This window comes from Staurois parvus, unplaced genomic scaffold, assembly GCF_062004578.1.
Source record: "Staurois parvus isolate SC_StPar_1 unplaced genomic scaffold, SC_StPar_1.0 ptg000604l, whole genome shotgun sequence".
Taxonomy (NCBI): domain Eukaryota; kingdom Metazoa; phylum Chordata; class Amphibia; order Anura; family Ranidae; genus Staurois; species Staurois parvus.
This window is the reverse complement of record NW_028318400.1, coordinates 3,292,792-3,581,149: the sequence shown is the minus strand read 5'-3', so window position 1 is coordinate 3,581,149 and position 288,358 is coordinate 3,292,792. Positions and strand designations below refer to the sequence as shown.

The 288,358-nt window shown below is 41.5% G+C and overlaps 6 protein-coding genes and 2 pseudogenes across 7 annotated transcripts; 7 read left to right on the top strand and 1 right to left on the bottom strand.

The window, feature by feature from the left end:
• The first annotated feature begins 617 nt into the window (after positions 1-617).
• On the top strand, positions 618-9,836 carry LOC149449792 (interferon-induced protein with tetratricopeptide repeats 5-like). The gene is made up of 2 exons (XM_089692744.1): positions 618-659; positions 7,318-9,836. The coding sequence occupies exons 1-2, from the start codon at positions 655-657 to the stop codon at positions 8,753-8,755; spliced, it is 1,443 nt and encodes a 480-aa protein (XP_089548870.1). The 5' UTR covers positions 618-654; the 3' UTR covers positions 8,756-9,836.
• A 16,238-nt stretch (positions 9,837-26,074) lies between these two features.
• On the top strand, positions 26,075-28,511 carry LOC149449791 (antiviral innate immune response effector IFIT1 pseudogene; annotated as a pseudogene).
• A 9,385-nt stretch (positions 28,512-37,896) lies between these two features.
• Positions 37,897-47,113, top strand: LOC149449790 (interferon-induced protein with tetratricopeptide repeats 5-like). The gene is made up of 2 exons (XM_089692743.1): positions 37,897-37,938; positions 44,593-47,113. The coding sequence occupies exons 1-2, from the start codon at positions 37,934-37,936 to the stop codon at positions 46,028-46,030; spliced, it is 1,443 nt and encodes a 480-aa protein (XP_089548869.1). The 5' UTR covers positions 37,897-37,933; the 3' UTR covers positions 46,031-47,113.
• A 27,362-nt stretch (positions 47,114-74,475) lies between these two features.
• On the top strand, positions 74,476-81,675 carry LOC149449789 (interferon-induced protein with tetratricopeptide repeats 5-like). The gene is made up of 2 exons (XM_089692777.1): positions 74,476-74,510; positions 79,784-81,675. Exons 1-2 carry the CDS (start codon positions 74,506-74,508, stop codon positions 81,126-81,128), a joined length of 1,350 nt encoding a protein of 449 aa, XP_089548903.1. The 5' UTR covers positions 74,476-74,505; the 3' UTR covers positions 81,129-81,675.
• Positions 81,676-105,015: 23,340 nt separating this feature from the next.
• On the top strand, positions 105,016-113,691 carry LOC149449788 (interferon-induced protein with tetratricopeptide repeats 5-like). Its single transcript, XM_089692742.1, has 2 exons — positions 105,016-105,136; positions 110,869-113,691. Exons 1-2 carry the CDS (start codon positions 105,132-105,134, stop codon positions 112,313-112,315), a joined length of 1,452 nt encoding a protein of 483 aa, XP_089548868.1. The 5' UTR covers positions 105,016-105,131; the 3' UTR covers positions 112,316-113,691.
• A 13,962-nt stretch (positions 113,692-127,653) lies between these two features.
• Positions 127,654-136,721, top strand: LOC149449787 (antiviral innate immune response effector IFIT1 pseudogene; annotated as a pseudogene).
• A 3,720-nt stretch (positions 136,722-140,441) lies between these two features.
• Positions 140,442-152,754, top strand: LOC149449786 (uncharacterized). Its single transcript, XM_089692776.1, has 3 exons — positions 140,442-140,831; positions 147,348-147,525; positions 150,293-152,754. Exons 1-3 carry the CDS (start codon positions 140,505-140,507, stop codon positions 150,577-150,579), a joined length of 792 nt encoding a protein of 263 aa, XP_089548902.1. The 5' UTR covers positions 140,442-140,504; the 3' UTR covers positions 150,580-152,754.
• On the bottom strand, positions 152,209-261,614 carry SLC16A12 (solute carrier family 16 member 12). Of its 2 annotated transcripts, XM_089692775.1 has the most exons (8): positions 261,456-261,609; positions 171,355-171,560; positions 169,404-169,681; positions 169,199-169,302; positions 168,756-168,899; positions 164,816-165,401; positions 157,542-157,801; positions 152,209-153,262 (listed from the first exon to the last, which is right to left on the bottom strand). In XM_089692775.1, the coding sequence occupies exons 3-8, from the start codon at positions 169,517-169,519 to the stop codon at positions 153,045-153,047; spliced, it is 1,428 nt and encodes a 475-aa protein (XP_089548901.1). In that variant the 5' UTR covers positions 169,520-169,681; positions 171,355-171,560; positions 261,456-261,609; the 3' UTR covers positions 152,209-153,044. The 2 variants fall into 2 exon arrangements, with proteins under 2 accessions (XP_089548901.1, XP_089548900.1); XM_089692774.1 differs by lacking the exon at positions 171,355-171,560 and having other exon boundaries at positions 261,456-261,614.
• Between the last annotated feature and the right edge of the window lie 26,744 nt (positions 261,615-288,358).

Sequence of the window (288,358 nt, the reverse complement as noted above, 5' to 3'; positions counted from 1 at the left end):
TTGCCTTATTTAACATAGTTACCTAAATTGTCAGGAAACGTGATGTCCTATGACAAAATGGAGGTCATTTTTGGATTCAGCGCACCAACAAACATAAAGATTACATGGAATAACCAAAACAGCTCTTGAAAAAAAATTTTTTGCAGACCTGTGTTATTTATTTGCAAAATTTTATAAGAAAAACACTTTTTAAAAAATGTTTTGGACTTTTTCATTTATATAGCAAAAAAAATAAAAATCCCACTGGTGAATAAATACCACCAAAATAAAGTTTTATCTGTCTCAAAAAAATGCAAAAAAATTAATATGGGTACAGTGTTGCATGACCGCACAATTGTCATTCATTCAAAGTGTGACAGTGCTGAAAGCTGAAAATTGGCCTGGACAGGAAGGGGGTAAAAATGCTCAGACATGAAGGGGTTAAATGTTCACAGTAGCCCCCTAGTGAAGCCCCTTTTCACCCCCAGGTCTGACAGTAGCTGCTCTGGAAATGTCACTGCAAGCACCAAGTTTCACTTTCCATTCTTCATTTTATCATCATGGGACATGGTCACATGGTATGAACGTAACTTTATATAGGGAATCTCATCCAGCAGGTACATCAGGAAGCTCGACAACAGCACATACAATACACGCGAAGACGAACACCGCAGAATGAGGTAAATAAACTATTATCATCCAAAGTGCCAGCAGTGACCAGACACTTCGAGCTTTAAATGTATCTTCTAGCCATCTCTGTGTACATACTCATATTGTTTGCTAAGGGATGCATTTATTTTTTTTATGTGGCTCTGCTTTAAATAGCTGTAAAATAAGCACATTTTGTGTTTCTTTTTCATGCGTTATTTTGTGACCTTACATTTTTAAGTATTATACAATATATAAATATTTTCAATTTTGCATATTACTTTTATTTTGCCACTGCATAATGTCCCTTTATGTTTTATTCTCCTGCATTATCAGACAATGGATTGTGCTGGCTGTACTTAAAAAAAAAAGCAATAATGAAAAATCCATGTATACATTCCCTGCACCTAGATTTGGATCTACATGATGTTGTGCACATGTATGACTGCAATCAAGGGATCAGATGCCCTTTTGCATCTGCTTTTGTGCTGTAAAAGGATTATATCAAAGATATACTATATTGCCAAAAGTATTGGGCCACCCCTCCAAATCATTGGATTCAGGTGTTCCAATCCCCTCCATGGCCACAGGTGTATAAAATCATCACCTCGGCATGCAGACTGCTTCTACAAACATTTGTGAAAGAATGGGTCGCTCTCAGGAGCTCAGTGAATTCAAGAGTGAATAGGTTGCCACCTGTGCAATAAGTCATTTGTGAAATTGCCTTGCTACTAAATATTCCACGGTCAACTGTTATGCAGGCCATAGAGGACGTTTATCGGCCAATTTTTTTGTCTGAAAAACGAAACACCAGTCGTTCTGTTGCCACCAATGATTGCGAAAATCATCTGTGTTTCGCTAATTTTCCAGCATGACCGATAAAAGAAATGAGGAGGAAATCGGCCGATGCCATTGCCCACTAACAGTGCAAAAATCAGCCGATTATTCTTTCGGACGAAAAATCGGCTGATAAATGAACCTTCTATAGCCTGCATTAGTGGTATTATAACAAAGTGGAAGCAACTGGGAACAACAGCAACTCAGCCATGAGGTGGTAGGCCATGTAAAATGACAGAGCGGGGTCAGCGCATGCTGAAGCGCACAGTGGGCAGAAGTTGCCAACTGTCTGCAGAGTCAATAGCTAAAGATCTCCAAACTTCATTTGACCTTCGGATTAGCACAACAACAGTGCATAGAGAGCTTCAGGGAATAGGTTTCCATGGCCAAGCAGCTGTATCCAAGCCTTACATCAGCAAGTGCAATGAAAAGCATCGGATGCAGTGGTGTAAAACATGCCGCCACTGGACTCTAGAGCAGCAGAGACGTGTTCTCTGCAATGAGGAATCACACTTCTCTGTCTGCCAATCCGATGGACATGTCTGGGTTTGGCGGTTGCCAGGAGAACGGTACTTGCCTGATTGCATTGTGGCAAGTGCAAAGTTTAGTGGAGGGGGATTATGGTGTGGGGATGTTTTTCAGCAGTTGGGCTTGGCCTCTTAGTTCCAGCAAAGGGAACTCTTAAAGTGTCAGCATACCAAGGCATTTTGGACATTTTCATGCTCCCAAATTTGTGGGAACAGCTGGATGATGGCCCTTTCCTGTTCCAACATGACTGCGCACCAGTGCACAAAGCAATGTCCATAAAGACATGGGTGAATGAGTTTGGGGTGGAGGAACGTGACTGGCCTGCACAGAGTCCTGACCTCAACCCGACAGAACACCTTTGGGATGAATTAGAGTGCAGACTACGAGCCAGGCCTTCTCGTCCAATATCAGTGCCTGACCTCACAAATGCGCTTCTGGAAGAATGGTCAAACATTCCCATAGACACACTCCTAAACCTTGTGGACAGCCTTCCCAGAAGAGTTGAAGCTGTTATAGCTAGAAAGGGTGGGCCAACTCAATATTGAACATATGCGTGTAAAGGTAGGCGTCCCAATACTTTTGGCAATATACTGTATGTCTAAACAGCACTGGGACATTGTCTACTGACAGCGGCACCTGCTGATCGAGTCATATTTCACTACATTCTCCTTCATTCATCTTTGACAGAGGGGGATCATATAACGAAAAAGTACCTTATAGGGAGACCACAGTAGCAATAGGTTGTCTTTCCATTTTAATCTACTGGTATACCAAGCATAAAAAAGACAAAGTTGCAAATAAAATATGCTGAGAATTTGTTGTAACCAACTCATTTACAAACCATGTCACTGCTACATATACTGCAGATCTGTGTATTTTATATGGGCCCATACTATATAACCAGGAGTACACAGTTCTCAACTGTCTCTGAATTAGAGGGACTGTCCATCTTTTGTAACAAAATCCCTCTGTCCTTTCCTTTTTATTTGACCCTTACTTTGGTGTGGTATATGTACCTATGTAAAAATGCACTATGTATCTATTGTGTAACTGTAAATTATAAAACTGTGTTTTTAACTGTGCTCAATTTTTTATCCAATTATTAAATTGCTGCATTTATATATTTCAAAAACCAGTGTAAAAAAGTACCAAAAATTACCAGTGGGTCTATCATTTTCTATGTATTAATTCTCCATGTAATGGGTTGTGGCAGGGTTGTGTGCTTTGCCTACATTCTTTTTTGCAGTATATCAACATTTTAAAGCAAGAACAAAAATGCAACATATGGCAGTTTAGCAGTCCTTAGATGTGATGACTGCATTCATTTTCAGGCTCAGAACATTTTCAGCAAATACAGAAAAATACCTATTGATCTTGCCAAAATTGCAATCCCTTGTCACTTCTTGTGAGCTAAACTAAAATATCAAACAAAGATATATTCCTTGTAAGCAACCTTTGTAAAGTACATATTCCCCAAACCCTCTATGTCAGGGGTAGGCAACCATTGAGAGGTGGAGATCTACCTGAACAACATGAAAGAGATCAAAGATCATCTGTGTTCAGAGCCATTTAAAAAGAAAAAAAAAAACTAGCAAGGCAAATAGCAAGGAAATTGTAGAAAAATATAACTAAACAAATGTCACTGTAAAAATACAAACTTAGCTTACCTTAAAAATAAATGAGTGTCAGTCGGTAGGGCAGTGGACGGTGTCAGTAGGACAGAGGTTGGTGTCAGTCAGTAGAGTATTGGATGGTGTCAGCAGAGAAATGGACAGTGTCAGTAGGGCAGAGGTTGGTGTCAGTAGGTCAGTGGATGGTGTCAGTAGTTTTTATTTTTACATTTTTATATTTTTATATTTCTCACAATTTTTTTAGGAGCCCTTTTGAAAGGGGAGCACTTGGGGAAGGGGCCAAGGAGGAACAAGGATGGGAGGGGCAGTGCGGGAGGCATTTACTAGAACTAGTCTCCCGGATTCTCCTCCTGCAGCAGCTGCATGCTGGTGGGAGGGCGAGGAGGAGATGCTTGCTTTCAGCTGCTTCAGGAGGACAATAAAGGGGATCGTCGGAAGGCAGGTATTTTAAAAATCTGAAATTCCTGCAAGTGGCAGGGGCTTGGGATTTTTCTGCCCCCCAGCTACGCTGGTGCCCTAAGGCAGCTGCCTAAGCAGCTTTATGCTGGGGACCAGCATAAGGCTGCTTAGCTAGCTGCCTTAGGGCACCAGGGTAGGGGGGGGGGGCAGGAAAATCCCAAACCTCAGCCACTTGCTGGGAATTGCTGGGCTAATTGTGAGCCACACCCTTTTTACAATAAATGGTTTTGTCAAACTACACTTAGAGGCACTTTTTCTGCTTTTGTCTTCCATTTGTATACATGGATTACGCTTCTGCTCTGAAGATCCACTGCCTCAAAGTGTTACTAAACCCACAACAGTAAAATCAGTCTGCATATGCAGTAAAGCATGCTTGTTATACTCATTGTGGAACCTAAGGGGTTAAACATCCGTACTGTGTAAAAGGCTGTTTGATCCTGAATTCTCTGATCCTCCCCTTCTTCCACAGTCTCCAATCCATCTGCTGATAGAGCAGAGCTCAAGGAGTAACTCTGCACATGCTCAGTTTAGTGTGTATGGCTATAGAGTTTTTTCCTTTTGGGAGGGTGCATGTGATCAGCACAGGGCCAATCAGCACTGTCCAGACAGAGGGTCAGGGGTCATGCAGCCTCATAGGACATTCAGAGCAGAATGAAAAATCCTCAGACAATATTAACTAGTGCTCAGCTGGACACTGATAGAAGTCACAAGACTGCTCTAACTGCTGATGAGAAAAGGTATTTAGCAGTTTATATTTACTAAAATAATTGCATTTCCATGTTCTGTGTACTTTGGGAGACCAGATATAGTGAATGCAGGGTTCGGGGTTTAGTAACACTTTGAATGAACTATCATTCCCTACCCTCCTTCCTTTCATGGACTTTACTCACAGACTTTTAGTCCTAATATGTCACTGACCTTTCCTTATTTGGCGCATACTGTATTGTGTTTTTAGATATATGTTGCTACACCAAGAAACTGGGACCAGACCATATAAGTGAAATTTAATAGCAACAGAGTCTGGCACAGCACAGCAAACAGGGTACAAGGCAGGATCAGCCAAAACACTTACGCCAGGAGCCATAGCAGAAGTGGAACTTAAGTATCCTCCCAGCAGGTGTGTCCATGTGGAGCTGATTGCTGGAACCTGCTGACTGCTGGGAGACACCTGCTGGTGGTCACTAAAATGCAGATTTTTGCCCAGATCAGCACAGTGCCACCAGCAGGTGAACCAGGTTGTGACACGGGCTAATTGCACCTGCCAACAAGCAATCAGGCATTCTTTCATGCCCTGGAAATGGCTGGTGTTATAGCTGATCACACATGCAGCACCATGGCAAATGCAGATATAAAAAGAGACTAAGATGAAGCTGTCCTCGGTGGATCGGAGGATAGCAAGTTTAGTTCAACTTTCTATCAAAGGTCCAAAAAATTATAGTTATCAACAAGGCAAAATTGTGCATGCCTAAAAACAAACAAAAAAAATGACCATGTAACTAGACTTTACTTCCATTCAATGGCAGAAATATAGCGTTAGAATTCCATTCACTTGCAGAATAAATCTGTTCTGAATCTTAAGCTTATCCCTGTTCATGGTACATTAGTGTGATCCATGAGTTGTAACTATAATAATAAACAAAATAATAAAGAATGCCACATGCCTTGAGTATTTGACACCCCCAGAAAAATCATTTTTATTCCCCCCCCCATAAAACAAAATTATTTTCAGAAATATTCATGAAATTAAATGAATATTAAAAATGGACAGAAAAGAAACACAGTATTAATGATAGCGTTCCCTAACATTGGTGTTCAGTGTAGGAATGCCCCCTTACCTAAACAGGTATTAAACCCAAAACCAAAGATGTAATGTATGGCAACTTACCAATCAGTAGATGTGGTAGCTACATTCATTTTCCATTTTTTATAGCTTTTTTTTCCTTTTTCACCTGGTGATTGGGACAGTATTACACATCCTATACCCCCACTCTGGATGAATGAGCACAGGGGGTGTTCTGCGTGTCCAATCTAAGCATTGATAGTGTGATCTCTGTAACTTACAGTCGTGATGAGATAGTGATAACTTCAACCTTAGTTGGGGTCCACAGTCAGTGACTCAATCAGAATGATATCTTGCAGATATTGCAAAGTTTATTCCATAAACTGAGAGAATCTTAAAAGAAACATTTGATAGGTCGAAAGAAAATACTGCTTCTGCTTCTTGCCATGAGGCTGTTGCAATGCATCTCTGGGAAGGGGGAAGGGCTACCTATGCAACATTAGCTAACCTAAAGGAAAGGGAGGAGCAGAGACAAAACACTGAAAACATTTAAAGGCATATGATAGTCAATATGACAGTCATGTGAAACATGACAGGGGGTACAACAGACAGCAGCATTGTCAGTCTGGGGGGAGGTAGTGTTAGATGTGCTAGCAGATTTAAATACACTAACACACTGAAGCCAAACTACCGCTCATACTTTATAATCAGTCACAGCAAACAGTTTTTTTCCTTTTTTAGACAAAGGTTTTACATAAAGAAATAAAAGTTGATAATTGTAAGCACCACTGCCAGTGTTAAATGGTTTGTCTCATCTCTGTACACTGATACAGTCTGCATGAGAGCTTGTTCTTTTTAAAAAAAAAAACAAAAAAACAAGAGATTTACTGCCTGGATCACCAGGTGAAAACAGAAGAGAGGAAGCCTAATAAAGAAAACTAACGTAGCCATCACATGTAAGAATTGGGAACCTGCAATATAATAAATGGGCTGTTGAAAAGTGGAATTCTTACTTTGTTGATCAGTAGGAAGACTGCCCTTCACACAGATAGTTAAAAAGATCATTAATGTCTATGATTACAAGAGACAGAAATTCATCAATGCTCAACCCATAGAAAACTCAAGAAGAACCGTAGGGTTCCATAGAACATTGGTTTAGAATGAATGCACAGAAGATTAGTAGGCTGCTGTGGACAGTAACACATTACTTATTTTATAAACTGATAACTGTTGTGCAATTTTTTTACTCACTTTCTGAACTTATTGTTAGTGTAAATTCCCGCTACCTCAAATAATAACATGTTTTGAATCAAACAACATACAGTATAATGCCAATGAGATTTTATGGCAAGTTAGCCAGTCGTGTGGCCCTCATTTATAACCCTGGAATATGTCTTCACTTAATGATTCATTACTCTTTTCAATACATGGTTTTCTTTTTGTTTAACTTTTCAGTGACATCTTAAAGAATTCCTTGATGGATCGTCTACTGCAAATTCAATGCCATTTTACTTGGAACCTGCTTGGAGAAGATGTAGACATTGATAATGTGGAAGAAAGGCTAAATGACCAGATTGTCTTTTTGCCAGATGCACTTAAACACAGGATGTATAACCTCCTGGCTTACCTGAAGCATCTCAAAGGAGACCATGAAGAAGCTTTGCTCCAGCTCCAAAAAGCTGAGGCACAGATCCAAGAGTCCAGCGAATCAGAAGACGCAGATGTTAAGAGAACTGTCATGTATGGTAACTTTGCTTGGGTTTTCTACCACCAGAAGCAGTTTATGAAGAGTTCCACCTATGCTGAAAAGGTGGAGACCATTTTAAAGGAATATGAGTCTCCTCCAAAGAAAAACATTCTTCTGTTAGACATATATGGTGAACAAGGCTGGACTTACTTGTCCTTTACAGGAAAATACTATCAATGGGCTGCTGAGTGCTTTGAAAAAGCTCTAGAACTTGACCCAGAAGATCCAGAATCAAATTCAGGCCTTGCCATGGCTGTGTATAGAATGGAAGGTTTCAGCTTCAGTAGCAACACAGAAAACAAATCTTTTCCACTCCTGGAAAGAGCTGTTAAATTAAATCCCACAGATACAGTGGCGAAGGTTCTGCTTGCTTTGAAATATCTAGATATTAAGAACTATGATCAGGGAGGTATGTTAATAGAACAAGCTCTACAAGAACAGCCAGAATCCCCTTATGTTCTTCGATATGTGGCAACATTTTACAGACGAAATAGACAGGCAATTAAAGCTATTGAAATTTTTAAGAAAGTACTCAGTTTAACTCCTACCTCCAGTCCTGTACATTATCAACTTGGCAAGTGTTACAGAAGTTTGATAAGAAAGCCCACCCGTTACAATAGGCAGCAAAATGCTGAAGCTGAAGCTGAAGCTATTGAAAATGCAATATTTTACTCAGAAAAAGCTGTTGAACTAAACAAGGCATCTGTAGCAGCACACATTTTATTAGCTACTGTATACATGAAAACAAATGAACACCAAAAGGCAAAAGAAGAATTTGACAAAACACTGACTATGAATGATATCAGATCAGAACAGTACCAAGAGCTCCATCTCAGCTGGGCACAATATTTAATGAATTCTAGAAAATCAGAGTCTGAAGCAGTGAGGCATTTTAAGGAAGTGATAAAGATACAAAGTGAAACATGGTTTAGAGGAACTGCCATACGTGAACTTCAAAGTCTTGCTGAAACCATGATTGCCAAAAATTCAATGGATGCTACTGGACATGCTTTGCTTGGGTACATCCACCAGCAAAGAGGACAGAACATCGCAGCATTGAAGTACTATGAAAAAGCCCTTCTAATGGATCCAAACAACCAGGAGTACTTAGAAGCTTGTTCTGCTTTGCAAGCCACATTATCATGACATAATACTGTTCTATAAAATTAGAAGATGAGAATGTACTAAGTGCATCAAGATATAGAAGTCATTATTTGATCTGATCTGATCTTCACTGCTCTAATATTGTAAATGTAAACCTGGCTATGGTTACTACACTTTGTAATAATTTTGGCAAGGCCCTATTGCATATGTTTGCTGATATTAACTAATAATGATTTACAACAAAATAAATTGATATTAGTGTAAATCTTGTAAAGTTATGCTTACTTAATTTTTCTGTCAATGAGATATTTGGGAAATTCATTGTGGATCCATTTTATGAAACAGTGAATGCTTTCCAATTCCCTTAGATAATCCGATCCTATTTCTGATTTTCAAAACTGTACGAGAGCAATGGCTGCTGAATTACTGAGTAAGGCCAGTTAATAAGTTGTTTAAATCAACAATGTCACCTTGCCCATGCAGAGCAAAATGTGGCTAATTTACTAAATGAGTGGAGCATGTTCACTTTGCAAAGTGAAATTTCACTTAGTTTTGTGAATGAGGTGTAGTTGATCTGATTTCAAATGATCCAATCATGTGCAAGCAAAAAAACATTTTTTTTTCTATTGCATGTGATTGGGTATTCTTTACAATGTGAACATATTCACTAAGCTAAGTTAAAATTTCTTTGAAAAGGGAAAAATCACTTTACAAAATAAACAGCTTCTACTCCTTTAGTAAATCAGCCACAATGTCTCTGCTAGGGACCCCCTGACCTACTTACCTTGCCGACGTTCACTCTCTGCTCCTTCCGCCACTGTCACATGATTAAGAGAGTGATGTCACCACTCCCCCTAGTCACGGTGACACTGGTGATTTTAGTGTTGGCTGTGATTAAGTACAGAATAGCAACATAATAATAATAATCATCATGCCACCGAAATCTCTTTAGAGCAATAATAATCAACTTGCCTTTAATGATTTAATACATGTTGGTACTTCTTAACTGTCTTGTGTTGTTCTGGTTTTCATTGTATTGCAACATTTGCTTGTATTAAAAAGTTGTTAGATAATAAAAATTGCAATCAACAAATCACTGAAGTAAAAGAAAAATTGCTATGAATGTCTTTGTGTTATTCATATAAATAATATAAACTACTGCAATTGCATTACAAGGGTATCTTCAACATTTCTCAATTGTTCTACATATTCCAAACTGATGGATGTCTTACTATCAGCTGATATCTTTCACTTTACTGCCAACAACCAATAATGCATTCCATTAATATTATATTTACAGAAAAAGATGTTACAAAGATATAAAGAGAACAATAAAACAACAGAAAAATAAAAGAAAGGAGTTTAGAAGGCAGAATACTTGCAATGTCCTTGGTTTTTGCAAAGTCCAATTGTCCAAACAAAAATATTGCCTTGGCTCTCAGGTCCGTTAAATGTTTCCTGATTGCTCTTAAACGAGAGCACTCTTCTCCAGACCTGTCAGTCTTTTTCTATGATATTAAAGGGGTGTCGTCTGAGAACAAATGACCAATCATCCAGTTTTGGGATGGGTGCTGGAAGGTAACCAAGGTTATGACCAAGTCCCAACTGCAGTTTCATACCAATATTAATAACTCCCAGTATGTACAGGTGGTATTCTAGCAACTGGCAGATTAATATTCAGAATTATATTTCAAACCCAGGGATACCAAACACAGCATACTCTTGTCACCCAGGAGGTAAGAGGCTGCTTTCTTCTCTCTCCTAGGTGCTAATATAGTCATGTATGGCCTTGTTTGACTCACATTAAAATTATCTATACAAATATATACCTAAAATTAATGTGCCCAGTTCCTGCTGAACCTTATGAATTGTATGTGAAATGTCTACATATGGAATGGACATTTTATGGCACGCTCTAGCCCTAATGGTCTAACTGGTCATGACTGACTGAGTTATTGTTTTACGATCGGGCAGAGTAAAGTGGTTTTCAAAGCATTCCTCCTGCACCAGGCTAATTAGCAGTTTACAGCCCTGGAACTTCATCTATCTATGTTTTATTTAAGATAAGAGGCCCTTTTGAATTCCATTCAACTTACAGCTATAAATTCCATTTCAAGAGGGAGGAGGGAGGACAAAAGAGACAAAATGGCTGAGGCTTAACAAGATGGCTTCTATACACAAACGCGCATAAACACGATATGCAAATGAGGCTGAACAGACTTTTTTTAACCTACGTTTTCCAGCAGTCAGTTTCCATCGTTCAGAAGTGTCCGTGTACATGGGGCTTAAAGGGAAACTATTGCATCTTTCACTGATATGTTAAAGGTCACTGTTGCATAATTTACTTGATAGGGTAAACATAAATGTTTAGGGACTTAGCAAGCATTAGGGGCAGGTTAGGGGTTAATATAGTTAAATTTAGAGTCAAGGGTTGGAAAGTGAATTTTAAGGTCCGGCTCAGCCTTTCCCAACCTGTTTTTCCGGCTCAGCCGTTCCCAACCTGTTTTTCCCACAGGAACCCTTGAAATAATTTTCAGGTCTAGGAGAACCCCTGTTTAAAATTTAACTATTGGGGTCGGTGGGAAAATGCCCTTTACACTGGTCATTAGTAGAAAGAATGCCCCCTTGTAGAGGTGGTCAGAATGCAACCCTTGCAGAAAGATAAAGAGATCCTGTTATCATCCTGCTGACTCTGCCAAGTGGTATTGGCCCTGGAACTGTATCAAATGGGTGGTCACTCAGCCACAGCTCAAGAAACCCCCAGCAATCTCGTAAGGAACCCAATTGTTCCATGGAGCCCTAATTGAGAATGGCTGATCTAGATTGATGCTATAGTTTTCTAAATTTTTTAAACATGTAATAGATCAGCTTGATCTAACTAATCTTATTGATGTGTGAATGTTTTGGTTAATAGTTTGCAGTTATATAGTGACAAAACCCCCATTATATGTTTGTTATGTGTTCCCATTCACACATTTTTTTATATTTATTATGTTGTTTCTTAGTAGTAGATGTAATGGTTGACTGCAAGCATTTCTCAGCCAGTTCAGTCATTTGTTCCTGAAAAGTAGAAAGGTAAGCTGCAATTTTTAGCTGTTTTTAAAGGTATGCTACACTGCTGTGAAAAAGTATTTCCCCCCGCCTGTTTTTTTTTGCATATTAAACCAGGAGGATATCTGGCCATCAGTTCGTGACCTCAGGCTCAAGGGTTATGCAGCAGGACAATGATCGTTTCAGCACCAGCAAGTCCATCTCTGGCTCAAACAAAATGAAGGTTTTGGAGTGTTCTAGTCAAAGTTCAGACTTAAATCCGATTGAGATGCTGTGGCATGATCTTAAACAGGCCATTCATGTTCGAAAACTCTCTGATGTGGCTGAATGAAAACAAATCTGCAAAGAAGAATGGGCCAAACTTCCTCCACAGCGATGTGAAAGACTCATTCCCAGTTATCGCAAATGCTTGATTGCAGTTGTTGCCACCTAGGGTGGCACAATCAGTTATTAGGTTTAGGAGGCAATTACTTTTTCACATAGGGCCAGGCAGGTTTGGCCAGCCTTTTGCCCCTAATAAATGAAATCATCATTTAAAAACTGCATTTTGTATTTACTTGGGTTAACTTTGTGTAATATTAAAATTTGCTTGACGATCTGAATCATTTAAGCATTTAAGTTTGACAAATTGGCAAAAAAAAACCCTGGAAGGGGCACATACTTTTTCACAACACTGAATGTGCATATCTGGGAACTTTTGAAAATCAGATTTCTGGGAAAGTGGGCAGAGTAGGAGGCTGATTAGGGGGCTGGGCTAAAAGCATAGTACCCAGCTGCAAATTATTGCTGTGGCAAAATTGTGCTAACAGTGGGGGGATTATAACTTGAATCTGAATACAGAGTGCAGAAATTGGAACTATACAACCTACATAGTGCAGAGGTCTGGGGTTTGTAATGTGCATAATGCTGAGTGTGTTATGTACAGAGTGTAGGGGCCAGGAGTGACTAATGCAGAGTGTAGGGGTAAGGTGTATGTAACGTACATACATCATACATACATATACACACAGCTTACATACATACTGCATACACATACATGCATACTGCATACAACATGCATACACACTGCTTATACATACAGTACATGGAACATATACACTGCATACACCTACAACATACTTACACACACTCTACATACAAAATACATATACACTGCATATAAATACATACACATTATATTCTCCAAGAGAGTACAGGGTTTAAAACAAGATGATAGCTGCAAAAGAAGCCATGAACTTGCTACTATGTTGTTCAGCTGGCTCCAGTGTTCCGTGTGGCTGTGGTTCCCGCTCAGTGGTTCCCGGGAGCCTGGGACCACAACAAACAGTCTCAGGATATCTAGCAGTAACAGGAGGAGAATAGGGAACATCAAGTGTTTTTGAATGTAGCCAGGGAAGCAGCTAGTCAAGTATGATCTGTGTGGGTGGGCCATCTTGCCCAATGCAGAGACCAGGGGCGGACTGGCAACTCATGGGGCCCCCGGGCAATAGGGGATCACGGGGCCCCTGTGTCCTTGCCCACATTCAAAGCACACCCAAAAAAGCCTATAAAAGGGTACTAGGGGCATTTCATGGGGCCCCCTACTGACCCCGGGTCCTTGGGCAGTGCCCGAGTGCTCGAATGGTCAGTCCGCCCCTGGTAGGGACCCTTTGCGAACGTGCTCTCTAATGCCCAGGAAATAGGTACAGGGCCATGTGAGAAACAGCATTAAGGCGGTACCCTAACTTAGAAACAAGTCATTTGCCTTGCACAGATACATTTTATACATTACTTTACTGTGAAGCCTGTGTCCCATTCTGACTTGCCTCCTCATTCCCTGGTATTACCTTCCCGCTGATCAGCATTCTCACCAGTCCTGGTTACTCATAGCAGTGACATCTTAGCCATATCGTCCACTAAATCCACTGCATGATTAACCCCTACATGGTGGCTCTCTATCTTCTCCATTTCATCCCATTCTGTTTTACAGGCCCTGTTCTTTCTATGTGCCACGTACCCTAATGCACCCCTTTTAAAGAACTTCAGACCAGGATTTTGCTAACTTCGGGAACATTTTCTAAACCTTCTTTCCTGTACAAAATTAATAGGATGCAGTCTCTTTACCAGTTCATAACAGTTCCAGTTAACCTGCCCTGCACATGTCATACCTCTAAGCAGAAGGGAAGTCACTTATGAAAGGTCCATGTTCCAGCTCCACTACCCTGACTGGGTACTCCAAAAGGGAAACTACGTGTTCTTGGTAGAGTTACATCTTGCATCACCCCTTTCTGTCAACTCCCATGTGGAAGGCCCAAAAGACCCAGATAGGCTGTCTCCCCTTGAGGGCAGAGCTATGAACACCCGGGAGTTAGCAGCCTTAACCCCTACCTAACCCCCTGGGCAGCCTGCTAACAGAACTCACTAATACATTACAAAGTGCAATACAATACCAAGAGGTGCACCCCAAAAGTGGGCATATGCCTACATCTGTCCTGGATTTGCTGCTGTGGATGGCAGGGGAAACATTGGGGGGGGTGGAGGTCTACTCTTCATAAAGAGTACCTGTCATCTACCCAATGCTATTACATAGGGGGCTTGTTAGTTCCCTTGTGACAGCTATAAGGGTAAATAAAAAATAAAAAAATAAAATGATAATAGAATTTAATTTATAACATTAAGCATAACCCTGCACACTGAAGATGCAAACGTAGCACATGGTGCATACACATATGTAAGCCGTACCTGCATCGCATTTGTAAGGTATCGCTGCATACAACAAAATGAGAGCAATAATTCTATGACCATAATTCACGGTTAGTTCTAAATTTACAATTTGTAAAGTCGAGTGTTACCTAAGGAGAAATTTGTTTGCTATAGTTTTTCGCCATATTACAGGCACACACAATTTTAAGAATCGATATGTTTGGTATCTATTTACTTAATGCAACCCCTTCTTTATGCATTTTATAAACAACTGTGCAAACACTGTGAAATGTAAAAAATTTCAACACCCATCTTTTTTATTCTAAAATGCCTCTATATTCAGAAATTACATTATATATTATACAGTTTTAAGTATTTTTGTATAGCCAAAATGCAGATTTTAACGTGTGCAAACATGAAAAAAAAAGTGCCTTAGAGGGGAACTAGTTAAATGATCTTATATCAATATAGAACGTATCATCAATTTATCAAAAAGCAGTGAAGTTAGAGAGCAATTTTTTGTCTGTTAACCCTTTATTCTTTTGTAATGTTTTCTCTGCACTTGAATTGCACTTCCTGACTTTCCCATGTTGTTCTGCATGTGTGATTGTCATAATAATTATGGAATTAACAAATCTTTAATAAATGCTCTCTGGGAAATTGCTGTCCTTGTCTCCAAATTTTGACAAGTTTTTTGGCATTCTCTTTGCTGTGAAATATTGCACTTTCTATTGAATCAATAACCCATTAAAGTCTATGTCAAGCCAAACACATTTCTATTTTTGGACAGTGTGGTGAAGAATTAGGACTTCTGTTGGGTTCTACTGCTATTGATGGTTCCATTAGAGCAGGGGTAGGCAACCTTTGAGAGATGGAGATCTACCTGAACAACATGAAAGAGATCAAAGATCACCGGGGTTTAGCAAGATCTAACTAAATAGCAAGGAAAATGTAGAAAATTTTAATAAAACAAATGTCACTGTAAAAAAACACACTTAGCCTACCTTAAAAATGGACGGTGTCAGTAGGTCAGAGGTTGGTGCCAGTCACTAGAGCAGTGGATGGTGTCAGCAGAGCAGTGGACAGTGTCAGTAGGGCAGTGGTTGGTGTCAGTAGGTCAGTGGATGGTGTCAGTTTTTATTTTTACATTTTTATTTTTTAATATTTCTCACACTTTCTTTAGGAGCCCTGTTGAAAGGGGAGCACTGGGGGAGTGGCCAGGGAACAGAAAAAAAGGAGGAACACTGATGGGAGGGGCATGGGGGGCAGCAGGGGAGGTGTTTACTAGAACCAGTCCCCTGGATTTTCCTCTTGCAGAAGCTGTATGCTGGTGGGAGGGCGAGGAGGATATGCTAGCTTCCAGCTGCTCCAGGAGGACAATAATGGGGTTTGTCAGAAGGCAGGTATTTTAAAAATCTGAATGCAAGTGGCAGGGGATTGGGATTTTTCTGCCCCCCCCCCCCCAGCTAGCCTGGTACCCTAAGGCAGCTGCCTAAGCAACTGCATGCCTTGCGCCAGCATAAGGATGCTTAGGCAGCTGCCTTAGAGCATCAGGGTGGGGGGGGGGGGAATCCCAATCCCCAGCCACTTGCTGGGAATTCAGATTTTTAAAATACCTGGCCATGGGAGGAAAGGAGGGAGAGATGACTCTGCTAGTGGGGGGGGGGGGGGGAAGGAGCAGAGAACATTGCTGGGTGGGAAGGGGGCAAGAGGTCACTTCACATAGAAGTGTCCTCTGCACATCACCTCCCACCCAGTAGTGTCCTCTGCCCCCCATTTCCCCCATAGCAGTGACCTCTGACCCCCCCCCCACCCAGCAATGTCTTCTGCCCCCCATTCCTCCAGCCTCCTCCACTGCTGCTTACATTCTCAGTGCACAGTGGAGAGTGGAAGACAGCAGGGCTCAGGATGAAGGACGGGAGGAGGAGCTGGACAAATGAACTTTTCATATTTTCGTTGCCGACCCCGCATTAGAGAGATGTACCCTCACTTTTTGTCTCTTTGTGCCTCTTTAACCCTACTGAATTGTCAAGACAGCTAAACACATTTTCCTTACTGAACAGCCTGCAAATGGAATCTATGACCAGCGACAGCAATTCTGAAATCTCCTTGGATATGTCTGATGTCAGATCTTTTTAGCTGAAATGACACATGGGGGTACAGAGTCAGTTTCAACAGTGACCTCTGCAATTCTTAATATTGCAGTGATGATTGCATGTTTTTTTAATGTACTCAGATTTTCTATGTTTAACCACTTCCCGTCCAGCCCATGTATATAAATGGCCAGAAGGGGACAGTGCAGGGGCGGGTTGCCGTTCATAAATGGCGCCCGCCATTTTGGACTGTGCTCGCTCACTGAGAGTGCGCGGCACCACGATCTGGTGCGAACACCGATCGCTGTACAGGACCTCGGTGTGAGGTCCCAATCATGTGATCACTGATTGGCCAATCAGTGATCACATGAATAGTATTAAGCAAGATGTCACTTCCTGACATCATTGCTTACTACTTGTGAAATCTGTGAATGATCACAGAGATCACATGGTGCAGGGCTATTCACAAAAGCCTTGTACCATGTGACAAGCTGTGACCAATTGCAGCTCACACAGTATTTCTCAATGGCTGCAAGAATGTAGCCAGAGAGGAGAAATGATTGTTTTCCAGCTTTTATGGGTGTAAAAGCAATCAGTGTAGAAAAAAAAAATCTTCATCACCCCCCACAAGTAGTACAGTATCACTATGGTTATATAAAATTATAATTTTTGGTTATAAACGAATTTGAGTTATTTTTTTTATTAAAATATAACTGAATACATTTTGGCCAAGATGTATGAAGAAAGATTACACAGGTCTGCGACTAAAAAGCTGTTTGATTATTTTCATCTAACTTCCATGTATTTTGGTGTGCTGAAAACAAATAAAATATTGAAAAAACTAGACGTCATGATTTGCCACAAAGTGCAAAATTGTCTTCAAATTTATCAAATGTTTTTAATTTTTGGTATTTTTTTTTATATTATAGGTTTTCAACCAGATTTAAAGTCTAAATTACTATTAATTAATTCACATAAGTGCATTTAAGATATAAAATGTCAAAAAAACCTTAAAGGGGTTGTCCGAGTTATGTAAAAAAAATATAGCACTGTAAATCTGATGGTCAGCAATATATACATAAGCTAAGCAAGTTTTAGCGAAAACAAATTCTAGTTCCTCATTTCCCTAGTTCTCTTCTGGCCCTTTGTTGTTATTTGCAGGTAAACAATCTCTGCCCCTCCCCCCCTGCAAAGGGGGTGAATACAAGTGCTGCTCTGAGTGACATGTCTGACTACTGGGATACTCAGCAGCATGCTGTATGTGTAAGCCTCAGCCCCGAGTCTGTGCTTGTAATGGTAGAAGGGGTTAATCTTTCCTGAAGAATCCAGTGGGTGGGATACCAAATACCCTTGATTTCTGTGTCTATGGGACAGTCCAGACCGACAAAATCACTGGACCAAGAAGAGTTGGCAAAGAAGAGTTGGCAGCCGAGGGTGCTAACAGTTGGTGAAAAAAATGTCCTCCGAGAAACTTTGGTACCTTCCCATAAAGTTCTTCTACCTCTCCACATAAAATTGGGATTGATGAAGCAATTTGTAAAATCACTTCCAAGAGATGGAGAATGCTTCAAATACTTGGTCACCAAGTTTCCAGGCCTGTCGGAGGCAAAATTGAAGGAAGGTGTGTTCGTCGGACCAGACATTAGAAGGCTTATAGTTGATCAAGAGTTTGTCAATACCATGACGGATCCTCAAAAAGAAGGGTGGATTGCATTTAAAGAAGTCATACAGAAAGTTTTAGGCAATAACAAAGATCCTCACTACAAAAAGATCGTCGGACGAATGCTGAAACCATTTCAAGCTTTAGGTTGCCTGATGAGTTTGAGTTTCCTCCAGTCCCACCTTCACTACTTTCCTGAAAATTTGGGAGCTGTGAGTGAGGAACAAGGTGAACGATTCCACCAAGACATTAAAGAGATGGAAAGGAGATACCAGGCAAAATGGAGCATTACAATGATGGCAGACTACTGTTGGATGCTTCAGAGAGACATTCCAGATGCTACTCACAAGCGTAAATGCACCAAGAGGAGCCTCACAGGGAAGAAGAATCGAGTTTAGTGTGTGTAGGTGAGCTCATTTCAGTTCAAAAAAGGATTTTCATGAAAAAAGTGTAATAAAACTGTAATTTTATAAGTCTATTTCCATTTATTTTGAGGTATTGCCTTATTTAACATAGTTACCTAAATTGTCAGGAAACGTGATGTCCTATGACAAAATGGAGGTCATTTTTGGATTGAGCGCACTAACAAACATAAAGATTACATGGAATAACCAAAACAGCTCTTGAAAAAAATTTTTTTGGAGACCTGTGTTATTTATTTGCAAAATTTTATAAGAAAAACACTTTTTAAAAAATTTTTTGGACTTTTTCATTTATATAGCAAAAAAAATAAAAATCCCAGTGGTGAATAAATACCACCAAAATAAAGTTTTATCTGTCTCAAAAAAATGCTAAAAAATTTATATGGGTACAGTGTTGCATGACCGCACAATTGTCATTCATTCAAAGTGTGACAGTGCTGAAAGCTGAAAATTGGCCTGGACAGGAAGGGGGTAAAAATGCCCAGACATGAAGGGGTTAAATGTTCACAGTAGCCCCCTAGTGAAGCCCCTTTTCACCCCCAGGTCTGACAGTAGCTGCTCTGGAAATGACACTGCAAGCACCAAGTTTCACTTTCCATTCATTTTATCATCATGGAACATGGTCACATGGTATGAACGTAACTTTATATAGGGAATCTCATCCAGCAGGTACATCAGGAAGCTCGACAACAGCACATACAATACACGCGAAGACGAACACCGCAGAATGAGGTAAATAAACTATTATCATCCAAAGTGCCAGCAGTGACCAGACACTTCGAGCTTTAAATGTATCTTCTAGCCATCTCTGTGTACATACTCATATTGTCTGCTAAGGGATGCATTTATTTTTTTTATGTGGCTCTGCTTTAAATAGCTGTAAAATAAGCACATTTTGTGTTTCTTTTTCATGCATTATTTTGTGACCTTACATTTTTTAGTATTATACAATATATAAATATTTTCAATTTTGCATATTACTTTTATTTTGCCACTGCATAATGTCCCTTTATGTTTTATTCTCCTGCATTATCAGACAATGGATTGTGCTGGCTGTACTTAAAAAAAAAAGCAATAATGAAAAATCCATGTATACATTCCCTGCACCTAGATTTGGATCTACATGATGTTGTGCACATGTATGACTGCAATCAAGGGATCAGATGCCCTTTTGCATCTGCTTTTGTGCTGCAAAAGGATTATATCAAAGATATACTATATTGCCAAAAGTATTGGGCCACCCCTCCAAATCATTGGATTCAGGTGTTCCAATCCCCTCCATGGCCACAGGTGTATAAAATCATCACCTAGGCATGCAGACTGCTTCTACAAACATTTGTGAAAGAATGGGTCGCTCTCAGGAGCTCAGTGAATTCAAGAGTGAATAGGTTGCCACCTGTGCAATAAGTCATTTGTGAAATTGCCTTGCTACTAAATATTCCACGGTCAACTGTTATGCAGGCCATAGAGGACGTTTATCGGCCAATTTTTTTGTCTGAAAAATGAAACACCAGTCGTTCTGTTGCCACCAATGATTGCGAAAATCATCTGTGTTTCGCTAATTTTCCAGCATGACCGATAAAAGAAATGAGGAGGAAATCGGCCGATGCCATTGCCCACTAACAGTGCGAAAATCAGCCGATTATTCTTTCGGACGAAAAATCGGCTGATAAACGAACCATCTATAGCCTGCATTAGTGGTATTATAACAAAGTGGAAGCAACTGGGAACAACAGCAACTCAGCCATGAGGTGGTAGGCCATGTAAAATGACAGAGCGGGGTCACCACATGCTGAAGCGCACAGTGGGCAGAAGTTGCCAACTGTCTGCAGAGTCAATAGCTAAAGACCTCCAAACTTCATTTGACATTCGGATTAGCACAACAACAGTGCATAGAGAGCTTCAGGGAATAGGTTTCCATGGCCAAGCAGCTGTATCCAAGCCTTACATCACCAAGTGCAATGAAAAGCATCGGATGCAGTGGTGTAAAACAGGCCGCCACTGGACTCTAGAGCAGCGGAGACGTGTTCTCTGCAATGAGGAATCACACTTCTCTGTCTGCCAATCCGATGGACGTGTCTGGGTTTGGCGGTTGCCAGGAGAACGGTACTTGCCTGATTGCATTGTGGCAAGTGCAAAGTTTAGTGGAGGGGGGATTATGGTGTGGGGTTGTTTTTCAGCAGTTGGGCTTGGCCTCTTAGTTCCAGCAAAGGGAACTCTTAAAGTGTCAGCATACCAAGGCATTTTGGACATTTTCATGCTCCCAAATTTGTGGGAACAGCTGGATGATGGCCCTTTCCTGTTCCAACGTGACTGCGCACCAGTGCACAAAGCAATGTCCATAAAGACATGGGTGAATGAGTTTGGGGTGGAGGAACGTGACTGGCCTGCACAGAGTCCTGACCTCAACCCGACAGAACACCTTTGGGATGAATTAGAGTGCAGACTACGAGCCAGGCCTTCTCGTCCAATATCAGTGCCTGACCTCACAAATGCGCTTCTGGAAGAATGGTCAAACATTCCCATAGACACACTCCTAAACCTTGTGGACAGCCTTCCCAGAAGAGTTGAAGCTGTTATAGCTAGAAAGGGTGGGCCAACTCAATATTGAACATATGCGTGTAAAGGTAGGCGTCCCAATACTTTTGGCAATATACTGTATGTCTAAACAGCACTGGGACATTGTCTACTGACAGAGGCACCTGCTGATCGAGTCATATTTCACTACATTCTCCTTCATTCATCTTTGACAGAGGGGGATCATATAACGAAAAAGTACCTTATAGGGAGACCACAATAGCAATAGGTTGTCTTTCCATTTTAATCTACTGGTATACCAAGCATAAAAAAGACAAAGTTGCAAATAAAATATGCTGAGAATTTGTTGTAACCAACTCATTTATAAACCATGTCACTGCTACATATACTGCAGATCTGTGTATTTTATATGGGCCCATACTATATAACCAGGAGTACACAGTTCCCAACTGTCTCTGAATTAGAGGGACTGTCCATCTTTTGTAACAAAATCCCTCTGTCCTTTCCTTTTTATTTGACCCTTACTTTGGTGTGGTATATGTACCTATGTAAAAATGCACTATGTATCTATTGTGTAACTGTAAATTATAAAACTGTGTTTTTAACTGTGCTCAATTTTTTGTCCAATTATTAAATTGCTGCATTTATATATTTCAAAAACCAGTGTAAAAAAGTACCAAAAATTACCAGTGGGTCTATCATTTTCTATGTATTAATTCTCCATGTAATGGGTTGTGGCAGGGTTGTGTGCTTTGCCTACATTCTTTTTTGCAGTATATCAACATTTTAAAGCAAGAACAAAAATGCAACATATGGCAGTTTAGCAGTCCTTAGATGTGATGACTGCATTCATTTTCAGGCTCAGAACATTTTCAGCAAATACAGAAAAATACCTATTGATCTTGCCAAAATTGCAATGCCCTTGTCACTTCTTGTGAGCTAAACTAAAATATCAAACAAAGATATATTCCTTGTAAGCAACCTTTGTAAAGTACATATTCCCCAAACCCTCTATGTCAGGGGTAGGCAACCATTGAGAGGTGGAGATCTACCTGAACAACATGAAAGAGATCAAAGATCATCTGTGTTCAGAGCCATTTAAAAAGAAAAAAAAAACTAGCAAGGCAAATAGCAAGGAAAATGTAGAAAAATATAACTAAACAAATGTCACTGTAAAAATACAAACTTAGCTTACCTTAAAAATAAATGAGTGTCAGTCGGTAGGGCAGTGGACAGTGTCAGTAGGACAGAGGTTGGTGTCAGTCAGTAGAGTATTGGATGGTGTCAGCAGAGCAGTGGACAGTGTCAGTAGGGCAGAGGTTGGTGTCAGTAGGTCAGTGGATGGTGTCAGTAGTTTTTATTTTTACATTTTTATATTTTAATATTTCTCACAATTTTTTTAGGAGCCCTTTTGAAAGGGGAGCACTTGGGGGAGGGGCCAAGGAGGAACAAGGATGGGAGAGGCATTTACTAGAACTAGTCTCCTGGATTCTCCTCCTGCAGCAGCTGTATGCTGGTGGGAGGGCGAGGAGGAGATGCTTGCTTTCAGCTGCTTCAGGAGGACAATAAAGGGGATCGTCGGAAGGCAGGTATTTTAAAAATCTGAAATTCCTGCAAGTGGCAGGGGCTTGGGATTTTTCTGCCCCCCAGCTACGCTGGTGCCCTAAGGCAGCTGCCTAAGCAGCTTTATGCTGGGGACCAGCATAAGGCTGCTTAGCTAGCTGCCTTAGGGCACCAGGGTAGGGGGGGGGCAGGAAAATCCCAAACCTCAGCCACTTGCTGGGAATTGCTGGGCTAATTGTGAGCCACACCCTTTTTACAATAAATGGTTTTGTCATACTACACTTAGAGGCACTTTTTCTGCTTTTGTCTTCCATTTGTATACATGGATTACGCTTCTGCTCTGAAGATCCACTGCCTCAAAGTGTTACTAAACCCACAACAGTAAAATCAGTCTGCATATGCAGTAAAGCATGCTTGTTATACTCATTGTGGAACCTAAGGGGTTAAACATCCGTACTGTGTAAAAGGCTGTTTGATCCTGAATTCTCTGATCCTCCCCTTCTTCCACAGTCTCCAATCCATCTGCTGATAGAGCAGAGCTCAAGGAGTAACTCTGCACATGCTCAGTTTAGTGTGTATGGCTATAGAGTTTTTTCCTTTTGGGAGGGTGCATGTGATCAGCACAGGGCCAATCAGCACTGTCCAGACAGAGGGTCAGGGGTCATGCAGCCTCATAGGACATTCAGAGCAGAATGAAAAATCCTCAGACAATATTAACTAGTGCTCAGCTGGACACTGATAGAAGTCACAAGACTGCTCTAACTGCTGATGAGAAAAGGTATTTAGCAGTTTATATTTACTAAAATAATTGCATTTCCATGTTCTGTGTACTTTGGGAGACCAGATATAGTGAATGCAGGGTTCGGGGTTTAGTAACACTTTGAATGAACTATCATTCCCTACCCTCCTTCCTTTCATGGACTTTACTCACAGACTTTTAGTCTTAATATGTCACTGACCTTTCCTTATTTGGCGCATACTCTATTGTGTTTTTAGATATATGTTGCTACACCAAGAAACTGGGACCAGACCATATAAGTGAGATTTAATAGCAACAGAGTCTGGCACAGCACAGCAAACAGGGTACAAGGCAGGATCAGCCAAAACACTGACGCAAGGAGCCATAGCAGAAGTGGAATTTAAGTATCCTCCCAGCAGGTGTGTCCATGTGGGGCTGATTGCTGGAACCTGCTGACTGCTGGGAGACACCTGCTGGTGGTCACTAAAATGCAGATTTTTGCCCAGATCAGCACAGTGCCACCAGCAGGTGAACCAGGTTGTGACACGGGCTAATTGCACCTGCCAACAAGCAATCAGGCATTCTTTCATGCCCTGGAAATGGCTGGTGTTATAGCTGATCACACATGCAGCACCATGGCAAATGCAGATATAAAAAGAGACTAAGATGAAGCTGTCCTCGGTGGATCGGAGGATAGCAAGTTTAGTTCAACTTTCTATCAAAGGTCCAAAAAATTATAGTTATCAACAAGGCAAAATTGTGCATGCCTAAAAACAAACAAAAAAAATGACCATGTAACTAGACTTTACTTCCATTCAATGGCAGAAATATAGCGTTAGAATTCCATTCACTTGCAGAATAAATCTGTTCTGAATCTTAAGCTTATCCCTGTTCATGGTACATTAGTGTGATCCATGAGTTGTAACTATAATAATAAACAAAAGAATAAAGAATGCCACATGCCTTGAGTATTTGACACCCCCAGAAAAATCATTTTTATTCCCCCCCCATAAAACAAAATTATTTTCAGAAATATTCATGAAATTAAATGAATATTAAAAATGGACAGAAAAGAAACACAGTATTAATGATAGCGTTCCCCAACATTGGTGTTCAGTGTAGGAATGCCCCCTTACCTAAACAGGTATTAAACCCAAAACCAAAGATGTAATGTATGGCAACTTACCAATCAGTAGATGTGGTAGCTACATTAATTTTCCATTTTTTATAGCTTTTTTTTCCTTTTTCACCTGGTGATTGGGACAGTATTACACATCCTATACCCCCACTCTGGATGAATGAGCACAGGGGGTGTTCTGTGTGTCCAATCTAAGCATTGATAGTGTGATCTCTGTAACTTACAGTCGTGATGAGATAGTGATAACTTCAACCTTAGTTGGGGTCCACAGTCAGTGACTCAATCAGAATGATATCTTGCAGATCTTGCAAAGTTTATTCCATAAACTGAGAGAATCTTAAAAGAAACATTTGATAGGTCGAAAGAAAATACTGCTTCTGCTTCTTGCCATGAGGCTGTTGCAATGCATCTCTGGGAAGGGGGGAGGGCTACCTATGCAACATTAGCTAACCTAAAGGAAAGGGAGGAGCAGAGACAAAACACTGAAAACATTTAAAGGCATATGATAGTCAATATGACAGTCATGTGAAACATGACAGGGGGTACAACAGACAGCAGCATTGATAGTCTGGGGGGAGGTAGTGTTAGATGTGCTAGCAGATTTAAATACACTAACACATTGAAGCCAAACTACCGCTCATACTTTATAATCAGTCACAGCAAACTGTTTTTTTCCTTTTGGGACAAAGGTTTTACATAAAGAAATAAAAGTTGATAATTGTAAGCACCACTGCCAGTGTTAAATGGTTTGTCTCATCTCTGTACACTGATACAGTCTGCATGAGAGCTTGTTCTTTTTAAAAAAAAAAAAAAAAAAAAACAAGAGATTTACTGCCTGGATCACCAGGTGAAAACAGAAGAGAGGAAGCCTAATAAAGAAAACTAATGTAGCCATCACATGTAAGAATTGGGAACCTGCAATATAATAAATGGGCTGTTGAAAAGTGGAATTCTTACTTTGTTGATCAGTAGGAAGACTACCCTTCACACAGATAGTTAAAAAGATCATTAATGTCTATGATTACGAGAGACAGAAATTCATCAATGCTCAACCCTTAGAAAACTCAAGAAGAACCGTAGGGTTCCATAGAACATTGGTTTAGAATGAATGCACAGAAGATTAGTAGGCTGCTGTGGACAGTAACACATTACTTATTTTATAAACTGATAACTGTTGTGCAATTTTTTTACTCACTTTCTGAACTTATTGTTAGTGTAAATTCCCGCTACCTCAAATAATAACATGTTTTGAATCAAACAACATACTGTATAATGCCAATGAGATTTTATGGCAAGTTAGCCAGTCGTGTGGCCCTCATTTATAACCCTGGAACATGTCTTCACTTAATGATTCATTACTCTTTTCAATACATGGTTTTCTTTTTGTTTAACTTTTCAGTGACATCTTAAAGAATTCCTTGATGGATCGTCTACTGCAAATTCAATGCCATTTTACTTGGAACCTGCTTGGAGAAGATGTAGCCATTGATAATGTGTAAGAAAGGCTAAATGACCAGATTGTCTTTTTGCCAGATGCACTTAAACACAGGATGTATAACCTCCTGGCTTACCTGAAGCATCTCAAAGGAGACCATGAAGAAGCTTTGCTCCAGCTCCAAAAAGCTGAGGCACAGATCCAAGAGTCCAGCGAATCAGAAGACGCAGATGTTAAGAGAACTGTCATGTATGGTAACTTTGCTTGGGTTTTCTACCACCAGAAGCAGTTTATGAAGAGTTCCACCTATGCTGAAAAGGTGGAGACCATTTTAAAGGAATATGAGTCTCCTCCAAAGAAAAACATTCTTCTGTTAGACATATATGGTGAACAAGGCTGGACTTACTTATCCTTTACAGGTAAATACTATCAATGGGCTGCTGAGTGCTTTGAAAAAGCTCTAGAACTTGACCCAGAAGATCCAGAATCAAATTCAGGCCTTGCCATGGCTGTGTATAGAATGGAAGGTTTCAGCTTCAGTAGCAACACAGAAAACAAATCTTTTCCACTCCTGGAAAGAGCTGTTAAATTAAATCCCACAGATACAGTGGCGAAGGTTCTGCTTGCTTTGAAATATCTAGATATTAAGAACTATGATCAGGGAGGTATGTTAATAGAACAAGCTCTACAAGAACAGCCAGAATCCCCTTATGTTCTTCGATATGTGGCAACATTTTACAGACGAAATAGACAGGCAATTAAAGCTATTGAAATTTTTAAGAAAGTACTCAGTTTAACTCCTACCTCCAGTCCTGTACATTATCAACTTGGCAAGTGTTACAGAAGTTTGATAAGAAAGCCCACCCGTTACAATAGGCAGCAAAATGCTGAAGCTGAAGCTATTGAAAATGCAATATTTTACTCAGAAAAAGCTGTTGAACTAAACAAGGCATCTGTAGCAGCACACATTTTATTAGCTACTGTATACATGAAAACAAATGAACACCAAAAGGCAAAAGAAGAATTTGACAAAACACTGACCATGAATAATATCAGATCAGAACAGTACCAAGAGCTCCATCTCAGCTGGGCACAATATTTAATGAATTCTAGAAAATCAGAGTCTGAAGCAGTGAGGCATTTTAAGGAAGTGATAAAGATACAAAGTGAAACATGGTTTAGAGGAACTGCCATACGTGAACTTCAAAGTCTTGCTGAAACCATGATTGCCAAAAATTCAATGGATGCTACTGGACATGCTTTGCTTGGGTACATCCACCAGCAAAGAGGACAGAACATCGCAGCATTGAAGTACTATGAAAAAGCCCTTCTAATGGATCCAAACAACCAGGAGTACTTAGAAGCTTGTTCTGCTTTGCAAGCCACATTATCATGACATAATACTGTTCTATAAAATTAGAAGATGAGAATGTACTAAGTGCATCAAGATATAGAAGTCATTATTTGATCTGATCTGATATTTACTGCTCTAATATTGTAAATGTAAACCTGGCTATGGTTACTACACTTTGTAATAATTTTGGCAAGGCCCTATTGCATATGTTTGCTGATATTAACTAATAATGATTTACAACAAAATAAATTGATATTAGTGTAAATCTTGTAAAGTTATGCTTACTTAATTTTTCTGTCAATGAGATATTTGGGAAATTCATTGTGGATCCATTTTATGAAACAGTGAATGCTTTCCAATTCCCTTAGATAATCCGATCCTATTTCTCATTTTCAAAACTGTACGAGAGCAATGGCTGCTGAATTACTGAGTAAGGCCAGTTAATAAGTTGTTTAAATCAACAATGTCACCTTGCCCATGCAGAGCAAAATGTGGCTAATTTACTAAATGAGTGGAGCATGTTCACTTTGCAAAGTGAAATTTCACTTAGTTTTGTGAATGAGGTGTAGTTGATCTGATTTCAAATGATCCAATCATGTGCAAGCAAAAAAACATTTTTTTTTCTATTGCATGTGATTGGGTATTCTTTACAAAGTGAACATATTCACTAAGCTAAGTTAAAATTTCTTTGAAAAGGGAAAAATCACTTTACAAAATAAACAGCTTCTACTCCTTTAGTAAATCAGCCACAATGTCTCTGCTAGGGACCCCCTGACCTACTTACCTTGCCGACGTTCACTCTCTGCTCCTTCCGCCACTGTCACATGATTAAGAGAGTGATGTCACCACTCCCCCTAGTCACGGTGACACTGGTGATTTTAGTGTTGGCTGTGATTAAGTACAGAATAGCAACATAATAATAATAATCATCATGCCACCGAAATCTCTTTAGAGCAATAATAATCAACTTGCCTTTAATGATTTAATACATGTTGGTACTTCTTAACTGTCTTGTGTTGTTCTGGTTTTCATTGTATTGCAACATTTGCTTGTATTAAAAAGTTGTTAGATAATAAAAATTGCAATCAACAAATCACTGAAGTAAAAGAAAAATTGCTATGAATGTCTTTGTGTTATTCATATAAATAATATAAACTACTGCAATTGCATTACAAGGGTATCTTCAACATTTCTCAATTGTTCTACATATTCCAAACTGATGGATGTCTTACTATCAGCTGATATCTTTCACTTTACTGCCAACAACCAATAATGCATTCCATTAATATTATATTTACAGAAAAAGATGTTACAAAGATATAAAGAGAACAATAAAACAACAGAAAAATAAAAGAAAGGAGTTTAGAAGGCAGAATACTTGCAATGTCCTTGGTTTTTGCAAAGTCCAATTGTCCAAACAAAAATATTGCCTTGGCTCTCAGGTCCGTTAAATGTTTCCTGATTGCTCTTAAACGAGAGCACTCTTCTCCAGACCTGTCAGTCTTTTTCTATGATATTAAAGGGGTGTCGTCTGAGAACAAATGACCAATCATCCAGTTTTGGGATGGGTGCTGGAAGGTAACCAAGGTTATGACCAAGTCCCAACTGCAGTTTCATACCAATATTAATAACTCCCAGTATGTACAGGTGGTATTCTAGCAACTGGCAGATTAATATTCAGAATTATATTTCAAACCCAGGGATACCAAACACAGCATACTCTTGTCACCCAGGAGGTAAGAGGCTGCTTTCTTCTCTCTCCTAGGTGCTAATATAGTCATGTATGGCCTTGTTTGACTCACATTAAAATTATCTATACAAATATATACCTAAAATTAATGTGCCCAGTTCCTGCTGAACCTTATGAATTGTATGTGAAATGTCTACATATGGAATGGACATTTTATGGCACGCTCTAGCCCTAATGGTCTAACTGGTCATGACTGACTGAGTTATTGTTTTACGATCGGGCAGAGTAAAGTGGTTTTCAAAGCATTCCTCCTGCACCAGGCTAATTAGCAGTTTACAGCCCTGGAACTTCATCTATCTATGTTTTATTTAAGATAAGAGGCCCTTTTGAATTCCATTCAACTTACAGCTATAAATTCCATTTCAAGAGGGAGGAGGGAGGACAAAAGAGACAAAATGGCTGAGGCTTAACAAGATGGCTTCTATACACAAACGCGCATAAACACGATATGCAAATGAGGCTGAACAGACTTTTTTTAACCTACGTTTTCCAGCAGTCAGTTTCCATCGTTCAGAAGTGTCCGTGTACATGGGGCTTAAAGGGAAACTATTGCATCTTTCACTGATATGTTAAAGGTCACTGTTGCATAATTTACTTGATAGGGTAAACATAAATGTTTAGGGACTTAGCAAGCATTAGGGGCAGGTTAGGGGTTAATATAGTTAAATTTAGAGTCAAGGGTTGGAAAGTGAATTTTAAGGTCCGGCTCAGCCTTTCCCAACCTGTTTTTCCGGCTCAGCCGTTCCCAACCTGTTTTTCCCACAGGAACCCTTGAAATAATTTTCAGGTCTAGGAGAACCCCTGTTTAAAATTTAACTATTGGGGTAGGTGGGAAAATGCCCTTTACACTGGTCATTAGTAGAAAGAATGCCCCCTTGTAGAGGTGGTCAGAATGCAACCCTTGCAGAAAGATAAAGAGATCCTGTTATCATCCTGCTGACTCTGCCAAGTGGTATTGGCCCTGGAACTGTATCAAATGGGTGGTCACTCAGCCACAGCTCAAGAAACCCCCAGCAATCTCGTAAGGAACCCAATTGTTCCATGGAGCCCTAATTGAGAATGGCTGATCTAGATTGATGCTATAGTTTTCTAAATTTTTTAAACATGTAATAGATCAGCTTGATCTAACTAATCTTATTGATGTGTGAATGTTTTGGTTAATAGTTTGCAGTTATATAGTGACAAAACCCCCATTATATGTTTGTTATGTGTTCCCATTCACACATTTTTTTATATTTATTATGTTGTTTCTTAGTAGTAGATGTAATGGTTGACTGCAAGCATTTCTCAGCCAGTTCAGTCATTTGTTCCTGAAAAGTAGAAAGGTAAGCTGCAATTTTTAGCTGTTTTTAAAGGTATGCTACACTGCTGTGAAAAAGTATTTCCCCCCGCCTGTTTTTTTTTGCATATTAAACCAGGAGGATATCTGGCCATCAGTTCGTGACCTCAGGCTCAAGGGTTAAGCAGCAGGACAATGATCTGAAACACACCAGCACGTCCATCTCTGGCTCAAACAAAATGAAGGTTTTGGAGTGTTCTAGTCAAAGTTCAGACTTAAATCCGATTGAGATGCTGTGGCATGATCTTAAACAGGCCATTCATGTTCGAAAACTCTCTGATGTGGCTGAATGAAAACAAATCTGCAAAGAAGAATGGGTCAAACTTCCTCCACAGCGATGTGAAAGACTCATTCCCAGTTATCACAAATGCTTGATTGCAGTTGTTGCCACCTAGGGTGGCACAATCAGTTATTAGGTTTAGGAGGCAATTACTTTTTCACATAGGGCCAGGCAGGTTTGGCCAGCCTTTTGCCCCTAATAAATGAAATCATCATTTAAAAACTGCATTTTGTATTTACTTGGGTTAACTTTGTGTAATATTAAAATTTGCTTGACGATCTGAATCATTTAAGCATTTAAGTTTGACAAATTGGCAAAAAAAAACCCAGGAAGGGGCACATACTTTTTCACAACACTGAATGTGCATATCTGGGAACTTTTGAAAATCAGATTTCTGGGAAAGTGGGCAGAGTAGGAGGCTGATTAGGGGGCTGGGCTAAAAGCATAGTACCCAGCTGCAAATTATTGCTGTGGCAACATTGTGCTAACAGTGGGGAGATTATAACTTGAATCTGAATACAGAGTGCAGAAATTGGAACTATACAACCTACATAGTGCAGAGGTCTGGGGTTTGTAATGTGCATAATGCTGAGTGTGTTATGTACAGAGTGTAGGGGCCAGGAGTGACTAATGCAGAGTGTAGGGGTAAGGTGTATGTAACGTACATACATCATACATACATATACACACAGCTTACATACATACTGCATACACATACATGCATACTGCATACAACATGCATACACACTGCTTATACATACAGTACATGGAACATATACACTGCATACACCTACAACATACTTACACACACTCTACATACAAAATACATATACACTGCATATAAATACATACACATTATATTCTCCAAGAGAGTACAGGGTTTAAAACAAGATGATAGCTGCAAAAGAAGCCATGAACTTGCTACTATGTTGTTCAGCTGGCTCCAGTGTTCCGTGTGGCTGTGGTTCCCGCTCAGTGGTTCCCGGGAGCCTGGGACCACAACAAACAGTCTCAGGATATCTAGCAGTAACAGGAGGAGAATAGGGAACATCAAGTGTTTTTGAATGTAGCCAGGGAAGCAGCTAGTCAAGTATGATCTGTGTGGGTGGGCCATCTTGCCCAATGCAGAGACCAGGGGCGGACTGGCAACTCATGGGGCCCCCGGGCAATAGGGGATCACGGGGCCCCTGTGTCCTTGCCCACATTCAAAGCACACCCAAAAAAGCCTATAAAAGGGTACTAGGGGCATTTCATGGGGCCCCCTACTGACCCCGGGTCCTTGGGCAGTGCCCGAGTGCTCGAATGGTCAGTCCGCCCCTGGTAGGGACCCTTTGCGAACGTGCTCTCTAATGCCCAGGAAATAGGTACAGGGCCATGTGAGAAACAGCATTAAGGCGGTACCCCAACTTAGAAACAAGTCATTTGCCTTGCACAGATACATTTTATACATTAAGCACTTTACTGTGAAGCCTGTGTCCCATTCTGACTTGCCTCCTCATTCCCTGGTATTACCTTCCCGCTGATCAGCATTCTCACCAGTCCTGGTTACTCATAGCAGTGACATCTTAGCCATATCGTCCACCAAATCCACTGCATGATTAACCCCTACATGGTGGCTCTCTATCTTCTCCATTTCATCCCCTTCTGTTTTACAGGCCCTGTTCTTTCTATGTGCCACGTACCCTAATGCACCCCTTTTAAAGAACTTCAGACCAGGATTTTGCTGACTTCGGGAACATTTGCTAAACCTTCTTTCATGTACAAAATTAATAGGACGCAGTCTCTTTACCACTTCATAACAGTTCCAGTTAACCTGCCCTGCACATGTCATACCTCTAAGCAGAAGTGAAGTCACTTATGAAAGGTCCATGTTCCAGCTCCACTACCCTGACTGGGTACTCCAAAAGGGAAACTACGTGTTCTTGGTAGAGTTACATCTTGCATCACCGCTTTCTGTCAACTCCCATGTGGAAGGCCCAAAAGACCCAGATAGGCTGTCTCCCCTTGAGGGCAGATCTATGAACACCCGGGAGTTAGCAGCCTTAACCCCTACCTAACCCCCTGGGCAGCCTGCTAACAGAACTCACTAATACATTACAAAGTGCAATACAATACCAAGAGGTGCACCCCAAAAGTGGGCATATGCCTACATCTGTCCTGGATTTGCTGCTGTGGATGGCAGGGGAAACATTGGGGGTTGGAGGTCTACTCTTCATAAAGAGTACCTGTCATCTACCCAATGCTATTACATAGGGGGCTTGTTAGTTCCCTTGTGACAGCTATAAGGGTAAATAAAAAATAAAAAAATAAAATGATAATAGAATTTAATTTATAACATTAAGCATAACCCTGCACACTGCTGAAGATGCAAACGTAGCACATGGTGCATACACATATGTAAGCCGTACCTGCATCGCATTTGTAAGGTATCGCTGCATACAACAAAATGAGAGCAATAATTCTATGACCATAATTCACGGTTAGTTCTAAATTTACAATTTGTAAAGTCGAGTGTTACCTAAGGAGAATTTTGTTTGCTATAGTTTTTCGCCATATTACAGGCACACACAATTTTAAGAATCGATATGTTTGGTATCTATTTACTTAATGCAACCCCTTCTTTATGCATTTGATAAACAACTGTGCAAACACTGTGAAATGTAAAAAATTGCAACACCCATCTTTTTTATTCTAAAATGCCTCTATATTCAGAAATTACATTATATATTATACAGTTTTAAGTATTTTTGTATAGCCAAAATGCAGATTTTAACGTGTGCAAACATGAAAAAAAAAGTGCCTTAGAGGGGAACTAGTTAAATGATCTTATATCAATATAGAACGTATCATCAATTTATCAAAAAGCAGTGAAATCACAGAGCAATTTTTTGTCTGTTAACCCTTTATTCTTTTGTAATGTTTTCTCTGCACTTGAATTGCACTTCCTGACTTTCCCATGTTGTTCTGCATGTGTGATTGTCATAATAATTATGGAATTAACAAATCTTTAATAAATGCTCTCTGGGAAATTGCTGTCCTTGTCTCCAAATTTTGACAAGTTTTTTGGCATTCTCTTTGCTGTGAAATATTGCACTTTCTATTGAATCAATAACCCATTAAAGTCTATGTCAAACCAAACACATTTCTATTTTTGGACAGTGTGGTGAAGAATTAGGACTTCTGTTTGGGTTCTACTGCTATTGATGGTTCCATTAGAGCAGGGGTAGGCAACCTTTGAGAGATGGAGATCTACCTGAACAACATGAAAGAGATCAAAGATCACCGGGGTTTAGCAAGATCTAACTAAATAGCAAGGAAAATGTAGAAAATTTTAATAAAACAAATGTCACTGTAAAAAAACACACTTAGCCTACCTTAAAAATGGACGGTGTCAGTAGGTCAGAGGTTGGTGCCAGTCACTAGAGCAGTGGATGGTGTCAGCAGAGCAGTGGACAGTGTCAGTAGGGCAGTGGTTGGTGTCGGTAGGTCAGTGGATGGTGTCAGTTTTTATTTTTACATTTTTATTTTTTAATATTTCTCACACTTTCTTTAGGAGCCCTGTTGAAAGGGGAGCACTGGGGGAGTGGCCAGGGAACAGAAAAAAAGGAGGAACACTGATGGGAGGGGCATGGGGGGCAGCAGGGGAGGTGTTTACTAGAACCAGTCCCCTGGATTTTCCTCTTGCAGAAGCTGTATGCTGGTGGGAGGGCGAGGAGGATATGCTAGCTTCCAGCTGCTCCAGGAGGACAATAATGGGGATTGTCAGAAGGCAGGTATTTTAAAAATCTGAATGCAAGTGGCAGGGGATTGGGATTTTTCTGCCCCCACCCCCAGCTAGCCTGGTACCCTAAGGCAGCTGCCTAAGCAACTGCATGCCTTGCGCCAGCATAAGGATGCTTAGGCAGCTGCCTTAGAGCATCAGGGTGGGGGGGGGGGAGAAAAATCCCAATCCCCTGCCACTTGCTTCGAATTCAGATTTTTAAAATACCTGGCCATGGGAGGAAAGGAGGGAGAGATGACTCTGCTAGTGGGGGGGGGGGGGAGCAGAGAACATTGCTGGGTGGGAAGGGGGCCAGAGGTCACTTCCCATAGAAGTGTCCTCTGCACATCACCTCCCACCCAGTAGTGTCCTCTGCCCCCCATTTCCCCCATAGCAGTGACCTCTGACCCCCATTCCCCCCCCCCACCCAGCAATGTCTTCTGCCCCCCATTCCCCCAGCCTCCTCCACTGCTACTTACATTCTCAGTGCACAGTGGAGAGTGGAAGACAGCAGGGCTCAGGATGAAGGACGGGAGGAGGAGCTGGACAAATGAACTTTTCATATTTTCGTTGCCGACCCCGCATTAGAGAGATGTACCCTCACTTTTTGTCTCTTTGTGCCTCTTTAACCCTACTGAATTGTCAAGACAGCTAAACACATTTTTCTTACTGAACAGCCTGCAAATGGAATCTATGACCAGCGACAGCAATTCTGAAATCTCCTTGGATATGTCTGATGTCAGCTCTTTTTAGCTGAAATGACACATGGGGGTACAGAGTCAGTTTCAACAGTGACCTCTGCAATTCTTAATATTGCAGTGATGATTGCATGTTTTTTTAATGTACTCAGATTTTCTATGTTTAACCACTTCCCGTTCAGCCCATGTATATAAATGGCCAGAAGGGGACAGTGCAGGGGCGGGTTGCCGTTCATAAATGGCGCCCGCCATTTTGGACTGTGCTCGCTCACTGAGAGTGCGCGGCACCACGATCCGGTGCGAACACCGATCGCTGTACAGGACCTCGGTGTGAGGTCCCAATCATGTGATCACTGATTGGCCAATCAGTGATCACATGAATAGTATTAAGCAAGATGTCACTTCCTGACATCATTGCTTACTACTTGTGAAATCTGTGAATGATCACAGAGATCACATGGTGCAGGGCTATTCACAAAAGCCTTGTACCATGTGACAAGATGTGACCAATGGCAGCTCACACAGTATTTCTCAATGGCTGCAAGAATGTAGCCAGAGAGGAGAAATGATTGTTTTCCAGCTTTTATGGGTGTAAAAGCAATCAGTGTAGAAAAAAAAAATCTTCATCACCCCCCACAAGTAGTACAGTATCACTATGGTTATATAAGATTATAATTTTTGGTTATAAACAAATTTGAGTTATTTTTTTTATTAACATATAACTGAATACATTTTGGCCAAGATTTATGAAGAAAGATTACACAGGTCTGCGACTAAAAAGCTGTTTGATTATTTTCATCTAACTTCCATGTATTTTGGTGTGCTGAAAACAAATAAAACCAGATTTAAAGTCTAAATTACTATTAATTAATTCACATAAGTGCATTTAAGATATAAAATGTCAAAAAAACCTTAAAGGGGTTGTCCGAGTTATGTAAAAAAAATATAGCACTGTAAATCTGATGGTCAGCAATATATACATAAGCTAAGCAAGTTTTAGCGAAAACAAATTCTAGTTCCTCATTTCCCTAGTTCTCTTCTGGCCCTTTGTTGTTATTTGCAGGTAAACAATCTCTGCCCCTCCCCCCCTGCAAAGGGGGTGAATACAAGTGCTGCTCTGAGTGACATGTCTGACTACTGGGATACTCAGCAGCATGCTGTATGTGTAAGCCTCAGCCCTGAGTCTGTGCTTGTAATGGTAGAAGGGGTTAATCTTTCCTGAAGAATCCAGTGGGTGGGATACCAAATACCCTTGATTTCTGTGTCTATGGGACAGTCCAGACCGACAAAATCACTGGACCAAGAAGAGTTGGCAAAGAAGAGTTGGCAGCCGAGGGTGCTAACAGTTGGTGAAAAAAATGTCCTCCGAGAAACTTTGGTACCTTTCCATAAAGTTCTTCTACCACCTCTCCACATAAAATTGGGATTGATGAAGCAATTTGTAAAATCACTTCCAAGAGATGGAGAATGCTTCAAACACTTGGTCACCAAGTTTCCAGGCCTGTCGGAGGCAAAATTGAAGGAAGGTGTGTTCGTCGGACCAGACATTAGAAGGCTTATAGTTGATCAAGAGTTTGTCAATACCATGACGGATCCTCAAAAAGAAGGGTGGATTGCATTTAAAGAAGTCGTACAGAAAGTTTTAGGCAATAACAAAGATCCTCACTACAAAAAGATCGTCGGACGAATGCTGAAACCATTTCAAGCTTTAGGTTGCCTGATGAGTTTGAGTTTCCTCCAGTCCCACCTTCACTACTTTCCTGAAAATTTGGGAGCTGTGAGTGAGGAACAAGGTGAACGATTCCACAAAGACATTAAAGAGATGGAAAGGAGATACCAGGCAAAATGGAGCATTACAATGATGGCAGACTACTGTTGGATGCTTCAGAGAGACATTCCAGATGCTACTCACAAGCGTAAATGCACCAAGAGGAGCCTCACAGGGAAGAAGAATCGAGTTTAGTGTGTGTAGGTGAGCTCATTTCAGTTCAAAAAAGGATTTTCATGAAAAAAGTGTAATAAAACTGTAATTTTATAAGTCTATTTCCATTTATTTTGAGGTATTGCCTTATTTAACATAGTTACCTAAATTGTCAGGAAACGTGATGTCCTATGACAAAATGGAGGTCATTTTTGGATTCAGCGCACCAACAAACATAAAGATTACATGGAATAACCAAAACAGCTCTTGAAAAAAAATTTTTTGCAGACCTGTGTTATTTATTTGCAAAATTTTATAAGAAAAACACTTTTTAAAAAATGTTTTGGACTTTTTCATTTATATAGCAAAAAAAAATAAAAATCCCACTGGTGAATAAATACCACCAAAATAAAGTTTTATCTGTCTCAAAAAAATGCAAAAAAATTAATATGGGTACAGTGTTGCATGACCGCACAATTGTCATTCATTCAAAGTGTGACAGTGCTGAAAGCTGAAAATTGGCCTGGACAGGAAGGGGGTAAAAATGCTCAGACATGAAGGGGTTAAATGTTCACAGTAGCCCCCTAGTGAAGCCCCTTTTCACCCCCAGGTCTGACAGTAGCTGCTCTGGAAATGTCACTGCAAGCACCAAGTTTCACTTTCCATTCTTCATTTTATCATCATGGGACATGGTCACATGGTATGAACGTAACTTTATATAGGGAATCTCATCCAGCAGGTACATCAGGAAGCTCGACAACAGCACATACAATACACGCGAAGACGAACACCGCAGAATGAGGTAAATAAACTATTATCATCCAAAGTGCCAGCAGTGACCAGACACTTCGAGCTTTAAATGTATCTTCTAGCCATCTCTGTGTACATACTCATATTGTTTGCTAAGGGATGCATTTATTTTTTTTATGTGGCTCTGCTTTACATAGCTGTAAAATAAGCACATTTTGTGTTTCTTTTTCATGCGTTATTTTGTGACCTTACATTTTTAAGTATTATACAATATATAAATATTTTCAATTTTGCATATTACTTTTATTTTGCCACTGCATAATGTCCCTTTATGTTTTATTCTCCTGCATTATCAGACAATGGATTGTGCTGGCTGTACTTAAAAAAAAAAGCAATAATGAAAAATCCATGTATACATTCCCTGCACCTAGATTTGGATCTACATGATGTTGTGCACATGTATGACTGCAATCAAGGGATCAGATGCCCTTTTGCATCTGCTTTTGTGCTGTAAAAGGATTATATCAAAGATATACTATATTGCCAAAAGAATTGGGCCACCCCTCCAAATCATTGGATTCAGGTGTTCCAATCCCCTCCATGGCCACAGGTGTATAAAATCATCACCTCGGCATGCAGACTGCTTCTACAAACATTTGTGAAAGAATGGGTCGCTCTCAGGAGCTCAGTGAATTCAAGAGTGAATAGGTTGCCACCTGTGCAATAAGTCATTTGTGAAATTGCCTTGCTACTAAATATTCCACGGTCAACTGTTATGCAGGCCATAGAGGACGTTTATAGGCCAATTTTTTTGTCTGAAAAATGAAACACCAGTCGTTCTGTTGCCACCAATGATTGCGAAAATCATCTGTGTTTCGCTAATTTTCCAGCATGACCGATAAAAGAAATGAGGAGGAAATCGGCCGATGCCATTGCCCACTAACAGTGCGAAAATCAGCCGATTATTCTTTCGGACGAAAAATCGGCTGATAAATGAACCTTCTATAGCCTGCATTAGTGGTATTATAACAAAGTGGAAGCAACTGGGAACAACAGCAACTCAGCCATGAGGTGGTAGGCCATGTAAAATGACAGAGCGGGGTCACCACATGCTGAAGCGCACAGTGGGCAGAAGTTGCCAACTGTCTGCAGAGTCAATAGCTAAAGACCTCCAAACTTCATTTGACCTTCGGATTAGCACAACAACAGTGCATAGAGAGCTTCAGGGAATAGGTTTCCATGGCCAAGCAGCTGTATCCAAGCCTTACATCAGCAAGTGCAATGAAAAGCATCGGATGCAGTGGTGTAAAACATGCCGCCACTGGACTCTAGAGCAGCGGAGACGTGTTCTCTGCAATGAGGAATCACACTTCTCTGTCTGCCAATCCGATGGACGTGTCTGGGTTTGGCGGTTGCCAGGAGAACGGTACTTGCCTGATTGCATTGTGGCAAGTGCAAAGTTTAGTGGAGGGGGGATTATGGTGTGGGGTTGTTTTTCAGCAGTTGGGCTTGGCCTCTTAGTTCCAGCAAAGGGAACTCTTAAAGTGTCAGCATACCAAGGCATTTTGGACATTTTCATGCTCCCAAATTTGTGGGAACAGCTGGATGATGGCCCTTTCCTGTTCCAACATGACTGCGCACCAGTGCACAAAGCAATGTCCATAAAGACATGGGTGAATGAGTTTGGGGTGGAGGAACGTGACTGGCCTGCATAGAGTCCTGACCTCAACCCGACAGAACACCTTTGGGATGAATTAGAGTGCAGACTACGAGCCAGGCCTTCTCGTCCAATATCAGTGCCTGACCTCACAAATGCGCTTCTGGAAGAATGGTCAAACATTCCCATAGACACACTCCTAAACCTTGTGGACAGCCTTCCCAGAAGAGTTGAAGCTGTTATAGCTAGAAAGGGTGGGCCAACTCAATATTGAACATATGCGTGTAAAGGTAGGCGTCCCAATACTTTTGGCAATATACTGTATGTCTAAACAGCACTGGGACATTGTCTACTGACAGCGGCACCTGCTGATCGAGTCATATTTCACTACATTCTCCTTCATTCATCTTTGACAGAGGGGGATCATATAACGAAAAAGTACCTTATAGGGAGACCACAATAGCAATAGGTTGTCTTTCCATTTTAATCTACTGGTATACCAAGCATAAAAAAACAAAGTTGCAAATAAAATATGCTGAGAATTTCTTGTAACCAACTCATTTACAAACCATGTCACTGCTACATATACTGCAGATCTGTGTATTTTATATGGGCCCATACTATATAACCAGGAGTACACAGTTCCCAACTGTCTCTGAATTAGAGGGACTGTCCATCTTTTGTAACAAAATCCCTCTGTCCTTTCCTTTTTATTTGACCCTTACTTTGGTGTGGTATATGTACCTATGTAAAAATGCACTATGTATCTATTGTGTAACTGTAAATTATAAAACTGTGTTTTTAACTGTGCTCAATTTTTTATCCAATTATTAAATTGCTGCATTTATATATTTCAAAAACCAGTGTAAAAAAGTACCAAAAATTACCAGTGGGTCTATCATTTTCTATGTATTAATTCTCCATGTAATGGGTTGTGGCAGGGTTGTGTGCTTTGCCTACATTCTTTTTTGCAGTATATCAACATTTTAAAGCAAGAACAAAAATGCAACATATGGCAGTTTAGCAGTCCTTAGATGTGATGACTGCATTCATTTTCAGGCTCAGAACATTTTCAGCAAATACAGAAAAATACCTATTGATCTTGCCAAAATTGCAATGCCCTTGTCACTTCTTGTGAGCTAAACTAAAATATCAAACAATGATATATTCCTTGTAAGCAAACTTTGTAAAGTACATATTCCCCAAACCCTCTATGTCAGGGGTAGGCAACCATTGAGAGGTGGAGATCTACCTGAACAACATGAAAGAGATCAAAGATCATCTGTGTTCAGAGCCATTTAAAAAGAAAAAAAAAAACTAGCAAGGCAAATAGCAAGGAAAATGTAGAAAAATATAACTAAACAAATGTCACTGTAAAAATACAAACTTAGCTTACCTTAAAAATAAATGAGTGTCAGTCGGTAGGGCAGTGGACGGTGTCAGTAGGACAGAGGTTGGTGTCAGTCAGTAGAGTATTGGATGGTGTCAGCAGAGAAATGGACAGTGTCAGTAGGGCAGAGGTTGGTGTCAGTAGGTCAGTGGATGGTGTCAGTAGTTTTTATTTTTACATTTTTATATTTTTATATTTCTCACAATTTTTTTAGGAGCCCTTTTGAAAGGGGAGCACTTGGGGGAGGGGCCAAGGAGGAACAAGGATGGGAGGGGCAGTGCGGGAGGCATTTACTAGAACTAGTCTCCTGGATTCTCCTCCTGCAGCAGCTGCATGCTGGTGGGAGGGCGAGGAGGAGATGCTTGCTTTCAGCTGCTTCAGGAGGACAATAAAGGGGATCGTCGGAAAGCAGGTATTTTAAAAATCTGAAATTCCTGCAAGTGGCAGGGGCTTGGGATTTTTCTGCCCCCCAGCTACGCTGGTGCCCTAAGGCAGCTGCCTAAGCAGCTTTATGCTGGGGACCAGCATAAGGCTGCTTAGCTAGCTGCCTTAGGGCACCAGGGTAGGGGGGGGGGCAGGAAAATCCCAAACCTCAGCCACTTGCTGGGAATTGCTGGGCTAATTGTGAGCCACACCCTTTTTACAATAAATGGTTTTGTCATACTACACTTAGAGGCACTTTTTCTGCTTTTGTCTTCCATTTGTATACATGGATTACGCTTCTGCTCTGAAGATCCACTGCCTCAAAGTGTTACTAAACCCACAACAGTAAAATCAGTCTGCATATGCAGTAAAGCATGCTTGTTATACTCATTGTGGAACCTAAGGGGTTAAACATCCGTACTGTGTAAAAGGCTGTTTGATCCTGAATTCTCTGATCCTCCCCTTCTTCCACAGTCTCCAATCCATCTGCTGATAGAGCAGAGCTCAAGGAGTAACTCTGCACATGCTCAGTTTAGTGTGTATGGCTATAGAGTTTTTTCCTTTTGGGAGGGTGCATGTGATCAGCACAGGGCCAATCAGCACTGTCCAGACAGAGGGTCAGGGGTCATGCAGCCTCATAGGACATTCAGAGCAGAATGAAAAATCCTCAGACAATATTAACTAGTGCTCAGCTGGACACTGATAGAAGTCACAAGACTGCTCTAACTGCTGATGAGAAAAGGTATTTAGCAGTTTATATTTACTAAAATAATTGCATTTCCATGTTCTGTGTACTTTGGGAGACCAGATATAGTGAATGCAGGGTTCGGGGTTTAGTAACACTTTGAATGAACTATCATTCCCTACCCTCCTTCCTTTCATGGACTTTACTCACAGACTTTTAGTCCTAATATGTCACTGACCTTTCCTTATTTGGCGCATACTCTATTGTGTTTTTAGATATATGTTGCTACACCAAGAAACTGGGACCAGACCATATAAGTGAGATTTAATAGCAACAGAGTCTGGCACAGCACAGCAAACAGGGTACAAGGCAGGATCAGCCAAAACACAGACGCAAGGAGCCATAGCAGAAGTGGAACTTAAGTATCCTCCCAGCAGGTGTGTCCATGTGGAGTGATTGCTGGAACCTGCTGACTGCTGGGAGACACCTGCTGGTGGTCACTAAAATGCAGATTTTTGCCCAGATCAGCACAGTGCCACCAGCAGGTGAACCAGGTTGTGACACGGGCTAATTGCACCTGCCAACAAGCAATCAGGCATTCTTTCATGCCCTGGAAATGGCTGGTGTTATAGCTGATCACACATGCAGCACCATGGCAAATGCAGATATAAAAAGAGACTAAGATGAAGCTGTCCTCGGTGGATCGGAGGATAGCAAGTTTAGTTCAACTTTCTATCAAAGGTCCAAAAAATTATAGTTATCAACAAGGCAAAATTGTGCATGCCTAAAAACAAACAAAAAAAAATGACCATGTAACTAGACTTTACTTCCATTCAATGGCAGAAATATAGCGTTAGAATTCCATTCACTTGCAGAATAAATCTGTTCTGAATCTTAAGCTTATCCCTGTTCATGGAACATTAGTGTGATCCATGAGTTGTAACTATAATAATAAACAAAAGAATAAAGAATGCCACATGCCTTGAGTATTTGACACCCCCAGAAAAATCATTTTTATTCCCCCCCCCATAAAACAAAATTATTTTTAGAAATATTCATGAAATTAAATGAATATTAAAAATGGACAGAAAAGAAACACAGTATTAATGATAGCGTTCCCCAACATTGGTGTTCAGTGTAGGAATGCCCCCTTACCTAAACAGGTATTAAACCCAAAACCAAAGATGTAATGTATGGCAACTTACCAATCATTAGATGTGGTAGCTACATTCATTTTCCATTTTTTATAGCTTTTTTTTCCTTTTTCACCTGGTGATTGGGACAGTATTACACATCCTATACCCCCACTCTGGATGAATGAGCACAGGGGGTGTTCTGTGTGTCCAATCTAAGCATTGATAGTGTGATCTCTGTAACTTACAGTCGTGATGAGATAGTGATAACTTCAACCTTAGTTGGGGTCCACAGTCAGTGACTCAATCAGAATGATATCTTGCAGATCTTGCAAAGTTTATTCCATAAACTGAGAGAATCTTAAAAGAAACATTTGATAGGTCGAAAGAAAATACTGCTTCTGCTTCTTGCCATGAGGCTGTTGCAATGCATCTCTGGGAAGGGGGGAGGGCTACCTATGCAACATTAGCTAACCTAAAGGAGAGGGAGGAGCAGAGACAAAACACTGAAAACATTTAAAGGCATATGACAGTCAATATGACAGTCATGTGAAACATGACAGGGAGTACAACAGACAGCAGCATTGTCAGTCTGGGGGGAGGTAGTGTTAGATGTGCTAGCAGATTTAAATACACTAACACATTGAAGCCAAACTACCGCTCATACTTTATAGTCAGTCACAGCAAACTGTTTTTTTCCTTTTGGGACAAAGGTTTTACATAAAGAAATAAAAGTTGATAATTGTAAGCACCACTGCCAGTGTTAAATGGTTTGTCTCATCTCTGTACACTGATACAGTCTGCATGAGAGCTTGTTCTTTTTAAAAAAAAAAAAAAAACAAGAGATTTACTGCCTGGATCACCAGATGAAAACAGAAGAGAGGAAGCCTAATAAAGAAAACTAACGTAGCCATCACATGTAAGAATTGGGAACCTGCAATATAATAAATGGGCTGTTGAAAAGTGGAATTCTTACTTTGTTGATCAGTAGGAAGACTGCCCTTCACACAGATAGCTAAAAAGATCATTAATGTCTATGATTACGAGAGACAGAAATTCATCAATGCTCAACCCATAGCAAACTCAAGAAGAACCGTAGGGTTCCATAGAACATTGGTTTAGAATGAATGCACAGAAGATTAGTAGGCTGCTGTGGACAGTAACACATTACTTATTTTATAAACTGATAACTGTTGTGCAATTTTTTTACTCACTTTCTGAATTTATTGTTAGTGTAAATTCCCGCTACCTCAAATAATAACATGTTTTGAATCAAACAACATACAGTATAATTCCAATGAGATTTTATGGCAAGTTAGCCAGTCATGTGGCATTCATTTATAACCCTGGAACATGTCTTCACTTAATGATTCATTACTCTTTTCAATACATGGTTTTCTTTTTGTTTAACTTTTCAGTGACATCTTAAAGAATTCCTTGATGGATCGTCTACTGCAAATTCAATGCCATTTTACTTGGAACCTGCTTGGAGAAGATGTAGACATTGATAATGTGAAAGAAAGGCTAAATGACCAGATTGTCTTTTTGCCAGATGCACTCAAACACAGGATGTATAACCTCCTGGCTTACCTGAAGCATCTCAAAGGAGACCATGAAGAAGCTTTGCTCCAGCTCCAAAAAGCTGAGGCACTGATCCAAGAGTCCAGCAAATCAGAAGACGCAGATGTTAAGAGAACTGTCATGTATGGTAACTTTGCTTGGGTTTTCTACCACCAGAACCAGTTTATCAAGAGTTTGACCTATGCTGAAAAGGTGGAGACCATTTTAAAGGAATATGAGTCTCCTCCAAAGAAAAACATTCTTCTGTTAGACATATATGGTGAACAAGGCTGGACTTACTTATCCTTTACAGGAAAATACTATCAATGGGCTGCTGAGTGCTTTGAAAAAGCTCTAGAACGTGACCCAGAAGATCCAGAATCAAATTCAGGCCTTGCCATGGCTGTGTATAGAATGGAAGGTTTCAGCTTCAGTAGCAACACAGAAAACAAATCTTTTCCACTCCTGGAAAGAGCTGTTAAATTAAATCCCACAGATACAGTGGCGAAGGTTCTGCTTGCTTTGAAATATCTAGATATTAAGAACTATGATCAAGGAGCTTTGTTAATAGAACAAGCTCTACAAGAACAGCCAGAATCCCCTTATGTTCTTCGATATGTGGCAACATTTTACAGACGAAATAGACAGGCAATTAAAGCTATTGAAATTTTTAAGAAAGTACTCAGTTTAACTCCTACCTCCAGTCCTGTACATTATCAACTTGGCAAGTGTTACAGAAGTTTGATAAGAAAGCCCACCCGTTACAATAGGCAGCAAAATGCTGAAGCTGAAGCTGAAGCTATTGAAAATGCAATATTTTACTCAGAAAAAGCTGTTGAACTAAACAAGGCATCTGTAGCAGCACACATTTTATTAGCTACTGTATACATGAAAACAAATGAACACCAAAAGGCAAAAGAAGAATTTGACAAAACACTGACTATGAATGATATCAGATCAGAACAGTACCAAGAGCTCCATCTCAGCTGGGCACAATATTTAATGAATTCTAGAAAATCAGAGTCTGAAGCAGTGAGGCATTTTAAGGAAGTGATAAAGATACAAAGTGAAACATGGTTTAGAGGAACTGCCATACGTGAACTTCAAAGTCTTGCTGAAACCATGATTGCCAAAAATTCAATGGATGCTACTGGACATGCTTTGCTTGGGTACATCCACCAGCAAAGAGGACAGGACATCGCAGCATTGAAGTACTATGAAAAAGCCCTTCTAATGGATCCAAACAACCAGGAGTACTTAGAAGCTTGTTCTGCTTTGCAAGCCACATTATCATGACATAATACTGTTCTATAAAATTAGAAGATGAGAATGTACTAACTACATCAAGATATAGAAGTCATTATTTGATCTGATCTGATCTTCACTGCTCTAATATTGTAAATGTAAACCTGGCTATGGTTACTACACTTTGTAATAATTTTGGCAAGGCCCTATTGCATATGTCTGCTGATATTAACTAATAATGATTTACAACAAAATAAATTGATATTAGTGTAAATCTTGTAAAGTTATGCTTACTTAATTTTTCTGTCAATTAGATATTTAGGAAATTCATTGTGGATCCATTTTATGAAACAGTGAATGCTTTCCAATTCCCTTAGATAATCCGATCCTATTTCTCATTTTCAAAACTGTACGAGAGCAATGGCTGCTGAATTACTGAGTAAGGCCAGTTAATAAGTTGTTTAAATCAACACTGTCAGCTTGCCCATGCAGAGCAAAATGTGGCTAATTTACTAAATGAGTGGAGCATGTTCACTTTGCAAAGTGAAATTTCACTTAGTTTTGTGAATGAGGTGTAGTTGATCTGATTTCAAATGATCCAATCATGTGCAAGCAAAAAAACATTTTTTTTTCTATTGCATGTGATTGGGTATTCTTTACAAAGTGAACATATTCACTAAGCTAAGTTAAAATTTCTTTGAAAAGGGAAAAATCACTTTACAAAATAAACAGCTTCTACTCCTTTAGTAAATCAGCCACAATGTCTCTGCTAGGGACCCCCTGACCTACTTACCTTGCCGACGTTCACTCTCTGCTCCTTCCGCCACTGTCACATGATTAAGAGAGTGATGTCACCACTCCCCCTAGTCACGGTGACACTGGTGATTTTAGTGCTGGCTGTGATTAAGTACAGGATAGCAACATAATAATAATAATCATCATGCCACCGAAATCTCTTTAGAGCAATAATAATCAACTTGCCTTTAATGATTTAGTACATGTTGGTACTTCTTAACTGTCTTGTGTTGTTCTGGCTTTCACTGTATTGTAACATTTGCTTGTATTAAAAAGTTGTTAGATAATAAAAATTGCAATCAACGAATCACTGAGATAAAAGAAAAAAATTGCTCTGAATGTCTTTGTGTTATTCATATAAACAATATAAACTACTGCAATTGCATTACAAGGGTATCTTAAACATATTCCAAACTGATGGATGTCTTACTATCAGCTGATATCTTTCACTTTACTGCCAACAACCATTCCATTAATATTATTTTCAGTAGCTAATCTGACATATAATAGCAGCACATTAGCTAGTAAAATATTTAACATGAACTTGTACTTTTTACATGAAAAGCAAAGCAACAGGTTCATTTTAATGTTCCTCTCCACAGCAGCACATACTTACTTTTCCTTTGCTCCCCTTCCCCTGTATTCAGATACTGGAAGTGAGGAAAGACAACTAAGTGTAAGCTCCAAGGCACACTGATCAGAACTTTCATAAGGTAAGCCTCATGTGACAGAGCCAAACCAATCACTGAGTGTGATGGAACACAATGCCCGACCCCTGCCCTTCTCATCAACTCATGTCCGAAGGACCAGTTGATCTCGCACCGCGCTGCCAGTTGCCACTCTCAGCTGCATCTTGCACAAATATTTTCCAGTTCGTGGGATTACAATCTATGTGCCAGCAGCCTGACTGATTGTTACTGGGTCAGGTTAATTACGCAATTAACCCTTCACACTGCCCCCACCACCTTTTTACAGAGAAGGAGGAAACTCACAAATCTTAGCAGTAACACTGATATTAGCATAAGCGTCTGTAACACACACTGTCACCACAGACAGATATATTCAGAGGATTATTACATACAGTAGCACTCTTCAAGAGACAGCAATTCTTTAGTTTGCATTAAAAGCTTTAGAGACAGTTTCAATACTTTTCAAAATAGGATTTATTATTAAAAAGGTCAAAATGGTGAAATTAAAATATTTGCAGAAAAAGATGTTACAAAGATATAAAGAGAACAATAAAACAACAGAAAAATAAAAGAAAGGAGTTCAGAAGGTAGAATACTTGCAATGTACTTGGTTTTTGCAAAGTCCAATTGTCCGAACAAAAAGATTGCCTTGGCTCTCAAGTCCATTAGATGTTTCCTGATTGCTTTTAAACAAGAGCACTCTTCTCCAGACCTGTCGGTCTTTTCCTATGATATTAACGGGGTATTGCCTGAGAACAAACGACCAATCATCCAGTTTTGGGATGGGTGCTAGGCGGTAACCAAGGTTATGACCAAGTCCCAACTGCAGTTTTATACCAATATTAATAACTTCCAGTATGTACAGGTGGTATTCTAGCAACTGGCAGATTAATATTTAGAATTATATTTCAAACCCAGGGATACCAAACACAGCATACTCTTGTCACCCAGGAGGTAAGAGGCTGCTTTCTTCTCTCTCCTAGGTGCTAATATAGTCATGTATGGCCTTGTTTGACTCACATTAAAATGATCTATCCAAATATATACCTAAAAGTAATGTGCCCAGTTCCTGCTGAACCTTTAATTGTATGCAAAATGTCTACATGTGGAATGGACATTTTATGGCACGCTCTAGCCCTAATGGTCTAACAGGTCATGACTGACTGAGTTATTGTTTTACGATTGGGCAGAGGAAAGTGGTTTTCTAAGCAGACCTCCTGCACCAGACTAATTAGCGGTTTACAGCTCTGGAGCTCCATCTATCTGTGTTTTAGTTAAGATAAGAGGCCCTTTTGAAGTCTGTTCAACTGAGGGGACCATCCACTGGCACTGTCACTTTACCGTGAATGGAAAAAACTATAGCAACATTTTAAAGTATACCTAAAACCAAAAATTGTTGTTTGTTTTATTTACACTGGGAAAGGGTTATAACCTCTGTCAAGATTTTTTGCTGTTTTTGTTAGCAAGATTTCTCTTCACTTCCTGACCTAGAGACATATGAAGAAAATAATTCAAACTTCAAAGTGAAGGAAAATTCCCTTTCAGATATTTGTCACTAGATTTTACTTTTATTCCTGATCCAGAAACAACTATAAGATTTTGGATTTCCTGTCACTTTCTTTCCTGTTGACAATGGTCATCATGGAGAATCTCTGAATCTCTGCCTAACATATACATAAAATCATAGAGATAGGCCAGGTACACACAAGGCCAAACATTGGCCAAAATCAGCCGAAACCAAACAGCCTTCAGCCCACATTTACAGCTGTCTGTCCGATAGAAACCTGTTGAATAAGCATGCTGGAAAACCAGCATCCAACCTGCATCTGTCTGTGCATTCTGGCCAGAGGCAGCCCCCCTTTAAGAACACAATAGCACAGTGGGGGAGATCGCTGCACTAATAACACTTGTGTAAGTACAGCGATCTGCCAGGTTTTTTTCATTCAGATCGCTGGGTTGAAAAAAAAAAATGTATAGTATGTATTAATAGATAGATAGATAGATAGATAGATAGATAGATAGATAGATAGATAGATAGATAGATCTGACAGTGGTGCATTTTCCCATTTGTTTAAAATTGCTGTCCACTAAAATTAATGGCAAATTAGTATGTCGTTTTGCTGCATTTCACATGGTTTCTAACAAATGGAATGCGATATGGCAGAGAGCTCTTACTGTTGGGGTATCCAAATCATATGAGAAGCTAAATTTGTCCCAGTCCTCCAGGCTTGACTTCTCTTATAATTAAATATATAATTTTGTTAGACTTACTTTTTTACCAGTGCAGGAAAACTGACAGATTGTCAAATCAAATCTATTGAAATAACAAATCTTCTTCAAGTACATTTACACCTCCAAAAAGAAGCATTGCTATGGAGGAGCAGAATTGTGAGCTCACTCATGCATATACCCGACTTCAGTAATAATGTGTTTATCAACATAATCCTACTGAAAAATTTGGAATAATGCCAGGCATGTGACTTACTGAAGGATAGGAAACCCAAAACTTGAAAACCGTGCATTTCTTAAACAAGTGCTTTAATTGAACACCATCTTGGTCACTAAAACCAGTTGTTAGTTTCATCTTAGAAGCTTAAAGTTCTATTTATCTCTTTGTTTCTATGGTAAAGAGAGTGACCATTCCTTAACCACTTCCCCTATAGAGCATTTTTTTTAAAGATCTTTGTACACATTTTAAAATCTGCATTTATTAGCTAGAAATTTATTTTAAATCCCTAGAATGTTATATTTCAATCTGTTTATTAAATTTTTTGAGCAGTACAAAGGAAATTTATCCATGAAATATGCATCCACAAAAGAAGAGAAGTAAAACATGAGTGAGCATAAGTGACCATCAAAAAATAAAAAAAAATGGTAAAATGCAAAATTGTCAATAACAGCCCTTTTTCTTAAAGAGTAAAGTAAGGTTAGAAAACAATACTAGAACTGGATTATGATCAGACCAAGGTGTTGAATTGATTTTGACCGATAATAATTTGGGAAGTAATCTTGAGGCCTGGAAAACATGATCAATCTTAGTGTATTGAGAGTGTGCTGTGAAACAAATTAGTATAACCTTGCCCTTTGGGATTGGCCTCCCTTGAAGAATGTATCAAATCATTCTGTAAAAGTAATGTTGCAAGCTTACAACTACATTTCAATTGGGATTTGTAGGTTCTGGATTGGGATTTATCCAAAATTTTACCAAGGGCAAGGTTAGAGTCACCCGTTCTTGCCTAGATGACCGAATTCTTGCCTAGATGACCTTTCACTATCAGGAAGTGTCTCTCCTTATCCTTAATAACCTTAGTTTCAGTAAAAAAACACTCAAAGTAGCCATTCTGAACATAGGGGGAAAAAAAGCATATGTACCCACCCAGACCTGCCAGAAATGGACCAGCAGCAAAATGTTATGTTATCTAGACGTTACCCTCAAAAAGAGAAAGGTAGAAATGCGAGACAACAAAAAGGACATCCCAGGTAATATATACTGAATGTCGTAGCAGCAATAATGACAATCAACAAAGGCATACTCAAATAAAGTTGGTCAAACAACCATCTAGCCCAGACAGTTGCATCCAGGATGAAAGGAGACTCTCTGAGGAAAAACTGCAGAGAGAGTCTTTTTCTAGAGAGAGCATGGTTACCTACTCCGGCAGAAGCAACAAAGTACTAAAATAGGGCACCAGTGAAATTTGCGCCAATAACAGCAATTACCAAATAATAACAAAGAGTACTGGGGCCCCTGACTACCACAGGGTCCCTGGACATATGATAACACAAAATTCCATTAGCAAAAAGAAGAACGATCATAAACTGCAGTCCAAAAGCACAGAAGACCAAAAGTTCTCCAGACTAGAGACTAATGTATGTATCAAAAAGGAGGAAACAAACACAAAATAGGCCAAAAAGGAGGGAGGTGTATCCCTGAAGATTGAACTGAGCCATATCATACAGTGGCCCATCAAGTAGGTTGATAAGGAGATTTAGCTTTTTTGGAGGATGGAGTAGTCCACAGTGGTGACAGAGGTGGATCTCCTGCCAGAGAGCATCTCTGGGAGGAAGGACTGGTAGAAATAAGGCCTAAATCCAGTAACATTTTCTCACCCTCATGAAGAGAAGAAAGCAAATGAGTCTTGCCATGATATTGAAAAAGCAGCTGAAAAGAGTATACACAGCGATAATGATTAATTTCCAAATGTAGATTGTTGCTTTCCGGTAAGGCATGCTTTATGAAGGTTTGAGTTACAGAAGTAAGATCTTTCACAGATTCTGGCAGTCCCCTGATACCGAAATTTTCCTGGCGAGACCTATTCTCAAGATCTTCAATTTTAGCATATGTTCCTCAAGCTAAGAGCACATTTCAATAATATGAGCGGAGTTGTGAGTAACTCAATGAACAGTTTCATCCATCTTCATCTCAAGTCTCTGACCCATATCTCTAAAATCCTATTTTAGCTCAGAGGATAGTTTAGCCATGTCTAATTCTTGTTGGAATAAATCAGCAAAACATGCTATTAAACCGGAGTCACCAAAATATTGATGAAGGCCAGGTGGAGATGCAGAGGTACCCTCAGAACCGTCCATACCTGAAGCCTGGTTGATCTGTTGGCTAAGGAATATATCTGTCATTCCATGATCTAGGGTAGAGGAGAGTGAGTCCTGGCTGTTGGAATGTGAGGTGGAAGGGGCTGAGCTTAATGGAGAGCTCATTGCAAGTAGCTGCTCACCTGACCCCTAGAATATTACCGTATTTTTGACTCCATAAGACGCACTTTTTTCCCCCAAAAAAGGGGGGGGAATGTCAGTGCATCTTATAGAGCGAATATGGAGCGTCCGGTCCGGTATTTCCGCCACCGCCGCCGCCACCATGTCTGAATACAGGGCCGGCCCCTCAGCTCTTCTCTGCAGCAGGACCTTACGTGTTTCTTGGTCCAGTGCTGTGCAGTCTTCCCACGCCAGCATCTTTTGTGTGGTCAGCCAGGTGCCCACTGTGCATGCGCGAGAACCGCTGCGCTTTGTAAATAGTCCGGAGTCTTCTGGGACACATGACAGGTCCCAGAAGACGCGGGGACATTCACAAAGCACAGCGCTTATCGCACATGCGCAGTGGGCACCCTACACAGCTGGGTGCCCAGACGAAAGAGAGGACAACTCCGCGGAAGTGGGAGCGGGTACCTGTCAAATTCAGGTACCCGCTCCCCCTCCCTCCCCAAAGGTCTGCAGTCTCTTGGTCATCCCCTGTACTGTCTGCAGTCTCTTGGTCATCCCCTGTACTGTCTGCAGTCTCTTGGTCATCCCCTGTACTGTCTGCAGTCTCTGGTCATCCCCTGTACTGTTTGCAGTCTCTGGTCATCTGTACTGTGTCCGCAGTCTCTGGTCATCCCCTGTACTGTCTGCAGTCTCTTGTCATCCCCTGTACTATCTGCAGTCTCTGGTCATCCCCTGTACTGTCTGCAGTCTCTGGTCATCCCCTGTACTGTCTGCAATCGCTGGTCATCCCCTGTACTGTTTGCAGTCTCTGGTCATCTGTACTGTGTCCGCAGTCTCTGGTCATCCCCTGTACTGTTTGCAGTCTCCGGTCATCTCCTGTACTATGTCCGCAGTCTCTGGTCATCTCCTGTACTATGTCCGCAGTCTCTGGTCATCTCCTGTACTATGTCCGCAGTCTCTGGTCATCTCCTGTACTATGTCCGCAGTCTCTGGTCATCTCCTGTACTATGTCCGCAGTCTCTGGCCATATCCTGTACTGTGTCCGCAGTCTCTGGTCATCTGTACTGTGTCTGCAGTCTCTGGTCATCTGTAGTATGTCCGCAGTCTCTGGTCATCTCCTGTACTATGTCCGCAGTCTCTGGTCATCTCCTGTACTATGTCCGCAGTCTCTGGTCATCTCCTGTACTGTGTCTGCAGTCTCTTGTCATTTCCTGTACTATGTCTGCAGTTCATTGGTTCAGCATATTTTTTTTCTTGATTTTCTCCTCTAAAACCTAGGTGCGTCTTATGGTCAGGTGTATCTTATGGAGCGAAAAATACGGTATATATGTAGGCCGTGTACAATAAAATTATGGTAATTTACATTTTTTATGTTGCACAATATTTGTACTACTATTTATCAAACATACATTTTCAGGAAAAATAAACTAAAATGAATTTAGGATCACATAAACACAGTTTTATATATTACACAATAACATATAACTGCACTGATGCCTGACTCTATCTGCTCTTTCCAGAGGCTATGCCTAAAACCAAAACAACAAAACTCTGCGTGTATCAAACTACTTGAATAATATGCAAAATAAACTAATTATTTCAATAAAATTTGTGAACAGCACTCCTAAATAAATCCAAAATGTTGTGTGTCTAATGAATACAAATAAATGAAACTTTTTTTAGAAAAATGTGCTCAAATATGCACCATGATGAATGCTTTGCCAAGCCCTATGCAAATAACGCTTGTGCGAATAAACGCACATGTACGCAACGTACGGGCAAAACAATGCTTGTAAAACCCAAACATTATCACCAGGGTGAGCTCCAATAGCCAGACATGACGACAAACTGAATGTCTCACCCTGCTGATGCCATGTCCAACCATTGGAGTGCATGCTGGCTCCTGGAAGTACAGTGGAGCAGCGGCACTAGGCAACACTATTTGATTGGGTGTTTTATTCTAATGTAAGCATTTTATGGGTACTGTTTAAATATAATAAAAAGTTACACAATGAGATTATTTTTTGTGTTCCCTTTGCAAATCCTGAATGAATGAGTTATCATGGCCACTAGGAATTATCCATACAGGTTACCTGAACTGAATTGTTAATTGCTGCTATTGGAGCTGTGAGCTTGTTTGAAACTGATCACTATTTGGACATACCAGACACGTCCAAAGAGGATAACTAGTTAAAACCAAATGAAAAATACCCCTACTACTGGTACTGTTGAGGTTTCTGGTTTCGGATCTCCTGTTCTGCAAACCATTATGTATCTGAAGTCGTTCTCTTTTAGGTGATAAATGTGTTCCAAAGTGAATATTATGACTATCTTCTTTTATGTATTTTATAAAGAATCAGGAGCCATTCTTGACTGTAAACCCAAAAGAGAGCATACAAATATACAAATATTCTGCTGCTCTGTATAGAACCTTTCAATCAATATTAACAAATAGGGGACCAAACAGGGGACCAACCCCATCATCAAAGTTCAAAAAGCAATACAGTATTGTGAACATACTGTATCTTTCATCCAATTGAGCTATATAGCAATCAAAACCTGACCACTCACCACTCTATTCAACATTAAAAAAATGAAAGTTCTGACTCTAGATACACTTCAATGAGTTTATATTTTTAATTGTCACGGTGTGAGGGCAGGTTCAGAGACCAGTAGCTATGGCAGACCAACCAACAGGATAGGTAAACAAGCAGGTCACCCTGGGAAATGACGCAGGCTCACCTGAGGTACGGGATCTAAGCACTAACCGGTATTCACCAGAGCTCCTGATGGTGGAGAGGGATTTTGCTGTGTGTTAGTGCCAGGTTGCAGTTCTCAGGATCACCCCACCAGGAAGTGAGCAAGTCAGGATCCAGTAACAGATATGGCAGGTAGGGATCTAGCAGAAGCGTACTCAGTAAACAAGCCAAGGGTACTGGCTGGAGAAGGCACAATAATCTGGCAAACAGGATGTGCAGAGACATGGCTTAAATAAGGAATTTCATGGGAGGAGCAAAGAGTTCAAGGTTCATCAGAAAACAAGGCACAAGGCAGGATTGTCCAATAGATCAGGCAGAGTGTTGTCCAGCATCCAAGGTAGCTCAATGAGAAGAGTTACTGCCAGACACAGTAGAGGTTCAAGTCCAGGTCCTTACATTAATTCTGTAACAATCTATTTCTCTTTTAAGATTGTTTAAGTACATTTTTTTGAAATTGTGTTTTGTTTAATAAAAGATGAAATGCACTTCCTTCAATTCCGTATAATACAAAAAGAGAAGCGCTCTCCCGGTTTCCTCTCAACAGCAATCAAGAGATCCAGGACCCATTCAGCTTCACACTCTTCTGTTCTGCTCTTCTCCTCAGTGCTTATCCCTTCATTCTTCTTTGTAATGTTACATCCTCCTCCTGTGTCATTGCTTCTCTCCCCTTCATCATTATGCCATTTCCCAATGAAGTAGACAGGCTTTGTAGTTATTGCACAACTTATCCACAACTTTGGCCCCAGCTACATCACTAACCAAGTCTCAAAATACCAAACCAATCCTTCTTTACATTCTTTCCAAGACCTCCTGCTCTCTAGCTCCCTTGTCACCTCCTCCCATCCTGAGTGTCTCCCATCCTATGGAACAGCCTACTGCAATCTGTCTGATTATATTCTATTCTGTCCTCTTTTAGGCAATCCCTGAAAACCCTTCTCTTCAGAGAAACCTATCCACCTCCACCTAGCAACTGTATTTCTACTTTCTCCATCAGATCATCCCCCACAGTTATCACCTTTTATATCACTTGACTCTCCATTTTAGATTGTAAGCTCTAATGAGCAGGGACCTCTGATTCCTACTGTATTTAATTGTACTCTGTACTGGGTGCCCTCATGTCATTGTAACTGTATTGTCTGCCCTCATGTTGTAAAGCACTGCGTGAACTGTTGATGCTATATAAATTCTGTATAATAATAATACTAATTGCATGCCAGAGGTACAGTCCCCCATTTTTCAGTATAGATGCAGTCCAAGTATGCATAGACAGATTACACGCAGGCAGAGTATGAAATAACAGAGACACAGAGCCCACATAATGTGCAAGGTGAGTCAGAGTATGGCTCCCCTCTTTCCTAGTGCAGATAGGACCTTCTGGTTTTCACAAGGGGTTGCTGTGGCAGGGGTGCTCCCATCATCAATACCCTTCCGTTAATCTCAATATCTGCCACAGCCCCTGCACCCCCTTTCTCAACCTGGTACTTCCTGTGACTATCAGCATCCCCTCACCCAACACACACACCCTTAACAAGGTGTGCCCTTGTCACTGGAATACGATATCTTGGGGTTACCTACCAATTAGGCTTTTCCCTTCACTGTTCTCTAAGTCTCGTCACCCCTTCCACTGAACCTACCAGTGCTTCCCAGATTCTCCAGCCCCCCTCCTGTCCTTACACAGCTTCCTACATTTACCAGCTCCACTCCTGTCATGACTTCACCCTCTGTTCACCAGCCCCCTGCCCAGCCAACTGATCCAATTACCCAACACAAGCTTCATCTGGATACCCCACATTGGCTCCATTCTATGTTAGCACTCCACTTACACAGCTCTGTTACCATTTCCCCTGTTTACCAGCCTCCTCACACCCCTTGTACCCTTACCCAAGTGTAGATTCAATTTCCCAGTTCCACTCTGCACCACTACTACATTTCCCTCAACTCCCAACAGTCCAACCACTTAACTGGTGTCACCTAGCACACATCTGCATATAACATGGCAGCATCAGCAAAAAATAAAATTGGGAAGGTTGAGGTTGGGTCTTGAGAGAGCTGAGAGGAACTGGTGTGAGATGGGAGGGGAAGCAGTATCATAACAGGAAGAGTGGTAAGGTGAAGAAAGACATGAGTCCATAAGAGGTGAAGACAGACATAGGGCTATGAGAGGTAAGGGAACTTGGATAATGGCCAAGCAGACAAAATGGTAGTAAGGGGTGGAGCTGGATGGGAGGTAAATGCAGTCTCAGGTGTGTGGGCGCACCCAGATAGGGAGATTAAAGCATTAGTAAAAGTAAAAAAAAAAATCTCCTGCAATGCAATGTTATAATGTGCTAGTATGGATTGTATACTAGCACACTGAGAAAAACTTACCTTAGAAAGAAGCCCTCCAGTGGAGCGCTGCCACCATTGACAGGACTTCCATCTCCCTGGTCTTCCTTCCAGGTTCATGGGTTCTGGCTACATGAGTTGCCAGAGCAGCGATGACGTCACTCCCATGCAGGTATGCCAGACCTTCAGAGCGCATGTGCTGGTGATGTCTCCGGTTGCATGTAGCATGAATATCTCCTAAACGGTGCAGGTTTACGGGGTGTTCGAAGTACCAACAGGTAAGCTTTATTATAGGCTTACCTGTAGGTACAACTTTAAAAAATAACTTTAGTGGGTGGCTGGTGTGCAGGATATTGAGGGGGATAATAGTAGCACAGAGGAGCTGAGTGAGGAGGGGAAGCAAAATTGGTGGCACAGGGAGTAAGGGGGAAGGAAAGGTGTACAGGGTGACACAGGGAACCCAGTTCAGAGAGAAGGCAAGGGTGGCTTAAACAAGGGGGATTTATGGCATGTGAAAGCAGGCTAAACATAGGGCTGCGGAGTTAATCAATCGATATAGTGGTAGTTGAGTGCAGGTGGGTGCAGATTGTCAACAAATTCCCTTATCTGGGTGTTACCTGCCACTGGCATTTCTTGTCTTGGTTCCCAAGGGCTCTTCATCTGCTTTATGGCAATCTTCTCTCCGATTCTACCTGTTTTTCAGTTAGCCTACCCAGTGCTGCTCTTATAACAGCTTCTCTTGTTTTCCAGAGGCAGTTTTGGCATTTGAATCAGGGTAACATGGAGCAACTGGATGATGGAAGTAATATAGTGGTGCTTAATTGCAAGTCCAATGGTGCAGGGAGTCGAGAGAGCAGGAATGGGGGTAATAGAGTACTTGGAGGGATGGTGACTTGGTAGTGCTGAGTCTTGACAGGAGAGCCAGGAGCTTGGTATGGGTGTATGGTTTAGCGACAGGAGTGCTTTGGAGATAGGGGGAGCATTGGTAAGGATTGCAGGATGACCCTGTGTCGCCAATGATTTGGAAGGCTTGGGTGGAGGTATAGTATCAGGGCAATGGAATGACAGTGAAATTCTGCTTATTGATGCAAGCTGAGAAGTGGGTTGCTATTGAATGGGTGCTCTTCTCAGCAACCCACCCTACTGACCCAGGTATGGCCCTCTAGGTAAAGAAAGACAGAGGGCTGTGGGTGGTAAAGACAGACATATAGTAGGGCTGTCAGAGGTACGGCAACTTGGATAACAGCTGGGTAGTGAGGGGTGGAGTTGGATGGCTGGTGAGTGCAGTGTCAGGTGTGTGGAAGCATCATGACAGGGGAATTTAGAAGCAAGGGAGCTGGCAGATGGGGAGTGGCTGGAATTGTAGCGTGCTGGCAATAGGTGGGAGCAAAATGGTAACAAAGAGATGCTGGGTGGGAGCAGAATTATGGGGGCTGGGAGCAAAGGAATGAAATAGAAAATGTATGCAGGATCGTATAGTAAAGGGGTCAGTAATAATAAAGGGTGGTTGGGGCAAAGTGAGCTATGGCATGTAAAGCAAGGTAACACATGGTTGCTAAGTGACGGATGTAATATAGGGGTGCTTGATTGCAGGTTGGTGCAAAGTTAGTTGTGTTGGGAGGTAAGAGGGTGGGGAGGATGATTGAGAACTTGGGTGGAAAGGGGGATGGTGGTGCAGGTTTAGGGAAGATAGATGACTGTGGGTTGCTGTGGGTTAGGAGGGAGCATTGGCAGGGGCTGCAAGATGATCCTGTGAGTGAGCATTAACTCCCAGCATCTTTGGTCAATGACATCACCTGGATGCCCCTGCTCCTTTGTTTACTTTAGCAAGGGGGATTCGAACATGTCATTCAGCAAGATGGAAGCAACAGGATCAGGCTTGTATCGGCTGGCTTTTTTCTTTTGGTGGCTTGGCGGGAATCATTCTTCATGATTGACGTGGACCTGCATTGCTGGATGAAGTGATTGGCAATGGAAGTACATTATGGGACATTTTTTTGAATAAAGGACTTATCAAACGTTTGGGCGTGTTTATTTCTAGGGTAGTTTTTTTCTTGTGAATGATTAGGGGTACTATAGTATGTATCCTGTACTCATTCACAAGAGAGTGAGCAGTGAGGGGGGAGCAGTACCTGGGGGCCTCCTTATTTTTAAAGGGTGCTTTCAGATTCCAATAAGTCCTCAGCCTGCAGACAAACACAACTACTGGGCCATTATTGTGGGAAAGAGGTCCTTGTCCTCATGAACATGGGGACAATATGCTTTGCCAAGGGGTCCCGCCTGGGAAGGTAACCCCCATGTAGAGAGCATGTAGCTAGTAGCTAGGAGAAGGGGGCCACATACTTGCTCCCCCCCCCTTTGCTGGCCACCCACCCAACCTACATCTTTGACTAAAGGTCTGGTATGGATTTTGTAGAGGAACTCACTTTTTTTCTTGTTTTCTTCTTGATGTTTCCTCTTAAAATCTATACCAGACTTGAAGGATCTGGTATTGAACTTGGGGGAGGGGGGGACTCCCTTGCCTTCTTTTTTTCATAGGGTCCCCCTTAAAATCCACACCAGGTCTAAGGAGTCTGGTACAAATTTTGGGGGGACCTCAAAGTGTTTTTTTTACACTATCCACACTGTTTGTTTATATTTACCTGTCAGTTGGGAATTCCCAGCTGACAGCAGAAACTGCAGGGAAGGGAAGTACCACTTGTCAGGATGCTGCCAGTTGTCAGATCCTTAACATTCAGGAGGAAGCTGTCACATTTAGCAGTGGCAATAATAATCCTAAAAGAAATACACAAGCGAGCGCATACACATAAAAAGCAAATATATAGCAATTATTCCAGGTAGCTGCTAGCACTAAAGGGCATAGGAAACAATCCCAATTAACGTATTCAAAATATCTAAAAGTGCAGCACTATCATGAATATAAATATGGCAATATATTCAAGTTATAAAGTACTAAGTGCACAACGTATAAATAAAGTGCTATTCGTGCAATCTTTGCAATGAGTTAAATAAATCAAGAAATGTCCATAATATTCATTCTGATTTCAATAAAATAAATTTAAAAAAATGGATAATTCAACAGGAGTGTTTCTTCAATTTATCTGCGATATAATCCTGTGACCAAGGTACAATAGTACATGTGTCTTTAAAGGTAATCCACCACTTATGATGGGTGTGCACTCACCAGAACTTTGATGTATACAGGCATTGGTTACAATCTGTCACATCTGGGTACAGGAGTAGTAGGACAGCTTAAGGGTTAATCCAGCATCCTCACAGTACTGGTGGTGTGTGCCTCTTTAAATCTGGGGAAGATTGCTCACCACAGGAGCCAAAAGGTACTTATATAGTGTAGTATTTATTAGTTAACAAAATAAGGAATACATAAATCAAGGTAATCCATGTGAAAAATAATAATAACAGGTACCAAAATGGCTCCTTGCCCAGGAGACAACGGTGTGACGTTAGCAATGTAGCTCCACCCAACGCGTTTTGTGTGACAGCACGTCATCAGGGGTACGAAACACGTTGGGTGGAGCCACGTTGCTGATGTCACGCCATCGCCCCCTGGGCAAGGAGCGGCGGCCATTTTGGTACCTGTTATTATTATTTTTGATGTGGATTACCTTGACTTATGTATACCTACTTTTTAACTACTCATCAGGACAAGCAGAAGGAGTAATGTAGTTTCTATGGGTAACCAAGAACTAGTGCAATGTACAGTGCAGCCAGTTGTGAAGTGAGGTACCTGGTATGGTCAGGTGTCCACCAGTAGTGAGGGTGGTCGGTGGTCTGGCTCCCTCCCCAGCAGTTTCCTGTAGCAACCGGAACTGAACCCACATTACGGAGACCCACAAGCTGGCTTCATGGTATGGGAGTGCAAGTGTTAACAAGTGTACGTGTGGGGCCCGCATTGGGTTTGTAGCGAGACCGCATTCTGTCACTGACAGTAGGTGGACTGGTCGAGAGGGCATGGGCTCAGCGGTCTCCATCCTAATTGCAAAATACAACAAGTTTATTTGCGTAGTGACTACAAAATGTAATGTATGAAAAGAGATTCACACAGAAAAGAGGTCCCAATAGGGGACAAAAACTGCAACTTGATACTAATAAATATGACAATCTTTATTGAAAATATCAGAGCTATCAAAAAGCGGTTACCCTTTCACCCAACACAACTAAAAATAAATGGCAACATTGTCATAAACAATAAAAGACCGGCCCGGGCCACAGGAGTACCAACCACACATACATGGACATGCTTGCATACAATATAGAGCAAGATATTATGGAGTTGCCCAATGCAAGTAATGTAAATGGAATGCTAGTATTGCTGTCTATAGCATGCATCAATGGAGGTAAGAATCCATCATCAGTATGACATACTAATATAACATGCTTGTATTGAGTCCATCTTACACAGAGACATTGTTATTCATAGTATAATGGCTAATGTCATACTGTGGCAGTGCTACTAGAGATAGCAAAAAGGAGCAGTCCCCCTGTCATCTGATGAAATAGACAGGGCAAAGCATATATCATGCTATAAATGCAGGAATGGAGGTAGCGGCAGGACCAATTCCCCTTTGAGATTGTGATAAACAGGGTTTAAATGGAAGCCAGACTGGGGATTAAACAGCAATGATATATACAAGAAGCATCCATGCATGAAATGCAGGCAAAGATGACTCACCAAATATACAGGCTTCCCAGAGCAGACACCGTCACAAGGCCGGCTCCCAATGTAGGTACAGCCCAAGTTGGATATGATACTGCTCACCACACCAGGTATAATGATGTCGATATACACAAACGTGGCCTTCCGTCCTGCCTTGCTGCTGTGAACCTTCATGCGTGGAACAAATGCTAACCTCACTTAGGATCAGGTAACCCCATCCAAGATGCCTCATTTTGGCGGCATATTGGATAAGCCACATGGTACAGCCCGGGGTGTGGGCATACTGATGCTGTGACATCAACGCATTTTGCACAATTGTCATTCAAAATGCGACAGTACTGAAAGCTGAAACTTGCCCTTGCAGGCATTCCAATATGCCCCCACAAAACACAAATTGATGAATGCAATTACAATAACAATGGCATTTGTTAATTCTAGATACCCTAAAAACCAATCACTTAAATCCAAAGGAGATTATCTATTAGCTAAAATGATAGAGATTCAGTCAACCTCTATCATTCTGAAATGGGGCAAAATCAGGGAGTACTTGAGTGATTTTTTTGAAGGTATAGGTAGTAATGGAAATAAGGGATAATGATGCACTTTAAGGCTCCAGGAAAACCTGTAGGTTCAATTCTTAAGTCCCTTAGGTGATGAATTATGGTATTTAGCAAAATGTTGCACAGCCAGGGTTTTGTCATGCTTGTTACTGCCAATGCTTCCAAAATGTTCACCGATACAGACCATCAGTTGACGTTTGGTTTTACCAATATAATTCTTTTTGCAAGAACACTCAAGCATATATAACACTTTTGTAGTTGCACAGTTCACTTTTTAATAGGATACACCTTCTAGTTGTCCAGTCAGTGAAACAATCAGTGCGGTTAATATATTTGCAGACGTTGCATCGTCCACAAGAGAACATACTGTACCTTTTAAAAAGGGTAATTCAGTCAACCAATTTTTAACAGGTGTTTGTGTGAACTCAGACTGCACCAAACTATCTCTTAAATTCGTAGATCTCTTGGCAACCATCAGGGCTCTAGGTCTCACAATTTCAGACAACTCAGATGACTGTGTTATTTGTGTAGTGGCATGGCTCATCTCTAAGTCAGGGAACTGCCATAATTTTCACTTCTTACATGAACGCAATCCCAGGCATTGATGAGCGTGTTCACGGTGAAAGGCAATCCCATGTGGAGGGTGAGTGACCCCGCCCACATGCTGGTTAATTTTCAAGTACAAGTGACGGACGCAATATCTTTTGCATTGCTCCACCACCCTCATCCCTGTACCCCAGTCTGTGACACCTCTATTTCAGACTGTGGTACCAGAAGTCTGCCAGAACAAATACAAAAAACAACTTTCTTAACTATTTGCAAACTTTGGCCGTGCTATACACACCCCAAAAAACGGTCATCATTGTATACAGGACATGAGTAGCATGTACTGCCTCTCTGTTTGCCAGGACCCCTGTATGGGTATGGGTTGTATGGCAAACAACATTTGTTGGCTTTTGATTATTCAAAACCAGCATTGCTGACTATACAGAGAAGGTCAGTAGCTTAAGCTGTAATAAAAATAGCAGTCTGACAGTGTTTATAAATATATAAATAACATTTACTCAGAAGGATACAATGTGACAAATTGTTCTTTTTGTATCATTCTGTTCATTTATCTGCAGATCAAAAGGATTAACCTCTATCTGCAGATGATGTCAGTTAAAGCAACCTTTTTATATATTTATTTTTTAACAAAATATTCCTCTGTTAACCCCCTATGAACCCCTAGTTTACTCTAATCAGCCCTTTTCTACTATATTAACCATTATTATTCAAATTGTTTTTGCTTTTGTCTGTTTTGTTTGTAAATATTTTTACACCTTTAGCGTATATTTATACATATCGCATTTTAAAAAAAATACTTAATGTATTGTAAATAACTTGATAATGTTTTGTACCAGAATCATAATTTTAGTGTAATTTTAAACAGGACAAATTACAGAATAAAATGCGCACTTTTTATCTGTAGCAAAACTATTTATTTTTAAATTAACACTGCTCAAAAAAAAAGTGGAAAAAAGGTGAGCTTTGTTTAGTTTTTATTATGTTTTATTGTCTAAGGACTGCAAAAAACAAAAAATCATTGTTGCAAGACAATATCATGAAAAGAAAGCCTTGTTTGTCCTTTAAAAAACTGTATCTGAGTCCCCCCCAAAAAAGCACTATTAATTTCATTTTTAACAAATTTTCAAAGCTCCCCATCCAAAATAAAAATTTATTTATTACAGATACGTATGTAATACTGACAATTTACACAGTGTTTTCCAAAATTCTGCAATTGTCTGTGGCAAAAAAAATTACACATATATATATATATATATATATATATATATATATATATACAGTTGCAAGAAAAAGTATGTGAACCCCTTGGGATTACGTGGAGTTTTGCATGAATTGGGCATAAAATGTGCTCTGAACGTCATCTAAGTCTCAACAATAGAAGAACACAGTCTGCTGAACATAATACTACACAAACATTAGATGTTGCCATGGTTTAATTGCACATAACATGTAAACATTCACAGTGCAGGGAGGAAAAAGTATGTGAACCTTTGGACTTAATAACTGGTTGACCCTCCTTTGGCAGCAATAACCTCAACCAAACGTTTCCTGTAGTTGCAGATCAGACCTGCACAACGATCTGGAGTAATTTTGGACCACTCCTCTTCACAAAACTGTTTCAGTGTAGCAATATTCTTGGGATGTCTGGTGTGAATCACTCTCTTAAGGTCATGCCACAGCATTTCAATTGGGTTGAGGTCAGGACTCTGACTGGGCCGCTCCTGAAGGCGTATTCTGTGCTGTTGCAGCCATTGTTTTGTTGAATTACTTGTATGCTTTGGGTCATTGTCCTGTTGCATCACCCATCCTCTGCGGAGCTTCAGTTGGCAGACAGATGCTCGTACATTTTCCTGCAAAATGTCTTTATAAACTCTGGAATTCATTTTCCCATCAATGACAACAATCCGTCCAGGCCCTGAGGCAGCAAAGCAGCCCCAAACCATGATGCTCCCTCTGCCATGTTTTACAGTGGGCATGAGGTTTTGATGTTGGTGTGCTGTGCCTTTTTTTCTCCACACATAGTGTTGTGTGTTCTTCCCAAACAACTCAATCTTGGCTTCATCTGTCCACAGTATATTTTGCCAGTAGTGCTGTGGAACATCCAGGTGCTCTTTTGCAAACTTCAAACGTGCTACAATATTCTTTTTGGACAGCAATGGCTTCCTCCGTGGTGTCCTCCCATGTACTCCATTCTTGTTTAATGTTTTCCTTATTGTAGATGTGTCAACAAAAATGTTAGCATGTGCCAGAGATTTCTGTAGGTCTTTAGCTGACACTCTGGGGTTCTTCTTTACCTCATGCAGCATTCTGCGCTGTGCTCTTGCAGTCATTTTTACAGGACGACCACGCCTAGGGAGAGTAACAACAGTGCTAAACTTTCTCCATTTGTAGACAGTCTGTCTTACCGTGGACACATGAACATCAAGGCTTTTGGAGATACTTTTGTAACACTTTCCAGCTTCATGCAAGCCAACAATTCTTGATCGTAGGTCTTCTGAGAGCTCTTTTCTACGAGGCATGGTTCACATCAGACAGTGCTTCTTGAAACCAGTAAACCTAAAACAGGTGTGTGTTTTTTAAGGGCAGGACAGCTGTCAGCAACACATCCAATATTATCACACTGATTGGAGTCAAGGTTGGCTCACTCCTGGCTCCAATTAGCTCTGGGAGAAGTCATTAAGCTAGGGCCTCACATACTTTTTCCTCCCTGCACTGTGAATGTTTACATGTTATGTGCAATTAAACCATGGCAACATCTAATGTTTGTGTAGTATTATGTTCAGCAGACTGTGTTCCTCTATTGTTGTGACTTAGATGACGTTCAGAGCACATTTTATTCCCAATTCATGCAAAACTGCACATAATCCCAAGGGGTTCACATACTTTTTCTTGCAACTGTATGATTTTTAAAGAATTTATTTGTCTTGCACTGCTGAACATAAGTATTTGAACACCTGAGAAAATCAGTGTTAATATTTGGTACAGAAGCCTTTGTTTGCAATTACAGAGGTCAAACGTTTCCTGTAGTTCTTGACCAGGTTTGCACACACTGCAACAGGGATTTTGGCCCACTCCTCCACATAGATCTCCTCTAGATCTGTCAGGTTTTGGGGCTGTCGCTGAGCAACACGGAGTTTCAGCTCCCTCCAAAGATGTTCTATTGGATTTAGGTCTGGAGACTGGCTAGGCCACTCCAGAACCTTGATATGCTTCTTACGGAGCCACTCCTTGGTTCTCCTGGCTGTGTGCTTCGGGTCGTTGTCATGTTGGAAGACCCAGCCACGACCCATCTTCAATGCTCTGACTGAGGGAAGGAGGTTGTTGCTCAAAATCTCACAATAAATGGCCCCATCCATCCTCTCCTTAATACAGTGCAGTCGTCCTGTCCCCTTCGCAGAAAAGCACCCCCAAAGCATGATGTTACCACCCCCATGCTTCACAGTAGGGATGGTGTTCTTGGGATGCAACGCATCCTTCTTTTTCCTCCAAACACGACGAGTGAAGTTTAGACCAAAAAGTTCTACTTTGGTCTCATCTGACCACATGACTTTCTCCAATGCCTCCTCTGGATCATCCAGATGGTCATTGGCAAACTTCAGACGGGCCTGGACATGTGATGACTTGAGCAGGGGAACCTTCCGTGCAATGCATGATTTGAAACCATGACGGCGTAGTGTTCTGCCGACAGTGACCTTTGAAACTGTGGTCCCAGCTCTCTTCATGTCATTGACCAGCTCCTCCCTTGTAGTTCTGGGTTGATTCCTCACCTTTCTTATCATCAGTGATACCCCACGAGGTGAGATCTTGCATGGAGCCCCAGTCCGAGGGAGACTGACAGTCGTCTTTAGCCTCTTCCATTTTCTAACAATTGCTCCAACAGTTGATCTATTTTCACCAAGCTGCTTGGCAATTGCCCTGTAGCCCTTCCCAGCCTTGTAGAGGTCCACAATTTTGTCTCTGTTGTCTTTTGACAGCTCTTTAGTCTTGCCCATGGTAGTAGTTGGCGTCTAACTGACTGTGGGGTGAACAGTTGTCTTTAAAGAGCTCAGACAGATGCTACTAAGTTAGATTAATGAGTGGCGTAGAGGTGGACTTTTTAAAGGCACAGTAACAGGTCTTTGAGAGCCAGAATTCTTGCTGTTTCTTAGGTGTTCAAATACTTATGTTCAGCAGTGCAAGACAAATAAATTCTTTAAAAATCATCCAATGTGATTTCCTGAATTTTTTTTTTATTCTGTCTCTCAGAGTGGGAATGCACCTACAATGTAAATTTCAGACCCCGCCATGATTTCTAAGTGGGAGAACTTGCAAAATCGCAGGGTGTTCAAATACTTCTGTTCCTCACTGTATATACACATAAATTGTGCATTCACATCAGTCCCTGCCCTCAAGGAGCTTACAATCTAAGGTCTGTAACTCAAATTCATAAACAAAATAAATACACATACTATGGCCAGCTTAGACAGAAGCCATTTAACCTACCAGCATGTCTTTGGAGTGTGGGAGGAAACCAGAGTACCTGGAGGAAACCCACAGAGACACAGGGAGAACATACAAACTCTAAGAAGGTAGTGCCATGGCTGGGATTTTAGCTGATGACCCTAGTGCTGTCCATGTCTGATGCTGCTTAGTTGCTTAGGCAATGTCAAGAGGAAAAACATAATTAGAGTGTTAGGAGCTGAAACCCATTGAATAGTGGAAACAAGCATTGTCACATTATTATTATTATTATTATTATACAGTATTTATAAAGCGCCAATAGTTTGCTCAGCGCTGTACATTATAAAGGGGGACAGACCATGTGACAGAACAATACCAATACAATGCAAAACATGAGGGGATTGAGGGCCCTGCTCTTTCAAGCTTACAATCTAGGAGGGAGGGGATAGTGGTACAGGAGGAGATAGCTGTGGGGGATGGAGTGGTAGGAAGAGTGGAGGAGGTCGGCAGGTTAGCAGGGGGTGGGGTAGGCTTCCCTGAAGAGATGGGTTTTCAGGGTGCGCCTAAAGGAGAGGAGAGTAGGTGATAATCTGATGGGTTGGGGCAGGGAGTTCCAGAGGATGGGTCACATTTACTTTGTTTTGTCATTCATCCCTTTGACAAAGAATTACCTGAACAGGAAGGAATGTGGACCAAGAAACATGAGCTAGAGCGGAGAAATATAACTGAAACATAACTATAGAATGGAAAATGAAACTACCGGTAGCTTGAAAAATAATTCACAAATGACATAGAGATGACCTAATCAATGTACCATTTGTTTTGGCAACAGAGCTGATGTGATGTCCACTAGATAAAGGGTTTGGCAATTTAAGAAGGTGTTTAAAGTGAACCTGTCAGGATAGAAATATATTCAGGCCAGTCACAACACCTGGGGAGTTAGCAATCTGTCAGGGTGCAGATTAATAAATATCCTTCACAGAATTCATACAGCATTAACAGTCAGTTGCACACCCTAGGGTAACCGCTGATACCTATGTATTCAAACTTCCATTACTGCTGTGTATACTCCATGAATTACTGAACCAGGCCAGTCACAGAAGAACTTAACGTGTATTTACACTTTTGCAATCAACTTTGAGAAAACTCCACTATATGTTTTTTATGTGGTCCTAGTCACACATTTTTTCTAAAGACTTACTTTTTAGTTGTTTCTTAGCATCCTAAGTAAACCTTTTAATACTGTTGGAATATATCATTAGTATTACCATTCACCAATTATTTTCCACATTTGTATCACTTAATTCTTATTTGCTATTTTTAGTTTTTTACCCATTTTGTATGATCCATCCATTTGGTGGATTCATTACAATTACCACCTTTGTTATGTTTAGTTTATCAGACCACTTCTGAGTGCATTAGTTTGTCTGGCCTTTTTCAAGCTCATTCATTCACATATTTATGTCCTGTAAATTACTAAACCAGGTCAGTCACAGAAAAAGAACTAACGTGCCTTTCCACTTTTGCAGTCAACTTTGAGAAATCCCCACATATGTCTGTTATGTGTTCTCATTCACACAGCATTTTTTGTAATATTTATTACTTTTAGTTGTTTCTCAGTAGTAGTTGTCATGACTGACTGCAAGTATTTCTCAGCCAGTTCTGAGTGATCTGTTCCTTAAAGGTATAAAGGTAAGCTGCAATTTTTGAACTATTTTTAAAGGTATGCTATGTGCATATCGGGGAACTTTAGAAAATGAGATTTTTCTGAGAATGAGGGAGGAGTAGGGAGTGGGACTAATCGCGTCACACATTATTATTATACTTTATTATTATAATACAGTATTTATAAAGCGCCAATAGTTTGCTCAGCGCTGTAGATTACAAAGGGGGACAGAACATGTGACAGAACAACAACAATACAATGCAAAACATGAGGGGATCAAGGGCCCTGCTCTTTCGAGCTTACAATCTAGGAGGGAGGGGATGGTGGCACAGGAGAGATAGCTGTGGGGGATGGGGTGGTAGGAAGAGTGGAGGAGGTTGGCAAGTTAGCAGGGGGTGGGGTAGGCTTCCCTGAAGAGATGGGTTTTCAGGGTGTGCCTAAAGGAGAGGAGAGTAGGTGATAATCTGATGGGTTGGGGCAGGGAGTTCCAGAGGATGGGTGACACCCTGGAGAAGTCCTGGAGGCGGGCATGGGAGGAGGAGACCAGGGAACTAGAGAGAAGGAGGTCTTGTGAGGAGCGGAGTGTGCGTGTTGGGTGGTACTTGGATATTAGGTCAGTGATGTAGTTCTGGGAAGTATGGTAGATGGCTTTGTACATCAGTGTTAGGATTTTGAATTTGATCCGTTGCGCAATCGGAAGCCAGTGGAGGGATTGGCAGAGGGGGGTGGTGGAAACGGAGCAGTTGGAAAGGTGAATGAGTCTGGCAGCCGTATTCAGGATCGACTGAAGCGGGGATAGCCAGCGGCGAGGCAGGCCAGTAACGAGGGAGTTGCAGTAGTCGAGTCGTGATATGATGAGGGAGTGGATGAGCTGTTTAGTGGTTTCTGGGGTTAGGAATGCACGTATTTTGGCGATGTTGCGGAGGTGGAGTCTGCATGAGTTTGTTAAAGATTGGACTTGGGGCTGGAAGGATAGGTTGGAGTCCAGAATGACACCAAGTACTCTGGCCTGCGGGGCGGGTTTGATGGTAGCGTTGTTGGACATGATGGAGAAGTCAGTGGGGGGTGGGGTCCGGGCTGGGGGGAAGACAAGAAACTCGGTTTTGGAGAGGTTCAGTTTAAGGAAGTGGAGTGACATCCAGTCAGATATGTCGCTCAGTAGGTGTGTGATTCGGGCAGAGACTGAGGGGGTGAGGTGGGGAGTTGAGAGATAGATTTGTGTGTCGTTGGCATATAGGTGGTAGTTGAAGCCGTGAGAGTGTATGAGTTGGCCAAGGGAGGAGGTGTAGATGGAGAAGAGAAGGGGCCTGAGGACGGAGCCTTGAGGGACCCCAACAGAGAGGGGGAGTGAGGGGGAGGTGGTAGCATTATAGGTAACGCTGAAAGAGCATTGTGACAGGTAGGATGAGAGCCAGGAGAGAACACATAGTACCCAATGGCAAATGATGGGTGTGGCACAATTGTCCTAACAGTAGGAGGGGCTTAAAACATGAGTGCAGAAGTGTGTAACCTACCTAGTGCAGACAGGGCTGCTGCTAGACTATTTTGAGCCCTAGGCAAGATCAGCTTCTTGCGCCTCCCCAAAATAAGAAAAAAAAATTAAACAATAGAGAATATAGTAACTCACAATCTCCTAAAATGTATTTTTATCTGTCATTACACTTAGTGAGTAGAAAATATTAAGTCATCAAAACATAAAACGGCTTAATTTCGTTTAATTTGCAAAAATAAGTGCCATAAGATGCCACCAGCACCAATATTAAAGAAAAAATCAGTGTCACGGATGGACTGTATCTGTGGCTGGCAGTGGCAGGGTGACAGTTGCAGTGAGTGGAGGAAGATGGATCCACACTCTGACAGATCCCAGGCTGGAATTCCCCAGGCAATGGGGGGGAATAAAAAATGCTGTGACAGCAGGCAGCTTATTGAGTGATCCCACACAGTGACAGATGTGACACAACACATCACCATCAACACTGACACACATCTGCAGGCACTAGAAGAGTAGGCTGTGGGATCGTGATGATGTCATCACTCACTGACACATTGCCCATGTGATGGATGTCCGGCCGACCGGGTCACACTCACACAGACATGAGACATCAGACATGCATCCTCCACAGGCACAGCTCGTACTCCGCTGATAAATGGGAAGAGAAGGACTGGAACTCCACAGTGATCAGCAGCCGTCAGCCGGCTTGAAGTAAGGGACTGAGTCTGAGAGGAACACTGGAAGGAGCGGCAGCTCAGCTGCTACACTGGCTCCAGACACCTGGCATCTTCCTCTGTCCTTTCTTCCTCCCCTCTGCTGCCCCTCCTCTCAGCTGCAAGATCATTCATGATGTGGCGGTACCCCACACAGAGAGAGTGCCAGCCTGAGCTGTGCCCAGGCACCCCTAGGTGGCACAGCATCCTAGGTGCCGCCTAGTTTTCCTAGTGGAAGCACCGACCCTGAGTGCAGAGTTCTGGGGTGGGTAATGTGCATAGTGCAGGGGTCAAGTGTGTTATATACAGAGTGTGGGGGTCAGGATCGAGTATTGCATGTAGTGCAGGGGTAAGGTGTACGCAACACACATACGCACTGCATACACTGCAAAATACATACACATGAACACAACTTACGCACACACTGCATACACATACATACTGCATACAACATACATACACACTACATATACAGTACATTCACACAACATGCTGTACATACACACTGCACACACACATACAACATACTGTACATACATATAACATACTCAAACACAGTGTACACAAATAAATACATACATAGTATGTATGTCAAGGGAGTGAAGGGTTTAAATAAAGCGTATTGCTGAAAAAGAAGCCATGAGCTTGATACTGTTTGTTCTGCCAGCTCCTGGCTGTCATGTGAAAGTGATTTTCATGGGTGTATAACTGCCCAATCACTTTTATAATGCGGGGGTTGTTGTGCCCCCCCTGCTCAGTGGTTCCTGGGCTATCCCACTCTTCCTGGGAGCCTGGGACCACAACAAATGGTCTCAGGATATCTAGCAGGAAGAGATCAGGGAACATCAATGAAGCAGGATGTGCTCAGCTCTGAGTGTTTCTGGTTTCAGAGGTGCAGCCAAGGAAACAGATAATCAAGCATAATCTGTGCTTGATTAGCTGTAATGGAGGGCAGGGGAGAAATTGGGGGGTCTATCAGACCACAGATGTCTCCATGAAGCGTTCCTATCATCTGTCCAGTGCCATCACATAGGGACATTGTTAACCCCTTTGTATTAGCAATTACGTTAAATAAAAAATTATATAAAAGATTAAATGACAATAAATATGAATTTAAAACAATTACACTTATCCTTGCCACCCTGAACGCACCCACAAATGGTATCGCAGCACAGGGTGTGAATGCGTGTATAAATCACAATGGCACCACATTTGTGAGGTATCGCTGTATATGTTGGACTGAGAGCAATGATTCTATGGTAATAATTCTATAAGTCTAAAGTCAAGCATTGCCTATGGAGAATTTTGGGTACTATAGTTATTTGGGATATCATGGGTGCACACAATTTTATGATTTACATGTTTGTATCTGTTTACACAACCTCTTCTATATATTTTACCAAAAATGGGTATTATATTGTGTTTGTTTGCACTTAAATTAATTTTATGAATTTTTTCCTGAAATTATACATTTGATAAACAGTTGCACAAATATTGTACAATGTAAAAAAACATTGCAACAACCATCTTTTTATTCTAAAATGACTCCAATAGAGAGATTTACCCCCACTTTCTGTCTTTATGTACCTCTTTGTCCCTGCTGAATCAGCCAAATTTTGATCCTTCTATGGTCAGCTTAAAGTGGTTTTAACCCCTTACATATACCCAGTGAAGTGACTGGCCTCAGGTGATACACAAAGATGAAACAAATTCTCCAACATAAGTTGTGCCTGTTTTTTTTCAGTTTTCTATTCTCTATATCCATTCAAAGTGCATAATTTAATAATCGGCATCAGAGACTCTGCTCTCTCCTGGCTCTCCTCCTATCTATCCCAACACTCCTTCAGCGTTACCTATAACGCTACCACCTCCCCCTCTCTTCCCCTCTCTGTTGGGGTCCCCCAAGGCTCTGTCTTCAGGCCCCTTCTCTTCTCCATCTACACCTCCTCCCTCGGCAAACTGATACATTCCTACGGCTTCAACTATCACCTCTACGCCGATGACACGCAAATTTACCTCTCCACCCCTCGCCTCACCCCTTCAGTCTCCGCCCGTATCACCCACCTACTGAACGACATATCAGACTGGATGTTGCTCCATTTCCTCAAATTGAACCTTTCCAAAACCAAGCTCCTGATTTTCCCCCCAGCCCACGCCCCCCCCCCCATCACGACCAACAACGCCACCCTCAGTCCCACCCCGCAAGCCAAAGTCCTAGGTGTCACTCTAGACTCAAACCTGTCCTTCCAACCCCATGTCCAATCGTTGGCACACTCATGCAGGCTCCACCTCCGCAACATCTCCAAAATACGTACGTTCCTAACCCCAGACACTACTAAACTACTCGTTCACCCCTTATTATCTCACGTCTGGACTACTGCAACTCCCTCCTCACCGGCCTACCTCATCACAGACTATCCCCCAATCCATCAGACTGTCACCTACCCTCCTTACCTTTAGGCGCACCCTGAAAACCCATCTCTTCAGGGAAGCCTACCCCGCCCTCACCTAACAGCCGATCTCCTCCACTCCTCCTACCACTCCGTCACCCACAGCAACTTCCTCCTGTACCACTATCCCCTCCCTCCTAGATTGTAAGCTCGAAAAAGCAGGGCCCTCGAACCTCTCGTGTTTTGTTTTGTTATTGTATTGTCTCATGTTCTGTTCCCCACTATAATGTACAGCGCTGAGCAAACCTTTTAGCGCTATATAAATACTGTATATTAATAATAATTTATATAGCTGGTCTGAGCTTCCAGAAATTTGAATTTGTAGCTGCTGACTTGTCTTTTTATTTTTTTTACAGGCTAAACTTCTGCTTTAATAATACAGCGAAGGTTGTACGTTATTTTCATGTATGCAGATTTTCTATGTTTACATTTTTTTAAGCAGCCCCACTATTGAAGCCCCCTTCCACTCTAGGCCTGATATTAGCTGTAAGGGATACTCTAGCTATTATTGCCCCAGGTAATTCCTCTGCAAGTACCAATTTTTAGTTTCCATTCTTAGTTTTAGCGTCACGAAACATGGTCACATGGTATGACCCTAGCCCTATATAGAGAATCTCATCCAGCAGGTACATCAGGAAGCTCCAGACAACGGCAAGTGTGGTACACTCAAAGACGAAGAATGAGGTAAATAGACTATTATGTAATTTGCCAGCAGTGACACCCCTAGCGTTAAATGTATCTTCTAGCCGTTTGTACATATTGACATTCTTTGCTTAGTGATACATTTATTTTCTTGTTTGGGTATACTTTATAAAGCTGTAAAATATTGACATTCTGGTTTGTTTTGTTATTTGGGGGGAAGGGGGTAGGTTTTTTTGTGACCCTAAATTTTTTAAGTACTTTACAATATATAGACATTTTCAGTTTTTCATACTACTTTTATATTGCCACTGCATAATGTCCCTTTATTTTTATTCACCTATATTATCAGATAATGGATTGTTCTGGCTGTACTTAAAATTAAAATAAATCTATTATTGAAAAATTCACCTATGTACATGTAGAGCTGCTCTTACGGGGCCGCTTGTAAGTTTAGGTCCTCTGCTCTCATTTAGTTCTGTGTGAAGCTTCGCCCTCACTGACACCACCAGAATACCTTGCCTGGAAGCACCCGGCAGATGAACAGGAATTATACACACCACCCTTTAAAAGATAAGCAGATTGTATTGGCAGATTAAGATCGCAAAATATAACAAGGCAAATGGGCACATTGAAGTCAGTGCAGATAAACACAACAGTTATGGTACAGCGTACCACACAGGGGTACCTCTAAAAGTCAAATCCCAACCTAAAATGTAACATAAGGGGTGTAAATGGTAGCTTTCTATATGAGATGTTACACCTCAAGCGAACATCAAAGCTAACAAAGAGATAAGCAGACTATGTCACTTGAGAGCTCTCAAATAAAAGGGCTAGGTTTAGGGCTTCAAATGTAAACTCTGTAATAGAACACAGTTCTGCCCTCAGAATAGAGTGATTGTGGCAACTCTTTATGTTGAACCTTCTGACAGCTGTATTGGGGCCCTTTAAAACCGTTGGCATGCAGGGTAATGAAAATGAATCAATAGGTGGCGTTCGACAGCAGTATATTATAAAGATTGGGCTCAGTAGGTGTAGAAACTCCTTTATGGCAACTGGTGCAAAGAGTGACGCAAGCTCGGATACAGCAGTTAGAGAAGAGGGGACTTGGACATTATGCAGCAATAGCAGTCAGATGTGAACAAGATCAAAATAAACACTCTGGAACATCAATGACCTTATGAAGGATGTATGTTCGTGCCCATTGTGGCTTGGTGATGACTGTATCAATGGGTGTCATGAGTCTCCAAATATAGCATGTCAGTAGATAGAAATAGCTTATTAATGAATCTGGGCTGAAGATGGCTAACAGGTAGTTACAGCCAGGGGCGGACTGACAACTCATGGGGCCCCCGGGCAATAGGGGATCATGGGGCCCCTGTGTCCTTGCCCAAACTCAAAAATGCCTATGAAAAAAGGTACCAGGGACATCTCATGGGGCCCCCTACTGACCCCGGGCCCTCGGGCAGTGCCCGAGTTTCCAAATGGTCAGTCCGCCCCTGGTTAAAGCTTAATGATGGGTCAAAGATCCTCTCATCAGATCCCTTCTCGGCAATCCTCCAGTAATGACAAGTGCACTGAATGGTGTGGGCCCCCTTATCCAACAGTACAGTGAAGGCGACAGACGATTTGATGGCAACCCTTACAGTGATTCTGGATGCAGGAGTTCTGAGTCACCGATGCTGTTGCAGTCACACTCCGATTCAGCCTCCTGGTTCTAGCATCTAGCAAATCCGGCACAGAAGCCCTCTCTCCGGGCACAGTACATCGCTCTCCCTGACTCCCTCCAAACCTCTCCAAAACCACACCCCCCCCCCCCCAACTGCCCCAGATCTTGTCCAGGCTTTTGCTTATATCTGTCCCCTCCTGTTCCCAGGTGTCTACGGGTCTTGTAGTTGCCGTCCAGGGATGGTTATAGTTCAAACACTACTCTGGCACCACATTTCCCAGACTGCACCTGTGTAAAGCCAGTTAAAGCTAGATAAGGCAAAACTGGAATTGCCATATTGTGGATAAGGAAATTTCTACAATCATTAACATTGCCCAGTGTTACTTTTTCTGCACCCAAATTTGGATCTCCATGTTGTTGTGGAAATGTATGTTTGCGATCACGGAATCAGATGCCCTTTTGTGTCTGCTTTTCTGCTGTAAGGGCTGGTTTACACTTGCATTGATTAGTAACACACAATAAAGTGCCTACGTCTTTAAAGGAGAAGTATGGGGATTTTTTTTGTAATTATACTTACTTAGGTGGATGCAGCTTTGATCCCATGCTACATTTGTCCTCCGCTGGTTCTAAGGTTGAGAACAGAGCGATCAGACATCGATGATAGCTCAGTTCTCCCTGCCGCTCTGAGCAGAAAACCAGGACTGTCACTCTCCCGCTCTCTGCTCTGCCCCCCAACGCTCAGTGGAGCACTGAGTTGTGGAGGGGCGGGAGCGGCTGGCTCAGGCTCTCAGCTGCTCACTGAGGGGCTGAGCCAGGTGCCAGTCTAGGCTCCTGGGTGGATCTCAACCATACGGTCAGGATTTTTCCCCAGCTTGGACTGGCTGAGTGAAGTCATCTGACAGCAGACTTTAGCATATTGATTTATTCTATTATGCTTTTGTGATGTGTTTTTGAAATGTTAATGAATCTTGGTAATTGCCATGTGTATGTTGGTTTTCTATTTTCTTTAAGAGTTTCATTTTGAGGATATGTCCTAACATCACTGGGACATTGTCTACTGATAGCTGCACCTGCTGATTGTGATACATTTTTACTACATTCTCCTTCATTCTCCTACAACAGAGGTCTATCCAGTGATGACAAAGTACCTTATAGGGAGACCAAAGTAGCAATAGATTCAGAACTTTTGTTTTTCCATTTTAATCTACTGGTATACCAAGCATAAAAAAAAGTTGCAAATAAAATACATTGTGCTGAAAATTTGTTGTAACCAACTCACTCAATAAACATGCCCCTGGTACATATAATGCAGATTTGTGTAATAATATGGACCCATACTACATAATCTGTAGAACATAGCTTCCAACTGTCCTTGGTTTGGAGGGACTGTCTATCTTTTGAAACAAAGTCCCTCTGTCAATCTTTCCATTTAATATGACCCTTACTTTGGTACGATGTAGGTATCTATAAATATGCACCTATCACTAGGTGTTTTACAGTGCTAAACTTTTTATCCAATTTATAAATTGCTGCATTTGTATATTTTTAAGGTCAGTATAAATGATTTATAGACATAAAAACACATTTGGGGGTTTATCCTATAATTTTTTGGGGTATTAATTCTCCATGTAATGGGGGTGTAGCAGGGGTGTCCTTTGCCTACATTCTTTTTGGTGTCCCTCTTTCCTATTTCAAAAAGTTGCAAAGTATGGTAGTATACTTATAATCTATAAGATTTTAAAGTGAATAAATGTATTCTTCACTGACATCATAAACAGTAGTTGTCTGAGATCAAAAACATTGTTATTCCTATTTAATGAACCGACATCTCATACCAATGTAGTTAAGCCATCTTCCCGCTTTTCTCTCCCTGGGAGCATCACAGAGTTGGGACGACCTACCCATGTATACTAAGTCTATAAGCATTAGGCTTTCCATCACTGAGCCACGGGACCCACATCTGAGGGTCAGTGAGGCAAGAAGGCAAGATCCTTTTCATTAGTATACTGCCACTCTCTTCCAAATGTCCCATCTATAGCTTTGCCCAGCCAGACACGCTCCGTGAAGACATCTATTCCCAGGTTTTACTGTTACTCAAATTCAGAAGACTTTGTACAGACCCTCAAGGCCATTTTCACCATGCTAAAGGACATGCAGAAGAAAGTCAGGGGTAGACAAAATGACTACAACTAGTCCTCACACAATCTGCGCCACTTCACTTGGGAATTTAGCCCTGCACCAGGCCCTTTAAATCAGCTCAGTACAAGGTTTTTCTAAAAGGGGAGCTAACACCTGCTTATAACTTTCCCCTTACAATGTCATCTTAGCAGCAGAGTCATCTAGTGACAGGCAAGCTAAGTACACCTGCCAACAAACTCCAGCCAATCTTTTATGCCCTCATATGTTATATCTGATCACATCTGCAGCAACATAGCAACTGCAGATCTAAAAAGAAGCTAAAATAATGCTGTCCTCTTTGGATAGCAGGATAGGAGGTTAAGTTTCAGTTTATATCAGATCCAAAAAAGTATAGTTATCAGCATGGTAAAACTGTGCTTGCCCAAAAAACTTAAAACAAATGTAACATGTACTGTAACTAGATTCTGTTTCCATTAAATGACAGAAAAAATATGATTGACTTTAACTCAAAAAAATAAAGTAGGATCAATGTTCATTTAATAGTTCATCTAGAATATGTTTCCATTCACTTGCAGAAAAAAATCTGTTCAGATCAATCTTAAGCCTATCCCTATTCATAGTACATTAGTGTGATCAACGAGTGGCAAATATAATAAACAAAATAATATAGAATACCGTGTACCTTTAGGGCTCGTTCACACTACGGTGCAGAGATGTCAGTTTTTCTACACACGTTCTGCAAGGGCACAATGGAATCAATTGCTCTCTATGTGCCCTGTTCACACTACAACACTAGTATCATGTGCAGATTTTCTGCGCAGGAATCTACAATGTGTATAAAACTCATTGAAGCGTGCATGAAAGCTGATGAAAACTGATGTCTCTGCAAGTGAAATCTCTGCATCAGTTTCCATCGGTTTTTCTGCATGCATGGTGTGAACGAGACCTTAGTATTTGACACCCAGAAGAATACTAATTTTATTAACCCCCCTCCCACAGTGCCCTCTAACATTGATGTTCAGTAGAGAAACACCCCCTTAGTTAATGGTCTGTTGAAAAGTGAATATTTACATTGTCGATCAGTAGAGAGAGGACCCTCTTCACAGACAAATAAGAGATCATTAATGTCAGTGATTACTGAGACAGAAATTCTTCATTGATTGACCCCTAGCAAACTCAAGAGGAACCCTAGTGTTCCAGAGAACACTGATTAAGAAAGGATGCACAAAGGATTAGTAGGCTGCTGTGGACGGTAACACAGTAATTTTTCAGACACTGATAAATATTGCGCAATTTTTTACTCACTTTCTGAAATGTTTGTTAGTGTATACTGTATTCCAGTCACCCAAAACAATTACATGTTTTTCGATCAAACAAAATACAGTGCCAATGAGATTATATGGCAAGTTAGCCAATCGTGTGGACCTCAATTATAATCCTGGAGCATGTCTTCAATTAACGGCACATTACTTTTTTTAATAGATGGTTTTCTTTTTGTCTAACTTTTCAGTGGCATCTTAGAGAATTCCTTGAGGGATCGTCTACTGGAACTGCAATGCCATTTTACTTGGAACCTGCTGGGAGAAGATGTAGACATTAATAATGTGGAAGAAAGGTTAAATGACCAGACGGTGTTTTTGCCAGATGCACTCAAACACAGGATGTATAACCTCCTGGCTTACCTGAAGCATCTCAAAGGAGACCATGAAGAAGCTTTGCTCCAGCTCCAAAATGCTGAGGCACAGATCCAAGAGTCTAGCAAATCAGAAGACGCAGATGTTAAAAGAACTGTCATGTATGGTAACTTTGCTTGGGTTTTCTTCCACCAGAACCAGATTATCAAGAGTTTGACCTATGCTAAAAAGGTGAGGACCATTTTAAAGCAATATGAGTCTCCTCCAAGGAAACAAACTCTTCTTTTAGACATATATGGTGAGCAAGGTTGGACTTACTTATCCTTTACAGGAAAATACTATCAAAGGGCTGCTGAGTGCTTTGAAAAAGCTCTAGAACTTGACCCAGAAGATCCAGAATCAAATTCAGGCTATGCCATGGCTGTGTATAGAATGGAAGGTTTCAGATACAGTAGCAACACAGAAAACAAATCTTTTCCACTCTTGGAACGAGCTGTTCAATTAAATCCCAGCGACACAGCGGTGAAGGTTGTCTTTGCTTTGAAATGTCTAGATATGAAGACCTATGATCAGGGAGCTATGTTAATAGAACAAGCTCTACAAGAACAGCCAGAATCCCCTTATGTTCTTCGATATGTGGCAACATTTTACAGACGAAATAATGAGATAAATAAAGCCATTGAAATGTTTAAGAAAGTACTCAGTTTAACGCCTACCTCCAGCTCTGTTCATTATCAGATTGCCAAGTGTTACAAACATTTGATAAGAATGCCCACCCGTTACAATAGGCAGCAAAATGCTGAAGCCATTGCAAATGCAATATTTCACTCAGAAAAGGCTGTTGAGCTAAACATGTTATCTGTAGCAGCACACATTCTATTGGCTATTGTATACATGAGAGCTAATGAACATCAAAAGGTAAAAGAAGTATTTGACAAAACACTGACCATGAATGATAGTGGCCCTGAACAGAAACAACAGCTCCATTTCCACTTTGCAAAATATTTAATGCATTCTAGAAAATCAGAGTATGAAGCAGTAAGGCATTTTAAAGAAGTGATAAAGATACAATGTCAAACATGGTTCAGAGAAACTGCCATAATAGAACTGGAAAGCCTTGCTGAAACCATGATTGTCCAAAATTCAATAGATGCCACTGGACAGGCTTTGCTTGGGTATGTCCACCAGCAAAGAGGACAGGACATCACAGCAATGAAGTAATACGAAAAAGCCCTTCTACTGGATCCAGACAACCAGGAGTACTTAGAAGCTTGTTCCGCTTTGCAAGCCACATTATTATGACATAATACTATTCTATAAAATTAGAAAATGAGAACTAACTGCATCAAGATATAGCAGTCATTATTTAATCTGATCTTAACTGCTGTGAACGTAAATCTGGTTATAGTTACTACACTTTGTATTAATGTTGGCAAGGCCCTATTGCATGAATCTGGTAATATTAATAAATAATAATTTACTACAAAAGATATTAATATTAGTGTAAATCTTGTAAACTTATACTGATTTAATCTTTTGTGAATTAGATATATAAGAAATTCATTGTAAATCTACGTTATGAAACAGCGAAGGGGAAAAAAGTGCTTTATAATCCTTTCAGATAATCCGATCCTATTTCCCATTTTGAAAGCTGTACTAGAGGAAAGTGAATTTTTACTTTGCTAAGTCAATAAGGGGAAGCTGTTCAGATTTCAATTATCCAATCATGTGCAAGCAAAAATTAAAACTTTTAACTGTTTGTACCCATCATTCTGCTTCTAATATAGTGTATATCTCTCATTTCCAATCAGCCATCGAAAAGGCAGATGGCCTGTTTCCAAAAGTGTGGGATTAAGGATTTCTAAACATTTAGCAGATGGGGGAAGGGGGGGTGACACTTTTCTTATATGACTTATATGCCTACTTGGTCACAACTCCTACAGCAGCTAGAACAAGCAATTGGAAACGCCAGGGCCAGACTGAAGGAGGTTTTATACCACCTAGTAAGAAATTTATAAGACAACTCTTGGATACAAGTGTTAATGGAGGACTTATGAGCTAATCTATTTGTTTTCTGAATTTGAGGGGGGTAAATTCCAATCCAAGTTTTTTTACCCATTTTCTGATGTAATATGGAACAAACACTGAATAGGTGCCTAGTACAAGTTGGTCCATATGAGAGAGAAGATGTCTAGAGTAGTACTTCTAGAGGAAGTTTTGTATACATGGACTCAAATGGGGAAAGAGTATCCCACGATCATAGTTTGGACACAAGTTTATCAAAGAAGTCCAACATTTGACAGAATCTCCACTCAGCTAGCAGAAAATACCCATATATGGATTGCACTACACCAAAGGGCAATAGTTTATCAGGGGAGCAAATTTTGCACAGGTAGTGTCTCCGTTATCTCGTCAGGAGCGGAAAAACCAAGAATCCTCCTCTAGTAAAAACCAGGGAAAACCTCCGAAAGGTGCCAAAGTGGACATCTTAGAGGCAAACTGGCCTGCCACATTCAGTCTGTTCCAAACTGATAGCGTGTTCCAAATCAATGGGAATGTCCAGTCTGATACTCTGTTAGTAGTCAGAATCCAAGGAGCCCCTGACAGGTTTCTACCCGCCATTGTTTTCTCTAATAGGACCCAGACTTTGGTTGAGGTATCCTGACGTAAATTCAAAATTTGCACCAGTGCCATAGCCTTATAGTAAAATGCTACATCTGGGATGCCAACCCCACCAACTGATTTATGTCTACACAATATGTCATACGCCAGTCTTGGTCACTTCCCATGCCAATAAAAGTCAGGCAAGCCTGTCGCAAGCATGTGAAGAAGATTTGTGGCAGAGAAATGGGGATAACATATAGTATATGTACGATTCTTGGTAGGATTGTCATTTTTAGCACATTCACCCTCCCCAACCAAGTTAAAGGGTGAGCTTGCCAAAGTTTTCAAATCCCCTGGCACTCTGTCCAATAGTTTTCTGTAATTAAGTTCATACAGAAGTTGTGGATCCAATGAAATGTAGGTTCCTGAGTATGGAAGTGATCCCTTCCGTCATACCAACTGAAAGGATTGTTGCATTGACACAACATGGCTGATGGAACATGGGTTGGTAAAAGCTCAGATTTACTATAATTGATTTTAATATTTGACCTTAGGCCAAACCTGTGTAGTTCCTCCATTAGCACTGAAAAGGAAATACAGTATGGTGTTGTGAAAGATAGAAAAGGAGGTCGTCGACATAAGCCGATAATTAATGCTCCATAGAGCCAATGCCGATCCCAATGATATCCCTATTGTTCCTAAGTATCCAGGCCTGTTGCTTATTCAACATCCTAGCCAATAGGCGGCTGCACTAGTCCCCATGCTCTTAAAAGCAGAGGACATAGAATCTAAGTTTGTCCCTGGCTCTATGATCAAGATAGTGGGATAGGGAGGTACATAGAGAGTCCAAACTCTGGGAGTCTGCAGGGTCTTATCTTCAAGGGCATGAACTTTTTCTAATAACTTCAAAATCTTTTTTTGTTTTTCTTTTTTGACCCAAGAACTGTGAGAAATCAGTTCTCCCCTAATCACAGCTTTGTGACCATCCCAGACTGCGTGTGGGGACACATCCCCAGAGGAATTTGTTTTAAAGTAAAATTGTAATGAATGTGAAATGGCTTCTAAAATAGTAGGGCCATCCAAAAGGATTTCACTATCCTGGCATTTTAAGGGTCTCAAGAAATGAGAACATCAGTACATCAGGACGGATCAATTCTCAAATATATATACAATAGCTTGACTCTATATCTTTCACTTAAACTAAATAATATACACTGATTTGGGTTATTTTTACCAAAGAAATGTAAAAAAATGTATTTATTTGCAAAATTTTAAAACAGAAACTAAGAGAAACACATTTTTTTTCAAAACTTTTGGTATTCCATTCATTTATACGATGAAGAAAACAAAACAGTGGTGATTAAACACCACCAAGAGAAAGCTCCATTTGTTAATTACCAGTTAAAGTAGCACAGTGCTGAAAAGCAAAACATTTCTTTATTTTATTATTACAGTGTGGTGGTTTATGTAAGGATATATATTATTTATAAAGGGCGTGTCCCTTTCCCTTAGATGAAATATTACAGTGCTTCCAGCCGTTAAAATACGGCAAATATTTAGTAAACCAATAATTTGGACACCTTGATAATTTGATCACCACTTATTATTATACCTTGAATTCTTTTAGCCAATATGATTTCGTACCATACACACAAAATTTGCCTTGTAATAGATAAATATAAGAATTTATTTATGTACAAAAATTATATATATATTAACACAAAACGCAAAAGACTGGTGATAAATGAATATTGGTACACACAATCAAAAACATATCCTACCAATGTAAGACACAATAATAAAGTTTCTAACTAATTACATCAATCACAATTTTTAAATGATCTGATTATTTATTAAATTTATTAATAATTAATAATTTCGAATATCTCAAAGGTTATATTCTCGCAAGCCGTGGCCATAGGATTGCAAGAAGCAAGCCCTTGATATATGATACTCTGGTTATTAATCTTCAATAAATTATGAAATATGAAAAAATTTATAATATGGCAATAAACAATTTTTAACAGTAAAATAGGATTTCTCTACATATATCTAACTACCCAATATTGTTGTGATACACTAAGATAATTTTATGATTCCACACAACAGAGAAAATAGGTTAATACAAAATCAAATAAACATCTCACCACACCCGGAATTCAGACTAGGCAACTCTCCCGTGGATTTAGCTGGCAGTGGAACGCCTTTGGACTGATATATAGGGCAAGTGAAAGATTCTCAGTAGGGGAGAATGTAGGAAGTTATAAGATTAGAGGTTTAGGAATTTAGTTAAAGTTTTAGGAAGTTTTAAAAGATGGAAGAGTAGTTGTTCAGCAGAGATCTTCTTCTTGATCAGGTCTTTCCATGAGGTTTTTATGAGGGTTTTTTTTTTATCTTAAAGCACAAGGGCTTTTATATCCACTAGTCCATTGTTCTAAGATACCTTCCCACCAGGCTTCCTGATTGGCTAGTTGAGAAATGTGTGTACATAAGCTATTTCTCACCTGCCCGCCAGGTGGCGGTCATGTATCACAGAACAATGTGAGTATTTGAGATGACTCATACCTTGGGTGGAATCTTAAGGTAATTTCAGGAATTAAATATACGGCTTTTTCCAGATATAGCAGTGATCATACCTATAATATTCTAAATAGGGACCATGGAATATAGGTGTATATTCAGTTATTCCTTCTTGAAGTACCATCCTGTTTGTTTCCTGATAAGACATGTAACTAATGCTATTCTATAATACATCTTACTTCCCATCATCTCAATACTCAAATTAGTGATATATAGTTCCCATTGCTGAGTATTTAGTGGTGTTTAAAAACTATACCATCTTATTTATAATATGTTTTTGTAGTATATTTTTGTAATTATATACAGTGAACTTTTAGACTTAAATGTCCTGAATTTCACCTCTTTGTTTCAGAATCAACATTTTCTCTGTGTAGGAAAAAAAACTCTCTGTTTGCCTGGCCCTTGTATTGGACTCATGATAAACAACTGTTAATGCTTTCACCCTTGGTGAACAATAGTATATTTTAATAGTTTCAGAGGTCTGTTAGTTTATCACACTCTACAAGGTTTGGGTAAGCTCTCAGACAATCAGTTTGGTTCCTCTATTGTCATGTCCAGACCTTGTATATGTTTACCTGCTTATTGAAGTCTGAATAATGGTGTTTGATCACCTGTAGAACTTCAAAATAGTATTGTCTCTAGGAGGAAAGAAAAACAATCCCTTCACCCATTACATTTCTCTAGCTAGATGGTCATTCGACTTTCCAACCAAGACAAATTAACCCCTTAACATCCGGCTATGCTGACTTGATGTTATATAGGATTATGTCTTGATAAATCATGTTTTTGAGACATAATTCAAAAGCCCACAACAAATCCCCCTTTGTTTGGGGTACAGGCACGTATATAGGGGTGTCTGTGTCGCAAAACATGAGTGGGGCTTTTGGCTAGAGTGATTGTTCGTCTTCTCCGGTGAAGTGAATGAAATAAAAAAAAATAAAATTTTTTTTTTTTTTTTTTTTTTATAATAAAATGGCAGCGGTGATGCTGGTTGGTCCTCAACTTGACTCGGCGTCTTTAGATGGACACTTCTGATGACGATCCTGGTCTTGTGATGAGGCCGGCCTGGCCTGGCACATCCACCTTGGGGTCCATGGGTCCTCCGCACGACAGGTCTCTTAGACGGTCTCCTAGGCGGGTCTTTTCCTCTGGACTGGCCCTTGGTGGCCTGGGACATCAGGTTATCGTCTCCGGATCGATCTCTGGCATCTGGTCTTTCCCACAGGATATTATAGCTTCCTTCTAGGGTCCGGTCATTGACACCTCCGATCGCCGGTCTGGTCATAGTCTGGGCCCTCCTTTCTAAATTATTAAAATGAACAGTTTAAGTATTGGATATACATAAAATTATATTACTGGATCCTGTAAGGCAAAAGATGAGTAATATGTTTAAAGGAAATTTAATAATGATCTCAATATCTCCAGATAGGAACTGGTGGGTTAGTCTTCCAACAACTGCAATTGAGACTTTGGATGGCAAGCACGTAATTGGTTGATGTGCACCCATCTATCACTGATTTCACCATACCGGGTAACCTGCAATTTATATGCGACCGGAGAGATTTTATCAATGATAGAGAACGGACCTTTCCAAGATGGAAGGAATTTCCGTTCCTTGATCTGGTCTCTTGCAAAGTTGTATAGATAGACCTTGTCACCAATCTCATATTCCTTCTTGGAGGTTTTGAGATCATAGTATGTCTTAGCACTAGTTGCAGCTCTTTCCAAATTTCGCTGGGCAAAGGCAAAAGCATATTGCAGATGTTTACGTAAATCCTCTATGTACTGGTGTGTGGTGGTAGCATTGATCAAATTTTGATCTGTAGTGCGATACAATAAGTGCTGGGGCAGTACCATCCGTCTACCTGTCATCAGTTCAAAAGATGACATTTTTGTAACTGTATTCGGAGTAGCCCTCAACGCCATCAGGACCAGCGGGAGTTTGACATCCCAATCTTTGCCTGTTTCCTTAACAAATTTCTTAAGGACATTAACGATGGTCTGATTGTATCGTTCTACACCACCACTAGAGGCTGGCCGATAGGCGATATGCAATTTCCTTTTAACCCCCAAAATTTTCCACAATTTGGCCATCACTTCGCTAGTGAAGTGCGATCCTCTATCAGACTCTATCCTCTGAGGTAAACCAAAACGTGAAAATACATGATTTATTAGCAATGCAGCACATGTCTCGGAGCTGTTATTTGGTGCTGGTATACATTCGACATACTTGGTGAATAAACATGTAACTGTTAACATATACCGATTTCCTCGTGAAGATTTTGTTACTGGCCCAATAAAATCCATCTGAAGGTCTGACCAAGGCATACATATCCCCCTCTTCTGGAGAGGTGCTCTGTGAGTTGGCTTGGTAGGTTGAAATTGGGGACATATTAGGCAACCTTGGCAGTATTCCTTCACATCACGTAACATATGAGGCCAGTAGGCATAATCCCGCAGGATCTCATACGTGATCTTCTCTCCACGATGACCGGAAGTGGGAGCATCATGGGCATGCTGTAGCATCAAACCTCTAAATTTAAGTGGGACGACCCATTGTTGTACGCCACCCTTTGAGGTTCGTATCAACAATCCCTGGTATAAAGAGAATTGGGATTTGGATTTCATTAAGATACGTAAATCCTCCTTCCCACTACATACTTCCTTATTTATGGGATTTTGGTTGGGATCTTCTATATGACTATAAAACAAGCCAATTATTGGGTCTTCTTTTTGGGCAGTAATTAAATCCTCACTAGGAGAATCGTGACTCCACTGTAATGCATTCGGATCACCAGCTGTTCTGGCCTGTTGCCTGGTGACAGCTTCAGCCTGTACGGTACCTAAAAATTGATCAATGTCTAACAGTTCACCGGTGATTGCCCCTTCCTTGGCTAGAGAATCGGCCAGATCGTTCCCTTCTTTCTCGGCACCTAGAACCTTGGAGTGGCCTTTGGTCTTCTTGAAGTGCAGGGTGAGATCATTGGACCTTACCAGTTCATCGATGTGACAAAAGAGCTTACCATGTTTCACGGGTTTGTGATTACTCTTGTTCATGTTGTTTCGCTTCCACCTAGGGAAATACTCCACAAAACTATTCCTGACATAATTGGAATCGGTTATGATGGCACACTCTCTGATGTTGAACTCTATAGCCATCTCAACTGCTCTAAGAATTGCAGTAAGTTCAGCAACCTGACTGCTTTTTGGTCCAAGTTTGTATCCCACAGAAATTGGGGTGACACCTTGGGTCCAAACGATTCCAATACCTGCCACTAGTTGGAGCTGTTCCCCATCCTTGTGATGAAAAGCACAACCATCCACATATACACACGGCAGCTGTTTACAGTATTCTTCATCGTAAACCTTGTAGGGAGAGAACAGTTGTTCTTCCAGAAAGTCAGTGTCTGGGGCCCCCATAGCAGGCGTAGTTGCGGAACAATCATGGAGCTCGGCTAGGCCCTGGGCTACTGGACTTTCCTTGTTCTGTTTGTACCGAATTTCAAGAGGCCACCCTTGCAAAGACAAAGTCCAAGCAGTGATGCGGCTATTAGACACATTTCCTCCCTTGATACGTTCACTCTTTAAATACTGTAAAGGCTGGTGTGCCGTTTCAACAATGATCCTCTCTCCCTGAATGTAACTGCGAAAATTCTGTAATGCCCACACGGTGGACAATAGAGCTTTTTCACAGTCACTGAACTTTATTTCAACCGGGGACAAAGTTTTACTGGCATAGGCAATCACCTTACTGACATCATCACGTTTCTGGTAAAGAACAGAACTCATACTTACCTGCGTAAACCCTGTCTCTAGATAGAAATTTTTACCCCCTTCGGGATATCCGAGACACGGGGCTTGTGTGAGACGTTCCTTTAATTCCTTCATGGCGTCCTCCTGTTTCTTACCCCACGACCATTCGACATCCTTCTTCAGTAGGTGAAGCAGTGGCTTGCTTATCTCGGCGTAATTATCAATAAACTTACGCGAGTAGTTTACCATACCTAGGAATGATCTCAATTCTTTAAGGTTAGTAGGGACTTTACAGTTCAGAACCGCCTCAACTTTCTTCTTTTGTGGGTTCAAACCTTCAGCGGTAACTTCATGGCCTAGGAAGTTTACCTTCGTGCGACACCACTGGGCTTTTTGTAAGGACAGTTTAACTCCTGCTGCTTTTAATTGGCCCAGGACATGCCGAAGTTCTGTAATGTGTTTGGCCATATCAGTACTTTTGATCAGGATATCGTCCACATATGCCAACGTCCCCCTTTCGAAGGCGTCTGGCATGGCCTTGTGCATGAACACAGCAAATTCATGTCCGGAATTTATGAATCCGAAAGGCATTCTCACCCAACAATATTGTCGATTCCCAAAACTGAAAGCCAGTTTGTATTGGTCTTCCTCACTCACCTTTATGGTCCAATACCCCTGTGCACAATCCAAGGCTGTAAAAACCTGGGATCCTTGGAGCTGGGCTAGACATTGGTCTATGTATGGGACAGGCCATCCTGACATGTATACACGTTTGTTCAGCTGACGGAGATCAGCGCACAAACGCCATTGTCCATTGGGTTTTAAAATACCCAGGATCGGGTGGTTGTAGGAGCTGTGGATGGGCCGAATTATACCCCTTTCATGTAACTTCCTGATAATCTCAGCTAGAGATTCATAGGAAGCTAATGGTAACCGATACTGTCTTACAAATACTGGTGGGGCATCTGGATCTGTTTGGATCCTAGCGATGTGTAGGTCAGTAGTCCCACAATCGTAAGAATCCTTGGCAAAGATTTCTTGGAATTCAAGGAGAAGCTCTCGGAGTAATTGTCGGTCGAGATCATTGGAACACGCATCGGCGAGGGCCACCATCTCTTCCACTAACTCCTTGAATCCAGGAAAGCTTTCCGGCTGACCTATCTCATATGCCTCTTCAAGTTTTGTGGTGAGGTCATTGGGTATGTGATGTGTGTGTGTGTTCTCCTGCCATCCAGGTTCTTTGGGGTACTCTTGTTCTTTGATTGGGTGATCAAAGACAATTGATGTCTCTTCGATTCGACAGGTGCCATCTTTAGAATCGAATGGATAAATGGACTCTATGGTGAAAATACCCTCTGGTAATGAATGGAATGTTTGTTCAATTAATTGTTCCTCCGACAAATATTCATCGGGGATGAGTCCAATCACCTGGTTAGTGACCCCAAAGGTGTAATATTCAGTCTCTACCGCTAGACCAATAAGGGTCTCTTTGGGTAAGACGATGTCCTGATTGGACAGATTATGTATGTAAATGTACATCGGGGATTGATGTGTGTTGACTAGGGGCGTGTGTGTAATGTTCAGTCCCTCCCCCTGCATTTTATGGGAGAGGCATACTAATGCATCTGACCCCTTCAGTCTATGTCCCTTTTTAACTTGGATGGGGAGTATGAAATTATTTATGCCCTTAGGAATTGTAATCTTTTGGGCTACCTGGACTTCAACAGCATAAGGCATCTGTTGCTGGGATTTTAAAGCTAAGTCCAGATTTTGGTATTTTTCGGGGTCCCCCTTTAGTCGACTCCATAAACAGTCATTAATTAGGTCGACTTGCATTGCAAAGCGATGTAATACATCGTTGCCAAAATAAATTTTAGTTTGGGGATTATCCAAGACTAGGAACACATGGGTGGCTGTTTTGTTTCCTACAGTGACGTTTAAGAGACACCTAGCCATTGAATTGTGATCATCAGAGTCATCAAGGGAGTCTGAAATCCAATGACGCTGAGGTGTGGAGAAACGGATCATTTCCATTTCGGTCAGGTGTTTTATCAGCCCATGGCTTACAAAGCTGTGTTCCTGTCTCAAATCTAGTTTGGCATATTTTGACCTATTAAGACCATTTATCCGGATGGGGATAAACAAGTCACTGTTAACCCTTTCAATACCTGTCAAGAATTGGGTATGATCTCCCCCTTTTCTTGGTTTATCCTCCTGATGAAAAGATATCGTAAGGATGTCATCTTGGAGGGAAATATCTTTTATTTTATCTTGGGGAATTCTAAAAATGTGTTCCTCATCTCTTCTGATAGGGTTATGGTCATCAGGTTTGATAACCGTTACATCAGGAAGTTGGCTGTTCCTGAAATGGATTTCTAATGATCCAGGCCTTTCTTCCACCAGGTGGCAGTGTTGTCGGGAATGGGGAGTTTTAAGTTTCCCATATTTAATCGGGGTATTTACCTGTGACCACAGTATTTGGTTCACACAGTCAACTATGGTGTTCAGCCTTTTTAGGAAGTCCATCCCAATTATCATGTGGTGCCGGGAGATGCTGGCAATGATGATGGGGTGTCTCAGTTCCTTATTACCCAGTTTCAGTTTAAGCCAGGCGGTACCCATGACTTGTAAAGGGTCTCCACCTACACCAATCAATGAGCTGTCAAAGCTTTTAAGTCTCGGCTTGGTGGGCATGACATTCGCCACTTTATCAAAATGTGCCTGTGACATGATGGTGGCTTGGGATCCAGTGTCTATTAAGCCGACAATCAAAAGATCACTGGCATCCTGCACCTGCACCGTGGCATAATATCTCCCATCAGATTCAGTCAGCTCACACATGAAATTAGTGTGGTTGAAGATCTGTGGGCCCTTCAATAACATATGACTGGCTCTTATCTCACCGCATGTGGTGGACACATTACCCTTATCCTCCCTGGTGGGATTCTTGGACTGTCTCAAGACAGAAGCACAACTAGAAGTTGGTGCTCCGTCTGGCTTGTCAATCCCGACGACTTCCGATGCCGCGACTATATTAGGGGCAATAGATGGACACTGAAAAACAGGAGAATCATTAATAACCAACAACTGGTCCCCCTTTGCCTGAGAACTAGCTTCTCTATTAGTAGGCGTGTCAGGGACGGGGCACACATCTCCTGTCATTTGACTCAGTGTCCTCCCCTGTTGGTTTAAGGCTTGGTTGCCTGTTAATTCTGTGACCCTTGGTTGGTCACAGGAGCTGCTCCTAAAAAAGGATTGGATGGAAATTGAGTGACAAGCCTGTTCATTTGTTCAGCCATTTTGCTGACCTGTGCCTCTATTTGTCCAATACGCTCAGAGGAGTCATTCTGTTGATTCTCCCTTTTCCTATACTTGCGCTTGTATTTTGGACGGGACTGGTAATGAGACTCAGAGTCAGAACTACTGCTCTGGTCCCGACGCCATTGTTCTCTCTGAGGTTTTGGGGTCTCCCTGTTATTAAAGGGAGCCTGGGGTACTGTATCCCCCCTTTGAGCCTGAGGGTGTTCTTGGCGTGGAGGAAATCTTTGGAAGTCGGAGTTTTTATTAAAATTGGGATTCTTATTGTAATTATGGTTCCTGTTGAAATTGGGGTTCCCATAAAAATTCCCATGTTGGTTTTGGCGAGGATAATAGAACCTCTGAGGATACCATTGACTCCTTTGATTCTCATCACTGTACTGACCCTTACCATACTTTTTATTCTTCTCACTTCCACTACCGTAGTTTCCTGGCTTTTGCCTATCCTTTCTCACCCACTGGTTTTGGGGTGCAAAGTTATGGACCTCCTTCACTTGCTGGGTTTGAGGTACAAATCTAGGGGAACCATTGGTTTTACCCCCACAGACTACTTCCGCATATGATTTCTTCTCTGCCTGCAAATTTGGATTTGGAGGGGAAACGGTAGTGGCTGCTACTATCTTGGGGCTATTTTTAGGTTCTCTTTTTATCCCGCCCTCACTGGACTGTTGGATCGAGAATAAATAGTCACTCTCTCTCACCAACCAATCAAGAGAGCATCCCTTTCTGTAATCCTTTGCAAGTCCCAATTTTATGTAAGCAGGTAATGCTTCATAGAATAGGGTCTTGAATTCTGGCTGGTTAGGATTGGGATCCTTTTCAGCCAGGAAATAGGCATTTCTGAGGACAGCCAGAAATTCTGCAGGGCTTTGGTGAGGACCACACTTTAAATTGTAGGCCGCAGCCTTGGCAGAGGTTACAGTTTTATAAGGCCCAAATTCCATGTGGCACTTATGTTTAACCTCTCTCCAGGACTGATTGGAATAGGCCCTCAAGGTCTCAAAGAATTGCCGGTATTTCTCTTCAAACACCCATGGCAGCAATTCTATTTTGGTGTGGTCATCTCTAATGCCCAGAATCTCTAACGTCTGTTCATATGTTTTCATGTGTTCGGTGATCTCAAGGGACCCTTTCTTAGAAAACATAGGAACAGTGTCCTTCAGGAACTTAATGACCTTTGGGGTGTCATATCTCCTGAATGACCCCTGGGATTTCCCTTCCTGCCTATATGAAACCTCATACTTTCCTTCTGAGCGCTCTGGAGTGTATCTTGAAAGCTTAGGAGGTGACCTATATTCTGACCCTGACTCACTATCAGATACTTCGCTGTGATGCGGGTATCTCCGCTCATCAGCCTCTGGCTTGACTGGGTTGGTCCGTCTTTGGACCCCAGAATTTATTTGGGCCGTCAACCTTATAATCTGCTCCTCCAGAGTTTTCTGCTCAGATTTTATCAAGGTAAGTTCTGACTGGTCATGCTTATCCCCTGGGTGAACTTTAATTTTGACAGGAGATAACCTCTCTGATCTGAAGTACTCCACCTCATCTTTTAAGTCCTGATACTTCTCTTGAAGTTGTTTTAATTCCTGAAAGTTTCTCTCATACAGGTCCTGAGCACTTCGAAAGTCTCCGACCAATCTATCATAATGTTTCTCGGATTCGTCTAAACGAATACCGGCATGACCAAGCTTCCCTTTCAAAGACTCAATGTCCTGATTTTTGCTTTCTAACAAGAGGCGGGCCTCTGACAACTCTTCCCTTAGAGTCATGGTCCGCTGGGCAGCTCCAGCGGTCATGAACCATAACATGGGCCAAGCTTCTAGGAGAAGTCTGTCACAGCTTCTATCACTTTCTGCTCCAGCAAATGCTATTAAAAACCCAACAACCTGGCCCTTTTGGTTGAACAGGTCCTCAAAGGTGCTCATGGCCTGCTTTTTCTCTTCATCCACAAATTCATTATTGCTATCCCCCAGACCTAATCTCTTGCGGAGATAATCTATTACTTCACATTCAACATACTTCTGCCAAGCACCGGCAGCTTTCCGAGCTGGCTTCATAGCTTCCTGCTCAATGCCTTGAGCCGCCATATTTTCCTCGTTATGCTTGGAAGAGGTGGATCCGTGATTACTGGATGCCATTTTGATATAAAATATATGTTTGACCAAGTGTACAAATATACAATCACCAGTGCGTTTTGTTTTATGGTACGATTTCTATGGATCTCAGCAGTGCCTCCAAATTTATCCTGTGGTGGTTTATGTAAGGATATATATTATTTATAAAGGGCGTGTCCCTTTCCCTTAGATGAAATATTACAGTGCCTCCAGCCGTTAAAATACGGCAAATATTTAGTAAACCAATAATTTGGACACCTTGATAATTTGATCACCACTTATTATTATACCTTGAATTCTTTTAGCCAATATGATTTCGTACCATACACACAAAATTTGCCTTGTAATAGATAAATATAAGAATTTATTTATGTACAAAAATTATATATATATTAACACAAAACGCAAAAGACTGGTGATAAATGAATATTGGTACACACAATCAAAAACATATCCTACCAATGTAAGACACAATAATAAAGTTTCTAACTAATTACATCAATCACAATTTTTAAATGATCTGATTATTTATTAAATTTATTAATAATTAATAATTTCGAATATCTCAAAGGTTATATTCTCGCAAGCCGTGGCCATAGGATTGCAAGAAGCAAGCCCTTGATATATGATACTCTGGTTATTAATCTTCAATAAATTATGAAATATGAAAAAATTTATAATATGGCAATAAACAATTTTTAACAGTAAAATAGGATTTCTCTACATATATCTAACTACCCAATATTGTTGTGATACACTAAGATAATTTTATGATTCCACACAACAGAGAAAATAGGTTAATACAAAATCAAATAAACATCTCACCACACCCGGAATTCAGACTAGGCAACTCTCCCGTGGATTTAGCTGGCAGTGGAACGCCTTTGGACTGATATATAGGGCAAGTGAAAGATTCTCAGTAGGGGAGAATGTAGGAAGTTATAAGATTAGAGGTTTAGGAATTTAGTTAAAGTTTTAGGAAGTTTTAAAAGATGGAAGAGTAGTTGTTCAGCAGAGATCTTCTTCTTGATCAGGTCTTTCCATGAGGTTTTTATGAGGGTTTTTTTTTTATCTTAAAGCACAAGGGCTTTTATATCCACTAGTCCATTGTTCTAAGATACCTTCCCACCAGGCTTCCTGATTGGCTAGTTGAGAAATGTGTGTACATAAGCTATTTCTCACCTGCCCGCCAGGTGGCGGTCATGTATCACAGAACAATGTGAGTATTTGAGATGACTCATACCTTGGGTGGAATCTTAAGGTAATTTCAGGAATTAAATATACGGCTTTTTCCAGATATAGCAGTGATCATACCTATAATATTCTAAATAGGGACCATGGAATATAGGTGTATATTCAGTTATTCCTTCTTGAAGTACCATCCTGTTTGTTTCCTGATAAGACATGTAACTAATGCTATTCTATAATACATCTTACTTCCCATCATCTCAATACTCAAGTTAGTGATATATAGTTCCCATTGCTGAGTATTTAGTGGTGTTTAAAAACTATACCATCTTATTTATAATATGTTTTTGTAGTATATTTTTGTAATTATATACAGTGAACTTTTAGACTTAAATGTCCTGAATTTCACCTCTTTGTTTCAGAATCAACATTTTCTCTGTGTAGGAAAAAAAACTCTGTTTGCCTGGCCCTTGTATTGGACTCATGGTAAACAACTGTTAATGCTTTCACCCTTGGTGAACAATAGTATATTTTAATAGTTTCAGAGGTCTGTTAGTTTATCACACTCTACAAGGTTTGGGTAAGCTCTCAGACAATCAGTTTGGTTCCTCTATTGTCATGTCCAGACCTTGTATATGTTTACCTGCTTATTGAAGTCTGAATAATGGTGTTTGATCACCTGTAGAACTTCAAAATAGTATTGTCTCTAGGAGGAAAGAAAAACAATCCCTTCACGCATTACATTTCTCTAGCTAGATGGTCATTCGACTTTCCAACCAAGACAAATTAACCCCTTAACATCCGGCTATGCTGACTTGATGTTATATAGGATTATGTCTTGATAAATCATGTTTTTGAGACATAATTCAAAAGCCCACAACAACAGGTACTTATATAGTGCCATCAATTTATGCAGAGCTTTACATATATATATATTGTAAATTCACATCAGTCCCTAATCTTCAAGGAGTGTACAATCTAAGGTCCCTAACTTACATTCATACATACACATACTAGGGCCAATTTAGACAGGATCCAATTAACCTACCAGCATGTCTTTGGAGTGTGGGAGTAAATTGGAGTACCTGGAGGAAACCCACGTAGGCACAGGAAGAACATGCAGACTCCAGAAAGATGATGCTGTGGTTGGGATTTGAACGAACGACCCTAGTACTGCCAGGCGGAAGTGTTAACCATTTAGCCTCTGTGCTGCCCATTAAAAAAATGCCATGGTCATGAAGGGGATACAACCGTCTGGAGGTCAAGTGGTTAAACATTTTTTCTGTTGTTCTGTATATTCCAAACTGATGGATGTCTTACTATTGGGTGATGTCTTGCACTTTACTGCCAACAACAAATGATGCATTCCATTATTATTATTTTCAATAGCTAATCTGAGATAAAATAGCAGCACATTAGCCATTAAAATATTTAAAGTGAACCTGTGATTGGTATATGAAAGGCAAAGCAATGGGTTCATTTTAATGTCCCTTTCCCCGGAAGCACATACTGTACTTACCTTTCCTTTGCTCTCTTTCCCCTATATTCAGCTAGTAAGGAACGACAACCCTGGGTGAGTTCCAATACACACTGGTTAGAACCAACGAAACTCGCCCTCATGTGACAGCTCAAGACCAAATACCAAGTACAGAGTCTCATGCTACTGTATACCCAAAATGATATAGATTGGGTTGCTGTAGTAAGGAGGCCATATGGGAGAGTAACTCGGTAAGTATGAAATCCTGAGGGGGTGGACTATATGTTGAAATTGTCCCTTTGCCCTAACTGGGGAAAATGACAGGGTCTCATTAAAGTATACCTAAAACCAAGGCTGTTTTAATACATGGGCACCCCTGGGCACTTCCCAGGGGCCCCAGGTGTATGGGGACCCCAAGATAATTTTGCATTACATCATATTTGCCAACTGTCCTGGATTTGCTGGGGCAGTCATGCTTTTTACTAAGCTGTCCTGGGATGGCCATGTCCTAGGCACCGTCCTGGAACTTGTACTGTGTTCCAGTGTTGTACCCTCCTGATCCCCCCCCCCCCCTCTTACTGAACCACCCCCCCCCTCGACTTTTGTGGTGATTAGTCTTTGGTTTATGGTACTTATGGTACATTTTTGTTTAAAATGTATTTCATTTAAAGTACTAATAAATATATGTTTAATTCTATCAACTATTTATACTTTAATTCTTGAGAGGTATGTAAATTTGGACAGTCTAGCTAGTAGGGGCCCCAATGCATTACTTTGCCCAGGGGCCCATGATGCTATTAAGATGACCCTGCCTAAAACCCTAACGTTTTGAAAAACGGTTAAAATCTTTGTCAGGGTTTTGTGTCCCGTTAGGGAAATTTTTCTTTGCTTTATGACCTAGAAACATATGAAGAGAAAGATCCAAACTCCGAAGGAAATTCCCTTTTGGACATCTGCACTAGATTAGGTTTCTCAACTGAAAGATTTTTCTTCTATTCCTTGTCCAGTAACAAGTATAAGATTTTGGATTTCTCCTCACTTTATGTCCTCATGACAATGCTCAGCGTGGTAAATCACTTAGCAAAAAACCGACAGAGGTTGATAGATAGATAAACACTGTGACAGTGATACATATTCCCATTTGCGTACAATGGGTGTTCACTAAATATAATGGTAAATTAGTATGCAGTATTATAGCTACATTTCACATGTGTTCTCGTTGATAAAATGGAATTCAATATGGCAAAGAGCACTTACTGTTGGGGTTTCCAAAGCACATAAGAAGCTAAATTTGTCTTAGTCCTCCGGGCTTGGCTTCCCTTATAATAAAGATATAATTTAGACAGATTTACATTTCCTAGTGTAAAATGAGGGCCTAGTATGGATTTTGCCCTTTTTTTCTTGTACTTTTGCGTGAGGTTCCCCATTAAAATCCATACCAATCCATACCAGGGTCCGGTTTGGAATATGTGGAGGACCACGTGTCTTTTTTTATCATACAATCCCCCCTAAAATCCATACCAGACCTAAAGAGCCTTGTACAAATTTGGCAGGGGGGCGGGGGGTTATGCTGTTTTTTTTTTCAGTTTGTACAATCCTCACTGTTTACTATCGGCTGACAACTGAAGGTGCTTAAGCTATTCTTCTCTTAAGATTAGGGTTTGTTACATTCGAAAGGCAACAAAGAAGCTATTATACACATATTACACGCAGTACAGGAGCTATTTGTTGCACTTGCATGAATTAAGACTTTTGCAACACAATTTTCTAAATAAATAGACCTCCTAAGTAACATTGCCAGGTTTAGCTAACCTGTAAGTGCTAGTGAGAGCTGTGTGTATGAGGTCTGCAAAAGTCTGTGCACCATTCTGCTTGAGTGCACAGTGTACTGACTATGTCAGAGGTAGGTTTCTTGAAAGCCTGGACTATAACGTGTGGAAATTGTTTTCAGCTGTTCTTTGTGTCGGGGGAACTTTGGGTTCTCATGATTATATGCTCATATGCTGGTCAATTCCAAGACAAGTGACGGATGGCAAAACCTTGTACATTGCCCATCCTCCCTTATTCCTCTACCCTCTGTACCCCTGTCCATGACATGTTTTTCAGACTGCGGCTCCAGAATCCTGCCAGAACAAACACACAAATAGTAACTTTCTGAAAGTCGCTATTTGCATTGACATAGGTACACCCCCTTCAGCTCTGCAAATGCCTGATGCTGATAAGTTGTTGAAGCAATGTCAAGGGGAAGAACATAACTAGAGTGTTAGGAGCTGATACACAATGAATAGTAATAGAAAGATTTAGCTGCACAGGGAGGAATGGGGATCAAGAAACATGAGCTAGAATGGAGAAACATAACTGAAAGATAACCAGAGAATGGAAAGTAAAACTAGCTGTCAATAAATCACAAAAGACATAGAGATAGCATTGTCAATTTATTATTTTTATTATCGATGCAGCCGATATGCAGCTGATAAATAGATTTTGGCAACTGTACAAAATCCAGCCACACTTCATGTAAGTGTTTAAAGTGAACCTATCAGGATAGAAATACACTATATTCCCAAAAGTATTGGGACACCTGTCTTTATACGCACATAAACTTTAATGGCATCCCAGTCTTAGTCCGTAGGGTTCAATATTGAGTTGGCCCACCCTTTGCAGCTATAACAGCTTCAACTCTTCTGGGAAGGCTGTCCACAAGGTTTAGGAGTGTGACTATGGGAATATTTGACCATTTTTCCAGAAGCTCATTTGTGAGGTCAGGCACTGATGTCTGACGAGAAGCCAGTCACGTTCCTCCACCCCAAACTCGCTCATCCATGTCTTTAGGGACCTTGCTTTGTGCACTGGTGCACAATCATGTTGGAACAGGAAGGGGCCACCCCCAAACTGTTCCCACAAAGTTGGGAGTATGAAATTTTCCAAAATGTCTTGGTATGCTGATGCCTTAAGAGTTCCCTTCACTGGAACTAAGAGGCCAAGCCCAACCCCTGAAAAACAACCCCACACCATAATCCCCCCTCCACCAAACTTTACACTTGGCACAATGCAGTCAGGCAAGTACCGTTCTCCTGGCAACCGCCAAACCCAGACATGTCCATCGGATTGCTAGACAGAGAAGCGTGATTTGTCACTCCAGAGAACACGTCTCCACTGCTTTAGAGTCCAGTGGCGGCGTGCTTTACTCCACTGGATGGCTTGGATGCAGCTGCTTGGCCATGGAAACCCATTTCACGAAGCTCTCTATGCACTGTTGTGCTAATCTGAAGGCTACACAAAGTTTGGAGGGTTTTAGCTATTGACTCTGCAGACAGTTGGCGATTTCTGCGCACTGTGCGCTTCAGCATACGCTGACCCCACTCTGTCAATTTACATGGCCTACCACTTGGTGGCGGAATTGCTGTTGTTTCCAGTTGCTTTCATTTTGTTTTAATACCACTAACTGTTGACCATGGAACATTCAGTAGCAAGGAAATTTCACAGATGGACTTATTGCATAGGTGGTCACCCATCACTGTACCATGCTTGAATTCAATTATTCCAATACTTTTGTCAATATAGTGAATGTTCAGACCAGTCACAACACCTGGGGATGAGTTAACAATGTGTCAGGGGGCAGTTCAATAAATATCCTTCACAGAATTCACACAACATTAACAGACCTTTGTGATGATCGTGGCATCAGACCCCTGACCTTCTCATCAAACTCGTGACCGAAGGACTAGCCAATCTAAAACCGCGATGTCACATGCGTAACAATGCCACGCCCAGCTGCGCCCAGCTGCACCCAGCACAACGATTTTCCAGCTAATGGACCACAAATCGATGTACCAGCAGCCTGAGTGCAATTTTTAATAGGTTAGGTTAATTATGCAATTAGCCCTTCACACTGCCACCACCTCCTTTTTGTACAGAGAAAGAGGAAACTTGGCAACATCAGCAATAACACTCTGATGGTTAGATATTCGTCTGTACACCACTGTCACCGCAGACAGGTTATACAGAGGGTTAAACACACATAGTAGCGCTCTTCAGCGGCAGGAATTCATAAGTTGCATTAATGAGCTATAGAAACAGTTCAACACTTTCAGAAAGAAAGATTTATTACTAAAAGGTCAAAAGGGTGCAATAAAAATATTTACAGAAAACAGATGTAACCAATATATATATAAATATACAGAGAACAATAGCACAACAAAGAGGTAACAGAAAGGAGGTTAAAGTACTTGCCAATCAGCCTTGGGTTAAGCAGATCAAGTTTCAGAGCAAAAGGGCACTGTCTCCCAAGTTGGTTCTAATGTTAAATGGGAGAATTCGTCAACCTCCACTCTTAGGCCTGACAGCCTATTTTGTAGTCCCCCAGCAGGGGGTGTCTCTGAACCCAAGGACCAATGCCTCATTTGGGGAGGGGTTGTCTGGGCAGAGACCCAAACTAGAACCAAAATCTCTCATAGCTCATATTTTGGCTCATAACTTTTCCTAGGCACAAGTAACATTCCACCCGCGGGTAGATTAATATGCAGACGCATCTGAGGAATGGTTAGATATGAAATATGTAATACATACTTGAATGGTTCAAGAGATGTAATTTTCTGCTTTCCTATGTACTCCAGCCAGGGAGTGTGACCTATCAAACGATTTGTCTGGTCGTGAGCAATCTGAAGATATGCCTGGTTTTTATGTAAGTCTCTCATACTCCAAGATATGAGACATAGGGGAAAAATGGGTTTTAAAAGTGTTATCTAGTTTCTTACTCCTCTGGAATGTCTTTGAACTCAGGGGAAGGCTTGGGTTATCCTTTTACGAGGTGCCAGATTGCACAGCTTTCCAGCCAGCTCAGCACCCAGCTCAGAGATGTTTTATAGCTGTGCCCTGGCCTGCCTGTGACACTTCCAACATACACACCGACCAAATGTCACTGTGGCTCTCAGAGAGGGAGGGGGAGAATGAGGAAAGATATGTTTGTACAAGATGGATGATACTTTGCCAAGATGGAGGTTGGAGCAAAATCGTTGAACCGCGTCCATCTCTGTGGGTACGATTGCTACAACGTTGCATACCCTAGGGCAGCCATTCTCAACCAGGGTTCCCCAAATTTTGCTAAGGGTTCCTTGAGCTGTGGTTGAATTACCTTGAATTTTATGGTGTCCTCATGGTTTCAGGGTCAAGGCCACTTGGCAAAGCCAGCAGTATAACACCAATCATCTTTTTAGCTATCTGTAAGGGTGGCATTCTGATCAACACTGTAAGTATTTTATTCTTCCTCCTGACTACTAATGTAACAGGCATTTTGCCCATTGCCCCTTGATGAATTTATTTCAATAAGGGATCCCTGAGACCTGAGCATTATTTTAGGGGATCCTCTTGGGTCAGAGTGACCGCTGACATCTTTTTATTTGGCCTTCCATTACTGCACTGTATATCCCATGAATTACTGAACCAGGTCAGTCACAGAAAAGGTGTATTTCCAGTTTTGCTGTCACATTTGAGAAAACACCACTATATGTTTGTTATGTGTTCCCATTCACATAAAGTAAGCTGCAATGTTTAACTCTTTTTAAAGGTATTCTATATATATATTTAGGTACTCTTGAAAATCAGATTTCCTGAGAATGGGGGCAAATTAAGAGGCTGAGTAAAGGGTGAGGTTAATATCAGAGCATATAGCATGCAGTGCCAAATGATGGGCGTGGCAAATTGTGCTTGCAGTGGGAGGGGCTTAAAACATGAATCTGCATACAGAGTGTAGAAGTCAGAAGTATGTATCCTACATAGACCAGGGGTCTGAGGTGGGTAATGTGCATAATTCAGGGGTCAAGTGTATTATGTACAGAGGGTGGGGGTCAGGTGTATGTAACGTACATGCAACATGTATAAGCACTGCATACACATACAGGGGTTAGACAAAAAAAATGAAAACACTACATGATTTCAGGTGTGAAAGTGACGACATGTTTCGTGGTTGAAAGCGAAAGTGATGTAACATTCTTTTGCTTCCGCTGTGTGATGAGACACCTAGCTAACAGGTTGGAAGCCTCATTTTTGTCATTCACTGCATGCATTCCTAGTAATATAGAGTCATGTCAGAGCTTACTGAGCTTCAAAGAGGGCAAATTGTTGGTGCCCATTTAGCTGGTGCCTCTGTGACTGAAGTTGCTAATTTATTTGAGGTGTCGCGAGGTACAGTATCAAAAGTAATGACGGGATATACAGTTTGCGGGAAAGCATTGTCTGATAATATAAAGGCAGTCGAAATGGTCAATTGCCCGAAAGAGACAAAAGGACATTGCTCAGGATTGTGACCGGAATATGAAAACAACTGCTGCAAAAATGACTTCAGAGCTCAGACTTCACAGAACTGAGATCAGGCTCTGCTGTTCTCCTGCATTGGGTGTTGGATGCTGCAGGAGAGCTGGATTACGGCTGTACAAGTGATTATTCTTAAAGGAGCTTTTACGATTGATTCAATGTAAGTGCAATCCTTTTAATAAAGGCTGGTATTTGTTGGCTACCATGCACAGGTGCAGAAGATTCTGAATGAACCAGCTTTAGTAAATCTCCCCCACGAGTGGCTGTTTTATGTTTCCTGAGTGCACTGACAGTGGAGGAGGAAGAGGTTGGGAGCCTCTTGGGGCTCTCTCACACGGACGTTCTGATCGGGTCCGCCTGCCTGTTTTTCAGGCAGATCTGATCGGAACCTCCATTCTTCTCTATGGAGTGGCAGGTGTAAATGGACATGTGTCCGTTGATACCCGCCGACATCTGATCCATTCCGCTAAAAAGGGACGGATGGGGATCCAACATCCCTTCCGTCCTTCGGATCAGGTCAGATGAAAATGGACAGGTGGCTCGTTTTCATCGGACTGCTTATTGAGTAGAGCGAGCAGCTCTGTGTCTGCTCTGCAGCAGCGGAGCGGACACAGAGCTGTCATCTGCTTGCTCCTTGCTCAGCGGGATCAGCGAAGAGATCCCCTGCTAAGAAAGTGGATCTGCTAAATGGTTCCGACCCATGTGAAAGGACCCTAAAAGAGACATTTACCAGGTGCTTTGTTGAGGAGAAGATTGTTCCTAAGGCTGAGAAAAGAGGGAACTGGGACCATAACTATATCCCCAAATGGGAAAATGCCTGCATAGACCTAACAATATATGTTCTTAGGTCCATAGCTGGAGGTGAGCGCATTGCAATAAAGATGATGGGATCCACGGTGCATGATAGTGTCTAGTGCAATTCCAATAGAACAAGGAGTGGAGGAAGATATACCTTTACACTGATATGTGGTTTTGGGACTTTTGACTTTTATTATTATACAAGGCTTACAATAGACTTTTCATTTTCACTATTATACACGGAAGACTGATCAATGCATTTTATATATGATTTTTGTATGCACAGTTATTATACAGAATTCTAAAGATTAATATAGAGGGAGTGCCACATATTTCTAACTAAACAACTATTTGCCACGTACAAGAAGATGTGAGCAGCACCCTAGACACAGGTTTATGAATTGTTATATTGAATTTCTCATACATTTACTGTAGTTTTTTTGTGGTCATTGGGGAGATTTATGAGTTGTTAATTGATCACACAGAAGGTAGTGAAGAAGTGTTACTACGATATATTTCCATTAGAGATGTCCCCTCACTTTTTGTCTCTTTGTGCCTCTTTGTCCCCTCTGAATCAGCCACATTTTGATCACTCTTTGGCCAGCTTAAGACAGCTAAACACATTTTCCTTACTGCACAGCCTGCAAAAGGAATCTGTGACCAGTGACAACCATTCTGAAGTCTCCTAGGGTATGTTTGACGACAGCTCTTTTTAATTGGAATGTCATGGGGGATGCAGAGTCAGTGTCAACAGTAACTTCTACAATCCTGAATAATACAATTATAATTGTGGGTTATTTTTACACAGATTCTCTATGTTTACATTTTCTCAGCAGTCCCGTAATGAATTCATCTTCCACCCGTATCCTAGTGTTAGCTGCATGGGCTGCTCTGGCTATTGTTTTCCCTGTGTAACTCCTCGTCCAGCACCAAGTTTCGATTTCCTTTCTTAGTTTCAGTGTCACGGAACATGGTCACATGGTATTAATATAACTGTATATAAAGAATCTCTTTCATTGGGTATATCAGTTAGCTCTCGACAACAGCAAACACAGCATACTCAAAGACGAACAACGCAGAATGAGGTAAATAATGTATTATCATCCAAATTGCAAGCATTGACCAGACACCTCTAGCTTTAACTATTCCAGCCATTTATATGTTCATACTGACATGTTTTGCTAAGGGATGCATTCATTTTTTTAACAAGTTCCTACTTTATATACCTTTATAATCATGACATTTTTTTCCATTAGATTTTTATTTTTTAAGCACAATATGTAAGTGTTTTCAGTTTTGCATACTACTTTTTTATTTCCATTGCATAATGTCTCTTTTATTTTTTATTCACCAGCATTGTCAGACAATGGATTGTTCTGGCTCTACTTAAAACAAATGTATTCATGAATAATCCACCTATGTATAGATATCCTGCATCCAGATTTGGATCTTCATGTTGTTAGGGGGTCAGGGGATTAGATGTTCATCTGGGTCTGCTTTTCTGTTGTATTAGTTCAACGTATTACTTTTTTTAAGAGGTTCATATCAAGGATATGTCTAAACACCACGGGAGGGGGTTTATGTGTAGCATACTGTATGTATTAACATAAAACCAGTAAAGGATAGTAATAATCCGAACCTACCAACCAACAAGTTAAACAACAGAAAATTATGGAAGGTGGGGAGTTAGGGTTAGTGTTAGCCAATGCTTGATAATTTGTTTTAACTAACTCATTCACCAACCATGTTCCTGCTACATATACTGCACATTTGCATATTTATCTGGATTCATACTTTATAGTCAGTAGCAGTATACAGTGGGGATCGAAAGTTTGGGCACCCCAGCTAAAAATTTGTATTAATGTGCATAAAGAAGCCAAGGAAAGATGGAAAAATCTCCAAAAGGCATCAAATTACAGATTAGACGTTCTTATAATATGTCAACAAAAGTTAGATTTTATTTCCATCATTTACACTTTCAAAATAACAGAAAACAAAAAAATGGCGTCTGCAAAAGTTTGGGCACCCTGCAGAATTCATAGCATGCACTGCCCCCTTTGCCAAGCTGAGACCTGCCAGTGTCATGGATTGTTCTCAATCATCATCTGGGAAGACCAGGTGATGTCAATCTCAAAGGTTTTAAATGCCCAGACTCACCTGACCTTGCCCCAACAATCAGCACCATGGGTTCTTCTAAGCAGTTGTCTAGAAAACTGAAACTGAAAATAGTTGATGCTCACAAAGCTGGAGAAGGCTATAAGAAGATAGCAAAGCGTTTTCAGATGTCAATATCCTCTGTTTGGAATGTAATTAAGAAATGGCAGTCATCAGGAACAGTGGAAGTTAAAGCAAGATCTGGAAGACCAAGAAAAATATCAGACAGAACAGCTCGCAGGATTGTGAGAAAAACAATTCAAAACCCACGTTTGACTGCACGATCCCTCCAGAAAGATCTGGCAGACACTGGAGTTGTGGTACACTATTCCACTATAAAGAAATACTTGTACAAATATGGTCTTCATGGAAGAGTCATCAGAAGAAAACCCCTTCTACGTCCTCACCACAAAAATCATTGTTTGAACTTTGCAAATGAACATATAGACAAGCCTGATGCATTTTGGAAACAAGTTCTGTGGACCGATGAGGTTAAAATTGAACTTTTTGGCCGGAATGAGCAAAGGTTCGTTTGGAGAAGAAGGGGCACAGAATTTAATGAAAAGAACCTCTGTCCAACTGTTAAGCATGGGGTTGGATCAATCATGCTTTGGGGTTGTGTTGCAGCCAGTGGCACAGGGAACATCTCACGAGTAGAAGGAAAAATGGATTCAATAAAATTTCAGCAAATTTTGGATGGTAACTTGATGCCATCTGTGAAAAAGCTGAAGTTAAAGAGAGGATGGCTTCTACAAATGGATAATGATCCTAAACACACCTCGAAATCCACGGGGGATTACATCAAGAGGCGTAAACTGAAGGTTTTGCCATGGCCTTCACAATCTCCTGACCTCAACATAATTGAAAATCTATGGATAGACCTTAAAAGAGCAGTGCGTGACAGATAGCCCAGAAATGTCAAAGAACTGGAAGACTTTTGTAAGGAAGAATGGGCAACGATACCTCAAACAAGAATTGAAAGACTCTTGGCTGGCTACAAAAAGTGTTTACAAGCTGTGATACTTGCCAAAGGGGGCAGTACAATATATTAACTCTGAAGGGTGCCCAAACCTTTGCAGACGCCATTTTTTTGTTTTCTGTTATTTTGAAAGTGTAAATGATGGAAATAAAATCTAACTTTTGTTGACATATTATAAGAATGTCTAATCTGTAATTTGATGCCTTTTGGAGATTTTTCCATCTTTCCTTGGCTTCTTTATGCACATTAATACAAATTTTTAGCTGGGGTGCCCAAACTTTCGATCCCCACTGTACATACAAACTATAGGAGAGTTGAAAGGATAAGTTCACTCAAAAAAATAATAATAAATTGCACATTTTTTGCAGGTAAAAAAATGCGCATTTATAATGTTTTTTTCTTAGGAGTCTGCAGAGCATTGCACTCACAATCAGTAGATTACAGGTGTAATGTCAGGCTCCTGCAGACATTCAGTACAGCTGTCTGCCTGTACCTACCATATGGGCAGACAATTACTGAAGTGCAAGAAGAATAATGAACTATGAGGGCGCTATTTGGTGCCCTTGCAGTTTGCTAAGAATTACAATCCATCTGCCATAGTGGCAGACAGGACTTGTAGTTCATTCATTCACGGATCTGTGTGAATGAATGATGTGACTGTGTGGACAGAGCCCCGTACAACCGCCTTGTTTTTAAATTGTGACAGCGGGTGCGGGGAGCAGATTCCCTGTCTGTTGTCACAAAGGGGGAATCAGGGAGTTTGGGGGAGGTGCACAGTAACACCAAAATCTGTTACCAATTTAACTTTAATATGCTCTTTCAATTTTAACAGAATGTCCTTTTTAAACACTTTATGTGGTGGCTGTGTCCATTTTCAGGATAAAAACATTTTCAGTTCAATTCTTAACTCCTTAACAATGAGCATTGGCATATATGCAACCTCACAGAAGTGGGTCTTCTTCCATGGGGCTGCTTTTATGCACCGCTGTGTTTGTGCTAAGAGTGCACTGCACAGCGCAATCCCAGCACATAGACCAAGAGGTCACCGAGAGCCCCAGGTTTCGTACTAACAACCTGGCTCCTGATCACTATGACAGCGTCTGATTGGCTATCACAGTGCTCAGTCACTGTACAGCCCACCTCTATGTATTTTTTCTCCTCTTGGACTACACCAGAGTCCGACGCCAAAGCATCCTGGAGTTAATGAAATCACTTTATTTATCCATGAAGACATCAAAAGGAATCAATTCTTTGTAAGGTATTGACGCGTTTCAGCCTCTTGTAGCGGTCCTAGTCATAATATGACTAAGCGCCTAGTAAGTTTTCCCTTCTTGCCTCTTCTGCAACCATTTAATTGCAGCCTGAGCCCTCAGAGAAGAGAGTTGAACATTGATATAGATATTAGTTGATATTATATTAATCGATATTAGTTGGGATTCATTTTTATAATTTTTTAAAATAATTTTTATATTATTTATGGTTTATATTTTCTGGTGACTTTTATATAACTTTTATTTATCTTTTTGGTGATAGGATTTTTTTTTTGTACTCATCATTTATATGATTGTACTTTTCATCTGTATAATTTTGAAACATGTCAGAAGGGACCTTACGTGCTGATGTCACGCCGCCGAGTTTGTGTTTGTTCGTAAGTTCAGCCGCATTGTTTTTTGTCTCTCTTTATTCCATGTTCATTATAATGTGTTTTTAACTAGTTTTGGTAATAAAAATACTACACTATGTACTTCACTCTGGGCTCCGTGTGGTGAGCAATTTTCCAATAGGGTATGTTTTTTGGTTAACGATCCTGCCATGCTGAAGAGTGAGGACATGCCTATGTTGGCTTGAGTGTCATACTATTGAGTTTCTGGTGAGTGCACATTGGTAGAGGAGTTGCACTGAAGATTGGTCACGGATTTTGGATTCATGTCACCATATTGCACTTACAGTGGAGATTGCTGATCATTTGCACTTTTCATGAACAGTTGTATATTGTTGCACTAGCATTTTTTCACTCCAAACAGTACAATAATTTGAATAGTTATATATGATTGCACTAGCACTTGTTCGCTTTAATAGTATATGAGTCATTAAGAGATTTATATACATTTTTTATTAAATTATGGTTGATTATTTAGTTATATAATATTGAACTTATGCTCATTTTCTACTGTATGAGTTGCACTATATATGGTTTTATTAATGTGATTTAAGCGCTGCGCTATTTGTTTTATATTTTCTTATTGGGTTGGTTCACCTTTAAGTGCTAGCAGCTCTTGTCTCTAAGCGTTCACTGTGCTCTTTCTCCTTTTTTTTTAATACTGCTATTGTACCTGTCTTTTGACTCCTACCAAATGGGTTAATGCTCAGGCATTCACCTGTGTGCCCGAACAGCCAAGGATTGAATCGAACTTGTGTTCAAACCGAACCTTAAAGTGTTACTAAACCCACAACAGTAAAATCCGCCTGTATATGCTGTAAAGCATGCTTATTATACTCACTGTGAAACATAAGTGAGTGTGTAAAAATGATGTTTGATCATTGTGTAAAAATGATGTTTGATCCAGTCTTCTCTGATCCTCCCTTTCTTCTACTGTCCCCTATCCATCTGCTGATAGAACAGAACCTTGGGGGCAAGCTGCACATGCTCAGTTTGGTGTATTGCTAGAGATTTTTTTTTTCTGGGAGAGTGTATGTGATCAGCACAGGGCCAAGCAGCACTATCCAGACAGAGTGTCAGGGATCATGCAGCCTCATAGGACAATCAGGGGAGAATGAAAATACCTCCTACAAGCTTTAACCAGTACTCTGCTGGACACTAATAGAAGTTACAAGATTGCTCTAACTGCTGATAAGAAAAGGTATTTAGCAGTTTATAGTTACTAAAATAATTGCATTTTCATGTTCTGTGTACTGTGGGAGACCAGATATAGTGAATGCAGGGTCCTGGGTTTAGTAACACTTTAAGCTCATTCCTAGTCATTTTACATTAATGTGATCAGTAAGTTGTAAACATAAATTTAAACAATAAAATAACAAATGTGGCATACCTTAAATATTTGACACCCAAAAAAGATACTTTTTAAACTCCCTTCTCTATAAAACTCCCTTCTCTATAAAACAAAACAATTGTCAGCAATATGCATGAAATTAATATTACAAAGGGTGAGAAAAGAAACAGTGGAAATGATAGTGTTCAGTAACATTCGGATTCAGTGGAAGAATGCCCTCTTACTTACTAGTCTGTTGAAAAGTGCTTTCTTACATTGTTGATCAATAGGAATACTACCTTATTCACAGATAGCAATGATTTGTGATGTCAGTGATTACTGACGGACTGAAATTGTGCATTGCTTGACTCTAGTAAACTCAACAACACAAAACCCTGGTTAAGAAAGGATACACAAGAGGTTAGTAGGTTGCTGTGGACAGTAGCACAATACTTATTTCAGGCACTAATAAAATATCTACAATTGTTTACGCACTTTCTGAAATGCCTTTAAGTGTAAATTGTCCATTCACTCCAAATGATAGCATGTTTTGGAATTAACAACCTATAGTGCTAATGAGATATTATGGTATGTTAGATAATCATGTGGCCCTCATTTGTTACCCTGGAGTATGTGTTCAGTTACTGACGCATTACTTTTTTAATACAAGTTTTTTTTATCTCTAACTTTTCAGTGACATCTTAAAGAATTCCTTGATGGATCGTCTATTGAAACTTCAATGCCATTTTACTTGGAACCTGCTTGGAGAAGATATAGACATTGATCATGTGGAAGAAAGGGTAAATGACCAGATTTCGTTTTTGTCAGATGCAAAGAAACACAGGATGTATAACATTCTGGCTTACCTAAAGCACCTCAAAGGAGACCATGAAGAAGCTTTGCTCCAGCTCCAAAAAGCTGAGGCACAGATCCAAGAGTCCAGCGAATCAGAAGATGCAGATGTTAAGAGAACTGTCATGTATGGTAATTTTGCTTGGGTTTTCTACCACCAGAAGCAGTTTATCGAGAGTTCCACCTATGCTGAAAAGGTGGAGATCATTTTAAAGCAAAATGAGCCTCCTTCAAAGAAAAGCATTCTCCTGTTAGACATATATGGTGAACAAGGTTGGACTTACTTATCCTTTACAGGAAATTACTATCATTGGGCTGCTGAGTGCTTTGAAAAAGCTCTAGAACTTGACCCAGAAGATCCAGAATCAAATTCAGGCTATGCCATGGCTGTGTATAGAATGGAAGGTTTCAGCTTCAACAGCAAAAAAGCAAACAAATCTTTTCCACTCTTGGAACGAGCTGTTAACTTAAATCCCAGCGATACAGTGGTGAAGGTTCTCCTTGCTTTGAAATATCTATATATGAAGAATCATGATCAAGGAGCTATGTTAATAGAACAAGCTCTACAAGAACAGCCAGAATCCCCTTATGTTCTTCGATATGTGGCAACATTTTACAAAAGAAGAGGACAGATAGATAACGCTATTGCAATATTTAAGAAAATACTCACTTTAACTCCCACCTCTTGTGCTGTTTATTATCAACTTGGCACTTGTTTCAAACAATTGATAAGAATGCCCAAAGCATTAAAAGGCCAGTCTACCCATGACAATAGGCAGCAAAATGCTGAAGCCATTGCAAATGCAATATTTTACTCTGAAAAGGCTGTCGAGCTAAACAGGTCATCTGTAGCAGCACACAATTTATTGATTAATGTATACATGAAAACTAATGAATACCAAAAGGCAAAAGAAGTATTTGGCAAAGCTCTGACCATAAAGAGTATGAGGTGTGAAGAGAAACAAGAGCTCCATCTCAGCTGGGCACAATATTTAATGAATTCTAGAAAATCAGAGTCTGAAGCAGTGAGGCATTTTAAGGAAGTGATAAAGATACAAAGTGAAACATGGTTTAGAGGAACTGCCATAAAAAAACTGCAAAGCCTTGCTGAAACCATGATTGTCCAAAATGCAATGGATGCTACTGGACATGCTTTGCTTGGGTACATCCACCAGCAAAGAGGACAGGACATCGCAGCATTGGAGTACTATGAAAAAGCCCTCCTACTGGATCCAGACAACCAGGAGTACTTAGAAGCTTGTTCTGCTTTGCAAGCCACATTATCATGACATAATACTGTTCTATAAAATTAGAAGATGAGAATGTACTAAGTGCATCAAGATATAGCAGTCATTATCTGATTTGATCTTACCTGCTTTCAATATTGTAATGTAAATCTGGCGATGGTTACTACACTTTTTAAAGTTATACTGATTTAATCTTTCTGTCAATTAGATATGTAAGAAATTATTGTGGATCCATTTTATGAAACAAGGAGAAAAAATGCTTCATAATACCCTTAGATAATCCAATTCTATTTCTCATTTTCAAAACTGTACATGAGCAATGGCTGCTGGATTACTGAGTCAGGACCGTTAATAAGTAGTCCAAAGAGGCGCCGTCACTTCACCCATGCAGGAAGGTGACAATGTGGCTAATTTACTAAATGAGTGGAATATGTTCACTTTGCAAAGTAAATGTTTACTTAGTTTAGTGAATGAGGTGAAGCTGTCCTGATTTAAACTATCTAATCATATACCAGCAAAAATTCATTTGTTTCTCTTTTATGTGATTAGGTATTCTTTGCAAAGTGAACTTTCACCGCATTCACTAAGTGAACATTCTCTTGGAATGGGAAAATTCAGTTTACAAAATAAACATGTTCTGCTCCTTTGCTAAATCAGCCACAATGTCTCTGCCAGGGACCCCCTGACCTACTTACTCATCTTGCCAACATTCAACTATCTGCTCCTTCCTCCACTGTCACAAGACTAAGAGAGTGATGTCACCACTCCCCCTAGTCGCAGACACTGCTGATTTTAGTGCTGGCTGTGATGAAGGACACAAAAGCAACATACTAATAATCATCATGCACCCAATATCTCTAGAGCAGGGGTGTCAAACTCCATTTCACTGTGGGCCGTATCAGCATTATGGTTGCACTCAAATGGCCAGTTGTATCTGTAAGACTAGATGTCCAGAGCACCCCACCCCCCATTACATCATATGTCAAGAATCCCACACCCTCCCTAACATCACTGTGCACCCCCTTTGGGGGCAGAGCTAGACATCAGAAAGTGCAGGGTCTGGAGGAGGACCAGAGGTAGGGTGGAGTCAGTTACCAAAGTCTGCTGAATGCTGAGACCAGGGGGGGCAGAGATGAGGGGGTGCTGCAGCTATACTGAGAGGTGCAGCATTTGGCAGAGGAGTTCTATTCTCCTTTCTGCTTCCGACTGCTGAGACAAGATGGGGGCGGAGACAAGGATAGGTGCAAGGGCCACATGCAATGACCTGGAGGGCCGATTTAGTACATGTTGGTACTTCTTAACTGTCTTGTATTGTTCTGGCTTTTCATTGTGTTGTAGCATTTACTGAAATAAAAAGTTGTTACATATTAAGAATTGCAATCAACAGATCATTGAGATAAAATAAATATTCCTCTGAATTTCTCTGTGTTAATAATATAAACAATATACACTACTACAATTGCATAACAAGGGTCTCTTAAACATTTTCTCCATTGTTCTTCAAATTCAAGCTGATGGATGACTTGCTATTGGGTGATGTCTTGCACTTTACTGCCAACAACCAATAATGCATTTCATTATGATTATCATCAGTAGCTAATCTGACATAAAATAAAAGCACATTAGCATGTAAAATATTCAAAGTGAACCTGTACTTGGTACATGAAAGGCAAAGCAACAGATTAGTTTTATTGCCCTCTACCCAGCAGCACATACATACCTTTCCTTTGCTCCTCTTCCCCTATATTCAGATACTGGGAGTGAGGAAAGATAACTTATTGTAAGCTCCAAGGTACACTGATCAGAACTTACAAAAGGCCATTGTCAGAAGACAGAGCCTGTCACACATATCAAATGCTACTGTATACCCAGAAGTAGCAGGTATTTTCCAACACCAAAAGTATACAGACTGGGATGCTGCAGCAACGAAACAGTATGGGAGAGTGGCTTGATAAGTATGACAGCCTGCGGGGGTGGACTATCTGATGGCATTGTCACTTTGCCCTGACTGGGCAAAATGACAGGGTCTCTTTAAAGATGCTCTAAACCTCTGAAATGAGAAATGAACAAAGCATATCCTTCTATAGTTGGGTACACACCTCAAATGATAGCATTGAGTGATTTCTGTCTGCAGTCGCATTCCTTTCCTATTTGCATCAATCATTTCTGACAGGTGGTATCAAATCCAAGGGATCAAGTGATTGACAGCCTCAGCTTTGCATGTTTATTTATGAGATTGTGTAGGGCGGGCTGTGTCCCTCCTCTCCACTCAGGTCCCAGGTTACACTCAGCTCTCCTCTCTGAGCTATGCAGTGTATGATATCAGATCCCTGCCCCATGCATCTGGAAGCTCAGAAAATCTGTTAATTCTGGACTTTAAATGACTGTAGAGAAGAGTGGACTGCAAATAATCAGGTACAGCCTATGTAGGAGGATTTGTTTTATCTCTGTGTATCATCTGAGGCTTGCCACTTCAGTGGGTATATGTAAAAAATATACTTTAAAATATATCTAAAACCAAAACGTTTTTCTTTGTTTTGGTTAGAATGGAAACAGGTTAAAACCTCTGTCAGGGTTTTTGCTGTTTGTATCCCATTAGGGAGATTTTTCTTCACTTCCTGACCTAGAGACGTACATTGCTCAAAAAAATTAAAGGAACACTTTTTAAGCAGAGTATCAAGTCAATGAAACTCCTGGGATTTCGATCTGGTCAGTTAAGTAGCAGGGGGGGTTGTTAATCAGTTTCAGCAGCTTTGGTGTTAATGAAATTAACAACAGGTACACTAGATGGGCAACAATGAGACGACCCCCAAAACAGGAATTGTTTTACAGGTGAAGGCCACTGACATTTTTTCCCTACTCATCTTTTCTGACTGTTTTTCACTAATTTTGCATTTGGCTAGGGTCAGTGGCACTACTGGTAGCATGGAGGTGATACCTGAACCCTACAGAGTTTGCACAGGCTGTCCAACTCCTCCAGGATGGCACATCAATACGTGCCATTGCCAGGTGGTTTGTTGAATCTCCCAGCACAGTCTCAAGAGCATGGAGGAGATTCCAGGAGAGAGGCAGTTACTCTAGGAGAGCTGTACAGGGCCATAGACGGTCCTTAACCCATCAGCAGGACCAGTATCTGCTCCACTGGTGTGAATGTCTCTGACCAAACAATCAGAAACAGACTTCATGAGGGTGCCCTGAGGGCCAGACGTCCTCTAGTGGACCCTGTGCTCACTGCCCGGCACCATAGAGCTCGATTGGCATTTGCCATTAAACACCATAATCAGCAGTTCCGCCACTGACACCCTGTGCTTTTCACTCTGAACACATGTGACAGACGTGAAAGGGTCTGAAGAAGCCGTGGAGAACATTATGCTGCCTGTAACATCGTTCAGCATGACCGTTTTGGTGGTGGGTCAGTGATGGTCTGGGAAGGCATATCCATGGAGCATCCACAGACCTTTACAGGCTAGACAATGGCACCCTGACTGCCATTAGGTATTGGAATGACCTACTGTCAAACCCTACGCTGGTACAGTGGGTCCTGGGTTCCTCCTGGTGCCTGACAATGCCCGTCCTCATGCGACCAGAGTATGCAGGCAGTTCCTGGAGGATGAAGGAATTGATACCAACGAATGGCCCCCACGCTCGCCTGACCTGAATCCAATAGAACACCTCTGGGATATCATGTTTCGGTCCATCCGATGCTGCAAAGTTGCACCTCAGACTGTCCAGGAGCTCAGTGATGCCCTGGTCCAGATCTGGGAGGAAATACCCCAGGACACCATCCGTCGTCCCATTAGGAGCATGCCCAGATGTTGTCAGGCATACATACAAGCACATGGGGGCCATACAAACTACTGAGTACCATTTTGAGTTGCTGCAACGAAATTTCAGCAAAATGGACTATCCTGCTGCATCATTTTTTCACTTTGATTTTCGGGGTGTCTTTGAATTCAGTCCTCTGTAAGTTGATCATTTTCATTTCTACAAACAATGGGCATCCTTACATTCCTAACATATTACCCAGTCTGTATATGTATAGATATCCACCATGAAATTTTTCTCCATTGAGATTTGATGTGTTTTGAAAGTGTTCCTTTCAATTTTTTCAGCAGTGTATAAAGAGAATAAACCAAACTACAATGTGAAGAGAAATTCCCTTCCAGACATCTGTCACTAGAATAGATGTCCCAGATGGAAGATTTTACTTCTATCAACTATAAGATTTTGGATTTCCCATCACTTTCAGCCTGATTGACAATGGTCATTGTGGTGAATCTCTGAATCTCTGCCTGATAGATAGATAGATAGATAGATAGATAGATAGATAGATAGATAGATAGATAGATAGCACTGTGACAGTGACGCATACTCCTGTTTGTTTAACCACTTTCCACCCGCAATATACTGGGGACGAGTGGCAGCTACAGGACCAGCGATATACCGTACGTCACTGGTCCTTTGCCAACATAGGGAGGTACTGTCCCACCATACACAGCAGAATTAGAGTTCCAGCAGGACCCGGAGATCACTATGCCATCAAATGATCACATCGACAACAAAGCTTTTATGAACCAATCTGATTTATAAAAGCTTTACTTTTGTTCCTGTTGAGCTGTGATTGTTCTTACATGACATAGCTGGAGCCAATCACAGATCACTATTATATTGAATTGTCATGAACTTAACACATTCATGACAGTTCAAAGCTAGCTTTACATTGCAATGCAATGATCTTCAAAAAAAGAAAATCCCTGATCACCTCCCCAGAGTAGTACAGTGTCACTATGGTAACATTGCCTTACTCTGATGAAAGTAAAAAAAAATAGTAAAAAAAGAAAAATAATGTTTAAAAAGAAATAAAAAATGTTTAAAAACATTATTGAGAGACATTTTTATTTTATTTTTTTAACTACTTGCCGCCCACCCGCCAACAATGTGCAGGCAAGAGGCGGCTATAGGTAGAGCGGCATAATCTTACGGCGCTTTCTATTTTTGGGTGTGCTGTCCAGTGAGAGAAGAACAAACACTGCACTGTGTAAAAGCACTACATTAACCGCCCCTTTTAACCCTTTGATCACCCAGTCACCCAACCAGTGTCATTAGTACAGTGTCAGTATATAGAATTTTTTGCTGATCACTGTATTTAGAGATGAGCGAATCGAACATGATGAAGTGGAATTCGTTTCGAAGATTAGGAAAAATTAGATTCGCGCCGAATCCGAAAATTAGCAAACTTTGGATGCACGAATCGAATTTTCCCAAAAATGGCGGCGACATGTGTGGCGACGGAGCGGGGATCTCTGGGAAGGCGCGCAGACAAGGCGCGCTGACCCATAATGCATTCATTCATGACATGTGATCGCATTAGCCAATCAGCAGCCAACCAGCCAGCACTGTGTAATGGTGGAGCTATAAATCGCGGCCATCTTAGAATTCTCCATTAGCCTCCGGTCATTCAAGAGAGACAGACCTGTCTGTATTAGGGACAGAGTTAGGGCCACAGAGACTTTAGGGCCACAGAATCGTTACTCAGGGACACAGAATCGTTACTCAGGGACACAGAATCGTTACTCAGGGACACAGAATTGTTACTCAGGGACACAGAATTGTTACTCAGGGACACAGAATCGTTACTCAGGGACGGAAACAGAATTGTTACTCAGGGACACAGAATCGTTACTCAGGGACACAGAATCGTTACTCAGGGACACAGAATTGTTACTCAGGGACACAGAATCGTTACTCAGGGACACAGAATTGTTACTCAGGGACACAGAATCGTTACTGAGGGACAAAGAATCGTTACTGAGGGACACAGAATTGTTACTCAGGGACACAGAATTGTTACTCAGGGACACAGAATTGTTACTCAGGGACACAGAATTGTTACTCAGGGACACAGAATTGTTACTGAGGGACACAGAATTGTTACTCAGGGACACAGAATTGTTACTGAGGGACACAGAATCGTTACTCAGGGACACAGAATTGTTACTCAGGGACACAGAATTGTTACTCAGGGACACAGAATCGTTACTGAGGGACAAAGAATCGTTACTGAGGGACACAGAATTGTTACTCAGGGACACAGAATTGTTACTCAGGGACACAGAATTGTTACTCAGGGACACAGAATTGTTACTGAGGGACACAGAATTGTTACTCAGGGACACAGAATTGTTACTGAGGGACACAGAATCGTTACTCAGGGACACAGAATTGTTACTCAGGGACACAGAATTGTTACTCAGGGACACAGAATTGTTACTGAGGGACACAGAATCGTTACTGAGGGACACAGAATTGTTACTCAGGGACACAGAATTGATACTCAGGGACACAGAATTGTTACTCAGGGACACAGAATCGTTACTGAGGGACACAGAATCGTTACTGAGGGACACAGAATCGTTACTGAGGGACACAGAATCATTACTCAGGGACACAGAATCGTTACTCAGGGACACAGAATTGTTACTGAGGGACACAGAATCGTTACTGAGGGACACAGAATCGTTACTCAGGGCCACAGAATCGTTACTCAGGGACACAGAATTGTTACTCAGGGACACAGAATCGTTACTGAGGGACACAGAATCGTTACTGAGGGACACAGAATCGTTACTGAGGGACACAGAATTGTTACTCAGGGACACAGAATTGTTACTGAGGGACACAGAATTGTTACTCAGGGACACAGAATCGTTACTCAGGGACACAGAATCGTTACTGAGGGACACAGAATCGTTACTGAGGGACACAGAATCGTTACTGAGGGACACAGAATCGTTACTCAGGGACACAGAATTGTTACTCAGGGACACAGAATTGTTACTCAGGGACACAGAATCGTTACTGAGGGACACAGAATCGTTACTGAGGGACACAGAATTGTTACTCAGGGACACAGAATTGTTACTCAGGGACACAGAATTGTTACTGAGGGACACAGAATCGTTACTGAGGGACACAGAATTGTTACTCAGGGACACAGAATTGTTACTCAGGGACACAGAATCGCTACTCAGGGACACAGAATCGTTACTGAGGGACACAGAATTTTTACTGAGGGACACAGAATCGTTACTGAGGGACACAGAATCGTTACTCAGGGACACAGAATTGTTACTCAGGGACACAGAATCGTTACTCAGGGACACAGAATCGTTACTCAGGGACACAGAATCGTTACTTTCTGCTTCACAACCACTATTGTACGTTCAAAGAGTTAAATCCTGTTTTATGTTTGGGGTGCTTATTGAATTAAAGAGTATGTCAGACAACACGCAGAGGAGTGGCAGATTAGGCAATGTTTCAGGAGCGAGCAGACGTGGCAGCAGAGGAAGGGGTCGAGGCAGCACTAGTCGCAGCCAGAGGCCAGTGCTCCCGGTGTCATCCAGCGGTCGTGTCTCCACCGACAACCCTGCCGTCATCGATTGGTTGGCTCGGTCGTCTTCCTCTTCCCAGGTCACCTCTGACACCTACAGCCAACGGTCGGTGGGTACGTCAGACACAACCGTTAGTTGACATGGCCCGGGAGCAAGCCCACTGAAATCACGTGTCCTCTACCTGCCCCTGTCCTTTGGTGTTGCCTCACCAAGCGAAGTATCGCATGCTGTGGGCTCAGCCCCACTGTACAGTGAGGAAGAGCTAACAGAGGGCGGTCAGGAACGGGGGGAGACATCCGCCTCTTCAGCAGCCAGGCGAAGAAGTACTGGCGAGGAGAGTGGCTCGGTAGCCGGTCTAGAGACAGGTCTGTCTCCTGACCCAGACGCAGCCGAGGGGGCTAGTAGTGAGGCAGAGACCCTACTTGATGATGAGGAGGTTGATCGCACTTGGCAGCCTCGTCGTCATCAGGCAATTTCTTCCGCATCATCAGGAGAAGAGGGTGCCAGCTTGGCAGCGAGCAAAACAGTCGGTGGGTTGCCCAGGAGGCAGCAGGGTCGCAGCAGTGTCAGTGGAGGCAAACGGCCACGGAGTAGAGCACCAGCTCCACTGCAGCCTACCACCACGGCCAGTAGTGGTGCCGGTGTGCACGGAGGAAGTAGCAGTCAGCCAGTGAGGAGTAGCGGGGGCAAAGTTTCCTACTCGGCGGTGTGGCAATTTTTCGTCAAGCCGCCCGAGGAAGTAAACGTAGCCGTATGTCGACTATGTAGCCAGAAAGTCAAGCGTGGCCAGGGGGCCCATGTTGGGACTACAGCGTTGCGTCAGCATATGCAGCGTCGCCATTCGGTGGCCTGGGAAAACTGTGATAAAGATACGGCGGTTCTGCCTGCCCCAGCCCCCGCTCCATCACCCGCTCCGTTACTTGCTCCGTCACCCGACGTCAATCGCCCTCTATCAGCCAGTCAAGGCTCCAACACCTCTGCTGAGGGGAGTTGTCGCTCGTTGGCATCTTCCGCTCATTCAGATGCTCCTTCTCCTGCTACTCCTCTTCACGGATTCCGTCAGCAGTCTTTCTTGGAATCCGTTTCCAAGAGACAACAGTTTGCGAGCACGCACCCGACGGTGCAGAAGCTGAACATCCTCCTGTCCAAGTTGCTGGTGCTGCAGTCCCTCCCTTTCCAAGTGGTGGACTCAGCACCTTTCCGAGAAATGATGGCTTGTGCCGAGCCGCGGTGGAGAATGCCAAGCCGGCATTTCTTCGCCAAAAAGGCAGTGCCAGCCCTGCATTCACATGTAGAAGAGATGGTGGGCCAGTCTTTGAGCATGTCGGTCTCTGCCAAAGTGCACGGCAGCGCCGACGTGTGGAGCTGTAACTACGGTCAGGGACAGTACATGTCATTTACGGCCCACTGGGTGAACGTGGTGCCGGCACAGCCGCACCAGCAACTTGGACAGGTCACGCCGCTTTTGCCTCCACGTTTGCACGTCCTTGGTCCAGCAAAGATGTCCGCCTCTACCACCTCTTCTTCCGCCGTGTCCTCAGCCGCCACCCCCGTGCCAAGTCCCATTACCCGACCGGCATATCACATGTGCAGGGCGCAACGGTGTCATGCTGTGCTGCACCTGGTATGCCTTGGCGAACGTAGTCACACAGGGGAGGAACTTCTCAGTGTAATGAACAGAGAAATCGACAGATGGCTGTCTCCGCGCAAACTGAAAATCGGAACCATGTTGACCGACAACGGAAAGAACATGGTGTCTGCTCTGCGTCAAGGAAGGTTGTGCCATGCGCCATGCATGGCTCACGTGTTCAATCTGGTTGTCAAGCGGTTCCTAAAATCCACCATCCCACTGCAAGACATCCTTAAAATGTCACGTAAACTTTGCATGCATTTCAGCCATTCCTACACCGCAAAGCACACCCTCCTTGAGCTGCAGCGGCAGAACGGAATTCCACAGCATCGCCTGATCTGCGACGTTGCAACAAGGTGGAATTCAACCCTACATATGTTAGACCGCCTTTACGAACAGCGAAAGGCCATCACCGATTTCCTGATGTTACAAGTGGATAAAGGTACTCCCCTGTGTAACTTAGATGTCAGCCATTGGCAGCTCATGCGTGACACCTGCCGCTTGCTCAGGCCCTTTGAGGAGGCCACGCTATTCGTGAGTCGGCAGGACTATGGGATGAACGACGTCATTCCTCTGTTGCACGTCCTGGAACAAATGCTGTTAACAATGGGTGGTCAGGGTGCGGTAGACGTGGCGCACAGATCTCAACGCCACATGACCCCTGTGGGGGCAGGACAGGAAGAAGAGGAGGAGGTAGAGGAGGACATTGGTGCTCAGGAATTATTGAGTGAAATGGGTGGTTTTTCCACTCAGCGGACAGGAGTGGAGGAGCAGGAGCATCTGGTAGAGGAGGAGGAGGAGACAGAGGACCCAGACGCACCGTGGCAGTATGCTGTGGAGATGGAGGCAGGGAGTCCCTCGCATTCCTTGGCACAAATGGCCCATAGCATGCTCGGTTGCTTGCGTAGCGACAGCCGAATAATAACCATCAGACAGAGGGATGACTTTTGGCTGTCCACCTTGTTGGACCCTCGCTACCGTTCCAAAATGGTGGCCTTTTTCACACCTGCTGAGAGGGAGGCCAAAATAACGTACTATAAAAACCACCTATGTAGTCAGTTGGTCTCTGCCTTTCTGCGCCAACGTCCATCCTCAGACACTGTGGGCCCTGTGCGCTCGCGTTCCGCTGCCATGGCAGCAGGGGAGGGGTGGGGTGGTAGGAGCAGTGGCAGCTCCACCAGCAGCGGCTGCCTCAGTCTGCAGTCGATGATGAGTAGCTTTCTTCACCAGTGAGGAAACTACTAACCAGCCGCAGCAGCAGCAGCATCAGGTGGACCTGGAGCAGGACCTCAAACAACAGGCTTGGGCCTACTTGGACAGCACCCTGCCAACCGAGGTAGACAATCCCCTTGACTACTGGGCAACGAAACTTGACCTTTGGCCCCAACTAGCTGAATTTGCCCTTGAAAGGCTGTCATGCCCGGCCAGTAGCGTGGCATCGGAGCGCGTGTTTAGTGCGGCAGGAGGTATTGTAACTCCGCGGAGGACACGACTGTCCACCCAAAGTGTGGAGAGACTCACGTTTGTGAAAATGAATCAGGCGTGGATTAGTCTGGATTTCAAACCACCAGTTCCTGACACAACTGACTAAATCCGCCATGAATCATGCCCCAAACATGTTATTATTTTTAACATAGGCCTCTGTATGGCCTTCAATTTAAGCTGCTTACGCTTCGCCACTCTGCCATGGGCCCCTGTACCGCCTCCTCTTGCTGCTGCCAGGTCCAGAGTGTGTCATGGGTCCCTGTATGGCCTCCCATTGCTGCTGTCTCCATCGCCACACTCTGCCATGTGCCACTTTCAGGTCTCCTCACACTTCTGGTGGGTTCCATTTTGTCATAGGGTGCTGGCAGATTACGGGCCTCCCATTGCTGCTGCCAGGCCCATAATCTGCCATGGGCCCCAGTACCAACTCCTCATGCTGCTGCCAGGCCCGTAATCTGCCATGGGCCCCCGTACCGACTCCTCATGCTGCTGCCAGGCCCGTAATCTGTCATGGGCCCCTGTACCGCCTCCTCATGCTGCTGCCAAGTCCAGAGTGTGTCATGGGTCCCTGTATGGCTTCCCATTGCTGCTGTCTCCATTGCCACACTCTGCCATGTCCACTTTCAGGTCTCCTCACACTGCTGGTGGGTTCCATTTTGTCATAGGGTGCTGGCAGATTACGGGCCTCCCATTGCTGCTGCCAGGCCCGTAATCTGCCATGGGCCCCCGTACCGACTCCTCATGCTGCTGCCAGGCCCGTAATCTGTCATGGGCCCCTGTACCGCCTCCTCATGCTGCTGCCAGGTCCAGAGTGTGTCATGGGTCCCTGTACGGCCTCCCATTGCTACTGCCAGGCCCGTAATCTGCCATGGGCCCCCGTACCGACTCCTCATGCTGCTGCCAGGCCCGTAATCTGTCATGGGCCCCTGTACCGCCTCCTCATGCTGCTGCCAGGTCCAGAGTGTGTCATGGGTCCCTGTACGGCCTCCCATTGCTGCTGTCTCCATCGCCACACTCTGCCATGTGCCACTTTCAGGTCTCCTCACACTGCTGGTGGGTTCCATTTTGTCATAGGGTGCTGTATGGCCTCCCATTGCTGCTGCCAGGCCCGTAATCTGCCATGGGCCCCCGTACCGACTCCTCATGCTGCTGCCAGGCCCGTAATCTGTCATGGGCCCCTGTACCGCCTCCTCATGCTGCTGCCAGGTCCAGAGTGTGTCATGGGCCCCTGTACCACCTCCTCATGCTGCTGCCAGGTCCAGAGTGTGTCATGGGTTCCTGTACGGCCTCCCATTGCTGCTGTCTCCATCGCCACACTCTGCCATGTGCCACTTTCAGGTCTCCTCACACTGCTGGTGGGTTCCATTTTTTCATAGGGTGCTGTATGGCCTCCCATTGCTGCTGCCTCGACCGCCACACTGTGGCTCCACACTCTGGTTTTGGCCCCGTGACTGCCCAAATGAGTGAAGTGTGCGGTGATTCTAAGATCGACGGCACTCATCTGCATGTCATACTGACTGACAGTATTATTTCTCTTCCCCAGCAGACTCCAAGGACATTTAAATTAAAGGTACAGTGTTCTGCACTAATATAAAGGCTCTCTGAAGCCTAGAAACACCCTTTTTATAAGTTAAATTCGCAGCGAATATATTCGACTCGAATCGAATTTATTCCGCGAATTCGCCGAATCAGCCGAATCAAATTTTTGAATAATTCGCTCATCTCTAATCATAACCCATAATATTGAGAAAGCTCATGTTGACTTTACCTTGAGTGTAAGTCGAGGTAAGCGGCAGCATTGACAGATGGTGGCACATGGTGGTTGTGGCACATGGATATTCCTTTATTTTGAGTATGTACTGTATATATTACATTTATTTGTGGACATTGTATTTAAAGCACGGGAATTGAGGTATTCACATCAAGAGTGGTGGTATGTTCTGTAGATCTGTCCAAGGACTTGACCTATATTCACATCTTTTCAGAATTTTATGTGGTCACACTTTTTGAGTTTTAACTATGATATTGAGTATGTTTTATGTTTAGTATACTTAGTATATGCCTATGCTCTATGTGTGGATAATTGCACATTTGTAGATTCATTTGTTTGCACAGCACCCTATGGTATTACATACATAGATTGGACAACACTGGAGATTATATCCTGATCCCAGACCTGCCTTCAGATATGCATTAAAACTACCAAACTACTGGCCCACCTCACAATTCCAGCTCTCCTTACATGTTATACTGACTTTGCTGATGTTTTTTGTTTTCTGAAAAAGTTGATTCTGTTCTTCCTCCTAATATGATTGTCTGATAGACCTCCTGCCTAACACTACCACTCCTAGAGGCCGAGCTCCCTCTCTGTGGCTACCTGAGACCCAGGCCATGAAAACCTATCTTCAGGAAAATTTGGAGAAGGGGTTCATTCACCTGTCCACGTCCCCTGCAGGGGTTCTTTTTCGTTGAGAAAAAAAGATGGATCCTTACAGCCCTGTATCAATTACCATGGCCTAAACAAGATTACTATTCCTATGTTATCTGAAGCACAAGTGATGGGGCCTTTTAAAGTGTTTTAGTGCTCTGCCTAGTCTTCCCCTTGGAAAGATGTTTGTTCCCCTCTGTTTTAGGCTTAAGGTGCTTTCTAAAGCAAATGAGGCCAAGGCAGCCGGGCACCCAGGGATTACTAAACTTTTTCTTTGGTTTCTCACAGGCTTTGGTGGCCCTCTCTCCATAAGGACTTCTGTTCCTATGTCAAAGCATGTGAAACCTGTGCTCACTCTAAGTCGTTGAAAGTGCAGTCCTCTGGATTACTCCTACCCTTGCTTGTCCATAAACATCCTTGGACCCACATAGTCATGGACTATATTGTAGACCTCCCTCCCTCAAATGGACACCTGGCCATCTGGGTGGTAGTAGACAGCTTTAGTAAAGTGGCTCATTTTATTCCACTAGCCACTCCCCTCCTCAAACTCCTAGCTTCCTTCCTTCCAGACACTCAAGCTCCACAGGTTCCCCAGAACATTGTCTACAACAGAGGTACACAATTTGTTTCCAGGTTCTGGAAAGCCTTCTGTGACCTCTTGGGAACCAACCTCTTCTTTTTGTCTGCCTATCTCCCTAAATGAATGGGCAAACAGATAAAATGAACCAATCCCTGGAGACCTATCACCACTGTTTTGTCTCTGATAAGCAAGTGGAATGGTCCTCAGCTCTGCCCTGGGCTGAATTGGCTTACAACAACTGACCTAATTTTTCCACCGGAATTTCTTCCTTCTATTGTGTTTATGGTTTCCATCCCAAATCCTGTTCATTCTCAGACAATGCACACATTTTCTCAAATTTGGAGCAAAGCCTAGGCTAACTTGTCCTCTAGCTCTGCTGCTCAAAAATGTTTTGTAGATCACCTCAGCTCTCAGGTTTCTCAGATTAAAATCAGGGATCAGGTCTGGCTATCCACAAGAAATCTGTCTCTCAGTGTTCTCTCAAAGAAACTGGCCCCTAGGTTTATTGGGCCTTACAGTACAAAGTTATTCACCAGGTTAACCCAGTTTCTTTAAGACTACAACTTCCTGCCTCAATGAGGATCCATAATGTCTTAAATGCCTCTCTTCTAAAACCCCTTCAGAAGGATACCATTGTTTCTTCTCAGCCTTCATTAATGGTCAACAGTTGATGGACAGGAAGAACATGAAGTGGAGCATATTCTGGACTCCAAGAAAGCAAGGAATTCTGTCCAGTATCTAGTGACCTGGAAGGGCTTTGGTCCTGAGGAGAATTCTTGGATCCCAGCTGCATTTGTTCACTCTAACAGATTTGTACAGAACTTCCACCACCAAAATCCTGACAAACCTGCTCCAAAGGAACCAGGGGCCCTTCCTCATACACATACACATACATACAATAGTAAATACATACATTGGGTGTGCATATGCACAAAAACGTTGATAGTAATACACGTTGCATAACATGCACACTGGAGTGAGAGCAAATATTGTAGCCCCATTATTCATGGTTAATTCTAAACTGATAACCTGTAGGGTCTTTTAAAGTGTGGCCTATGGAAAATATAGTTTACTGATATTTGTTGATATTTCATGGATTCATGAAATGTTAAGCCTTGAAATGCTGGGTATTTATTTACTTAGCGCAACCTCATCTTTTACAGTATATACTATTTTACAAAAAAATGGTAATATATTGTGTTTGTTTGGCCTGAAATTCACTTTAGGATGTTTTTTTACAGAAATGTTGTGTTTCATAAACTGTTAATATTGTTTGTCATAAAAAATTGGAACTACCACTATTTTATTCTCTAGGGTGTCTATTTCAGAAAATATATATTTTAACTAATCTTCCGACCTAAAATGATTTTTTTAAACATGCGTGCAAACAAAATGCAAAAAAAGACTCTGGCAGTGAAAGGGTTAAGTGTAGTAACACACGGCAATTGAATAAAATCTGCCTTGCTCCATTATGATTTCAGCAAAGATCATTCTAAATGGTTGCTATGGAATAATGCATGTACAAATTAGCACATTGTTCATTAAATAAAGTCATACACAATTATTCAATTGATTTTGACAGATTTTTCACACGATCATCCATATTTACTCTTTTAACCAGAGGTTGACAATTTCCCTAGGGCTAATGACAGACACCGCAAACTTTAACATTGAGATTTTGAAACTGATTGCCTGTCCATTTCATTTCCCAAGACATGCACTTTTTGTTTCCAGCTTCTGCTCAGTTTCGTTTCTTGTTCTTCTATGAAAACACTATCACATGGTCTGCTCACATAAATACAGGCTTGGCTGCAGGCGTTCAGAGGCTTGGAGGCATTCAGAGCAGACGATCATACAGAAGTCAACATGAGGTAATTGTATTTAACAAAAATTTGAATCCCTTCATTTGTGCTGAGCAGCTAGAGATATGAAAAAATGATGAAATGTCTTTTTTAAATGAGCCCTAATAAGAAAAATATTTTGTTTTCTGATAACTGTATGCAGATAAAATATGTGTAACAGAAGCAGATTATCACATCATTTCAATAACAAAGCTCTAAACTGCCACATTACTCACAAAAAACACCACGCAATTACCTTAAAAATATCGTTTATCTAGCAGTCACGTGACCGACATTACTGTTTATACATTGCTCTGGAGAAGGGCGAGGGGCATGGCACTAGCAGCTCCTCTGCCCTTGCAGAGACTGTGTCAGATTTAAAAAAACAACAAAATGTCTACTTCATACTCTCAATCACAAAAAGAAACATTGATGTTAGTGACTGCAATAGTAACCCCCCAACATTACTGTCTGTGGCTGCAATAATAACCCCCAGCATTGGTGTCAGTGACTGCAATAATAACCCCCCAACATTGGTGTCAGTGGCTGCAATAATAACCCCCCAACATCGGTGTCGGTTGCTGCAAAAATAACCCCCAGCATTAGTATCAGACTGCAATAATCCCCCCCCCCGCATTGGCATCAGTGGCTGCATTAATAACTCCCCAACATTGGTGTCAGTGGCTGCAATAATAACCCCCCAACATTGGTGTCGGTTGCTGCAATAATAACCCCCCACATTAGTATCAGACTGCAATAATACCCTCCACATTGACGTCAGTGGCTGCAATAATAACTCCCAACATTGGCGTCAGTGGCTGCAATAACACCCAGCACTGATATTAGTGACTGCAATAATAACTCCCCAACATTGGTGTCAGTGACTAAAATAATAAACCCCAGCACAGGTCTCAGTGATTGCAACACTAACCCCTAACATTAGTGCCAGTGACTGCAACAATAACCCCTTAACCAGTGGCATATCATCTTGTGTGCAGGAGTGTACGGAGCATAAATGTGAGTAGCAGGCATACTGAACACCCCCCCCCCCCCACTCTCTCACTTCCCTCCCCCCCTCCCCCTCCCTCCTCTCTCTCACCCCTTCACCCTTTCTCTCTCTGTCACCCCCAGTTTCTCTCTCTCTTTCTCTCACCCTCTTCTCTCTCACCTCCCCATATCTCTCTCACCCCTCTCTCCAACTCCCCCTTCTTTCACCCCACCTCATCACCCTCACCCTCTGCTCTCTCACCCCCCTCTCTCCCTACCTCTCTCACCCTCTCTCTCTCACATCTCTCTCCCTCTTCCCCCACCCACCACTTCCTCCTCCTCATCCCCTCATTCTCCTTCTCTTCCCCTCTCACTCTCTCACACACCTCTCTCCCCCCACCCCCCTCTTTCTCGCCCCCCCCCCTCTTGCTTCTTCCCCATTCTCTCTCTATCCCCCCCCTCTCTTTTTTCACCCCCTTTTCCCCTCTTAGTTTCTAATAGGTGATTCAGTCATATTTCAGGCACTCAATAAAATATGTGCTCTGTCAGTAGATTTTCCATATTTTCTCAGAAAAAAAAGTTGTGGGGGGATGGCAACCCTGTTAGGAAGAAGCTGAGTGAGAGTTGAATGACTCCTCAGTTATTGGGCAACTTTACTGTACTATGTAACTAATGGGAGCTACCGACAGCCCCCGAAAACTACACATACATTTTGCTGCGCCTGCCCTTAACGGTGGTATCAGTGCAGCAAAATACCCCCCAGATTAGTGTCAGTGTTGGATAATACTCCCAGAATTGGTGTCAGTGCAGGATAATACCCCCAGGACTGGTATTAGTGCAGCCTGATAGCCACAGGATTGTGTCTGTGCAGCCAAGAATCTAGGATTGTTGACAGTGCAGTAAAAAAAAACCCAAATTGGTCTTCAGTGGTTTGACAGGTCAACACCTGCTCCCATGATGCTTCCTCTCTATGGTGCTGCTGCCTCAGCCACTCCCACTGTCTGGCAGAAGATAACTCCGCTTGACAGGGTGAACACAAGTGTTGCAAGCAGTGTTGGAGTCTAAAGCATTCCAGCACAGAGGCAAGTAGCTTTTCCAGCTTTTCCCTCAAGAGTTCTCATTCCAGAAACACTCTGCTGCTTCGGGATCATCACAAATTTTAAAAAGCAAGTTTAGTTTATTTACTGAATAAGCTGTACTTTTACTTCAAGCATAATGTTTTTCTATACACTAAATTTCATAGCCCCAGCCTAACAAAATTACTTTCAGTTTGTAAAATTACTCCACACTGAGTTTTTTTAAATTTTTAAAACAAGTGTCCTTTTTTGCATAAAAAAAAGAGAAAACCCCCTTTTTTTTATCATGGATTCAAAATTTCCAGAAATTTGACATCTCTAGTTTCATATAAGTGCCTTCAAATTGCATCTGAACTGCCTTTGAGTTCATTCTAAGCCGATTCAAGCTGCTCTTGGCCAAGGGACAATGTTAGTATGCAAATAGACAAAAGTGTATGCCAGCCCTTAATCTGGCTTCACTACATAGTGTCTTGCCAACCAGAGACATGCAAGTGTATATTAGATGTCCCGATGTTTGATTTCCCAGTACTAATGCTGTGTACTTGCTGGTTTCAGGTCAGTTATCCATTAGTGAAGAATGGATAAAAACCAGAGGCCTGGAGCCTGCATCCTCAGAAACAAGCTAGTAATGGCAGCCTTTTATTTCTTTCCGTGTACAGTAGATTCATTTTAAAGTAATCTATGACAGATGTAGGCATGTTCTCCTAAACCCTACATAACTGCCTGCACTTGCTGGAGGTTTATAATTCCACAAGATACCCAAACTAGACCTGTGTGAATGATTTAGCATGCTGCCTCACAAGTCACTTTATTAAGGCTAAACGTGAGAATTTTGTCTAAAAGAATTTTTAGTTTAGGGAATACTGGAACACATCCAAAAGCACATTGTTGTCTTTTATTTAGAAACCACATTTTGCGTCCGTTGTTCATTAAACTGGACCAGCAGTAATTTAGAGCACATTTTCATGCAGAGAAAGTGCAAGGTTTTGTTTAATGCACCCTTCCCCAGCAGAACACTCGTCTTTTCTTCTGTTCCTCACTGCTCCATTCACCTGCTAGGAGCAAAGAAAATACCCAGTGCTTAGAGGAGCATGTGACATGATCCCTTCCTCTCAAATGACAGGGCTGTTGCATGGCGCTAGGCTGTAAAACGGGGGCCCTCTGTAAGCGCCAACAAGAGTGAATGTGAGATTGTACAGTGCTTTCTCTCTTTGCCCCAAACAGTTGAACGCAACATTGGGGAAGCAAAAGATAGGTGAGTATGTGGGAAGGGCAGCATTAAAATGAAACTTTTGCTTTTCCCTGCATTAAACCATCCACTGCTTTTGCCCCGTGTTGTAGATACCCTTTGGTGTCCTAAAGGCTAAGTCCACCTTTCTAACCATGTTTCAAGTTATGAATATTTGAAAAATCTTGCGAGCCAGAAAGCAGACAAAAAACTCCTTATTTTATACTCTCTAATGTTGGATCGCAAACCTCTAGCACATAACTACCAATGTGATAAAACGCAAAATAAAAGTATATATAGTGTTGCGCTCCCAAACCTTCAATCAATATATTATTATTTAAATCACTTAATCAAAAAAAATTTTTCAATAATTAAGAATGATGTGTATGAATAAACATAAATTCTAATATTCTTATACTCTGAATACACTCAGATAAACCATGTGCATAGAAAAATAAAAATAGTGAACAAACAAATATAAAATGAAAAATAAATAAATAAAATATAAAAATAAAAATAAAAATAAAATTAATGTCCCAAAAAGTGACTTTGTGCTGAAAAATCTTCAATGATTATAAAATCGGTGACTGCTTGTGAATCCTCCCTCAAGTGAAGATGTGCGCTCACCTCATATGAAGCCTGCAATTAGGCTATATAAGCTTGCGGTTCACCTCCTTTGGAACCTGCTTGTTTAGAACTCCTGTTTTAAGATATCCATGGTATACGACATATGCTATGGAATGAATCTCCTCTCCAGAGTGTGCTATTCCTCTATATTTTCATCTCCATGCGGTTCTCCACATACAAAAAAGATCTCGACATGGTGCTTTATCGTTTTAAAAGGATTGACTTTATTTGCTTTAGGATATGGCACTCACATGTGTGCGGATAGTGGTAGTACAAATACGATCCCAAACTGCCGCTGACTGCCGGAGCTGTGTAATTAGCTGCAGAGTACCATGTCAGTTCACCATGGCCAGATCTGGCCATGGTGAACTGACATGGTACTCTGCAGCTAATTACACAGCTCCGGCAGTCAGCGGCAGTTTGGGATCGTATTTGTACTACCACTATCCGCACACATGTGAGTGCCATATCCTAAAGCAAATAAAGTCAATCCTTTTAAAACGATAAAGCACCATGTCGAGATCTTTTTTGTATGTGGAGAACCGCATGGAGATGAAAATATAGAGGAATAGCACACTCTGGAGAGGAGATTCATTCCATAGCATATGTCGTATACCATGGATATCTTAAAACAGGAGTTCTAAACAAGCAGGTTCCAAAGGAGGTGAACCGCAAGCTTATATAGCCTAATTGCAGGCTTCATATGAGGTGAGCGCACATCTTCACTTGAGGGAGGATTCACAAGCAGTCACCGATTTTATAATCATTGAAGATTTTTCAGCACAAAGTCACTTTTTGGGACATTCATTTTATTTTTATTTTTATATTTTATTTATTTATTTTTCATTTTATATTTGTTTGTTCACTATTTTTATTTTTCTATGCACATGGTTTATCTGAGTGTATTCAGAGTATAAGAATATTAGAATTTATGTTTATTCATACACATCATTCTTAATTATTGAAAAAAATTTTTTGATTAAGTGATTTAAATAATAATATATTGATTGAAGGTTTGGGAGCGCAACACTATATATACTTTTATTTTATGTTTCAAGTTATACCCATATTGAGGTAACATGAAATATAATCACAATCCCCAGCCCCCCGCACCACTCCCCCTTACTAAATCCAGAAATTCATCTTCCAACCAACTCTTCTCACAGAGGTGTGGCTCCTCCCATAAAGCCATATCAACCATTCACAGACATCTGTGAATGGAGGGACTACAAGTTTCATCTCCCACTGCAGCAGAGGGACAGTTAGATCTCAATGCAGCATAAACGTGATGATGTCACCGCACTTGCAATCCATTGATTTTTCCTCCAGCCCCGTAATGAAAGGTCCGTACCATGGCACAGACCTGCAGTTGGAGGAATGGCCTGCAAGAACCTGTGCATTTTACTCACGATCCACTGATTGTGGGTGCAATGCTTTGTGGGCTCTAAGGCAAAAAAATTGACAAATGCACATTTATTCTTTTATTGTTGGTGCATTTATTAATTTTTTTGCAAAAAATGGATAAAGCGTAATTTCAGTGCTCTTCACTGGCCCCCTTCCCTCTCTGAACCCGCCAACCCCACACTTTATTTTTGTAAATCCTGTACATTCTTCTTGCTGCTAATGATTTTACGTGTCCTAGCCATTCTCTCTAGGCATCATCATGAGGTGGGCCCTTCTCCTGGACAAAGCAGCACTTATGTAATGATGTGTGAGCAAAGATCATTCCTAGAATACTCTGAGCCCAGCCTGCAGGCAGCACCGGTCATCTGCCATTCAGGCAGCAAACGCTGTGCTGCAGAATGCAAGGTAGAGCATGCCCCATAACCTGACCATTCTTATTTCTTATTTCCTATGATCCTCAGCCCCATTTAGTGATCATAATGCGGTTTTTGTTGACCACTCTATTTTTATAAATTAAAAATATTCAACCTGTAGAGAAAATAGGAGTACATTTGATTTTGTCCCATTCACACAGAATGGATGTACCAGCAGATTTTTTCATAAATACATCTCTAATTAAATGAAATGCTATTTTCGGATCTCTGCATGTGTCTAATAGTGTGGATGAAACTCTTACAAATATTACATTTTACCAGATTATGTGCTGTTTGGGATATTCTACAAGGGCCATAACATGGTGATTAAGCTTGCAATATTTAAAACCTATATACAGGCAAAACTTGTCAACCTTTCTTGCCTTGTCAACTTTTCACTGCTGTCTGTGTCCCTGTTGAAAAGATATATGCTCTTTATTTTGTCCTGGTGACCCTTGTTACCAAGATTAAAAGCGATATTTTCTGTCACCAGAGCATAAAACGCATAAAAAGAGCACACCAACCTCAATACACAGTCCCTGATATAAGGAATAGTGAATAGCAGTCTGTCATACAGAAAATCAGCGTTCTCGTAGCTGGATACCAACATTGCCAGTATGCAAGGGGTCTACTTGGGGTTCAGTAACCTACTCAACACACTTTGGCAACATAATGAGCCATAATATTTTAAGTGCTTTTCCTTTTTTATTATTGAGCTAGTATTCAAAAACCTTTGCCTGGTTTTGGTTAGTTTTGAATAACTGAAGGCTATTTTGAGAATATACAAATGGCATTAGAGGCTAAAGCTATATTGTTCCATACTACAAGGCCCCTTAAGTGTTTTCAATAACTATACTTTTTTTAATTAAAATTATAATGATCAATGTGTATCTTTAGTAAACTTTTCTATTTGTGTTTCCTTGTAGTGATGTATTAAAGAAGTCTCTGAAGAGCCGTCTAACAAAGCTGCAGTGTCATTTCACGTGGAACTTGCTTGATGAGGAAGCTGACATTGATAAAGTAAAAGACAGGCTTTATGACCAGATTGCATTTTTAGATGCTTCCTTCAAATACAGGATATACAATATCCTGGCCTACACCAGTTATCTCAGTGAAGATTATGAAGAAGCTACCGATTATCTATGCAAAGCTGAGGAACAACTCCAAGAGAGTAATACCGAGGATACAGATGCCAAAAGGGTAATAATCTATGCCAACTATGCCTGGATATTCTACCACAGAAACCAAATTATAAAAGTTTATAAATATCTTAAAATGTTTCAAGAAATCAGGGAACATTTTGAATCCCCACCAAAACAGAATGTCCTTCTATTTGAGATGTACAGTGAGATGGGGTTTTCTCTATTAACCTTCCATGGAAGACACAGTGAAAGAGCCAAAGATTGTTTTAAGAAAGCTCTAGACTTGGATCCAGAAAACCCACAGCTGAATTCTGGCTATGCCATTGCTGTGTTCAAACTTGAAGGCTACAACTGCCTGAAGAAACCACTAGATGAATCCTTTCCACTTTTGAAACGAGCTGCTGAGATAAACCCAAATGATACAGTTGTAAAGGTCCTTCTAGGTTTGAAATACCAAGATCTGAATAATTCCAAAGAAGGCCTAAGACTCATAGAAGATTCTTTGCGAGGGACACCAGAATTCCCATATTTGCTTCGTTATGTCGCAAAATTTTACAGGAGAGAAAAAATGAGTGATGAAGCCATTTTGGTCCTTAATGAAGCAACAAGGTTAAATCCTACATCAAGCCATCTTCATCACCAACTGGCTCAATGCTACAAAAAAAAGATGACCACCTTGAAGGAGTCTGCTCGAAAAGCAAAGTCAAATTTTCAGTCCACCAGGGGCTATACTAAGGAAATTTCTGATACAATTTCCAGTGCCATATTTCATTTGGAAAAGGCTGTTGAGTACAAACATACATTTGTTACAGCTCATATAGCCCTGGCCTGCATGTATGGGAGAGCAATGCAATACCAGAAAGCAGATGAAACATTCCATCGAGTTCTGACCATGGGCAACCTCACACAGGAGGAGAAACAGGACCTTCACCTGAATTGGGCACAGTATGAACAATATAAAACAAACTGTCAAAGTGAGGCAATAAAGCATTACAAAGAAGTCTTAAAAATAAAATGCCCCACAATATTCAGAGGTTATGCTTTAAACCAGTGCAAGAGTCTTGCTAAAGAAATTCTCAGCAAAAATCAGTTTGATGACAATGGGATTGATTTGTTGGACTTCATTCATGAACAAGATGTTAATGTACAAAATTCCGCCATAAACGGTGCTCCGTTTGAACATAATTCAGACAATGAGGAATAACAAATTGCATAATGACAATTATGTTGTCAATGTTGATCTGAAAGGTCTGAACAGCTAAAGTGAACAACAGAAGAATGAAGATCTTACTTTCAATGGCAATGTTGCTTACATGAACAGATCAGACATTCATATTTTATTTCAGCTTGGTTGACCCTTTTAATCCAATGTATATTGGCATTGCAATGAGGCCTGCATTTGTGGAAAGGAAACATGACCGTATTGTTGGAAGATGGCAGACTAATATATTTTATATAATGGAAACCATTACTGAAAAAAATATATGAACTTCCATTGCTGAATTTCTTATGAAAATTATTTTATAAAAAAAATACCATATAGCAGTGTTACTTATGTTTAAGTTCCCAGGTTGCTCTGGAAGCTATCAAATAATATATGCAGATCAGGCACCTTATCTCAGATGTCTAGGAGGGAATTTCCTCTACCTCACATCTGTGGTCAGTGGCAGTGCTGATAACACACGCACACACACTCACTGCTGCTGTGAATGAACCCCTTCCTTCCTGCACTGGTAGTCAGCAACAGAGCTTTTGACTCCTCCCATACACAGAAATTAGTGGTCAGTCAATGGCAGTGTTAATTTTAGCATCCCCCATGCATTGATGGTACAAATGGCCTATTTAATCAGCAGCATCCACAGGACAGATTCATTTTTTGACTCCATCATGTAAAGGGCACTGGCTGCACACCATGAGGCATTTAAAGTAAAATAAAGGCCTGGCTATCAACAGTGCTTATTTAATTACCTGCAAACCTGCTCTCGCAGTGTACTGCTCTCTACAGATGCTCTCAGATTCCTATGTTAAGTTAATAATTTAGTCATATTCGTTATGCTAGAATGATTTGTTACGAATTTGTTTCGTATAGTCGGATCTGTATCATATATTCGTTATTTTCAAATTGATTCGGAATTCAAATTTCAGAAGGCGGCTATATTTGTTCTATTTTATTCTATTCTAATCTAATCTATTCTATTTTTTTCTATTCTGTTCTATTTTACTCTACTCTTTTCAATTCTATTATTTTATTTAAAATGTTGTTATTTTCTATTATTTTATGTTCTATTCTATTCTTATATTTTCTATTCTAATCTATTCTATTTTGTTTTATTCTATTCTATAATATTCTTTTCTATTCTGTTCTATTCTATGAAGCAGCCTAAGTAGGAATCACCATATTTCACTTTTTTAGCTTACTGTATTTATTACAATATGTTTCCATTTTGAATTCAAATTCTTTTCAAATTCAAATTCGACGATTTGGTTTCATTATAATTTAGTTCATAATTGAAATTCGTTACTTTGTGATTCAGAAATTCGGATACATCTGACTCTCCAAGTAACTAAAACTTCGTCCAAATTTTGATTCATAATTAAACAAATTGCTCATGTCTACTTCTTATTCCCTCATGGCACCATACAATATGGGCAAGCCGGGACTATACTTCTACTTTCAGGCGGAGATCACTCTACTGTACCTAACAGTAATGCAGATTCATTCTGATATCCCAGCAAATTGCTGCCCCTCTACAGGGTTCCCTGTCCCCCTCTGCTTTTGGGGTTAATAGTTTAGATAGTAACAGCTGTGTGAGTCAGTGATGATCACTCTGAATCCCCCACATAAAAACGTTGCGACCTAGGCAGCTAAACCCCCCCTATTTCTTGGTACAGATTGAACTGTCCAATTACAGTCAGATCATTATGTAATGTGGCTGATGATCTAAAAGCCGGCCAGCTTAACCCCTCCATGCCTGGGATGATTTCATACCTTCCTGACCAGAGCAAGTTGTACAGTATGTAGATTCAATTGCTTGTTACTTTTGAACTGCTTTGAGTGTTAACACAAAATAACACAGCTTTTCTGTGAACATATTTGTCTTCCTTGTGATAACATAGGGTTACCCCCTTAATGCTGACGCCTCCCGGCCCTTTAAGGGGTTTCTGATGATGGGAGGCGGGGCAAGATTTCTGATCATGTGACCGCCATTATTGGCTGTCACAGCAGTCACATGATCGGAAAGCTCCTGATCGCAAGTAGAGATCTGGAGCTTTCCGAAACTGCGCTGGGAGTGCGCAGGGCGCGAGCACTCAGTACAGCTGTGTTTACATTCTGGTACGCATATATGCAGCCTTTCAGCGTTAGGGCCCAACCGCCAAAGGGCCGCATATCTGCGTACTGTCAGCGTGAAGAGATTAATATCATTTTTTTGTTTATGGTTATTTTCCAGAGAAATACCTAGACAAGATGCCTAGCATTTTGATGGCTTATGAAACACATGTATGCAGATACATTTTGGACTTAAAAAAAGCACGCATAACTCTCTTTGCACAGTGTATGTACATTTACCCCCGGTTCACATCTATGCGGGTGGTGCCGCTGCAGATCCACATAAAAATCTGTGCAGCCGCACCACCCCCACAGAGAATTGCGGACCCGCGGGCATTAGTTCTAATGGCACGCCGCCCGCACTGGGAAACACAACCGTACTGGTAACCGAGGTTCCAGTGTGGGCTGCGTTTTCCAAAGAAGTGCAGGGACTTCTTTCCCTGCGTGTCATGGGCACAGGAGTCCATTCAAATGAATGGGCTCTCGCGCCTGCACAAAATGCGGCATGCACGGCCGCATAGGTGTGAACCTAGGGTAAAGCCCTGCGCACATATGATCAGCGTCTACACTGCAATCACCAATAACTCTGCTGAACACACTACATTTATAACATCAGACATCTACACACTATACACTATTTCATTTTTATACAGCCTGTATTTTAATAATGATAATCATAATAATTTTAATTATGAATTAAAATTATGTATCAACTTTTCTTTCTACTCTGTATTATGGTACAGTATACGTATTATGTAAAATAATTAAAAGAAAAAATGTTTCAACATCTGTTTTCTTTGATTTTTTTATCTTAAGAGTTTAATTACACAAATTCACACCAAAATAAATGATGATGCTTTATCTTTGGACAATATCACCCCACACATGTGTATTGTTCTTTGTTAGTACATATGAGGTGACCCTGAAGTAACTGAGCCCCTTTTGATTTTCGGAGTACAGTTTCCATAGCTAGTGTTCTGACTCCTTACCTTTGAGTCACATGGAAGATTTTGGAAACTCAATCCTGTTTTTAAATCTCATCAGTAAATTTTTTGTCTGTCTCTTGTTACCTTCTAATGTACTGTAAGCTGCTACATAAGAGATTTTCAGTAGCATGAAAGAATGATCGATCCCCTATAATCACACAATTCTGAATAGCAGTAACAATTAGGCTGGCCATAGACGGTTCAAATCCCAGCCGGTTCAGCAGGGACTAGCCAGGATTCAAACCATTTATGGACAGGCTAACTGTACCCAAGTTAATTATTGTATGACTTGGGTACAGCCAGCATGTCAGGAGGGGTACTATGTACCCCATAGTCATTCATGTATGGTGGGTGGAATCTGGGCCCCCCTTATTGTTAAAGATATGTTAACAAACCCCCACAACCAAAGCCAGGCTGCATGCTCAGATTAAGGGCATGGTATGGATCCTTATGGATGAACACACTTTTTTTTTTGTAGAAATCCAGCCTTAACACCCCGGTCACCCTGGATGTTAATTGGCATGCAATTTGCATGCTATGCAACTTGCAAATTGCATGCCAAGTGGCACCCTATTGTCCGCAATTACAGCAGTCATATTGGTGCAGTTCCGACTTGGTCGGAGCCGCACCGATTTCTGAAGTAGTACATGCACTGCTTTTGGTGCGATTTACAAAGACGTCTGTGTCAGATGTCTTGCAAATCGCACATGAAATCGGGAGTTCACCCGACTTTTAAATCGTGCGACTTCACTGTAAGTCACGCGATTTCAAAGTCGGGTTTGATGTGACCGGGGTGTAAAGTGGTTGTGAAGGCTGAAGATTTTTTACCTTCATGCATTCTATGCATGAAGGTAAAAAACCTGTGTGCAGCAGTGCCCCCAGCCCTCGCAATACTTACCTGAGCCTCATCGTGATCCAGTGATGTGAATGACAGCCTCAGCTGTGATGGGTCTCTGCCTCCTCATTGGCCATTGGCTCCCGCTGCTGTCAATCACAGCCAGTCAGCCAATGAGGAGAGCGAGAGGGTGGGGCCAAGCCATGGTTCCGTTTGTGAATGGACACATGGAACAGTGGGTGCCCCCATAGCAAGCTGCTTGCTGTGGGGGCACCCAACAGACAGGAGCCAGAAGAGAGCCACCGCCCTCCTGTCATTTCCTTTTATGGCGGGCAGGAGGCGGTTAAAGCATGACATGTTTGGTATCTATTTTCTGTGCAACATCATCTTTTATATCTTACCAAAATATTTTGGGTTATGCATTTTGTTTTTTTGCATTAAATTTTTTTTTTATTTTTTTTTCCCTAAAAAATTATATTAGAAAAACTGCTGCGCAAATACTGTGTGACATAAAAAATTGCAAAACCCACCAATTTTCCAGGGCCTCTGCTTTAAAATAAATATATATAATGTTTGGGGGTTCTAAGTAACTTTCTAGCAAAAAAATGATTGCTACATTTGAACAAAAAGTGCCAGAAAAAGGCCCTGGTCCTTAGGTGGTTAGTAAACGCTCAATAAATGAATATTTGTGTATTTTATTTCATCATTTGATTTTTCATGAATATCTGTCCACTGATTACTCGGCTGCAGGCGGAGGTAGGTTCCAGTAGGTTCCAGTAGGTGGCAGCATCGTCCTGTGTATTATGTAAAGCCGTGTCGCTGTGCGGTAATCGCAGGCTGTGCCGGGAAGATGTCCGGAGGAGTCGCTCTGGTTCAGGGAGCAAGTCGGGGTGTCGGCCTCCAGTTCTGCAAGTTCCTAGTCCAGTCCAACAAGTGCCGCCATGTCATTGCTACGTGCAGGGAGCCGCAGTCCGCGGATGGTTTGCATGTACTGAAGCGGCTCCACCCCCATCTACTGACCATTGTGAGACTGGATGTACTCAGCCAGGGCGCCATACAGCAATGTGCCCAGCAGGTGGCGCTGACTTTCCATAGCCTGGACCTACTCATCAATTCCTCCGCATTGCTGCACCCTAGTGGCAGAGGAGAGACAAGCCTTAGAGAAGTCTCTGCAGAGGTGAGAGTGTCTGGATGAGCACAGGTTTGCTGCAAACGTAGTCACCTGCCTTCAAGAGGATGTACCCCCCTTCCTGATCATTTTTTGCGTTACAGCACTGCGTTAATTGCGCGGTCATGCAATGCTGTACATAAATGAAATTTACGTCCTTTTTTTTCCCCACAAGTAGCACCTTCTTTCGGTGGTATTTGATCGCTTCTGTGTTTTTTTATTTGTTGCGCTATAAACATAAAAAGATCAACAATTTTGGGAAAAAAAACAATATTTTTTACTGTTTGCTATAAAATGTATCTAGTAAAAAAATCTAATTTCTTCATAAATTTAGGGCAAAATGTATTCTGCGACATGTCTTTGCTAAAAAAATATTATTATACAGTATTTATAAAGCGCCAATAGTTCACTCAGCGCTGTACATTACAAAGGGGGACAGAACATGTGACAGAACAATAACAATACAATGCAAAACATGAGGGGATCGAGGGCCCTGCTCTTTCGAGCTTACAATCTAGGAGGGAGGTGATGGTGGCACAGGAGGAGGGGGGTTGAGAGATAGATTTGTGTGTCGTCAGCATATAGATGGTAGTTGAAGCCATGAAAGTGTATGAGTTGGCCAAGGGAGGAGATATAGATGGAGAAGAGAAGGGGCCTGAGGACAGAGCCGTGAGGGACCCCAACAGAGAGGGGGAGTGAGGGGGAGGTGGTAGCATTATAGGTAACGCTGAAAGAGCGTTGTGACAGGTAGGATGAGAGCCAGGAGAGAGCAGAATCTCTGAGGCCGAGGCCAATATGTGTAAATTAATTGGTTTATGTGAAGCTATAGCTTCTACAAATGGCGGTATATATACTGGATTTTTTTTTCATAGTATAGGCGACAATCAACTTATAGCAGGAGTGCGGCGGGCATTCTGACACTGGGTGGGAACTGACTAACTGCTACTGACATCCCCAGTGACACTAATACAGTGATCAGTGCTAATATAAAGCACTGACACTGTACTAATGACACTAGGCAGGAAAGGGTTAACATCTGGGGTGATCAAAGGGTTAACTGTGTGCTGTTTTACATCATGTGCTGTGTTTTACTAGGGAGACATGCTGCTTTGTATTTCTCTGCTGTGCAGAGAAATACAAAGCAGCATATCTTTGCTGGCAGAAGAGAGACTTGTGTTGTTTACTCACAGGTCTCTCCCCCGTCAGCTTTGCTTGAAGATCAACAGATGCTGAAGGGGAATCTTCGACCGGGACCCAGTGATTGACAGCCCTAGCCCCCAACAGCGGCACAGGTAGGGCGGTGCACGCGCGCACCCCCCTACCCGGAGATGCAAATCCCATATATATGTACATGATTTAGCGCAGCCCTGCCGCCCTGTAGCAGTACTTCTGCTATAGGACGGCAGGTAACTGGTTAAAGGATAAGTTCACTGTTAGAAAAATAAATAAATAATTGCACGTATTTTTGCAGTACAAAAAAGTGCATATTTTTTCCTACAGGAGCCTGTAAAGCAATGCACCCGTAATCAGTGGATTGCAGGGGCAATGTCAGGCTCCTGTAGACACGTCTGCTTTCTTGCCTATATCTCTCTAGAGGCTTTTTGTCAGAAAGTTGGAGGAAGTGTCTGGTGAGTACACCCATAGTTCATCGAGAAGTACAAGCCATTTGCCACGGTGGCAGACAGGATTTGTGGTTTCTTCATTCACAGATCCATGTAAATGAATGACACGGCTGTCCCAAACCGCCACTCTGATTTTAAAATGTGACAGCGGCTGCGAGGGAAGAGGAATCCCCACCCAATGCCATGGGGTGGGGAAGTCCTGTACATGTTTCATGTTACACCCATACCTGAGGTGTAACATGAAATAACGGTGAACTTATTTTAGGGAGGAAGTTGTCATTTCCACCAAATCAGTGCCAAATCAGCCATGGCCAGGGCATTCCCCAGGGCATTCCCCACCCCATAGCCGAAATATCAAAGGGGAAGGGATGCTCGAGATATCATTGAACTAATTTTGGCCACATGGACACATGTTAGGTTAATCATGTCACATAAAGGATATAATCCCGGTGCAAACTGATGAGTGGATTGTGATTGTATATTGGAAAGGTAGTAAACCCGGTGATCATCCAGTCTATCCGATTACAAGATCACTGTGGCAAACGGACACTGTCTGGAGCTTGAGAAAGGAGCGCACCCAATGCAAGTTGTTCTGCACATGCTCCGAAACGCGTTGCGTCATATCTGGTGATGTCACCACGCCAAGATCCACAGTCCACTTGTGCTCCAACTGCGTTCCAGCCTCGCTTTGGTTCCCCCTCATCATCCAGCTAGCTAGGGAGCCAGAAGGGCAACGCTATACAACGCAGCAGTGGAGGACAATTCACGGGTACATGGACTTACCTTATTATGACTTATCCATGTGAGTGCATGTTAACTTTGTTTTAGTAAACGACATGACGGTCTACACTCAGAAGCGCCTTCTTTTTCCTTTCTAATCATGTCATATGCATCCCCAGCCCTTTGTTATGTGCAGCTTTGAGGAAGAGAATGTCCTGGCTGTGGCTGATTGAATGCTGGTTTGACGGGAGTGACAGCTTAGGACAAAACCCATGCTCACAGCTACTTACCAGTATAATGCAGCATCATGCATGGTGTGTAATATAAACAGTGGTGAAACACTAGCCATAGCAGCCCATGCAGGGGCTTGGGTTAGGGAGGGACCCCTTTAGAGCCGGCCATAGATGATGCGATTTTCTTTCCTGCAACCACAGTTCACACAGTGTTGATGGGGGAATCCCTCCCACAGAGCCATTGTGTTCTCCCAGTGGGTGGCATGCCATCCACCGATTTTCCGAACACAGTGGTTACTATTAGCGGCTATAGTCGCTGGCAATAATTGCATGAAAAATCTAGCAGGCTGGTTGTATGCAAGAATTAGAACAAATTAATTGAACAAATGAAATGGTAACAATCAGCCTGCCCATAGATTGTTCAAATCTTAACCAGTCCCTTATGAACCGGCCGAGATTCAAACCATCTATGGCTGGCTTAAGGGGTCCTATGAGGTACATTGATCGGACAGAGGGGATTGTTTTTTTTTTCTTAACAAAAATGGAGTTACTCTTTAAAGCTGAACTCCAGGAATGTACTTTATTGGGTACTTGTATTAGTCCAGAGGGGCCGCTGGAGAGATCATCCCTGGAATTAGCTTTAACACTTTAGTTTTCTTTAACCACTAGCCTACAGGGCACTTATACCCCCTTCCTGCCCAGGCCAATTTCCAGCTTTCAGTGCTGTCACACTTTGAATGACAATTGCGTGGTCATGAAACACTGTACCCATATGATATTTTTATCATTTTTTTGTGACAGATAGAGCTTTATTATGGTGGTATTTAATCACCTCTGGGTTTTTTATTTTTTCTTAAACAAACCAAAAACCACTGAAAATTTTGAAAAAAAAAGTTTTTGTTATACAATTTTGTAAATAAGTGATTTTTCTCCTTCACTGATGTACGCTAATGAGGCTGTAGTGATGGGCACTGATAGGCTGCACTCATGAACACTGATAGGTGGTACTGGTGGGCACTGATGAGGAGGCACTGGTAGGTGGCACTGATGGGCATTGACAGGCATCACTGGGCACTGAAAGGCAGCACTGATAGGTGGCACTGACTAGCACTGATAGGCGGCACTAACTGTCACTGTTAGGCACTGATAGGTGGCACTAACTGGCACTGTTAGGCAGCACTGATAGGCGGCACTGATGGGCACTGATAGCGGCATTGATGCACACTGATAGGCAGCACTGACTGGCAGCACTGATAGGCGGCACTGACTGGCAGCACTGATAGGCGGCACTGACTGGCATTGATGGGTGACACTGAAAGGCAACTCAGGTGAGCACTGATATGTGGCATTGATGTGCACTGGTAGGCACTGAAATGTGGCACTGATGTGGCACTGATGGGCACTGGCAGGTGGCATGGATGAGCACTGACTGCTGACACTGATGGACACTGACAGGTGGCACTGCTGGGGTCACACTGATCATCAGGGCACACTGATCATCAGTGCTCTAATGATCAGTGTACATGTGCCCTCCGCAGAAAGACGATTACCGGCTCTCCTCTCGAGCTGTCAGTGTGACAGCTTGTGAGGAGAGAAATGCCGATAACTTGGACACAGCTGATCACATGACTGAGCCGACATCTTCGGCTCTTTCCATTGATCGGTGATCCGCTGTGTCCAAGGGACACAGTGCGCCGCCTATTGCCGCGCTGCGCGCTCCCGTAGCTGCACAATTGTGGTTGGAATGGAAGGACGTCATGTGATGTCCTCCCAGAACGAGAGAACCACCTTGTGCCCGTCATTGTACTATATAACAAACGTTTTTGGGCATCCCCTACAATAAAAATGTCATTTTTGGTGTAATACTCCCAAAGGGAAATCACATCTAATGCAGGCCATACATGGGTTAAATTCTGAACAAATTTTCTTTAGAAAATCAGAAATTTTATGCATTTTGTAATCCGATGGTGCCACCATTGATTTTGAAAATTTGACCAACCAAGCCTTTAATTTCACTGTTGCTACAGAAAAGAATTTTCTTTTCTTTCCTGGTCACAGCTCATGCTAGTTTTTTTTTTCAATTACATTTCTCACACGATTCTCCCATCATTGATTAGAAACATGCCTGATCACTAAAATTTGATGGTCACTCGAAAATTGGCCATTGCTGTAGCCCAAAAATGGTGCAAAATTCGAACGAAAATTCCTAGAAAAGATTTCCGAAAGAAAATTCTTTCGGAATTCGACCCGTGTATGGCCGGTTTATGCAGGCCATAGATGGGGAGAAAACCGATCGATTTTTCTTTAAAAAAAAACAAAAATCGGTCATTCAATCGGCCGACATTACCAGGAACGGTAAAAAAAATCGGACGATTTTCATCCCGTCTACAGCCGGCAAAAAGTGTCTCTGCAGAGAGCTCTGCAAGTTCTTTGACAGTTTTTTGACATTTATAGCGGCTGCAACATTGTATCTATTTGTATCCATTTCGGATACAGATGTTTTTATTCGGAAACAAATAGATACATTGTTGCAGCCGCTATAAATGTCAAAGAACTGTCAAAGAAATAGCGGAGCTCTCTGCAGGGACACTTTTTGCCGGACTGGAATTCTTCTTCTTCTTCTTCATCCTCTTCTTCTTCTTCATCCTCTTCTTCTTCTTCTTCATCCTCTTCTTTTTCTTCTTCTTTTTGTCTTCTTCTTGCAGGTCACTGCTCATGTGCAGATTTTTTATCTGTAAAAAGATCGGCCAATTTGCCCATCATTGCCACGAAAATCGGCTGATCAGCAAAATCGGCCGATTTTTTTCAAACTTTACCGACAAAAAAAATCTGCCAAAATACCGAAAAACGGCCGACCTATTAACCCACTAACGATCCGAAAATTGGGCGATTTTATTTTCGGACGTAAAATGGGCCGATTTTCGACCCATCTATGGCCTGCATTAAAGGAATACAGATCCTGCAACTTTCCACATTAGCTCCCTGCAGGTGCAGCAGCTGATTGATAATTATGAAATACAGACAGATTCATTGTGCACATGGACACAGACAAACAGATATTTCTTCAGAATAAGAAAAGGTGGGAACCTGCAAAAAAATTTATTAAAATCCTTGCAATGCAAATAAATCTCCCAGAGGGGAATTTTTTTTTTTTTTTTAACAAACGTGGAGTTACTCTTTAAAGCTGTGTCCCTTGTGCTGGTGGAGGTTGTAATAGTGAAAATCAGATCATATATTGATTTCCATTCATGAACAGTTTCTGTGAATGGAAGAGGTGGGCAGAAAGGGCAGCCATTGCTGGTACTCTTGAAGAGTGCCTGTCACGGGTCCAGGTATTAACCCCTGCAGCACCGGAAGATTATGGCTACAGGTATAGGTGGTGGGCAGAGGACTTCAGATTTCCACTATTACAGCCAGCACCAGCACAAGGAGCACTTAATGTAAGTAATGACACTTGTGCTAATTTTTAAAAAGATTTTCTCCTAAGCTTAGACTCTAAGGCTACTTTCACACTGATCCGCAGTTTTTGTCACGTTTTTGCCATGTTTTTACCACGTTTGTGGTACTTTTTTTCACAGGATATGTGATTTTAAAAAATGCACTAAAAAAAAGCGGGTACGTTTTTGCCCCTTTTTCCATTGATTTCAATGGGGATGTGTGTTTTCCATAGGAATACATGGTCACACGTTTTTCTTTTGCTTTTTTAACGCAAAAGCAGAAGAAAAACGTATAATTGTGAAAGAAGTCTAAGGGTGCAGGTGCAGTGGTCAGGTGCCAGGAGGGCCTCCCTGCTAATAAGTCTCCATGTTGGTTTGGAGCAAACTGGGCCCTGTAAAGCCTGTTAAGTCTTCTACTTGGTGTCTGTCTGGCTGTCTTAAATCTTCTACTTGGTGTCTTCCCATTACATACTGTACATTATTGAGGATACTTTTTTTTTTTCTGTTCTTTAGGACCTATCGTTGACACTTTCCACAAACACCATAGGTCCCCTGTTGATGGCTAAACATTTTGCACCACTACTGCTGAAAGGAACTGGGGCATTTGGAGCTCAGTCAAATGACAGGTCCAAGCAGCACAGCGCCATTTTGATAAACATGAGCGCTAAAGTGGGCTCTATAGCTGACAATGGTAAGAATTACTAATATAAGACTGTCTTCTGTAAACACAGCACAATCTGAATTCATCTCACAATGTTCCCAATAACAGCACCTGAATATAATAGCTGTCTGACATTGAGTAGCCCATGTCTGTGAGAATGCCCTATCCTCCGCATCCAAGCCAGTTTGTTGGTAAAATCTTAAAGACTGTGGGGAAGATTTACTAAAACTGGAGAGTGCAAAATATGGTGCAGCTGTGCATTGTGGCCAATCAGCTTCTAATTTCAGCTTGTTCAATTAAGCTTTGACAATAAATCCTGGAAGCTGATTGGTTTCTGTGCAGATTTGTACGAGATTTTGCACTCTCCAGTTTTAGTAAATGAGCCCCTGTGTTAGATCTGGTCCATTGTGCACACCCAACTGCACACATTGCTTGTGGTTGCAAAGCGGTTGCATCACAGCCCTATTCACTTGAATGGGGTGTGTTCCATGTCAGTACCGCTTGCCAAATGCAACATGCCATTTAAATTAGAACTAAAGGGTAAACTTTTTTTAAGTTATGGATGAAGTGGAGAGGGATTAGAACACCTGTCCACTTGCTGTCAGGTTTTATTGTTGTCTATTTGTCCTGTTTATCATTATCATTGAAAGTAAAAGTAAAAAAAATAACAGAATTTGGGTTGTTCCCCAAAATCTAGAGGGAAAATCTTGCAATGAGGGCACTAGCTCTGGTGACTTGGGGGCCCCTAGGGATTCCCTTAATATGCAGGGATGTCCTCTCACTTCCTGTTTAGCTATGGGACAAGAAGTAAAGCCTCAGAAATGGGACAAATGATGGCAAAAACAAATTGACAGCAGTTATGACCCTCCCTTGCTCTATCCAAAATGAAAAAACATTTTGCCTATAGTTCTACTTTCATTTTTGGCATGTGTGCACATCTGAGAGGCTGCATCTCCCTATTCAGGTGAGTGGTTGGGGGCAGTAAGGCTAGGTTCACACTAGCCTATACTGTGCATTACCTGCAGCTGAACTGCACTGCTTTTGGAAACAGGCAGGGCTACCATTCATTCTGAATGGCACTCCCGCGAATCTCAGCCCACAACGACCATGTGGTTTCCCTGCAGCCGCATTTTTAAAATGGTGCAAGCACCTTCTTTGTGCAGTTCACGCAGCACAGTAGCCTATTCAAATAAATGGGCTGCCGTGCCCAAGCAAACATGAGCCGCACGGCACGGTCTGCAATAGTGTGAACCAGGCTTTAACAAGTTGCCGCCCAGCCTATAGCCAGATGGCGGCCGGGCAAACAGCTCGTCTTCCAGGTGGACTCCATATGGCGTCCTTTCACGCATGCGCATTGCACCTGCTTGCAGGGCCGCGCAGCGGCACGATCTATCACTGGCCGTGTACCTCGGACACGGCCGATGACAGATCTGTGTACCGGCCCCGTTGCCAGTACCATGTGACCTGCTGTGACCAATCACAGCAGGTCACATGACAGTTGTATACAATGGATGGCTTTCATGCCATCCATTGTATACAAGTGTGTCTAGCTGTGAATAGTCACAGAGATCACATGCACAAGCTGGGCCAATCACAGCCCAGCTGTGTCATGTGATTAGCTGTGGCCAAATCACAGCTAAGCACAAAAAAAAACCCCTGAATTAATCAATTTCATTCAGGTAAATGCTTGCTTATAGCAAAGAAATTCTTTGCTATAAGCAAATTGTGTAAAAAAAAAAAAAAAAAAAATACTGATCCCTTCCCCAAAGTAGTACAATGTTACTATGGTAACATTATACACACTTTGGTCATAGTGAAATATTGAAAAAAAATCTTTAAAAAAAGTGAAAAAAATGTAATAAAAAATAAAAAAAAAATTATCAATTTTTTTTTTTTCGTACTGTCACCAGTCAGTGTCTCTGATCACCGCCATGCCAGTTATATGATGATGCTGTACTGCACTGGTGACAGTATGTAAAAAAAAATAGTGAAAATCATTTTTTTAATTTCTTAATTTTCGTAAAAATTATGACAAAAAAATTACAACTTCAAAAAACTCGCCATGACTCTTATGGAGTACGTCGGACTGTCTACTTTGCAAAAAGCGGTCATTTGAGTGATATCTGTACTCTCCTGACATTCTTGGACCTCAAGAAATTGGATTGGCCGTCAGTACTTCAGGATTGATCAATATTCAGATATATACCATAGTTTGTGAACTCTATAACTTTCCTACAAACTAAATAATACATCCTAATTTGGGTTATTTTCACCAAAGATATGGAGTAGAATACATCTTGGCCTAAATTTATGAAGAACAATTATTTATTTGCAAACTTTTATAACAGAAACAAAGAAAAGCGTGTTTTTTTTTTCAAAATTTTTGGTCTTTTTTTGTTAACTTAGCAAAAAATAAAAACCCCAGTGGTGATTAAACACCACCAAAAGAAAGCTCTAGTTGTGTGAAGAAAATGATAAAATTTTACTTTGGGTACAATGTTGTATGACCGTGCAATTGTCATTCAAAGTGTGAGAGCGCTGAAACCTGAAAATTGGCCTGGGCAGGAAGGGGGTAAAAGTGCCCTGTATGGAAGCGGTTAAACTGCATTTACTGTTCCCTGGGCACTCATGGCAGCAAGCCCTTACAACATTAGTAGTTTTTTGCTCTTTTGAGTTTATTTTAGACTATTTAATGTGGCCAATTTAGATGCAAATATTGGTTGGCAAGAGTCTAATTTTCCATCAGTTTATAAAGCATGGGTTTTCTTTTATTTATTCTGCAATTCTCTTCTTTTAGGCTTAGGAGGATGGTACAGCTACCGGATGTCTAAAGCCGCTCTGAATATGGCCACCAAAAACCTTTCCATTGAACTAAAGAGAGGAAGTAAGAAAGTGATTTGTGTTTCTCTTCACCCAGGCACAGTGGACACAGACTTGTCAAGATCTTACCAGAAGAATGTACCCAAAGAGAAGCTGTTTTCTCCAGAGCTGTCTGTGAACTATCTCATGAAAATTATTGATGGCCTAAGCCTTGACCAGACAGGAAAGTTTTTTTCTTGGAATGGTGGTGAAATTCCTTGGTGAAATAGGTCTGACTATGTTATGTTGTGTTAAATGAATGTGTAAGGACATAGCTGTTCTTTGTATAAGTATACAATGTATTTGATGGGATTCCCTGTTTAAGAGTAAATTCATATACAATCAAATGTAAAGGTATATAGAATAGTGGAAAATCGCTCCTCTTGACTCATTTTTATGAAGCTTTGAAGAACACAGTATTTATCATCTAGTATAGGGCAGAACATGTCTTTTGATGCACCTGGAATATATTTAGCTGATTTAACCTGACAATTTCTCTGGGCTTCAAAGATGCTATACCTCACTCAAGGCCTACTCCTGTTGGTTGTGTTTTCTCTCATCTGCTGTCAGGGATCGGTGTCCGGCCGCGATGCGCAGGACACCGATGCGCTCTAATCAGCAGGCAGCGGGACCCGGGCGATCACGATGGCCGCGCATGCGCACTCGGGATCGCGGACACGCACCTGGCACCAATGACAACGCAGGGCGGGCTATTTAAACGGGAATAGAGGTATGTCAGATTGCCGTTTGGTCTTTTGTGCTCTGTCCTGATACCTGATCTTGTGTTACTCCGTTGCCGACCTCTGCATTGTACCTGACCCTGCTGCTGGTATCCTGCTTAACCCTTGGCTTGCCTGACCATCCTTCTGCCTGACCCCTTGTACCGCGCTGTCCGCTAGTTACTGAACCCGGCTTGTGACCTCGACCATTCTCTGCCTTCTCCTTCGGTACCTCGCTGCCCGCACGTTGCTGACCTGGCCCGCCTGACTACGCTTCCAGCCACCCAGACGATCCATCCATCCCGCAGGGATCGTCCCTGGTTACCAGGTCTGCCAGCCTCTTCACAGCAGACTCCTTACCCCGCACTCCTCTGACGGCGCTCTCTACCATTGTCGGACGTACTCAGGGGTCGCGACCTGGTCTCAGTCTGCTCCAAGTCCATCCCCACCATCAGGGGCCCTGGTGAATAAGCAGATTGGGACTTAGACCCCGCGCCCTGAGGAAATTCGTGCTGTGGACCGATAGAGATGCCGCCAGGCGGATCGTGACATCTGCCTTGGCCACTTAGTCATTTACTAAAATGGGAGAGTGCAAATCTGGTGCAACTCTGCATAGCTACCAATCAGCTTCCAGGTTTTATTGCCAAAGCTGAAAGTAGAAGCTGATTGACTACCATGCACATCTGCACCAGAATCTGGGGGCACCTGTTTTAGTAAATCTACCCCTTAGAATCTTCTTTGAGATCAGGCCTCCTCTTTATAGCATTATGAGAAGCTTTCTATACTGTAAGGTTCATACTGTAGAATGGATCTATCCATTGAGTCTTTGTGGCACAATGATCATCTCTATGGTTAGTGACAAAGAAGAAGACACAATGGGGTTGATTTACTAAACCCGGAGAGTGCCAAATCTGCATAGAAATTAGTCAGCTTCCAGGTTTTATTGCCAAAGCTTAATTGAACCAGATAAAGTTAGAAGCTGGTGCAGCTGTGCATGGTAGCCAACCAGCTTCTGAGTGCTTAAATTTTAGCAAATCAACCCCAGAATGTCCAAGGTTACAACAAAACTGGTGTAAAATACTGGTGAGATAGCTGAGTAGGAAGACCAGGGACACATGACACAGCCACCATGTAATAAGGTAAAGTTATTGCTGTGACAACATCAGATTTATTAAGAAAACTTGAAAGGTATAAATGTTTCAAACATCAAAATAACTCACAATTGGCTAAAGATTTTGACAACTCCAGATTACTAAACCACCAGGGATTAAACCATGTATTGGCTTATTCAACAAAGCAGAGCTTTAAAACTGTGGATGGTACAGCAACCCTGAGCAACCAAATTCAGAGGTTTCATTGACTGTTCAGAATGACTGCTTAAAGCACCTTACTCTTTGCCTTATTGAATAAGCTCATTCGGCTCGCCAAAACCAACAACAAACCACTAAATTTCTCTGCACTCAGTGTGCTCCAAGGCACAAGAAGTTCTGGTTCTGAACATAATTTTGGCAAAGGTCTATTGCTTGAAATGTATTGTGAAACAAATACAGCATCAATGTTTCCATTACTAAACAGTTCAAAGTTTATCTTCTTCAATGCATTGCATTGAATCCAGTCTTGCATCCACAAAAGGACTGTTCATCATTGTATTTCAAACATAAAATATTTAGTCTTTTTAAAATTTTTCAACATCTAAAAAGTTTTTCGACTTCTTGAAAAAATTCCTTATAAAGTGCAGGGTTGCTGCATTTAGTATGCAAGGAGGACATCTGCCATAGTTACATTGTTTGTCCAGCTTATTGAAGAAAACTGAAAAAAAAGTTGTTGCTTTCAAAATTACAGATGGCGTTTTCTATGGGCCGATGTACTGTATGGCCACCCTGAAGAAAACAGGTCCTGATAGTTTAGAATAGCCCATTCTGAAGACTCCAATCTGTATATTGCTGTCAGATGGACACTTTGAAGGTTCATTTACACCTCTTTATGCTCCTCTGTGGCTGGACAGGATAGGTCTCCATTAGTGCAGATTTCTTGCTTAGTTTCAGAGGTTGGCACTGACTGTATAAATCCTTTGGATTTTATCCTCTTTATTAACTTGACAAAAACTAATAAAACAGCACAAAATATCATAGAAAATCCACTTAAAAGGAATGCTGCTGTATAGTTTCCTGTGGTGTCTACCAACCAACCTGTTAAGAAAGAAATGCATATTTTAAAATAGTTTCCAGTATTAGGTGAACCAAATTTGCAAACTTTGCTTCCTATCCAAGTAAGTTTTTTTTCTCTGGGAGACATAAATGTAAAAATCTCCATTCACTTGATTTCACTTGACAAGGTTCTACCCTTCCCTACTCTATTCAACACTTCTAAATCTAATTTTTTATGAGATTTAGAAGTGTTGAATAGAGTAGGGAAGGGTAGAACCTTGTCTGGTTTTATTGCTGTCTGTGTCCCCTTCTTGTTCTGGTGACCACTGTCCCTGGAACTAAAAGTCAGTGTAAATTCAAAATGTTCAGTTGTTGCTAGAACAGGAATAGAGGGACAAAATTCAAATGGGGACACCTGTTTAGGGAACAGAAAGGTTTAAAGCCTAGCACACATGGGCCAAATGTTGGGCGGCATCGGCCGGTTCAATAGAAACCGCCTGACATTCGACCCATGTATATGGCAGCTGGCTCGGCTGGCTTTTGTCGAAGGGGCATGACCAAAAAAGGTCTGCTGATTGACTCCCAATCAGTGCTCTCAGCCAATGGCATCCCCCTTGTCATAACACAATTGCTCACAATCGATCGCTGTTCTAACATCAGGTTGAAAGAAAAAAAATTAGCGTGTACCAGGCTTTAGAGACATTCCTCTTACTTCCTATTGTGTTTACCAGAAATTAGAGAAAATCTCAATGGAACATAGATGGCAAAAATAATAAAACTTGACAAGGTTTTAACCTACGTCTATAGATATGGGGGGTTTTCTCCCAATGCCAATAAGTTTGTTCTCCCTGATTCAGCCAGCAATACAAGGCATTGAATACGTGGTAGATGAATGTTGCCTGACTTAGGGAGAAAAGGGAAATGATTGCAGAATGATTCCACTATTTTGAAGACCCTTATACCAGACGTAATGCAGACATAGGAGGAGGAGAGTGGGAAGGAGGTGTTATGTGCCTGCAGGCTGTGGTTAAGAGATGGGGCAGTAAAGCTGCCTATACACTAGGAGAATTTCATTTTACATTTTTTGTTTTAAGAATGTTTGTTCAATTTTCTAATCATTAGTGGGGTCAAATAGACCGCAGTGACGTGAAAATTCAAGGCAGCAAGATGGAAAATTTCCCTGGAACAAACAAATTGCTAATGGTGTATGTGTTTTTTGTTTTTTTGGTTTTTTTGGGGGGGGGGCTAGTCCATTTGTTTCAAACTAGGATGTGAAAAGCAAATTAAATTTTGAAGACTTTCCAACAACATTCGTCTAGCCGTCAAAGGTAATGAGAATTTGCATATGAATCTTCTTTTAGAGGCAGTCAGAATATCGGCCAGGCAGCTAGTAATTTTAGAAACAGAGGTCAACAATGACACTCTGCATAGTTTTCTCAGCACATATTTCCTTTAATTCCGCATTTTTGGGGGAAAGTTCTACAGACTGTTGAGTAATTCATCTTCTGCTGCATTCAAGTCTAGCAAAGAAAGGAGAGGAGAATAATCACTAATACTTTTTGCAATGAATTTAAGTTGTAGGATTTCACAATGGTGGAAGATTGATCTTACAACTTCAGGTCTTTTGTACGGTAAGTTAATGAAAATTAAAGTTTTAGCTTTGGATACAGTTCAGGTAATTTTATTTATTATTTATTTCAGGCACTTACATAGCGCCGTCAAGTTACGCAGCGCTTTTACATATATATTGTACATTCACATCAGTCCCTAACCCTCAAGGGGCGTACAGTCTAGGGTCCCTAACTTACATTCATACAGTCAGGTCTATAAATATTGGGACATCGACACAATTCTAACATTGAGGAAACCCACGCAAGCACAGGGAGAACATGCAAGCTCCAGGCAGGTGGTGCCGTGTGTTGGGATTCGAGCCAGCGACCCTAGTACTGCCAGGTGGAAATGCTAACCATTTAGCCACTGTGCTGCCCATTTCATTTATTTCAAAGAACAATGGGGAGGGGGGGGGGCGATTCAGTAAAACTGCTGTAGCACTCTTTTTGCGTTAATGCCTCCTTAATGTTTCGTGCCAAATTCATGAAGCATCTGCAACACTTCTGGTTCTGACAGTGACTTGTGCCCCAAATTCAGGTAGTTCTAAAAGGATTTGACATTGAATGTGCCAAATTCAAAATAAAATAATGACAGTTGTCGCTAATTAAGACCAACTCTCTTTTGGCGTGCAGAAAGACCATGGTACTTTTTAAAACGAGTTTTAAAAGTGGTGCAATGTGTGCCAAATTCTAGACAGGTACATTAATTTAGCATAGTCTGCACCACTTTTAGAGCATGTGGAAGACGCTTACAAAATCTTTCTGCACCAGTCTTTATGAATGTCAGGGAATAATGCAGGCCATAGATGGGGAGAAAAACGGCCGATTTTTCGTCCGAAAATAAAACCGGCCGATTATCTTATCGTTAGTGGACGATTTTGTCGGCCGTTTTTCGTGTATTTTGGACTTTCAGATTATCGGTGATGTTGGAAAATTTTCGAAAAAAACGCCCGACTTTATCCTCATTGATGGTCAAAAACGAACGATCGTTTTCCGAAAAAGGATCACAAAGGTCACAAAATGACATCATTTCCCGTTATAGGTTACTCATTAATCGGCCGATTTTCGTAATAATTGGTGGTCAGGTAAGTTTTTTAGACCGACCGATAGTTCGTTAATCGGCCGAAAATCTGCCGTTTTTCTCCCCATCTATGGCCTGCATAAGTCTTTTAAAAAATTGTGGGAATCTACTAAAACTGGAGCACAGAGAACCAGGTGCAGCTCTGCATAGTAATCAACCAACTTCCAGCTTCAGCTTGTTCAGTTAAGCTGTAAAAATAAAAGCTACAAGTTGACAGGTTATCATACACAACTCCTCCAGACTCTGGATGCTCTAGTTTTATTAAATTCCCCTTAATGCGCCCTTAATTGTAAGATATAACAGCTCGAATTTACAAGTTTGTGGAAAGTGCAGCTAGATACAATAAGAAGGGGAAACTGAATTGGGTCAACCTGTGTGGTTTAATAGGCTTCTTATTGTAGGATATATGTTCATACGGTGTATACAAAATGACCCATTGTTATGTGTGTTATTTATTGATTGTCATTTTCTCACTGTATGACCAGTGTCTTTGTTTTGCTTGTAGTGTGTAATGTCCAGCTGGTTACCTGTATCTCTTGGGGATTCCAATGATGAGATCTGTCCACTATAGTTCTTTCACTGTCCCTGATCGCTTTGGTGTTTTGGGTATTTCCAGCCACCCTGCGGTTTCCCAATTCTACTGCTAACTTCTATATAATATGATATCAATTAAAGCACAGTGGCTAAGTGGTTAGCACTTCCGCCTGGCAGCACTAGAGTCACCGGTTTGAATCCCAACCATGGAACTGCCTGCCTGGAGTTTGCATGTTCTCCCTGTGCTGGTTTTCTCCCACATTCCAAAGACAGGTTAATTGGCTCCTGTCTAAACTGGCCCTAGCATGTATGAATGCGATTTAGGGACATTAGATTGTAAGCTCCTTGAGGGCAAGGACTGGTGCGAACATACAATATATATGAGTAAAGCGCTGCATAAATTGACAGCTCTATATAAGTTCCTGAAATTAATAAATCAGGACTAAAAGACATAGAAGGGGAGTGGTGTCCCCTTGTAACGACCAAAGCAGGTAAGAGGCCCTTGAACTCGATCACAGAGATCTTATGTTTCAAGGATCAACTGGATGAATGCGTTCCAAAAAAGTCAGTCCTCTCCTAAAACTTTTATTAATTCCAGACAAAACACACTTCACCACCCTGACGCGTTTCACCTTAATGCAGACTGCATTGTAGAGATGGAAGCAGAGAGGAAAAGCTTTTTTTGCAGTACGTAATCAAGTCCTAAAGACACTGATTTTGAAAAGGTCTATACTAACCCTTCTCAACCCTTTTACTACAAAGGAACCCTTGAAATAATTTTCAGGTATCAGGGAACCCATGCTAAAATGAATTTATTGGGGGTCAGCGTAAAGCAGGGCCCTTCCAGTGGTGATCAGAATATCTCCTTACAGACAGCTTGAAACATCTTTGGTGTCATGACACTGGCTTTGCCAAGTGGCATTGCATCAAGAATCATGGAGGCACTCTTGAATAGGAAGCCCATCAGCTCAAGGAACCTCTAGCAATCTCTGGAGAAATCCTAAAGTTTTATGGAACCCTGGCAAAAATTGGTGGTCTAAACAAAGGCATTAATACACTTGCTGAGGTTCCTCTTCACATACTATTGTAGACGTACCTGATATAGGAGGGCTCACTAAATAAGGCACTGCATGGAGAAAGAATACCACTCCAAGAGCAGACGATAAGTGAGTTGTTCCAACTACATCTCCAGTCACCACAGGAATCAGAGCCACATATGCGCCATCAAAGTAACCAAATGTAACAGAAAATGGTATAAGCGACTGGAAGCAATTAAGAATTGGCAGAAAGAGACAGCTAAGGCCATCCAGCGCCACAGCTATAATATAGCAGGCATATCTGTGTTTTTTCAGGACCCTACAAAACAAATACACATAATAAAATAACATGCACAATAATAGTTTAAAAAGACATAAAAACCCCATAGGTGCTATTATGCTCCACAAAACACATTGTTAGGATATCAACTGGCTATTTCTTTATGCATATATGTTATCATAATATTTTTTTATATAATTCATGTAATTATATTAGGATTTTTCAGAATGTTGTGACTGGTTGATGTTAGGTGCAACGTTTTCAAAGTGCAAGGGGAAATGTTTGTATTTGAGGATACGTTCTACACTCTCCTGTTAGCATGTTACCTGTCATCACTGTAGCAGACATGATTGACTTCTGGCCTTCTTCCATGCAATTTGTGTTCTACTTTACAAGGTGTTGCAAAAACCTAATACCAAATTAAATTTGATACTTATACTTGTGTTTAAAAACACATTTAATTATATTTTCGATCAATATGCAAGTGGATTAACTGATATTTCTATATCTGCCCGCAGTTTAGCTTTAGTCTTCATTCACACTCAAGCACTTTTCTACTTATTTCCCTATGCCTGAATATGGTGAACATGCAGAATCTCATTTTTTTTAAGTGTGCCTGTTCATACTTGTGCCTGCTCATATGTGTACATACAGTCACCCTATGTTCTACGGACTATGCTTTTTTTGTAGCATATTCAGGCCTTGTTAGTCCCATAGACTTCAATGGAAGGGCCTGTAAAACACAATACATTCAGTTTTGTTTCTTTTGTAATGGCTGCAGACCCATTGAATGTTCAATGCTTAAACTCCAACACATGAGGGCACTAGCTTCTCATCAGTTTCTCTAAGGACCCGTTCACACTGATCTACGGCCCAAACCACTGCTGCATGGTGTTTGGCTTCAGAGCTGTGACAGGTGGCAGTGTGATGCATTTTTTAAAAACAAACTATTTTTGAAGTGTGCATTGTGACACTTCATTCATACTGCTGCACAGAATCAGGGTGGGCTGAGCTTCTCTGCTTGGTCCCTGTGAACCTCTGAAATGACATGCGGGACCGAGCAGAGTGCTGCAATGTTATACAAACATGAACTATTGTTTTCTGTGTGACATTGCAGGTATTTGTGTTTTTCCATGCGGAAAAACGCAGGTAACTGCACACAGTGTTAAAGGGTCCTAAAACTACATCCATTAGGTATAATGATGGCAATAGTTAGCATATTTTGAAGGCATTAAAAAAGAAGTATGGGGTTTGTTTTTTTTCCAAAATTATACTTATCTAGGTGGATGCAGCATCGGTCCAATGCTGCATCAGTCCCTGCCAGCTCTAAAGATGAGAACTCACAGATCACATGACTGCTGATTGCTGCGTTCTCGCCGTCGCTGTGAGCAGAGAACGGTGACGGTCAGATCCCGCTTTCTACTCTTCCCCACCAGTGCTCACTGGAGCACTGGGCTGTGGAGGGGGAGGGAGCAGCTTGCTCAGGCTCTCAGCGGATCACTGAGAGGCTGAGCCAGATGCCTGTCCAGACATCTGGGTGGATCCCACTGTCAGCTGAAAACAAATTGCACTCCTGCAGGGGCGGACTGACAACTCATGAGGCCCCTGGGCAATAGGGGATCATGGGGCCCCTGTGCCCTTCCCAACTCAAAAAAGCCTATGAAAAAGGTACCAGGGGCATCTCATGGGGCCCCCTACTGACCCCGGGCCCTCGGGCAGTGCCCGAGTTTCCAAATGGTCAGTCTGCCCCTGCACTTCTGTGATCTCCAGGAAAAGTACAGGCATAGCTCCCAACTGTCCCTGATTTTGAGGGACTGTTCTTCATCTGGAATAAAGTCCCTCTGTCCCTCTTTCGTAATAATTTTCCCTCATTTTAATATGATCTATATACAGTAGTTGTATATAAAATGCACTTTTTATCTTTCGAAAAGTGTTCCCCTATGCTAAACCTTTCATCCAATTTCTAAATTTCCAAAGCCAATATAAAGGAATAGTAGTGGTCAAAAAATGACTTGTGGGTTTAACCAACAATTTTTTTGTATAATTCTCCTTTAAGGGGGCGTGGCAAGGGGTGTATCCTATGCTTACATACTTTTGCTGATAGGTGTCCCTCGTTCCCATCTCAGAAAGTTGGGAGATATGGTACACCCAAAAGAGCCTCTCCTTTAATTCGTAAAGTTAAAGCGAGTTAAAGGAGTTCCACTCGACCTATCAAAAAATAAAAGTCAGCAGATACAAAAACTGTAGCCGCTGACTTTTAAAAAACAGCCACTTACCTGTCCCTTGGTCCCGTGTTGTGCCCCCCGCAGCTCATTTCACCAGCTGTCCTGTATTCCAGGAGGCCGGCATCTTCAGTGTGGGCACCCGGTTGTGATAGCTTGCGGCTTCACAGCTGGGTACCCACTGCGCATGCGCGAGTAGAGCTGCGCTTTGTGAATGGTCCTGTAGTCTTCTGGGACCTGTCACGTGTCCCAAAAGACTACAGGGAGGGAGGGAGGACACTTTCCGTTTCGCCGTGGCAATTGGGCCGGAAGTGGGAACGGGTACCTGTCAAATTCGATTATCGGGCCCCCCCCGCTTCCCAAAGGTGCCAATCCTTAATGGGGAGCAGTCCTTAAAGCAGAACTTCCCCTTTTGGGTGGAGCTCTACTTTAACTGCTAATATATGCCCACCAGGGGGATGTTCTCTTGTTCGTTGTCATTTATTCACTTAACCACTTCAACACTGGACACTTTTACCCCCTTCCTGCCCAGGCCAGTTTTCAGGTCTCTCACACTTAGAATGACAATTGCGTGGTCATGCAACACTGTACCCAAACTAAAATTTTATAATTTTGTTCACAAAACTAGAGCTTTCTTTTGGTGGTATTTAATCACCACTGGGGTTTTTATTTTTTGCTAAATTAACAAAAAAAGACCGAAAATTTAAAAAAAAATGGGAACAGAGATAATCTGGGGCAGCTGTGCATAATAACCAATCAGCTTCTAGCTTCAGCTTGTTCAGTTAGGGTCCTTTCACACGGGCTTTTTTTTTTCATCAGCTCAGTCACATTTTTTCAAAGAAAAAACGGACCAGTTGATATCCGTTTTTCTTCAGTTTACATCCATTTCTTCATCAGTTTACATCAGTTTTTTCATCCGTTTATGTCCGTTTTTCGTCTGTTCCTGGTTTTTTTTTATAAAAGAAAAATAGGGTTTTCTTCCATTCAAAAAACAGATGTTAATGGATACGGACATTAACAGATGTAAATGGATGATCATACATCCGCTAGTCCATAGAAATACATGAATGTCCGTTTTTCATCCGTAAACGGACAGATGAAAAATGGACATATGGAACACCCATGTGAAAGAGGCCTTCACCTTTTAAAATAAAAGCTAGAAGCTGATTGGTAACCAAACCCAACTACTCCAGATTCAGTGTAACTTGTTTGGTTAAGCTCACTAAAATATGTGATTTTTTTTCTTAACTGAGCTCCAGGTGCAGGTTGGAGCAATGTACTGTATGTATGCGTATTTTATAACTGTGGGACCGCTGTAATCATCCAGGTTGTATGCTCAGCATGGGTGCCGTTCCCAAAACATATTGCATTTTTCTAAATCCTGCAAAGGTGTCCTTTGATTTGACAGGCAGGGCGGTAACATCACAATCTCCACCTCATCCAATCAGAGAGCACAGCTGAGAAAAAAAGCAATCCACTGTGGTTACTATGCTGAAGGGCAGCCGCTCAGCAGAGGACCTGGAAGATGGTGTAGCAGCAACTACTACAGTAATTCTCTGCTTCCACAGCTATCCCTCAGGTATTACATATGCACACTTACATTGGGCCAGGGGCGGACTGACCATTTGGAAACTCGGGCACTGCCCGAGGGCCCGGGGACAGTAAGGGGCCCCATGAGATGCCCCTGGTACCTTTTTCATAGGCTTTTTTGAGTTTGGGCAAGGACATGATCCCCTATTGCCCGGGGGCCCCATGAGTTGTCAGTCCGCCCCTGCATTGGGCTAAGCTGGACCAATGTAACTATGCAATAAAATTCATACCTAGAATTCAGCTGTAAGTATTTCTGTCAAGAACCTGGGTAACTCAATTTTAGTGTTGGAAGTTATTTACATATCAACACCTTCATCACATTATCACTATTATCATCACTTAAGGATGATCCATACGCCGTGATGTCACGCCGCCGGTGCCTCACGAAAGTCCGGCGACCATCTTAGAGAGTGGCTGGTCAGTCTCATGGTTTTTTAAAACTATGCTTTTTGGTGGTTTCTCTACGTGGATGATATTGTGTTTATACCATAATAAATTGATTTAATTACTACAGTATGGGCACCTTCTTTCTTGGCTCTATATCGAGCTAAACAATTTCCAGGACTCTATCCGGAGAACAGCTGCAGAGCAGTTCCAGATCCAGAGGAGGGAGTCACTTCCTATTCTGCTTGCTTGGCCCACAATAATGGGGCTTATGGCAGACCTTACAATCACCATATGATTCAACATATTGTGCTTTTATTATGTGCATCTGGTGAGTGTGCATTGTGTATCATATCCCTTGCACGAATTTAATGGAGTAAAATCACACGAAATCCTTTTTATATCACCTGTGCAACAGGATCTCTATGTGACACAATTTTCTGACCGGTGTCAGACTTTCACCATTATATGAACATTTTTCTGTTTATTGACTTTCATAGTTGCACGCAATTTGCACTTATTATAACGAAGCACTTTCTATTTATCTTGTGTTTATTTATTTGAACCACAATTATCATCATTTTTTATTAATTTTTTTTAGCACTGCACTTATTGTTTATATGTGTTATTTAAGGTCTTTGGGTTCCTTTTTAGTGCACATGCTGCTGACCCTATTGGAATCCTGAGCCCTTGCTGTTTTTCACAACATATTAAAGTGTGAAAAGGTTTAATCAAAAAAAGAGGGAAACTATTGAATATTTCAAAAGTCAGCTGCAGTCATTGTTCTGGTATTTTGATAGCCATGGGTGCCGGCTGTCAGAATACAATAGCCAACAGTAGGTGATTTGTCCATCGACGCTATGTAGTGGATGGGAGAATTCAATGATAGGGATGAATGAGAGAAGTCTTTTGGTGTATGGCCCCGCTTGTGTCACAGAGACAGTGGTTACCAGGGTAAGCATCCAGTGTGAAGCTCCCCAGCATAGACCTAGATAGCAATAAAATCCTGACAAAGGTTCTATCCCCTGACTACTCTATCCAAAACTAACAAAACAAAATTAGATAGACTTTAGATAGGTTTTAGATATATATCTAAAACACAAAAACTCTAAAAAGACTGTAAATTCTCTTTAAGGGCCAGAAATTCGGACCTTTTTCTGAACTCAATGTCCTGGATATCCTGAAACGCTAACTCACAGATACAGCCCTTGTGTGTTCAACTAAAATACTGTAGGTTCAATTTACGAAGCATACCAAGACAAGGATCTTTATTAAAGAAAAAGAGTAACAGCTATTATCAGCAGAGTTCAATTAAATCTGAAAATTAGCAACCTAATCGTTCTCTTCGTTTCTCCCAAGACCTCCTGCTCTCTAGCAGAGGTAGCTCTTTAACTGGGCAAATTAGGCGGTCGCCTAAGGTCTCACGCTCAAGGGGTGTTGCGGCTGCCTAATTTGCCTAATTAAAGAGCTGATGGCCCAATGTACTCGGGATCTATGCCAAGCGGAGCCAGCGGTTGTGGGGATCCTGGGGAAGGTAGGAGCCCATCGTCGGGGACAAACATTGCTGGTAAGAAGGGAGGAGAAGGAGGGATCAGCAGGCCCGGAGCAGCATCCATGTGTCCCTGGGGCCCCGATCAGTCGGAAATGACCCGTGTACAGGAGCCTGCCTGCATCTGCATGAGTGGAGCCCAAAGACTGAGCACAACAATCCTCCAAGTACCCATCTCTCATTCTCCCCCTCAGACTATGGGGCCGCCTCTTGCCTTGTGCAATACAGAGTCCTGCCCCCTCTGGTGTCTCGTTCCTTTGGTTGCATCATCCTCCCTCCCCTCTCAAACTGCCATTATTGTCTGCAACCACTGGGACCATTCCATGCTGGCTCTGCACCATTGCATGTCTCTATATACTGGATAATGGTATAAGAGGCCGAATTATCAATAGAAATACCGACCTAGATTTATCACTGACTGTGTGCAATGGTCCAAAACAGTCAGGACAGCTCAGTCCTCTGCCAGTGTCCCAGTGTACTCATCTGTGATTGACAGCCCCTGTCCCCTTGATCCCTTCCTCCATCTGGCCCACCCAGGTCTGGAGGTCCTGGCTTAGTCCAGTGCTGATCCTCAGCCATGGTGGGCAGGGTGCTCCGCATCCTGCGCTGGCACTGCCTGTTGATCGGCTTCTCCGCTGCTATCTCAGTTAATATTTATCACTTGAATTATTTTTCCCATTATGGGCGCAAGTGGGGCCTCAAGTGTAAGTTTTGCATAAGGCCTTACAAATCCTACAGCCGCCTCTGTCTCTAGCTCCCTTGTCACCTCCTCCCAAGCTCTCCCTCAGGACTTCTCCTGACCCTCTCCCATCCTCTGGAACTCCCTACCCCAATCTGTCCAACAATCTCCTATTTATTTTCTCCATCAGCTCATCCCCCACAGTTATTACCTTTTGTATCTCTTGACCTTCCCTCTTAGATTGTAAGCTCTAATGAGCAGGGCATTCTGATTCCTCCTGTATTAAATTGCATTGTAGTTGCACTTTCTGCCCTTATGTAGTAAACTGTAAACTGTTGGTGATATATAAATCCTGTATTATAATAATAATAATAATTGCTTATCCTGTGTTAATGCGTTGTGCATATAGCCTTATTGCATCTATGGACTACCGGTTTGTAAACAATGAGCCATTATAGCCACCCACGTGTTTATACCATCTCATTGCACTCAAAGCCTGACTCCACAGAATCTGGTGTTATCTTGGAAACATCCCACATCATATCATAATAAACCAAAACTTCAATCAATAAAAATAACCCAAGTGTGTTCATTGTTGCATTGTATAGTTAGGAATTAATTCAATTTACCTTCTGTCTGTCAGCCATCCAAAAGTGATATTCCCAACAATGTCTATGACGCCAAGTATTGACATTAGAAAGGCCGCTTGTTGGTTGCTAACTCCAACACTTAGCGCATAAGGCACAAGGTAGACAAATGGAGGGCTACATCCATAGGCTAGGAAGAGGAAGGACACAGCCAGTACAATGAAGTTAGGCTTTAGGAGGAAGCTGTACTCCTTCTGGGAGCAGTAACAGAGGCTCTTGTGACTGCAGTCCTGGCTCAGAGGTGAGCATTTGGTGGACGGGTTTGTACTGCTATTTGATTCATTTGGACTGTGCTCCTGCTTTAGCGAAGAGTGTGCAAAGTCCTCCCTTAGGTTTATCGGTCTCATTAAAGCACCACAGACACAGAGATTGGCCACAAAACCACCGAGGATGAGCAGAGCCCCTCTCCAGGAAAATTGTTCAATTAGCATCTGAACCACCGGAGCTAAGATAAAGGTGCCGATGCCACTGCCTGACATAGCGATTCCATAAGCCAAGGCTTTTCTCTTGTCAAAGTACTTTCCCACCATGGCAATTGCAGGGCTATAGCAAAGTGCAAATCCCAAGCCTAAAAAAAAAACCACAAAAAAATTATTTTGGGAAGCAAACGCAGTAATACATCTCAGAATATTTAAGGGGTTGTTCACCAGGTGTGGTGAATTGTGTTAGCATTAATCAAAGCAGGCTCAATGCAAAGGGCACAAAGGAAACAATTGTTCTTTGTTTACCCCATACATGTAGCATCCCTACAGTTTTTCTCAGTGCAGTGTGCTACACCATGTGTAAACACAGGAGGTCATAATGCACTTTTGCTCATAGACTTAAATGAAACACCATTTATGCAACATTTCAATAAAGTTAAAAAAAAAAAGAACAAAGTAAACAGTATGATGTGTTTCACCAATGCATTGCACAGTCCCATACGCAACACACATCAGTTAGCGTTAGTGATACAGAGGATAACGTAAATGGGTTGGTGTGAACAGTTCCTAACACGCATGAGGATAGAAATATTGATGCTGCCATTATTGATTTGTGTAAAGGAGATATTTCACTTTTAGTGAAAGCTATAAAAGTCCACACTCCCTTGTTCTCTAAGCTAGAACCCCCTACTCTAACCAAGCAACCCCCTAACAACTAAGCTGCATACTTACCCCAGCATTAATCCATCCTCCATCATCCCCTTATGTAAAACTCCCTACATAAAGAAGTTGCACCCGGACAAATTCCTTGAGGAGATGAATAAGTGGTGCACTGGCTTGCAGATGTATTCCTTACACCCAAACTCATCATGAATGGAAAGTAGAAAGCCGGCAACTCATACATCCAAATATGCTGACATTATTAATGCAGGTAAATTACAAAATATACAAAGGCTTACGGGTTTCAGCCTGTGGCCTTAATCATAGCCATGGCTATGATTAAGGCCACAGGCCGAAATGCGTAAACCTTTGTATATTTTGTACTCTGCCTGCATAATTAATGTTGCCATGTTTGGATCCACAAGTTGCTGGCTTTCTACTTTCCATTAAAACTCCTTACATGCCTCAGAACTGAGTTACCTTGTTTAGCAATATCTGCTACATGTTATAAATGAGCCCCTTAGATTATGGCTCTATTCACAGCAGGGAAACAAAGGAAAAATAAGTATGTGCAGCTGTGAAATGAGGCAAAAACATGTTTGCTTTAATTTAACTTGTTGCTTAGCCCCCGGTCCAAAAGTGTCATAAACATTAACAATTCTAAACTGCAATTTGCTATTTTAAAATTGCGTAAATCTGTAAATGTTGTTGTTGAATGCATCAGTAACCTCTCAGCCCTTTTTCATCCCTAGTTATTCATTCCCTGCAGTCTTTTAATGGGACTGATGTACAGTACATTCAGACCACATTGCCAACAGCGCTCATTATGTAATATATTAGACAATTTTTAAAGTGCTGGTCATCATATTAAAATGTTTCACAAGTAATAAAAACATTCAAAGCAAACAGCCACTGGTGTGTTGATGCAGGTGCCTTTGTGATGCACATTCTTCCTTTGCAAATGCCTGGCAGATTTCCATGCAAAAACAATAGTAATGCCAGATTATTAATACTATCCTCTAGGAGACTGCATGCTAAGCTTTTAATACCACGGCTACTCTAAGCTAATAATGGTTGTTAGTATTCCTGTCTCCATTTAACTAGTGAAATGGCCAATGTGTCGTTGGCACATGGACTCAAATGACCACATTTTCTAATACTGTGTGCGTTGCTTTCACTATAATATCAAGTAATCACTATAATAATTTGCAGTCGCCATAACACTTATTTATTATATGCCGTTACTTATGAATTATGCTCATCATTCCATTGGTTGCATTTTCATGATCTCTTGTTTTCATTCAATCAACTTTGATGCCAGTGTGTATCTGTATATCCACAGAGCATGTACAGCTTCTCGAGAGGGGTCACTAGCATAATTTGAGGACTATGGGTGGCTGAATGACACCAAGTTAACTGACCTCCCCAGAGTATTTGTGTTTTAATAATTAATATATTTACTTAGCCTAGGCCTCCCTAAAGTCTGTTTTTCACTGTAAATCACATTAAATTTTCTCCACTATTGACAGGAACCAAAGCATAGTACAGAGCTATAAGAGGGCAAGTAGCATTTAGACTACAGTATACTGAGGCACAAGGCAGAGAGATAAACACTAGAACAGGGTAAAAACCAAAGATGATGCTTTAAGCCAGTAAAGATATTATAGAACAGAATACTGATCCTCTCAACTGAATCCTTCTGCTCGAGGACTGTCTAGATGCACACCTAGTAACAGAGCTTATGATTTGAGGGGTAAGACACCAGTGGCAGAGCGAACTGGAGGCCCAATGACTAGTGCCACCTTAACAGCATCATGGGCCCCTGGGCAAAGTAATGTACTGGGGCCCCTACAAGGGAGATGGTAACCTTCAGAGCATAGTGCACCGTGGCAAACAGTGAGTGTGGGTAAATTACGCCACATATTTTAGTCTGATTTTTAAAAAAATGTTAAAACTTAACAATTTGTATATTTTATTTTAATTTTTCATTAATTTTTATGTAATAATTTTTTGCATTTTTTATAACACTTTTGGGAGGTCTTTGGTGATATATCAGGAGCCTAAACAGACTCCTGAAGTCTTACCTTTGAGACAGAGAAAGGGACAGAGGAAACATTCTCCAGTCCCTTTCTCTGTAGCCTCAGCTGCACTGAGATGAATGAACAGGAGACAGAGGCTCCCGTTCATTCATGAACTGAAGCATAGTAAACACATTTCTTCAGTTATGAATACGGTAAGTGATCGGTACTGATCACTCACTGTGTTTAGTTAAAAAAGGAAGGGGTTGGTAAATGACATATTTACCAGCATCTTCCTCGCCATCCACCCTAAACATCTCCCTGTTTGCTTGCAGCTGCTGCCAGCAGAAGAGGAGAGGAGGAAAGCTGGAAGCTCTGCAGAGATAAGGAGGGCATACAAGGGGGTCCAGAAAGAAAGAGAAGTCCAATATTTATCAGTGGTGCAGTCGGGAAATAACTGGAACCGATATTTTGTGGTTCACCCTGCAGCAGCTGGAGCAGGAGATGTCGACTTTCAGCTGCTACCACAAAAGATTGGTTATAGTTATTTCCACCACCCATTGCACTGATCACCTACTCTATCTGCATACAATTCCCCCTGCTAGGGAAGAACTGCAAGAGCCTGTGTGAAGAGATGACCCTGTCAATGACTCCTGGCCTTTGGGTGCTGGCCTTTTCAGTCTGTACAGTGTTCCACTGGCCAGAACGTGAGGATGGGTTTTTTGCAACTTGCAAACATTTTAAAGTCTTTTCCAGTTTATATTATTTAAAGTATCTTTTATTTTGAACCAGATACAAATAATTAACTATAATGAGGATTACCTGTAAGGACTCCTAGTGTGAGGTAGAGATACTCTAGGCTTGTAGCAAAGGAACTCAGGACAAGTCCTGTGGATGCAAGAATTCCACCGAGTATGATTCCCACTTGACAAGAGACATGGTTGCTCACATAACTTCCGAGAGGGGCTGCAAAATGCAGAATAGACCATTATATGGTTTGTAAGATACATTTACAGTACATTAGAGGTGACCAAGAGCAGTTGGGAATTATCTGTTCAAATGTTCATAAAGCTTTCTTTTCGAGCAATATAATTATAGAATGAGAACAACAGTTGGATATCTTCAGTACTGGATGCACACATACAGCACAGTATTATAAAATCAGATCCTTGAGCTAGCTTACTGTACAAAAATCTGTGAGTTAAATATTCAAATACGTATTATTCTAATAAAAGATAACAAGGTATTTGCCTTAGGTTACTTACCACATAACATAGTGGCACAATCAACAATGGAATGTATCCAAGCCGTTCTTGAATAATCTTGACCAAAATATAATTGGAATTCAACAAAGAATATTGAGATACACCTAAAAATATAAGTAACAGGCAGTGAATTGGTAATCAAATCCATCTGAATATGAGTTATAGGGGTTGGGATGCTTCTTTTAAGAAAGAGAAACCTACATACCTTGTAACAGCCCTTGTGCAAACTGTGACAAGAAAGCAGCCAATCACAATCATCCACCCCCAACCACCATCAGGTGGTGTTGTGTGCAAGCTCTTCTTCTTCATCATGGCTGCCATCCTCAGTCTATTCTCCAATCTACAGGTGCTACCTGAGGCAGGTAAAATTTTTTGTACTGGGGCTTTGTACACATAAGATTATATCCAAATACAAACAGATTTCCAGCGACATGCGGAACGTTGAACAGAGCTCACTTTTTTATGGAAGATTTTATTTACCATCTGCAAAAGTAACATAAGAATTAGATGTATTCTCATTAAACTCCACAATTCTAAATATTAAAGTAGCCCTAACACTGCATAGCTAGTAGTAATCACATTCAACTGGACTTGTTCTGTAATGTTGAAGGCATTTTTCTGCTTATCCAAACAGCTTTTTCATTTGGATAAGCAGCAAAATATCTTCAACATTACAGAACAAGCCCTTCTGAAGGTACCTAACAACTACTAGTAGTTATACCTTGACCTGGATTAATGAGAACCTTCACAGGCCTAGCACTGCATGTTTTTCAGCTCTCTTAATGCACTCTCTGAAGTAAAATAGATTGCTTCCTTTAGAGAGTTACTTATTAACCAATTTCTGCACCTATTTGGACACCCTAAATGACCTATTGGTGATAGTTCAGAAAAAAAAAATGAGAAGAAATGCTGGCATAATCCATTGAATCAGACAGAGGAACAGTAAAGGGGGTAGCTGTGACACCACAGGAGCATGCATGATTAGTAATAGTGACCTGCGTGGGAGAGAAAGGAAAATAGAAAGAGGAGGAAGGTTCTTATCTAATGGGGGAAAAAAATGTCCCAAGGGTGATTACTCAAGGATGTCCAATGTGCCCTTAGGTGTAAGACCGTCATACGATATAGCCAAACTTGGCAAAATCTGATGACAGATGTCTTAATTAAGCACAATAACAAATAAGTGTACTTAATAAATATAAAAGCCAATAAGTACAATATATAAAAAAGCAAGCTAAAAAAGCAAGAAAAAAGTAAAAGCCGCTATTACATTTTACAGCAGAGGCCACCTGAAACCAATGAAAATCTTGTAAAACCTTAGACTAGGTATGAGAAAGAGAAAAATGCCAGCAAAAGCTAACAGGTGGATAGATTTCCTATCATATATTCCTGAGGGATGATGGATCTGTTCATCCTCATGACCATATATATAAGGATTGATTTGCTGAAAGTTTTGTTTCCAGGTCAGCTGATTAACTTTTGCTATGCAAAGATGGCTCCTTTTTCTGCAGGAAAAAAAGATTGATTCTTAATGAGTCCTAAATTATCTTACAGTCTAGAAAGTCTCTGTTACTCATGACATGCTCTTTAGTTGATCAGTGTTGCTGGTTCTTATATTCTTCTGCCTGATTACTACTAGCAATCACACATAGCTTACATATCTATGATATACAAAGAGACCTCATTCCTGTTGTAGCAAGTAAATGAATAAACCTCCCAGTAATGCTATTACTACGCTGCTCCCACTAGAGGGAGCTCTAATAATTTGTATTGTGACATCAGGAGACTAATACTAACCAGACCACATCTCAGAATGAGCAAGTGAGCAACGTGTGTTTTGTGCTCTCCTCTTGATACAGGTTAGTCACACTTTGTTTATGCTATCTTTGCTCAGTTTTCTGTTTGTTCAAACATTCACTTTCTCTATTTAGTATCCCATATGTTAGTAATACTCAAATGAATGTGCTTTTCGTTGTGGCCCACACAGGCCTTCCACTATAAAGATAGTAATTATCTGTATATTGTGATCTATTTCTGTTTAACACATTAGTGACAGTAAACGTGAAGCAAAAAAAAAAAACCCAAAAAAACTTTCTCTGCAAGGTAAAAGGAAAATGTGCTAGTATGGATCGCATATTAGAACATTATGTAAGGCTTACTTTCAAACGAAGCCCTACAGTGATGCACTGTCACTGCTGCAGAGGCTTCCATCTTCACCAGGTCTTTCTTTCAGGTTCCCCGGCTGACGCTGCTTGACTGGCCATGCCACGATGACATCACTTCAGTGCATGGAGTCCCAGCCGCGGCACAGAGCTCTTTAGGAGGTATTCATTTTACCTACAAGTAAGCTTTAATATAGGCTAACCTGTAGGTAAAAATAAATACAGAGAGTTTACTACCACTCTAAACTAGGAATGAGCAAGTGAGCAACATGTGTTTTGTGCTCTCCACTCAGATACTGCAGGCTGCATTTTTTCATACCTGGCACTCGGATCAGAGATAACCCTGAACACATTTCCTATGGAAGTGGTCATGCGGGCTGCTCTGGCACCCAGTGCACCAAATCACGGTTTTATTTGCACTAATCCAGACACATATTCCATGGTGAATGTTCTGCTATATCACAATTACTAATTATTACCGCAATTCTGAGCTCCAGACATAAAATACAATTAGAAAAAGACTGATACAAATCCACAAGATCACATTTCACAAGTAGACTTATAATGTGCATATTACTTTGTTAGATGACCCTATGTTTTCCTCCATGTGACTACAACATATATTACAAACAAGAATAAATGGGTATAGGGGCAATAAATTGTGATATTTCATAAATACCCCTGGTGTTATCCCAGGCCAATCTGTACAATGGTTCATTGTGACACTTTCTCTTTAAGATATTTACAATTACTAATTTAGTAAATTTGTAAACCATTTTGTGAGATAACTTTGGAAACCCATAGAGAGAAAATGACTGCTAGCTCAGCTGCTTAATATTGTGTGCAAAATGACAATTTAGCCTATATATGAAAGCACATATCAAGCTTATGCACACAAATTCCTACGTATTTATATGGTTAAAATTTTGAATCATTCAATATAGTCTTACCATAGAAGAGCACATTGCCTGTATCCCTGCAGGTATGCCTGCTGCTGAAGGTCCTTTGGACAGTGTCATAGTTTTTAGAACTACAGGCAGCTGCTACACAATCTTTCCCTTGCTTTCTACCTTTGACCCTTTATAATGCGAGGAGGGGAGGGGGGGCGTCAGCACATGTACTTCCTAGAGGTCTAAGGTTCTCGGAGAGATCAGCAACAGACGTTCAGAGCAAACAAACCATACATCAAGACCACTAATACCTGGAAGGTGTGCTGAATATTTGTGTAATTGTATATATATAGGGACTTTACAGGTGTTTTCCCAAGGACCACCACATTGCATCAATCAGAAATAAATGGGACAATATGCTCTGAATATAATAATTTTCACGGCAACACCAGATCCTAAATATATTGCAGATTTTTTTTGTATATAAATGATGGACGGTGCCACTGGCTGTGTATATATGCAGAAGAGGGGATGAAAAAAGTGCAGCTATCTAATCCTTGAAAACCGAGGTGATATAATTAATTGGAACAGCGCTCCTCATCAAACTATCTCATATATGTGCAAACCCTCTATATGATCAAAATTGTATCTACATCATTATTGGTGCAAAAATACTCTGCTGTACAAAATACGTGTATTGACCATCAATAATTGGAAAAACTGTAAATCTCTACTCTGTGCAAACCTAAATATTATTATGATGTTAGATTTCTCCATCCACCATCACAACAATCTTATAATTAGTCAAACTCATATACAGTAATTCATACATATATAATTCTAGTGTAAATAAGTGACTATATAAAAAAAACTTTATTTAAAATAAAAAATTATTTAATAAACCCAGTGTCCAAAACGTCCATAAATAAATAAAAATGTCCTTTTACAATTTTCTCATTAAGCCTTCTGTGTTATACAACACCAACGCCACGTGAGATCTATCACCAGACAAAATGAATAAACTCACCAGCGCTCCAAGCTGGTAACACTATAAACCAGCTAAAAACGCAGTGGCTCTGGGAGTAACGATCTGCAGAGACACCAGCTGACTGTTACAACTCCATAATCGGATTTTTATATACTCATATGGAACCAAAAGAGGAAAGGAAGCTTAATAGTGTAAAACCATAAGGATACTTTATTTCATTAAAAAATATAAGTCAGACTCACAATGTAAAGTGTCATAGCGGACACTCGCATAAACCGCATATACATAAAACAGCAGGTAAACTCAGGTCTGAAACAACCACTGGCAGCTCACCCATACGTGGTGACGTCACCTCCAAGGCCCCGCCCTACGCGTTTCATCATCCCACATCCTCCAGGAACGGAAGGAGAATATTATGCCATTATATTGCAGAATATAATGGCATAACCACACAATCCCTTTGAAACAATTCATATCAACTAGTACGAGGGGTCTTCAAAAAAGTTTCTGCACTTTTATAAAAAAAATAATATATATATATGTATGTATTATATATATATGGATATATTAGAGATAAAAAAAAGTTCAGAAACCTTTTGAAGAACCCTTGTATATACTGCAGATATCTTCTTTAGAGTTTGTTATGGATTTCTAGAAAGCAGTTGCAAAAGTGTACATAAAGGTGCAAAGAGGCAATCTCTGTCATTGTCATTGGGGTGTTGTTCCCAATCCCACTCCTGCCTCATCTATTCGGGAAAAGGTGAATCCCGTGGGTAGAAAATCATTGCAAAGCATATAAACAACAGAAGGAAGGTAGCTGAGAAAAATCAGATGTCCATATCTATATATGATATTAACAAAAAAAATCTCACCCCAGGACATCCTTCAGCTTCCCCGAATTTATAGGTATCCCCTTTAGACAGCTACCTGCTGCTATCATTAGCTTTGTACTTCTTTTTTACCCATAGGTCTGCCTAAAGTGTATGTATACTCTAAGGGTCCATACACACTGGACAAAAAAAACACCAGTTCCCTTGGCACTTTTTTTGTACACGTGATTAGGAACGTTTAGAAGCATTTAGCATTTTCTTCTGCCAGAAAACCCCTCTCAAAAATGCACTCCAGAAGGAGTTTTTTTTCTGCCTCTAAACACTGAGCTTAAAATCTTCCTCTAAACATCTTAAAGTGCATGGATACATTGAATGGCATTGAGCTGCTTCTACAGGCAAAATGCAAAACTCCTGTAGAAGCAGTGTTTAAGACCAGTGAGCATGGACCCTAAACATTAACTTCTCTTATTTGCTCCCTTTTGGTCTGTTACGTGTAGCATTGAAAATATTTTGTGATATCAGTTCAATAAGTGCATAGCATAACACTTGATCCTGTCTTGTTACACTAGGACAGGAGAAGCATTACTGGCAAGACCACCAGGTGAAAATGAAGCAGAAGAAAAAGTTTGAGAAAAAAAACCAAATGCAGCCACCTTATCTAAGGACTAGTAAGTTTTCACATATAACATTTTATTTTCTTGGGTTTAGATACTTTTTAAAATGTGAGATCAGACCTTCACCTGAAGTCAAATTATAGAGTACATCTGCCACAAGCCCCTCAAATAGGCATTCCAATAAAACACTCTATAAAAAAGCTGCCAACCCCACAAGTCCAACTGCTCTTCTGCACAGCAGTGTACTTGAAGCTTGGTTGTGTGGCCTTTTTCGGCCATTATTGCACCAACAGCTGTCTTGTGTTGCACTGCTCTCGTTATCATTTACCCATTGCCACACATTGTCTTCTTATTACTCCTTCATGTATTACCTTTTGTACTGAGATCTTGTGCTGTATATTATTTTTGAAAATCTCAATAAATATTTTGTAGAAGAAAGAGGTGCCATATACAGTGCCTTAACAGAAGGCTTCTCATAGCTATGGGAAAAAATACACTAACTTTCACATGGTGCTCTCACATAGGCTGGAAAGGTGCCAATTCAGCTGATGTTGCTCACAGCACAAAGTTGAAAACTTTCAACAGTGTATTTTAATTGTCAGACATGTCCCTGAAAGCTGCCATCTGACATTAGCCGACAGAAGGCTCAGACATAAATCATGTCTTGAGGTGTTACCATACACATGTGCAGGGGCAGACTGACCATTTGAAAACTCGGGTACCTTTTTCATAGGCTTTTTTGAGTTTGGGCAAGGACATAGGGGCCCCATGATCCCCTATTGCCCGGGGGCCCCATGAGTTGTCAGTCCGCCCCTGCACATGTGTATGTGTGGGGAGGCCTAGAGACACCTATGAACCAAACCATGGCTACCACTTACTGGAACATGGTGCAGATAATAAGGTAGGCTTGAAAATCACATCTTTGCTATCACATTGTTATTACAGTAAGTAATCTTGAACAACATGGCAGCATTTTCATGTCAAAGTAATTTGCCCCTGATCATTTATAGGATTAGGGGACACATTTGGGTTGATTTGCTGCCCCTAAACATGAGTTCAGGAGCTTTTGGATGTTTTTTTTGCCTAAGCCCCTGCCCTGAAATCAACTCAATAAAAGCCTTTGTATCCATGTACACATAGGCTTTTACTAGAGTTTAGGAGCAGCAGAGTTTAGGGGCAGTTAAACGTTCCTCTCCTGAAGAGGAATCGCATTCAGGAGAGAAATGTCTTGACCAAAAACCACTAAATGCGTCACAAACGCGGCTAAACGCTAGCTGCATTTAGCGCTTGGGCGCATATCCATGTGAATGGAAAATACTCTGGCCAATCAAATGAATAAACGTCCAAATGCTAAACGTGGGTAAATGCAGTACCCCGTTTACACGTGTTTTTGTTGTGTTTTTCTGCTGTAAGAGAGCTTAACATCTAGGGCAGTTCATGTGTACATTAGGTGTTAAGCTGTAGAGTGAAAAATCAGCTTCCAGGTTTTCATGTCAAAGCTTAATTGAACACTCTGAAGTTAGAAGTTGATTGGCTACTGTACAGTACAAGTTGCACCAGATTTTGCACTCTCCAGTTTTAGTAAATCAATCCCATTGTCTAAATTTAGCACCATTCCCACTATACATAGTGCCTAGGGCACACAGCAGTCCTTCCAGAAACACAGACCAGATGGTGGATGAAACTACTAATAGCCTCACTGTACCCCAATGCTTCTGCTCCATTCTTACATCTTTACTTTTGTCTTCTGACTTGATATAGGAAAGAGTGATCCATCACCTTGTATATTTACTTAACCAATCCATCTGTTCCCTAGGCAAATTTAGAAAACAAAAAAATGCAACAGAACAAAATGCAGCGTATAGACTGGTATACATGTACACTACTGGGACATGCTGGCCTACATCTCATGATTGAAGTTATCATTATTCTGAGAATACCAGCAAGCCCAGGGATTTTATCCATCCAATCCAAACTCAACTGGGCATAGCAGGGAAAAGGTTATCTTTACATTGTTGTCTTTCTCCCCACTGGCTACAATAGGGAATTAAAGGAACTCTCCACAAATGAAGGTATATTTCATTTTTGACATCTGTTAGTGGGACACATTGTCCAGTTCACTGACAACTGTAAAAGTTAGCATTTCTGCAACAGTCACCAGCCAAGACTCTACCTAACAGAAATAAAGAGGTCAACAAAACCCAACTCCACTCCATGCAAAACTATTAAGACAAATGTGCTTGAGTACTACTAGACGCCAGTAGCACGAGATGATTAGCAAAAGCAAAATTCAGTGTTGGATTAGTACGATCCACCGTCTGAGCAAGCTGAAATGAAAAATATTCATATCAGGAGAACATTGTTCTGTATGTGGGTTAATGCTGCTCTGTCTACAACTGATCTTCTCAACTAAAGGTTCCTCCAGAGGTTGGCCTTGATCTTTCCTGAGCTGAGGTTGATTGGCCTCCACCTGATGATGTTTGTGTAGTTCTAGGGCCAATGTCACTTGGCAAAGCCAGCAGCATGATCCCAGTATTTTTTTTAGCTGTCTGTAAGAGTGGCATTCTGACCACCACTGTATGGTGGGTAATTATGGACAACCAATGTAAGCAGCATTTTCCCACTCATACTCAATGATCTGGTTTTAGCAAGGATTCCCTGAAACCTACACATTTCTTTATGGGTTCCTCTAGGGCAGTGGTTCTCAACCTTCCTAATGCCGTGACCCTTTAATACAGTTCCTCATGTTGTGGTGACCCCCAACCATAAAATTATTTACCCAGTAATTATAATTCATGAGTGTCGTTTTACCTCCAATACTGCTGCTTTCAACACAGTAGCTGCTTTTAACAGAGTAGCTGCTTTCAACACAGCAGCTGCTTTCTACACAGTAGCTGCTCTTTACTTATCGTAAATATATGTTTTCTGATGGTCTTAGGGGACCCCTGTGAAAGGGTCGTTCGGCCCCCAAAGGGGTCGCGACCCACAGGTTGAGAACCACTGCTCTACGGTTAAAAGGTCAAAAAAGGGTCTACGGGATGTCATTCTTACTGCTGTACCTGCCACAATAATTTCCAGGCTGAACATAAGCTGAGAGTTATCAGCTCTACCAATTTTCAGCCTTGTCTGCAGTATGATGATGACACGGTTAAAAACAGCTGTATATAGAATTTGCTGAGACTGCAGTTCCACCTTGTACTGCGTACTCCAAGCTGGCTTACAATGCAAATTTTTTTAAACAAGTGTTTAAAGAGATATTCAACTTGTATTTTTGGATTTTCCCTCACATTAACTCCTAGTAAGCCCTCATGCACACTTGATGTTTCGATAACGCTGGTAACGTTAGCTGTGTAAAGTCACGTTAAAAATGTGAGTTTTTCAGCTTTCTTTAGCGTTTTTGCATTAGCGCTTAGCGGCGTTTTGCCACGATTAGGGGCGTTTTCCCGTGCTTTTCCGCGTTTGTGGTTTTTAGCATTTTGTTTTACCAAGAAAAAGTTTTTTTGGGGCAAAAAATGTCCAAAAACGCTAGTTTGCAGCGTTTTACCGTGTTTTTCAGTGTTAGAGCGTTTTTACAGCTAAAAAACTCCTCTAGAAGCCCACTAGTTCTGGGGGTTTTTTTCCAGCCAAAAAACGTTGAATACATCTTATGTGTGCATGAACACACAAGATAACATGCTGGGGGGTTTATTGACTGTAGAAAAAAATGTCAAACGCCAAAAACAGCATTTGTAAAAATGTCAAGTGTGCATGAGGACTAAATGTAAGCGTCTATTAGGTGTCCTGAACACTGGCACAACACTTACTGACCACTTACCAATACCTGGGAAATTCTCTGTTTGATATGCAATTGAAGGTATGTAGAGTTTGGTAAGCACTTTAACCTCTTCACGCCGACCGAACGCAAATGTGTGGCCTCCTGGCGTCTGGACCTAGACGCTGAGCGGCTTCACATTTGCGTTCTTTTATAAAAGGACATATGTGCCGAAAGTGCGCGCCCTGCACGCTCCCAGCGCACATGTCCGGTACTCACGGAAAGGTCCCGATCTCCTCTTTCGATTGGGACCTTTCCGCTCATGTGACCGCCGTGACGACACATCACGGCGGTCACATGATCCTAAACCCAGCCTCCCGGCTTCTGAAACTCTTAACCACTTCCAGTCCGGACACATTTACCCCCTTCCTGTCCCGGCCAATTTTCAGCTTTCAGTGCTATCACACTTTGAATGACAATTGCGCGGTCATGCAACACTGTACCCATATGAATTTTTTAGCATGTTTTTTAGACAGATAAAGCTTTTTTTGGTGGTATTTATTCACCACTGGGATTTTTATTTTTTTGCTATATAAATTAAAAACTCCAAAAATTTTGAAAAAAAGTGTTTTTCTTATAAAATTTTGCAAATAAATAGTGTTTCATCATAAATCTTAGCCAAAATTTATTCCGTTATATTTTTAGTAAAAAAAAATAACCCAAATTAGTTTATAACCAAAAATTATAATTTTTAAAAAACATTTTTACATTTTTTTTATATTTTTTTTATTTATTATTATTTTTTTTACATACTGTAACCCTAGCAGTACAGTGTCACAATGATGACACTGTACTACTTGTGGGGGGTGATTAAGATTTATTTATTTTTTTACACTGATTGCTTTTACACCCATAAAGGTGCCTTCCGCACCTACAACTCCTCCCTCCACGCAGCCAAACAAGCCTACTTCCTGACCCTCATCAAGACCCTCTCCTCCAACCCTCGCCGACTCTTCTCCACCTTCAACTCTCTACTCTCTCCACCCCCACCTCCACCCAGCACCTCACTCACTGCCCTTGAGATTGGCAATCACTTCAAAAACAAGATTGACACAATTCGCAAGGACATTGCCGCAACTCACACGCCCTCTCAACCCGTCCCCTCTCACACAGCTACCCCCTCATCCCCCCTCCCCCTCGACATTACCCGCAGGGACTTCGTCACTGCTCAAACTCCCACCAACCCCGTTCCCCCTCACTCAGCTACCCCCTCATCACCCCTCTCCCACGGCCCCACCACTGCTCTGACCTCCTCTTCCACCCCACCCTACATTCCTCATACTGAAGCTCCCCCAACACTCCACACCTTTGACCTTACTACCATCGAGGAAGTCTCCAAGATCCTCTCTGATGCCCGCCTCACCACCTGCCCCCTCGACCCTATCCCCTCACAATTCCTACGACCTCCCTCCCCCTCCATCCTACGCTCCCTCACCCACATCTTTAATCTCTCCCTCTCCTCCGGCACTTTCCCCTCCCCACTGAAGCATGCACACATCACCCCCATACTTAAAAAGCCCTCCCTGGACCCCAATGACCCGAACAACCTCAGACCCATCTCCCTGCTCCCACTTACATCTAAACTCCTCGAGCGCCTCGTCTACACCCGCCTATGCTCTCACCTCAACGACAACAACCTCCTCGATCCCCTACAGTCCGGCTTCCGTCCCCTACACTCCACCGAAACCGCCTTACTCAAACTCTCCAACGACCTTCTAACCGCCAAAGCTAATGGCCACTATTGAGTGCTCCTACTCCTTGACCTCTCTGCGGCCTTCGACACAGTTGACCACCCCCTCCTCCTCAAAATACTACACTCCCTCGGCCTCAGAGATTCTGCTCTCTCCTGGATCTCATCCTACCTGTCACAACGCTCTTTCAGCGTTACCTATAATGCAACCACCTCCCCCTCACTCCCCCTCTCTGTTGGAGTCCCTCAAGGCTCTGTCCTTGGGCCCCTTCTCTTCTCCATCTACACCTCCTCCCTTGGCCAACTCATACACTCTCACGGCTTCAACTACCACCTCTATGCCGACGACACACAAATCTATCTCTCAACCCCCACCTCACCCCCTCGGTCTCTGCCCGAATCACACACCTACTGAGCGACATATCAGATTGGATGTCGCTCCACTTCCTTAAACTGAATCTCTCCAAAACCGAGTTTCTTGTCTTCCCCCCAGCCCGAACCCCACCCCCCATTGACTTCTCCATCACATCCAACAACGCCAATATCAAACCCGCCCTGCAGGCCAGAGTACTTGGTGTCATTCTGGACTCCAACCTATCCTTCCAGCCCCAAGTCCAATCTTTAACAAACTCGTGCAGACTCCACCTCCGCAACATCGCCAAAATCCGCACGTTCCTAACCCCAGAAACCACTAAACAGCTCATCCACTCCCTCATCATATCACGACTCGACTACTGCAACTCCCTCCTCACTGGCCTGCCTCGCCGCTGGCTATCCCCGCTTCAGTCGATCCTGAATACGGCTGCCAGACTCATTCACCTTTCCAACCGCTCCGTTTCCGCCACCCCCCTCTGCCAATCCCTCCACTGGCTTCCGATTGCGCAACGGATCAAATTTAAAATCCTAACACTGACGTACAAAGCGGTCCACCATACTGCCCCGAACTACATCACCGACCTAATATCCAAGTACCGCCCAGCACGCACACTCCGCTCCTCACAAGACCTCCTTCTCTCTAGTTCCCTGGTCTCCTCCTCCCATGCCCGCCTCCAGGACTTCTCCAGGGTGTTACCCATCCTCTGGAACTCCCTTCCCCAACCCATCAGACTATCACCTACTCTCCATCCTGAAAACCCATCTCTTCAGGGAAGCCTACCCCCTGCTAACTTGACCGACCTCCTCCACTCTTCCTACCACTCCATCCCCCACAGCTATCTCCTCCTGTACCACTATCCCGTCCCTTCTAGATTGTAAACTCGAAAGAACAGGGCCCTCGATCCCCTCATGTTTTGCATTGTATTGGTATTGTTCTGTCACATGTTCTGTCCCCCTTTGTAATGTACAGTGCTGAGTGAACTATCGGCGCTTTATAAATACTGTATAATAATAATAATAATAATAAAAGCAATCATTTCTCCTTCTCTCTGGCTGCATTCTTGCAGCCATTGAGAACTACTGAGTGAGCTGTGACTGGTCACAGCTTGTCACATGGTACAAGGCTGTTGTGACCTCTGTGATGTCATGTAGTAAGCAATGATGTCACAAGTGACATCTTGCTTACTACTCTGCATGTGATCACTGATTGGCCAATCAGTGATCACATGATCGGGACCTCATACAGAGGTCCCATCCGACGATCGGTGTTCCACTGTGTCCGTGGACACAGAGGGCACCGGATCGTGGTGCTGCGCGCTGCCAGGGAGCACACACAAGCAGGGTGCGGGGAGGCCGTTTATAAACGGCCACCCGACCCTGCACTGCCACCGTCTGGCCGTTTATTTAGAACGGGCGGATGGGAATTGGTTAAAATAGCCACCATTGAGTATCTTGTTTTAAAATGTTAAAATATGGACAAGGTTTGGGTGCTGGCTTTAGACTAATGTCTAAGAAGCAATAAAAATAGAAGTTAGTCCGGCCATAGGCGAGTCAAAAATTGAACAAAAATTCTTGGTTGTTCGTTTCATTAGTTTGCCAGCTGCCACATATGATTTTCGTGTCGCAATCAAAAGTGCCTGAACCAACATGCTGGATTTTGTTTCGAAAAACAAGACAAATGATGGCACAATCATATGCACCATGTTTGTTTTTTGATCCACAGAACGTTTTGGTTTTTGACTCGTCTGTGGCCTGCCTTACTTTTTGTAGAATGCGCAAACACATTGCTTGGGTACTTGAACAGAGAAAACGCACCTATAATTGAGCAGATCTGTTTACCAAATAGGCCATGTTCAGCCATATGTGACAAGACATGCTACTGTGATAATTATACACATTTCCACGTGCTCTGGATACACAGCAGTGCATTGACACAAGCCGTGGGAGTTGCAATGCATAATGTACAACAGTGCATTTCATATATAATTCTATAGAGTATCTATTCATAGTATGGTGAGCAAAGTGTTCTTAACAATGCCTGTTGTTATTTCAATAAAATATTAAGGGGCTTATTTACTAAACCAAAGCAATTAAAATAAAACTGTGGTCAAACAAACATTCAACTGTGTGCAGGAAAAGTTTAAAAACATTTTTTTTACCATATTTACTCAACTTCATGAAGGTTTTTAGTTAAGCACATTAAAGTAAGTACATCTAGTTAGCTACAATACCTTAAATAAGTGAATAGGCCTCTTGTGCAGCACAGATGCTGCTTTATGCAATAGCATAGCTTCACAGACCCAGTCTCTCCAGAGAGTATGGCCACCTGCTGACCTGCCACCATCCACAGGCAGTTTAACTCTTCAATAGGACACAGACATTGAATCCAACACAGTTTTACTTCAGAGAAGTGTATTACAGAGGTGCCCTTTTCTACTCTGTTGATGTTTAAATAGAGAATAATTTCCCTAAGCATTGTCACTGCAAAGAGCTAACATTGGCTGAGGGAACATGGGAGAAACAGGGAGGGTCTAGCTAGGACTGAACTACTGTGCACTAAACAGGAGGGGAAGAATGAGGAAGATACCAAAACACATAAGTAATCAAGTTGTCCTGGCTCTAATCTACCACTATACAGGTGAAACTCGAAAAATTAGAATATCGTGCAAAACGTCATTTATTTCAGTAACGCAACTTAAAAAGTGAAACTAATATATGAGATAGACTCATTACATGCAAATCAAGATATTTCAAGCCGTGATTTGTCATAATTGTGATGTTTATGGCTTACAGCTCCTGAAAACCCCAAATCCACAATCTCAGAAAATTAGAATATTACATGCAATCAATAAAACAAGGATTGTACATAGAACAATATCGGACCTCTGAAAAGTATAAGCATGCATATGTACTCAGTACTTGGTTTGGGCCCCTTTTGCAGCAATTACTGCCTCAATGCGGCGTGGCATGGAAGCTATCAGCCTGTGGCACTGCTGAGGTGTTATGGAAGACCAGGATGCTTCAATAGCGGCCTTCAGCTCTTCTGCATTCGGTCTCATGTCTCTCATCTTTCTCTTGGCAATGCCCCATAGATTCTCTATGGGGTTCAGGTCAGGCGAGTTTGCTGGCCAAGCATGCGCAGTAATCCCACGGTCATTGAACCAGGTTTTGGTGCTTTTGGCAGTGTGGGCAGGTGCCAAGTCCTGCTGGAAAATGAAGTCAGCATCCCCAAGCTGCGTAAGGAAGCATGAAGTGCTCCAAAATCTCCTGGTAGACGGCTGCGTTGACCCTGGACTTAATGAAGCACAGTGGACCAACACCAGCAGATGACATGGCTCCCCAAATCAACACAGACTGTGGAAACTTCACACTGGACTTCAAGCATCTTGCAGTGTGTGCCTCTCCATTCTTCCTCCATACTCTGGGGCCTTGGTTTCCAAATGAGATGAAAAAGTTGCTCTCATCAGAAAAGAGGACTTTGGACCACTGAGCAGCAGACCAGGTCTGTTTTTCTTTAGCCCAGGTAAGACGCTTCTGATGTTCTTTGTTGTTCAGGAGCGGCTTGACAAGAGGAATACGACACTTGAAGCCCATGTCCAGGATCCGTGTGTGTGTGTGGTGGCTCTTGATGCATTGACTCCAGCCGCAGTCCACTCCTTCTGAAAGTCCCCAACACTTTTGATTGGCCTTTTCCTGACAATCCTCTCAAGGCTGCGGTCATCCCTGCTGCTTGTGCACCTTTTTCTTCCACACTTTTCCCTTCCACATAACTTTCTATTAATGTGCTTTGATACAGCACTTTGGGAATATCCAACTTCTTTTGCAATTACCTTTTGAGGCTTTCCCTCCTTATGGAGGGTGTCAATGATGGTTTTCTGCACAACGGTCAGGTCAGCAGTCTTTCCCATGATTGTGATTCCTACTGAACCAGACTGAGAGACCATTTAAAGGCTCAGGAACCGTTTGCAGGTGTTAGGGCTTAATTAGCTGATTAGAGTGGGACACTTTGAGCCGAGAATATTGCACCTTTTCACAATATTCTAATTTTCTAAGATAGTAGATTTGGGGTTTTCATGAGCTGTAAGCCATAATCATCACAATTATGACAAATCACGGCTTGAACTATCTTGCTTTGCATGTAATGAGTCTATCTCATATATTAGTTTCACATTTTAAGTTGTATTACTGAAATAAATGAAGTTTTGCACGATCTTCTAATTTTTCGAGTTTCACCTGTATCTCACATCAAGATACTAGAACAATAGTAGCCTAGTGCAGTTCAATACAATGTGGAAAAAATACACATAAGTAAGACAGAGTAGCCCTTTCAAAACAGGTAAGAATGGAGTGAGCATGTTATCCAGAGTTTGCGATTTACATCACATTATCATCTAGTATTCCTGGTACAGCAACCTAGAGTTAGATGTATGTTGTTTTCTTCATGTTAAGCAATAGCTGCCCAGGGCAATTTTCAAAAGTTTCATATACATGTTAAAATCAAAATGTTTTGCTAGAAAATTACTTAGAACCCCCAAACTATATGTATTTATTCCCAAAGCAGGAGCCCTGGAAAATAAAATGGTTGCTGTTGCAATTTCTCATGTCACACGCTATTTGTGCAGCCATTTATCAATTACAAATTTTCAGGAAAACATTCACAATGAATTTTAGCAAACACAATAAAATACCCAATCTTTTTGGTAAAATATAAAAGACAATGTTGCATTAATAGATACCTAACATGTCAAGATTTAAAATTGTGCACACTTGTGAAATGGCAACAAACTACAGCACCTAAAACTGTCCTTGGATGATGCTTTAAAAGTCTTTACAGGTTATCAGTTTAGAGTTAATTGTTAATTGGATTATTTACTAGAGCTGGAGAGTGCAAAATCAGGCTCACTTCTGCATAGAAACCAATCAGCTTCTAACCTCAGCTTGTTCAATGAAGCATTGGCGATAAAACCTGGAAGCTGATTGGTTTCTATGTAGAAGTGAGCCTGATTTTGCACTCTCCGGCTTTAGTAAATAAACCCCCAGATTGTGTTTGATCAGCTGCTTTCCTGGCTGTAACAGCTGGGAAATGACAGTCAAAGCGGAAGTGACATAATCTTCATTGCTTCCAGCTGGATTCCTTATAGAGGAGATGGTGGAATTGATGTTCCTCCATCTCCTCTGTGGGAAGCCATCCCAACTGATTACTGCGGTCCCAGGCTCCTAGGAGGAGTGCAAAAGCCCAGAGACCACCACGGGCGGCGGCAGGAGGGTAAAGTTTTTCCAAGTGCTATAAAAATGATTGGGTGGCTGTAAAGCCACATAATTAGTACAGAGACAGTATACAGTATTAGCACCAATTACTGTAATAGTGTCACTATTGATGTCAGTGTCAGTTAGTCAGTTAGCCAGCTAGTACCAGATTGTCCACCACACTATCACAGTCCTACTATAAATCACTGATTCCACTATATATAGCATAGTTTGTAGACACTATAACGTTTGCACAAACCAATTAATATACTTTTTGGGGGGTTTTTGTTTATACCAAAGATATGTAGCAGAATACATTTTGGCCTAAATGTATGAATAATTTAGATTTTATTGGATATGTTTTATGTCAGAAAGTAGAAAATATTGTTTTGTTTTTTTTTGTTTATATCGCAAAAAAACAAAAACAAATAGATACCACCAAAAGAAAGCTCTATTTGTGTGAAAAGAAAATATGTAAATTTCATTTGGGTACAGAGTTGCATGACTGCACAATCACCTGTTAAATTAGCACAGTGCTGAATAGCAAAAAATGCTCTAGTCATGAAGGGGGTAAAACCTTCTGGAGGGAGCTCAAGTGGTTAAAACCCCAGTCAGATATTTATTGTTGTCTGCACATTTCTCCAATTTCTTTGCCCTAGTGGTTATGGTCACAGTAAGATCTTAGAGTAAATAAATCAGAAAACCAGTCAGGCAACTTGCATTTTCAAAAGGGAAGAGCACAGCAGTCTTTTTGCTCCTTAAAAAAGCCATTTGGGTCAAGCTAACAGTGTCTGTATAAAGTCCATCCCTCTACCACCCTGTACTCACCTCTCCCCACCATGTTTTTCTCTGTTGCAGCCACCACCAAAATACCCAGTGTCGGTTGGTGTCAGAACTCCTAGGAAGAGCTGATGTCATCCCCTCTGTCATGTGACAGTGATTAGGCCTAGCAATAGGTTGCTATGCTGAAACATGGTGGCATGGGAGGAGATCCCGTGCTCTCCTATACCCAGCCAATGCTAGACTATTTTGCGTGCTGGCAAGACCAGCTACTACCCCCCCCCCCTTCCCCACGAAGAAAAAATAAAAACCGTAGAAAATATTAAATCGACAAATTTCTTTTGATTTGCAAAAATAAGTGGATGGCAGTGGCAGGGTGACAGTTGCAGTGAGTGGAGGAAGATGGATCCACACTCTGACAGATCCCAGGCTGGAAATCCACAGGCAATGGGGGGAGATAAAACACTGACAGCAGGCAGCTAAACTGAGCGATCGCCCACAATGACAGATGTGACAACACAACACCACCAACACTGACACAGATCAGCAGGCCTGGCAGGCACTAGAAGAGCAGGCTGTGGGATCCTGATGATGTCATCACACACTGATATATTGCACATGTGATGGATGACTGGCAGGCTGGGTCACACTCACACAGATACGAGGCATCAGAATCAGACAGTACCTTCAACCACAGGCGCTGCTCTGCCTCCACTGATGAATGGGAAGAGAAGGGCTGGAACTCCATAGTGATCAGCACCACCAGCCAGCTTGCAGTATTATTATACAGGATTTATATGGCGCCAACAGTTTGCTCAGCACTTTACAATATAAAGGGAGACAATACAGCAACAATACAGTTCAATACAAGAGGGTTAGGAGGGCCCTGCTCCTTGGAGCTTACAATTTAAGAGGGAGGGGCTAGTGGTACAAAAGGTAGTAACTGTGGGGGATGGACTGGTAGGAGGAATAGAAGATTCTGTTATTAGCTGAAGGCAGGATAGGCTTCCCTGAAGAGATATGTTTTCATAGATCACCTAAAAGTGAGCAGAGTAGGCGATAGTCTGATAGATTGGGATAGAGAGTTCCAGATGATGGGGGAAGCTCTGGATAAGTCCTGGAGATAAGCATGGGAGGAGTAGAGAAGGAAGTTAGCGAGCAGGAGGTCGTACGAGGAGCAGAGAGTACGGTTTGGGTGATATTTGGAGAAAAGATTGGTGATGTAATTTGGGTCAGAGTTATAAATGGCTTTATACGTTATTCTTAATGTTTTGAATTTTAACTGTTAGGCAATGGGAAGCCAGTGGAGGGATTGGCAGAGAGGGGTGGCAGATATGGAACGGTTATTAAGGTGGATGAGTCTGGCAGCAGCATTCATGATAGACTGAAGCGGAGATAGCCTGTAATTAGGTAGGCCAATGAGGAGGGAGCTACAATAGTCAAGGCGAGAGATAACCAGCGACTGAGTTTGAGAGAAACACTGGAAGGAGTGGCAGCTCAGCTGCTACACTGGCCCCAGACACCCGGCATCTTCCTCTGTCCTGAAGGGTCATTCGTGACATGGCGACTTCCCACGCAGAGAGAGTGCCAGTCTGTGCCAAGCCCAGGTACCCCTAGGTGGCTGTGCTCCCCGGGCGGCCGCTTAGTTTGCCAAGTGGAAGCACCGGCCCTGCTGGTCATTTGCATTGGGGTTCATAGAAAAAAAGAAGCAATGGGTTAGCGCTGGAGAGGTGAGTATTAGTGGGTCAGGGAGATGAGTTATTGGTTTGCCTATTTTTTCCTATATGTGCGCTGAGTGGAGAGAAGGAAGGAGCTGAATCAGCAGAGAAGCAGAGTCTTGATAGAGGTCTCACCACTAATATATGTCCATTTAATGGGCGCAAGCCATTTTTTACCAAAATTAATTGTGCGGTCAAAAATTTCAGGTGAGAGCACAACTGGTGTCGGTGTTGGTGAAGGCACATTGCAAATGTCAAAAGGAAGATTTGAATGGCCCAAATCATCCTTATATATTGAATGAATCACAATATGGAGATGGACTTTATTATTCATTAGTTCTTTGTATATTATGTTTATATTTATTATAATTTTTTTTCACATTGGAATTTTTTATATTTAGCATTAGTTAACGCTAAGAGAAGTGCAGCACAATCATTTTATGTTTTCTGTATTTAGCACATTTTTATGAGTATGTGTAGGTGTGAGCAGCTTTTCAAGTTTATCTACTTTTTACAGTCGTTTTGGGATTGCTCGCAGGTTTTCACATTTATTAACGCCTAATGTACACATGAACTCCCCTAGATAGTAAGCTCTTCTGCAGCAGAAAAACGGGACAAACACATGTAAGTGTTTGCGTTTACCCACATTTATCCACGTTTAGTGCTTGGACGTTTATTCATTTGTATCTAGTCAAAATTTAAAATATATAATACATATATTCATCTGCACATTGCTTTTCAGTTATTTCTAACCTACTCCTATTAATCTAAATGATCTTAAAGTTTGTAAACTTACTTTGTGAAGATCCCACACATTTACTTTCTTGAATTCTGTGACACATATTCTTATGCCCTGTGAGTAGGCACTGCTGTGTCACACATTTCACAGAGCCTGCCTGCTGAACTACAGGGGTGTTGAGTGGAGGAGTTTCAGGAGGCGGAGTCAGTACAGTAATCACTGCTTTCAGGCAGCAAGGTACCATGGGAGATGTAGTCCTTAGAAATGGAAAGTAAACAGCAAAGGAGAAGCTGCATAGCATGCAGGGAATCCAGGAAGTTCTGGAAAGAGATGCCAGCAAGTAGGAAGAACTCATGAAAGCAGATTTCAAGTAAGCTTATTTTGTATTATCAAATATAACTATTGTTTATATTACTATTACAATGCACATGTTATAAAATGGAAGTGTATGCTGTGACCAGGGGCGGACTGAAAACTCATGGGGCCCCTGGGCAATAGGGGATCATGGGGCCTCTGTGTCCTTGCCCACACTCAAACCACACCCACAAAAACCTATAAAAAAGGTACCAGGGGCATTTCATGGGGCCCCCTACTGACTTTGGGTCCTCGGGCAGTGCCCGAGTGCTCGAATGGTCAGTCTGCCTCTGGCTGTGACCATAGAATTCCTTTCAGACAGAACCCCACCCTGTGCCGATATAAAAGCATGTCAAATGTCCTTTAAGTGCTTCCCACCTGGCCTATAGTCATATGACGTCTGCCCCATGGGCCGCGCTGTGGCGCGATCTGTCACCGAGTGGATGATCACTGTATCAGCCTGCTGCAGGTACCATGTGATCATTGTGACCAATCACATCAGATCACATGACAATTGTATACAATGGATGGCTTTCATTCATGCCATTCATTGTGTACTATTGTGTTGCTGGTTGTGATTGGTCACAGTGATCTCATGGTACAGACTGGGCCAATCACAGCCCATCTGTACCATTTGAATCAATTTCATTCAGTAAAAATTATGGTTGAAATCCACTGCTGAAAGCAATCATGATGTGTAAATAAAAAAAAAATCCTGATCACCTCTTTAGAATTGTACAGTGTTACTATGGTAACATTGTAGTACTCTGGTCACGGTATGTAAAATAAATAGTAAAGAAAAAAAAAGAAAAGAAAAAATGTAATAAAGAAAATAAATGAAAAAAAGTATATATATATATATATATATATATATATATATTTTTTTTTTTTTTTTTTTACATACTGCCACAAGTCAGTGTCCCTGTCCGCGCCACACCAGTTATATAATGATGGTGCATTGGTGACAGTATGTAAAACAAAATAATTGTGAAAACTATTTTTTTAATTTCTTTATTTTCAAAAAAATTGTGGCACAAAATTACACTATTAAAAAACTTGACATGCCTTTTACTAAATACCTTGACTACTTTCCGAAAAGGGGTAATTTGGGAGATATTTGTAGTGTCCTGGCATTTTCAGAAATTAGTACCATTAATACGGCCGTCAGTACATCAGGATTGATTGATTTTAAGATATACAATGTATACCAACCTTTCTCCGTCAGGTCAGGGTTCCCCCAAAGGTTGGTAGTGGTTGCTTCAGCAAAGAACAACCTCTGCCTCTCAGATACGTTACCAATAAAACCAGTGGCTATCATTTAGGGGAGTTTAATCCAACTGACCACAAATATAAGAAGCACTCTTCCCAGTAATCTGCATGTTAATGTACAGTTGTCCTGGATATCGTATGTACTCTCCAGTGCCTCAGGATATGCACAGCCAAAAGGGAAGCCAAGGGTACCAGGACAGCGACAACCAAAGGAAATGTTCCAGGGGTGCAGCCCTCCTCAGACGGGGAAATCAGCCACTGGATAGAGAGAAAACAGGTGGCGCACACACCTAGTGCATTATCCAAGGTTTATTGTAGGAATGAAATAATAAAAACATACTCACAGACGAAGCATGTATCTAAAAAGCATAGAAAAATGACAATGGCCACAACGGCGGGCAAGGTGTTCTCACTGTCAGTGCAGTCAAATGGTTGACGCGTTTTGGGGACGAATCCCTGTATGGACAGAAAGAGCCTCGTTGTTGATCAACAGCGAGGCTCTTTCTGTCCATACATCATACATCAGCATCAGAGGTTGGTCATCAGCTCTGAGGAAAGGGATTCGTCCCCGAAACGCGTCAGGTTTGGACCGCACTGACAGTGAGAACACCTTACCCGCCGTTGTGGCCATTGTCATTTTTCTATGCTTTTTAGATACATGCTTCGTCTGTGAGTATGTTTTTATTATTTCATTCCTACAATAAACCTTGGATAAAGCACTAGGTGTGTGCGCCACCTGTTTTCTCTCTAATATACAGTTGTACCATGAGCTGTAGATAGAATAATTATCAGCAGGGGTTTTCTGAGACAAGACAGTTTTTTCAGGGGTTCTTTCCTGTTAAAAAGGTTGACAATGGCTGGTATATACCATAGTTTGTGAACTCTAGAACTTTCCTGCAGACCAAACAACATACACCGATTTGGGTTATTTTTACCAAGGAAATGTAGCAGAATAAATTTTGACCTAAATTTATGAAATAAGACTATTTATTTACAAAATGTTATAACAGAAACAAAGAAAAATGTGTTTTTTTATTTAACCATTTCCATACCGGGCACTTTTACCCCCTTCCTGCCCAGGCCAATTTTCAGGTTTCAGCGCTCTCACACTTTGAATGACAATTGTGCGGTCATACAACACTGTACCCAAAGTAAAATTGTATCATTTTCTTCACACAACTAGAGCTTTCTTTTGGTGGTATTTAATCACCACTGGGGTTTTATTTTTTGCTAAATTAACAAAAAAAGACCGAAAATTTTGTTTTTCTTTGTTTCTGTTATAAAAGTTTGCAAATAAATAATTGTTCTTCATACATTTAGGCCGAGATGTATTCTGCTAAATTTCTTTGGTGAAAATAACCCAAATTAGTATTTATTATTTAGTCTGTAGGAAAGTTATAGAGTTCACAAACTATGGGATATATCTGAATATTGATCAGTCCTGAAGTACTGACGGCCAATCTAATTTCTTGAGGTCCAAGAATGTCAGAACAGTATAGATATCCCCCAAATGACCCCTTTTTGCAAAGTAGATAGTCCAACGTATTTCATAAGAGGCATGGTGAGTTTTTTGAAGTTGTAATTTTTTTGTAATAATTTTCAGAAAATTAAAAAAAAAAATTTTCACTATTTTTTTTTTACATACTGTCACCAGTGCAGTACAGCGTCATCATATAACTGGCATGGCGGTGATCAGGGACACTGACTGGTGACAGTAAAAAAAAAAAAAAATAATAATGTTTTTTTTATTATTTTTTATTTTTTATTAGATTTTTTTCTCTTTGTTTAAGATTTTTTTTTCATATTTCACTATGACCAAAGTAGTATAATGTTACCATAGTAACATTGTACTACTTTGGGGAAGTGATCAGTATTTTTTTTTTTGTTACTATAAGCAAGCATTTCCCTGAAATCGATTCATTCCCGGGGTTTTTTTTTTGTGCTTAGCTGTGATTTGGCCATGGCTAAGCACATGACACAGCTGGGCTGTGATTGGCCCAGCTTGTGCATGTGATTGCTGTGACCATTCACAGCTAGGGACACTTGTATACAATGGATGGCATGAAAGGAAGCCATCCATTGTATACAACTGTCATGTGACCTGCTGTGATTGGTCACAGCAGGTCACATGGTACTGGCAACGGGGCCAGTACACAGATCTGTGATCGGCCGTGCCCGACGTACATGGCCGGTGACAAATCGAGCTGCAGCACGGCCCTGCAGACATACGCTATGTGCGTTCCTGAAAGGACGCTATATGGCATCCACCCGGAGGGACGAGCTGTTCGCCTGGCCACCGTCTGGCTATAGGCCGGGCGGCAACTGGTTAATTGTCTGTCTTTTTTCATTTATTTAGCAAAAAAATAAAAAACCTAGTGGTGGTTCAATACCACCAAAAGAAAGTTCTATTTGTGTGAACAAAATGATAGAAATGTAGTTTGGATACAGTGTTGCATGATCGTGCAATAGTCATTCAAAATGTGATAGCGCTGAAAGCTGAAAATTGGCCAGGACAGGAAGGGGGTGAAAGTGCCCAGTGTTGAAGTAGTTAAATAGGCTATGTAAAAACAACATCATGTTTTGCATTTTGCAGATCTTACTGTAGCCAGTACAAGCGATACTTCTGTAGCCATTGTACAGCAAAAGGAATCCATCATATTCTTTATACTCAAATGTAGGGTGTCTTCACTTTTACAGTGCAGGTCTTTAAAAGCACTGAGGTCCGTATGTAAACATGTTTACTGTGTATGTCCGGCATGGTGATTTGCTGTATCTAGCCACATCCTCTTGTGTATATTAGCTTTCCCTGCCCCGGCTCTCTCAGTCCTGTTGGTCAATTAAAATATATGACCGTCAGCCCTCGTCATCTCCAGCAGTGAGAGTTCTGGTAAGTGGATCGTTCTTAGACTGAACGCTATATTTATATATTGAAACAGTATACGCGTACAGTATTCCAGACATTTATTTGTACATACAGTATTGTAAATAAATGTAGGCTGCCAAAATAGAACTGGAAATGACTATTATTAGGTGACTAGTGCCAGGCAAAGTGTTATACATATGGACAGAAACTTGCCAAGTACAGAAATAGGAGATTAATCGTATTGACCTTCTTGCATCCATAATATTGCTAGAACTAAACCGGAAATGTGTGTGGCAACGTTGGAATGAAGAAAAAGAATGCTATGTTTTTCTGGTGGTTGCAGATGATTTAGAACATTTTTTGTGAATTGAAGGTCTGACCCTGACCTATTTAAAGTGCACCTGTGCCCAGACTATAGACATCAATGTTTTTCCATATTATGAACAGCAGACAAGCCATCCCTAACCTCTCTAGCTGCATGTTCTTTTAAATAATTCATTCTCAAATATCCTCAATGATGACAAGTCAGGTATCAGTTTGTTTGTAGGGCTAGGTTCACGTCTCTACGAGTGGCTTCTGCTGCAGGTACGCACCTTTTCCTGCAGCAACAACCACCCATACAGAAAAATGACCTGGATACATTTTTTTGCATGGAAATATGTTGTTTTTTTATTGTAGGCCTGTAATTCTTAGGAATAACTCACTGAAATCTGTCCGAACAAGAGTCTAGTAAACATACCGGGTATGATAAAATTTTACGCACTAAATCATAAATTATAATATAATAAATAATCATAAAAAATAATAATATAATAATAATACATTTAATTCAATGTAATCAAACCAAAAACACCAAAATTTGAGTGCCAAGTTCGCTTAGTCGCAAAATCGTTTTCAGTGTCTGATGACGAATTTCCCCATGAATCATTTATCATTCAATTCTGGAAGTGGTTCTGATTTACTGTCGCTGTTCTCTAGCTGGTCTAAAACCACTTTTGACCTAAAGGGACGCTTTTTGGATGCCATGGACGTTTCTCAGTTTCCAGGCAGAAAGAACAGTGAAAATGCAGGCAGGGCACAGGACAAAGCACTAGGGACAAAATGTATGTGAAATGGTTTGATACAGTAATGTAATACTATCAGATTTTAGTGTATTGAGTGAATGACACATTTTTAAATTTTTGAATTTCACTCTGGTTCTGTCCCCCGTACGTCCCGACGCTTGCAGAGAATGGAACCCGGAAGCCGGATGCTGGCATCGGCCGGAGGAGATGGCCGGGGACACTGCAGGGGGGACATCGCAGTAGCGCAGGACAAGGTAAGTACTGGAGGGAATCCCTGAGCAATGCTGCAGGGCATTCCCAAGTGTAGCTCAGGGTTACCACTTCTGGTACTGAAAGTTAACCCGAAGCTACACTCAGGAATACCGCCGGGGGGGGGTTAATCCTAATGGGACACTGCACTCACTGGAACTCGCAACCACAGTGGGAACTGCGCTGCACTTGTGGTTCCCTTGCAGGCTGCAATTTCTAAAATGCTGCAGGGACCTACTGAGGAGGCACAGCAGCCCATTCAAAGGAATGGCCTGCCATGCCAGTGCAAAACGCAGCTCATAGAGCCACATATGTGCAAATCTAGCATAACAGCTTACACATTAGAGGGCTGACAGTTTGCCAAATTTCTGCTATCTACTGAAAAAAAAGGAGAAAGGATCTGGGATTCGGTGCCTCTGTTATGAAATTTAAAGATGAATTTCCCTGCAATGCCTATACTGTAGCTACAGAGGTGCATGAGGCTTCCTTCACACTGCCATAGGGGGACATACACTATTAATAGAAGCATTTATTTCTGCTCCCAGAACTACAGATGTGTGTACAGCTGCCTGAGAAAGCAACAAAGGGCTGCAGCTGTATACTGATAAATGCATGTAGGAGCAGATGTGCACCCAAGGAAGCTTTCCTCGCCCACATCCATCCCTGTACGCATCTAAATGCTTGGATGTGTGGTTACCAGTTTACAGCCACAGTCTGTAGACAATCACTTGTACTCTCAGGTGCAGAGATATATGTTCCTTTTCACAATGTATGATCCTCTGTAGCCATGTGAATGAAGCCTTGTCTGGGCCCAGGTTCACTTTAACGCCCACTTAGTTACCATAGCATTTCTAGTGGGTAAGGTTTTTGGGAAAAATAGGTACGAATACTACTAATGCTCAGTAAACATCAAAAACAGCTGAGAAAAGAAGAAGGAACAAAAATGGAAGGCAGAAAAATTCCTAGACAAGTCCCAAACTACTTTCCTTCAAAAAGGTTTCAAGTGCAAAGGCCTCTCCCTATCACCAGCTGGTCAGGAAAACACCAATGTCTATAACTTCCAACTTTCCCACGAGCCAGCCTTTACCAGTACCTGCAGAATATGTAACCATGATGGACTAGAGCTTAACCAATACTGGGTAGATCTTATGCTGACAGTTTCAAGACAATGGATTTTAAAGAGATCACTTTGATGTTTATCAATATGTGTTGTTCTAAAACCCTGTTTCTGTGTGTAATATATAATAGTTTATGTACACGGGGCAGCCAAATTGACTTATTACATATGCAGAATCTGCCTCTTGGGGCTTCACAGCAGGGTGGATTTGATTTAAATCAAGTTGATTTAAATCATGATATAAATCACTAGTGAAAAAGCTTGATTTAAATCATATCATAATTTTTAAAGAGCAACTGTCATCTTCTCTGTCCCGCAGGAGCTCCTCCTCTGACCAGCTGTTGACTCACCAACAGTCCCATTCGTTTTAATGGGACAGCTGGTGATGCGCCAGTGACACAAGGTGAGGGGCATGGCAGCAGCAGGTGAGTGGTTGCCCGCTAACAGGCGCTGCCATGATGGATCTAAAATGACAGGTGCTCTTTAACTGTAAGGAATTTGACTCGTTCTTGCTGGTAGTTAGAATCTTTAATATTTGCAAACCAAATTAAGGTTTCCTTGTTAGAATAATAAGCTGTCAGGTTGGTAAAACAGCGATATCAGAACCAATTTTTGATTAATAGGTTAATCACACATAGCTGGAGAACCACTCATTCTTTTATTTCATGTTTTTTCTCATGGTTACTGTGAAATTACCACTCACAAACACCTCCCCCAAACCACTGATGTAGCATCAAGGGTCACAATGATGACCCCACTTCATGTTCCAGGGAACCCATATGGCCTCCCTGTCACATTCTGGTTTAAACTTCTACAGGAAAGGTGGCAGGAGCTGCATATTATTATTATTATACAGGATTTATATAGCGCCAACAGTTTGCTCAGCGCTTTACAATATAAATGGAGACAATACAGTAACATTACAGTTCAGTACAAGAGGGTTAGGAGGGCCCTGACCCTTGGAGCTTACAATCTAAGCAGGGGCGGAGTGACAACTCATGGGGCCACCAGGCAATAGGGGATCATGGGACCCCTGTGTCCTCGCCCACACTCAAAGCACACCCAAAAAAGCCTATGAAAGGTATCATGTGCATCTCATGGGGCCCCCTACTGATCCCAGGCCCTCGGGCAGTGCCCAAGTGCCTGAATGGTCAGTCCGCCCCTGAATCTAAGAGATCTTGGCTTGCAGAGCTTGGATTCATTGAATTAATTTACCAAAAATATAAATATTGCAGTATATACAGCCTCATGCTACATAGCTAAGCTCCATTTCATGCTGAATAAATTAAAGTAATAATGTATCTTAAATAGAAAACTATCTTTAGATACATTTTTACTCCATAAGCATTTTACATAGTTACATACACAGTCTGGCTGAAAAAAAATACAAAAGTCCATCCAGTTCAACCATTAAAAAAAAAAAGTTATAATTCTATACCCATTTTTTTTAAATACACTTGATAAAAATAAAAACAATCCGATTTAAATTTAAAAAAAGAAAAAGAATCATCGATTTTTATCTACCCTGCTTCACAATGATTGTATTTTTACTTCTCCTTCACACAATGCAGGTCTATCAGGTGGCCGGCTCATTGAAAACAATGTTCTACGTACAGTATGTGGCTGATGGATTAAGCCACTGAAAGCTCCTTCTGTTAGCTGATCTACAAATCTCTATATTTCTTATAATTACATAAATATAAAAGAACAAGCTTGTAAAAATGTAAACGTCATATCAAAATTCATTTTATGTATAATGACTATGCAACTTGAATATACACTATACTTTATAAAAAGAGCAGTGTCTACCCCTACCACAGTAATTATTTGATCGTTCCCATTTTAGGGTGGATTGAGAAACTCTCATGCCTATGGCCAACCTAGCATGTCTACAATGAACACCCTGTACTTCCATCTGTTGTAAATCAGAATATGCTCTACTAGGTACTGGCTAGCAAGGCATCCTTGGACCTGTACTTATTTAACAATGAATCATCAGGCTACCCACATGTATTCCCCTTGATGTAATCCATGCATACGCACTTCCTCTGCTATGTATGGGAATTATTTAATGCATGTAGACTTTATATGATGCTTTCCAGTCGTGGCCGAAATTAGCTGAGTCAGGATGGGAACCAAATAATGTGCATGACCCTATTTAAAACAGTACTTGTAGTACAGATTATCTGGGCAGCAAAGAGACTTCTGACTCTTCTCAGCTGCTCAGCTTCCCCTCTAAATTGTGTTATTGGATCAATCCACACGCGCTCATAGTTTTTCAAACAAGATAGATAAAAAATACACAGAATTTTTATATCATGCTTTGCTGCTTTCCCACTTACCTTTCATGAAAGGACCCATAAGAGATCTAATAATCCTGATACAGCTGATGATTATCATTAGCTTGGTAAGGGTTCTTATGGTAATAACACATAATCAGCCATAGTAATTATATGGAGAGGAAAACAGTTGCAGTTTTTAATATAGACACAAAATCGTTAATAATTGCTGCACCATGTACAGGATTCCTGCCGTAACTGCTAAAACCGATGAACCCAATTGATGTTGTTTACAATTTTGTATAAGTCAGGCATTAAAGGTAACCATTCACCAGTGCTGAGTCGGCACATTTTCAGAGCTGTACATTTTCTCTGTATACAGACTGGTGATTATTTAATCGTAATCGTCCATATTACACATTTCATTCTGAAGGACGGTGCCAATAATTAGCTAAATCAACAGACTTCTTCACTGGAAGGTTTCTTTCTATCCATGTTCAGAAACACACTGTGTACTTAGTGCACTCTAACAAAGGTTAAACCTGGCAACTTCTAAGTAAACTAAATTCAGTATAGATTTTTCTCTCTAGTAACTCACAGAGACAGACATTTAAAGAAGAACTACACTCAAGATAAAAAACATATTGGGGGATTTACTAAAATGGGTGCACTCAGAATCTGGTGCAGCTGTGCATGGTAGCCAATCAGCTTCTACCTTCAGGTTGTTCAATTACCCCCTGTTCACATATATGCGTTTTGCACAGGCACGAGAGCCCATTCATTTGAATGAACTCCCGTGCCTGTGACACACAGGGAAGAAGTCCTGCACTTCTTTATAAAACGCAACCTGTACAGGAACCTCGGTTCCCAGTGCGGTTGCGTTTTCCAATGCGGGCGGCATGCCATTAGAATTAATGGCACCCGCCCGCGGGTCTGCATTCCTCTGTGTGGGTGGTGCGGCTGCACAGATTTTTGTGCAGATCCGCAGCGGAACCACCCGGCACAGATGTGAACCTAGGGTGAAGCTTTGACAATAAAACCTGCAACTTCATTGGTTTCTATGTGGAGCTGCACCACATTTTGCACATTCCACTTTTAGTAAATCCCCACTGTTATATAATGAATATTGGGTTCTGTTTACGTGCTGATTCTTGATTGTAGATTGCAGCAGAAGCTAGAGTAAAAAATCCTTTGACCCTAACTGCTGTAGTTTGTGCAAGGGGAGATGAAGCTTTATCAAGCTGTATGGACTATGACAACTAGATATGGTCAGCTACACAGCAATGGCATGGTGTACCCTTCATGCTGCCGACCTCATAAAAAAGTAGCTTTTCGCTTTATATACTGTATTTGTTGCCTTTTTACTTTTTTCCCTACATTCCAGTATTATTGTTCTCATATTATTGTGAAATTACAAATTATACTGTAATTTCAAGGCTATGCAGATATATTGAATATTATTATTATACAGGATTTATATGGTGCCAACAGTTTGCTCAGCGCTTTACAATATAACTTGAGACAATACAGCAACAATACAGTTCAATACAAGAGGGATAGGAGGGCCCTGATCCTGGGAGCTTACAATCTAAGAGGGAGGGGCTTGTGGTATAAAAGGTAGTAACTGTGAGGGATGGACTGGTAGGAGAAATAGAAGATTCCATTATTAGCTGAGGGCAGGATAGGTTCCCTGAAGAGATAGGTTTTCAGAGATAGCCTAAAAGTGAGCAGAGTAGGTGATAGTCTGATAAATTGGGATAGAGAGTTCCAGAGGATGGGGTAAGCTCTGTAGAAGTCCTGGAGATGAGCTTGGGAGGAGGAGACAATGGAGCTAGAGAGCAGGAGGTCATGTGAGGAGCGGAGAGTACAGTTTGGGTGATATTTGGAGACAAGATTGGTGCTGTAATTTGGGGCAGAGTTATAAATGGCTTTATATGTTATTAATGTTTTGAATTTTATCCGTTGGGCAATGGGAAGCCAGTAGAGGGATTGGCAGAGAGTGGTAGCAGATACAGAACGGTTAGTAAGGTGGATGAGTCTGGCAGCAGCATTCATGATAGACTGAAGCGGGGATAGCCTGCGATGAGGTAGGCCAATGAGGAGGGAGTTACTGAATATTGAATATTTTACATAGTAAATTAGAATTTATAAACAAAGTTAATTTGGGGCCAACATATTAATTTGCAATTTACAAAGAGAAGTGTACCATGCATGTATTATCTGCCCTAGAGGAGCTTTCCTGGCAGTAAAGTGTAACTAAAGGCAATTTTTTTATTTTTTGGAAAGAGCACCTGTCAGGTTTTTATTGCTGTATGTTAGGGAGATTCACTTTCTCAATTTGTTCTCTTTATGGTTATCATTAAGCAGTTTCTGTGCAAATTCCGCACCATATCACAATCGCACCCCGTTCATGCAAACCATTGCAGGCGTGTGTTAACACCCCGAAAATGGTTCGCAAAACGCGAATGTGCAAAATTGGATCACATTTTTAAATACATCAGTGGTTCATATAGTGAACTCGGTGTAGAGCTATTCACCCTGAGGTCATCACAGAGGACAAGGGGGCACTCTTTACGTCTGGAGGAAAAGAAATTTAATCTCCAAATACGGAAAGGTTTCTTTACAGTGAGAGCTGTGGAAATGTGGAATAGACTCCCTCAAGAGCTGGTTCTGGCCAGCTCAGTGGATTGCTTTAAAAAAGGCTTGGATTCTTTCTTAGATACACAGAATATAACTGGATACTAACATTTATAGGTAAGGTTGATCCAGGGAATATCCGATTGCCTCTCGGGAGATCAGGAAATAATTTTTTCCCTGCGGGAGCAAATTGGATCATGTTTTGCTGGGTTTTTTGCCTTCCTCTGGATTAACTGTGGGTATAGGATTATAACTTTTTTTTTGTAATGGTTGAACTGGATGGACTTTTGTGTTTTTTCAACCAGACTAACTATGTAACTATGTAACTATGCATGGGTATTCACACCAATTCTAGTGGGGACTAAAAAAAAAAAGGGGTCCTGCACCTTTTTTGCGTGGATGTGGTGCGATCTAAGCCACACAAAATGTACGGCTCAAATCTCACCGCACAGAATTCGCATGTGATTTGCACAGCAATGCAGTACGGTTCCTGCGTGAATGACATGCGATATGCCGCACCGCATCTGTGTGAACCCAGGCTGAAAGTGTAAGTAAAATAAATCAGAAATTTTAGATTATCCCCAAAAAAGTAACAGAGGAGAAATCTTCCAATGGTGACACTAGTTCTGGTGGCTAGGGATTTCGTTAATGTTCAGGGATTTGTTTCTATTTCCTGTCTTGGCTATGGGACAGGAATTGAATGCACCCCTCTCCAATGGGGCACAGATAGCAGAAAAAAACTGACAGGGGTTATAACCCTCCCTTACTGTAGGTTCACACCTATGCAGTTTGCATTTGATCCATTTCTGCACTGCTTTTTGAGATGCGTTTTGCGTTTTTGACACGTTTTTGAAGCATTTTGCATTGTTTTCCATCTTGTTGATGGATAGATTAAAACACCAAACGCCTCAAAAATAGTCAAAAATGCATCAAAAACACACTACATGCTTTTCTGCAGCATCACCATTGAAGTCTATTGAACCAAAACGCAATGTTTTGCGTTTAAAAAAGTCTCTTACCCTTTTCAAAAAACACACTGGGTGAAAACGCTGAGATGTGAACCTGTCCCATAGGAAATCATGTTGAATGGACTGCAAAACGCATAGGTGTGAACCTAGACTTTTACAAAAAAGTTATATCTAAGATTCTAATGTAACACAGGACAGTTATAAACTGAACTCCAGTTTGGCTCGATGTAAGTATCCGTATCTAATTTCCAGAGTGCCACTGAGGATGCTAAAAATCACTGTAGTAGTTATACAGTTACATACAGTGATAGCTGCGATCCTTCAGGTGCTGCTTCAGCGACTTCCCCTAAGCCCACTGAACACAATAGGTTGCTCACTTCGCAGAGCTGCCATTGTATTTTTTTTATTGAATACAAAGCATTTTCTGATTGGACAAGGTGGAGATTGTGATGTCATCTGTCCCTTGTCTTCACCTCGTCAAATCAGAAAATATGTTTTCCACTTTAAACATTTTCTGGCTGATTTGGTAAGGCAATCCAAAGTTTACTTTACATATTTGTTGTCTTTTTACTTTTTTTCCTACATTCCAGCATTATTGTTCTCATATCATTGTGAAGTTGCAAATTATACTGTAATTTCTAGGCTATTCAAATATATTAACTGTATATATCAGCCATGGTAATTGAATATTTTCCACAGTAAATTTGAATTTATAAACAAAATTAATCTAGGGCCAACATCTTCCTTTGCAGTTTACAAACAGAAATGTACCTTGTATATAGTCCCTGCCCCAGAGGAGCTTTCCTTGGTATAACATAGGATAGTTGAAAGCTGACCCCAGAATGTATCTTTTTTCCAAACTTACATTGGTCCAGATTGGCTTGATGTAAGTATCCTTATCTAATATCCTGAGTGCCATTGGGGATGCTGAAAATCACTGTAGTGGTTTGAGTTACATACAGTGATAGCCGTGCTTCAGCGACTTCCTCTCAGCCCACCAAACACAATGGGGTTTATTTACTAAAGCTGGAGAGTCCAAAATCAGACTCCCTTCTGCATAGAAACCAATCAGCTTCCAGGTTTCATTGCCAAAGCTTCATTGAACAAGCTGAGGTTAGAAGCTGATTGGTTTCTATGCAGAAGGGAGTCTGATTTTGGACTCTCCAGCTTTAGTAAATAAACCCCAATGGGTCACTTCACACCCGTTGTTGTATTTTTTTCTTTGAATACAAGACGTTCTCTGAATGGATGAGGTGGAGATTGTGATGTCATCTGTTCCTCCTTCCCACCTCGTCTAATTAGAAAATGTGTAAGATTTTAAACATTTTCTAGATAATTTGGTAAAGCAATCCAATATAAAATAAAAAATGTGTGGAGCCCAGGAACCTACAGCAACCAATCAGTTTTCACTGTCAGATAGGTTTAGAAATAAGTTTTATTGGTTACTAGGAGCACACCTAGCACCCTAATGTGATATATACTGAATTAGTAAGACAAAGTACAAATTGTAAAGTGTAGTAGGAGCAACCACTCAGGATTGATCTTCCTGGTGGGTATAGTTTACTGCACATTAAGTCCTCATGCACACGGGACATTTTTACAGCAGCTGTTTTTGGCTTTTGGCATTGTTTTCTACAGGCAGTAAACCCCCCAGCATGTTATCCTATGTGTCCATGCACATATAGACTGTAATTAGCATTTTTTGGCTGGAAAACCCCCCAGAACTAGTGGGTTTCTAGAGTCGTTTTTTTTAGCTGTAAAAATGCTCCAACGCTGAGAAAATGTGGCAAAATGCAGAAAACTGGCGTTTTTGGACTTTTTTTTAGCTAAAAAACCCAATTTTGGTAAACGTGAAAAGACACGGCAAAACGCCGCTAAACGCTAATAAAACCTTACTTTTTAACATGACTTTACACAGCTAACGTTACCAGCGTTTTTAAAATGCCCAGTGTGCATGGAGCCTAACTCTCTGCTTTTCTTATTAACCCTTTAACTGCTTAAGGACCGCCCTATAGCAGATATACTGCTACAGGGTGGCACCTGTATATATACGTGATTTCGCATTTCCGGGTAGGGGGGCGCATGGGCCATTTGCGATTGTGGATGTCAATCACCGGGTCCTGGCCCGGTGATTACCCACAATCACCGATGGGGAGGAAGACTGTTTTTATTTACAGTCTTCCTCCCTGTCAGCTCAAGCACACTGCTTGGGATGGCTGTTCACAGCACAGTCATCCCGATCAGTGTGCTTACAATAAAGCACACACACCCTGCCCCCTAGTAAAACACTCCCAGCACATAGTTAACTCTTTGATCGCTCACATTACCACATTAACCCCTTCCTGCTCAGTGCCATTAGTACAGTTTCAGTCCTTTTTTTTAGCACCGATGTATTGGTGTCACTGGGGATGTCAGTGACACCAAATTAGTTCCCCCCCAGTGTCAGAATGCCCACCGCAGTCCCGCTAAAAGTCATTGACCGCCGACATTACGAGTAGAAAAAAAAAATCCCAGTATCCCATTTCTAAACGCTTTAACTTTCACGTAAACCAATTAATTTCCACATATTGGGATTTTTTTTTTAGCAAAGACATGTCGCAGAATACATTTTGGCCTAAATTTATGATGAAATTTGATTTTTTAAAATTTTTTACTGGACATGTTTTCTTAAAATTGTCAGTCTTTTTTTGCTTATAGCACCAAAAATAAAAAAATGCACAGGCGATCAAATACCACCGAAAGAAAGCACAATTCCTGGAAAAAAAAGGACATAAATTTCATTTGGGTGCAGTGTTGCATGACCACGCAATTGTCAGTTAAAGTAACGCAGTGCTGTATGCAGAAAATGGCCCGGTCAGCAAGGGGGGTAAATCCTCTGGAGGGCAAGTGGTTAAAGAAGTCTCACTTCAATTTTTATTAATGTGTTCTGTTCCCCAGAGGATAAATACATGTAGTACTTTGTCCTACTTTCCTATGGCTGTCTAAGGCTAGCTAGATCAGACAGGGTGCAACACCTCTCTACATGGTTGTCTGACAACGCAGCTAGCAAGGAGATAGCTGCTTTGCCAGATGGCACTTTTCTCTGTCTCCAAACACTTGCCCTAGAGAAACGTCACAATAAAAATGCATAAGGAGAGGGATTTGTTGGCTAAAATGTTCCAGGCAAGTGCCATCTGTCAAAGCGGCTGTTTCCTTGCTAGCTGCGATATCGGACGGCTGTGGATGGAAGGGGGGCCCCTTGTCTGACCTCACAGCTAGCCTTAGACTCCACATAGAAAGTACTACCTGTACTTTGTCCTCTGAGGAACAGAACACATTATTATAAATCAAAGTGAGACTTCTTTAGCAACACTAATATACACATATATACAACCAAACTTACCAAACACGTTCTGTGATCTTTAACTGCCTAATAAAAAAGAACCAAGGCCATTCCCATCATGATGTTGTCCCATGCAGAACACACTAAGGCAGGCCATAGACGGGGAGAAAACCGGACGTTTTTTTTTTCTAGAAAAATTAAAAATCGGTCGTTCAATCAGCCGACGTTACCACCATTGCTACAAAAACGTCGGCAGATTTTTCGTCCCGTCTACAGCCGGCAACTAATATAATAGCGGTGTCCCTGCAGAGAACTCCGCTATATTTGACATTTAAAAGAAGAAGAAATAAAATACGAATAATAATAAGAAAAAGTTGCAACATTGTATCTATTTGTATCCATTTTGGATACAGATGTTTCTATTCGGATACTACAAATAGATACAATGTTGCAACCCTTATACTTTTAAATGTCAAATATCATAGCGGAGATCTCTGCAGGGACACCGCTAATAGATTTGACATTTCTAAGTATTGTGGTTGCAAACATTGTATCTATTTTCATGGATACAAATAGATACAGATGTTCTTTTTCTTACGTCACGGCTCATGCGCATTTTTTTAATCAGGAAAAAGATCGTCCGATTTGCCCATCATTGCCGTGAAAATCGGCCGATGGGCAAAATCGGCCGTTTTTTTCCCAACATGAACGATTAAAATAATGTGTAAAAATCAAGAAAACTGGCCGACCAATTCAGCCAGTAACGATCCGAAAATCCTCCGATTATTTTTTTGGACGAATTTTTGGCCGTTTTTTTCCCCGTCTATGGCCTGCATAAGAGTGGGGAGAAAGAGGTTCTCACTTTGCTCCATGGTCTACAGCTGTCTCTGGCTAATATTATTGCAAAGGAATGAGTGTAGACATGCTTAACCTTTTGCTACACAAATGTATGTCCACTGAGAATGTTTATGTATTATATTACCAGTACTACCCACATTTCATAATCTATCATTTGTATATATTTGTACGTGTGTTTTCTCAGGGCCATTTAATGCACAGGACGAAAGAAAAAACCTTGATAGTACATACTGTATATTACATCAGCCTAGCAGATAACTCACTGAGGTCCAGTATTCTATTTTTTCTCAGGTTACAAACTTTCGGCTGTGTTGTCCAGAGCAAAAGGGCATAGAGAATAGAGAGAACTCTAATCAATTCCAGCTCACTGTTATCTCTGACTTACAAACATACAAAGTGATAGGTAATGAAGATTAAACAGAAAACCATTCTGTGCTTCCAAGGGCCAAAGCAAAGAAAATCTCTACCATACTAATACAGAAATAATGGTTGATATTCTAACAATTAATTGTCATCAGTGGGTGACATGCACATTTGTGACATTGATGAAACAAATACATTTGCAGGGAGTCAACTGATTTGTGCTGCAAAAAGGCATGCATCTTTAAGGTCTGGGTCACACTAGTGAGATGCTATTTTGATGCGATTTCAGCTGTGATTATATATATGGATTTGATGTGATTATATGCCTCACTATTTTTGGTTTTGGCCAATGATAATCATATCTACTGTGACTTAAATCCTCTTCCTTTTCACTTCCTTGTTTGGCTGTGTTGTGTGTTCTCAAAGTAATTGCAGGCAGTCTCCAGCCAGACTTTGTCCCGCTTGATGTGTTCCTTGTAGTTGGGGTCCTTTGATAACATAAATCTGAGGCAGATAACAAACAAGGCATATAATCTCTTCCTTACCAAGCACATCTTCCCTGCCTCTTGCCTCCATCTTTCCTGCAGCCTGACAAGCACATGTGGCTGAGAGGAGCAAGGACTCGTCTAGGGGCAGAGTTGAGGGAGCAAGGACGTGTCTAGGAGGAGAGTTGAGGGAGCAAGTACGCGTCTGGGAGGAGAGTTGAGGGAGCAAGGACACATCTGGGAGGACAGTTCAGGGAGCAAGGACGCATCTGTGAGGAGAGTTGAGGGAGCAAGGACGCATCTGCGAGGAGAGTTGAGGGAGCAAAGATGCATCTGGGAGGAGAGTTGAGGGAGCAAGGTCGAGTCTGGGAGGAGAGTTGAGAGAGCAAGGACACATCTGGGAGGAGAGTTGAAAGAGCAAGGACTCATCTGGGAGGAGAGTTGAGGGAGCAAGGACATATCTAGAGGCAGAGTTGAGGGAGCAAGGACATGTCTGGGAGGAGAGTCAAGAGAGCAAGGACGCGTCTAGGGGCAGAGTTGAGGGAGCAAGGACGCATCTGGGAGGAGAGTTGATGGAGCAAGGACGCATCTGGTAGGAGAGTTGAGGGAGCAAGGACACATCTGGTAGGAGAGTTGAGGGAGCAAGGACGCATCTGGGAGGAGAGTTGATGGAGCAAGGACGCATTTGGTAGGAGAGTTGAGGGAGCAAGGATGCATCTGGGAGGAGAGTTCATGGAGCAAGGATGTGTCTGATGGGGAAGTTTAGGGAGCAAGGATGTGTCTGAGGGGGAAGTTGAGGAAGCGAGGATATGTCTGGGGGGAAGTTGATGGAGCGAGGATGTGTCTGAGAGGGAAGTTGAGGGAGCGAGGATGTGTCTGGGGGGAGAGTTTGGAAAGCAAGGGTGTGCCTGGGAGGAGAGTTGAGGGAGCAAGAAATAAAATATGCCTCTTCTTCATGCTATTTACAATTCCAGGACTGATCATTAAAAATGTTGGCTTCCTGTTAATCTATTTGGGTTATTAAGCCTATTACAGCAGTCTCCATTAGGTCTATAACATACTCGAAAGAAAGGTAGAATGTCAAAATGTATTGTACGTACCATAATGACAGATTTTAAATAGCTAACATGAGTAGTAGTGTTTGTAGATAATTACAGGAGAAGTAGGGCCAAAGCTATTCTCCTTTAGGTAAAAAAGTCCACTTAGTTCTGCAGTCCTGTGATACATTTTCAGCAGTCAGTGAAAGAAAGCCTGCCTTCAACTGACATCACTCAGTTGGTCTAGACTCTGGAAAGATCCCACTTTTAATGTCGGAATCCACCCAGATGCCCTGACTGGCAACCGGCTCAGCCTCTCACCGAGCCACTGAGAGCATGAGCCAGCCACTGGAGGCACTGGTCAAAGGGGAGAAACTAGGAGCACCAGCGGGAGACCCAAGAAGAAGAGAATTGTGCCTGCTCTGCGCAAAACCATTATGACATTATGTATGGGTTTTGGGTGAAAGTACAAAGAGAGCTTTTTAAGTAGTCAGAGGAGGACTGTTTGGCCTGAAGGTGTCCATTCTGAGCGTTTGCGTTGCTTCATAGAACAGAAATGTCGCTGTTTAACGATTAGCTCATGTAAACCTAGGTTCAGTGTTTTCAAGTAATCCTATCTTTCTATTAACTTTGTTCACGTCATCATTTTACTATCTGTGCACAAATGAGGGTGTGATGCTGGCCAAAGCCCAAATTATCAAGTGTTTGACAGATCTGACATGCACCCACCGGGCCCGATTTGAAAAAACTTGCCACTAGTCATTTATGCTGATTATCTGGATAAAAACAGGAGTGGTCATAACAATTGTGCATACTTGGACAAAAAGAGTGATCCTACTTTAAAGCCTCAAGAATATTTGATTTTTGGATAACTTCACAAGTGAGAACAGATGGATCAGGAGCATGGAAGCATAGTATGTAAATATTATTCATCTCTATGATCCTGTTTAGCCTTTTGTCATTTTCTGGTCTCATTTCCTTGTCCTATCTTGTGCTTCATCTGACCATACCGAGTTACTGGCACATAGAAGTCTATGGGCAAAGTTTTGAGTGCATCTGAATCCAAAAATTTTTTTTTTCATTTTCGATGGAGGACAGAAGTGTTCAAATTGTCAGGTTTATGATTTTGTCCCCTGTCTATTTGGACAGGAAGTGATGGGAAATCCAACCTGTCACAGTTTCTCTGGAACAGGGGGCGAGTGGAAATCTTCTATTAAGGACAACTGTCTAAGAGGGAAATTGACTGTACATTGGAGAGATTTTCTCTTACTTCATAAGGGGTTTTAGATCACGTTCATACAGGCAGCCGCAGAGCAGTAAAAACAGGTGGCTGAGCCACAGTTTTACTGCCCTGACCTCCTGTCTAAGAGTGACATGCTGGGGCTGTGATGCCTTGCTTCATGGCCATGGCAAATATTTTACCGTCTGTTGTGTTTGCAAAGAAGTACAGCCAAATCTGACACATTCAAGTGAACATGAACGCAACTGCAATCAAAATGCCTAGCTCATGGTTGTGGTGCTGTATTTAAATAGATAATCCCCATTTAGCTGTCAACTATTTTTTTTTTAATCTGTCAGTCATTCAGAAGGCAGCTGTATTGCTTCATAACTGGGAGCCGGTGCTCTACTGACCATTATAAATGGAACCACCATGGATTGCTTTTCAGCGGGACAGTAGAGAGAACCACCTGTGTGAAAGAGGCCTTCAACATTCCATATTCTATCCAAGACTGGATTTATACTTTAGGACATTGATCAGCGGGTAAGCAGTAATTAGAAGAAGCAGGGGTGGAACTAATAGAACACTGTTATAGAGGTAAGTAGAATTATTGCAATTTACTCCACCACTCCACTGATTCCTATCGGTCAGGTTCCCATTTAAATGGTAATACATTGTGCACCATAATGCCACCAACACAGTCATTCCATCAGGCAACCACTATGACTTTTTATACAAGATCAATCTCCAGTTAGTATCTGAATTAATATTTTACAACTGTTTTACATATAAAAAGTCACCCAAGAGTTAACTTTTGTGAATTTCCATTGGTCTGATGTATGAGAGTGATTTACTGAAAATGTGTTTAAATTTTAACTCTCATCTAGATCAGCACAAGGTCAGATGTGCAGAGGTGGTCCTTGGTAAGGCCGAGAATAAGACAGGACAGAGACAGCTGGAGGCCATACATAACAAATATCAAAACAATTTCTGGAATGATGATACCAAGAAATGGCAGATATATCTGATCAGAATAATCTGAAAACATTAGCAAAACTACAAAACTGAATGTTCTGTTCTAAAGATTAGGGGAACAGAAGTTGAATTTCTAAAGGAAAGCATGATTGCAGAAAATGATACATTCTGGGCAAAGGCTTAGTCCAGGGGTGCTCAACCTTTTGAAGAGCAAGGGCCACTTAAGTGATTTGATAACTGGTTTGGGTCACAATGAAATTAAATGGTTCACAACTTTTTACTTTTAGTAGCATAATGAACATTTTCCTCCTGCAGCCACTGAATGCTGGCAGGAGGGAGAGGAGAAGCCGGCTTTCAGTGGCTGCAGGAGGAAAAGGGACAGAATCAGTTCCTGTATATGCCTATAACACAAATATCACTCAAACCATCCTCTCTGCTCTCTAGTTCCCTTATCTCCTCCTCCCATGCTTATCTCCAGGACTTATCAAGAGCGTCCCCATCCTCTGGAACTCTCTACCCCAATCTATCAGACTATCGCCTACTCTGTCCACTTTTAGGTGACCTCTGAAATCCTATCCCTTCAGGGAAGCCTATCCTGCCTTCAGCTAATAACAGAATATTCTATTCATGAGCTATTCCAGGTAGCACAGTGGCTAAATGGTTAGCACTTCCGCCTGGCAGTACTAGGGTCGCTGGTTCGAATCTCAACCCTGGCACCACCTGCCTGGAGTTTGCATGTTCTCCCTATGACTGTGTGGGTTTCCTCCAGGTACTCTGGTTTCCTCCCAAAGACATGCTGGTAGGTTAATTGGCTCCTGTCTAAATTGGCCCTAGTATGCATATGTATGAATGTAGGTTAGGGACCTTAGATTGTACGCCCCTTGAGGGTTAGGGACTGATGTGAATGTACAATATATATGTAAAGTGCTGTTTAAATTTACGGCGCTATATAAGTACCTGAAATAAATAAATAAATTCCTCCTTTCAGCCCATCCCCCACAGTTATTACTTTTTGTACCACCAGCCCCTCCCTCTTAGATTGTAAGCTCCAAGGAGCAGGGTCCTACTATCCCTCTTGTATTGAACTGTTTTGTTGCTGTATTGTCTCCCTTTATTTTGTAAAATGCTGAGCAAACTGTTGGTGCTATATAATTCCTGTAGGAAGTGTAAATCAGAATGTGACAGGGAGGTTGTATGGGTCCCCTGGAACATGAAGTGGGGTCACCATTGTAGCCCGTGATGCTACACCAGTGGTTTGGGGGGGGGGTTAAAAACATATCTCAGCTATGGGGTTTCACCACCCTCTAAACTGCAAATGTAATGCAGAGCAGACACAGATACAGCCTGCCCTCCTCTATGGGCAGTCAAATGTATATGGACCGTCTGTCCATTTACTGCTCTCCGATCCAATCCGTCTGTTTTTGGTGGATCGGATTGAATGCAGGTGGGTGTAAACAAACACCCAATGATCCAGAGAGGAGAATGGAGGCTCTGATTTGGTCCGTCTGTCTGTTTTCCATTTTCCTCTATAGAGCGTAGGGTGTAAACAAACATGTGTCCATTTATGCCCGCCTACATCCAATCCAATCTGAACAACTGTGTGAAAGGGGCCTTAGATTTCTTAATTCTTCAAAACTAAAAAAAAAAAATATCACCTCTACTAGCCCTCATCTGATGTTTTAATTTTGCAATAAACCAAATTTGCTAAGCAGGTAGCAGGTATAGTTACAGCTTTAATTGTCACAATTGTTCTCAGTTATCATTGCAGTTAGTGTAGTCAGTGACATCGCTCAGTGATGCATGAGATCTGCTGAGAATACAAGTTTATGTCACAAGTGAGGAAATAGAAATGGGAATAAACAGAAATAATGCCTCCTGCCACATCCTATCATAAGGAAACAGGAGTAATCCGGACAGGTTTTCTAATCTAGGAAATATACTGAGGTTTCATGCAAAAAAAAAAAAACACCAGGCCCGGTTTTCCATGCAACTTACACAGCACCACATTATCTCCAAACACGGAAAGGTTTCTTCACAGTCACAGCTGTGAAAATGTGGAATAGACTCCCTCAAGAATTGGTTTTGGCCAGCTCAGTGGATCGCTTTAAAAAAGGCCTGGATTTTTTCCTAGATACACAGAATATAACTGGATACTAACATTTATAGGTAAAGTTGATCCAGGGAATCACCGATTGCCTCTCAGGGGATCAGGAAGGAATTTTTTTTCCCTGCAGGAGCAAATTGGATCATGCTTTGCTGGGTTTTTTTTGCCTTCCTCTAGATCAACGGTGGGTATAGGATTATAACTTTTTCTTTTTTTTTAATGGTTGAACTGGATGGTCTTTTGTCTTTTTTCAGCCAGACTAACTATGTAACCACCATTAGGCAAGCACCCATCATAGTTTTTCTAACCTATTTGAACATTTGTTCCCCAGATGGCAATCCAATGGAAGTGCCTGCTGCTATCTGTAGACATCATCATGATGATCATCAAACCAGGGGGCCATTATCTCTTGTCTTTAGAAGTCTTTATTTCTCCAGGAAGCTGTCCACACCAGAGCCAAATGGACATTGTCTACAACTTGCAGAAGGAGAAAACCTCAAAGTTAATTGAACATGAAAGAGTTGATTTCATACAGTTGGGGTTTCACAGTTCCCATGGCCAGCAGTGACATGAGCAGCACAGGCAAAATGTAAAGATAATACATTGCTGTTAAGCAGAGATAAGGATGTGTGTGTACTTTATGGTGACACAGACATTATTTTTTTAGGATTAAGTTGTCTGGCCCAAAAAGATTTATTTACAGTGGTTGCAGATTATATGTGTGCCATAATTTAATCTGAACTTCAGATTTATATTATTATTATTCAGGATTTATATAGCGCCAACAGTTTGCTCAGCGCTTTACAATATAACGGGAGACAATACAGCAACAATACAGTTCAATACAAGAGGGTTAGAGGGCCCTGCTCCTTGGAGCTTACAATCTAAGAGGGAGGGGCTAGTAGTACAAAAGGTAATAACTGTGGGGTTGGACTGGTAGTAGGAGTAGACTATTCCATTATTAGCTGAGGGCAGGATAGGCTTCCCTGAAGAGACAGGTTTTCAGAGGTCGCCTAAAAGTGAGCAGAGTAGGCGATAGTCTGATAAATTGGAGTAGAGAGTTCCAGAGGATGGGGGAAGCTCTGGAGAAGTCCTGGAGATGAGCATGGGAGGAGGAGACAAGGGAGCTAGAGAGCAGGAGGTCGTATTTATTTATTTAAAAAATCAATGCAGTATTTATAAAAAAATATATATATATATTTTTAATGCAACTATGTAAGTATCTGAATTTGACTACATAACAGCCTCTTGAAATCCACTGTACAAAGCACTCAGAACAAGAGGGAGGGACGTAACAAGGAGCTAAACATATGTGCTGCATGCACGTGTGCTGCCAGGAAAGCTGTTGACAAGAGGAGAGAGGAGAAGGATCACCTCACCAGCCTGTTTTTTTTCTTCTCTGTTCAATCCAATCACAGGCTATAGGCTGGGAGATGACTCAGCTGAACTGACCCAACTGCAGTAGAGAAGAGTTGAGTCACTAGCCTGGCTCTGAAATGGATGGACAGAAAAACAAACCTCTTGGCAGACAAACAGCTCCCATATTGACATTTCAGCTGTATTTTGCTCAGCTTTAAAGTGCATTAACACTCCAGAAAAGGACTTCTATCAATAATATCCATTTATATGGGGTGTTTCAGACACATCAGAGACCACATCATAAAAAACTATCAATAAATTCTGTATTACATGCTGTTCATACTCACTTTGTCACTATGGGACACATTTTCTGCATTCTGCAAAAAAACACTTGGTTGATCCTGCTGTCCTCTACCTCCCCTTTCTGTCCATGTCCCCAATGCAGTTGGGGATTTTGCAAAGCAGTTTTGAAAGACACTGCACATGCTCAATTTTCAGTGAATTTCTATGCTGAGCATTTCCTCCCTATCACATCTGAGCAGCCCATGTGACCAGGGGCGGACTGACAACTCATGGGGCCCCCGGGCAATAGGGGATCATGGGGCCCCTGTGTCCTTGCCCAAACTCAAAAAAGCCTATGAAAAAGGTACCAGGGGCATTTCATGGGGCCCCCTACTGACCCTGGGTCCTTAGGGCAGTGCCCGAGTTTCCAAATGGTCAGTCCGCCCCTGCATGTGACTATAGAGTCACACATGTGGGCGTATACACAGTAGTAAGTGACGGCCCACTCCCTCATTCTCCTCCATGCCCTCTAACCAGCTAAACACAATGGGGGTGGGATATTAATTCTTGATGAGGCTGCACCTCCTTGTTATTCTTAACCACTTCCCGTCCAGCCCACGTACATAAACGGCCAGATGGGAGCAGTGTAGGAGCGGGTTGCCCTTCATAAACGGCACCCGCCATTTTCAGCCTGTGCGTGCTCCCTGGACCTCTGTGTAAGGTCTCGATCAAGTGATCACTGATTGGCCAATCAGTGATCACATTAATAGTAGTAAGCAAGATGTCACTTCTGACATCATTGCTTACTACTAGTGAAATGTGTGAATGATCACAGAGATCACATGGTACAAGGCTATTCACAACAGCCTTGTACCATGTGACAAGCTATGACCAATCAGCTCTCACAGTATTTCTCAATGGCTGCAAGAATGCAGAGAGAAGGATAAATTACTGCTTTTACAACCTTTATGGGTATAAAAGCAATCAGTGTACAAAAAAAAAATCTACATCACCCCCCACAAGTAGTACAGTATCACTATGGTACAGTATTATAGTACAGTGTCAATATGGCAACACTGTACTGCTAGGGTGACAGGACGGGTAAGTGTCTGTATTGCTGTCATATGACTTGTCATAGAGGTTTCGTGTGACCATGAGTTCCATTTACACCATTCCCACTGTATATTAATTCAATAGACTTGTACTACCTTCAGGACAAGTCTGGAAGTATGAACAGACACTGTCTCTGCACTCGCCTCACCAGAGCCCACAGTTTGCCCTCCACAAAGGAAAGTCTGTTCATGTGTAGCCAAATGGTGTGACATCATTTAGTTAATTTTAATCAAAACTAATTCTCCGGTCATTTTAACGGTTATACAAAACTTCCAGTGTGCTCAATTATTGTGCCTTTTCAAATCAGAGAATTGTTTAGTCACATATTTTGTGAACTCTTCTTCATTTCCTAATCTGAGATGACCTTTAACCTCTCTGGTTTCCTCACTTGAACTGATGTTCTACATCTCTTTGGCCGGTGTTTTATGTCACACATGTTTTTGCTCGTACAAAAGGCAAACTATGACCATCACGATTTGTTAAGTGAATTTGGAATCAATTTACCAAATTTGTCAGCTTTTCCTGAAAACAAAAAAAAGAAAGGTAAACCTTTCTAAATTACTGACGTCTTATTTTCATTAAGCCATTAGAACATCAAGAAGAAACATTTAGGTTGGGCTGAAAATGGGTAGGACAGGTTTGTTAAAAAATAAGGGATGATAAAAAACACTGGAGTAAAGCTGGCCATAGATGGGTGACCCTGCTCAACAGGCCAAATTTCAAAGCCATGTGGCCACTCCTGCTTGACAAAAGATGGTCTAACAGTTGAGTTCTGTCGAAGAGGCTTGTTGGAAAATATTTCTCGATCATCGGCTGCAGCCAGAGTCCCCGCTGTTAGAATACAAGGGAGGAGATTTGCTAAAACTGGAGAGTGCAAAATTTGGTGCAGCTCTGCATAGAAACCAATCAGCTTCCAGGTTTTATTGTCAAAACTTAATTGAACAAGGTGAAGTTAAAAGCTGATTGGCTACCATGATTTTGCACTCTCCAGTTTTAGTAAATCGACCCCAATGTCTCAGCAAAGAGAATTCCTGTATCCACGTCAGCTGTGTGGATGGAGTTATCTATTTGGTTGTCTTTCTTTTTCATTCAGCTGATCAAAAAAGACAATCCAGCTATGGACAGCTGATGTCTTTTTTCCCATAGAAGTCACAGTTCACCCTTGCATGTTATAAAAACCACGAAAATAGTACATCCTTTATTATGGCACCTTATATATAAAGTGCTGTTTGCTATAATACAGTTTTAATACAGCTTGGCTACTTTGGAATCAATTGGTACTTAAAAATAAATAATAAATAAATAACAAAATATGTCTTCCTTGTTCATGTGTGTGGTAAATGCATTAAAAGCAAAATAAAAATATGTTAATATGCATGTTAAGAGGAAGGTTATTCATTTAATACGTAGACATGCATTTATTTAAGTATTAGCTTTTTATGCATTTGTCTAATATTTCTCACCCTTTGGCTACTTTTGTTACCAATTTTGGTTGATTTTATTCTCATGTTAATTTTTTTTTTTGTAATTTAGACCTGGTGACCATGAGTACATTAACTACTTTAGCTACCTTACCTGTACATCCCTTATGGACCATTTTACAGTTCTAATATGGGCTAGTTTGTTTGCTGATAGGTTTGTCGTTACTTAAAGTGGGACTTTAGATAGAAAATTAAGTCCCTAGATCACTTTTTGTTGACCTATGTAAAACATTAAATATAAGTGCATGTACGGTTTAAAATCCAGTAATACACTGTCTCCCTGCTCTGCACAACATGCTCAGTTGTATTCTACTTTTCGGCACTGTGCTGAATATATAGAGGCCAATTTGCTGACAGCCTAAAGGTTTACTGCTGCTCAGGGTCTCTGGGCTTCAGAAAAATGGCAGTCTCTGGCAAGAAGGAACAAAAACAGTGCCAGAGGCAATTTACATAGGCAAGCTATGTGCTTGGTGTACACTAGGTGGTGCTTTTACTGTGGGAAGTGATGGATTGTGTTCTCAACTCTGCAGAGACACACGATTCTTGACTCCCCCGTCACAACAGAACTGTATCTATGTAAACATGGATACAGCTCTATTCTTCCTCTCTGACTGGCGATCTGCAGGTGCTGGCAGCAACTGCATGCCGAGACTTGTAAATTGGTAGATCCTCCAGCTTCGTGTGTGTGCCTTCATGTGGCGGAAGTGCAAAATCATGTATATATACACGTAGTTTTGCACAGAAATGGCACCCTGTAGCAGTAAAACTGCTATAGGGCAGATGTTAAGTGGTTAAATAACAAACATGTCATACTTACCTGCTCTGTGCAATGGTTTTGCACAGAGCAGCCCTGATCCTATTTTTCTTTGGTTCTACGCCGGCGCTCCTGGCTCCTCCCCCTTGACCAATGTCCTGCAATAGCCAGCCGGGTGCTATGGGGGCACTGATGCATGCTTGCTTCTGAGCCCTGCTTTATGTGTCCATAGGACATAGAGACGCGGCTTGGCCCCATCCCCCACTCTCTCCTCATTGGCTCACTAACTGGGATTGACAGCAATGGGAGCCAATGGCACCCGCTGCTGTGTCTCAGCCAGTGAGGAGAGAGGGAGAGACATGGGACAGCCGAGAATCCAGTGCACATTGCTGGATCAAGAGGGGGCTCAGGTGAGTATTAGGGGAGACTGTGGGAAGAACGGCACATAGAAGGATATTACCTTTAGCCTTTACAACCATTTTAAAGCTCTTTTTACAAATCAATGCTCCCGCTACTGGATGCTGGGGATAGTAAACATAAGTATATGTATGCTTACTATCTATGATAGTCATGCTACCCAACTTGTAATATTAATGTAATAGCCATAAAAGCAAACCAGGTGGCAACTCGTGTTGCCAGTGGATCCAGATGCTTTGTGGTCCATAAGCATCTTTGCCTCATGTAGCCAATGGTATGTGATCACTTTCACCACTCTAGATCTTGTACTGTGTGGGTTTATGAAATTCAATATCCATAATTAAAAGTTAAAGCGGTCCTATAGGCAGAAGGTTTTTACCTTAATGTATTCTATGCACCTGTGCCCAGTCTTGATCCAGCGATGTGCATGAGAACAGGGGCTCTCTCAGCTCCCTCCTCATCAGCTCAGAGATAGCATTGGGAGCCATTCGCTCTCACTGCTGTCAGTCACACCAGTGACGTAGGGGTGGGGCCGAACCATGCTCTGTGTGTTTTATGGACGCAGCCAACTCTGGAGTGGGCCGCTCTGTACAATACCATTGCATAGAGCAACAGCAGATAAGGTATTTTTGAAAAAAAAAAAACAATCACTTTAACCACTTGCCCTCCTGAGGATTTACCCCTCCCCCCTTCCTGAGCAGGACATTTTTAGTGTTATGGTGCTGCGTTACTTTAACTGACAATTGCGCGGTCATGCAACGTTGAACCCAAATTAAATTTACATCCTTTTTTTCCCACAAGTTGAGCTTTCTTTCAGTGGTATTTGATCGCCAGTGCGTTTTTTACTTTTTGTGCTATAAAAAAAAGTCAACAATTTTGAGAAAAAAAACAATATTTTTTGCTCTTAAGTATGTCCAGTAAAAAAATGTTAAAAATTAAATTTCTTTCTAAATTTAGGCCAAAATGTATTCTGCTACATGTCTTTGCTGAAAAAAATCCCAATACGTGTAAATTAATTAGTTTACGTGAAAGTTATAGCGTTTACAAATGGCGGTATATATACTGGAATTCTTTTTTTATTTTTACTAGTAATGGTGGTGATCAGCGACTTATAGCTGGACTGCGGTGGACATTCTGACACTGGAGGGAACTGACTTGATGTCACTGACATCCCCAGTGACACCAGTACAGTGATCAGTGCTAACGAAAAGCACTGACACTGTACTAATGGCATTGGGCAGGAAGGGGTTAACATGAGGGGCGATCAAAAGGTTAACTTTGTGCTGGGAGTGTTTTATTAGTGGGCCCTGTCAGTGTGCTTCACTGTAATCACACTGTGCTGTGCACAGCCATCCAAAGCAGTGTGCCCGAGCTGACAGGGAGGAGAACTGTTAGTAAACAAAAAAGTTCTCCTCCCCATCGGAGATTCTTGGAAATCACTGGGTGCCAGTGAGTAATCACCGGCCAGTACCCGGTGATTGACAGCTGCGGCAGCAAACGGTGGCATGGGTAGGGTGAGCGTGGTTCGCACGTGCCCCCTATCTGGAAATGCAAAATCATGTGTATATACGTGATTTTGTGCACCCAGGCCGTCCTGTAGCAATATTTGTTCTATAGGGTGGTCGGGAAGCAGTTAAGTAAATCTAAAACAAACCTTTTTTATTTTCCAGTAGAAAAACTATAAAGACATCAGAAAAAACAGAGAGTGTATCTCCCCCAAGAGGGCACAGACAGCAACAAAAACCTGACAGAAGTTCTAATCTCTCAACACCCCAAAGTTGGATATGCTTTAACAGGTCCCTCAAGAGGATCCAAAATACAGTATGTTTTCTTGAAAGATAAACATGTTAATCCAAAAATATACAACAGTCTTAAAAAAATAGAGTGATAGTATTTATTTCTAAATATTATAACTAGAATTCTCTCGGATTCTCTTGTCAGGCATGTTCAGGAGACTTGGCTACGGGTAGAACCCACCAGTGAGGCCTCCACTAGATGTACTGACCACTCAGACACTGACTGTGCATGATCTACATGCATTTTTGCGTAATATATAAGCTTGGTATGTGTCTTTTAGTATAAACAAGAGGATCACATTGTCAAAAAGGGGCCAACTTGGCAGGCCTGCAGGGATATGAACGTTTGCTTTGTGGAAGAAACACGTGGCTAAAGTATGATTCAATCCGGCTTTGACATTAGTCTATCCCTGCTGACAGCAAAGTGAGACTGATCATTTCTCGGTGTTTGTGGGAACAGACCACATGTGATTTTCTTTTGTAGTTCCTGATCTTAGGCCTCAATCATTCCAAGATAAATACTGCTCTCTACCTTCCTGATATTTCTTCACCCTGCAGCAAGCGAAGAAATGACCACAGATTACTGTACAGTTCTGACATGTTGCGGGTTTTGCCCATTTCCTATGTACTAATCACTGTGCGGTGTCCTGAGAATATCTAAAGTGGGGAAAACACTATTATACAATTTCCCACAAAGGTGCATTACAATGTAACCCACAATGGTATTTTCTTGAACGACAAAGGCAAACATTCTATCTTGTATACTATTTCTATGTTCTTCTAGGTCTTCTTGTGATCATGTGCATTTTTTCCTATTTAATTACTTCCATACGATTACTGTACACATTGCGTGAATATCAGACGTTGTCTTCACATATGATAAAAAATTTCTAGCTTGCACCTTTGTTTCTTTTTCATCTAAACAGTCAGAATCGGCTGTCAAAAGCACCAACAATCAGATAAACATCCAATCAATGCTCTTAAGGAATTTTCTTATAGCATGTACCCAGCTAGAGTGCACCATGCAGTAAGGAATGTGAACTATATGCGGTGTAAGCAGCAATCCTTGTAGGACAAATTGACTGACAACACTGTCAAGGGTCCCATGAGTTCCAATGCTCTAGCACACCCAAGGCTGGACAGGATTCAAGATGTCATTTTCATTGGGAGTATTGCTGGATCCTGACAATTAAGACATGTCCCTCAGATCTTCTACTGAGCTACCATTTCTCAGGAAATCAATACTCACTAGACCAGGCAATGTTTTTCCAATCTTCTATTGTCAATTTTGGTGAGCCTGTGTGAATTGTAGCCTCTGTTTCCTGTTCATAGCTGACAGGAGTGGCACCCGGCGTGGTCTTCTACTGCTGTAGCCCATCTGCTTCAAGGTTTGACGTGTTGTGCGTTCAGAGATGGTATTCTGCATACCTTGGTTGTAACGAGTGGTTATTTGAGTTACTGTTGCCTTTCTATTATCTTGAACCAGTCTACCCATTCTCCTCTGACGTTAACAAGGCATTTTCAGCCACGCAGCTGCCACTTACTGGATATTTTCTCTTTTTGGACCATTCTCTGTAAACCCTAGAGATGTTTGTGTATGAAACTTCCAGTAGACCAGCAGTTTTTGAAATAATTAGACCAGCCCGTCTGGCACCAACAACCATACCATGTTCAAAGTCACTTAAATACCCTTTCTTCCCCATTCTGATGCTTGCTTTGAACCTCAGCAAGTTGTCTTTACCACGTCTACATGCCTAAATGCATTGATTTACTACCATGTGATTGGCTGATTAGCAATTTGTGTTACCAAGCAATTGTTCAGCGAGCAGAGACCAGTGACTATCAGTCACCAACTCACTGCTCTGCATCTCTAGTGCTCACTAGAGCTCCAGGAAGTGGAGGGGTGGGAGCAGCTGGTTTAGGCTCTCAGCAATGCTCTTAGAGGCTGAGCCAGCTTCCCCTTAGGCATCTGGGTGGGTCGAAACTTTAAAGTCAGGATCCTTCCAGAGTCTAGGCCTGGCTCTGTGACATCAGCCAACAGTGGGCTTTAGCCCACTGCCAGCTGAATCTGGGCCAGAGGAGCGAAGTATGAAGTGCACTCCTGTGACCCAGAAAAAAAGCTTGGCCTTAAAGCTTTTGCCATACTTCTCTTTAATCGTTTGCCAACTGGCCCATGCAGGTGATCTGGGATTTCCATGTAGGGGCGCACGCACCTGCCTCAGCCTCCCAGACCCCCTTTTGGTCTCCCAGACTGTTGTAGCTGGCCAGACTTTCTGGGTCATTGAGCCCAGAACCCCCTCACAAGGGTTGTAGTCTCCACCAGGAGCTTCCAGCTCTGCTGACAGGGCTCTGTCTTCAGACCTTCAGCAATAGCAATTGCTATTCCACCTCCACCACTAACTGCTCTCACAAGCCCATCGTTACAAGTGCTGTGTGCACTTGGGCACACACCCTGCTGGTTGTCCACAACACCCGGACACAGGGTTGGAGATTCTATCCCTCTCAAGACTCTTAGGGATCTCCAAACTACAGAGCCCCATCCGGCAATACCCAGATCCAGAGAAAGCTGCACAAGCAGTTTTCTCAACTCCAATTTTATGCTCTAGCATTTCACTAAGCCGCGGGTGTCAAGCTGGCGGCCCTCCAGCTGTTGCCAAACTACAAGTCCCATGAGGCATTGCAAGATTGACAGTTACAAGCATGACTCCCAAAGGTAGAGGCATGATGGGACTTGTAGTTTCGCAACAGCTGCAGGGCCACCAGTTTGAAACCCCTGCACTAAGCAGACATGCAAACTCTGTGTCTTTTTCCTGGCCATTTTCATAGTGACAGATCCTTGCACGGTCACACCAGTTAAAATAGCACAGTGCTAAATAGCAAAAAATGGCCTGGTCATGAAGGGGGTAATCTTCCAGAGCTCAAGTGGTTAAAGCAGAGCTCCACCCAAAAGGTGCAGTTCCGTTTTAAGCCTTTGTCCCCCGCTCCCCATTAAGGATTGGCACCTTTGGGGAGCGGGTATTTGACAGGTACCCGCTCCCACTACAATTGCCTAGGCGATCAGAAGCGAAAGTTGTCCTCCCCCCCTCCCACCCCATAGTCTTCCCACTGGACCGTGGGACAGGTAAGTGGCTGTATTTTAAAAGTCAGCATTCACAGTTTTTGTAGCTGCTGACTTTTATTTTTTATTTTTTTCAGGTGGAACTCCGCTTTAACTTTATATGCCAGCTATGGTCATTGATGTAGCCAATTACTTATTAGTGCTGAATCTGTCACTACACGAAGGAATAAATAATATTTAAGTTGTATCATTTAAATGCATCTATTTCATGATTACATAGTACTCAGTCATTTCCAGTTTCTCATAAGTGCAGATGGAACTCGTGAGAAGAAGATCTAAAACCATTTAGAAATAAGGGGCTGGGAAGCATTTGAGAGTTGGCCTCAGGCAGTAGAGTCTGCACATAGTCTGGGCTATTCATCCCGTGTGCGCCCACAAACGCCTAAAACACATTATTCTAATTCACCATATCTCCTAACAACAAACAAAGAGCCAAGGCTGAGCTATGAGAGAGGAACCACCAAACTGAGATAGCAATCTCTTCTTGATGTTCCACAAATACCAATCAATACTGTGCTCAAAGCATAATGGCTGAGCACAAATGTTCTAGCTTAAAATATTTATACAAGCTGGAAAATTCATCCTGGGTGAACATGAGGATGGAATGAGGGATATTTCTAAATATAGTCAGGTCCATAAATATTGGGACATCAACACAATTCTAACATTTTTGGCTCTATACACCACCACAATGGATTTGAAATGAAACAAACAAGATGTGCTTTAACTGCAGACTGTCAGCTTTAATTTGAGGGTATTTACATTCAAATCAGGTGAACGGTGTAGGAATTACAACAGTTTGCATATGTGCCTCCCACTTGTTAAGGGACCAAAAGTAATGGGACAGAATAATAATCATAAATCAAACTTTCACTTTTTAATACTTTGTTGCAAATCCTTTGCAGTCAATTACAGCCTGAAGTCTGGAATGCATAGACATCACCAGACTCTGGGTTTCATCCCTGGTGATGCTCTGCCAGGCCTCAACTGCAACTGTCTTCAGTTCCTGCTTGTTCTTGGGGCATTTTCCCTTCAGTTTTGTCTTCAGCAAGTGAAATGCATGCTCAATCGGATTCAGGTCAGGTGATTGACCTGGCCATTGCATAACATTCCACTTGTTTCCCTTAAAAAAATCTTTGGTTGCTTTTGCAGTATGCTTTGGGTCATTGTCCATCTGCACTGTGAAGCGGCGTCCAATGAGTTCTGAAGCATTTGGCTGAATATGAGCAGATAATATTGCCCAAAACACTTCAGAATTCATCCTGCTGCTTTTGTCAGCAGTCACATCATCAATAAATACAAGAGAACCAGTTCCATTGGCAGCCATACATGCCCATGCCATGACACTACCACCACCATGCTTCACTGATGAGGTGGTATGCTTACGATCATGAGCAGTTCCTTTCTTTCTCCATACTCTTCTCTTCCCATCACTCTGGTACAAGTTGATCTTGGTCTCATCTGTCCATAGGATGTTGTTCCAGAACTGTGAAGGCTTTTTTAGATGTCGTTTGGCAAAATCTAAGCTGGCCTTCCTGTTTTTGAGGCTCACCAATGGTTTACATCTTGTGGTGAACCCTCTGTATTCACTCTGGTGAAGTCTTCTCTTGATTGTTGCCTTTGACACACATACACTTACCTCCTGGAGAGTGTTCTTGATCTGGCCAACTGTTGTGAAGGGTGTTTTCTTCACCAGGGAAAGAATTCTTCGGTCATCCACCACAGTTGTTTTCCGTGGTCTTCCGGGTCTTTTGGTGTTGCTGAGCTCACCGGCGTGTTCCTTCTTTTTAAGAATGTTCCAAACAGTTGTTTTGGCCACACCTAATGTTTTTGCTATCTCTCTGATGGGTTTGTTTTTTCAGCCTAATGATGGCTTGCTTCACTGATAGTGACAGCTCTTTGGATCTCATCTTGAGCGTTGACATGAGGGAATAACACACACCTGGCCATGGAACAGCTGAGAAGCCAATTGTCCCATTACTTTTGGTCCCTTAACAAGTGGGAGGCACATATGCAAACTGTTGTAATTCCTACACCGTTCACCTGATTTGGATGTAAATACCCTCAAATTAAAGCTGACAGTCTGCATTTAAAGCACATCTTGTTTGTTTCATTTCAAATCCATTGTGCTGGTGTATAGAGCCAAAAATGTTAGAATTGTGTCGATGTCCCAATATTTATGGACCTGACTGTATGTAGGAAGATCAGATAAACATTTTCTAATGACTGTGGGCACCTTAAATATTGTGTCACCCCCTGGGCATTAAGGAGAAAAATGATGCATGCCATAGCAATTGGTGGGTGTGGCCTCACTAAGCTGACAGTAGAAGGAGCTTAAGAAGAACCTGCGCCTATTCACTTTATGCACAGAACCCATATGCCACAGTCTTTATAACTACAAAATCTTCTTTAATTATTGTGCCAAAAGTGAGACTTTCACAGACACACAAACCTGCCATGCGTTTTTCCTGCCCCTTAAACACAAGTGTAAACAAGGCCTTACAGAAGTACTTTAATAAAATAGCTTTGAACTACTTAGCAACCATTAGCTGTTGAGGCAATGGGGTACGTGATTACAATTCAGCATAAAGAGTGGAGGGGTCAGCGGTTTATAATGTGCAGGGGTGAGAAGTATGTACAACCCAGCGTGGGTTCAGCAGTTTTCAAGTGTTACTAAACCCAGGACCCTGCATTCACTATATCTGGTCTCCCACAGTACACAGAACATGAAAACGCAATTATTTTAGTAAATATAAGCTGCTAAATACCTTTTCTCATCAGCATTATATAGCAGTCTTGTGACTTCTATCAGTGTCCGGCTAAGCGCTAGTTAAAGCTTGTTAGAGGAGTTTTCCTTCACCCCTGATTGTCCAATGAGGCTGCAGGACATCTGATCCTCTGTCTGGACAATGCTGATTGGCATGTGCTAATCACATGTACTCTCCCAAGGAAGAAAAAAACCTCTCTAGCAATACACACCAAATTAAGCATGTGCAGCTTGCCCCCAAGGCTCTGTTCTATCAGCATATGGATTGGGGACAGTAGAAGAAGGGGAGGATCAGAGAAGACAGGATCAAACAGCATTTATTTACAAGCATGCTTTACTGCATATATAGACTGATTTTACTGTTGTGGGTTTAGTAACACTTTAAATATGAAAGGTACAACAATAAATTGTATGTACCACACAGCACACCATACATAGTGTTTGCATCAGGGCTAAGGGATCTTGAGTTCTGTGGCAGGATCCTTTTCAGAAAGCTACATACAGCAACCTACCTGCCCCTCCCACCAGCCTTGATCTGTCTGCATTGCATAGAGCACAGCACAGAGAGTATATAATAAAAACGGAAAGGTTCTATTTTAAAACTTCAATAGCATATTGATGAAGAGAGGAGGGAGTAGACGGGGAAGGCAAATATTTAAGCAGATTAAATTTCAGTCTTATCTGATACCTGATTACCTTGTGTCATACATGACAGCAACCTAAATACTTGTACTTTTGACATTTGTGCCTTTTTAATTTTCAACCATGTACAAAGCTTTACTTTTACTTTGACTGTGGAAAACATCAAGTGTTAGCAGTTACTGAGAACAGAAGACAATCAGCAGCCCAGACTATGAACGGGTTGTACTGAATGCGTGCTAAATATTTTCCTGACCTTATGTATCAATATATTCCTTCTGAGAACTTGAATAACTTCACCACAGTTACAAATGACATTCAAGCTCTCATGGTAGGTCTAATGAGGTTGGTGGCTGTGAAGTCTCTTGCTCCTAGTAACTCTCATTCTAAGTAACATAAAACCATATGTCTCAGCTGTGTTTTTGTCAAGTACAGGAAAAAGAAAGCACAGCTGCGACTTAAAGCGTCATACGCAAATGAAGACCTTATGTGTCTCTTAGCATTGTCAGAGAAGTACAAATTTGGATTTGTCATTTCTAGCCATATACAACATCATAGGCTGAAGGTTGAAAATTGTGCTGAGATGCTTCTAAAGGTGGCAAAGTTTGGGCTGAGGCTACATTGTGCTAATAAGTGGGATTAAACTACAAACAAGAGTTACCTTGCATTTTGGGGGGAGTCCACAGCTAGATGTGTGCAAATATCCAGAATATTAAGCCTACCAGATGTGTGATGTCATACCAGAGGTCACATTACACCTCCAGCAGAGATTAGAGGACACAGGGAAGAGGCTGTGAAGCTTTGATGGGTTTTTTTTGTCCGGGCTACCCAATAGCTTCTATTTGTGTTTCCAGGACCTAAAGGTAATTCTGAGCCTGAAATGGGATTTCCTTAACCTTAAACAAGGGGTCTCCAAACATACCAAGAAAGGGGCCAGTTTACTGATCTTTAGGCTTTAGGAGGGTCACACTGTGGCCAGTGGAAGGAAAAAATGCCTTGATACAGTGCCCCATCATTGGTTTTAATGGGAGGAATAATATCCCATTGTTGATATCAGTGAGATGTATAGTGCCCCATTGATGGTGTCAGTAGGAGGAATGGTGCCCCATCATTGATGTCAGTTGGTGGAATAGTGCTCCAAAAGCCAGATAAAGGCAATCAAAGGGTCACATCCAGCCCCTAGGCCACAGTTTGGAGACCACTGCCTTAAACCATTGGATGTATTCCTTTCCAATTCATACTTTGCAAATAATATTTCAAGATAGCTAGATAATGATTTCATATCTCAAGTATCAACAATTTAATTTTCCAAGATTCATGGTATTCATAGTTGAGTGATATCCAGAAACACAGTTGCAAGAAAAAGTATGTGAACCCCTTGGGATTACGTGGAGTTTTGCATGAATTGGGCATAAAATGTGCTCTGAATGTCATCTAAGTCACAACAATAGAAGAACACAGTCTGCTGAACATAATACTACACAAACATTAGATGTTGCCATGGTTTAATTGCACATAACATGTAAACATTCACAGTGCAGGGAGGAAAAAGTATGTGAGGCCCTAGCTTAATGACTTCTCCCAGAACTAATTGGAGCCAGGAGTAAGCCAACCTTGACTCCAATCAGTGTGATGATATTGGATGTGTTGCTGACAGCTGTCCTGCCCTTAAAAAACACACACCTGTTTTGGGTTTTCTGGTTTCAAGAAGCACTGTCTGATGTGAACCATGCCTCGCAGAAGAGAGCTCTCAGAAGACCTACAATCAAAAATTGTTGACTTGCATGAAGCTGGAAAGGGTTACAAAAGTATCCCCAAAATCCTTGATGTTCACGTGTCCACGGTAAGACAGACTGTCTACAAATGGAGAAAGTTTAGCACTGTTGCTACTCTCCCTAGGCGTGGTCATCCTGTAAAAATGACTGCAAGAGCACAGCGCAGAATGCTGCATGAGGTAAAGAAGAATCCCAGAGTGTCAGCTAAAGACCTACAGAAATCTCTGGCACATGCTAACATTTTTGTTGACACATCTACAATAAGGAAAACATTAAACAAGAATGGAGTACATGGGAGGACACCACGGAGGAAGCCATTGCTGTCCAAAAAGAATATTGCAGCACGTTTGAAGTTTGCAAAAGAGCACCTGGATGTTCCACAGCACTACTGGCAAAATATACTGTGGACAGATGAAACCAAGATTGAGTTGTTTGGGAAGAACACACAACACTATGTGTGGAGAAAAAAAGGCACAGCACACCAACATCAAAACCTCATCCCCACTGTAAAACATGGCGGAGGGAGCATCATGGTTTGGGGCTGCTTTGCTGCCTCAGGGCCTGGACGGATTGTTGTCATTGATGGGAAAATGAATTCCAGAGTTTATCAAGACATTTTGCAGGAAAACGTACGACCATCTGTCCGCCAACTGAAGCTCCGCAGAGGATGGGTGATGCAACAGGACAATGACCCAAAGCATACAAGTAATTCAACAAAACAATGGCTGCAACAGCACAGAATACGCCTTCTGCAGTGGCCCAGTCAGAGCCCTGACCTCAACCCAATTGAAATGCTGTGGCATGACCTTAAGAGAGCGATTCACACCAGACATCCCAAGAATATTGCTACACTGAAATAGTTATGTGAAGAGGATTGGTCCAAAATTACTCCAGATCGTTGTGCAGGTCTGATCTGCAACTACAGGAAACGTTTGGTTGAGGTTATTGCTGCCAAAGGAGGGCCAACCAGTTATTAAGTCCAAAGGTTCACATACTTCTTTCTCCCTGCACTGTGAATGTTTACATGTTATGTGCAATTAAATCATGGCAACATCTAATGTTTGTGTAGTATTATGTTCAGCAGACTGTGTTCTTCTATTGTTGTGACTTAGATGACGTTCAGAGCACATTTTATGCCCAATTCATGCACAACTCCACGTAATCCCAAGGGGTTCACATACTTTTTCTTGCAACTGTAGCTGTTTACCCACTTGTTTGCCTCCTCCACTGCCATATTTGGCACCCTTTGGGGGGGAGCGGATACCTGGTTTTGACAGATACCTGCTCCCACTTCCGGCTCAGTTTGCTGCAGCCTCCCTCCTTCCTCCCGCAGTCTCCTGGGAACCTTCACAGGTCCCAGAAGACTGACGGACCAATCAGGATCACAGCATGACTTGCACATGCGTAGTGGGCACCCGGCTGTGAAGCCGTAAGCTGTCACAGCCTGGTACCCATAGTTGAGAGGCCGGTGCCAGGGAGAGAAGGAGAGAAGGAACAGCATGGGTGAGCACATTGCTGGACCCAGGGACAGGTGAGTGTGTGTTTATTAAAAGTCACACAGTTTTTGTAGCTGCTGACTTTTAAGAAACACAAAAACGTCTGGAACTCCGCTTTACGACCAAACCTTTTCTGACACTTTTTGTTTACATGTAAAATCAGTATTTTTTGCTAGAAAATTAGTTATAACCCCCCAAACATTATATATTATTTAAAGCAGAAGCCCTAGAGAATAAAATGGTGGGTGTTGTAATATTTTATGTCACACTGTATTTGTGCTGTGGTTTTTCGAATGGAATTGTTTGGAGAAAATACACTTTTTTGAATTTGAATGCATAAAAACACAATATAATACCCAATTGTTTGGTAAAATTTAAAAGATGATGTTACACCGAGTAAATAGATACCAAAGTTGCACACACCCGTGCAACGGCGACAAACGATGTAAATTTTATTATCCATAGGCAATGCTTTAAAAGCCTTTACAGGTTACCACTTTAGATTTACACAGGAGGTCTGGTGCTAGAATTACTGCCTTCAATCTGATGTTCGTGGTGATACCTCACATGTGTAGGACGATCGCTGTTTATGCATGCACAGGGGGACGGGGGTCCTTTAATTTTTTTTTTAATCACTTTTTTTGTTATCTAAGGAAATATAAATATTCACTGTGATAGCAATAGGCAGTGACAGGTACTCTTTATGGAGAAATCTCTGTTCTATTAGACCCCAGATGTCTCTTCCGCCCTTAAAAGCATCTAAACACACCAAGATCGCTGTGATCATATGATTTCTCAGTTTAAAAATGGTGCTGTTTGCATCTGGGGAAGGCAGAAGTGATGAAAGCTCATTGCTTTTGGTTTCCTATAACATAGAGGTAATCAGAGCAGTACCAATGGTCAGCCGGCGGAAGCACCAGCTGGTTGCTCAGGTCTCCTGGTAAGACGGGAGAGCCCAAGAGAGCAGTGGAAGGTGGTGAAAGGGAGAGGAATGCAATACAGCAGCTAATTAGCCGCTAGGATTGCTTTCACAAGAAATCCGACCGTCGGCTCTTAAAAAACAATATCGGGATGATTCTTGCAGTTACAGGCATTATCCCAGTATAACCACTTGAAGTCCAGCGACGTACAGGTATGTCGTTGGTCATCAAGTGAATATGGCACACCTGCAACAACTATCTTTGATCCTATGAGGAAAGGGTTAGTTAGTGTAAGTATTTTCAATTCAAGTCTACAACTCCATGACGAACCCTGTGATAAGGGTAGTAGTGGGAGCATTTACCCTGCATAAACAGTACATTTGCATGGGCACAACTGGGTGTGTGTATGTGAACATTGTTTGGGAAAGATCTTTTCCCAACATCATCATGACCATTAATGGACAACTCCATTTTTTGGAAAAACAACACACATCCACCTTTTCTAGCCCTCCTAATTTAAGCTAACCTAGAACCTTCAAGCTAGGTTTTGAATGTAGACTTGTCACTAAAGGGTTCTAGGTGCAGGCAACTAATGCACAAGAAAATCCAGAGCCTCTGTTTTATTTGGCAAACCATTGGCAAACATTGATCTTATAAATGAGCATCCTCCCATGCTGAGGTAGCTAAGCATAACAAATGGAAATAGCAGTGAATTTTTATTTTTTTACATTTATAAATTATTAAAACAAATCTGAAGTTTGCTTTACTATGTGTAAGTCATCTAAATCAACGTTTTCCACACTAGGCCTAAAAAACTAATACTGAATATTGTTATCTTTCCATATACGTGTGCCTCCACCAGGATTGCATTTATCATTGTTCCAATAAACTTTTTACTTAGATTTAGTTGATTTTTAAGATGTATGAAAACATCTCACAAAGTCAGTATGTATCAGAAAAGCTCTAAGAAAGTTGTGTTTACGTAGTGCTGGTGTCGGAGATCGCCGCGCCGCTGGGCTCGGCGCAGGCGCAGTACACCTCCCTGTACGCGGGCGCTGGGACTTGGCCGACCGCGGCAATCAGGTTCGCGCATGCGCAGTAGTGACCACGGGCGCGCGCCTGGCACCAATGATAGCGCAGGGCGGGATATTTAAATGGCCCTGAGCTGTCATTCAGTGCCTTTTGGTCTCCTTGTATCCTGTGAACCTGTGAACCTGTTGTAGTAAGTTGCTGACCCGGATTGTGCCCTGACCTTGCTGTTTTCTCCTGTTCTTGACCCTTGCTTGCCTGACTTCTCTCCTGAATGCCCCCTACTGGATCTGACCTGCTGTTGCTGACCTGGCGTGTGACCCGACTATTCTTTGCCCGCTGCTCTGTACCGCACTGTCCCCATAGTTACCGACCCGGCTTGTATGACCTTGCACTTGCTCAGCCATCCATCCGTCCCTCTCAACGGGGTCTCCAGACCTCCTCATACCTGGCTCTCTCCCGTGGGAGCCCCTGGCGAATACCCCTACCACTGACGGGTGTCCTCAGTAGTCACGACCTGGTCCTGGGGTACTCCAAGTCCATCCCCACCATCAGGGGCCCTGGTGAACAAGTACTCTGGGGCTTAGACTCCGTGCGCTGGGAACATCCGATCAGTGGAGTGCTAGTGGTACCGCCGGGCGGTCCCTTACAGCTGGTAATGGAAGGGTGGTAAAAGAAATGGGCACCATGTCTGGAAGTGCTAACTTGCTCACACTGAAGGAATGACATGTCTATAAAGGAAATCATTTATCCCTAAAGCCTTTTCTTCTTTTGTCATATACTGCAGTAATCTCCGGGTTACTAGCCTATGATGGTTGTTTGCCAATAATGCATTCTAGTGCAAACTGTCATAAAACAAAAAAAAACCCAGCAGGGTAGTTACTAGAATTCCAACATTTCATCCTGTTCCCAGCATTCTTCCTACCTTCTGTTCTTCTTCTAACATTTGACCTAGTGGTAGCTCATTCCTGCATTGTACCTATGTCTAATATATATATACAAAGCGGACAAAATAAGTATTGAATGCGTCACAATGTTTCTCAGTAAATAGATTTCTAAAGGTTCTATTGACATGCAGTGTTCACCACATGTCGGTAACAACCCATGCAATCCATACATACTAAAAACCAAAACAAATGAATTTAGAAATTAAGTTATGTGTCATAAAATGGAATGACACAGGGAAAAAGTATTGCACAAAAAGAAAACGGCATGTAGATCCAAGACACTAGCTGAAATCTATTAGAAATCAATTCTGCCCCTTGTCAGTGCAAATTAATAGCAGCTAATTCAGTCTCAACTGATGGCCTATAAAAAGATGTCTCCTTATCAAGATATCACAAAAAGCAAAGAGTTCTTTAAAGACCTTTGCAACCTTATTGTTAAAAAGCATTCCAATGGCATTGGTTACAGAAGGATTACTAAACTTCTGAATGTTCCAGTGAGCACTGTTGGGGCCATAATCCAGAAGTGGAAAGAAAATCATTTCACCATAAACAAGCCATGACCAGGTGCTCCTCACAAGATTTCTGACAGAGGAGTGAAAAGAATTATCAGAAGAGCTGTCCAAAAGCCAAGTCCACTTGTGGAGAGCTTCAAAAATACCTGGAATTAGCAGGTACAAGTGTTTCAAAGAAAACAATAAGTAATGCAGTTAACGGCCATGGCTTGTATGCACCCCCACCACGCAAGACTCCATTGCTGAAGAAAAAGCATGTAGAAGCTCGTTTAAAGTTTGCTGCACAACATTTAGACAAACCTGTGAAATACTGGGAGACCAAAATTGAACTCTTTGGATGCCATAATACACACCATGTTTGGAATTGAAATGGCACCGCACATCACCCCAAAAACATCTTCCCAACAGTGAGGTTTGGAGGTGGGAACATTGTTGAGGGGCTGTTTTTCAGCATACAGTACTGGCAAACTTCATGTCGTTGAAGGAAGGATGAATGAAAAAAATGTACCAAGACATTCTTGATAAAAATCTGCTGCCATCTACCAGGATCATGAAGATGAATTATATATATATATACAGTCAGGTCCATAAATATTGGGACATCGACGCAACTCTAACATTTTTGGCTCTATACACCACCACAATGGATTTCAAATGAAACGAACAAGATGTGCTTTAACTGCAGACTGTCAGCTTTAATTTGAGGGTATTTACATCCAAATCAGGTGAACGGTGTAGGAATTACAACAGTTTGCATATGTGCCTCCCACTTGTTAAGGGACCAAAAGTAATGGGACAATTGGCTTCTCAACTGTTCCATGGCCAGGTATGTGTTATTCCCTCATTATCCCAATTACAATGAGCAGATAAAAGGTCCAGAGTTCATTTCAAGTGTGCTATTTGCATTTGGAATCTGTTGCTGTCAACTCTCAAGATGAGATCCAAAGAGCTGTCACTATCAGTGAAGCAAGCCATCATTAGGGTGAAAAAACAAAACAAACCCATCAGAGAGATATCAAAAACATTAGGCGTGGCCAAAACAACTGTTTGGAACATTCTTAAAAAGAAGGAATGCACCGGTGAGCTCAGCAACACCAAAAGACCGGGAAGACCACGGAAAACAACTGTGGTGGATGACCGAAGAATTCTTTCCCTGGTGAAGAAAACACCCTTCACAACAGTTGGCCAGATCAAGAACACTCTCCAGGAGGTAGGTGTATGTGTGTCAAAGTCAACAATCAAGAGAAGACTTCACCAGAGTGAATACAGAGGGTTCACCACAAGATGTAAACCATTGGTGAGCCTCAAAAACAGGAAGGCCAGATTAGAGTTTGCCAAACAACATCTAAAAAGGCCTTCACAGTTCTGGAACAACATCCTATGGACAGATGAGACCAAGATCAACTTGTACCAGAGTGATGGGAGGAGAAGAGTATGGAGAAGGAAAGGAACTGCTCATGATCCTAAGCATACCACCTCATCAGTGAAGCATGGTGGCGGTAGTGTCATGGCGTGGGCATGTATGGCTGCCAATGGAACTGGTTCTCTTGTATTTATTGATGATGTGACTGCTGACAAAAGCAGCAGGATGAATTCTGAAGTGTTTCGGGCAATATTATCTGCTCCTATTCAGCCAAATGCTTCAGAACTCATTGGACGACGCTTCACAGTGCAGATGGGCAATGACCCAAAGCATACTGCAAAAGCAACCAAAGAGTTTTTTAAGGGAAAGAAGTGGAATGTTATGCAGTGGCCAAGTCAATCACCTGACCTGAATCCGATTGAGCATGCATTTCACTTGCTGAAGACAAAACTGAAGGGAAAATGCCCCAAGAACAAGCAGGAACTGAAGACAGTTGCAGTAGAGGCCTGGCAGAGCATCACCAGGGATGAAACCCAGCGTCTGGTGATGTCTATGTGTTCTAGACTTCAGGCTGTAATTGACTGCAAAGGATTTGCAACCAAGCATTAAAAAGTGAAAGTTTGATTTATGATTATTATTCTGTCCCATTACTTTTGGTCCCTTAACAAGTGGGAGGCACATATGCAAACTGTCGTAATTCCTACACCGTTCACCTGATTTGGATGTAAATACCCTGAAATTAAAGCTGACAGCCTGCAGTTAAAGCACATCTTGTTTGTTTCATTTCAAATCCATTGTGGTGGTGTATAGAGCCAAACATGTTAGAAATGTGTCGATGTCCCAATATTTATGGACCTGACTGTATATATATATATATGCAGAGAATGTTTGAAGAACCCTTGTATATATAGTATATATTACAAAGTGGAGGCAGCTCTATGCAGTGACGTTTATAGTGACTATGTTAGAAGCCCATTTTACGAATCTGCTTCTGAAAACAATTAAATCAGCTTATGCTATTTCTTTTATGTGCCTTGAACAAACAGTTACATCGGTTATGTGATTCCAGTCTGTAACCTGGTACTAGGCTTTGATTTGAAAGCCATGAACTGCATTAATTTGGTGGTAGTACATAAAAGATGGAATATTATCGTCATAATGGCTACACCAATTTCCGGTGATACATTTATACCTGAAGATGATCTGATCATGAACTATGGTTCACCAGAATTTTGTACTGTCTAAAGATCTAATATGTGCCACTAGAGTAGAATATGTCTGATCTGACTATGGTCATGTATTTATAACTAAACAATGTGTATTTTAGATTTATTTAAGCAGGGCCCTGATGTGAGTTTTTAATGCAATATTTTCTTAGTATATTTCAATAACATACATTTTTACAAGAAATGATGGCGTAATCACTATGTAATCAGTCAAGAATCAGAAGCCTTTAGGCACTGAACATTTAGTCCCCAGTGCAACACCCATCTGCTAAGGTCAATGTTTTTATACAGAACATTTTTTTATGTTTTACTGGTTCCAACCTGCTTTATAGTATTGTGACAATATTTCAACTACCTTTTAAAGGATTGCTGCATTTCTGTTGAAGATGAGAAAACTATGTTTCTCTTTTGTACCTAATGGTAAATATGGCTCTAAAACTACAGTAATTATAGCTCATTCAGTGGGTTGGCATTACAGTAAGCCATAGCTCTGCATGGACCCCAGATGACAGTAATGTTACCTGACACAAAGGGCATCCGGCCCCATAAAAATAAAATGACCCTGCATCCTTCCCTGCAGACCATACAATCAGCATGGCAAGCTACACAGAGTAAAGATTAGGGGGGAGATTTACTAAAACTGGTGCACTTAGCAGCTGTTCAGGATAGCCAATCACCTTCTAACGTCAGCTTGTTCAATTAGGGTTTGACAATACAACCTGGAAGCTGATTGGTTTCTATGCAGAACTGTGCCAGATTTTGAAATCTCCAGGTTTGGTAAATAACAGTGAAGGTCCTTTGGCTCTGGGATAAGAGCCAGTAAGTAAGTAGTAAGAAGAACTTAAATGATATGCAAGGGCGATTTCCTTCACTCCACTACTCTGGCCATAGCTGTATCCATAGCAAGCTAGACTAGCCTTTTTCAACCAGGGTGCCCAGGCACCCTGGGGTGCCTTGAGGTTTCTTCAGGGGTGCCCTGGCAAAATATCTAAAAATTGCCCAAACCTGGTATACAAGCCAGCATGTGGAACAAGCCTGCCTTTTAGTTACACAAAGCCACAGGTTTTCATTGTGCACCATTAGGACCTTATAGCCCCCAGCGTCCTGACAACCAATGACATCATTAGTTGATAAGGAGGATGTTGGTTGCCTGCACAGCATATTTGTTTAACCCTCCCCTGCCCCTTTCCATCAGTGCTGGGGTCACATTAGCCCAGTGGTGGAGAAAAACTGAGGGAGAAGAGAAACATTGGAATACTATTCAGTCAGTGTGCAAAAGTGTACAGTCGGGTCCATAAATATTGGGACATGGACACAATTCTAACATTTTTGGCTCTATACGCCACCACAATGGATTTGAAATGAAACGAACAAGATGTGCTTTAACTGCAGACTGTCAGCTTTAATTTGAGGCTATTTACATCCAAATCAGGTGAACGGTGTAGGAATTACAACAGTTTGCATATGTACCTCCCATTTGTTAAGGGACCAAAAGTAATGGGACAGAATAATAATCATAAATCAAACTTTCACTTTTTAATACTTGGTTGCAAATCCTTTGCAGTCAATTACAGCCTGAAGTGTGGAACGCATAGACATCACCAGACGTTGGGTTTCATCCCTGGTGATGCTCTGCCAGGCCTCTACTGCAACTGTCTTCAGTTCCTGCTTGTTCTTGGGGCATTTTCCCTTCAATTTTGTCTTCAGCAAGTGAAATGCATGCTCAATCGGATTCAGGTCAGGTGATTGACTTGGCCATTGCATAACATTCCACTTCTTTCCCTTAAAAAACGCTTTGTTTGCTTTTGCAGTCTGCTTTGGGTCATTGTCCATCTGCACTGTGAAGCGGCGTCCAATGAGTTGTGAAGCATTTGGCTGAATATGAGCAGATAATATTGCCCGAAACACTTCAGAATTCATCCTGCTGCTTTTGTCAGCAGTCACATCATCAATAAATACAAGAGAACCAGTTCCATTGGCAGCCATACATGCCCACGCCATGACACTACCACCACCATGCTTCACTGATGAGGTGGTATGCTTAGGATCATGAGCAGTTCCTTTCCTTCTCCATACTCTTCTCTTCCCATCATTCTGGTACAAGTTGATCTTGGTCTCATCTGTCCATAGGATGTTGTTCCAGAAACTGTGAAGGCTTTTTTACATGTCGTTTGGCGAACTCTAATCTGGCCTTCCTGTTTTTGAGGCTCACCAATGGTTTCCATCTTGTGGTGAACCCTCTGTATTCACTCTGGTGAAGTCTTCTCTTGATTGTTGACTTTAACACACATACACCTACCTCCTGGAGAGTGTTCTTGATCTGGCCAACTGTTGTGAAGGGTGTTTTCTTCACCAGGGAAAGAATTCTTTGGTCATCCACCACAGTTGTTTTCAGTGGTCTTCCAGGTCTTTTGGTGTTGCTGAGCTCACCGGTGCGTTCCTTCTTTTTAAGAATGTTCCAAACAGTTGTTTTGGCCACGCCAAATGTTTTTGCTATCTCTCTGATGGGTTTGTTTTGTTTTTTCACCCTAATGATGGCTTGCTTCACTGATAGTGACAGCTCTTTGGATCTCATCTTGAGAGTTGACAGCAACAGATTCCAAATGCAAATAGAACACTTGAAATTAACTCTGGACCTTTTATCTGCTCATTGTAATTGGGATAATGAGGGAATAACACACACCTGGCCATGGAACAGCTGAGAAGCAAATTGTCCCATTACTTTTGGTCCCTTAACAAGTGGGAGGCACATATGCAAACTGTTGTAATTCCTACACCGTTCACCTGATTTGGATGTAAATACCCTCAAATTAAAGCTGACAGTCTGCAGTTAAAGTACATCCTGTTCATTTTATTTCAAATCCATTGTGGTGGTGTATAGAGCCAAAAATGTTAGAATTGTATCTATGTCCCAATATTTATGGACCTGACTGTATTTGCTGTGGAAGACTAAATCACTTCTAACGTTGGGTGTCCTACATGTGTGGATGTTGCTGCATTATATAAAACTAGTAGAATAGTTTTTTTACATGTTAAAATGAGGTGCCTCAAGACTGTCCATAATTTTAGTGGCTTGAAATTGTCCATAATTATAAAAGGGTGCCTTGACTGAAAAAAGTTTGAGAAACACTGAGCTAGACAATAAAGCCAAAGGTGACTAGACTTTTGATTCAGCAAGAAGGTCAGTTGTCAGCATAGATGCTGTTTGCTACATCCAGGGTTTCCATCCAAAGCCAACGCTCCATCGCCCAGGTCCAGGATGTGGTTTTAGTCCCAGAGCAATGCACACCTCTACAGTGTCTGGCACAGGGACAGGTCTGCTCTAGATTTAGCACTACAGTACCACCCAGAGCCAAGCAATGACAGCCTCCGGCTCTGTGACAGGCACACAGACAGCATTCCTTCAAAATAACCACTTACAGAATAACTGGTGACAAAATGTTTGAGCTTTGAAAAGATAACTGAAGAATTGACAAATTGGCACCACTGTTAGGTTTGTATTTCTGTGTTTGTCACTTCTAGGGGAATTTATCCTCACTTCCTGTGTGATCTCCAGAACTGACAGCAATTTAATGTTCCATTTCAATGGGTTGCCTACAGCAAAAATGGAGCATGTACTTTTTTGCGTAAGTTGTGTTTTAGTGCATTGCAAAACCCATCTGTTTGCAAAGTGCGTTGGGCTGCCATTAGGAATAGGATAGCAGTAGCCTGCGATCAGCTGACTCTGGGTCACAGGAGAACATTAGTAAATGTACTCCTGTAATCCAAAGAGAAGCATAGCCAAAAAAGCTTTGGCCTTACTTCTCTTCTACTCAGTTGCGGCTACAATGTCTTTTTCCCTTTTAATAAGGGTTTAACATAAATAAAAGCTGACTATTGGAAGCACCCTATCGATGTTATATTGGTTTGTTTTAACCCTTTACCTGCCATTTTTGCTGGACAGCTTAGTCTGGTAAAGGCAGTTAAATATAGCAAACCTACTCATTGGACAAACAGGTAAAAGAAGAAAAAAAGCCTAAAAAACCAAAAAACAATAGTAGCCATCACATCCAAGAACTGGTAAGCTGCAATATAATACATTTTCATTTAGTAAAAAACAGTGCAGCGCTACAGATCATAAAACCAGAATACAAAAGTGTAGTGAAAAAATATTATGCATTAAAAAATTTTATTGAAATTGAAATAAAAAGTCCAAACAAATTTCTTCTTTATAATGTACCTCTCCTGTGATCACCAAGTGCTTCAAACACAAGAGTGTATAATTCCACCACCAGATGCCTGCTCACCTCCAGCAGTGTGACCTCACATAATATTATGGTTGGTCTAACTGCAATTTGTCCTACATTGGAAACTGAAGATCAACTTGATGGATTTCAGCTGTTTTCACTGCATTCAGAGTGCACTTTTCACCACCATTTTACCTCATAAATAAAAAGCTTTACATAGTGTGTAAACTTAAAAACATTTTATTGCCAACAAAAACATATCCAAATGTGCACTCACATATAAAAGGTGCCTGCCCACACCAAGTATAGAAAGCCTCCAATATTACTCCATAAATCTGGAGAAACTGTGCTGTAGGAGTCAGCTATAACTGCAGCGGTATGCACTCCAATAAAAATATCTTCTCATGTCAATATGGAAAAAAACGCCCGTGCTGTGTTGCTCAACGACCAAAATAGTGTGTTCTCCTACTGGGACCGTGCACTATTGCTGCTGTAAACTCTGGCTCCGTATTGTGTCGTGATGTCATCTGAAGCTCCTCGCTGACGCGTTTCATCACTCAGCACGTGACTTTCTCAAGGAGAAACTTTAGTAAATGTACTCCTGTAATCCAAAGAGAAGAATAGCCAAAAAAGCTTTGACCTTACTTGTCTTCTACACAGTTACGGCAACAGGGTCTTTTTCCCTTTTTAAAAAAGGTTTAACATAAATAAAAGCTGACTATAGGAAGCACCCCTATCGATATTATATTGGTTTGTCTTAACCCTTTACCTGACATTTTTGCTGGACAGCTTAGTCTGGTAAAGGAAGTTAAAAAATAGCAAATGTACTCATTGGATAAACAGGTAAAAGAAGAAAAAAAGCCTAAAAAAACCCAAAGACAATAGTAGCCATCACATCCAAGAATTGGTAAGCTGCAATATAATACATGTTACCGCTTCAATCCTGGTCATACACTACCTATCTTTCTGCAATTGAAACAAAACAGAACATAAGTTAGAAAATGGTTGCAATTATTTTTTTTATGCCCAGAATTGACACAGTATCTGCTTGATTAATAATGAGCAACCTTCACTACCACCACTGTAACTTGGGACCTAAATACACTGCATAGCTACAACACAGATACTAATCACCTAGCGGCTTACTGCTTCTGAAGGAATATCTTTCAGGGACAACATTAAATGTAGATTGTTATCTATACTGCTGGCTGTCAAAGTAAGATAAACTGAATTCATTTGAAATATTATGTTCTGTACGTCATTATTTTCACCATTAGCTTTCAAAGTGGTGCTAAACTCAAAAAATAATTATTTGCTATATTATAAGGACAATCTTTCTGGTATGTGAGTGTGCCAAGGCATTAATGTGTCTTATATCTGTGCATCTGCATTGTGGGATCTGCTGCCTCTGACTGTCTCAGGAGATTTGGATTAAGATTTGCTAATGGCATGACTATGCTGCTTGCTGTTCTCCTTGCTGGAGGCTCTGCCATGACATAAGGAAGCAAAGCCATGTCTCTTACCAAGTTGGCTGCCTCTATACAGAGACATAGCGCAGAACAAGGCATTGCAAGTAAGTAATAGGGATGATCAACTGCAAAGACCTTTGCCTGCTTTTTTGGGCACAACTTTCAAAGTTCAATTTCTCCTTAATTACATTATAAATTTCTACTACATCCTTAAGGAATATATTACAAAGCAAAACCGATTAAACTTCCCTGCAAGTGGTGTCATGTCCTTGAACTATTATGTAGCTCAATCCTTAGAGAATGACAGCTTTTATCTGAGTCTTTTCAAAATGGTTATTTGATATTTACCGTAACATATTTCTGTAAATGTCTATGGCAATTGTTTAACGCCTAATGGGCTGTTGGGAAGAATGCATGCTGAGGGTTTTACCCCCCTCTCTCTATTGAAAGGTGTTTAGAAGGTGGGGACAGGGAAGAATGAGAACACTCAATGTACTTTGAATGAACAAAGGAGTTCGGCATGTTCTGTACAGTATAAATCATTGCTAATGTGAATCAGGCCGGCCAAATATTTTAGGCAGTGACAATACTCTTGATTTAATGTATTTGTAATTGTAGGCATATTTTTGAACTCCTATGCGTCATAATAAACGATTTGCTGGACAGATCTGATCATAGCTCATGAACATTTTCCAACATGTTGGAGTAAGGCCTGGTTCACACCAATACGTTATTTAGTGCATCTTGCAGAAACGCACTACAGTCCATTTAACATGGTTTCCTGTGGGACATGTTCACATCTGTTTTTTTGAGCAGTTGCATTTTTGAAAAGTGTCAGGGACTTTTTTAAACACAAAAAGCATCGTTTTGCTACAATAGAGTTCAATTGAGATGCTGCTGAAAAGCATGTAGTGCATTTTTGGTGCGTTTTTGCATTTTTATTCCTCCCAACAACAAAAACATTTCCCCTTTAACAAAAAAAAAGCTGAAAAAATGCAAAACACAGAAAAGCATGGCTGTAAAAATGCAAAGCGAAATGCAAAACTATTACAAAAATAGATCAAAAGCAAACTGCATTGCTATGAACCAGGTCAAACACCCAGTGAGCAGTCTGGATCTTTTCAGATCACGCTAAACATGCACCAATTTTGCCAACAGGAGAGTATGACATCACATACTGTGAATGAGCAGATACCCTCTACTCATCATGTCCATGGAAGTATCTGCCTATTTATTGTCATCCTTAGAAAATCTCCAGTTCTGGATGATTAAATGTATCAATGAATCGGTTATTAAATGAATCAGAGTGAATCTCACCGATTTCTTATTGAAGTAGATGTGGTTCATTTAAGCCCAATTCCGAGAAAATTAAAAACAATCATTTGCAGTGGGGCTGTGCCCGCAATACAGGGGTTAATTTCTTGTTTAGGTCTAGGGTAGAGTAAAAGCACTTTAACCATTTTCCGGCAATGTACTGCAGACGGGAGGCCCATGCAGGAACAGTGACGTACTGGTACGTCATTGTCTGCTTACTGGTTTGGGGCACGCACATGCGTACCCCCCCCCCGCAAACGCCCACTGTGATTGTACACAAAAGGGGACTGTCAGCAAGTCCTGGCCAACAATTATTCATGGCTAGGACCTGCTGATTGGCTATGTCCAATCACAGCCCAGAGTCCTGTGTTGACAATCAACACAGGGCTCTGTACAGAGGGGACGATCTCTCTGTTTCTCTTCCCTGAGAAACAAAGAGATCTATTAATAAAATCAGCACATAATACACACATTATACATTGTTAGGCACACCTTTAACCCCTTGATCGCCCTAGATCAGCCTTTTTTAACCAAGGTGCCCAGGCACCCTGGGGAGCCTTGAAGTTTCTTCAGGGGTGCCTTGGCAAAATGCCTAAAAACTGCCCACAAATTGTGTAAAAGCCAGTGAGTGGATCATGCCTACCTTTTAGTTAAACAAAGCCACAGGTTTTCATTGTGCACCATCACATCCTCTATCCACCAGCGTCCTAACATTCAATTACTTCATTGGTTGATAAGGAGGTCATGGGTAGCCTGCACATCATCCTTGTTTGCTCTTCCCTGCCCTTCTCCATCAGCCCTGGGTTCACATTAGCTGAGTGAGGTAGAGAAACTGAGAGAGAAGTATCATTGTGCAAAAGTGTATTTGCTTTGGAAGAATAAATCACCTCCAATGTTGGGTGTTCTACATATGTGGATGTTGATGTGTTATGTTAAACTATTAGTTTAACTTTTTACATTTTAGAATGGGGTGCCTGGAGATTGTGCAGAACTTTAAAGGGTGCCTTGACTGTAAAAAGGTTGGGAAACACTGCCCTAGATGTTAACCCCTTCCCAGACAGTGTCATTAGTACTTGACAATGTGTATAGTATTATCACGAATCAATATATTAGTGTCACTGGTGATGTCAGCGGCAGTTAGTCAATTCCCCCCAACACCAGTTAGTGTCAGATTGCAGTCCCAAAAAAATTAATAAAAATTCCTATATATATATATATATATATATATATACCATCGTGTGTAGACGCTATAATTTTAAAACAAACCAATCAATATACACTTATTGGGATTTTTTTTACCAAAGACATGTAGCAGAATACATTTTGAACAAAATTTATGAAGAATTTGATTTTCTTAATTTTTTTTATTAGATATGTTTTATAGCAGAAAGAAAAAAATAGTTTTTTTGAAAATTTTCATTTATATTGCAAAAAATGAAAAACTCTGTGGTGATAAAATACCACCAAAAAAGGCCCTATTTTTGTGAAAAAAATGATATAAATTTTGTTTGGGTACAGTGTTGCATGACCACGCAATTTCCAGTTAAAGTAGCACAGTGCTAAATAGGAAAAATGGCCTGGTCATGAAGGGAGTAAAACCTCAAGTGGTTAACCTACCGGATCCATTGTGCTATCGACAGATGCCACCCCCCCCCCCCATGGACTCTGCATTAGTCTTGATGATGTCATGACCTTAGACCACTGGAGCATGGGGGAGAAGGTGCTGCTGAGACTTGTCCATCAATGCAGAGGATCAGCTAAGTCTATCTTTTTTTCTATGTCCTCTAGACCAGTGTTTCTCAACCTTTTTACAGTCAAGGCACTCTTTAAAGTTCTGCACAATCTCAAGGCACCTCATTCTAAAATGTAAAAAGTTAAACTAATAGTTTTACATGATGCATCAACGTCCACATATGTAGAACACCCAACATAGGAGGTGGTTTATTCTTCCAAAGCAAATACACCTTTACATACTGATACTTCTCTCTCAGTTTCTCTCCCTCACTCAGCTAATGTGACCCCAGCTGATGGAGATGGGAAGGAGAAGAGCAAACAGGGATGATGTGTAGGCTCCCCATGTCCTCCTTATCAACCAATTAAGTCATTGGTTGTTAGGACGCTGGTGGCTAGAAGGCTGTAATGGTGCACAGTGAAAACCTGTGGTAGGCCTGATCCACTCACTGGCTTTTATACAATTTTGGGGCAGTTTTGGGGCATTTTGTCAAGGCACCGCTAAAGAAACTTCAAGGCACCCTGGTTGAAAAAGGCTGCTCTAGACCTAAATGAGCAACTAACCCTTACAGTGCAGGCTCAAAAGTATGGGGCAATCCCCTCTTGACATTTGTCAATGGAACAGGTGTCCTATTTAAACATTTTCCCTGGTCCATTGACAACCACAATATTTGGTTTTCCCACCACTTTCTGTGCTAGTGAACATGGTCACTAGGGCAAATAGAGAGGGTGAATCATCCAGTCTGCAATAAAACCCCTGACCAGGGGCGGACTGACAACTTATGGGGCCCCCGGGCAATAGGGGATCATGGGGCCCCTGTGTCCTTGCCCAAACTCAAAAAAGCGTATGAAAAAGGTACCAGGGGCATCTCATGGGGCCCGCTACTGACCCCGGGCCCTCGGGCAGTGCCCGAGTTTCCAAATGCTCAGTTCGCCCCTGCCCCTGACCATTTCCTACATTTCCAACAAAAAAGTTATGGCTTTAGATACTCCTCAACCATTTGAACTCCAGCAGGTTTTACCTCCTTCATGACCAGGGCATTTTATGCTATTCAGCACTGTGCCACTTTAACTGGCAATTGTGCAGTCATGCAATACTGTATTCAAATAACATTTTTATCATTTTCACAAAAATAAAGCTTTTTATGGTGGTATTTGTTCACCACTGTTTTTTTTATTTGTTGCAATATAAATGAAAAAAAAACTAAAAATTTGAGGAAAAAACGATATTTTCTACTTTCTGTCACAAAATATATCCAATAAAATCAAATTTCTTTAAAAATCCAGGCCAAAATGCATTCTGTTACATGTCTTTGGTAAACAGAAGTTGTAATTTTTTAACACAATTTTTTTGAAAATGAAGAAATTGAATAACACTGTTTTACTCTGAGGGGGTGATCAGGGATTTTTTTTTCTTTTAAACTTTGCTGTTGAGCAATAAAATAATTGTAACAGCAAAGGTTTCAACTGTCTCGAATCGGTTAACCATTCATGAAAGATGTGATCAGTGGTGATCTGTGATTGGCTACAGCTAATCACATGGTACAGGGTGCTTTGATTGTCCTAGGTACCATGTGATAGCTGTGGACCAATCACAGCATAGTCAACACAGCTGTTATGAATGAATTCATTCATAACAGCTTTAATGGAATTGTGATCATGTGATCGCATAGAGATCACATGATCCCCGGGCCTCAAGTACCGGGATCCGCATTCCACTGTATCTGGTGGAGCTGTGCGTCCCCTTAGCCCCACCAGGCAAAATGACGTATATGTACGTGATTTTGCCTGCAAGTGCTGACCTGCACCAGTATATATTCTGTGGCTGGTTGGCAAGTGGTTAATAATTGGTGAGCAGGCTGGTCCCTCACTGTAAAATAAGGCTGAGTTGATGTGCACTGAAAAGCCTAGTGTACAAGGACACCAAGTCACTTATCACTGTACAAATCATAACCAGTTCCACAGTCTGATAAGACGACGCAGTTACATTTTTGCTGCACAAAAGCTCATACCAGTTATGTGACTTTTCTGCTTGTTGTGGTTTCATGACAAAAGGCTGACTGTCACTGGCTGGGAGCTTTGTGGCTGTTTGTTGACTTAATTATTATATATCTGGCATCCCAGATCTCAGCTGTGCAGAAAAATATGTATAGGCTGTCTTTGCTTCATAAATATGAACCTGTTAAATTGTGATTTCAGCTCAAAACTTCTATTTAAATACAATTAGCCTTAGCTCTTAAAAATCATATCCATCCTAGATCAATTCCTCTGTTTTGGTTGGATTGGATCAAGGTATCCCATGTTGTCTGAAAGCTTAGTATGGAGATCTCCCTTATCCCTAGCTTTGCCTGGCTTTCCATATTTAAATGATGGAAGCTTTGGCCAATGATAACATGTGACATGGCTGTACTTAGGGGGACTACTCGCCAGGCTGTGAGTTCCTTCCTCTGAGAGGCAGAATAGATCTACCTTCTCAACCAGAGTTCTGTGGAACCCTAGGTGTCCTCCATTGGTTTATAGGGGTTCCTTGAGCAATAAGCAACATCTTTCTCTAGGATAAGTAACCACCGACAGCTATTTGAAAGGGACGCACTGACCACCAATGCAGGAAGTGTTTATTCCACTGACCACCAGTATAGTCCTTGGCCATTAATCTAAGAAGGACCTTCTCCCACTAACCACCAGTTTATTGGGGCACTATAATGACCATCAGTGAAATGTTTTTTTCCACTGACCATCAATGTAAAGGAATACTGATTTACCTTTCTATGTTACTTTTCTGCACAATATTATTGTTATCTGTTTCATTTCATTGTAGCTACTAAAAATGATTTTGTTGGGTAGAGCATCTTTTAGGTGTAAACATTCCTTTTCTCTTACATTTATTCTTATATTTCAACATTTCATTTACTGTTCATGCTAATATTCCATAAGCTTTAAGTAGAGTTATTATTAGTAGGGTTCCCCGGGACCTGAAAGTGATTTGAAGGGTTCCTGAATGTTAAAAAGGCTGAGAAAGGCTGGTATAGATGATGAATATGTTCATGAAGGAAGGACACACATTCAAAACAATTATAATTTTAGCTGAAATTATATCACATAAAATAGCAGCACTTACAGCTCTATTGATCATGCATTTATGATCATTTTGACACCTATATGATCACCCTTTCTTGATTTTTTTTCCATTTTGACCACACCTTCATAATATACACTATATTGCCAAAAGTATTGGGACACCCCTCCAAATAATTGAATTCAGGTGTTCCAATCACCTCAATGGCCATAGGTGTATAAAGTCAAGCACCTAGGCATGCAGACTGCTTCTACAAACATTTGTGAAAAAATGGGTCGCCCTCTGGAGCTCAGTGAATTCAAGTGTAGTACCGTGATAGATTGCCACCTGTGCAATAAGTCCATCCATGAAATTTCTTTGCTACTAAATATTCCACAGTCAACTGTTAGTGGTATTATAACAAAGTGGAAGCAACTGGGAACAACAGCAACTCAGCCACAAAATGGTAGACCATGTAAAATGATAAGAGGGGGTTAGTTGCCAACTGTCTGCAGAGTCAATAGCTGAAAACCTCCAAACTTCATATGGCCTTCAGATGAGCACAACAACAGTGCATAGAGAGCTTCTTGGAATTGGCTTCCATGGCCAAGCATCTGCATCTAAGCCTTACATCACCAAGTGCAATGCAAAGCTTCGGATGCAGTGGTGTAAAGCACGCTGCCACTGGACTCTAGAGCAGTGGAGACGTGTTCTCTGGAGTGACGAATCATGCTTCTCTGTCTGGAAATTCGATGAACATGTCTGGGTTTGGCAGTTGCCAGGAGAACGGTACTTGCCTGACTGCATTGTGCCAAGTGTAAAGTTTGGTGGAGGGGGGATTATGGTGTGGGGTTGTTTTTCAGGGGTTGGGCTTTGCCCCTTAGTTCCAGTGAAGGGAACTATTAAGGCGTCAGCATACTAAGACATTTTGGACAATTTTGTGCTCCCAACTTTGTGGGAACAGTTTGGGGATGACCCCTTCCTGTTCCAGCATGACTGCGTACCAGTGCACAAAGCAAGGTCCATAAAGACCGAGTTTGGGGTGGAGGAACTTGACTGGCCTGCACAGAGTCCTTACCTAAACTGGATAGAACACCTTTGGGATGAATTAGAGTGGAGACTGTGACCCAGGCCTTCTCCCCCGACATCAGTGCCTGAACTCACAAAGGCTCTTCTGGAAGAATGGCCAAACATTCCCATAGACACACTCCTAAACCTTGTGGACAGCCTTCCCAGAAGAGTTGAAGCTGTTATAGCTACAAAGGGTGGGCCAACTCAATATTGAGCCCTATGGACTAAGACTGGGATGCCATTAAAGTTCATGTGCGTGTAAAGGCAGGCTTCCCAATACATTTGACAATATAGTATATATAATAGATTCTTGGTGAAGCAAATGCAGGTCTTAAAGGAGGCAGGAAATATTCTTAGATTGTAAGCTCCAAGGAGCTTACAATCCTATCCCTCTTGTATTGAACTGTATTGTCTCCCGTTATATTGTAAAGCACTGAGCAAACTGTTGGCGCTATATAAATCCTGTATAATAATAATAATATACATTTTTAGTTAAGCTATAAACAGAGTCTTAAATTGGTTCTAAAGGCTCAAGGTATTTTACCTTAATACGATCTATGCATTAGGGTAAAAAACCTTCTGAGTGCAGCTCCACACTCAGCCACCCCTTATACTTACCCGAGCCCCATCTTGATCCAGCTATGTACACGAGAGCAGCGGCTCTCCTGGGTCTCTCTCTCCTCATTGGCTCCTGCTGCTCTCAATAACAAAAAATCTTTACTGTGGAATCACTTAAACATTGTGGGAACGTGTTCATTGAGGATATCTGGAATAAATTTGAGATTGTAGAAGAAGCTATTCTCCACTGCACAACTGACTTCCTACTCACCTAATCACAAAACATTGAACACTACCACCAAGCTGGCCATACACTAGTAACATTTTGCTCAAAAATGTTTATTTGAAAAAAGTTCTTTCGATGTTTTAAGAATTAATAGGTTCCAATAGATATTCTTTTTACACTACCGCGATGGGAAAATTTGAAGGAGCAGGAAAAATATTTTTTCTTGAGCAAATAAATTTCTATTTGGTTCAGAAAAATGCATTCATTCAAAAATGGAATATTAAAAGCAAACTTTTTGGAAGTACATTCGAACGACATTTGAAAAGTCATCAAATATACCCATGAGAATTTTTGTAAAAATGTTCACACAAATATTTCTGTGAACATTTGTGCAAATACCTATGGCCAGCTTTAGGCTCCTTTAGTCTATAGCTGCCAAAGACTTGAGAGTTCAGACATTTGTGAGAGAAATACCTGACTGCCCTTAGGGCAAGCTGTCTACAGAAAGCACACCATAAATGTAGCCAACACATATGTCAATGGACGGGGGAGGCTGGGAGTGGGGAGGAGAAGCCTGACATTGCTTTTCTCATCTGTCCAAATGATTGGCCCGAGGTTATCAGGGAGAACACACAGACAAGAGAGCCAATAAATAACCATTTAACTGTGCAGCTTATCCAATACTGTACAGATTCTTCCCCGAAATCTTCAGAATGTAGGTCAGAGGCTGTGGGGGACTTGGCAGGCCACACTGTAATGGATTGCTCCCAACTAACCCTCGTTTGGAGGGACTGTCCCTATTTTAAAATCAAACCTGAATGTCCTTTTCCCAGAAATTGTCCCGTTTGTTTGATATATAGACCTCTGTGAAATAATGTACTATTTAACTGCCAAGAGTGATGCACTACATTAAAGTGATTCTAAAGGCTGTCATTTTTAAAAAAAATAACAAACATGTTATTCTTACCTGCTCTGTGCAATGGTTTTGCACAGAACAGCCCTGATCCTCTTCTTTTTCGGTCCCCTGCTGGCAATCCTGGCTCCTACCCCCTGAAGAGTGCCCCCAATAAAAAAGCCTCTTGCTATGGGGGCACTTGAACAGGTTCGCTCTCGAGCGGCACTCCTATGAATAGACATTGTCCATTCACACGCAGAGCTCGGCTCAGCACTGACCCCCGCTCTCTCTTTATTGGCTCACACACTGGCTGTGATTGACAGCAGTGGGAGCCAATGGCTCCTGCTGCTGTGTGAGCCAGTGAGGAGAGAAACCCAGGACAACTGTGGTTTGCAAGAGAGCTGCTGGTTCGACATGGAGTTAAGTAAGTATAAGAGGGGGCAGAGGCGGGAGCTGCACCCAGAAAGTTTTTTACCCTAAAACACAGAATACATTAAGGTAAAAATAGACCCCCCCACCAGCAACAGGAGACCTCCCCAGGAACAATAGATGATCACACAAAAATAGATACCATTCAGTGATAATAGATCCCCCAGCAGCCAGCAATGATAGACCCTCCAGCACATCCCAGCACTCCTTGCCATTACATACATTTAGTGCTGCAGGTCCTGGAACTGCTTTCCTCTGTGTTCATGCTGTAAAAAAAAGCCCTGGTTGTATGATCTATCCGCCTGGCAGTACTAGGGTCATTGGTTCGAATCCCAACCACGGCACCACCTGCCTGGAGTTTGCATGTTCTTCCTGTGTCTGTGCGGGTTTCCTCCGGTTACTCCAGTATCCTCTCACACTCCAAAGACATGCTGGTAGGTTAATTGGCTCCTGTCTAAATTGGCCCTAATATGTGTATGTATGAATGTGAGTTAGGGACCTTAGATTGTACGCCCCTTGAAGGTTAGGGACTGATGTGAATGTACAATATATATGTAAAGCACTGCATAAATTGACAGCGCTATATAAATACCTGAAATAAATAATAATAAATAAAATGTAGTATTCAGTTACTTTTGAGGAAAATGTTTGTTGACAGTTTGTGCACAAATCTTTCCAAATCAGCAATTTAGCTTTTTTTCTTTTTTTGGAATTTCTGAATTTTTTAGAAAAAAAGATACCATACCTTATATCAAAACTGCAGTAATGGTAGGTTAATTGGCTCCTGTCTAAATTGGCCCTAATATGTGTATGTATGAATGTGAGTTAGGGACCTTAGATTGTACACCCCTTGAGGATTAGGGTCTAATGTCAATGTACAATATATATAAAGCACTGGGTAAATTGACAGAGCTATATACAGTAAGTACCTGAAATAAATAAAATAATATTATAAATGTGCTGGGGGAGGGGTGGTGAAAAGGCTGACCATACATGGTTAGATTTTCACTCGAACGACCATAGAGAAATCATTCATCAGAACATTTTTTCTTGCCATCATTCTGTTTGAACATTCTTAAAAAAATTTGGATAGACCTGCTATTGAAAAGAAATTCCCAGACGTATTAAATAGGATTCATTTAAATAAGTATGCTTTTTCCGGAAGGAAAACCACATTCAAAGTTAGAATTTCCTTCCTTTGAGAAAAAAAAATTTAATTCTGCTCCTTCACATTTTTTTTGTCATTGCTGTCAAAAACGAACACCAATTTGACCCCACTAACCATTAAAAAAATCAAAGGAATGTTCTGAAAAAGAAAATTTTCAAATGTAATACCACTGATGTATGGCCGGCTTAAAAGGGAACAAAGTCAGTGATACTTGCCTTAGTTCCAACGGTCAAAGCCCTCGAGTTCTCTTGCCAGCGGTGGCATCTTCTCCCTGGCTTCTTCACGGTGCTGGGCTTTGGCCAACTTCATTACCCAGCATGGGATGATGTAATTTCCATACAGGCGCATGAGTTCAGTCATCTTGACACATAGGCACATTGCCTGAATGTATACTGATATGTGCATGCGCAATTCTAAGAAAGATTGCAAGCAGGCAGGTACGTTTATTTTATTTTTTTAAACCTTCAAAAGGTCTCAAGGTCAATACTGATAAGTGATCCAGGAGTCCCTAATCAAGCATCCAATAATAAACCAAACTAAAAATGACTAGTTACGGACTCATTCAGGATTAGTGGATTTTTTTGTGTTATGAGTGTATATGTTAAATCATAGGGCTGGTGATCAAAAGCACATGAACGACTCCTTTATTCAAACAAAAAAAAACAAACAAACAAACAAAATAATGAATAAAGGAGTCTTTCATGTGTATATATTATGTCATTCATGTGTAGTTGTTCATGTGTATATATTAAATCATAAGGCTGGTGGTCAAAAGCACATGAACAGCTAATTTATTCAAAAAAACAAACAAACAAACAAGCAAAAAAATTAATAAAGGAGTCGTTCATGTGCTTTTGACCACCAGTCTTATGATTTAATATACAGTGGGGATCGAAAGTTTGGGCACCCCAGCTAAAAATTTGTATTAATGTGCATAAAGAAGCCAAGTAAAGATGCAAAAATCTCCAAAAGGCATCAAATTACAGATTAGACATTCTTATAATATGTCAACAAAAGTAAGATTTTATTTCCATCATTTACACTTTCAAAATAACAGAAAACAAAAAAATGGCGTCTGCAAAAATTTGGGCACCCTGCAGAATTTATAGCATGCACTGCCCCCTTGGCAAAGCTGAGACCTGCCAGTGTCATGGATTGTTCTCAATCATCATCTGGGAAGACCAGGTTATGTCAATCTCAAAGGTTTTAAATGCCCAGACTCATCTGACCTTGCCCCAACAATCAGCACCATGGGTTCTTCTAAGCAGTTGTCTAGAAAACTGAAACTGAAAATAGTTGACGCTCACAAAGCTGGAGAAGGCTATAAGAAGATAGCAAAGCGTTTTCAGATGTCAATATCCTCTGTTCGGAATGTAATTAAGAAATGGCAGTCATCAGGAACAGTGGAAGTTAAAGCAAGATCTGGAAGACCAAGAAAAATATCAGACAGAACAGCTCGCAGGATTGTGAGAAAAACAATTCAAAACCCACGTTTGACTGCACGATCCCTCCAGAAAGATCTGGCAGACACTGGAGTTGTGGTACACTATTCCACTATAAAGAGATACTTGTACAAATATGGTCTTCATGGAAGAGTCATCAGAAGAAAACCTCTTCTACGCCCTCACCACAAAAATCATCGTTTAAACTTTGCAAATGAACATATAGACAATCCTGATGCATTTTGGAAACAAGTTCTGTGGACCGATGAGGTTAAAATTAAACTTTTTGGCCGGAATGAGCAAAGGTACGTTTGGAGAAGAAGGGGCACAGAATTTAATGAAAATAACCTCTGTCCAACTGTTAAGCATGGGGTTGGATCAATCATGCTTTGGGGTTGTGTTGCAGCCAGTGGCACAGGGAACATCTCACAAGTAGAAGGAAAAATGGATTCAATAAAATTTCAGCAAATTTTGGATGGTAACTTGATGCCATCTGTGAAAAAGCTGAAGTTAAAGAGAGGATGGCTTCTACAAATGGATAATGATCCTAAACACACCTCGAAATCCACGGGGGATTACATCAAGAGGCGTGAACTGAAGGTTTTGCCATGGCCTTCACAATATCCTGACCTCAACATAATTGAAAATCTATGGACAGACCTTAAAAGAGCAGTGCGTGACAGACAGCCCAGAAATCTCAAAGAACTGGAAGACTTTTGTAAGGAAGAATGGGCAAAGATACCTCAAACAAGAATTGAAAGACTCTTGGCTGGCTACAAAAAGCGTTTACAAGCTGTGATACTTGCCAAAGGGGGCAGTACAAGATATTAACTCTGCAGGGTGCCCAAACTTTTGCAGACGCCATTTTTTTGTTTTCTGTTATTTTGAAAGTGTAAATGATGGAAATAAAATCTAACTTTTGTTGACATATTATAAGAATGTCTAATCTGTAATTTGATGCCCTTTGGAGATTTTTCCATCTTTCCTTGGCTTCTTTATGCACATTAATACAAATTTTTAGCTGGGGTACCCAAACTTTCGATCCCCACTGTATATACTTATAACACAAAGAAAACACCAATCCTGGTTGAGTCTGTAACTAGTAATGTTTAGTTTGGTTTATTATAAGTTTCTTTTATTACAGAAGACACATTGCATTTTTACCAAAGAATTGTAGGATACATTTTGACCTAAATTTATGAAGAAAGATTATTTATTTGCAAGAGAAAGAAATAATTTTTTTTTCTTTTAATTTATGTAATTTTTTTGTTTATATACCAAAAAAAAAAAAAACCCTTGGTGATTAAATACCACCAAAAGAAATTTATATCTGTCTCAAAAAATGATAAAAATGTAATTTGGCTTCAGTGCTGCATGACTAATATGAATAATTGGCATTCAAAGTGTGACAGCATTGAAAGCTGAAAATTAGCCTGGGCAGGAAAGGGTTGAAAGTGTCCTGTATTGAAGTGGTAAAGAAGAATTCCAGGTATTGTATACAGTTGCAAGAAAAAGTATGTGAACCCCTTGGGATTACGTGGAGTTTTGCATGAATTGGGCATAAAATGTGCTCTGAACGTCATCTAAGTCACAACAATAGAAGAACACAGTCTGCTGAACATAATACTACACAAACATTAGATGTTGCCATGGTTTAATTGCACATAACATGTAAACATTCACAGTGCAGGGAGGAAGAAGTATGTGAACCTTTGGACTTAATAACTGGTTGACCCTCCTTTGGCAGCAATAACCTCAACCAAACGTTTCCTGTAGTTGCAGATCAGACCTGCACAACGATCTGGAGTAATTTTGGACCACTCCTCTTCACAAAACTGTTTCAGTGTAGCAATATTCTTGGGATGTTTGGTGTGAATCGCTCTTAAGGTCATGCCACAGCATTTCAATCGGGTTGAGGTCAGGACTCTGACTGGGCCACTCCAGAAGGCGTATTCTGTGCTGTTGCAGCCATTGTTTTGTTGAATTACTTGTATGCTTTGGGTCATTGTCCTGTTGCATCACCCATCCTCTGCGGAGCTTCAGTTGGCGGACAGATGGTCGTACGTTTTCCTGCAAAATGTCTTGATAAACTCTGGTTCTCATTTTCCCATCAATGACAACAATCCGTCCAGGCCCTGAGGCAGCAAAGCAGCCCCAAACCATGATGCTCCCTCCGCCATGTTTTACAGTGGGGATGAGGTTTTGATGTTGGTGTGCTGTGCCTTTTTTTTCTCCACACATAGTGTTGTGTGTTCTTCCCAAACAACTCAATCTTGGTTTCATCTGTCCACAGTATATTTTGCCAGTAGTGCTGTGGAACATCCAGGTGCTCTTTTGCAAACTTCAAACGTGCTGCAATATTCTTTTTGGACAGCAATGGCTTCCTCCGTGGTGTCCTCCCATGTACTCCATTCTTGTTTAATGTTTTCCTTATTGTAGATGTGTGAACAAAAATGTTAGCATGTGCCAGAGATTTCTGTAGGTCTTTAGCTGACACTCTGGGATTCTTCTTTACCTCATGCAGCATTCTGCGCTGTGCTCTTGCAGTCATTTTTACAGGACGACCGCGCCTAGGGAGAGTAGCAACAGTGCTAAACTTTCCCCATTTGTAGACAGTCTGTCTTACCGTGGACACATGAACATCAAGGCTTTTGGAGATACTTTTGTAACCCTTTCCAGCTTCATGCAAGTCAACAATTCTTGATCGTAGGTCTTCTGAGAGCTCTTTTCTGCGAGGCATGGTTCACATCAGACGGTGCTTCTTGAAACCAGTAAACCCAAAACAGGTGTGTGTTTTTTAAGGGCAGGACAGCTGTCAACAACACATCCAATATCATCACACTGATTGGAGTCAAGGTTGGCTCACTCCTGGCTCCAATTAGCTCTGGGAGAAGTCATTAAGCTAGGGCCTCACATACTTTTTCCTCCCTGCACTGTGAATGTTTACATGTTATGTGCAATTAAACCATGGCAACATCTAATGCTTGTGTAGTATTATGTTCAGCAGACTGTGTTCTTCTATTGTTGTGACTTAGATGACGTTCAGAGCACATTTTATGCCCAATTCATGCAAAACTCCACGTAATCCCAAGGGGTTCACATACTTTTTCTTGCAACTGTATTTTAACATGGTTACATTGGTCCAGCTTGGGTCAGTGTAACTATGTACATTCCATACTGGGCCGTTGTCCCTGAAAGCTGGAAATCACTGAAGTAGACACCACTGCTTCATTGATCTCCACAAGCTTCTGGGTTCCATCCTGAAGAGGCAGCCTAATACATTGTGAACATAGGGGGTTGGCCGCTCAGCACAGATGCCATTTAGAGAATGCTTTGCATTTTATGAATGAATGCAAAGCATTCTCTGATTAGATGAGGTGGAGATCACTGCCCAAACTCTCCCCTTCATCCAATCAGAAAATGTCAAATGTAGGCATTTTGGTAAATCATAAAATGATGAATCAGCGATTTTCCTTATCTGATTTTCCATAAAAAGTTGATCTTTAGATTTTCAAGCTGGCTAGTGTAGAATAAATACTGTAGAATGATAATACTGTACAATGATACTTACCATTGAAGCTAAGGTAAGTATCAGACTTTTGTTCCCTTTTAAGATGGCCATACATCAGTGGTATTACATTTGAAAGTTTTCATTTTCAGAACATTCCTTTGATTTTTTTAATTTGTTTAGTGAGGTCAAATCGGTGTTCGTTTTTTACTGTAGTGATGAAAAGATTTGAAGGAGCAGAATGATTAGATCTTTAGTGAGACCTCAAAAGATAGCAGGACCAACCCCAAAAAATTCTTCAAATATATTAATAGTAAAAAGGTTTGGTCTGAGCATGTAGGCCCTTTACAAAATGATCTAGAGTGGGTGACTGGGGACAAAAAGAAGGCAAATTTTATTAAATACCTTCTTCAGCTCTGTGTATACAAAGGAGCAGGTGGGAGCTCTTGTCCATAATGGGCATGATATTGACACAGCTCCAGATGATCCACATTGGCTCACAATTTATATGATCCAAAAATATTTAGACAGAATAAAGCACCTGGACCGGATGGCATGCACCCACGGGTCCTTAAAGAATTGAGCTCTGCCATTTCAAAGCCATTGTTTCTAATTTTTAGGGACTCTTTAATGACTGGCATAGTTCCACTAGATTGGAGTAAGGCCAATGTGGTGCCAATATTTAAAAAGGGGTCAAAATTTTAAAAAGTACTATTTTACTGAAAGGGTAGTTGATGCTTGGAATACACTTCCAGCAGAGGTAGTGAGCCAGTCAACAGTAAATGGCTTCAAACATGCTTGAGACAAACATGCATTTATAGTCGGACAAAAAAGTTAATGGAAAAAAAACTGTATAAAAATACAAAAACAAAATAAAATGGACAGGCTTGATAGACCACACAGTCTTTTTTCTGCCGTCACTTTTCTCTGTTTCTAATTTTTTTGTAGTGGAAGTGGAGCTATCACAGAGATGTAACTAGCAGTGCGGGCTTCCTACTTCCCAATATACAAAATCCTTAAAATAGGATAAAATCAAGGGCTGACTTTGTAACATATTATATCACCAAAGATATTGCCTCCAATATCCCACACATGAAAAAGCATAACGTTATCATTAAATGCACATAAATAGGGTATCACGTGTGGAATTTCCCCATGTTACAGTGTCAGCCTATGATTCTATCTTATTTTAGGGATTTTGTAAAACAATTCAGTATTTTACTTATACTGTACATGGCTGTATTGTTGGAGTTCCTGTAAAGTCCCAGTTTTTCTCTGGTAGTATATTTGTTGAGAGGCCATCATCCCAAATACATTAGACAAACTTAAAGGTCACCCTGATGTGTTAAATGGACTGTAGATTAAGAACAAAGATGTCTGACACCACAGATAACCTACATGCACTGAATATTACATTTTAAATTGGGTTGGAAAGTGAATATTTGAACAGCAGAGCATAGGTTCAGGTGGGAAGTAACAAGTGCTTTGGACTCTCAAAGATTTATTTTGTTTGTTGGAGCCAATTCTTTGTCACTAAGTACAAAAGTGCAGATCCTGGAATGAGTAGATGTCTCACCATCCATCCATACCTCTAAGGGGACATGAGGCCACTCGGAATAAAGGAAATACAACAATTCTCAAAGTGTGTTATTGTTAAGAATTGCTTTCCAAGTCTCTTGATGTTATAGAGAACAATATACATAATGTTTTCATAGTTTTGAAAATGAACAGGAATTTGTTGTAAAAATAATTTTGTAAATATAAATACAAAAACAATCAACATATTGACTGTAATATGATTATTTCAATTTGAAGTATCCATTTTAACTTGAAAAAATATGTCTGCTCATGAACAGTCATGAAAGCTGGTGCCTTATAATAGACCTAGTTGCTCCCAGGCCTGAGGCTATTACCTGACCTCCCCTCCACACTGGGAACATAAAGATCAACATTGCAAATATCTTTCCAGATGATGCAGAGGGATCGGCTAAGCTAACTTTTAGCATGGGTAAACAAAAAGCGCAGACTTAAAATATGAAAAGTGCAGAACACAGAATTATGTTATGTTACCATTCTTTTAATATTGCTCCCATTCATATTTCATTCATCTTAATATTATACATTTTTTGCAGTGCTGTCATTTTAAGTTAGCCTCCTTGGAGTTTTCCTTAGGCTGGCCATATATTATACAATTCTCTTGCACAATTTTCCTTTCGATTTACCAAAAAACATATAATATGAGGTCAAACCTAAACAACACTTTCAACTTCACTTAAGAGTGTCATTGCTCTCAATAAATGCCTCCTAATCTACCATCAAAAGTGCATTCTTTTGGACATCAAGCGCTCCTTCTTTTCTATTATTCCAAGTATATGTGTATAAACGACCTCAAGGCCGTACCAGAAAGGCAGCAGCCCAAAACCTAAGAGGGTTTATCACCAATATCCACCATTGGGTACAACTGACTAGAAGAACATCAACGTACCCACCCACGCAACCACCCACCTATGACCAGTGGTTGATCCAGTGCATTCTTTTGGACATCCACCATTGGGTACAACTGACTAGAGGACATCTCCCTACCCACCCACGCAACCACCCACCTTTGACCAGTGACTGATCCAGTGCATTCTTTTGGACATCAAGCGTTCCTTCTTTTCTATTATTGCAAGTATACGTGTATAAAAGACATCAAGGCCGTATCAGAAAGGCAGCATCCCATAACCTAAGAGGGTTTACCACCAAAATCCACCATTGGGTACAACTGACTGGAGGGACATCTCCCTGCCCACCCATGCAACCACCCACCTACGACTAGTGACTGATCCAGTGCATTCTTTTGGACATCCACCATTGGGTACAACTTACTAGAGGGACATCTCCCTACCCATCCACGCAACCACCCACCTACGACCAGTGACTGATCTAGTGCGTTCTTTTGGACATCAAGCGTTCCTTCTTTTCTATTATTGCAAGTATATGTTTATAAAAGACATCAAGGCCGTATCAGAAAGGCAGCATCCCATAACCTAAGAGGGTTTACCACCAATATCCACCATTGGGTACAACTGACTGGAGGGACATCTCCCTGCCCACCCATGCAACCACCCACCTATGACCAGTGACTGATCCAGTGCATTCTTTTGGACATCCACCATTAGGTACAACTGACTGGAGGGACATCTCCCTACCCACCCATGCAACCACCCACCTATGACCAGTGACTGATCTAGTGCATTCTTTTGGACATCAAGCATTCCTTCTTTTCTATTATTGAAAGTATGCATGTATAAAAGACCTCAAAACCGTATCAGAAAGGCAGCAGCCCAAAACCTAAGGGGGTTTACAGCCAATATCCACCATAGGGTACAACTGACTGGAGGGACATCTCCCTACCCATCCACAAAACCATCCACCTACGACCAGGGACTGATCCAGTCAGTCCAGTGCAGCCTATAGTACAAACATTATATTAAAAGTCAGCAGCTACAGTATTTATAGCTGCTGTCTTTTAATTTGTGGGTGAAGCCTGGACCTCCTATTTAACAGCCCTGGGCAAATCATAGCAATCTAAATCTGACAAATATGGGCCATCTGGACAGGTGCCAGCCAGCCATACCAGATGACAATAGGAGTGATCATTCAAGAGTATGTCTACCATCCAAAGAAGTTATTGCATGATAACATTTTTCCTCTGACGGTTTTTGATGGCCCTTTGCCACAAAATTCACAATAACCACAACACAAACAGCTCTTTAGCAGAAAATGCTGTACAACCTCCCTTGCCAAATAGATTATGTGTACAATGTACTTAAACAGTCAGTTAATGCTAATATGTCATGCACCGAAGCAATGTGCACATTGCTTTACATTTAAATAGATGCTGTCAGGGCTGAGTAATCAGCAGTGGAAAATCAAGGTTCGTGGCACCTCCTTTACAGTTCATCTAATATGCACTCAATGGTAAAAGAGCATTAGCAAACAAGAACTCTCACTTGTTACAGCACCAGAGAAAATGATGACATTGCACAAAATGTCATGCTCATTAGTTTACATTATAAACAGGGTACAGAATTCGTTATTCAGAATCGAGGGATGTTCAAACAAGAGACCTTCTGATAATGCCTAGCATTTGTCCAATACTTTACATTAAACTCCCCGACCCCGACTCTCGCTATAGATCAGTTGGTAGATTATTTAGCTATCCCAACCATGGCACCACCTGCCAGGAGTTTTCATGTTCTCCCTGTGCCTGCATGGGTTTCCTCCGGGTACTCCGTTTTCCTCCCACACTCCAAAGACATGCTGGTAGGTTAATTGGCTCCTGTCTAAATTGGCCCTAGTATGTGTATGTATGAATGTGAGTTAGGGCCCTTAGATTGTACACCCCTTGAGGGTTAGGGACTGATGTGAATGTACAATATATATGTAAAGCACTGCGTAAATTGACAGCGCTATATAAATACCTGAAATAAATAATAATAAATAAAATGTAGTATTCAGTTACTTTTGAGTAAAATGTTTGTTGACAGTTTGTGCACAAATCTTTCCAAATCAGCAATTTAGCAGTTTTTTCTTTTTTTGGAATTTCGGAATTTTTTAGAAAAAAAGATGCCATACCCTATATCAAAACTGCAGTAATGGTAGGTTAATTGGCTCCTGTCTAAATTGTCCCTAATATGTGTATGTATGAATGTGATTTAGGGACCTTAGATTGTACGCCCCTTGAGGGTTAGGGTCTAATGTCAATGTATGTGAAGCACTGCATAAATTGACAGCACTATATAATTACCTGAAATAAATAATAATAATAAATAATGAAAAAGAGGAAAATGTTTGTTGACAGTTTGTGCACAAATCTTTCCAAATCAGCAATTTAGCTGTTTTTTCTATTTTTGGAATTTCTGAATTTTTTAGAAAAAAAGATGCCATACCCTATATCAAAACTGCAGTAAAACTTTTCATACACTAACGCTACTTAATCAATAAACTAATTGCAGAAAGATAATTTGCCAAAATCCAGTTTTTGCTAGTTAAAGTTAAAAAAACCAAAACAAAAAAAACCAAATAACTTGGGTTAAAGGTAGACCCCGGTTTGCTTACTCAGATATAAAGATTAGAGGAATTCCAGCCATAACTTTTGTAGATTAAACTCAGATCGGCTTACCATAGACTGTGCTCCGGGACAGACAACAGCAGTCTCAGCTGTAGATATATCCTGTGTGTGTTATCTGAGTCCACACAGATCCCAAGGAGGTTTGGAAATTGCCCACATGTCAGCTCCACGCTTGTGATCGGATGCTGAGCAACATGTATTTCAGCTCAGGTGCTTGTAGCCTGTATTCTAATGCTAAGTCCTCAATCCCCGCCCCTAGACCAGTCCTGCCAATGCAAAGCAATAGTCAACTCCCTGTTCATAAATCACCAGAATCAGGTTACACCGTTTTTTTTCTTCTTCAGCTTTCGAAACTCATCCCGCTCTCTCACCAAACCAACATATTGTGGTTCCCATAGATGCAGAAGACCTGCCTTTGTGATAATAAGGGGTATTGCCCAGGGACGGACTGACCATTTGGAAACTCGGGCACTGCCCGAGGGCCCGGGGTCAGTAGGGGGCCCCATGAGATGCCCCTGGTACCTTTTTCATAAGCTTTTTTGAGTTTGGGCAAGGATACAGGGGCCCCATGATCCCCTATTGCCCGGGGGCCCTTTGAGTTGTCAGTCCGTCTCTGGTATTGCCAATAAAAAAAACATTATTATTATACAGGATTTATATCGCGCCAACAGTTTGCTCAGCGCTTTACAATATAACGGGAGACAATACAGCAACAATACAGTTCAATACAAGAGGGTTAGGAGCAGAGGCAGACTGACAACTCATGGGGCCCCCGGGCAATAGGGGATCAGGGGGCCCCTGTGTCCTTTCCCAAACTCAAAAAAGCCTATGAAAAAGGTACCAGGGGCATCTCATGGGGCCCCCTACTGACCCCGGGCCCTTGGGCAGTGCCCGACTTTCCAAATGTCCGCCCATGGTTAGGAGGGTCCTGCTCCTCGGAGCTTACAATCTAAGAGGGAGGGGCTGGTGGTACAAAAGGTAATAACTGTGGGGGATGGACTGGTAGGAGGAATAGAAGATTCCGTTATTAGCTGAAGGCAGGATAGGCTTCCCTGAAGAGATAGGTTTTCATAAAAATAGGACAATATTGTCTTTCTTGGTAATAAAAAACATTTTGACTCCCGGTTCACATCTGTGCGGCCGTGCAGGCTTCATTTGGCACGGACACGAGAATCCATTCATTTGAATGGACTCCCGTGCCCATGACACGCAGCAAGGACAAGTCCCTGCACTTCTTTGGAAAACGCAACTTGCACGGGAACCTAGGTTTTCCAGTGCGGGCAGCGTGCCATTAGAACTAATGGCACCTGTGGGTCCGCATTTCTCTGTGTGGGTGGTGCGGCTGCACGGATTTTCATGCGGATCCGCAGCAGCACCACCCGCACAGATGTGAACCTAGGGTAAGGCATCGCCCTGTGACCTGGATGATTATGGCGACATTAGAGAGGACCCCTTTTGGTATAGATTGCTATTGGCTGTTCAGTCTTGTGATGGAGGATGTTGATTGGCCAGGTGTGTCTGGAGCAATTGATTGACAGCTAGTTCTTCGATTTCCAACAGGGTGGTGATTGACCAGATAGGTCTGCAACAACTGATCGACAATTAGCTCCTCCATTTTCAACAGCTTAAATATGCATGGCTATTAATTGACGTCATCCCCCCTTTTTTTTATATATAAATTTTAACTTTGCGTGATTAAAGTGGTTGCTCAAGATGCAAATATTGGATTAGCTATAGCCTTGCTGTCCCTTCCTGTGTTTGCTTTACCAGGACAGGGACAGACTTACAAGGAAAATAAAAAATGTTAAATTAAAAAAAAAATTTGTAAATAGAGTAATATTTTTTAAAAGCGAATGCAACTGGGAAAATGTTAATATGTGAAATGCCCAGACCATGAACTAGAAGAAGGAAGCATCTGAAGTGTAGACATGTGCGAATTGTTTCCTTACAAATTGAAATTCAGATTAAATTTCATTCTTTTTCTCTTTCTTTTCATTTCTCTTTGCAACAAATGAACGTAACCAATGAAGCCAAAATTATTTTGTTTCATTCCTTTTTTCGGATATTCATCCAATCAGCTCGTTCCATTTCTCTTTGTGGGTTGGACTAGCTGAATTTGGATAAACTAAACTAATCAGAATCCAAATATACAAAATGAATTATGAAAACATCAATATAACATAACGAATATGATGTAATAAAATTATTTAACTTACCGAATGAATCCAAAACTAAACAAAACAATTTTTTTTCTCCGTGCACATCTCTGTTGAAGTGCCAAACTGGCATACGGCATGTGGGAGTTTGGGGACATTTTTTTTTCTTTTGCTCCTGCAAAAACCTAGCATGGGAAGGTTATTACTGCAGATGATAGAGTGGGTGTTTGTGAGTACAGATCTGGGTTTCAGGGCTTCACTTTGGGAAAGGATGGGTAATTTATGATCATAATATATAAGTGGTCCCTGAAAGACTCATAGGAAAATGCTAACAAGGACCAGAGAGGATTGAAATGAGTCTCCCGCTACATGTGGTGGTCTCACAAAATATTGGGTCCCCATTACCAGCTGCCTTTATTTTTATCCAGTTTGCATTGCCATTCTTGCCTGGAATTGGTTGAGCAGGACAGGGGTGGTCTCACAAGGAAAACAATTAAATGTTTAAAAGAGAAGTTCAGGATTTAAAAAACAAGCATTCTTACTCACCTAGATGGCTGCAGCACTGATCCCAGCTGCAGTTGTCCCCTGCCACCTCTAAGACCGAGAGCTGAGCGATCAAAGGCCACTAAACGCTCAGTTCTCAGCTGTGAGTGAGCAAAGAGCCAGTGACTGTCAGTCACCTGCTCTCTGCTCTGCCCCTCCAGCGCTCACTGGAGCGCTGGGCTGGGGAGGGGGTGGGGGGGCTACCTCGTGCTTTCAGGGGCTTGCTGAGAGGCTGAGCCATCTGCCAGTCCAGACTTTCCAGAGTTGACAGCTGGGTCACAGGAGTGCAGAATGAAGTACACTCCATAGAGAGCTTTGACCCTACTTCTCCTTTAAATTCAATGTATAAAACATTTTGTAAATATGTAAGTAATAAAATGTATACAAAATTGTAAAGGGACTGGGTGTATGTCCCAGTGGGGTTGCTGTGATCAAGGCTACTTGCCGAAACGCGTCAGAAGGCTTTTATGTCACTCCTGTATCACTAATAAAGCTTTCATGAGGATTTTGGAGTTGCCGGCTCTTCCTGCATTTTGTATCCTGTATCCAGTGTTTGGAGGACAATTTGGAGCCTGAGCACCCGCCCTGGATCCCACTGCTGAATCAGGCGTCTTTCCTGTTTGAGCTTTGCTTCTTGGCTCTCACATTTGAGTTGCAGTGATTGTTTTGTGAAGTGATCACATCAAAACCTTTCTGATAGACTTTCTGCAGCAGATCTTTGCCAGGTTTGATTCAATGGCATGTTAGTCCCTCCTGCCATTGTGCTGCACTGCTTGCTATTCTCTTCTCTTACTCGTCATGTTATGCCAGTTATGACCAACAGCTCATCCGATACAAAAAACTACAAATGTCTTCCAGACTACAGAGCTTCCAGTGTATGACAGGAGATATCAGCAATCATCTGCCCCGCTCATGTGTTTCTCATTATATCTCATATGGTCAAACGCTTTAACACTTAACTTTTTGCTGCTGCCCACCCTTCTCTCTGACCATAGAATTTCCCTCCTCCATTTGCTGCTGCATGTTCTTCCCCCTGCACTCCGGAAGGTATGGCAGACTGTAGTAGGTTTCCCCTGTACAGCTTTTCCTCTAGGTCCCTGACTACAATTAAATAAATATAAAAAAACACAACTGACTGCTGTATACGTACGAGCTAAAAGATAATGCTAAAAAGAAAAGGAATTGCAGATGTGCCTGGCCTCTGATTTGTATAGCCCAAACTCTACATCAATACCAAAAAATGCAGAAGAAAAAAGCAAAAGATATAAATAAGTATGAAAATAAAAAAGAAAAAGAATAAAGTAAAAAAAAAAAAATCGCAGATGGGAATTTGCCACTTAGATGACACTGTGCATGAAATTTCCACTAGATTATGTAGGGGAGGGATTACAGCACAAAGAACTTGGACAAAGTGGGGCTCACTGGGTCTTGAGGGTGGTCATAGTTTACTTTTTATTTTGGCACCTTCAGATTACAGCTGCCACAAGGAACTGTATTGCCCTGCCACTGTACAATACTTGTGGAGTTTGCCTCAAATATTACATTCTAATATTTATTTCAAGATAAAATCTGCCTCCTTTCTACCTAGTGTATTGTGATCTAACCAAACTGCTTACATACTGTCCAGCCACTGGACAACATTTGTAGCTATTGTCTCTCAGATAATACACTCTAATTTTTATTACAAGATAAATCCTGCATTGTTCCTTTCTATATGTTGCATATTCAAATGCGTGTGTACTGTTGCAATGGAAGCCAATTTCTGCCAAACACATACCTGAAGTCTGTACGTTAAGTATTTTGGGAATAACTCCTCATTCACTTCATGACAATAGAATGCCTAGTAGCCTTGAAGATGGTCACAATTTAGTATCAAGATTTGCCCCCCTTCCCCAAAGACTTTGTTGGGATTTGCTGTTAAAGGGAAGCTCCACCAAAAGGGGAAGTTCCGCTTTAATGCTTTGTCCCCAACTCTCCATTAAGGATTGGCACCTTTGGGGAGCGGGTACCCGAAATTGACAGGTACCCGCTCCCACTTCCGCTGTGATCGCCTAAGCAATCAGAAGCAGAAATTGTCCTCCCACCCTCCCCATAGTCTTCTGGGACACGTGACAGGTCCCAGAAGACTACGGGGCCATTCTCATGCATGCACAGTGGGGACCCGGCTGTGAAGCCGCAAGCTGTCACAGCTGGGTGCCCACACTAAAGATACCGGCACCAGGGATAGAAGATGGCCGGTGAAACAATGGTGGTGAGGACACCGCTGGACTGAGGGACAGGTAAGTGGCTGTATTTTAAAAGTCAGCAACTACAGTTTTTGTAGCTGCTGACTTTTTTTTTTTTTCAGCTGGAACTCTGCTTTAAGTACAGGTTTCATGGATCTCAAGCAGGATTCAAAGACTTCCCCCTCATGAATCAAACTTGGGCAGATTGGTCCATCCTCACATGGTGTAATAAGCACCACTGACCAATAGAAAGGCATGAGATGAAGGAGGGGACAGGAAAAACCTCTGATTTCCCAGTTCAAATCAGTACTCGCAGACTGCTAATTCCAGAACCTAGACATGTCTACAAATACATATAGCAGTCTTCTACTGTAACAACATACTGTATAACAACTGATGCTATAAAATGTGTAGGAAACTCTGGATATTAGCCTTAATGCACTGCTGCTATTGAGAAAAATATGGAGACTCCCCCTATGGAAACAAATGGCTACCTCTAGTCTCAGTGATTTCTGAGGCACTGACCTGGAACAAACATGCAGCTTTTACTCCAGGTCAGTGACTCGGCAAACATTAAAGTCTTTGGATCAAAAATACAATCAGAAAATTAGCTCTTTAAAAAGAGGGTTCAGCAATAGCAGCCTATACTGTGTTCTTAGATTGTAAGCTCCAAGGAGCAGGGCCCTCATAACCCTCTTGTATTGAACTGTATTGTTGCTGTATTGTCTCTCACAGGGGCGGACTGACCATTTGGAAACTCGGGCACTGCCCAAGGTCCCGGAGTCAGTAGGGGGCCCCATGAGATGCCCCTGGTACCTTTTTCTTAGGCTTTTTTGAGTTTGGGCAAGGACACAGGGACCCCATGATCCCCTATTGCCCGGGGGCCCCATGAGTTCTCAGTCCACTCCTGGTCTCCCGTTATATTGTAAAGCGCTGAGCAAACTGTTGGCACTATATAAATCTGTATAATAATAATAATACTGTATATTTTCTCAGTCTGTGATTCCTTGAAGGCAACACTAGAAAATATAGCCTGCAGTTGCAACATCATTGTGCTGCTGGAATCTGCATCTTGAATGCTGGTTTTGATATCTACTCTGGTAAAGCCTTCAGTAAGCCTAGGTTCACACTTTTGTTAATAGGAAAGTTCTGTTCATGTAGTGCGACTTTGATGCAACTTTGATGCGACTTTACACTCTCTGTCACTCAACTAGCATCAAAGTTGCATCCATCCAAAGTCACATCAAAGTGACTTTGAATCAAAGGCAATACTTTCCTATTGGCAAATAAAAAAACAAAAACAAAAATGCGTCAAAAATGTGTTAAAAAACGCACTGTAAACCGTGCCGTAAAAACGCATCAATCGCAACCCGCAGAGGTGTGAACCTAGCCTGAAGCAGTTATCTTCAAACAGCAGTTGCTGCATTCACTCCTTGCCTTGCGTGATCAGAATCCACATACTCCGGGGATCCTGTGTAACCAGTACTGGAATGCAACAAAGACAGTGTACTGAAGAATAAATGTATGGGCAGGGCTCCCCTCCCAGTGTGTGTGGTTATCACTGTACATGTTTTCCTATACAATTTCATGTACCTGTCAGCAAAACTATTCTGTGTGTTTATCTGTATTACCCACCTTTTCTTGTTTTACTTACGTTGTAAAATGCTGTAGTATATGATGCTGCTATATACAGTTGCAAGAAAAAGTATGTGAACCCCTTGGGATTACGTGGAGTTTTGCATGAATTGGGCATAAAATGTGCTCTGAATGTCATCTAAGTCACAACAATAGAAGAACACAGTCTGCTGAACATAATACTACACAAACATTAGATGTTGCCATGGTGTAATTGCACATAACGTGTAAACATTCACAGTGAAGGGAGGAAAAAGTATGTGAACCTTTGGACTTAATAACTGGTTGACCCTCCTTTGGCAGCAATAACCTCAACCAAATGTTTCCTGTAGTTGCAGATCAGACCTGCACAACGATCTGGAGTAATTTTGGACCACTCCTCTTCACAAAACTGTTTCAGTGTTGCAATATTCTTGGGATGTCTGGTGTGAATCGCTCTTAAGGTCATGCCACAGCATTTCAATCGGGTTGAGGTCAGGACTCTGACTGGGCCACTCCAGAAGGCGTATTCTGTGCTGTTGCAGCCATTGTTTTGTTGAATTACTTGTATGCTTTGGGTCATTGTCCTGTTGCATCACCCATCCTCTGCGGAGCTTCAGTTGGCGGACAGATGGTCGTACGTTTTCCTGCAAAATGTCTTGATAAACTCTGGAATTCATTTTCCCATCAATGACAACAATCCGTCCAGGCCCTGAGGCAGCAAAGCAGCCCCAAACCATGATGCTCCCTCCGCCATGTTTTACAGTGGGGATGAGGTTTGGATGTTGGTGTGCTATGCCTTTTTTTCTCCACACATAGTGTTGTGTGTTCTTCCCAAACAACTCAATCTTGGTTTCATCTGTCCACAGTATATTTTGCCAGTAGTGCTGTGGAACATCCAGGTGATCTTTTGCAAACTTCAAATGTGCCGCAATATTCTTTTTGGACAGCAATGGCTTCCTCCGTGGTGTCCTCCCATGTACTCCATTCTTGTTTAATGTATTCCTTATTGTAGATGTGTGAACAAAAATGTTAGCATGTGCCAGAGATTTCTGTAGGTCTTTAGCTGACACTCTGGGATTCTTCTTTACCTCATGCAGCATTCTGTGCTGTGCTCTTGCAGTCATTTTTACAGGACGACCGCGCCTAGGGAGAGTAGCAACAGTGCTAAACTTTCTCAATTTGTAGACAGTCTGTCTTATCGTGGACACATGAACATCAAGGCTTTTGGAGATACTTTTGTAACCCTTTCCAGCTTCATGCAAGTCAACAATTCTTGATCGTAGGTCTTCTGAGAGCTCTTTTCTGCGAGGCATGGTTCACATCAGACAGTGCTTCTTGAAACCAGTAAACCCAAAACAGGTGTGTGTTTTTTAAGGGCAGGACAGCTGTCAGCAACACAATTAGCTCTGGGAGAAGTCATTAAGCTAGGGCCTCACATACTTTTTCCTCCCTGCACTGTGAATGTTTATATGTTATGTGCAATTAAACCATGGCAACATCTAATGTTTGTGCAGCATTATGTTCAGCAGACTGTGTTCTTCTATTTTTGTGACTTAGATGACCTTCAGAGCACATTTTATGCCCAATTCATGCAAAACTCCACGTAATCCCAAGGGGTTCACATACTTTTTCTTGCAACTGTAAATCATTATTATTACAACAACAGACCTTGTAGTTTGCTTGAATACATGTCTGACATTTCACAATATACAGTACGGCAACATTATTATTTTACCAGTTATAATGAAAAAAAAGCTGTTGTGGAGCTTCTTTCAATTCATATTATTATTATACAGGATTATTATAGTGCCAACAGTCTCTGCAACACGTTACAATATAAAGGGAGACAGTACAATTACAATACAGTTCAATGCAGAAGGATTAGGAGGGCCATGCTCATGGAGCTTACAATCTAAAGGGAGGGGGAGGTGGTATAAAAGGTAATACCTTTGGAGGATGATCTGATGGTGGTGGCCGAAGTACATTTTTAGGTGGAGGTGAGTATGCTTCCCTGAAATTAGTTTTCAGGAATCACCTAAAGGCGGAAAGGGAAGGAGATAATTGCACTTATTGGGGTAGGGAGTTCCTGAGGATGGTAGAGGTTACGGGGAAGTCCTGGAGGTGAGTATGGAAGAAAGTAAGTAGGGAGCTAGAGAGCATGTGGTCTTGGGAGGAGTGGAGTGTTAGTGAGGTGTTTGAGTCTAGCAGCAGCATTCATGATGAGTGAAGGGGGATAGCCTGTGTTAAGGTGGACTGGTAAGAATTGCAGTAGTCAAGGTGAGAGATAACCCGGGAGTGAATAAATTGTTTTGTGGTGTTGTTAGTTAAAAAGGAGTGAATTCTGGAAATGTTACAGTGGTTAAGATGGCAAGATTTAGCCAGTGGTTGGATATGGGGCCAGAAGAGAGGTCTAAGATTATACCTAGCACCTTGGCATGTGTGGAGCATCCAATAGTTGTGCTGTTGATCCCAATGGTAAAGTAATGGGGGTGGGGGGTAGTCAGGGAGGAGGAAATATTACAACCTCACTCTTAGACAAACTGAGTTTGAGGAAGTGGTGAGACATTTATGCTGATATGTTGCTCAGTAAATTTGGGATACGTGAGGAGATTGAGGGGGTGAGTTGGGGATTAGAGAGATAGATCTTGGTATCGTTGGCATAGAGGTGGTATTGGAAGCCAGGGGAGGTTATCAACTGGTCAAGGGAAGAGGTATGGAGATAGAATAGAAGGGGCCCCAAGGGCAGGGCCTTCTGGTACCGCAACAAAAAAGAAGATGAGGAGCGGAGGAGATAGAGTTGTAGGTAACACTATTACCTAGGGAGATGAGATAGGGAGGAGAAGAAAAAGGAAAGAGCAGAGTCATGGAGGCCAAGGGAGTGGAGTTTATTGAGGAAGAGTGGGTGGTTGACTGTATCAAAGGTCGTGGAAAGGTCTAAGGCAATCCATAGATTATTTCATTTTCTTTCCTTCCGCCAAGGAAAGAAAATTGCTTGGTTCCCCCAATCAACACAGTCAGTGTTGATGGGAAAATCTCTCCCACAGCGCAGTTGTGTTCTGCCAACAGAACACGATGATCACTGCTAGCAGCTATAGCCGCGATCATCGTGTTCTGCCAACAGAACACGATGATCACTGCTAGCAGCTATAGCCGCAGGCAGTGAGCACATGCAAAAAATTCTGACACGCTGGTTGTATTGATGGATCCACTTCAGTCTGCTCAGAGAATTTTGTCCAGTCCTTGCTGAACCAGTCAACATTCGATATATCAATGACTGGCTTAGGAGTATGAGTAAGGAGTAATGGCAATTGCTTTCAGTAGCTAGTAGGTCTATAATGAGGGGCCTTATGTACTGACGTCATGCCGCCGTATCCGTGGTTTGGAATGGCGGCCATCTTAGTAAGTCTGACTGCTGGCACTTTTATGTTTTCTCCATGTGAAGCATTTGTTTTATTTATTTGTTATATCATATCTGGTCCTTAATAAATTTACTATACTATGAAATTAATTCTGGGCTCCGTGTAGTGAGCTACTTTTCCTAGAATCACTCGCTGTCTGTGGTAGGACATGGAAAGATGAGCGATCTGCGGAGCACTATTACTATTGTCTTCTGGTGAGTGCATAGTGGTGGTGGATTCACTCAAGGAGATTTCACCGTTTGACCATCTGCACAGATGAATTGCTATATATGAAGAGTTTATTTTTTATTCTTGGACTTTCTTTTTGGACCGAGCACTTTGTCTTTATCATTAATGGTTTTATTCACTTTATGGTGGTTTCTGATTTTTAAAAATACTTTTTTTTAGATTGTTTTTTCACTGATGAGTTTACTGAATGAATTTATTTATATGTGAATTTATTTATACTGATATTTATAATTCATATGCACTTTATTTAAAGTGTTACTAAACCCACAACAGTAAAATCAGTCTGTATATGCAGTAATGCATGCTTGGTTTTTTTTTTTTCTTTCAATCAGCACTGTCCAGACAGAGGTCAGGGGATTTGCATCCTCCTAGAGCAGAAAGAAAACTCATCCTACAAGCTTTAACATGTGTTCTGCTGGACACTGATAGAAGTCACAAGATTGCTCTAACTGCTGATGAGAAAAGGTATTTAGCAGTTTATATTTACTAAAATAATTGCATTTTAAGTGTTCTGTGCACCGTGGGAGACCAGATATAGTGAATGCAGGGTCCTGGGTATAGTAACACTTTAAATAAAAAGTCATGGATCAGTTTGAGTTCCACAGTTCTTCTCTATTTCTTGGTTTTGCCTCAGAAACTGCATTTTTGATGTCACCCCACAAGTTTTCAATTGGATTAAGATCTGGGGATTGGGCTGGCCACTCCATAACGTCAATCTTGTTAGTCTGGAACCAAGATGTTGCACGTTTACTGGTGTGTTTGGGGTCGTTGTCTTGTTGGAACACCCATTTCAAGGGCATTTCCTCTTCAGCATAAGGCAGCATGACCTCTTCAAGTATTCTGATGTATTCAAACTGATCCATGATCCCTGGTATGCAATAAATAGGCCCAACACCGTAGTATGAGAAACATCCCCATATCATGATGCTTGCGCAACCATGCTTCACTGTCTTCACAGTGTACTGTGGCTTGAATTCAGTGTTTGGGGGTCGTCTGACAAACTGTCTCCGGCCACTAGACCCAAAAAGAACAATCTTACCTTCATCAGTCCACAAAATGTTGCACCATTTCTCTTTAGACCAGTCAATGTGCTCTTTGGCAAATTATAACCTTTTCAGCACGTCTTTTTTTCAACAGTGGGACTTTGCGGGGGCTTCTTGCAGATAGCTTGGCTTCACATAGGCGTCTTCTAATTGTAACAGTACTCACAGGGAACTTTAGACCTTCTTTGATCTTCCTGGAGCTGATTGTTGGCTGAGTCCTTGCCATTTTGGCTATTCTTCTATCCATTCGAATGGTAGTTTTTCACTTTCTTCCACGTCTTTCAGGTTTGGGTTACCATTTTAAAGCATTTGCGATCATTTTAGTTGAGCAGCCTATCATTTTCTGTACTTCTTTATATGTTTTCCCCTCTCCAATCAACTTTTTAATCAAGGTACACTGTTCTTCTGAACAATGTCTGGAACGACCCATTTTCCTCAGAATTTTAGAGAGAAATGCACTGTAACCAGCATGTACAACATTTGCTGCCTTCCTTCCTTAAATAAGGGCAATAATTGCCACCTGTTCTTCAAAGAATGAATGACCTCGCTAATAGAACTCCACACTGCTATTATTTTGAACATGCCCCTTTCAATTAGTGATTCAATTACACAGAATCAGCAGCATGCATGTTATGACTGTTGGGTCTGTTGGATTTCTATTACTCTACTACACCTGCTAGTAAATTATTTGCCATGTAGAAATATCATTTCTACAAAAAACAGTGATTGATCAGGTTAGTGATGTCTGACTGCTATTATTTTGAACATAACTGTACGTGTGCAAATGAGCAGAAAGACTTGGTGCCGAAACCAATGATGTAAAGCAATATTGGATTAGAAAAAAGTGCATATAGTGACAATGGTGTCAAAGTCAATCTATCCGTTGGTGTTGCAAAATGATAAGAACAATCCGTGACATCTGTGGTATAGAAAGTGAATGTCGATTGCACTAACCAGACAGCGCAATTTATTGGGCATTGGAGTAAATAGGACCTACTCCTGGTCATCTGGGTCTGAAGCACTGCAACGTGAATGGTCACCAGGTCAGCAACATCCAGGTACTCTGCGTCCAAAGATCATCTCCAGTTATTCCGTCATCAGCCACCAGGGGGATGTTACACGCTCTCATGTATCAGGAATCACCTCCCGTCATCAGCCACCAGGGGGATGTCACACACTCTCATGTGTCAGGAATCACCTTAGAGGGGGCTCATAGAAAAAACAAGCCCAGGAGAGAGGTATCCGATAGTGTAGTATTTTTATTAAAAGCGTGCAGTATAAAAACAAGTAAACAACTTACATAAAATTCCAAGATGGCCGCTGGTCGTTCATAGGGACCGTGCGGGCTAGGGTCACTGTGTGGGGGCACCTCTCTAACGCATTTCGTGTAAATACACTTTTTCAAAGGTCCTGGAGGATAAAGGAATTGATACCACTGAATGGCCCCCACGCTCGCCTGACCTAAATCTAATAGAGCACTTCTGCCTGGCAGTACTAGGGTCGTTGGTTCAAATCCCGACCACGGCACCACCTGCCTTGAGTTTGCATGTTCTCCCTGTGCCTTCGTGGGTTTACTTTAGGTACTCCGGTTTTCTCCCACACTCCAAAGACATGCTGGTAGGTTAATTGGATCCCGCCTAAATTGGCCCTAGTATGTGTATGTATGATTTTAGGTTAGGAACTTTCGATTGTACACCCGTTGAGGGTTAGGGACTGATGTGAATGTGCAATAAATATGACGGCGCTATATAAGTACCTGTAATAAATAAAACACCTCTAGGATATCATGTTTCGGTCCATCTGACACCTGCAGGTTGCACCTCAGACTGTCCAGGAGCTCAGTGATGTCCTGGTCCAGATCTGGGAGGAAATACCCCGGGACCCCATCCATTGTCTCATTAGGGGCACATTGTCAGGGATGCATACAAGCACGTGGGGGCCACACAAACTACTGTATACCATGTTTAGTTGCTGCAATGAACTTTCAGCAAAATGGACTAGCCTGCTGCATAATTTTTTCACTTTGATTTTCAGGTGTCTTTGAATTCAGTCCTCTGTAGGTTGATAATTTTCATTTCCATCAAACAATGGGGCATCCTTACATTCCTAACACATTACCCAGTCCATATCAGTATAGATATCCAGCATGATATTTTTCCCCATTAAGATCTGATGTGTTTTCAAAGTGTTCCTTTAATTTTTTTGAGAAATGTATTTTGAACAATTTCCAGAAACAATACACATTGCTTTTTGGCTCTTTATTTCAAATATACCTTAACCCACAATTTTGGTGAGATGGTCTTACACCCTGGTCTGTCCAGGGATGTCTGTGATGAGGCTGTTAGAGCAGTTGCCAGCAGTCGCTCAGCTACTTAAGAATGAATACCAGGACATCTGTCACCTGTGACTTATAAAGTTTAACAACATTCAGAATATGACGAACACAGAAAAAAGGCTGTGGAAGGCGGAATGGAATTAGTAAAGAATGCAATTCATGTGCTAAGTTTTCTTGGTACTCTAAAACTATTCCTGTAATTGCAATACGTTCAAAATGACTTTTTGTGGAAAAAAAAGTTGAATGTGTATGTCAGAGCTAAATATACAAAAATGTTGATATGACAACACCGCTCCAAACTTCTAAGCTTGTAAGAATATACTTCATGTTTTTTTCTTGGGTTTAGCGACACTAAAAGGCAGGGGTTGACAACAGATTGACCACAAGCTGCCTGTTTGTGCTCATTTGATAGGTAGATGGATGCCGATAGACGGTATTTTTGCTCGTGGGGACGAGATGTGTGTTAGTTACTACTGACCTCTGCACTGTGTGTTACATACTATGGACCTCTGCACTGTGTTTACCATACTACTGCAACCTGCAGGCTGCATTACATACTACTGTCAGTAATACGTAATTGCATTAAATACTACTACATACAGTAAGACATGCTACTACTCTCAATAGTAACTCTAAATTACTTATTACTGACCCCTGCATGCTGCCTGACTCCTGCGCTGTGCATCACATAATACTAACTTCTGTACTCTTCATTACTTATGCCTGACCCCTGCACCCTGCATTACCTACTCCTGACCCCTGCGCTCTGCAAAACATACTACTGACCCCTGCACTCTGCAAGACATGCTACTGACCCCTGCACTCTACATAACATACCTGCTACTGACCTTTGCACTCTGTGTTACTTACTCCTAACTCCTGCATTCTACATTACATACTACTGACCCTTGAACTCTGTGGTACGCACTCCTGACAACTGCATTATGCGTTAATCACTTTCTTTGCAACTGCAGTGCGCCATATGCCAGCTCCTAATCTCATGGAAGCCACACACCCCAGACCAGTATACAGTATTCCTCCCCCACGAACTATCGGTTCAGTATTCGCGGCCTCAGTCGTTTGTGGGTTTTTCCTGCTTTCCACGTGGTAGCTATTGTGAATGTTTTGCTGAGTGAAAACAAGAAACCTAAGATACCGCCCAAACGTTCTGCACCTTCTAAGGCTTCTGGCAATGAACCTAGGCGCCAAAAGAAGTTTAAAACACTTCAGGAGAAGGCTGAACTACTGGATTTGCTTCGTGAACAAAAAAGGTCATGCCGCAGTAGCGTGCCATTATGGCATCAACTAAAGCACCATATGCGACATAAAGAAGAACGAGGCAGCGATCAGGAGCACTGTATCAGTAAATTTCTGTGACAGTGCTAAAAAAGGTAACAACTGTAAAAAATAAGAAAATTGTCAGGATGGAATCTGCCTTGGCATTGCTGATCACTGGCTGCAGGAAGAAAAACATCCCCTTGGATGGTAACATCATCCATGAGAAAGCACAAAAATTGTACCAGCAGTTCGCTACAGGAGACAATGCAGAAGAACCACAACCAGGACCATCTACAGCACCAGAGCCTGAAGATTTTCAAGCCAGTAAGGGATAGTTTGATTGTTTTCAGAAACGATTCAATATTAAAAGTATTTTTCTACATGGTGAGGCAGCATCTGCTGACAAAGAAGCCGTGCAGAAGTACCCCGAGACTTTCAGGCACACCATAGAGGAGAAGGTATACAAGCCTGAACAAGTTTTCACCATGGATGAGACTGGCTTGTTCTGGAAGAAGATGCCGTCCAGAACTTACATCATGAAGGACGAAGCTAAAGCTCCAGGATTAAGGCACAAAAGGACAGATGACACTCATTATGTGTGGCTATTAGGGATGAGCGAATCGAACCTGGCGAAGTGGAATTTGTTTTGAATATTAGGAAAAATTTGATTTGCGTCGAATCCGAATATTAGCAAACTTCGGATGCGCGAATCGAATTTTCCCCGATCGGCCGATTTTCATTCCTTCTACAGCCGGCAAAAAGTGTCCCTGCAGAGAGCTCCGCTATTTCTGACAGTTCTCTGACAGTTCCTTCACATTTACAGCAGTTGAAACATTGTATCTATTTGTTTCCATTTAGGATACAGATGTTTTTATTCGGAAACAAATAGATACAATGTTTCAACCGCTGTAAATGTGAAGGAACTGTCAGAGAACTGTCAGAAATAGCGGAGCTCTCTGCAGATACACTTTTTGCTGCACTGGAATTCTTCTTCATCCTCATCCTACTTCTTCTTCTTCATCCTCATCCTACTTCTTCTTCTTCATCCTCATCCTTCTTCTTCTTCTTCTTCTTCTTCTTCTTCTTCATCCTCATCCTACTTCTTCTTCTTCTTCTTCTTCATCCTCATCCTACTTCTTCTTCTTCTTCTTCTTCATCCTCATCCTACTTCTTCTTCTTCATCCTCATCCTTCTTCTTCTTCTTCTTCTTCTTCTTCTTCTTCATCCTCATCCTACTTCTTCTTCTTCTTCTTCTTCATCCTCATCCTACTTCTTCTTCTTCATCCTCATCCTACTTCTTCTTCTTCATCCTCATCCTACTTCTTCTTCTTCTTCATCATCCTCATCCTACTTCTTCTTCTTCATCCTCATCCTACTTCTTCTTCTTCTTCTTCATCCTCATCCTACTTCTTCTTCTTCTTCTTCTTCTTCATCCTCATCCTACTTCTTCTTCTTCTTCTTCATCCTCATCCTACTTCTTCTTCTTCTTCATCCTCATCCTACCTCTTCTTCTTCTTCTTCATCCTCATCCTACTTCTTCTTCTTCTTCATCCTCATCCTACTTCTTCTTCTTCTTCTTCATCCTCATCCTACTTCTTCTTCTTCATCCTCATCCTACTTCTTCTTCATCCTCATCCTACTTCTTCTTCTTCTTCATCCTCATCCTACTTCTTCTTCTTCTTCTTCCTCTTCTTCTTCATCCTCATCCTACTTCTTCTTCTTCATCCTCATCCTACTTCTTCTTCTTCTTCATCCTCCTTCTTCTTCTTCTTCTTCTTCATCCTCATCCTTCTTCTTCTTCTTCTTCATCCTCATCCTACTTCTTCTTCTTCTTCTTCTTCTTCATCCTCATCCTACTTCTTCTTCTTCTTCTTCTTCATCCTCATCCTACTTCTTCTTCATCCTCATCCTACTTCTTCTTCTTCTTCATCCTCATCCTACTTCTTCTTCTTCTTCTTCTTCTTCCTCATCCTACTTCTTCTTCTTCTTCTTCATCCTCATCCTACTTCTTCTTCTTCTTCCTCATCCTACTTCTTCTTCTTCTTCTTCCTCATCCTACTTCTTCTTCTTCTTCTTCATCCTCATCCTACTTCTTCTTCTTCATCCTCATCCTACTTCTTCTTCTTCTTCTTCTTCATCCTCATCCTACTTCTTCTTCTTCTTCATCCTCATCCTACTTCTTCTTCTTCTTCTTCTTCATCCTCATCCTACTTCTTCTTCTTCTTCTTCTTCATCCTCATCCTACTTCTTCTTCATCCTACTTCTTCTTCTTCTTCTTCATCCTCATCCTACTTCTTCTTCTTCTTCTTCATCCTACTTCTTCTTCTTCTTCTTCTTCATCCTCATCCTCATCCTCATCTTCTTCTTCTTCTTCTTGCCATGGGCCCCTGTACCGCCTCCTCATGCTGCTGCCAGGTCCAGAGTGTGTCATGGGTCCCTGTACGGCCTCCCATTGCTGCTGTCTCCATCGCCACACTCTGCCATGTGCCACTTTCAGGTCTCCTCACACTGCTGGTGGGTTCCATTTTGTCATAGGGTGCTGTATTGCCTCCCATTGCTGCTGCCTCCACCGCCACACTGTGGCTCCACACTCTGGTTTTGGCCCCGTGACTGCCCAAATGAGTGAAGTGTGCGGTGATTCTAAGATCGACGGCACTCATCTGCATGTCATACTGACTGACAGTATTATTTCTCTTCCCCAGCAGACTCCAAGGGCATTTAAATTAAAGGTACAGTGTTCAGCACTAATATAAAGGCTCTCTGAAGCCTAGAAACCCTTTTTATAAGTTAAATTCGCATCGAATCGAATTTATTCCACAAATTCGGCAAATCAGCCGAATCGAATTTTTGAATAATTCGCTCATCTCTAGTGGCTATGCTGCTGGTTACATGATGAAACCAGGCCTTATCTACAAATCAGCGAACCCTAGGGCCCTCAAAAACAAAAATAAAAACCTGCTGCCTGTCTATTGGATGTACAACCCTAAGGCCTGGATTACCAAACTTCTAGCTTCAAACTGGTTTCACCAACTCTTCATCCCTCAAGACAAGGAATACCTCCACGACTTAGACATGGACTTCAAGGTGTTGTTCATTATGGATAATGCTGGCGGCTACCCTTTGGATCTGTATTATGAGGGATTCCAGATTGAATTTGAATTGACTAAGCTCATACTCACCTGACCCACTAATCTAATGGAAAACTGCGCTCCCCCACAGTCCATCTGTGTAATGTTTCTGCCTATGGGGCATGCATTGAGCCTGCTGACATTAGGAACAGTCCATTTACAAGACCGCTGGACCGCGAGGATCAGCAGGTCAGGTGAGTGTATCTTTGGTGTCCTCTTCCATAGAGCTAAATGAGCATTTAATCTGTACAATGCCAGCGCAGCCCCACTGCACGGGCATAATTTTTTTTCCCCCTTGGAATTCTGCTTTAAGGTTCATAATTTTAACTGAAGCCCTTAGGGAGGAATTTTTTTTCTGACCTTTACTTTGGACTCTTATTTATTTATGACAGGTACCTACATAGCTCCGTCAATTTATGCAGCGCTTTTGAACATACATATATATTGTGCATTCACATCAGTGTCTAACCCTCACGGCGCGTACAATCTAAGGTTCCTAACTCACTTATCCTTTAGTCTGGCATTCCTTCCATTGGTGAATTTTAATTTTGAATGGGGTCTTGTGAGATTATCTCCGCACTGCACCCTGGTGATCCTTGATCTCTTCCATGTTTTTCAGGTAGGTTTCTAGCCCTCCAAAATTGCCTACCCTTCTTTTCCTTTCTCCTCTAATTCCTTTATTTCTAATAAGTTAGCCTTAAATGCAAAAATGCAACATGCAACCAGTAAATTTAAGACCTTGTCAGTATTTTTCGAACCTTCAAATGTGTGAGTGTATCAATCCTAGTAAGTCTTTCTGTCATTCAGGTATGCCAAATGTTTGACAAGCTTAATTGAATGACTAGCCTGAAGGCAGCCAATTTATGAAGAACTCAGTGAGCTCTCAAATTTACAAAAGGTGCAGTAAATATTTGTTCCAAATAAATTCTTATAATATATACCGGTATGTATGGTCAATTTACAAGAGTTATCACCAATTGCAAACACCATGTAGGCAAACACAGCTTTGTTTAATGTTGTAAAGCAATTAAAAGTGCACATTTCCTAACAAAGTTTCTTTATCAATGAATTTCAGTAACGGGGGGCACACAATAAAAATAAATTCTTAAATCAATACTAGAAGCAATAAATCAATTAACATGGAGTGCCCCAGCTGGTCTTTCATAGTAGATATTGTTAGTTTTTTACTTCAGCTAAAAGTTCCTCAGTTCAAATAAAACGATGGAAGAGTTATTTCTTTGACGGCTGATTTATTTAAAAAACTTTCAGCACTACTAAAATCATCTAAAAAAAATTCTGGGGTGAAATATTACCTGATATACCTGTATAGTCACCACTTTTTGTTTTAACCATTTTCTTAGGTACAGCTTTGAATTACCACAGAAAAGAAAAATGCAAATATCGCGAGGAAGAAGTTAAAAAGGTTATTTCCTGCCCCAATGTATCAGAATATAACATTACATTTTAGTGACATGACTTCTTCCCAAAATTAGTAATAAAAACTAAATGTTATTAGTCACTTATGTAACGCCATACAGTTTTGAACAGCCAAATGGGGGACACCTATATTTTCAGTGCCTGTTAATAACTGTGAACCCAGCCCATTGTACAGAAGCGGGTTGTTTTGCTAAAACTGGAGAGTGCTAAATCTGGTGCAGCTCTGCATAGAAACCAATCAGCTTCCAGGATTTATTGTCAAAGCTTGATTGAAAAAGCCAAAGTTAGAAGCTGAGTGGCTACCATGCACAGCTGAACCAGATTTTGCAATCTCCAGTTTCAGTAAAGCAAACCCACAGTGTACAGAACTGATCTGAGTGGCTCTGTACCATGTAACCTCTGTGAAGATCAATCACCGCAACCACAAATTTAAACAGTGTACAGTATTGTTTAGCTTGGGAAACCTGTCCCTTCCTCTTACAAAAGAGGAAGGGGAAGAAGGAACATTTATTTATTAGTTCCAACTCAGCATATCAGTGGATCTCAGGTTTGTGGGATCATTTTTAACCTTTTTACCCCCCTTCCTTATCTCCAGTACACCTCAACTCCATCTTGTTTCTGTATGTGACTTCTATATATACCCTTCACCTTCCCTATCTTGCAAATCTTTACATCATTAACCCCTTAATTTACATTCTCCCACTCTATGTGACTTATACATTAACCCATTTACCTCCTCCCTCTGTGTTTGACCTGTGCATTTAAAGAGGTAGTGAACTCTCTGTCTTCACTTGTACCTACAGGTAAGCTTACAATCAGGCTTACCTGTAGATACAATGAATATCTCCTAAACATGCCCTGTTTAGAAGCCATTCACATAGGCAATAGCCAATGACGTCACCCGCGCATACACATTGGCACTCTGCATATTCAGGGAACACAGTATGCTGTGGAATGCATAGCACTGTAATGTGGCTTCTGTGTGCACGTGTCAGAGTGACGTCATCGCGGCTCCAGCCTTTGAATTGGCCTGGAGCCTGTGAACCTGGAAGGAAGACTGGATGAAGATAGAAGTCCAGCAGTGACAGCATGTCGCTGGAGGAGTTAGTTTGAAAGGTAACTTTGTCATAATGGGCTAGTATGCAGTGCATACTAGCACATTTTGGTATAAACCTGCAGGGGACCTATTTTTTTTCTGGCCTGTTTACTACCACTTGAATGACAGAATGGCCGGGGTTAGTGTCATCCCTCCCATCCCTCATGGGCTTGTGACAGCCCCCCTTGCTCTATTTTCTTTGTTCTACCCATTCTGTTTTTTTATAATGTTCCTGGCCTTTTAAGCCCCATCTGGAATTTTCTTGGCTCATGTTATTGGCAGGAAGAAATTTGGCCCTTGACTTTTCTGGAATTTTCTGTCAGTCTATATAAACCTTCTCATGGACTCAGTAGACTTTTACCTCGCAGTGAGTTACCCACCCACCCTTGTCACAAGCACTTTTATGTAGTTTGTCACCTCTTTCATGAAAAAGGGTTTTTTTAAAGTTTAAGAATTTCTGTTTTTTTGTCATTATGTTGCTCGAACTTTCATGAAAGAGCAATTGGTGTATTTTATTGAATTGATTGCTATTTAACCCAATAAAGTTCTTTATACAATTTTAAAATGATTAAATACATTGTTATTTATTTAAACCAATAAAGTGCTGTGGCCATTTCATGCCATTTGAGTTCAAGTGTCATGTGTTTTTATTTATATATGGTTATGTTTTATTGGTGTTGCCTACCATTCCATGCTTTTAATTGTCCCTTTTAATGTAAAGCATTCTTTGATTGGAAGAGGTGGAGAGTATAATATCACTATTCCCCTCTCTACCTTGACCAATCAGATAATTATTTGCATTCCTTGGAAAAATGCAAAACCATTCTCTGAATGACACCTTTCCTGAGGGACCGACCTCCTGAGCTGGAAGCAAGTGGAGATCACTGGAGTAACCATATCTACTTCATTGATTTCCAGCTTCCAGGGGCATTGTCCAGTATGGCATATACATAGTTACATTGATCATTGCTAGACCAAAGTAACTATATAAAAATGCAATACCTGGAATTCTCCTTTAAGTGATATATTAATGAATGCAGAGCTGCATTAATGTGTGTCTTTCAAATCTGCTTCAAGTTCAGATTTAAGATATTTACATATGTTTTGACTAATGATTAGATTTTATTGCAGGTATTATACACATACATTATGTGTTCAAATTATGTTTATATCAAAAATTGTTCCGTGTGTTTTCTCAGTCCATCTAATCTAAAGTTGCCCATTAGACATGTGTGTCTCCTTCCATAATAAAACGATTTTTGGAGATTCGGATATATATACGAATCTCCAAATGGACATAGTAACAAAGGCCAACAAGCCCTAAAAAAGCTATAACGAAATTAATGAATTAATTTGTTTTATTGGAATTACGTCATATGGTGCAATAGTAGTTTGGGCCCATGGGGAATTGAATTAAATTTTCAAATTTGTGAGATAATTTAGATACGTGAAAATATGGGATTTAAGTTGAATTTCTAATTGTCACAGTCAGTAAGTTCAGTTCCAGTCTACAGTAATGCAATTCCTAGGTTTGAAAAATTCAGGACCATCAAATTTTGCATTGTTTATTCTGTTGCGTCCAAAAATATTGAATCGTTTCAATATATGAATAACAAATCCACACGATATAATGAAACTAAAAATGAGTACATAGTAATCTTTTGGAAAAAAACTGCAAAATCTTTCAAATCCATCCGAACCAACGAATATCGGAAACAAATATCAAAGATACGAAACAAATCCCTAAAACGATTCAATTCAACATAACGAATATGATTAAACGAAATTCTTCAATGAATGAATGCATCCAAAATGAAAATTTCCTGCAAGCACATGTCTATTGTTCATACAAAAGATGACAATTTAATGCTTATGGGAACAGGTAGACATCCGATGATCAGGTACTCTCTTGGGAGGAGCATAGTCTGGACATGTTAGAGATTCCTAATCACATCTTCCAGTTCTAGGTGACACTGGCAGTGCCTATCTCCTCTCATTCCCTTATTCTTAAAGTATACTCGCTTTTGCTCCAGTGATGTGGCGTCCTGGAGCCCCCTACCAGCCACTGACATCTTCTGCCAGCCGACTTCTGGGTACTGATCGCTGGCCTCTTTCATTGGCCAGACCGATATGTTGTCACTCCCACGCAAATACGGGAGTGAAGTCAGATTCGCCATTGCCAAAAGTTGTGCAGTAAGCTGCATGTGTAAGCTGCTCATTGTACGTGGCAAACAGGCAGGCGGGCCATTTTATTGCAAAAGAGACAAAGCATGTCTATTCTGCATTAAAAATTTTGCCTGTTTGCCCATTTTTATTTTTTTATAAAGTTCCACCTTTTTTCTTTAACAGTTGTGTTTATTGAAGATGTACAGTGGTACACACAAACAGAGGTACATAAAACCTAATCAAGTGGGCAATATACAACAAAGTATACAGCATACACAAAGCATCCTGGTAAAATTCTGCGTTTTACCCAAGACCCGAGCAAGCTAGTCAAACAGGAGCTTAGTGTGACCAAAAGACCGGTGTTTAGTCGGGGAGGGTGGGGAAGAAGAGGAGGACGAGTGGAATAAGGCAGGGGGAGGAGGAGGAAGGGGAAGGAAGAGGGCGTGAGAGGAGATTAGGCAGTACAGATAGCAACACAGTGTTCAGGTGCTACAAAAATCTTCAGATATATAACGGGAGACACCACAACCTATACTGTGAGACCCAATGCCTCCACCCACCCAGCCCAGATTATCAAATTTTGCTGGACAGTTGCAGTTTACGTATGTAAGCCTATAGAGAGGAAGAGCACCATTAATTGCTGCCTTCCAACCTTCCAACTGGGTGGGGTCGGCAACTTCCATCGCAACTAAATTTCTCTTCTAGCATAATAAGTAGAGAAGACAAACAGCTTACTATACTTAGGTGCCTCCACAAGATCAGTAAGTCTCAATAGCAGTATCAGCAGGTCCATAGGAACAGACAGGTTACTAACTGCATTGATAGTATCCAATACTCCAGTCCAAAAAGGACGCAGCCTCAAACATGACCAAAACATATGGTTAAACATGCCCTCAGCAATATCACAGCAGGGGGAAAGTTCCACTTTCAACATTAATGCTCAGCAGAGCAATTGTGTTTTTAATAGTGCCATGTACCTGAAGGAGGATGGATTGTACCTGCATAGATAACCATCATCAGAAACGTAAAAACCTATGGGGCCCAAAAAGAATGAATTATTTATAGAAATGAAAAGCTTGTCTGCCCCCTATTGAGCCATGTCATTTCTGCATGCAAATGAATGGAGATCTCTCTGTAAAAGGTGCACAATAGGGGGTGGGGGTAAGATAGTTCACATAGAAACCTCTGCTGGGCAGATGATGGCTTCTTCAGACCAGTTTACAAATGCATGATCACAGTTTCAATAAATGAAATGAAGAATGTACCTATGCACTTCAAACACTAGATTGTAAAGGCTGTATATGTAAATGAGCCATATAGCTGAAAGCCAAAGAAAACACACAAACAAACTATATAGTAATGGCGTTTATATTAATATGTAAAAACCCTTAACAGCTCTAATGAATGCTTGAATTTACCTGTCAATGCATCTTCCATAGGCTTTTGTGTAGGGAACAAAAAGACTAGCCTGTCATTCAAGGTGTTGTTTTTTCTTCCCTCTCCATTGATGTCTGTCTCTCCAGAGACACAACACAGGCTTGGTAATCCAGGTAACGGCGGGGAGGTGTAGGTTCAATTATTCCACAATGCATAGCCTATATAATCTGCACAGCTATGTGAACTTTTGTTTTTTTGCTTTGGCAAGGAAGGAAAAGGGTGTTTAAATTACAAGTATGCAGGGTAGGGAGTGCATATTATTTCAGCATATCCTCGAGACGTTAGTTGTTGGTGTAAGATCAGGCAATAAGTTGAAAATGTTTGCCCTGTTTTCTGGAGATGGTGCACATGTAATCTGATGACCCCATATTTTTCATTAGCGGGGTGCCTAATATGTTTATCGCTAGTCATAATTTGGGATGAGCTCAGGTGTGATCGGATCCTAGTCGGAACCAACTTGAACAAGCCCTCCAGGAGTCTTTCACTGTACTGGGCCAATCATAAATGAGGAATTCCCTGCCCAATAGCCTCATGTACACACGCCCATTGTGCACATGCAGCTGTGGGGTGGAGAATGCCCTGGCAGCAGATGATTGGCCAGTACAGAGACAGCTCCCTGGCGGGCTTGTCCAGATTGGCCCAGACTAGGATCCAAACACACCTAAGATCATGGTCTAGCTGGAAAAACTGCCTACAACTATTACATGGACCTGACATACCTCCCAACTTTAGGATTTAAGAAAGAGGTACATGCTAGGGAGACTGGGGCCTCCAATATGCCAGGGTAAAAAGTGGCCATTTGAAGTCTCACAGAATTTTGGGCATGGTTTAAAGTGATACTAAATGATATCTTTATTCTCGAAAAATAATCCATACACATCTAGTACTAGCAATGCACATTAGTTGTGGTCATGCGCACATTACAAAACCAAGTCCCGAGTCCAAGTGTGCTCAACCTTTTGGAGAGCGAGGTCCACTTAAGTGATTTGGTAACCGGTAACGGGCCACAATGAAATGGTTCAGAATTTCAAATTATTTTATTTTGAATAGCATAATGAATTTTCCTCCTGCAGCCGCTGGAGAGGAGAAGACGGCTTTCACCGGTTGCAAGAAGAAAATGTAGAGCCCTATTGCGACCCCTGAAACTGCACCAGTGGTTTGGGGGGGGGGTGGAGCGGGTGCTAAAAACATGTCTGAACTATGGGGTTTTTTCCAACCCTTAAACCACAAATGTAATTTAAATGTACTATGCCCCTATGAGGCTGCTTTCACATGAATGTGCCGCAGTTTACCCACACCATGGGTGATCCTGCGGCTTTCCTGCAGGTTATCTGTGCTTTGCCATAGACCTCCATTATATCTTGCAGGTGAGGTGCACTTTTTGAAAGTGCACCTAAACTCCTGCTTCAGGTGTTTTTGTGTGCTTTCAGAAAGTGCACCAAACCAGCAGGATATATTAGAAGTCTATGGCTCAGGGCAACTAACATGCAGAAAGCCGCAGCTGTGCTGCACCTGCAGATTAGTGTGAAAGTAGTCTGACAGTTGTTAACCCTTTTATAGATACTATTATGTACATTGAAAAAGCTCAGTGTATGTGCAGTGCAGGCTGCTAGAAAAGTCCCAGGTCCCAGGGACGGAGTTGGAGGGGTACAGAGGAAGCATAGCCTTGTGCAGCTTCTGTTCTCTCCGTCACCGGCTCAATGCACTTTGATGCTCTTGCAGGCAATCAACAGGTTGCCAACCCTGGGCATGCACTGCCCTGGTTTGAGGTTGAGGGACACATCAGAGGGCTCTGATTGGCCCGCAGGCCACAGATTGAGCACCCCTGCCCTAGTCCATATTGGAAGCAAGCAAGAGAGGGTGGCTACGTTCCTACATACAGTGGGACCATGGAGAACACATGTAGCCACCCTCTAACAGACAAGAAATCAGATCACAAAAAATGAATTTGGAGATTTGGAGGAGGTTGAGAGCAATAAAAAGGTACATTTGTGAGTTAGGAACACATACTTAAATGGAACTTTTTTAAAACTACAATGAAGTGTTAATGTAATAGTGTCTGAGCCTGCCCAATATAGCCCACACATGTATGCTGCAATCCTTGTCTTACAGACATACTGTACATTCCATCAGCACAAAGAAACATTTTTTACAATTTGAAATGCTTTCATCACACATGCCGTTCTCTGCAGAATGAAGGCTGACAGCTAACACTAATCCGATTCTACGTTAACCCCTTCCTGTCCAGCCCAGGTGTCCCTTTACCAGGGTCTCTACGCCGAGTACAAGAAGGATTGGCCAATCACATGACTACAGTGCATGACTGTCACAGTAGTTACGTGATCTGGAGTTGGTTCTGATCATTAGAAGAGATTGAGAGCTGTCTTTGACAGCTCACTCTGCTGGGAGTGTGTAGTTGGGGACTTGAGGACTACATAGCAACCTGCAACTGTAGAGATAATAAACACTGTGGTCAGGAGTATGTAATGTACAGCACCAAATATGGAGTACAGCAGTCAGGAATATACCCTATAACAGTGATGGCGAACCCGTGGCACGCGTGCCACAGCCGGCACGCCGAGCCTTATCTGTGGGCACGCCAGGAGAATCCAGCGGCGCGCTGTCTTCCCGGCTGTAGTGTGCGTGACAGCCGGGTCCCAAGTGCGCATGCACAAGAAGCAGTGCTCTTTGTGAATGGTAAGGTGGTACCTGGGACACATTTCAGATCCCAGAAGCCGCCGGACCAATCACAAAGCGCAGCGCTTCTCGCGCATGCGCACTGGGCATCCGGCTGTCCGACGAGCGCCCACACTACAGAAGCCGGGAAGACAGCGCGCGGCTGGATA

Bases quoted from the DNA above. Each gene is read 5' to 3' on its own strand.
- SLC16A12 (XM_089692774.1), bottom strand. From the start codon at position 169,519: ATGGCAGCCATGATGAAGAAGAAGAGCTTGCACACAACACCACCTGAT. The intron at 157,802-164,815 runs GTAAATTGAATT...TTTGTTTTGTAG, and splicing joins GGATGGCTGACAGACAGAAG to GGTCCTGAAAAAACACAGAT. The intron at 153,263-157,541 runs GTACGTCTACAA...CTTTCTTAACAG, and splicing joins AGTGAGCCCTCCTATATCAG to GTTGGTTGGTAGACACCACA.
- LOC149449786 (XM_089692776.1), top strand. From the start codon at position 140,505: ATGTCCGGAGGAGTCGCTCTGGTTCAGGGAGCAAGTCGGGGTGTCGGC. The intron at 140,832-147,347 runs GTGAGAGTGTCT...TCTGTTCTTTAG, and splicing joins TTAGAGAAGTCTCTGCAGAG to GACCTATCGTTGACACTTTC. The intron at 147,526-150,292 runs GTAAGAATTACT...CTCTTCTTTTAG, and splicing joins GGGCTCTATAGCTGACAATG to GCTTAGGAGGATGGTACAGC.